This window comes from Oncorhynchus clarkii, chromosome 5, assembly GCF_045791955.1.
Source record: "Oncorhynchus clarkii lewisi isolate Uvic-CL-2024 chromosome 5, UVic_Ocla_1.0, whole genome shotgun sequence".
NCBI classification, from domain to species: Eukaryota; Metazoa; Chordata; class Actinopteri; order Salmoniformes; family Salmonidae; genus Oncorhynchus; species Oncorhynchus clarkii.
In genome coordinates this window covers 26,278,797-26,567,154 of record NC_092151.1, presented here as the reverse complement: position 1 = coordinate 26,567,154, position 288,358 = coordinate 26,278,797, and the positions used below count along the sequence as shown (strand labels likewise).

Here is a 288,358-nt window from a genome sequence, read left to right as displayed (position 1 = left end):
GAATGGGCAGAGGGTCAGTTAACTACACACAGAGCCTGAGTTTGCGGCTGGGGCCAGCATATTTAACAAAAAAATAAATAATAATAATAAATAAACAAACAGAATGGAGTACTGTGATTAATGGACAGTCCAGCGGGCATCAGCTATGTAGCCAAGTGATCATGGCCCTGTGTGGAATAATACTTAGCTGGGAAGAGGAGGGTGTGTGCATGCATGCCTGTCTGTACATTTGTATGTGTGCATGTCACAGTGTAAAATGGCATATTTCCAAATGTACAGTGCCTTCAGAAAGTACTCATACCCCTCGACTTTTACCACATTTTGTTGTGTTACAAAGAGGGACAAAAATGGATTTAAGCTCATATAACTTATTATGTGACTTGTTAAGCAAATGTTTACTCCTGGGTGTATTTAGACTTGCCATAACAAAAGGGTTGAATACTTTTTGACTCAATACATTGACTTTTTTTGTTGTTAATTCATTTGTAAAAATGTATATTATGGGATAATATGTGTACGCCAGTGACAAAAAAATGTATTGCAATTTAATCCATTTTCAATTCAGGCTGTAACAAAGAAAAATGTGGAAAAAAATAAGGGGTGTGAATACTTTCTGAAGACATTTAGTGAAGCCACTTAAGGTGAAGAAGTGAATTTCATACAATCTGTCACGACTTCCACAGAAGTCGGCTCCTCTCCTTGTTCGTTCGGCGGTTGACGTCACCGGCCTTCTAGCCCTCGACACTCCATTTTTCATTGTTCCATTTGTTTTGTCTTGTTCCCCGCACACCTGGTTTACATTCCTAATCATTTTGTGTGTATATATATATATATATGGAATTGTTTTTGTGTTATGTGTTTTATGTGACTTGCCAGGCTGGTTTTCCATGTTCCGTGTTTATTTCACGGAGTATGTCTACTTGGTAACTACAGCTTTTGTGACTTTTCGCGCTTGGTACTTTTTACATTTTTGCTGGAGGTTTTGATGCAGTTGCGTCCGTCTGTTGGTTTCTCCTGCCTAAATAAAGTGTGCGCCTGTTCACAACTCTCTGCTCTCTTGCACCTGACTTCGCTACCAGTACACACACCCATGACACAATCCTAATCATGTCTAAAATGAAGTATGGATGTCACAGGATGAATTAACCAAAGCAACATCCCCTAATGAATTGAACTCACTCCCTTCTAATTTCTACATTATCATTTGCTCTCCTGGGAAAAGAGATGGACACAATGACACACAATCAAACCAATTTCAAATCAACACGACCCATACATTGAACTCTGGATACTGGCATTGTGTGCCTCCCCTGCTGGCCTCTCCTGCTCCATCCGTCCACACAGTCAGCCCAATGTCGGATGCCAAGTATTCATTTTGCAGTAATCCCTTGATGTGTGTCACAATGCATAATACCCAATCATTAAAACAACACAATACCCCATGAATAACACAACACAAAATCCCATCATTAACACAACACCTCATCACTAACACAACACAATATCCCATCAAAAATGCCCCATCATTAACACAACACCATTAACACAACACAATACCTCAACAAACATACCACACCATCATTAACACAACACAATACCTCATCATTAACACAACACAATACCTCATCATTAACACAACACAATACCCCATCATTAACACAACATCTCATCATTAACACAATACCCCATCATTAACACAGTACAATACCCCATCATTAACACAACACAATACCCCATCATTAACACAACACAATACCCCATCATTAACACACCACAATACCCCATCATTAACACAACACCCCATAATTAACACAACACCCCATAATTAACAAAACACAATTCCCCATCATTAAAAAACAACACAATGCCCCATAATTAAAACAAAAACACCCCATCATTCAAACACCACAATACCTCATTATTAAATCAACACAATACCTCATCATTAGCACAACACAATGCCTCATCATTAACACAACACCCCATAATTAACAAAACACAATTCCCCATCATTAAAAAACAACACAATACCCCATAATTAAAACAAAAACACCCCATCGTTAACACAACACCCCATCATTCAAACACTACAATACCTCATTATCAAAACAACACAATACCTCATCATTAGCACAACACAATGCCTCATCATTAACACAGCACCTCATCATTATTAGCTTTGTTATTGTAGGTGCTTCTATCTGAGCTCTAGTGTTTACCTCTGACAGTGACGAGACCTGATTAAGCTTTCAGACTTCCTCCCGCTCTGCCTGATTCTTAATAAAAATTGAAAAACCACTCTAGTGGAATCCCATTAAATTTGGACAAAGGCACATTTTACTCTTTAACTTATTTAGGCTTGCCTTAACAAAAGGGTTGAATACTATTGACTCAAGACAGTGCTTTTAATTGTTCATTTGTTTAAAACACTCTTCATAAACATATATCCACGTTGACATTATGGGGTATTGTGTGTAGGTGAGTGTCAACAACAACAAAAATCACTAATGAATCCATGTTAAGTTCAGGCTGTAACAAAGCGAAATGTGGGTTAAGTCAAGGGAATACTTTCTGAAGACATTTAATGAAGGCACTTAAAGTGAAGAAGTGAATTTCAGACAATCCTAATCGTGTCTAAAATGAAGACTAACACAATACAATACAATACCCCATCATTAACACGGCACAACACCCCATCATTAACACAATACCCCATCATTAAAACAACACAATACCCCATCATTAACACACCACAATACCCCATCATTAACACACCACAATACCCCATCATTAACACAGTACCCCATCATTAAAACACAATACCCCATCATTAACATGACACAACACCCCATCATTAACACAATACCCCATCATAAAACAATACAACACCCCATCATTAACACAATACCCCATCATTAAAGCAACACAATACCCCATCATTAACACACCACAATACCCCATCATTAACACGACACAACACCCCGTCATTAACACGACAAAACACCCCATCATTAAAACAATACCCCATCATTAAAACAACACAATACCCCATCATTAAAACAACACAATACCCCATCGTTAAAACAACACAATAACCCATCGTTAAAACAACACAACACTCCATCATTAACACAATACCCCATCATTAAAACAACACAATACCCCATCATTAACACATTACAATACCCCATCATTAACACAACACCCCATTATTAACACAGCACTACACTCCATCATTAACACAACACAATACCTCATCATTAAAACAATACAATACCCCATCATTAAAACAACACAATACCCCATCATTAAAACAATATAATACCAAATCATTAACACAACACCTCATCATTATCCTGAGCTCTGTTATTGCAGGTGCTGCTTTCTGAGCTCTAGTGTTTACCTCTGACAGTGATGATACCTGGTTAAGCTTTCAGACTTCCTCCCGCACTGCCTGATTCTCAATACAAATGGAAAACTGTAGGAGAATCCCATTAAATTAGGACAAATAATTGGCTGATTTCTTCAGGGGGAGAATTGCGGAGGTAATTGCATGGTCAGGGACTATATTAAAGGTATCTTTCTTCCACGAGCTCAACTTTTTCTCTCCCATCGACTGGCAGTTTTGTCAGGCTGCTTCTAATTGAGCACAAATAAAAATGCAGTGACACACGCATCAGGACCGTGTGTACTGTATGAGTCAGGCTATGAGACGGAGACGAGCGGACTCTCTCTCTCTCTCTCTGTCACAATCTCTGTCTCTCTCTCTCACTCGCTTGATCTCCAGGGAAACCAGTTTAACAGGAAAGCTAGCATCCCACCGTTTCTCAGTGGATTCTCACTGTGGACTTTAGAGTGTGGCCAGACCTGTTTGAGAATAGACATGCCAGAAAGCATTTCACCATCAGTTTGCCAAATCATCACAACACTACAACTCTCACATACTGATCATCAGTTTACAAGACATTCCCACTGTGCATTATCTACTGATATGAGTGTCTAGTAATAAAGGGTCCTTCCACTGCATAAAGACATTGGCTACACCCCAAATGGCACCCTATTCCTGGCTCTCCCCTGCTCATAAAAAGGTTAAATAAATAACAAATATATTTTTGACCAGGGCCTTAAACAGTGAATAGGGTGTCATTTGGGATGCATCTCTGTAGTATTCTAAAGGGGGTCCAGGTTAAGTGATTGATCACCAGTTGAGTCATTATGGATATGTCTGTTGTACCGATGGGTGGCTGTAATGTGTCATGTTGTTGCCGTTGGCCTGACTAATGGCCTCTGTGAGAGATGACGTGCTGACAGATGATCTTGTGTCTCTAATGAGGATCTGAGATGTGCAGTTAGGCATCGCATCGTTTTCTACAAAATCAAACTCACACAGTTAAGTATCCATGTCACAAGGAGCTCTCAGCCATGAGATGGCTCCCTAGGGCAGAGATCATTACTCTGTCACGGAGTCATGAACGGCCATGTTAAACAGGCTTTATCTGGATTGGTTAAACATTTGTGAAGGGATAGCGTCCCTCCCAGTATCTTCAAAAATATATGACTTCGGTCAATGTTGTTCCTCTCTCTCACATTCCAGCAGCATTACACTTTCGACCTCAGTTTGCCGCATAGACACTCTTTAACAGGGCCCTCTCACAGCAGCACAGTCATGAAAAAGACACAGATGTTTATATCCCTGGTCTATATTTTTATCATCATCATCACTGCATTGTTGGAAAGAGCTCTCAAGGTTAGAAATCGCAGTACTGTTTTACACCTGTTGTATCATGTGCACTTGGAATAAACTTTGAAACTTGAACTATATCTCCCCTTCAAGACAGCACTGTACACTGTTTTAACATGAGGACAGCTGACGGCAGAAACAGCGAGGGAGGAAGTGGGATGATGACAATGAGAGATAATGAAAAGGGCTGGGGGGAGATGACAGAGGGATGGAGTAAAACAGTGAAGAGTAAAAGGAAAAGAGGGGGACAGAGGCAGGTATCGGCCCGTGGTAGCAGTATGGCAGACAAGTCGCTGAGCTGTTTCAGTTAATCACTATCTTGGTGCATCATCTGCATTTTATCCTCTGTATGAATCTAATTATACAATATTTCAGCCATTTCATTTTAAAGTGACTTTTAATCATCCTGACAGCACACGACAGCAACATCACAATGACATAAATCAGACAGGGACTGGAGCAGAGAGGAGGATCCTTAAGAGTTCACTAGAGAAATGGAGCTCTCTTGGACTCGGTTGGACTAGTTGTGGGTCATTAACGACTGGATTATCATCACCAATTAACAACTCCACCAGTCGGCAGGTAACACACAGACAGAAGAACATGTCACTGTGCATGGGAATGTTGCCTCCCACCAGTGGAAGAATGATCCCCGTGTCAGCTAGTTGATGGATATTGGAGAGCTGACAGTTGAACAGACTACAGTGTCAGGCAGTGAGATGAAAGTCTCGCCCACTGGAGGCAGAGTGATACATAATGTACTGCATATCAAAAACATGGTGTCAGGTTACGTTGTGGTTCTGCTATTCATTCCAAAGACAAGAATTAGTATAAGACAAACATCACACTGTTTTTGTAAACAGTAACCAACAAATCATCAGGAGTGCATAGTGAAGGCAGAAAGAAAAAGAGCTAACATGCCTGCCTGTAATTTCAATGTAAAGCGAAGATCACATATTCAAATTTTAATGCTTATGCCAGATGTAGCTCACTCATTAGTTATGTCTAATCCTGAGGCGTGCAATGTGATTGGCTCAATTTGTATTAATAAGACTTTCCCCATTTTTCGCTGAGAAAAAGAGCATGGACAGATAACAATCTGCAGAATCTCCAAACTACTGTGTTTCAAACTCTAAAATACCCCCCTCCCCCACACACACGTACACCTTTGTGTTGAAGTTTCAGCAGGGGTAATATGCTATAATTAGGGTAATCATGTCGGCATAGTAATTATGGTTACTTAGCATTTTTGAAATACTTTATATTTCTCTCTTGTTGTAATTCAAACATGATAACCTCTCTCTACAACCATGCAATATTAGTTCTGGTGCTCCTTGGGGTAACTCATTAGGACTAATGAGCGCATGGAGGGAGGATCACACTGCCACACAAACAAGATTGCTAAAGTGCTTGGCCTCTCTCCATAAAGCATTAATTTCTCCCTTCTATTGTTGAAAACCTCAGAATACAGTCACACATCTGACTAGGATTTGTTGATTTTATGTAAATTGTCCAGTCTTACACAGTCAACATGAGACAAATAAAAGAGAAGAGGGAGAGAGAGGAAGAGAGGTTACAATCCACTGAAACATTTCTAATACTGCAGGGCCATCTCAGAGAGCACAATTAAGTCGAAAATAAGCTGGCGATCTGATTTAGAACTCATAATCTAATCACGGTGAAAATAAAAAAGTATTCTGCAATGAGTTGCACATACCTTGAAAACTGCTGCGCCAACCGAGAGCTCACACACACTGTATTTACAGGATTTTGCCACACTCCTCCCCCCATGAAAAACAAAGCCTGTAGAAAACGAAAAGGACACAATCTTTGGCATGCTGATCCCACACACATTAAGCAATCCTCCTCTTCAGGGTTCGGTTTACCCTCTCTGTCAGGTTTGTTATGAAGGTGGTAGTCCGTGGTCAGCTTGGCAACTACACCCTGTTAGGTACAGAGCTCTTTGTAGATTATTGAGATGAGCTGCGGACTATATTGGGTAAAGATCTCCCTTAGCAGAATAGGAGCAATGGTGTATGCAGTCGTTTTGCAGAGTGGAAACAACTCCACCCAGTGTGTGTAGTAATCCACCAAAATGAATTCATTCCGGCTCCCACAGATTGTAGGAAAAAGCCCAATGAGTTAAATTCCCAGCATTTCATTAGCATGGTTCACAATGGTCTGCTGCAGATACCCAGCAGGTCTTCCAATGTCTGGTTTGTACTTCTGGCAGACATCACACTGTTGTACAAACTTCTTGGTATGCACCCACATGCCTTGCCAGTACACCACAAAACCACAATCTGTCAGTTTAAGATAGAGATATATTTGGAGGGACTGGGTCTCAATCCACTACATGTCCACCTATGTCGGGCTTCTGCATCTGCGGTGGAAGGTGGCCGAGCTACAGCGATGTTTGTGAGACCATGAGACATCTTGAAAATCGGTCTTCTCACGAAAACGTCTGTAGCGTCTGAACAGTTTGGCCTACTAATATGACCACTCTGTGAAAAGATGAGACTCTCATGAATGTAAAAATGTAAAAAGGAATGTAAAAAATACTCTGATCTTGTAAATTATTTAGGGTTAGTTCAAGTATTTATGAATAATAAAAATCTGATTTGGAGAGCAAAAAATATATTGGTGAATCAAAAATACAATGGCTGGATTCATCCTGAAAGTTGTCATATTCAGTTGGTCAATCCATGAAATATTGGAAAGTGAGAAAAGTGTACAGTAGGGGTTGAATAGTAGTCCTATAAATCTACCCAAATAATCCTTGTAAATAACAGTTGGTGCACGATATTTTTATGAAGTCTCGAGCTATTGCTCGCCTGAGGTATAGTATCTCATGAAAAGGTGTAGACCACACTATCTACGTAGAGAGTTGTCATCTTTTTCGTAACTGTTTACATACCGCCACAGTCAGAGGCTGGCACTAAGACAGCATTGAATGAGCTGTATTCTGCCATAAGCAAACAGGTAAATGGTCACCCAGAGTCGGCACTCCAATTAGCTGGGGACTTTAATGCAGAGAAACTTAAATCCGTTTTACCAAATTTCTATCAGAATGTTAAATGTGCAAACGGGGAAAAAAACTCTAGACCACCTTTACTCCACACACAGAGACACATACAAAGCTCTCACTCACCCTCCATTTGTCAAATCTGACCATAATTCTATCCTCCTGATTCCTGCTTATAAGCAAAAATTAAAGCAGGAAGCACCAGTGACTAGATCAATAAAAAGTAGTTAGATGAAGCAGATGCTAAGCTATAGGACTGTTTTGCTAGCACAGACTGGAATATGTTCCAGGATTCCTCCGATGGTAATGAGGATTACACCACATCGGTCACTGGTTTCATCAAGAAGTGCATCGATGACGTCCTCCCCACAGTGACCGTACGTACATACCCCAACCAGAAGCCATGGATTACAGGCAACATCCGCACTAAGCTAAAGGCTAGAGCTGCCGCTTTCACGGAGCGGGACTCTAACCCGGAAGCTTATAAGAAATCCTGCTATGCCCTCCGACAAACCATCAAACAGGCAAAGCATCAATACACGACTATTACAGACTACAAAGGGAAGCACACCCGAGAGCTGCCCAGTGACACGAGCCTACAGATGAGCTAAACTACTTCTATGCTCGCTTCGAGGCAAATAACAGTGAAACACGCATGAGAGCACCAGCTGTTCCGGACGACTGTGTGATCACGCTCTCCGCAGCCGATGTGAGTAAGACCTTTAACTTCTTATGGCTGGGCGGCAGTATTGAGTAGCTTGGATGAATAAGGTGTCTAAAGTAAACGGCCTGCTCCTCAGTCTCAGTAGCTAATATATGCATATTATTAGTATTGGATATAAAACACTCTAATGTTTCTAAAACTGCTTGAATGATGTCTGTGAGTATAACAGAACTCATATGGCAGGCAAAATCCTGAGTTGAAATCAAAACAGGAAGTGAGAAATCGGAGCTTTGTATGTATTCACCAGCGTCCCCAGCGAAATCCCCTTGAGATATTAATGATGTTGCACTGTCTAGGGGTTCCACTAGATGTCAACCAATAATATACATTTTAATGAGACTTCTATGGTGTTGTGGGAGTGTATGGAAGCAGAATGTACCAGGTGTCTATCAAGCAGCCATTTTCTGATCACGCTTATTCCTCATGGTACCCACTTGCGTTCCATTGCCCATGAAGACAAGAAAGAATACTCCGGTTGGAACTTTATTGAAGCTATATGTTTAAAAAAATCCTAATGATTGATTCTGTATTTAGCTTGAAATGTTTCTTCGACCTGTAATATAACTTTTTGAAGTTTTTATCCGATGTAACGCTGACCAGAATTAGCGTTTGGATATGTATACCAAACGCGCTAACAAAAGAAGGTATTTGGACATAAATAACAGATATTATCGAACAAAACAAACATTTATTGTGGACCTGGGATTCCTGGAGTGCTTTCTGATGTAGATCAAAGGTAAGGGAATATTTATCATGTAATTTCTTGTTTATGTTGACGCCATCGTTGCGGCTGTGGTGATTTTTACTTCTGAGCGCCGTCTCAGATTATTGCATGGGTTTCTTTTTTCGTAAGTTAAAAAAAAAAATTGACACAGCGGTTGCATTATGGAGAAGTATATCTATAATTCCATGTGTATAACTTGTATTATCATCTACATTTATGATGAGTATTTCTGTTGAATCGATGTGGCTATGCAAAATCACTGGATGTTTTTGGAACTAGTGAATGTAACGCGCCAATGTAAACTCAGATGTTTTTATATAAATATGAACTTTATCAAACAAAACATGCATGTATTGTGTAACATGAAGTCCTATGAGTGTCATCTGATGAAGATTATCAAAGGTTAGTGATTAATTTGATTTCTTTGTGCTTTTTTTCTCTCTCTCTTTGGCTGGTAAAATTGGCTGTGTATTTCAGTGAGTTGTTGGTGACCTAACATCATCTTTTGTGGTGCTTTCCCCGTAAATCCTATTTAATATCGGACACTGTGGTGGGATTAACAACAAGACTACCTTGAAAATGACATAAAATACATGTATGTTTGAGGAATTTTAATTATGAGATTTCTGTTCTTTTGAATATGGCGCCCTGTACTTTCACTGGTTGTTGTAATATCGCTCCCGTTAACGGCATTGCAGCCATGAGAAGTTCAGGTCAACATTCACAAGGCGGCAGGGCCAGATGGATTACCAGGACATGTACTGTGAGCATGCGGTGACCAACTGTCTTCACTGACATTTTCAACCCCTCCCTGTCCGAGTAATACCAACACGTTTTAAGTAGTGCTCAAGAACACTAAGGTAACCTGCCTAAATGACTACCGACCTGTAACACTCATGTCTGTAGCTATGAAGTGCTTTGAAAGGCTGGTCATGGCTCACATAAACACCATTATCCCAGAAACCCTCGACCCACTCCAATTTGTATACCGCCCCAACAGATCCACAGATGATGCAATCTCTATTGCACTCCACACTGCTCTTTCCCACCTGGACAAAAGGAACACCTATGTGAGAATTATTATTACTTTACTACAGCTCAGCTTTCAACACCATAGTGCCCTCAAATCGAATCATTAAGCTAAGGACCCTGGGACTAAACACCTCCCCCTGCAACTGGATCCTGGACTTCCTAACATGCTGCCCCCAGGTGGTAAGAGTAGGTAATAACACATCCACCAGGCTGATCCTCAACACAGGGGCCCCTCAGGGGTGCGTGCTCAGTCCCCTCCTGTACTCCCTGTTCACTCATGACTGCACGGCCAAGCATGACTCCAACACCATCATTCATTTTGCCGACGACACAACAGTGCCTGATCACCGACAACAATAAGACAGCCTATAAGAATGAGGTTCGAGACCTAGCCGTGTTGTGCCAGAACAACAACCTCTCCCTCAACGTGATCAAGACACATGAGCTGATCGTGCACTCATTCATATCGCCAGGGCTGTAGCGGAGCGGGTCGAGGGTGTCAATTTCTTTGATGTCCACATCACCAAACACACAAAGACAGTCGTGAAGAGGGCACGACAACACCTTTTCCCCCTCGGGAGACTGAAAAGATTTGGAATGGGTCCCCAGATCCTCAAAAGTTATACAGCTGCACCATCAAGAGCATCCTGACCGGTTATATCACCGCCTGGTATGGCAACTGCGCGGCATCCGACAAAAAGGCACAACAGAAGGTAGTGTGTATGTCGCAGTACATCGCTGGGGCCAAGCTTCATGCCATCTAGGACCTATACAATAGGCGGTGTCAGAGGAAGGCACAAAAAATGGTCAAAGACTACAGTCACCCAAGTCATAGACTGTTCTCTCTGCTACGGAACAGCTAGCAAATCAAATCAATTCAAATTTTATTGGTCACATTCACATGGTTAGCAGATGTTAAAGCGAGTGTAGCGAAATGCTTGTGCTTCGAGTTCCGACCGTGCAGTAATATCTAACAAGTGATCTAACAATTTTACAACAACTACCGTATACATACAAGTGTAAAGGAATGATTTAGATCATGTACATATAAATATATGGGTGAGAAATGGCCGAACGGCAAAGGCAGGATACAGTAGATGGTATAGAGTACAGTATATACATATGAGATGAGTAATGTAGGGTATGTAAACATTGTATAAAGTGGCATTGTTTAAGTGACTACTGATACATTTATTACATCTAATTTTTAGTTATTACAGTGGCTAGAAATTGAGTCTGTATGTTGGCAGCAGCCACTCAATGTTAGTGATGGCTGTTTAACAGTCTGATGGCCTTGAGATAGAAACTGTTTTTCAGTCTCTCGGTCCCAGCTTTGATGTACCTGTACTGACCTCGCCTTCTGGATGATAGCGGGGTGAACAGGCAGTGGCTCGGGTTGTTGTTGTCCTTGATGATCTTTTTGGCCTTCCTGTGACATCGGGTGGTGTCGGTGTCCTGGGGGGCAGGTAGTTTGCCCCCGGTGATGCGTTGTGCAGACCTCACTACTCTCTGGAGAGCCTTACGGTTGTAGGCAGAGCAGTTGCCGTACCAGGCGTTGATACAGCCCGACAGGATGCTCTTGATTGCGCATCTGCAAAAGTTTGTGAGTGTTTTAGGTGACAAGCCAAAATTCTTCAGCCTCCTTCAGCCTCCTGAACAATTAATCAAATTGCCACTCTGAATATTTACATAGACCCTGCTGCTACTCGCTATTTATTATCTCTATGCATAGTCACTTTACCCCTACCTACATGTACAAGTTACCTCAACTAACCTGTACACATGCACATTGACTCGGTACCGGTACCCCTGTATATAGCCACGTTATTGTGATTTTATTGTGTTACTTTTTATTTAATTTTTTACTTTAAAATATTTTCTTAACTCTTTCTTGAACTGCATTGTTGGTTGAAGGCTTGTAAGTAAGCATTTGATGGTAAGGAACTGATGTGACAATGTATTATTTTTTGGGTCTTGAGTTTTAGGTTATTGTCCTGCTGGAAGATGAATTAATCTCCAAGTGTCTGGTTGAAAGCAGACTGAACCAGGTTTTCAAGGATTAGTTCCATTCTGTTTCTTTTTTATCCTGAAAGACTCCCTGGAGCTTGTCGGTGATAAGCATACCCATAACATGATGCAGCCACCGCCATGCTTGAAAATATGAAGAGTGGTACTCAGTGATGTGTTGTTTTGGATTTACCCCAAACATAACGCTTTGGAAGGAAATTCAAGACATAAAATCATTTTCTTTGCTACATTTTTTGCAGTTTTACTTTAGTGCCTTATTGTAAACAGGATGCATGTTTTGGGATATTTGTAGAATTTCTTTGCAGGAGGAATATTGTTTCTTCACTTTGTCATTTAGTATAGTATTGTGGAGTAACTACAATGTTGTTGTTCCATCCTCAGTTTTTGTCCTATTACAGCCATTAAACTCAATAAACTTGGATGGTGTATCAATATACCCAGTCACTACAAAGATACAGGCATCCTTCGTAATTCGGTTGATGGAGAGGAAAGAAACCACTCAGAGATTTCACCATGAGGCCAATGGTGACTGTTTTAAAGTTCGAGGTCGGAATACGCATAGAGAGAAAAGTGCGTCAGAAAGGGAAAATACATTCCATTTACACTTAACTCGGGCTGGAATTCTCCCCTCACTGTCTATGAAGCTGTGTTGCAGTGTATTCCAATGGTAGACAGACTTCTCTATTTAAGATGAAATATATAAAGGTCCTCAATCATCTCAAACCATAAGTGCTATTGCTCAAACTGCAGCATTGAGGTGACCTGAGAGAGACAGAGCATTTTCCTGGGTGTTTGGTCTCAGCGTGAGTCAGCGTGAGTCAGCCTGGTGTTACAGATCAATACGGCTCCTAGAACTATGGAAGGACTCACACTGCTTCACAATCAGCTTCCAGAGCCTCTGTTACAGCCTTTGCTTGACTCTGCGGTGAGGCAGGAATCAAAGGCCTTTTAAATTAATACATGAGAGGTCTTTGTGGGCCCAAAAGTCACTGACTGGAGCCTAGGGCTGTGTATCATTCCTGTGTGTCTATTTCTTTCTCTCCGTTATAAAGAGAAAATGTGTTCAGCTGTTCACTGTGGAGATGGTAACTTATGCAACCTGTCCATTAGGTCCACCCTCAAGAAGTTAATTAGAATTCTTACCATTCAGCTAGTTATGTAAGGTGAATATTAATGGTGGGGTGCCTCAAATGTGGTAACTGTAATCATACATAGATACAGTATTTAAACAACTGTTACTACTGCCCATTTAGTTATGTGTCCTACAGTACATATAATAGTGTCTCTAATCACCTAGTGGCATTACATATTATTTGTATTTCCTGTTTAAAATTACTGTGCTGGACCGTTGAGGGTACGTGAGGGAACTGGAAAAGTCCTCTTTTTCCCCTCATGGTGAATAGTTTTCTGAGAGGATTAGACGGTATTATTAGATAGATTTTCCTCCAGGGGAAATAATATAAATCCTGTGAGAAGTGCTATCTGTAACCTTTGTTTTAACCTGCTGACTGCAACATGAGTGAAAATGCAAATCTCTCCCATTTATCCCGTTTGTTTATGCCTGTCATGGATGGAACAACATGCTAGATTTAATTTCTTATGACAAAGGCAGGGATTGCCAGCAGTGGCTTTGTAACAGAACCTTGAGAAAAATTCTTGAAAAAAATCGAATTTAAGTTTGCCTTTAGGCACATATATACGATGCATGCATTTGTCCTTTGAATATTTTACTTATGTACCCAGCCTGGTCTCATAGGCTAGACATAACATAGTAAATATAAATCTGTGACACTTCAATTATTATGATATGTTATGTTTGGTATACTCTTATTAAAAAGATTTCCAAAATGGTTCTTCATCTGTCCCCATAGAAGAACCCTTTATGGTTCCAGGTAGAATTATTTTGGTTTCCATGTAGAACCGTCTGTGGAAAGGGTTCTACGTGGAACTCAAAAGGGTTCTGCCCGGAACCAAAAAAGTGTTATTCAATAGCACATTTATTTCTAAGAGTGTATGGTTACATAAGACAGTTGGTTACTTAAAACTCTTATTGCTGGGGGGCAGTATTGAGTAGCTTGGATGAATAAGGTGCCCAGAGTAAACTGCCTGCTACTCAGGCTCAGAAGCTAAGATATGCATATTATTAGTAGATTTGGATAGAAAACACTCTCGTTTCTAAAAATGTTTGAATGATGTCTCTGAGTATAACAGAACTCATATGGCAGGCACAAACCTGAGAAAAAATCCAACCAGGAAGTGGGAAATCTGAGGTTTGTAGTTTTTCAAGGCATTGCCTATTGAATATACAGTGTCTATGGGGTCAAATAACACTTCCTAAGGCTTCCACTAGATGTCAACAGTCTTTAGAACCTTGTTTGATGCTTCTACTGTGAAGGAGGGGGGAATGAGAGCTGAATGAGTCATGGCTCTGCAAGAGTGGCATGAGCTGATCACGCGCGCTCACGTGTTAGTGACCTCCATTCCATTGCAATTCTAAAGACAAAGGAATTCTCCGGTTGGAACATTATTGAAGATTTATGTCAAAAACATCTTAAAGATTGATTCTATACATCGTTTGACATGTTTCTACGACCTGTAATATAACTTTTTGAACTTTGTCTGAAATTTAGCCAGGACTTGCACACGCCTCGTGAGTTTGGATTTGTTTACCAAACGCGCTAACAAAAGGAGGTATTTGGACATAAATTATGGACTTTATAGGAACAAAACATAAAAAATTGTGGAACTGGGATTACTGGGAGTGCATTCTGATGAAGATCAAAGGTAAGTGAATATTTATAATGCTTTCTGACTTTTGTTGACTCCACAACATGGAGGGTATCTGTTTGGCTTGTTTTGTTGTCTGAGCGCTGTACTCAGATTATTGCATGGTGTGCTTTATCCGCTTTTTAAAAAATCTAACACAGCAGTTGCATTAAGGAGAAGTGTATCTATAATTCCATACATAATAGTTGTATCATTTTTCAATGTTTATTATGAGAATTTCTGTAAATTGATGTGGCTCTCTGCAAAATCACCGGATGTTTTGGAACTACTGAACATAACGTGCCAATGCAAACTCAGATTTTTTTACATAAATATAAACTTTATCGAAAAAAACATTGTGTAACATGAAGTCCTATGAGTGTCATCTGATGAAGATCATCAAAGGTTAGTGATTCATTTTGTAACTGTATTTATTAGAGAATGATTTTGTTCGGGCACCAGGCAGGTATTAACCATGCCGAATGGAAAAGAGCAGAATAGAGAGAGTACCACTACCAGACCCACACACATCAGTAGAAGAGACTGCCTAGAGTGTAGCCTGTTTACCAGATAGCCAGTGGAGAGAAAAAAGAATACACACCATATATAACCCACATCACAGCATAGGGGTAACCCCAACAAGAATACCTCATACAATAATAATACTAATAATGGCAGAGCAATTTAACAGCAACTTCATACAAGAAAGAACCCAGTCATCAACAGAGGATTTGCAATAATATGTATTATCGTCCAGTGGAGGAGTGCAGAGGGTATGAATGTGGGGGGTGTTCATAGACACAACAAAGGCCTTAAAAATGTCCACAATCTTCTCAGCCATATGTCATTAGTACACCTCAATACAGTTCACATAACAATGCATAACTTGCAAGCAACCTCCCTTTTAACTAAAATGTCCACCCAAATACTTCTGGCAGGGCAATAATAGTCCAGCTCTAATGAACTTCAATGGGAAGTGCATTTCAAAAATAGAGAGTCTGTTGCAGGGTAAAGCACTGGAACGATAGAGGGAAGAGAAAAAGAGAAAGAGAACAAGAGAGATCTTAGCTGTGGTCTTCAGGCGTGCCGGTGTACTGTCTGACTGTCCGATGGTTTGTTGGTTTGTATGTTAAAGCTTTGCAACAATGTTGCTACTAATCCATGCGATCCATAACGGGCGCGGTCTCAAACGAAAACAACCACGACCTAGAGCAATTACACCGATGATTGAGTTAAATATTTTATAAACTACACACGCTGAAAACAAACAGCCCACACAATCAAATTGTCGCGCCACCCAAGAGCTCCTCCCCAAAGAGCTGAATGAGCTCTTTTTAATTCCTCCTTCCTTACTGCTCATGCGCTCTTAAAGTGGCAGTGCACGGTGAAGGCTCTGTGCAGATTTCGCCACAATTTTATCTCTATTTCTGCTTTTTGTGACTCCTCTCTTTGGCTTGAAAAATGGCTGTGTTTTTCTGTGACTAGGCGGTGACCTAACGTAATCGTTTGGTGTGCTTTCACTGTAAAGCCTTTTTGAAATCGGACACTGTGGTGGGATTAACAACAAGTTTATCTTTAAAATGGTGTGAAATACTTCTGTTGTTTGAATTTGGTGCCCTGCACTTTCATTGGCTGTTGTCATATCGATCCCGGTAGCGGGATCTCAGCCATAACACGTTTTAACCCTTTAACCTAACTCCTAAACTTAACCCTAACCTTAACCCTAAACCCTAGCCTAGCCACCTAGCTCAACAAATCTTTTTGCCTGAGATGACCCTGCAGATGGCTATATTGGTCCACTAGTAAAGGCCCAGTGCACTACTTTATTTTGAATTACTATTAATAAAACGTATGGGGATGCGGAGGATTGCATTCATTTTTCAGCACCCCTAATTCCGGTGGCTATGGATGTATCACATCTATAGTAATCCACCTAGACAGCTTGACTCAGGTCTATTTATCTGGCTGTTAGAATACAGTTCCTGAATATTTCCCACAAACCCTGCCATTCCAACTGCACCATTACACACACAAGAAAGGTGTCTCTCTCTCTCGCTCTAAGACTGACAAAAACAGACATGGTCCATCCACTTCCACTCACAGGAGCCCTGTCCACACATTAGATTATCTTGGATGAGCAGCTTGGGTAGGATAGGAGGGTAAAAAGGACAAACGCTTTAGCGCTCTGGCTGTCACTGTTGTTTGAAGAGGAGACAAGACGGTTTGAGTGTGCTGGTGAGGCGAGTGGATTTATCCGAATTAGTCATCGGCTTAATAGGACCCTTGGGCTCCATTCATTATTCCACAAACAGCCATCCCTTCCAACTCGGGTGAAACAAGGTATGAAATTAATGTATAAATATTAATGGGCTTTCAATGGAGGAAGGCCTGCTTATCTTCTTAGGCTTGAAGAGACCAAATTTCAAACACAGATGTTGTGAGAATGTTTGGAGCAGGTCCCGTGGGCTGTTTGTTAGTGCTTGAACTGGACATGAGCGATCGAGTGATTAAGTCGTACCAAACACTGATCTGGTCTTTTATCAGGCTCTTATCACTGCCATCAAGCTCTCAGCATCTCTTTATAAAGCAGGTAGGGCCATTATAGCCTGACAAATAGTTATCTTAGGGAGAAAAGAAACATCAAACAAATGCAAGACTGAGAACATTACATCCCTAAGGGGGCCTTGCTAAAAGCTCTATATCTCAGACAATATGTCTAGAATGGGGTTCAGAGTCCAGTACATGACAAATACTTGCGAGGTTGTCTCATATCAAAGTTGTAAGTTGTCTCAGAGCTGTATCAACTGCAAAGCATTCAGAACAAATTTTATTTGATCTTATAGAGAAGCCGTGGTCAGGAAGATTGGCTGAAGAACCAGCAAACAGCACCAGAAAAATTATCTAAGACTTCTTTAATTTTGGCATGGTTATCACAGCACACTAAAGGTGACAATAATCAATACAAGCTTTCCTTGAGTAGATTTACTTTTCCCTGTGGCCTTTTCTAGGAAGGACGGGGCATTGTGAGACACCCGACTCTTAGCAGGATTAAATTAATGCAGAGTAAACCCTGTCTCATCCAGACTGCTTCCTCTCAATATTCAGGCCCTGCCATGGAGCCCAGACATGACATTTCACTCTCTGAGCCCCGACTCCAATATATTTCATTACATGACATCTGTGGCCACATCAGAGGAATGTAGGCGAACCGACCAGGGTGCCTGCAGCGGACACACATCACAGATAGAGAAGAAGCTGTAGAATATATTGCTGACCTTTTACAAAAAACATGACTCAATTTATTGACTTAACGAGTGAGAGCCTCATTTAGGATAGTGTTGAAAATACCAGTTATTGCAGAAAGAAAGAGAGAGGGAGTGGGAGAGGTGGTGGGGGGGGGAAGAAGAAATGGGTCACTCCATGTTTACTAACCTAAGATATGCTGCTTTCTTTTCCCTGTGCAAATGATGGATGGGACAATTTGGTATTGATGGCTGAACCATGGTCAGTGTGCAGCTAAGGGCTCATTCTTTATGTGGCTGTGCCAGCATGTTGATGGAATGCTGACCTAACTTGCTGACAGAGAGCAAGCCTGAGGGCACTGAGAAGAGCTCTGTGTGATGTTGAGGAGAGGATTAGAAGATTCAGGACAGGACCTTCACCTGTGGAGACCAATGTATTAGTAGATTTAACAGATATATCACATCACACAGCCATTTAAACAATGCTGGCCATTGATTTGTGTGATCAACTTGTGTAATATCTACCCCAGTGAAACAGATTTATATGTTATGTGCCGGGAACGTTTTCACCAGCTATAATTACCAATACATCTGTCACTGACATCAACACTCCCCTCCCTCCATTCCACTCCTCTGCCCCCTAACAGAGAATTACATTATTCTCAATTCAGCCAGCCCTCTAATTTGTTTCCATCAGAGTAAATGTGTACTTATCATATTTCAAAGTCAAATTCAATCAGCTGGAATATGGAGTATGGACTCTGAGAAATGTAGGCAGGGCATCACAACAACAGCAGCATGCGGCAGAGGTGAAAAAATTCCACAGTTAGACCAATCACACAGCAACCCATGCATGAGACATGTACCCCTCAGGGGATGAACTTGGCATATGCTTACGGTTAATGAATGCACTCATTCAAACCCACGTGCACACGCACACACACACACACACATGCACGGACACATGTTTCATGCTGCATTTCATCTTATTTTTCCCAAATGATCCTTACGTTAACAGTTACATCAAATACTACATCACTGTTCACACCCCGCCCCCTCTCTCTCCAGCGCTGTGTTTCTAATGCTCTATGCATAATGGGGTGTCACAGTAATAGGGTTTTGTCTGTATCAGTGTCTAGCGTGGATCCTGTACCTGTGTGGCTAGAATAATTGCACCTGACAGGTATTGGAATCAATACAGTATGATGGTCTTACTATAATCTAGGATACCAATACGCAGCGTGGTAAGTGTTCATGTTGTTTTTTTTTAATAAGAACACTGAACAAAACAATAAACGACAACGTGAAAAACCAAAACAGTTCCGTGTGGAAACAAAACACAGAAAATAATCACCCACGAAACACAGGTGAAAAAAGGTCAGAACGTGACAGAACCCTCCCCCCCAAAGGTGCGGACTCCGGCCGCAAAACCCAAACCTATAGGGGAGGGTCTGGGTGGATGTCTGTCCACGGTGGCGGCTCTGGAGCGGGATGTGGACCCCACTCCACCATAGTCCTTCCCCGCCTCTCTACCCGCCTCCGTGGCCTCTTTAACGCGGCGACCCTCGCCGCCGACCTCGGACTGGGGACCCAAGCCAGGGGTCCCGAATGGACGGGAGATTCCGGCAGCACCAGACTGACTGGCGGCTTTGCCAGCTCCTGACTGACTGGCGGCTCTGGCAGCTCCTGACTGACTGGCGGCTCTGGCAGCTCCTGACTGACTGGCGGCTCTGGCAGCTCTTGACTGACCGGCGGCTCTGGCAGCTCCTGACAGACGGGCGGCTCTGGCAGCTCAGGACAGACGGGCGACTCTGGCAGCTCAGGACAGACGGGCGACTGGCGGCTCAGGACAGACGAGAGACTCTGGCAGCTCAGGACAGACGAGACTCTAGTGGCTCAGGACAGACAAGACTCTGGCAGCTCAGGACAGACGGGAGACTCTGGCGGCTCAGGACAGACTGGAGACTGGCGGCTCAGGACAGACGGGAGACTCTGGCGGCTCAGGACAGACGAGACTCTGGCGGCTCAGGACAGACAAGACTCTGGCGGCTCAGGACAGATGGGAGACTGGCGGCTCAGGACAGACGGGAGACTCTGGCAGCTCAGGACAGACGGGAGACTCTGGCGGCTCAGGACAGACGGGAGACTGGCGGCTCAGGACAGACGGGAGACTCTGGCAGCTCAGGACAGACGGGAGACTCTGGCAGCTCAGGACAGACGGGAGACTGACAGCGCTGGGCAGGAGGAAGAGTCTGGCAGCTCAGGACAGACGGGAGACTCTGGCGGCTCAGGACAGACGGGAGACTGGCGGCTCAGGACAGACAGGAGACTGACAGCGCTGGGCAGGAGGAAGAGTCTGGCAGCACTGGACAGGCGGGAGCACCTGTAGGAAGGAGACGGAGAGACAGCCTGATGCAGGGGGCTGCCACCGGAGGGCTGGTGCGTGGAGGTGGCACCGGATAGACCGGACCGTGAAGGCGCACTGGAGCTCTTGAGCACCGAGCCTGCCCAACCTTACCTGGTTGAATGCTCCCCGTAGCCAGGCCAGTGCGGTGAGGTGGAATAGCCCGCACTGGGCTGTGCTTTCTCCAAAGTTGATTTCTAAACTGTATCAAGGGTTGATAGAGGCTTTTCCTGATGATAGAAAACATGTCAACCAAAAATGTGCCAAAATCTTGGGAGACACTATTGATGATTATGAATGGCTACAGATATGTTAGAATGTCCAGTTATCTTCATATAATCTCGGACATAAATTACTGTAGTTTAAAACCATCCATAGAATGTACTATATTCCAGTGAAACTGAGTATCATACACTCAGAAATTATATTTATACAGTGCCTTGCGAAAGTATTCTGCCCCCTTGAACTTTGCGACCTTTTGCCACATTTCAGGCTTCAAACATAAAGATATAAAACTGTATTTTTTGTGAAGAATCAACAACAAGTGGGACACAATGATGAAGTGGAATGACATTTATTGGATGTTTCAAACTTTTTTAACAAATCAAAAACTGACAAATTGGGCGTGCAAAATTATTCAGCCCCCTTAAGTTAATACTTTGTAGCGCCACCTTTTGCTGCGATTACAGCTGTAAGTCGCTTGGGGTATGTCTCTATCAGTTTTGCACATCGAGAGACTGACATTTTTTCCCATTCCTCCTTGCAAAACAGCTCGAGCTCAGTGAGGTTGGATGGAGAGCATTTGTGAACAGCAGTTTTCAGTTCTTTCCACAGATTCTCGATTGGATTCAGGTCTGGACTTTGACTTGGCCATTCTAACACCTGGATATGTTTATTTTTGAACCATTCCATTGTAGATTTTGCTTTATGTTTTGGATCATTGTCTTGTTGGAAGACAAATCTCCGTCCCAGTCTCAGGTCTTTTGCAGACTCCATCAGGTTTTCTTCCAGAATGGTCCTGTATTTGGCTCCATCCATCTTCCCATCAATTTTAACCATCTTCCCTGTCCCTGCTGAAGAAAAGCAGGCCCAAACCATGATGCTGCCACCACCATGTTTGACAGTGGGGATGGTGTGTTCAGGGTGATGAGCTGTGTTGCTTTTACGCCAAACATAACGTTTGGCATTGTTGCCAAAAAGTTCAATTTTGGTTTAATCTGACCAGAGCACCTTCTTCCACATGTTTGGTGTGTCTCCCAGGTGGCTTGTGGCAAACTTTAAACAACACTTTTTATGGATATCTTTAAGAAATGGCTTTCTTCTTGCCACTCTTCCATAAAGGCCAGATTTGTGCAATATACGACTGATTGTTGTCCTATGGACAGAGTCTCCCACCTCAGCTGTAGATCTCTGCAGTTCATCCAGAGTGATCATGGGCCTCTTGGCTGCATCTCTGATCAGTCTTCTCCTTGTATGAGCTGAAAGTTTAGAGGGACGGCCAGGTCTTGGTAGATTTGCAGTGGTCTGATACTCCTTCCATTTCAATATTATCGCTTGCACAGTGCTCCTTGGGATGTTTAAAGCTTGGGAAATCTTTTTGTATCCAAATCCGGCTTTAAACTTCTTCTCAACAGTATCTCGGACCTGCCTGGTGTGTTCCTTGTTCTTCATGATGCTCTCTGCGCTTTTAACGGACCTCTGAGACTATCACAGTGCAGGTGCATTTATACGGAGACTTGATTACACACAGGTGGATTGTATTTATCATCATTAGTCATTTAGGTCAACATTGGATCATTCAGAGATCCTCACTGAACTTCTGGAGAGAGTTTGCTGCACTGAAAGTAAAGGGGCTGAATCATTTTGCACGCCCAATTTTTCAGTTTTTGATTTGTTAAAAAAGTTTGAAATATCCAATAAATGTCGTTCCACTTCATGATTGTGTCCCACTTGTTGCTGATTCTTCACAAAAAATACAGTTTTATATCTTTATGTTTGAAGCCTGAAATGTGGCAAAAGGTCGCAAAGTTCAAGGGGGCCGAATACTTTCGCAAGGCACTGTATTTGCATATGTTGTGATCTTGTGAAGGCTGGCTGAATTCTGGCAAATAGCATGTTGTTTTATCTCAGCATGTCTACAGATTCTCCTTGTTTTTGTTTGCTTGGAAATGTTGATATTGGAGACTGTTATCAGAAGAAACTGTAACCTAGCATTTATAGTGGCAAATAAATGCATTGCCATTAAATGGAAGGTTGGTGGTCCTCCCACAATGTATGGAAGAAATTTAAAATGATGTACAGTATCACTAGATTTGTTTTAAGATTAAGGGTATACTGTGCACATTTCACTAGGTCTGGATGCTGGGCTACTCAGTCCTAGCCCTGGGGGTCTGCTGTACAGGTGTCACTCTGGTCATGGCCTAACACACCTGAAACCAATAATGAATGTCTCACTATGATCCCAAAGCTGAGTGGGGTGTGTTGGGTTGGGTGCTACAGAGCCATGGACACCTAGGGACAGGACGGGGTGACCCATGCAAGTAAAACGAGCTCTACAGTACTATTAGGCCTATGATATGAGTTATATGGAGGGTGTACTACTTCTGTGTGTTAAAACAAGATGGGAAGGAAGTTGTGTTGTGTTGGGGAGAGAGTTTAGTTATTGACTAGACTGGTGGGGGTCGGTTGTGTGGAAGGCTCGGTTTGGCTGGGCGCTCTGGCTGAATTTGAAATAGAGTATGTCTTAAAGACAATCAAAAGTTGACTTTGTACTTTATTTGTAAGAGTTGTTCATTTGATAGGCTATTCGTTAAAGGGGCAACACAATATTGAGTATTGAATTACAATGTCTCTAGTTCAGTCTTATAAATCACTTAAAAAAAATATATCTTACATAGCTGGATGACTGGGCACTTTTTCTTACTTTTTGTTGCTCTACATAGAGCTGGATGGAAGGGCCATGGGTCATATTAGATTGTGTAGAAATGCAGGAAATGTGCTTCAGATGCCCATCAAAATCGGAGGACCCCCAGACCCCCTGCCAAGTTATGTCCCCCTCTGCAAATAGCACTGCTGGGTGATTTTAAAAGGTTACAGTCAATCGATCAATAACATAGTAATACACTAAGCAAAAACGTTATTTAATTTTTTTTTACAGTATGTAGAATTTATGAGAATAGAAAGGTTCAGAACATTTGTGAAACATTACAGAACAGAAAAATATATGGCAAATAAAAAAACTGGATGGTGTTCAGCGATAGATTGGAAGGGGTTGAGTGGAGCCGAAGGACAGGACTAAAAACAAGCAAAAGGTAGCTATTGTAAAATATACTGTGTACGTGAAATGTATATATATATATATATATACAGTTGAAGTCAGAAGGGTAGCCTAGTGGTTAGAGCGTTGGACTAGTAACCGAAAGGTTGCAAGTTCGAATCCCCGAGCTGACAAGGTACAAATCTGTCGTTCTGCCCCTGAACAGGCAGTTAACCCACTGTTCCTAGGCCGTCATTGAAAATAAGAATTTGTTCTTAACTGACTTGCCTAGTTAAAATAAATAAATGAACAGGCCTCACTTATTATCACAGAGTCTAACGATTCACTGGTCTTTTCCCCAAAAAATTAAAGTTAATTTTAGGTTTGGTAACACCCATACCAACTCCTTGTGACCCCAGTTAAATTTAGGTTTGGTAACCCTTATACCAACTCCTTGTGACCCCTCCACCCTTTCGTCCATTCTAGAAATCTATTTCCGAATAAGACAACATAATACGTAAATCTATTTTAAAATAATACCACATAAAATGTCTCATGATATAAAAAAAAATGTTTACTGAGTTTGCAAGGAGTGTTTGGCCATATAATATACATTTGTTACCTTTAGAATCCATTCCCCTGGCATTTTGCCTAGATTTTTCAACCCAAAATAAGTTATCCTGTGGCAAATTTAGTCAATTTCTCATCGTAAGGAATTGGAAATATTTAATCCCTGGCTTCTACTAAAAAGTTAGGTAAAACGTGATCTCATATGTCTTCCATCACATAGAGACCGTAATCTCTATTATTTACCTTTAAGCAAGATCAGTTAAGAACAAATTCTTATTTTCAATGACGGCCTAGGAACAGTGGGTTAACTGCCTGTTCAGGGGCAGAACGACAGATTTGTACCTTGTCAGCTCGGGGGTTTGAACTTGCAACCTTCCGGTTACTAGTCCAACGCTCTAACCACTAGGCTACCCTGCCGCCCCTACCCTATGAACCACTAATCGATCTAAAAGGATTTACACCACTATGTGAAAGTTCCATTCCTGCTACTTTCCGTAGGATTTGTTGTTTCGCTTTTGAAACGATGCATTGGTAGCATTTTCTACGAATACAGCAGGCTCCAAATCCACTTTACACTCTCTTTTCCAATGACCAATAGCCCCACACCTGAAACGAGACTCTGTCTCCCTACTCTCAAATAAAGTATTCAGGAAGACCTTATTATTCCCTAAATAAAGAATTCAGGAAGACCTTCTTTTCAGGAAGACCTTCCTGAATTCTTTGTTTGATTTGAATTCATAATAATTAATTGGTCATGGCACTTAATACCTTGTATTAGTACTGATTCCATAGCGTCTTCAAATGTATTACTGGAGAATACGGAGGACTTAATGGCTTTTTCCCGTATTGCCTCCAATATCCCTATTATTGATAACACACATCACCAAAATTATTCATACTTGTCTTCCTATTTCCACACAATCTGCCATGGTTCACCACTCCAACAGGGCACAAAACGAATCTCCCATTCACACACACACTCAGACCCTGCGCTATTACAGCCACTGCAACTGGGCCTTTTGTTCTCCCGTTACAGGTTTAGCAGGGAACCAACTCCACCCAGAATCGTTATACAATGGGCCTACTGAATTAAACTCAGGCTCTCCAGGTCCGTATCCCATTCTTTGTTGACAATATGTCAAAATGAGTGGAAACAGATATAGTAACTTGCCAACATTGTTTGTTGCCAGCTCTGCTCCACTGATCTGGACTCTTTGGTTGGACTACAAATCGTGGTGAACCCTGATCACATCTGTTAGGTTCTTATTTTTCAGAGTAAATAACTCACGGACAGTAGAGAAGCTTAACCAAGTTTAATTATTACCAAAGGGCCGTTACAGCTGTAATTCAGACAAAAGACATGCCTTCAATGGTTTCTCCCCTTTTCAGTACTGTCACATGCAATTATTTTCCCTGCACTCAGCACATTCCAAGCTTAGTTGTCTTACTACAGAGAACTGTTAACTTCTCACTCCTTTATATACTATGCATCTGATCTATCATGTCTTTAATATCTCAATGCTCAAAGTTTACCCCGAATCCAACAGTAGTCTCAACAGCACTCTGTAGAGTAACACAATGGTGTAGCCTGAGGACCGCTAGTGTTCATCCTCCTTTGGGTACATTGACTTCAATACAAAACCTAGGAGGCTCATGGTTGTCACCCCCTTCCATAGACTTACACAGTAATTATGACAACTTCTGGAGGACGTCCTCCAACCTATCAGAGCTCTTGCAGCATGAACTGACATGTTGTCTACCCAATCAAAGGATCAGAGAATTAATCTAGTACTGAAAGCATAAACTACAGCTAGCTAGCACTGCAATGCATAACATGTAAGTAGTATACTAAAAGAGAGAAAGTTTTTAACAAATTAAACAAATCTGCATGGAAACAGAATATTTGCATTAGAATCCTCTGCCATGAAGATGCATTAAAACAAGGTGCCATTGCACTATGGATGATAATAAAGCTGTGTATCAAAGTTTTCCGCTGTGAAAACTAAACTGTGCACAGGTATGTGATGTGATTCTCTATGGGACTGAGCTGGTGCCAGACTGAGCCTGCATCCCAGGGACCTAAGGATGCCCTACTCCTCTGTAACACCCTTGCTCACTACGCGCTCCCTCTTTACCAGGGAGCACAGAGAGAAACACTGGAAGCAAGCCTCAGTGTCATGGCTGCAGTTGGTGCCAAGTTAGCCAATCTCCCCTGTGTGTGATCTCAGAGGTGTCTGAGAGCCTTGTGAGCTCATTAGCACTTTTGGATTTTTCCAGTGTCGGCCCCAACACAACCATCTGACAAAACAGACTTGAAGTCCTGGAGGGGCGTAAGTCACAGTCACACACAAACACAGGCTGAAACAGACTTGCACACGCACACACACGCACACACATACAGACACACACACACAGGCCACACAAAAATTGGATGAAGACATTCTATAGCGGCAGGCTCTCAACAGCAACCCTAACCCCAAAGACTTAAATGTTTTATTTGTATCACTGGTTCCATTGAGAACTCCCTGTTTTTACAAAATATTGTGCCAAATGATCCCTGTCTTGCCAAGCTATTTTGACTCTCTGCAGGTGAGTCGGGGTATGTGTCTGCCTTACCCGGAGGACACAATTCTGTATTAGACTCTGCCTGTGGGTTTTATTCTGTGAATAATGTGAAATTGTATAGGTGTCCAGATGAGATCACCCACCGGCAAAAGTTTAATTATGTGTTTACCAGAGCATCAGGCTGTGTGAGTGGAGCAGTGGCAGGCCAGACTCCATTGTGTATTCTGCCCTGTGTCTATTCTTTGCTTCCTGGGCCGTCCTGGGAAAACAGGTTCCCAGAATACCTTTATCTTCCTCTCCCTGTAGCATCCATCACTGTGTTTCTTAATTCTCCTTATATATACAGCAGGGGAAAGTCAGCCTGCCCTTGCCTTGCCAGAGGAAACATCCCATTGCATTAATGTACAGGATTATTAAAGCTAGCTAATGACTGCTAACAAGTATAATATGTGCATGACTTTCATGTAGAATGGTCAGAGGCTATGCTGTTCTATACAACACCTGCTTTACATGGTAATGTTTCAATTGCCCATCGCTGAAATGTGAAATGTGTCGGAACCAACTAGCTATTGAACATGAGGTATTGACATAACTCAAGACCATGTTAGCCTGCTGAGCTAAAGCCAAGGTGCTTCAAAGATAATTAGTAAAAATCCAAATAACTTCACAGATCTTCATTGTAAAGGGTTTAACCTCTCTAAGCACCGAACCCGTTAGCGGGATGAAATTCGACAACATACGGTGATCGCTACCTAAATAGTCATATTAAACATTCATGAAAATACAAGTGTCTCACATGTATCGAAAGCCTAGAATCTTGCTAATCCAACTGTGTTGTCAGATTGAAAAAAAGCATTTACTGCGAAAGAATACGATGCGATTATCTGAGCATAGAGCCCCATAAAAAAAACTATTTCAACTAGCACAGGCGTAACAACATCACAAATTGCAATAAAATAAGTAGTTTACCTTTGACGATCTTCCTCTGTTTGCAATCCCAATGCTTACACAATGAATGGTCTTTTGTTTGATAAAATCCATTTTTATAGCCTAACACGAAACATTTTGTGAACCGCTTGTGTCATGAATTCCGTCTCATTCAATTTTCGACGACACATTCGATGGAAATACACACACGAAACGTGACTTTTCCAGTCATGTTTGGTTTCATTGCAATCAACTGGTTTGTTTGTAACACAACCAAACTTGATGGGTCATTTCGCGAGACGTATTGACTGAAATAAACCGATTTGAAGACAACAAGTAATGTGCACCAATGATATGACCACTGTTTCGTTGATTGACTGTATTTTAACCCAATGACCACTGATCGTCTTGAAATCTAGCTGGGTAGATAGCCAATGGGCTGAGGTAAACGGCAATATATAATGTTTATGTGTTGGAAGACCAACCTATGTAGTAAACTCCTGCGTAAAGACGGTCATTCGCCATTGAAGATTCATACTGGAAGGAGCCAAGCTTGTGACGCACAGCCCTTTTCAGTAACTCGCATCTTCAGCTATTTATATATCGAACATCATGGCGAATAAGTCAGGGAAAGCTAAATCTAAGACTAGATATACAAATGTAGACAAAATTATAGAGGAAATTGATCGTGACAGTGAAACAGATCTTCTTTTAGAAGACGAATCAGCTAGCGACCATAGCTATGACTCCAAAATGGAAGCATATTTTTTGAACGGAGAGGACATCGTTTTGGACTGGTAAGTTCTTCTAATGCTAATGCCGTTGTTTGAAATTAATAATATAAAATATTATTTGTGATTTCTTTAAGCATTTTATTTGCAATATATAAAAATGTAATGAAATTTGTAAAGTACACATTGGCTATGCGTTGTGGGTGGGGGTATGTTTGTATGTATGTGAATGACCCATAGCCTATGTTTGTGTGTGTGTGTATATAAAATGGAATGGAGTCGAATGTAACAGCAAACCCACACATCGCAACACAGCTCCGCCCCACCCCCACATGAAATAGCCTATTTGAGGCAGGCCCACAACAATGGACAAAGTTAAATGGAACAGCACTTTATGTTCCCTGTACTCTATATATCTGTTTATTATACCTGTTGATACAGGGCTCATATGTGAAACTATTCTAACTGAAAATTTTCTTTCACAGTGACACTGACTCCGAATGGGAGCCCCCAGTGCCAAGGTGTCCATCCCCCACTGAAGCTGGTTCATCCAGCCGGACACCTGTTGTCTCCGGCTCCACACCTCCCGGGCCATCTAGAGGTGTGAAGGCACTGACAAAGAAGCAGAGGAGGGGAAGTGTGCCACCTGCTAACGAAGGGACAGAAGGGCGTTGGCACACTGTCCTAGAAGATGATGTGGAGCCACCTCCACCAACATTTAGGCCGAAAAGGAAGCTAGGACCTCAGGTGAACATGACGTCAACTTACAGCCCCCTTCAGCTTTTTCAGCTGTTTTTCACCCAATCCGTTGTCGATTCGCTCGTGTCTCACACGAATAAGTATGGGGAGAAGAAGCAAGCAGGCAAAGGTAGCATGTCAGACTTGTTCTGCTACCTTGCACTGGTCGTCTACATGGGGCTGGTGAAGCTGAAAAGCCTGAAGGACTACTGGAAAACATAATCTTTCTACCAACTACCTTTCCCCATGACTGTTATGTCTTGCAAAAGGTTTCTGGTTATTTCACAGACGCTTCATATCAGTGACCCAAAGGATGATGAAGTGAATGACAAGAAGAGAGGCACAGCAACGTTTGATAGACTGTGCAGAATTAAACCTCTCTACCAGAGCATTGTTGAGGCCTGCAAAACCTACTTTCAGCCAGCCCAGAATGTGTCAATAGATGAGAGGATGGTAGCCTCAAAGGACAGAATGGCCTCAAACAGTACATGAGAAGCAAACCAACCAAGTGCGATTACAAGCTGTTTGTGTTGGCTGATTCTGTGTGTGCCTACACATGCCATTCTTTTGTCTATGATGGGAAGAACAGTTTTGCTACCGGTAAGGGACTTAGCTATGACTCTGTAATGGAGTTATTGGATTTTCAACTGCTAGGGAAGGGCTACAAACTGTTTGTGGATAACTTCTACACAAGCCCTACCCTGTTTGCAGACCTTAGGAAGCGGGAAGTGTGGGCTTGTGGCACCATTCGTACCAACAGGGTGGGCTTTCCGAAGACGAAGGTGAACGACATGCCTAAGCGGGCTGAGCGGGGGACCATGCAATGGATCCGTGAAGATGGCCTGCTTTTTGTAAAGTGGATGGATATCAGAGAGGTATTGATGTGCACAACAATCCACAAGTCCTTCAGTGGGGATCATGTCATCAGACGTGTGAAGGACGGTGCCAGGGCATGGACCACCAAAAATGTCCCCATTCCAACTGCAGTAAAGGACTACAACACAACTGCAGTAAAGGACTACAACAAGAGCATGTGAGGTGTGGACCTGTCAGATGCGCTGATATGCTATTACAATGTCCTCCATAAGACGATGAAATGGTACAAGACATTCTTCTATCATTTCATCGACATTGATGTGGTGAATGCATTCATCCTACACAAGGAAATGACTAAGAGCTGTGGAAAGCCCTTCCTCTCACAGAAAGCCTTCAGAGAGCTGCTCATCAAGGAGCTTGCTGGCTGCAGCACCACTGCACCACCTCTACCTACTCTACCTCTGTCCCTTCTGCTCCTGCCACAAGTGTTCATCTGCCCAAATGTATTTCTGCAGGCATGGATGTGCCTAAGGGCCAAAAGGGCACAGCATGGAGGCGTCGCTGTGTTTGCAAGATGAAGTCCCCCATCACCTGCACCACATGCTTGGTGACCCTCTGCTTTACAGCAGAAAAGACTGCTATGGCACCTGGCATCAGCAGCACAATATTGTGTAGAGCTTTGGCAAAGTGGGTGGGGTTATATCCTTCCTGATTGGCCCTGTCCGGGGGTCTCATCAGATGGGGCCACAGTGTCTCCTGATCCCTCCTGTCTCAGCCTCCAGTATTTATGCTGCAGTAGTTTATGTGTCGGGGGGCTAGGGTCAGTTTGTTATATCTGGAGTACTTCTTCTGTCTTATCCGGTGTCCTGTGTGAATTTAAGTATGCTTTCTCTCTTTCTCTCTCTCGGAAGACCTGATCCCTAGGACCATGCGTCAGGACTACCTGGCATGATGACTCCTTGCTGTCCCCAGTCCACCTGGCCTTGCTGCTGTTCCAGTTTCAACTGTTCTGCCTGTGGCTATGGAACCCTAAACTGTTCATATTTACTCTTGAGGTGCTGTCCTGTTGCATCCTCTACAACTACTGTGATTATTATTATTTGACCCTGCTGGTCATCTATGAACGTTTGAAAATCTCAGCCATGTTCTGTTATAATCTCCACCCGGGACAGCCAGAAGAGGACTGGCCACCCCTCATAGCCTGGTTCCTCTCTAGGTTTCTTCCTAGGTTTTGGCCTTTCTAGGGAGTTTCTCCTAGCCACCGTGCTTCTACACCTGCATTGCTTGCTGTTTGGGGTTTTAGGCTGGGTTTCTTTACAACACTTTGAGATATTAGCTGATGTACGAAGGGCTATATAAATACATTTGATTTGATAGAGGACTGAGGGTCTTCCAAATATTGAAAGTGTGTAAATAGTTACCCATGTAATTTTGTAAATGTATTTTTTTTTCTTTTTTTTCCCCCATATTTTCTTCTCCATTTTTGGGGGGTTGTGTTAGAATACCATTTTGGTATTTTGTATATAGTTTTTTGTTTCAAAATGTATACCTTCACCAATTAGGCCACTTGGGTACATTTGGGTTACTTGTGTGGGACACCTGGGTGACTTCATGATAAATGTCATGTAGCACACTCATTTTGGAAATTATAATTCTGAAACTTTCCACAAGTACTGTTGCCCTCTTATGTTTTTTACTGAATTTTAAATCTTGTTCATTTTAAAGATGATGATACGACAATAAAAATAAAAAATATATGTTTTTTTCATTGTATTATCTAAACCAGATCTATTGTGTTATATTCTCCTACATTCAATTCACATTTACACAAACTTTCTTTCAAATGGTACCAAGAATATGCATATCCTTGGTTCTGGGCCAGAGCTACAGGCAGTTAGATTTGGGTATGTCTTCAGGCGGAAATTGAAAAAAGTAGGGGGTAGCTCTAAGAGGTTATTAAACACTGTTTCCCATGCTTTCCCATACTTGTTCAATGAACCATAAACATTTAATGAACATGCATCATGCACCAACTAGCTTATGAACATGCATCTGGTCATTAAGACACTAATAGCTTACGGACGGTAGGCAAATAAGGTCACAGTTATGAAAACTTAGGACACTAACGAGGCCTTTCTCCTGACTCTGAAAAACACCAAAAGAAAGATGCCCAGGGTCCCTGCTCAACTGCGTGAACGTGCTTTAGGCATGCTGCAAGGAGGCATGAGGACTGCAGATGTGGCCAGAGCAATAAATTGCAATGTCCGTAGTGTGAGACACCTAAGACAGCGCTACAGGGAGACAGGATGGACAGCTGATCATCCTCGTAGTGGCAGACCACGTGTAACAACACCTGCACAGGATCGGTACATCCGAACATCACACCTGTGGGACAGGTACAGGATGGCAACAACAACTGCCCGTGTTACACCAGGAATGCACACTCCCTCCATCATCATTGCTCAGACTTTCTGCAATAGGCTGAGAGAGGCTGGACTGAGGGCTTGTAGGCCTGTTGTAAGGCAGGTCCTCACCAGACATCACCGGCAAAAACATCACCTATGGGCACAAACCCACCATCGCTGGACCAGACAAGACTGGCAAAAAGTGCTCTTTACTGATGAGTCGCGGTTTTGTCTCTCCAGGGGTGATGGTCGGATTTGCGCTTATCGTCGAAAGAATGATCGTTACTCCATGGCCTGTACTCTGGAGCGGGATCGATTTGGAGGTGGAGGGTCCGTCATGTTCTGGGGCGGTGTGTCACAGCATCATCGGAATGAGCTTGCTGTCATTGCAAGCAATCTCAACACTGTACGTTACTGGGAGGACATCCTCCTCCCTCATGTGGTACCCTTCCTGCAGACTCATCCTGACATGACCCTCTAGCATGACAATGCCACCAGCCATACTGCTCGTTCTGTGCTTTATTTCCTGCAAGACAGGAATGTCAGTGTTCTGCCATGGCCAGCGAAGTGCCCGGATCTCAATCCCAGAGAGCACATCTATCTCAGATCTGTTGCATCGGAAGGTGAGGGCTAGGGCCATTCCCCCCAGAAATGTCCGGGAACTTGCAGGTGCCTTGGTGGAAGAGTGGGGTAACATCTCACAGCAAGAACTGGCATATCTGGTGAAGTCCATGAGGAGGAGATGCACTGCAGTATTTAATGCAGCTGCTGGCCACACCAGATACTTACTATTACTTTAGATTTTGAACCCCCTTTGTTCAGGGACACATTATTCAATTTCTGGTAGTCACATGTCTGTGGAACTTATTCAGTTTATGTCTCAGTTGTTGAATATTGTTATGTTCATACAAATATTTACACATTTTAAGTTTGCTGAAAATAAACGCAGTTGACATTGAAAGGACATTGCTTTTTTTGCTGAGTTTAAAATGAAAAAATTTAGTATGATGCAGTCTGGAGGTAAGACATACAAGTATACTTCAGTGATGGTTTTTGACAGTGTAATGGTTTGTTCAGGGGCTTGTGAGTTGCCATCGTACTGTAACGTCCCATTCAACAGCACGTCTAATGCTCATTTTGGAAGAAACGCTAAAAGCGTTGCACTATAGAAAAGAGTGATACAACTGAAAGTGGTGACACATATTACAGGGGATTCAGCTTTCATTTAGAATGAAAAATTAAAGCTATGCCTACATGGATTCAAAGAGGGAAAAGAAGTTAAATCTATTAAAAAAGTGACCATTCACTCCACACAAGCAGTCTTTGGAGAAATATTGCTTCTTTTTTTTGCAATTGAAGTGAGCTAGCCTCCTCTCTCCTTAATTTAAACGTAGTTTCTAAAGAGCCTCTGCCTTGATCTGTCTCAGACGAAAATCCCTGCAGATCAGGGCGCAACTCCGCCCACCAATGCCTCTTCAACCGGGTGCTCAGAGACATAGCAATAAAATATTAATATCTCCAGCATCAAGATTCTACCACCACTACCGTCCCCTCCAACCTGCCCACCTCCTGCCAATTTACACCTGGAGGATTAGTTTCAAGTGAAGGAGCCTCCTTCACAGACAAGGCAAGGGGGGATCTAGACAGCGGGGTGAGAGACAGCTGGGGCACTGGGCCTGAAATGTTCAACATCCCAGAACACCCTGCAAACAAATTAAACATCCATTTATTATAAAATGATATTGGTACAAAGTCCCTTCTGGGCAAGCATGGTGAGCAACAGCCCCCAAGCAGTGAGAAAACTAAGTGAGCCATAAACCCACATCAGAGTAGATTAATTACAGTTAGAGCTTGACTAAAACAGAAGATAATTCTGGCTACTGTTACTTTTTTTAAAGATATAACAGCCATGGATAACTGCAAAAGTGTTTTTACTGCTCTCAACAATATTGCTGCCTTGAATTTAACAGGCGCTATCGACAAAGATCAGTGGAACAACGACTACTTTCTGCACAAGGTCAGTGTGAACCAGAGTGACTTGACACAACGGCGGGGCAAACAAGCTGTACAAACAAAACAGAAATTACACAGGACATCTTACTTAGTTAAAGGGGTTCCAGTCTGCTGTGAAGTGTTCATCCATGTATACGGGTAAGAGTCTAGCTACATTTCCACATATTATACGTTATTTTATCGGAAAGTTGTTTTCATTGAAAGTTAAAGCATACTATAAGCTAGCTAGCAAACATTAGTTTGCTGGCTCGCTCGCTAACATTACATGTATGATCTGTGAAGTAATATTATTTGTATTTCAGAAAGCCATTTGAATTGCTAATTATAGCCTAATGTTGGTTCACTAGCTAACATTGAACCTAGTTGGTTAGCTTTAGCTACCTGCAGATTCATACTACAGCATTTCATGAACGGTGGCTAGCTATGACTCCTGAGGGCTCCCGAGTGGTGCAGCAGTCTAAGGCACTCCATCTCAGTGCTAGAGGTGTCACTACAGACCCTTGTTCGATTCCAGGCTGTATCACAACCGGCCGTGATTGGGAGTCCCATAGGCGGCACACAATTGGCCCAGCTTCGTCTGGGTTAGGGTTTGGACGGGGTAGGCCATCATTCTAAATAAGAATTTGTTCTTAACTGTCTTAACTGTATTTCATGAACATGTGGACATGTCTAGACAATAGTGACAGATCCACTTAGCTAGATGTGGCTGGGGGGTGGTTAAAGCATTTCTTTCACATGACCCATCAATTTAGACAAGTGTGTCTGGGTAAGCATCCTCTAATAATTATAACATATTTCTATTTTTGATATTGCTACTATGCAGATATGCAAGTAAAAATTTCACTGTACCGTTTACACCATCTCTATCCTGTGCATGTGACAAATAAACATTGATTTTGTTTGATATAGAGTGTGTTTACCAGAGACGGTAATGTGAAGAACAACATGACCTGCACCAAAGTCAGATTAGCATATAGGCCAAGGACTAGATCAAGTGCATTTTTGCTATGACTTTCACCACTTTTAGTCTTAATCTTTTGTTGTTTACTACACTACTCACTCTGTTTAGCAAATGGCCTCACATGTGAATCTGTAAAGAGATGGATGGGGCTAAGGCTTAAAAGGGTGTGAATAGGTGTAGACAAAGAAGAGCTCTCCAGTAGGTGTACCAAAACATTCAAGGGCCCTTTTCTCAAAAGTGGGGTTACAAGTGTACCAACTTTCAAAGCAGCATTGCTTTCACATTATTCCTCAACTGCAGTGTATGATATGATACAATTTTCTGGCTCAGAGTCTCTACTTTTATCCAAAGTAAAAAACAATTTCAAATTGTGCAACATAAAACCCAATTGAGGCCTATTTTAATTAAGACTCCGTAATGTTTAATCTGTAAGTGTTGATTTCAATAACAATTTTCTTACATACATTAATGGATATTTTAAAATATTAACATGAATATTGAAAAAAACACCATCTTTGATTTGGCTAATCTTTCAATATATTGTTGAATATAATATACTCTAAGGGCATATCAAAGTTCTTACTAATGTAAGAAAAGTGTTATTGAAATCAAAATACTACTCAAATTACAGAGCAAGCGCTAAAGCTTCATATGACACCACATTTTGCTTAAACCTACAGATGAAACCTGATGGAGACTTAAAGGAGGCCTCGATAAGGTAGACATATCATAAATATGCCAACTCTGATAAAAAAACATGTTCAATTATGCTTTTAGATACAAATTTTAAATATATGTCAACAATCCTTACTCCAAATGACCCTTCTATGGATTACATTTCGTGAAAATCAAAGAATGGTCTTTTTATGTCCTGGTTTTTCACTCTTTTCTTTCTTTTTACTTTCCATTGAACTTGAGAGATGATAGACAAATAATTAACTGAGATGCCATTAAAGTATGCCATGTCTTCATGTGTCTTTTTATGTTGATGTCAAGTGTATTGTGTAATAATATCAGAAAAATACATTATTTAGTTCAATGTCTGCCCCCATCAAAATTCACTCAGTCTCAGCTGGATTCATTTTTTAGATGTTCTTGAAAACAAGCCTTAAAAAGATTCATGAATATGTATATCAGTGTACTCTCAAGGCTCAAACAAACCATTGTATTATTCTCAAGGGAAGAATAACTTGAAATTGTCAAGTTAGACAGAGATTCAAAGGCACTCACAAATATAATAACCTAACAAAATGAACAATACTGTCTGTATGCCCTCCAAAATGTTCCCACAAACAGCTAACTCAGAAACATCTCACCTAAAGAAGACAAGCAGTTCTCAGAATTGTTTACTTTTCTCAGTTTTCTCAACACAAACAAGATACTCCCTAAAGGTTCAAGGAACTGAAAGATGTCTTAACTGTGCACCAGGATTTTTAAAGACTCAGTACACTCGAGCAGGATTCCCCAACTGGTGGCCCGCGAACCAAGTTTGGCCTGCATGTGGTTTTCAGAGGTTTTTTTTTTGTATTGATTTATTTGACTTGTTTTACATAAAAGATTGGAAAAACACCAGCAAATAAGCTCCAATTGGTTTAAAAAACATATGTTCCAGTATAATAGTGTGATATACATGATCGTATACAAACGTAAGTAAGGTTTGAAATTATTGTGTTTTAGTCAAATGTTATATCTGTTTGGGCTTGTTGTGGTCAATTTGAGGTCTACAAATTGACCAGTCCCCTGACCATGTGCTCAGGAAGAAATCAGCCCGTGGCTGAATCTAGTTGATGATTCCTGCACTACAGGTACAATTGATGTCGGAAGTTTACATACACCTTAGCCAAATACATTTAAACTCAGTGTTTCACAATTACAGACATTTAATCTAGTAAAAAATCCCTGTCTTAGGTCAGTTAGGATCACCACTTTATTTTAAGAATGTGAAATGTCAGAATAATAGTAGAGAGAATGATTTATTTCAGCATTTATTTATTTCATCACATTCCCAGTGGGTCAGACGTTGACATACACTCAATTAGTATTTGGTAGCATTGCCTTTAAATTGTTTAACTTGGGTCTAACATTTCAGGTAGCCTTCCACAAGCTTCCCACAATAAGTTAGGTGAATTTTGGCCCATTCCTCCTGACAGAGCTGGTGTAACTTAGTCAGGTTTGTAGGCCTCCTTTCTCGCACATGCTTTTTGAGTTCTGCTAACAAATTTTCTATAGGATTGAGGTCAGTCCAATACCTGGACTTTGTTGTCCTTAAGCCATTTTGCCACAACTTTGGAAGTATGCTTGGGGTCATTGTCAAAGTAGATGTCCTAACTGACTTGCCAAAACTATAGTTACTTAACAAGAAATATGTGGAGTTGTTGAAAAACGAGTTTTAATGTCTCCAACCTAAGGGTATGTACACTTCTGACTTCAACTGTAGGTGTATTAAGATAGGGGACATATGAGGGTTTTGAAAGCAAAAATGTGTGGACGGTACCAGTCAATATGAAATCATGCACCGACCATAGGAATGCTTTGTCCTAGTTTATTATTTTATTGCACTGCTAGATCAATACATTTAATTTCAGTGTATAGTAGTTATGCACAAAGATGTCCTTTAGAGACCTTTTACAAGCATACCGAACATTGTGATGTACTGTAAAAAAAAATATATAGATATATAATATTCATATAGGATGTGTAGCTACAGTGCCTTGCGAAAGTATTCGGCCCCCTTGAACTTTGCGACCTTTTGCCACATTTCAGGCTTCAAACATAAAGATATAAAACTGTATTTTTTTGTGAAGAATCAACAACAAGTGGGACACAATCATGAAGTGGAACGACATTGATTGGATATTTCAAACTTTTTTAACAAATCAAAAACTGAAAAATTGGGTGTGCAAAATTGGGTGTGCAAAATTACTTTTGCTGCGATTACAGCTGTAAGTCGCTTGGGGTATGTCTCTATCAGTTTTGCACATCGAGAGACTGAATTTTTTTCCCATTCCTCCTTGCAAAACAGCTCGAGCTCAGTGAGGTTGGATGGAGAGCATTTGTGAACAGCAGTTTTCAGTTCTTTCCACAGATTCTCGATTGGATTCAGGTCTGGACTTTGACTTGGCCATTCTAACACCTGGATATGTTTATTTTTGAACCATTCCATTGTAGATTTTGCTTTATGTTTTGGATCATTGTCTTGTTGGAAGACAAATCTCCGTCCCAGTCTCAGGTCTTTTGCAGACTCCATCAGGTTTTCATCCAGAATGGTCCTGTATTTGGCTCCATCCATCTTCCCATCAATTTTAACCATCTTCCCTGTCCCTGCTGAAGAAAAGCAGGCCCAAACCATGATGCTGCCACCACCATGTTTGACAGTGGGGATGGTGTGTTCAGCTGTGTTGCTTTTACGCCAAACATAAGGTTTTGCATTGTTGCCAAAAAGTTCAATTTTGGTTTCTTCTGACCAGAGCACCTTCTTCCACATGTTTGGTGTGTCTCCCAGGTGGCTTGTGGCAAACTTTAAACGACACTTTTTATGGATATCTTTAAGAAATGGCTTTCTTCTTGCCACTCTTCCATAAAGGCCAGATTTGTGCAATATACGACTGATTGTTTTCCTATGGACAGAGTCTCCCACCTCAGCTGTAGATCTCTGCAGTTCATCCAGAGTGATCATGGGCCTCTTGGCTGCATCTCTGATCAGTCTTCTCCTTGTATGAGCTGAAAGTTTAGAGGGACGGCCAGGTCTTGGTAGATTTGCAGTGGTCTGATACTCTTTCCATTTCAATATTATCGCTTGCACAGTGCTCCTTGGGATGTTTAAAGCTTGGGAAATCTTTTTGTATCCAAATCCGGCTTTAAACTTCTTCACAACAGTATCTCGGACCTGCCTGGTGTGTTCCTTCTTCTTCATGATGCTCTCTGCGCTTTTGACGGACCTCTGAGACTATCACAGTGCAGGTGCATTTATACGGAGACTTGATTACACACAGGTGGATTGTATTTATCATCATTAGTCATTTAGGTCAACATTGGATCATTCAGAGATCCTCACTGAACTTCTGGAGAGAGTTTGCTGCACTGAAAGTAAAGGGGCTGAATAATTTTGCACGCCCAATTTTTCAGTTTTTGATTTGTTAAAAAAGTTTGAAATATCCAATAAATGTCGTTCCACTTCATGATTGTGTCCCACTTGTTGTTGATTCTTCACAAAAAAATACAGTTTTATATCTTTATGTTTGAAGCCTGAAATGTGGCAAAAGGTCGCAAAGTTCAAGGGGGCTTTCGCAAGGCACTGTACCTCTGAGAGAAAACACACGGAGGCAGAACTCCACTCCTTCCTAGAGGGAATCTCGCTACCTAAACTATCAGAGACCGACCAAGAAGATCTCAACTCCCCCTTCACTCCTGAGGAGATCCTGGAGGCAATTACCTCCATGCCACCTAATAAGTCCCCAGGCCCAGATGGATTCCCCAGAGAGTTCTCCAAAGCTTTTTGGCCCCAGCTCAGCCCTATCTTCATGCCAATGCTGGAGGATTTTTGCAAAAACCGAGTTCTCCCAGACTCCATGCACACCTCTTTCCTGCTCGTCCTTCCGGCCCATAAGCTTGTTGGATTTCGACTACAAAATAATTTCCAAATTGCTCACCAAAAGACTAAACACTCTTCTTCCCAAAATAATAAAAGCGGACCAAACTGGATTTATTAGAGACAGATACTCTTCTGATAACATTCGCTGTCCTTTTGATATTATTGATCAAGTAAACACACAGAAGACCCCTGTCCTGCTGGCTTCACTGGATGCTGAGAAGGCGTTTGACAGGATGGAGTGGAGCTTTCTGTTTTCAGTCTTAGAAAAGTTCAATATGGGCCCAAACTTTATTAAATGGATCAAATCACTATACTCTCATCCAAATGCCATGGTGACTACTAACGGACTAAACTCTGACAGATTCCCTTTGGAATGGGGCACAAGACAAGGGTGCTTGCTGTCCCCCCTGCTCTACTTGTTGGGGGCAATCCAAGTATTATGGGTGTTTCTGCAGGCGGCCTGCAGCACAAGATTTCACTTTATGCGGATGATGTCTTGCTCTACATATCGAACCCTGAGAAATCCCTCCCATTTTAGACACAATTGCTCAGTATGGCAAGTTTTCAGGTTATACGATACATTTTAACAAATCCACTGTCTGCCCTCTCAATATTACACTCACCAGCTCTATGAAGACACTATGTCATTTCCAATGGAGGACACAGGGGTTCCAATACCTTGGGATCTTCATAACACCAGATCTGAATAGCTTTTTCAATGAAAATTATCTTCCACTCCTGGATCGAATCAAGAACGATCTCCAAACCTGGATCTCCCTCTCAATTAGCTTACTAGGAAGAATTAATGGCATCCGTATGAACATCCTCCCTAGACTGAACTATTTATTTCAGATGCTCCCATGCTATCTCCCAGTTTCCTTTTTCAAAACAACTAACCAAAGCATCACCAAATTTATATGGATCAATAAAAAACCTAGGATCAAGTTCTCCACTCTATCGAAACCTGAATCTAAGGGTGGTCTTGCCCTTCCCTCCCTTCAATTGTACTACTGGTCTGCCCAAATCCGCAACATGCTAACATGGATCAGAAACAGACAAGAGTCAACGTGGATTCAGATAGAAGCCCAATCCTGTGGTTCTTTGCCCCAAGCTCAATTATATTCATTAATAACTTTAGTGAAGTGGGCAACATAGGCAAAACCTTTGTGATTTACAGCACCCTACTAGCGTGGAGGGACTGTAAGCAATACATGGGCATTTCCTCCCAAATATGTTCTCACTCGCCTATAGTAGGCAACCCAGACTTGCAGACATACTGCTGCACAGAAAATACTAGATGAACAGTTTGATATGACACCGTGTATCTATCTTCTTAATGCCCAGCAGGACTTTGTTCTTGATCCTGACAGAGAACATTTTCTTAAGACTATTACATACTTTGCTAAGAAATGTATTCCTATATTGTGGGCCTCTAATACCTCTCCTACATTTAAAATGTGGATTGACCAGATTGTTGATTTTCTCCCTCTTGAAAGCTCACTTATGACCTCCACAAGAGACAGCCCAAGTTTGATAAACTCTAATCTCCACTACTCAACTATATTTCAAATTGGACAGAGTGAATGGGGTGATTAGTGGAATGAGCAGATACATGTTGTATAAGGTGCCTTGATAGTGCTCTTGCAAGTTTTATATGCTTATTTTTTAATTGTTCTTTGTGTGTATATATGTGTGTATATATGTACATGTATGTAAGATATGTATATAATATATATATATAATAACTTTTTTTATATATATTATTATAACTTTTTTTTTAAGCCTGTCACATCTGTGAATGTGGAATGTGTTTTGTTGGTTGATTGAAAAAGAAAACTTAATAAAACTTTAAATAAATAAAATACAAATATATAAGTGTTATTGTTTATTAGTTTACTCCAATTGGGGGAAGGGTGGTGGGGTTTGAAGGGAAAAACAAAGGTATATTCGAAAACTATTGTGACGACCCTCCCACTCTGTCTGCCGTATTCTGTCTTTGTTCTTGTTTCCTTATTAGGATGCCGGTGGGCGGAGTTGGGAGGGTCGTCAGCTTCATGGGAAACACCTGGGCCAGGTGTCTCCCAGGATAAATAGACCTCTTCCACATTCATGGAAGAGACTCTCTCCATGCAGACACCTTTGTAGATTGTGTTGTGGTTCTTGGTGGCCGTTTGTTTGGTTTGGCACCTTTCAACACCCTGCATTATCACATTCATGCATGCAAAACACTCACTTACACTACTGATTACACACACCATTGTATATTTTCCTTAGTTTCTTTAGTTAATAAATATTTATTTTGCTACTTATCTCCACGTTGTCTCCCTTTGTTACGGGCTTTGAGCCGGTTCGTGACAAGTGTGGGCTCATCCGGGATCTTTGAACTATTGGTTTGGGAGGCCGTGGAAGTACGTGTTTGGTTTGAATATTGTGTTTGAGTGTGATAGGCAACCAATACTGGGCCAATGTTTGGTTTGTGTGCTGCGTTGGAGAGAGATAATGGTTAGTTTCCAGGCCCTGCCTAGCCTGGAAACTCTTGTTCTACTTTCTGTTGGGAAGTCAGTCTGAGGTGAGTAAATCGGCTGTGTACCTCGGTAGGAGATTTGTGTAGGGTAGTGGAACTTGCTACCCGGGGCTATAGCTTCTTTCCCCTGATAGGCTTAGTGACGTGTTTCAATTTTGGACATGTTGGGCATGGTTAAATGTTTATTTTTGTGTGGTGTCTGTGGACTGAGCAGTTGTCTCAGGGGCACATCGGTGGCTTGGTGGAATTTGCCAGCATGCTGGGGAGTTCTATTTCCTTGCCAGCGGGCTACAGTGCGTAAATACCCACCGTAAATCTGCACGAAGACTAGGGTTGAGTTACTGTAGGTTTTGGGGAAGACCGTATCATCTCTCTTCTGTGGTGCTCAGGGTGATTGTCATTTATCTGGTTGTGGTCTGATGTGCTCAGCAGAGGGGTTGCGCAAGATTATTTACTTATGACTATGGTGTCTCATGTACACAAGTTCATTTGCTTTCCATCAGAGGACCTGTTAGAATGATGTACTAAAGAACAGCTGTTGAAGATTGCTGAACACTACAAGGTTAAACGATTGAAATTAGTGAAATTCTGTTTCGTTGGAAGTGACTATGAATTGTTGGAAGTGACTATGAATTGTTGGAAGTGACTATGAATTGTTGGAAGTGACTATGAATTGTTGGAAGTGACTATGAATTGTTGGAAGTGACTATGAATTGTTGGAAGTGACTATGAATTGTTGGAAGTGACTATGAATTGTTGGAAGTGACTATGAATTGTTGGGAGTGACTATGAATTGTTGGGAGTGACTATGAATTGTTGGGAGTGACTATGAATTGTTGGGAGTGACTATGAATCGTTGGGAGTGACTATGAATCGTTGGGAGTTGTAAAAATTAAGGACCCTGATGTTCTTTTCATTGGAGTTTGTAGCTGTTGTGGTCTTTGGTGCCATGTTCCTGAATGTTTACGTGACTGACCATTGGTTGGGGTTGTCATGTTCTATATTTCCTGTCTGTTCCCTCCTGGTCTTGTGTTCTTCTTTCCTCTTAAATATTGCTTCCTATGCACAAAGGTTGCTGAGGTCTGGGGAGGAGGTTGGTTGGTGCAGGTGTGAACACATAACCCCTTGTCAATTTGGGACTGCAGAGGCTGTGTCAATTTGGGACTGCAGAGGCTGTGTCAATTTGGGACTGCAGAGGCTGTGTCAATTTGGGACTGCAGAGGCTGTGTCAATTTGGGACTGCAGAGGCTGTGTCAATTTGGGACTGCAGAGGCTGGTATGTTGTTCCAGGGTCCTTGTTGGTCCCCGGTTTTATGGGGGGGAATGTGACGACCCTCTCACTCTGTCTGCCGTATTCTGTCTTTGTTCATGTTTCCTTATTAGGATGCCGGTGGGCGGAGTTGGGAGGGTCGTCAGCTTCATGGGAAACACCTGGGCCAGGTGTCTCCCAGGATAAATAGACCTCTTCCACATTCATGGAAGAGACTCTCTCCATGCAGACACCTTTGTATATTGTGTTGTGGTTCTTGGTGGCCTTTTTGTTTGCTTTTGCACCTTTCAACACCCTGCATTATCACATTCATGCATGCAAAACATTCACTTACACTACTGATTACACACACCATTGTATATTTTCCTTAGTTGCTTTAGTTAATAAATATTTATTTTGCTACTTATCTCCACGTTCTCCCTTTGTTACGGGCTTTGAGCCGGTTCGTGACACTATAGATATGTTTATGTATAGCTGAAGTCGGAAGTTTACATACACCTTAGCCAAATACATTTAAACTCAGTTTTCACAATTCCTGGCATTTATGAGGCAGCACTCATCACTCTCCTTGGTCAAATAGCCCTTACACAACGTGGAGGTCTGTTATGGGTCATTGTCCTGTTGAAAAACAAATGACAGTCCCACTAAGTGTAAACCAGATGGGATGGCGTATCACTGCAGAATGCTGTGGTAGCCATGCTGGTTAAGGGTGCCTTGAATTCTAAATAAATCACTGACATTGTCACCAGCAAAGCACCCCCACACCATCTCACCACCTCCATGCTTCACAGTGGGAACCACACGCGGAGAGCATCCATTCACCTACTCTGCTTCTCACAAAGACACAGCGGTTAGAGACAAATCTCAAATTTAGACTCATCAGACCAAAGGACAGATACAACTGGTCTAATGTCCATTGCTCGTGTTTCCTGGCACAAGAAAGTATCTTATTGGTGTGGTTTCTTAGCAATTTGACCATGAAGGATTGCTTCACGCAGTCTCCTCTGAACAGTTGATGTCGAGATGTGTCTGAACTCTGAAGCATTTATTTGGGCTGCAATCCGAGGTGCAGTTAACTCTAATGAACTTATCCTCTACAGCAGAGGTAACTCTGGGTCTTTCTTGTGGCGGTCCTCAGAGCCAGTTTCATAGTTCTTGAAATGTCCCGCATTAACTGACCTTCACGTCTGTTACGTTCCCCAGTTTCTGTGTTGTGGTTTGTATATTTGTGAGTGTGTTTCAGGAAATGGCTTCCTGAAATTCTCCCCACACAGCTGATTGGTCGGCCCCATTGATGATTGGAGCTGACCCCGCTCTCTCGTCAGAGGACGCAGCTGTCTTCAATTACCAACTCCTTCTCCAGCTATATAAGCCAGTGTTCTGTTGCCCAGCAGACAGGTTGTTGTTGAGAGAGCTGAGGGTTATATCCTGGGTTGGTTGTTGCTCAGAAGAGAGCTGAGGGTGATATCCTATTTTGGTTAGTGTTGCTGAGAGAGAGTTCATTACTATGTCCTGTGTGCGTAAATAGGATGCAGTGTTTTGATTGAAATTGTTTTTTGTTCCTTTGGAGTGCGTAGGCAAGAGGGTATACATAACCTGTAGTATTCACTTGAAGGTGACAGGGACTGTTTCGGTTTATTTTTCAAAACTGGGCAGTCTGCAGTCTTCACCCTTTTGGTGACAGTAAAAACATTCACGGATTTCATGAAAAGGCTTAGGGTTGTCAGAGGAAAATCAACCTGAAGGAGGCACTGATGACGTAATCATTTGGCCTTCAAAATTAGGCGCACCAAAGACAGTCTTGTGTGTCAAAGCATACTCATCTGCCAACACTGCTGCCTGAGCCAATGTCACTACTTTCTCTTCATTTAAATTACCTTCAATTCTATCAGGGAGGTTGTTTCGAAAATCCTCCAACAGCATCAACTCCCCAATATCAGCAAAGGAATTAGCTTTGCTGGCTGAACACCAGCGATTAAACAGAGACTCTTTGTCCCTTGCAAACAAACGTACGGTGAGAGGATTTTTTGTGGTTCCTGAAGTGCTGCCTATAAGCTTCAGGCATCAACTCATAAGTCCGCAACATGGTAGTTTTAACTGTATCATAGTGTAAACTGTCTTCCAGGGAGAGAGCAGCTACTACTTCCTGGGCTTTCCCAGACAATTGACATTGCAACAGGAGCGGCCAAACCTCGAGTGGCCAATGCAGCACAGCGGCCACACGCTCAAACATTATATTTTTACTCACATCGAAGTGGGCTTGATGATCAGCAGCTTGTGGAGTCACACTGGAGCCAGCGTCTAGTTCCAGTTGATGGATCCTCACCACCTAGTCGATTTCCATTTTCCAAATTTCTAGATTGAAAGTCATCTGTGTCTCTATCTTTTTGCTGCATTTCTAAACGGGCCAGCCTCACCTTCAGCCTAGCGGTCCCGTCTGAACGACCCGAAGCAGAAGATAAAGGTTCAAATCGGGGCAATGTAAAGGGGTTACTGGTAACCCCTTCCTCCGCCCTGTCCTCCGACTTGGCATCGGAAGGTCTACCCGTCTCCTCTCCTGAAGCCTCCCTCTCCTTACCATTCATCAAGAGAATTTGTTCTCTCACTAAACCCTCCCTGACTAGCACCAAAAGCTCAGCCTTCAGGGCTTTCTCAGGGACAAAGAGTCCATAATGGTCAGCTATAGAAAAAAAATCTACTTTCCGCAACCTCAAACGATCAACAGAGGGCGCCTCAATAAACTTGGAGATGGCTGAGGCAGCCATCTTGTACACTGCAGTCTACTGAATACACACAAACTAAACAAGTCATCCAAACTCACAACCTACCATCATCCCTCAATCACTAACCACAGAATGCTCAGAGCAGCAGGGTCCGGTGGGTTTAATGGGATCTCGGATGAGCCCCCATTATGTTACGAACGCCTCTAGGAAGAGGGAACGCAACATCCTTACTCGCACCTACCATACCTCTTTCACTCCACGGGGAGTTGAGTTGTCGCAGGGTGTTGCGTTCCCTATTCCTAGAGGCGTTCGTAACAACGTCTTAAAGTAATGATGGACGGTTGTTTATCTTCGCTTATTTGAGCCGTTCTTGCCATAATATGGACTTGGTCTTTTACCAAATAGGGCTATCTTCTGCATACCACCCCTACCTTGTCACAACACAACTGATTGGCTCAAATGCAATTCCACAAATTAACTTAACAAGAAACACCTGTTAATTGAAATGCGTTCAAGGTGAATACCCCATGAAGCTGTTTGAGAGAATGCCAAGATTGTGCAAAGCTGTCATTAAGGCAAATGGTGGCTACTTTGAAGAATCTCAAATTTAAAATATATTTTTAATTGTTTAACACTTTCTTGGTTACTACATGATTCCATATGTGTTATTTTAGAGTTGTGATGTCTTCACTATTATTCTATAATGTAGAAAATAGTAAAAAAAAATAAAGATAAAACCCTTGAATGAGTAGGTGTGTCCAAAATGTTGACTTGTACTGTATATTAGGGAAATAAGATTAAAGCAGTCCATCAAACATGGCCAGTAGCATGCCATGGTGATTTATACAATATAACTACAATAATTATTTTGTTGCTTTTCTCTCTCTCTCTCTCTGTGGTACTAATTAACATAATAGAGAAGAGTGCTGAGAGCTAATTAACTCTAACTCATATGGTATCTGAGTCTAACCTGTTAAATCAGTCATGCTCCTCCAAAGCTATGATTCATCTGTGGCTTGGTACTGGCTCTGGGTAAACATTGAGCAATGCCATAAAGACGAGAGCATCCTCTGCCTGCCTTCCCCTGGGAACAGGACATCAAAGGGGTCACAGGCGCACAGCGATCACAGCAGAGAACACTGTACAGGCGTTGTACAGACCTGGCAGAATCAGAATCCGTCATCATCTTATTGCATAACAGTGCTTTGACGTCTGACACAACCATTCATTAAATATTTTCATATCCATGTTGCAGTTTGTCAAGCAGGTAACATTTCAAAAGGCTATTAGAAAGGTTTACCTGGCCAGACTGCCAAATGAAAGTAAAATGCAATTTGAGAGTCTATCTTTTCTCCCCCATCTCTTTGGGTGTTCCTCACCACTCTGACGGAGCTTAGAAATGTCATTACTCAATGTTTGCCCAGAGCCAGTAGTGAGCCACAGATTAATCATGGCAACGGAGGCGCTGGACTGAGCGGCTATCATGAGTTACAGATCATTCGCTCCCAGCACTTGTTCTCTATGATGTTAATTGTGTAGTATGAGAGCGAGAGCGGGAGACACTCTTCTTTTTTTATGTTATTCAATAAGCGCACTTCCTGAACTTCGAAAGATTGAAAAGCTTTTCTGACTTGATCATGCACTGTTATGTTTTTATTATGGCCTCATGCTTCATGCACTCCTTTAATAAACACTTGAAAAGAAAGATAATAGAATGAGTAAATGGAAGGGATGAAAGTGTGTCTCAGTCCAGAAGTGAGTACTTGGAGAAGTGGAGGAGAAGAGGAGTATCCCTGTCTGTTTCCATGTGAGATTTTAGAAGCAGGCACTTGAGTCTCAAATGTTGCCTTACATTCTCTGAATGTGCACAACTTCTCATCCTACTGGGTGCATACTGCTGGAATCAACATTTTTCAATGGAATTTCACAATGTATTGTGCCATGAAAGGCAGAAGGGCCAGACAGGTGGGTCCAGAAAAAGCAGGCAAGGGTCAAAAACTGGGAAGAATAGAAAAAGAGAATAAAAAACAGGAGCACAGGAAAACACGCTGGTTGACTTGAAAACATACAAGATGAACTGGCACAGAGATACAGAAAACACTGGGATAAACACACTGTGGTAAATAAGCGACACCTGGAAGAGGTGGAGACAATCACAAGAACAGGTGAAACAGATCAGGGCGTGACAGTACACCCCCCTATACCTGATCGGGGTGTCAGTGGTGAAAATCGGTGATGAGGGCCGGGTCCAGAATGTCTTTAGCAGGAACCCAGCACCTCTCCTCCGGACCATAACCCCCCCAGTCAACCAGGTACTGGAAACCCCTGCCCAGTGGTCAAACTCTCAGGAGGCATCTCATGTATACGCAGGCTGGCCATCGATGACCTGGGGGGAGGGATGGGCCTAGAAACAGAAGACAGGACTGTGAGACAAGGGCTTAATCCTGGATACAGGAAAGGAAGACCCAGAATTACCTCTCCTGAGGATAAATGTAATTATAGTTACCAGCCGCAGATATTGCAGCCCAAATAAATAATTGGGCCAAGAAACACGAGCAATGGAAATCTGTCCTTTGGTCTGATCCAAATTTGTCAAAATTTGACATTTTTGTAGGTGAACAGATGATCTCTGCAATTGTGGTTCCCACCGTGAGGCATGGAGGAGGTGTGATGGTGTGGGGGTCCTTTGCTGGTGACACTGTCAGTGATTTATTTAGAATTCAAGAAACACTTATAACCAGCATGGCTACCACAGCATTCTGCAGCGATATGCCATTCCATCTTGTTTGTGCTTAATGGGACTATCATTTGGTTTTCAACAGGGCAACCCAGACCTCAACCCAATTAAGATGGTTTGGGATGAGTTGGACTGCAGAGTGAAGGAAAAGCAGCCAACAAGTGCTCAGCATATGTGGGAACTCCTTCAAGACTGGTGGAAAAGCATTCCAGGTGAAGCTGGTTGAGAGAATGCTAAAAGTGTGCAAAGCTGTCATCAACGCAAAGTGTAGCTACTTTGAAGAATCTCAAATCTCAAATATATTTTGTTTAACACTTTTTTGTGTTATTTCATAGTGTTGATGTCTTCACTATTATTCTATAATGTAGAAAATAGTAAAAAATTATGAAAAACCCTTGAATGAGTAGGTCAAACCTTGACTGTAACTGTATATGTTGAAATTGAGTTGAAAATTGCAAGACAATTCATCTCATGAGATGTTGTAAATACATGAAACAAAAATATAATGCAACATGTAAAGTGTTGGTCCCATATTTTATGAGCTGAAATAAATAATACCAGAAATGTTCCATACGCACAAAAAGCTTATTTCTCTCAAATTTTGTACACACATTTGTTTACATTCCTGTTAGTGAGCATTTCTCCTTTGCCAAGAAAGTCTATCCACCTGACAGGTGTGGCATTTCAAGAAGCTGAATAAACATCATGACGTATACACAGGTGCATATTGTGCTGGGGACAATAAAAGGCCACTAAAATGTGCAGTTCTGTCACACAACACAATGCCAAATATGTCTCAAGTTTTGAGGGAGCATGCAATTGCCATGCTGACTACAGGAATGTCCACTGAAGCTATGTTAATTTCTCTACCATAAGCCCCCTCCAAAGTCGTTATAGAGAATTTGACAGAGTCTTCAACCGGCCTCACAACTCCAGACCACGTGTAACCACACCAGCCCAAGACCTTCACATCTTCACCTGCCTGATCGCCTAAGACCAGCCACCCAGACAACTGATGAAAATGTGGGTTTGCACAGCCAAAGAATTTCAGCACAAACTGTCAGAAATTGTCTCAGGGAAGCTCATCTGCTTGTTCGTTGTCCTTACTAGGGTCTTCACCTGACTGCAGTTCGACGTCGTAATCAACTTCAGTAGGCAATGCTCACCTTCGATGGCCATTGGTACACTGGAGAAGTGCGCTCTTCAAAGATTAATTCTGGATTCATCTGTACAGGGCAGATGGCAGTATGGCCTCATATGGGTGAGTGGTTTGCTGATGTCAACATTGTGAACAGAGTTTCCCATGCTGGTGGTGGGGTTATGGTATGGGCATGCATAAGCATGAACACAATTGCATTTTATCAAAGGCAATTTGAATGCACAGAGATAACGTGATGAGATCCTGAGGCCCATTGTCATGTAATTCAACCGCCACCATCCCCTTATGTTTCAGCATGATAATGCACGGCCCCATGTCGCAAGGATCTGTTCATAATTCCTGGAATCTGAAAATGTCCCAGTTCTTGCATGGTCTGCATACTTACCTGACATGTCACCCATTGAGTATGTTTGGGATGCTCTGGATTGACATGTACGACAGCGTGTTCCAGTTCCCGCCAATATCCAGCAACTTCATGCAGACATTGAAAAGGAGTGGGACAACATTCCATAAGCCACAATCAAGCCTGATCAACATTATTTGAAGGAGATGTGTTGCACTGCATGAGGCAAATGGTGGTCACACCAGATACTGACTGGTTTTCTGATCCACACCCATACATTTTTTTAAGGTATCTGTGACCAACAGATGCATATCTGTATTCCCAGTCATGTGAAATCCTTAGACTATGTCCTAATTCGTTCATTTCAATTGACTGATTTCCTTATTAACTGTAATTCAGTAAAATCTTTGAAATTGTTGCATGTTGCATTTATATTTTTTGTTCAGTGTATATTTAAGTGATGTTGACAAGGTCATTTAAGTTAGCTTCACTCAATAATATTATGTTCCATTTACATTTATTCAAGTACAACTAAAAACAACACTTCACGTGCTTACCCAAATATTGACAGTACAGTATGCTCAAATTATTAATTTTTCTAACTCAAATTGTCCAATGCGTTCGGTTTACTCAAGCCATTTGAGTAAATGTATCAGGTTTTAGTGTACTGACTCCAAGTTATGTACTGTAAGCATGGTAGCCTGCATTTCTGATTAAATCAAATCAAATTTTATTTGTCACATACACATGGTTAGCAGATGTTAATGCGAGTGTAGCGAAATGCTTGTGCTTCTAGTTCCGACAATGCAGTAATAACAAGTAATCTAACTAACAATTCCAAAACTACTGTCTTGTACACAGTGTAAGGGGATAAAGAATATGTACATAAGGATATATGAATGAGTGATGGTACAGAGCAGCATAGGCAAGATACAGTAGATGGTATCGAGTACAGTATGTACAAATGAGATGAGTATGTAAACAAAGTGGCATAGTTTAAAGTGGCTAGTGATACATGTATTACATAAGGATACAGTCGATGATATAGAGTACAGTATATACGTATGCATATGAGATTAATAATGTAGGGTAAGTAACATTATATAAGGTAGCATTGTTTAAAGTGGCTAGTGATATATTTACATCATTTCCCATCAATTCCCATTATTAAAGTGGCTGGAGTTGAGTCAGTGTCAGTGTGTTGGCAGCAGCCACTCAGTGTTAGTGGTGGCTGTTTAACAGTCTGATGGCCTTGAGATAGAAGCTGTTTTTCAGTCTCTCGGTCCCAGCTTTGATGCACCTGTACTGACCTCGCCTTCTGGATGATAGCGGGGTGAACAGGCAGTGGCTCGGGTGGTTGATGTCCTTGATGATCTTTATGGCCTTCCTGTGACATCGGGTGGTGTAGGTGTCCTGGAGGGCAGGTAGTTTGCCCCCGGTGATGCGTTGTGCAGACCTCACTACCCTCTGGAGAGCCTTACGGTTGAGGGCGGTGCAGTTGCCATACCAGGCGGTGATACAGCCCGCCAGGATGCTCTCGATTGTGCATCTGTAGAAGTTTGTGAGTGCTTTTGGTGACAAGCCGAATTTCTTCAGCCTCCTGAGGTTGAAGAGGCGCTGCTGCGCCTTCTTCACGATGCTGTCTGTGTGAGTGGACCAATTCAGTTTGTCTGTGATGTGTATGCCGAGGAACTTAAAACTTGCTACCCTCTCCACTACTGTTCCATCGATGTGGATAGGGGGGTGTTCCTTCTGCTGTTTCCTGAAGTCCACAATCATCTCCTTAGTTTTGTTGACGTTGAGTGTGAGGTTATTTTCCTGACACCACACTCCGAGGGCCCTCACCTCCTCCCTGTAGGCCGTCTCGTCGTTGTTGGTAATCAAGCCTACCACTGTTGTGTCGTCCGCAAACTTGATGATTGAGTTGGAGGCGTGCGTGGCCACGCAGTCGTGGGTGAACAGGGAGTACAGGAGAGGGCTCAGAACGCACCCTTGTGGGGCCCCAGTGTTGAGGATCAGCGGGGAGGAGATGTTGTTGCCTACCCTCACCACCTGGGGCGGCCCGTCAGGAAGTCCAGTACCCAGTTGCACAGGGCGGGGTCGAGACCCAGGGTCTCGAGCTTGATGACGAGCTTGGAGGGTACTATGGTGTTGAATGCCGAGCTGTAGTCGATGAACAGCATTCTCACATAGGTATTCCTCTTGTCCAGATGGGTTAGGGCAGTGTGCAGTGTGGTTGAGATTGCATCGTCTGTGGACCTATTTGGGCGGTAAGCAAATTGGAGTGGGTCTAGGGTGTCAGGTAGGGTGGAGGTGATATGGTCCTTGACTAGTCTCTCAAAGCACTTCATGATGACGAATGTGAGTGCTACGGGGCGGGAATCGTTTAGCTCAGTTACCTTAGCTTTCTTGGGAACAGGAACAATGGTGGCCCTCTTGAAGCATGTGGGAACAGCAGACTGGTATAGGGATTGATTGAATATGTCCGTAAACACACCGGCCAGCTGGTCTGCGCATGCTCTGAGGGCGCGGCTGGGGATGCCGTCTGGGCCTGCAGCCTTGCGAGGGTTACGTTTAAATGTCTTACTCACCTCGGCTGCAGTGAAGGAGAGACCGCATGTTTTCGTTGCAGGCCGTGTCAGTGGCACTGTATTGTCCTCAAAGCGGGCAAAAAAGTTATTTAGTCTGCCTGGGAGCAAGACATCCTGGTCCGTGACTGGGCTGGATTTCTTTCTGTAGTCCGTGATTGACTGTAGACCCTGCCACATGCCTCTTGTGTCTGAGCCGTTGAATTGAGATTCTACTTTGTCTCTGTACTGGCGCTTAGCTTGTTTGATAGCCTTGCGGAGGGAATAGCTGCACTGTTTGTATTCGGTCATGTTACCAGACACCTTGCCCTGATTAAAAGCAGTGGTTCGCGCTTTCAGTTTCACACGAATGCTGCCATCAATCCACGGTTTCTGGTTAGGGAATGTTTTAATCGTTGCTATGGGAACGACATCTTCAACGCACGTTCTAATGAACTCGCACACCGAATCAGCGTATTCGTCAATGTTGTTATCTGACGCAATACGAAACATCTCCCAGTCCACGTGATGGAAGCAGTCTTGGAGTGTGGAGTCAGCTTGGTCGGACCAGCGTTGGACAGACCTCAGCGTGGGAGCCTCTTGTTTTAGTTTCTGTCTGTAGGCAGGGATCAACAAAATGGAGTCGTGGTCAGCTTTTCCGAAAGGGGGGCGGGGCAGGGCCTTATATGCGTCGCGGAAGTTAGAGTAACAATGATCCAAGGTCTTTCCACCCCTGGTTGCGCAATCGATATGCTGATAAAATTTAGGGAGTCTTGTTTTCAGATTAGCCTTGTTAAAATCCCCAGCTACAATGAATGCAGCCTCAGGATATATGGATAAAGTTTGTTCAGAGCCATCAATGTGTCTGCTTGGGGGGGGATATAATTGACCCCTTGTCCCTAAACCCTAGCCACCAAAGAACCACCTTGCCTTTTGATAGACTCAGAGGACCTTTTCAAATATAACTTTAACTGATCCTTTCAAATCTACAAGCTTGTGGCCATGTTTCACCATTGTTAGTGTAGTAAAACAAATTTGAAACTGAGCCAAAATCTGTCTTTGTTTCCAGGCTAGGTGGTAAGAGCTTGGGAGGTTAACTTTGGCACGTTGTAGAATTTTGGTTTAAAGTTTGGTAATGTGTTTAGTTTGACTTTTTAAGTCTATTTCCACTTCAGTAAAACCTAAACACATGACGTGTTTAGAAAAAGTCTGGACGTTATTTTACACTTGCATGTTTATTTTCAGGCAAAGGTCTACCCCTAACCAAAATATGCCCCAAGCACCAAAACACATATGCCACTGCTACCAAGAAGCAAAAGGCTAAAACGCAACACACCTCACCAAGTAATGACGGTGAGGACGACCCTTTACAATGTAAGCCAACTCCTTATTCTTGGTCATTGTATTTGAGAAAGGTATTCTAATTGTAAAGACAATTGGCATGATGTTCAATCTTTTATTGCAGAGAATCATATTGGTCTCTCACATGGCTTAACCCTGGAGCATAACGGGTCTACTTTTTCCTTAAATGAGGGATCCTCCTCACCAAATCGCTGCAAAGGATCAGACCCTTTTCCTGTGACAGTCACAAGTATGAAACTCTCCATTTAGAATTTTGGTTTAAAGTATGGTAGAAATTAAATTGTGTTTAGGTTGCCTTACAACTGTGTGTGGAAAATCCTACATGTTATTTTACACTTGCATGTGTTATTTTTTTTAAGCCTTCCCAAGCCCCCACTAAATACTGCTCCGAATCGATAGAACCTGTGCCAGTGCCACTAAGAAGCAAAAGGCTGAAATGCCCTGCAAGCAACCAAGTGCTGGTGGTGAGGGGAAATGGCAAACTAAAGCACAACGCATGCCACTAAGTTTGGGGATGGGGAAATGGCAAACTAAAGCACAACGCATGCCACTACGACTGGGGATGGGGAAATGGCAAACTAAAGCACAACGCATGCCACTAAGACTGGGGATGGGGAAATGGCAAACTAAAGCACAACGCATGCCACTAAGACTGGGGATGGGGAAATGGCAAACTAAAGCACAACGCATGCCACTAAGTCTGGGGATGGGGAAACGGAAAACTAAAACGCTGCACAAGACACCAAGCGATTACAGTGAGGAGGACCATTCACAACGTAAGCCAACCCCTTATTCTTGTTCTTCATCAATGTATTTGAGAAATGTTATTGCTGTGTTGCTGCCATGCTATGTTTTGCTGCCATGTTATGTCATTGTCTGAGGTAACTCTTTATGTCGTGTTGTCTCTCTTGTCGTGATGTGTGTTTTGTCCTGTATTATTATTTTTTTATTAAATCGCAGGCACTGTCCCGGCAGGAGGTTTCTTGGCTTTTGGTAGGCCATCATTGTAAATATAAATTTGTTTTTAACTGACTTGCCTAGTTAAATAAAGGTTAAATTGAAAAATAACAATAATAAGGTATTCTAATTGCACCAATAATTGCCATGATGTTGTCAAATATTTTAGTCTTCATGCTCCAGGGATAGGTAATGTGGGAGACCAAAGTCTCTTTCTGCCTCTTCAGATGAGAGATCACCCTCACCAGTCTCTTTCTGCCTCTTCAGATGAGAGATCACACTCACCAAAGTCTCTTTCTGCCTCTTCAGATGAGAGATCACACTCACCAAAGTCTCTTTCTGCCTCTTCAGATGAGAGATCACCCTCACCAAAGTCTCTTTCTGCCTCTTCAGATGAGAGATCACCCTCACCAAAGTCTCTTTCTGCCTCTTCAGATGAGAGATCACCCTCACCAAAGCATTGCAAAGGCTGACCCTTTTCCTATGCCGGATGCAAGTATGACATTTTTTAAGAATTTTTTATTATACTGAAATGATGCTATTATATTTGGAAGTGAACAAATGTAAAACTACTTTGTTTCCATTGGGAGATCCCTGATCTTTTAAAGGACAGTCGCCCGAGTCCGGTTGAAGAATTCTACTTCAAGCTGATTGCGATTGAAGATGGAAGAGCAGCTAATGGAGAATAATTTTAGAAAATACATGGTAAGAAATTAAATGTTTCATTGTTTTTATTTTACTAGGCAAGTCAGTTAAGAACAAATTCTTATTTTCAATGACAACCTAGGAACAGTGGGTTAATTGTCTTGTTCAGGGAAAGAACAACAGACCTTGTCAGCTCAGGGATTTGATCTCCCAACCTTTGGGTTACTTGTCCAATGCTCTAAACACCAGGCCACCTGCCACCCCGAGTTGAATGACTATATTGCCGTATAGTACTGAATGGAAAAATCCTGTACTTGTGTAATGCATTTGTGTCCTTTTGTAAAATTACAGATATCTCAGATCTCAAAGCTGTGTGGGAAGACATACTAGAGCGGTTGAAAAGAGCAATGCACCGGTAAACTATTACTTTTAAATTTGTTCACGGTGTTTTGCTTGTAAAGTACATATTTTGTGTTCTATACAGAAACCTGACAAACAGCCTCATGTCAACAATTAATATGAAAGGAAATAAAGGGAACAGGGCCTTTGAGGACTCCAACCTTTGCAGCGTCATCATAGGTACAGTACAGTGGCGTGTATTCATGGATGCTAAGGGAAGCCAGGCTTCCCCATTCCAAAAAAATACACACATTTTATTTAGTCTTTCTGTGTTTTAATAATTTTCCTTCAATTTGCAAGAGGCTGAATGTATCTCACAGAAGAAAGCATCCGAGCGAGCAAATCAGCTCCCCTCTGTCTCTCTACATGTAGGCCATCTATCTGATACTGTCTGCTCCAAACGAGTATGACATTGTTGCCGCCTGTACCATTGAATGCAAGGGAGGCCAGCTTGGATTTGGCTTCTCTCCTATCAAATCAAGTTGAGAGCATACTGTACATCATTAACAGAAACAACTTGAATTGTTGCATCTTAGTCTCTTCAAGTAGGGTGAGACAACCTGTTGTTCCACTTGCACAAACGCACGTGCACGCACACACACATGCACGCTCAAACATAAATCAGAACCATGGACAGCCACATCATATTTAGCTTATGTTGATTGGACTAAATTCTGACAACTTTTAGTTGTCACTGTATTAGTCTAAACAGAGGTGATTTGATGATGTTGAAATGTTGGGGTTGAAATGGTGCTGGAATAGTGGAGGCAGCTCCTGTTTTCTTTTCGACTTGCGGTAACTCTCTGTGGTTCTAAATCAATAGTTGTTTAGTGGCCCGAAAATGTCGGAAACATTTTAACTTGCATAATCATGCTGTAGGTTATGTAACTGTCTGTTACATGCAATACGCCTCATGAAATGGTGAAAAGTACTACTTAAGTCGTTTTTGGGGTATCTGTACTTTACTTTACTATTTATATATTTGACTACTTTTAATTTTACTCCGCTACATTCCTAAAGAAAATAATGTACTTTTTATCCACGCACCGCTGCTGGTACAGTAGAGTCCAAATAATGACATTTTACATGACATTTGCATAGCTTCTCTAGCTGATATTAGTTTCCCCCCTTTACAGCAGGTGTGAGTCTTGGCAAATCAAAGGCTACAGAGGCGGAAATGCTACAGGTGATGTCAACCTGCCTGAAATATGCACCTTACCACAAAGGGGGCCAGTGGGAGGGCCAATGAGGAAGAGGATGAAAGAGTTCTTAAGAAGTTAAAAGCATCAAAGCCTTTTCCGACAGTGCCTTTTTTTTTATTATTGTATATATCACTTGCTTCCAGAAGCCTGTGCCAGAAATGCCTTTTACATTTTTTTAATAAAGAAAAATGTGGCTTGTACATCTATTTTGTGGTGCATTACATTTTCATTTAAACCTTTCTTTACATGGACCCAAAAAATAGCAAAACTGTTTTTACATGGACAAAATGTACACAATGCTGTTCCAAGTTACGGTTCTAATTGTGTTACACAGATTGACAATGGTCAACAGTAGTATAGACCCTTAAATCTTGAAGATACATTTTGCACCATGAGTAGAATTGAATTATATATATCAGGGTGCTTTTCAAGAGTGTGCAAAATCAGAAAGATCCTGATTGATAGTTTGTTTTCCTATTCCTAGCTCAGGCTCTTATCTTTATTTAATGTAAATAAGTTTACATCACAAAATGTCAACTATTTCTAAACATCTTATCAACACACTTTATGGATTGGTGACAATCCCTGTTGAATTCATGGTGTTTTGGTCAAACCAGGTCACAATGTGTTCTCAAACTCACTCCAATATTTAAATGTAGTTGATTATAGTTTTCAAATGCGATAGTACCAAAATAAAATAACTGTTGGCTGTCTTTTTGAGTGGGTGAATAACAGTTGACACGTCATTGATCAATGTCTCAACCAATTATTATCCAAATACACGTTGAAATGACAGGGTGTGCCCAGTGGGATCATTCCTCATTCTTCACCTTTGAACTTGTCACACCCTGATCTGTTTTACCTGTCCTTGTTATTGTCTCCACCCCCTCCAGTGTATTTATCCCCGTGTTTTCTGTCTCTCTGTGCCAGTTCATCTTGTATGTTCCTTTGCCTTTGCTATTCTCCTTTTTTTACTCCTCCCGGTTTTGACCTTTGCCTGTTTCTGGACTCTGTAAACACCTGCCTGACCATTCTGCCTGCCTTGGCTTCGAGCCTGCCTGCCAGTCTGTACCTCCTGGACCATTCTCTTGCCTACTCCTTTTTGGATTATTAAACATCTAAGACTCCAACCATCTGCCTTCTGTGTCTGCATCTGGGTCTCGCCCTGAGTTATGATAGTACGAACTGGCCATGACAGACCCAGCAGACTTGGATCAGCTCCGCCACGCTGTCTCCCTGCAGGGAGCCACCATTGAGAGACATGAGGAGCTGTTACAGGACCTTCTGGAAAGGCTTAGTTCTCTGACAGAACGCCACAACCGAGAGTTTAAGGCTACTATGGAGCTAATTAAGGAGTTAACTCCTTGGCTATCTGCCATCCCTGAGAGACCCCAACCTCTCGGTACATTTTGTTCCTTTTAGTGGTGAGTTGGTACAGCATACCACGGTTCTCCGAGAACCCCGCATACCACCTCCGGAGCGATATTCTGGAGATCCTGGTACCAGTCGGGGATTTCTTTCTCAATGCAAGCTTATTTTTGAGCTACAGCCATATTCATTCCCTTTGGACCGATCGAAGATAGTACATATTATTACTCTAATGTCGGGAAGGGCGCTCTCCTGGGCCACGGCTGTTTGGGAGCAACAATCCACCCTTTGCTGTCATCTGATGAAATTCATGGTGGAGGTGAGGAAGGTATTCGAGTCTCCGGTATCCGGGAGAGAGGCGGCAAGTAAGCTACTTGATTCACGTCAAAACTCCCGTAGTGTGGCAGACCATGCGTTTGATTTTTGCACGTTGGCTGCAGAGAGTGCCTGGAATCCGGAGTCTCTCTTCGATACCTTTCTTCACAGATTACCTGAGGTGGTAAAAGATAAGCTAGCTGCTCGGGAATTGCCGGTGGATCTTGACTCCCTCATCGCCCTAACCATTAAAATTGATGGACGCTTAAGGGAACGCAGGAGTGAGAGGAGGTCTGGCCTCGGGCACACTCGTTCACCCGCTATGGCTCCCTCACCTTCAAAGGAATCCGGAAGTTCCCAAAGGCAGACTTCACGAGAGAATCCGAAGCCATGCGAGCTCCCTTGTGAATTATCAACAATGGGTGAGTTGGATTCTCCTGAGCCTATGCAATTGGGAAGAGCTAGGTTATCGGTTGGGGAACGCTCACGTACGCTGAATTCCAACTGTTGTCTGTACTGTGGAGGGGCAGGACATTACATAGCTACCTGCCCTGTCAGGAAACCCTTGTCTCTGGTGGGTACAAGTACTTTGGTGAGTCAGACTGGGAATTCCCTAATTCCCATCAACCCCACACTTTTTTGTGCTTGTGCTTTGGGGAGACCAATCTAAGTCTCTCCGAGTGCTCATTGACTCTGGGGTGGACGAAAATCTTACAGATGCTACTATTGCTTCTGAGCTAGGTATTCCCATTCAATCTCTCTCGGTTCCCATGGATGTTAGGGCACTGGACGGCCACTCAATAGGTGGAGTCACCCATACTACTGTGCCCATTCAAATACGGATTTCGAGTAACCACAGTGAGACCGTACAGTTCCTCATGTTCCTGTTGTCTTGGGGTTTTCCTGGCTCCAAAAACATAACCCTGTTATTAACAGGACCACAAGCTCCATCATGGGTTGGAGTCCATTTTGCCTGTCTCAATGTCTTCCCACTGTCTTTCAGGCTTTGGTAAATGATGTGCTCCGGGACATGCTCAACCGTTTTGTGTTCTTCTACCTTGACGACATCCTGTTTTTTCCCGGTCTGCCCAAGAACATGTTCTTCACATCAGGCAGGTCCTTCAGCGTCTCCTGGTTAACAAACTGTTTGTGAAAGCCGAGAAGTGTGAGTTCCATAGCTCTACAATCGCTTTTCTTGGATATGTCATTGCTGAGGGTAATGTCCAGATGGATCCTGGAAAGGTGAAAGCAGTGGTGGATTGGCCTCAACCAATGTCCAGTGTGCAGTTGCAACGTTTCTTAGGATTCTCAAACTACCGCCGTTTCATTCGGGGTCACAGCACCCTGGAGGCTCCCCTCTCGGCACTCACTCCTCCCAAGGTACCATTCAAATAGTCTCCAGCTGTCAACAAAGCCTTTCTGGACCTGAAGTATAGGTTCACAACAGCACCCATCCTCATCCACCGTCTCGTCAATTTGTGGTTGTGGCGGATGCTTCTGATGTTGGAGTGTCCCAGCAATCTGCCCAGGACCAGAAGCTTCATCCCTGTGCCTCCCTCTCCCATCGTCTCAATTCTACAGAGAGGAACTACAATGTAGTCAACTGAGAACTCCTGGCGGTCAAGATGGCATTGGAAGAGTGGAGGCAGTGGTGGGAAGGAGCAGAACAGCCATTCTTGGTATGGTAAAATCTGGAATATATCCGTACAGCCATGCGCCTCAACTCCAGGCAGGACCGGTGGGCTCTGTTGTTTACCAGATTTAACTTTACCATTTCCTACCGCCCAGGGTCCAAAAATGTGAAGTCTGATGCTCTCTCTCACCTATAAATCAAATCAAATTTATTTATATAGCCCTTCGTACATCAGCTGATATATCAAAGTGCTGTACAGAAACCCAGCCTAAAACCCCAAACAGCAAGCAATGCAGGTGTAGAAGCACGGTGGCTAGGAAAAACTCCCTAGAAAGGCCAAAACCTAGGAAGAAACCTAGAGAGGAACCAGGCTATGTGGGGTGGCCTCTTCTGGCTGTGCCGGGTGGAGATTATAACAGAACATGGCCAAGATGTTTAAATGTTCATAAATGACCAGCATGGTCCAATAATAATAAGGCAGAACAGGCGCCAACCCAGACAGGATGACCACATCAGTGACTCAACCCACTCAGGTGACGCACCCCTCCCAGGGACAGTATGAGAGAGCCCCAGTAAGCCAGTGACTCAGCCCCTGTAATAGGGTTAGAGGCAGAGAATCCCAGTGGAAAGAGGGGAAACGGCCAGGCAGAGACAGCAAGGGCGGTTCGTTGCTCCAGAGCCTTTCCGTTCACCTTCCCACTCCTGGGCCAGACTACACTTAATCATATGACCCACTGAAGATAAAGTTCCTTGACCTCCGAAACCATTCTCCCTACCTCATGCCTAGCAACCACAGTGGATTGGGGTATTGCGACACTGGTTCGCAAGGCACAACGCTCCCAGCCTGGACCTGACGGGGGCCCGGCTAACCGGCTGTTTGACCCCAACTCAGTCCCATCCCGGGTCCTGGAATGGGCTCATTCCTCCAGGCTAACCTGTCATCCTGGTTCTCGCCGTACCCTAGCCTTTCTTTCGACAACGTTTCTGGTGTCTCACAATGGTTCCTGACGTCTCTGCCTTCGTCGCCACATGCACGGTGTGTGCCCAGGACAAGACTCCGGCAAGCTCCTTCTGGCCATCTTCAGCCCCTACCAGTCTCTCATCGTCCCTGTTCCCATATCTCTCTAGACTTTGTCTCTGGGCTTCCCCCGTCTGAAGGCAACACCGTCATTCTGACAGTGGTGGATTGGTTTTCTAAGGCCGCTCATTTTATCCCTCTCCCTAAACTACCCTCTGCCAAGGAAACAACGCATCTCATGTTGCAGCACGTCTTCGGATCCATGGTCTCCCGGTGGAAATGTTTTCCGACCGGGGTCCTCATTTCTCATCTCAGTACAACGCAGTGTACTACTCTCTTCACAGAACAGCGCAAACTGGCTCTAACCTGAATAGAAAGAGGAGTGAGAGACCCCAGTGCACATCTGAACAAGAGGACAAGTACATTAGAGTGTCTAGTTTGAGAAACAGACCTCAACTGGCAGCTTCATTAAATAGTACCCACAAAACACCAGTCTCAACGTCAACAGTGAAGAGGCGACTACGGGATGCTTGCCTTCTAGAAAGAGTTTCAAAGAAAAAGCCAAATCTCAGACTGGCCAATTAAAAGAAAAGATTAAGATGGGCAAAAGAACACAGACACTGGACAGAGGAAGATTGGACAAAAGTGTTATGGACAGGCGAATCTATGTTTGAGTTGTTCGGATCACAAAGAACATTAGTGAGATGCAGAACAAATGAAAAGATGCTGGAGGACTGTTTGATGCCATCTGTCAAGCATGGTGCAGGCAATGTGATGGTCTGGGGGTACTTTGGTAGTGGTAAAGTGGGAGATTTGTAAAGGGTAAAAGGTATCTTGAAGAAGGAAGGCTATCACTCCATTTGTCAACGCCATGCCATACCCTGTGTTTAATTGGAGCCAATTTCTTCTTACAACAGGACAATGACCCAAAGCACAGAGCCAAACTATGCAAGAACTATTTAGGGAAAAAGCAGTCAGTTGGTATTCTGTCTGTAATGGAGTGGCCAGCACAGTCACAGGATCTCAACCTAATTGAGCTGTTGTGGGAGAAGCTTGACCGTATGGTACATAAGAGGTGCCCATCAAGCCAATCCATCTTCTGGGAGGTGCTTCAGGAAGCATGGGGTGAAATCTCTTCCGATTACCTCAACAAATTGACAACTAGAATGCCAAAGGCCTGCAAGGCCAAGTTTGAAGGACACAATTCAATTAAAATTCATCATAACCTTATCAACGCCTTGACTATATTTCCTATTCATTTTGCAACTTATTTCATGTATGTTTTCATGGAAAACAAGGACATTTCTAATTGACCCAAAACTTTTGAACGGTAGTGTATACATTTTAGCCGAGGGATTAAGGGCCCTGCCTGCTTCGAGAACACACCAGGTGTGGCTTCCATGGTTCTTGGGGCTGAAATGGGAGGATAGTTATCATCCCAGCACCCATGCCTCATCAGTCTCTCGGAATGAGATGCTATCTTGGACGGCTTAATCTGGTTTCCAGTTGCAGTGTTTAATGCTCTCAAGAGGAGAGCGTGTCGCCTGTCGGAACTCATTGTTCCAGCTCAGGAGCCAAGAGGAGGAGAGGCCAGACTCAAAGAGGTATTGAGGGCAGGAGAGGGAAAGAGTGTGTGTATGTGCATGCTTGTATGCATGCACACATATACAGTACTAGTCAAAAGTTTGGACACCTACTCATTCCAGGATTTTGTTTTATTTGTACTATTTTCTACATTGTACGATAACAGTGAAGACATCAAAACTATGACATAACACATATGGAGTCAAAAAAGTATTAAACAAATCAAAATGTATAAAATACAGTGACTTCGGAAAGTAGTAAGAACCCTTGACTTTTCCACGTTTTGTTAGGTTACAGCCTTATTCTAAACTTGATTAAATTTCTCATCAATCTACACACAATAGCCCATAATGAAAAAGCAAAAACAGGATTAGAATATTTTGCAAATGTATTTAAAAATCAACAACTGAAATATCACATTTACTTAAGTATTCAGATCCTTTACTTTGTTGAAGCACCCTTGCCAGTGATTACAGACTTGAGTTTTCTTTGGTATGAAACTACAACTTGGCACACCTGTATTTGGGGAGTTTCATTAATCTCTGCAGATCCTCTCAAGCTCTGTCAGGATGGATGGGGAGCGTCGCAGCACAGCTATTTTCAGGTCTCTCCAAAGTTATTTGATTGGTTTCAAGTCCAGGCTCTGGCTGGCCCACTCAAGGACATTAGGAGACTTGTCCCAAAGCCAATCCTGCGTTGTCTTGGCTGTGTGCTTCCTGTTGGAAGGTGAACCTTCGCCACAGTCTGAGGTCTGCTCTGGAGCAGGTTTTCATCAAGGATATCTGTACATTGCTTCGTTCATCTTTGCCTCGATCCTGACTAGTCTCCCAATCCCTGCTGCTGAAAAACATCTCCATAGCATGATGCTGCCACCACCATGCTCACAGTAGGGATGATACCAGGTTTCCTCCACATATGACACTTGGCATTCAGGCCAAAGAGTTCTAACTTGGTATCATTAGACCAGAGGTTCTTGATTCACATGGTCTGAGAGTCTTTAGTTGCCTTTTGGCAAACTCCAAGCGGGCTGTCATGTGCCTTTTACTGAGGAGTGGCTTCCGTCTGGCCACTCTACCATAAAGGCCTGATTGGTGGAGTGCTGCAGAGATGGTTGTCCTTCTGGAAGGTTTCCCTGTCTCCACAGATGAACTCCGGAGCTCTGACAGAGTGACCATCGGGATCTAGGTCACCTCCCTGACCAAGGTTATTCTCCCCCGATTGCTCAGTTTGGCCGGGTGGCCAGCTCTAGGAGGCGTCTTGGTGATTCCAAACTTCTTCCATTTAAGAATGATGGATTCCACTGTGTTCTTGGGGACCTTCAATGCTGCAGACATTTTTTGGTACCCTTCCCTAGATCTGTGCCTCAACACAATCCTGTCTCAGAGCTCTACGGACAATTTCTTCAACCTCATGGCTTTGCTCTGACATGCACTGTTAACTGTGGGACCTTACAGTGGGGAGAACAAGTATTTGATACACTGCCGATGTTGCAGGTTTTCCTACTTACAAAGCATGTAGAGGTCTGTAATATTTATCATAGGTACACTTCAACTGTGAGAGACGGAATCTAAAACAAAAATCCAGAAAATCACATTGTATGATTTTTAAGTAATTAATTTGCATTATATTGCATGACATATGTATTTGATACATCAGAAAAGCAGAACTTTATATTTGGTACAGAAACCTTTGTTTGCAATTACAGAGATCATATGTTTCCTGTAGTTCTTGACCAGGTTTTCACACACTGCAGCAGGGGTTTTCCATACAGACCTTCTCCAGATCCTTTAGGTTTCGGGGCTGTCGCTGGGCAATACGGACTTTCAGCTCCCTCCAAAGATTTTCTATTGGGTTCAGGTCTGGAGACTGGCTAGGCCACTCCAGGACCTTGAGATAGTTCTTATGGAGCCACTCCTTAGTTGCCCTGGCTGTGTGCTTCGGGTCGTTGTCATGCTGGAAGACCCAGCCACGACCCATCTTCAATGCTCTTACTGAGGGAAGGAGGTTGTTGGCCAAGATCTCACGATACATGGCCCCATCCATCCTCCCCTCAATACAGTGCAGTCATCCTATCCCCTTTGCAGAAAAGCATCCCCAAAGAATGATGTTTCCACCTCCATGCTTCACGGTTGGAATGGTGTTCTTGGGGTAGTACTCATCCTTCTTCCTCCTCCAAACACGGCGAGTGGAGTTTAGACCAAAAAGCTCTATTTTTGTCTCATCCGACCACATGACCTTCTCCCATTCCTCCTCTGGATCATCCAGATGGTCATTGGCAAACTTCAGACGGGCCTGGACACGCGCTGGCTTGAGCAGGGGGACCTTGCATGCGCTGCAGGATTTTAATCCATGACGGCGTACTGTGTTACTAATGGTTTTCTTTGAGACTGTGGTCCCAGCTCTCTTCAGGTCATTGACCAGGTCCTGCCGTGTAGTTCTGGGCTGATCCCTCACCTTCCTCATGGTCATTGATGCCCCACGAGGTGAGATCTTGTATGGAGCCCCATACCGAGGGTGATTGACCGTCATCTTGAACTTCTTCCATTTTCTAATAATTGCACCAAAAGTTGTTGCCTTCTCACCAAGCTGCTTGCCTATTGTCCTGTAGCCCATCCCAGCCTTGTGCAGGTCTACAATTCTATCCCTGATGTCCTTACACAGCTCCCTGGTCTTGGCCATTGTGGAGAGGTTGGAGTCTGTTTGATTGAGTGTGTGGACAGGTGTCTTTTATACAGGTAACGAGTTCAAACAGGTGCAGTTAATACAGGTAATGAGTGGAGAACAGGAGGACTTCTTAAAGAAAAACTAACAGGTCTGTGAGAGCCTGAATTCTTACTGGTTGGTAGGCGATCAAATACTTATGTCATGCAATAAAATGCAATTTAATTACTTAAAAATCATACAATGTGATTTTCTGGATTTTTGTGATTTTCTGGATTTAGATTCCGTCTCTCACAGTTGAAGTGTACCTATGATAAAAATTACAGACCTCTACATGTTTTGTAAGTAGGAAAACCTGCAAAATCGGCAGTGTATCAAATACTTGTTCTCCCCACTGTATATAGAAATGTTTTTGCCTTTCCAAATCATGTCCAATCAACTGAATTTACCACAGGTGGACTTCAATCAAGTTGTAGAAACATCTCAAGGATGATCAATGGAAACAGGATGCACCTGTGGTAAACCTGAACCTGAATTCTTACAGTACCAGTCAAAAGTGTTTTTATTTTTTTACTATTACATACATTCCAGAATAATAGTGAAGACATCAAAACTATAAGATAACACATTTGGAATCATAGAAAGTGTTAAACAAATCAACATATATTTTCAATTTGAGATTCTTCAAAGTAGCTACCCTTTGCCTCATCACTATATTGTTATTTATTTTATTTATTTTGCTCCCTTGCACCCCTCCTTTTTATGACGATGGGGGTGTACCGAATGAGAGAAAAGAGTACCCTGGATGGAGCTGGATCAGATAGGCCCTATCGGACAGGCTGCTTCTGGGCTCACTGTGATCTGACATGTTTTCAAAAGTCCACAGCAGCTTCCTTCTGCAGCCTAGCCAGTGTGACGCTAACCTCTGATGGATTAGCATTTATTTCTGCCATTAACCTGTTTGTCCACCTGACATCGTTGTTGTAAATTGGAGAAAAGCCCTACATGCTAGTATTGTTTCATTGGTTTTTGTTGTGTGAGGTTTTTCATCTGCCCTCATTCCTATATTTCCTCAAGAGGATCATTATTGAGTTTTCCTTGATAAACACCATTAGGTAAGTTGGCCTGCCGGAGAGAAAGAGCGATCCCAGTAGCCCACTCTCTCTCTCCCTACTGTTGCATATTTTGTTCCAAATTCCAAAGTGAGCCAACTTCCCTTTAAGGACTTGGCAATGTGCTAATTTGTAGAACATGCTGTAATCATTAATAAAATACTTCAACATAAAGTCAGAGCCAACACAAGGGGATAATTGTCATAAATGGTAACTGTCATGTTAATCTCCTGTGTACAGACTACCACCCAGTAAACCTGGGAAATGTTTTAAATAAAATATCCTTGTTAGATTCTCCTAACATTCACTAAAATGTTGTTCACAACATCTGTAACAACCACCACAGAACATTCCCCAAACGTTCTCATTAGGTTTCCAAGTAAAGAACAGAAAAATGTTCTTCTGGGAACGTTCTTGCAACATCAGATTGTAATGACGTTCGTCTGTACGAGAGGCGGACCAAAGCGCAGCGTGGTTGTTTTGATTCATGTTTTAATAAATAACTTCACATGAACAAAAACAAAGGAAATAGAGGTCAGAACGTGACACAGATAAATGTTTTACACAAACATTGTATAATCATAAGCACAACTGGACAGTTTTTGTGTTGTGAGAACATTTGCCACAACCAAACAAATGTTCTAGGAACTTTCACTGAACCAATGTCTTTGGTTCAGTAGATCTGTCATGTAGATCTGGAATTCTTACAGGTTACATGACAGACGATGTGTCCAACATCATCGAGAGATGTATTAATCTAATCTGGAAGCATAGTTTTTCCTGGTCGGGTCATGTGGTCAGAAAAAATCCTGGACCTAATAATTTATCAAAATATCCTATCCATCCATTCCAAGAGAAAATAAGTGAATGAGTTCAAGGATAGAGTTATTGGTTGACCTTTGCAGGAAGCAACATATGAGTCTAATTAGTTTTACTAAAATACAGAACCCTGAAAGAAAAAGTAGGCTACCTGCAGCTTTGACCTCCATGCAGGTTAGCTCAGACTGAATGCAGCAAGTGGCTTTTTCCCTCTTGCTGAAATAGAACTCAACACACTTTAGTTAACTGAACCTCAAGAGGAAAATAATTTAGCCTTGAAATGAATAACATAGTTTATGGGAGGTACTGTATATTTCAGCTTTCAGCAATGTACAGTAGAGGTGCAGTTTGTGTGTGTGTGCATGCGTGCTTGGTCATCACTTCATGTGAGATTACTCTCCCTTTATAGCAATATCTTGTCCACCTGTGTTTTAGAATGACCTACTGCATGTTTCTCAGTGAGGGGTAGAAAAACTACATGGAGTATGACACAGATGACAACATGATGAGCTTGGGTAATGTAATCAATTTGCCCAATGATGGAGCAAGGAGGAGTGTGTAAATGTAATTTCCTTTCTGAACGAGGAACAAGATGTATTTGACATTTCCTATGGCATCCCGAGCAATCTGTCATTTTGACCATTCTGTTGGATTGTCACGCATGATTCTAATCCAACGAGCCCGACGACAGCAAAATAACTATGCAGACATGCCAAGCAGGTGTATTAATAACTTTACATGCTGGGAGATTCCTATGAAAATGGTGGACAGAATATAAACAGTTTCATGGCTAAACAGCTCAAACTGACTGGCCAAAAAATTTAGGTAGCCTATGCATAGAGCACATCCCTTCCTGAAATCGTTCACATTTTATTTTGTCAAATGTAGTAGGAAAGGACAGTGAGAGTGAAATGCATTGAAACATGAAGTACTAGGAACCTTGGGGGTACTTAGCCTGTCCGTAGGGGGTACTTGAGAAGACTCGTGAGACGATGAGGGGAACTTCAGGGCTACTCCAGGCAAAGCAAAATTCAGTTGGTGGTATGTTAACCAAAACATTTAGGGAACCACTGATGTACATAAATCAATGGCCGATCTGTGTTTAAAAATCATGACAAAAATGCACAAGATTTCTCTTTAGTTATTAGTTCAACAGTTCACATAGAAAAAAAGATTATAATGACGTGGAAGTAGAGTGGCAAAAATTAGGAACAAGTTAACTGATCTTTGATAAGGCTTTGTAGAGTTAATGATTAGTGATACTCCTTGTATTTGTATAGATTAAACATTGGAAGCGAGCCCAGCAGTTCTAATGAAATCCAGAGAAGATCCAGCTATCAAGAACTTCCCATTGTCTCATGAAGTTGCAGCTGCTCATATATTTTTTGTGCCAATCTTTGATTCCCCCATAACTTACAAGGATGCAATGTATTCACTATTTTTGTATGCAATGGGCAACTTTAGCTCAGTCAGACATTCCCCTCGACAGTTGCTGACATTTTAGGCCTAATTTCAAATGTAATAATAAAATTGACTTTTGTGACAACCAATGTGTCTGAATATCCAGTGATTTTGGTAGAATGCAATTATAGTCGGCCTTTCAGAGACTTGAACTGTTGTATTTCACTGTTGCAGGGGGTGGGCAGAGGAGTTTACAAAATCTATAATAATGATGGAGGAATATTATTCTGGGTGGCAGTCTGTTTCTGCTTTAGCCAATTATAGCGTGATGACTGTTTTCTGCACAACAACTAGACCTAGAAAATAATTTTGGTAACACTTTATTTGGATAATCCATCTGTAGATGATCTGCAGACTATCTGTGACATTTCAACTAACTATCTACTAACCCTATCTCTAACCCTAACCTTAACCTTAGCAAGCAGTTGCTGAACAACAGATAGTCTGTTGATAGTATGACCATCTGTAGAGCATCTACAGATGGAGCATTTCTGACTCTCCAAAGAGAGTGAGGGCGGTGAGGGTAGGCAACAACACATTCGCCATGCTGACCCTCAACATAGGGGTCCCTCAGAGGTACCTGCTCAGTCCCCTCCTGTACTTCCTGTTCAACCACGACTGCGTGGTTGAACACCGTCATTAAGTGGTAGGCCTGAACACCAACGACCAAGAGACAGCATATAGGGAGGAGGTCAGAGACCTGGCAGTGTGATGCCAGGATAACAACCTCTCCCTCAATGTGGGCAAGACAAAATAACTTATTGTGGACTACAGGAAACAGAGGGCCGAACACACCTCCATTCACATAGACAGGGCTGTAGTGTTGCATGTCGAGGGTGTCCACATCACTAAGGACCTATCATGGTCCAAACACACCAACACAGTCTTGAAGAGGGCACGACAACGCCTCTTCCCCCTCAGCAGGCTGAAAAGATTTGGCATGTGGCCTCAGATCTTCAGTAAGTTATACAGCTGCACCATTGAGAACATATTGACTGGCTGCATCACCGCTTGGTATGGAAACTGCTCGGCATCCAACCTCAAGACGCTACAGAGGGTAGTGCGTACGGCCCAGTACATCACTGGGGCCGAACTCCCTGCCATACAGGACCTCTATGCCAGCCAGTGTCAGCGGAAGGCCCTAAAAATTGTCTAAGACTCCAGCTACCCAAGTCATTGACAGTTCTCTCTGCTACTGTATGGCAAGCGGTACTGGAGCTCCAAGTCTGGGATGCAAAGGCTCCTTAACAGCTTCTACCCCAAAGCCATAAGACTGCTGAATAGTTAATCAAATGGCTACCCAAACTATTTACATTGACTTATTTTATTATATATTTTTTTTATCGTAATTGTTTTGCACTGACTATTTGGCACTAGACGTAGAGTCTAGTGCCAAATAGTCAGTGCAAAACAAAAACGATAAAAAAAATATATAATAAAAGAAGTCAATGTAAATAGTTTGGGTAGCCACACAATCACACATAGGGCTGCAAAGTGTCGGGCATTTTCCATGGGAAGCTAAGCCCTGGAAGTTGGGGAATTTTGCTTAACTTCATCAAAAAAAGTTAGCTTTTAACAGTGAACCTTTTTTTGTGGGATACACATAAGGCAATTCTAGGTCTTGTTGCATATTTTGTCTAAACGATCCCCAATTCAATGGAATTGCAACCCTCTGCATGCACAGTGCATTCTTCCATCACATGTACAGCTGATTCTCAAGATCTTGCACACTAATGAGATACTATTGAGCCCACACTACTACACTGTCTGAACCAAGGCCTGCATGCTTTCTAGTATGTTTTGATTACAATACTGGGTGGCATGACATACATTATTTTTTGTTAACTAGTAAATAATAGCCCACAGCAAAGTGTATTTAAATCATCTGTAACTTGTTAACAATTTCTGTTAGTTAGTTTTTGCTACCATGTGGGTTTTAGCTTGCTTGAGCCTACTAACTGAGGAGTGTTAATTCACCTGTTTCCATACATGTTTCATTTTAAAACATTTTCCTAACAAAGGAGTTGTTTAATCTAACCTTTTATCTGTAAATGGAATTGTATTTGTTGTTTTTTTTACTCCTTTTTTTTCTCATCTTTACAAGAAAATGCCACTGGCACCATCTGATGTGTGGAGACATTCCACTGCAGCTAATGTAGAAGGAAAATATGTGTACATTTACAAATAATGTGCCAAATCATATGTGGAGAATGCAACAAAGATGCAGAATCATCTGACCAAGTGCATAAAGTTCCCTCAGAGCTCACAACAAGCAACCTCTGACAAAAGTCACTACTTCTATTTGAGGTGAAAATGATGAATTAGACACCTTATTGATAGCAACAGCTCATGGTCCTCCTGGAATCAGAAGTTTTTTCGACTCAATGGAGGAACGTAGTCAAAGAAATGCTGATGAATGTCTTGCTCGAGCTGTGTATGCAACTGGTTCACCTCTGATGCTCACAAGCAATGTGCATTGGAAGAGATTTCTGAATTATCTTCGCCCAGCATACACCCCTCCAACCAGACATGCTTTATCTATTAATTTGCTGGATGCAGAGTTCAACAGAGTTCAAGTGAAGGTCAAGCAAATCACAGAGAAAGCCGACTGTATCGCAATCATCTCTGATGGGTGGTTGAATCTTCAAATCGAATCAAATTTATTTATATAGCCCTTCGTACATCAGCTGATATCTCAAAGTGCTGCACAGAAACCCAGCCTAAAATATTAGTGGGCAAGGAATAATTAACTACATTACCTCCACCCCTCAACCAGTATTATACAAGAGCACAGACAAAAGGGACAACAGACACACCAGTCACCAATGACCTTGGACCACAGAAGGTATTTGCACTGGTGACAGACAATGCTGCGAACATGAAGGCTGCTTGGTCTAAAGTGGAGGAGTCCTACCCTCACATCACACCCATTGGCTGCGCTGCTCATGCATTTAATCTGCTCCTCAAGGACATCATGGCACTGAAAACAATGGATGCACTCTACAAGAGAGCCAAGGAAATGGTTAGGTATGTGAAGGATCATCAAGTTATAGCAGCAATCTACCTCATCAAGCAAAGTGAGAAGAATAAGAGCACCACACTGAAGCTGCCCAGCAACACCCATTGAGGTGGTGTTGTCATCATGTTTGACAGTCTCCTGGAGGGGAAGGAGTCTCTCCAAGAAATGGCCATATCACAGTCTACCAATATAGACAGTGGAGAGAGTGGTAAGCAGCCTGAAACTCCTGAAATCTGTAGCAGTAGCCATTGCACGGATTCAGGGAGACAATGCCATCCTGTCTGTTGTTCAGACTCTGCTTGCAGATGTAAGAGAAGAAATCCGTATTGCCCTGCCCACTTCACTGTTGCTCCAAGCAGAGGAAACGGCAGTTCTGATATACATCAAAAAGCATGAAGACTTCTGCCTGAAGTCCATACACGCCGCAGCGTACATGTTGGACCCCAAGTATGCTGGCAAGAGCATCCTGTCTGGTGCAGAGATCAACAAGGCCTATGGTGTCATCACTACCGTGTCTCACCACCTTGGCCTGGATGAGGGCAATGTTCTTGGCAGTCTGGCGAAGTACCTCCAAGCAAGGGCTTTGGTATGGAGATGCAAAATGGCAGTCATGCCAAAATATCTCATCAGCCACCTGGTGGAAGGGACTTTGTGGATCTGAGGCTCTTTCCCCTGTTGCCTACATCATCCTCCAAATCCCACCAACATCAGCTGCCTCAGATCGCAACGGGTCCTTGTTTGGGAACACACACACTAAAGCACGCAACAGACTGACCAATACAAGGGTTGAAAAGTTGGTGGCTATCTGGGCAAATTTGAGGCTTGTTGAGCCTGACAACGAGCCATCCTCAACAAGGTTGGAAAGTGACAGTGAAGATGAGGCCTCAGAGTCTGCTGTTCAAGAGATGGACATTGAGGAGGTCCGGGGAGAAGACATGGTAGCCTGAGAGGAAGAACCAAAGCTTTTGTTTCTAGACTATCATTTTACAGATGTATGTTGAAAACGTTTTTAGGAGATTTGATGGATCATTGGGATCATTCAATATTCCCTTTCTTTTGTTGTTCAGTGAAATAATCCCATGTGAAGAGTTAACTCATTTATTTAAAGTTAAATGCGTAACTAAATAGTTTTTTTTATTTCTATTAGAATTTGATAATTTGCAATTATGTCTACTTATGGTTTATGTTTCTGTCTCCATATGATATAGTAAATATATCCAAAGCAAAAAACATCTACATTTAAATTGTATTAATGTTAATTTGCGTATATTTCTGTTAATTCCCATATATTCCTGTTAATTCCCACAGAAAATTTCCACCTCTGAATATTCCCCATAATGTACAAACCTACTCACACATACTACACTGACACTCCAACACACATACACACACAGTACATACACTCACACACCTATAAACACTGACGCCACACACATACACACATAAGCATAGACACACTTTCACACTCTCCACATATGCTGCTGCTACTCTGTTCATTATATATCCTGATTGCCTAGTCCCTTTTACCCCTAGCTACATGTACATACTGTATTACCTCGTACCCCTGCACACTGACTCTGTACCGGAACTCCTTTTATAAAGCCTCGTTATTGTTATTGTATTGTGTTACTATTTCCTTTTTTATTTAGCAAATATTGTTCTTACTTTTTAAACTCTGCATTGTTGAGAATGGGCTCATAAGTAAGAATATCACGGTAAAGTCTACACCGGTTGTATTCGGCGCATGTGACCAATCATTTTTTATTTGATTCGATATGTGAAAACTGCACATTTCTACATATACAATTTTAAAGTTGTACCTGATGATATCATCAAAAGTTTAAACATTTTAAAAGCAGTGATTTTCAAACACTGTGACTTTTGCAGTGACGTGGGAAGCAAGAAAATACCAAAACTCTCGCTAGAAACTCGTAGCAGGTTTTGAAAATCAGTTGTTTTTTTACTTTTTAGGATGTTTCTTTTTACATTTTTAACCAACCTCTCTGATCTCCCCATCCCGGATCGTGAATACAGACTCAAGCTCATTACCATAACGCAACGTTAACTATTCATGAAAATCGCAAATGAAATGAAATAAATATGCCATCTCTCAAGCTTAGCCTTTTGTAAACAACACTGTCATCTCAGATTTTCAAAATATGCTTCTCAACCATAGGAAAACAATCATTTGTGTAAAAGTAGCTAGCTAGCGTAGCATTTAGCATTAGCATTAGCGTTAGCATCCAGCACACAACATTTCAACAAAAACATAAAAGCCTTCAAATAAAATAATTTACCTTTGAAGAACTTCGAATGTTTTCAATGAAGAGACTCTCAGTTAGATAGCAAATGCTCAGTTTTTCCAAAAAGATTCTTTGTGTATTAGAAATAGCTCCGTTTTGTACATCACATTTGGCTACAAAAAACCCCCGAAAATTCAGTCCTCAAAACGCGAACTTTTTTCCAAATTAATTCCATAATATCGACTGAAAACATGGCAAACGTTGTTTAGAATCAATCCTCAAGGTGTTTTTCACATATCTCTTCGATGATATATTGTTCGTGGAAGCATGGTTTCTCCTCTCAATCAAATGGAAAAATACTGGCACCTGGCTTTGCACACCAATTTCGACGCAGGACACCAGGCGGACACTTGGAAAATGTAGTCTCTTATGGTCAATCTTCCAATGATATGCCTACAAATACGTCACAATGCTGCCGACATCTTGGGGAAACGGCAGAAGGTCTAAGCTTATTCCTGTCGCATTCACAGCCATATAAGGAGACATTAGAAAACAGAGCTTCAGAAATTCTGCTCATTTCCTGTTTGACGTTTCATCTTGGTTTCGCCTGTAGAATGAGTTATGGGGCACTTACAGACAATATCTTTGCAGATTCTGAAACTTCAGAGTGTTTTCTTTCCAAAACTGTGAAGAATATGCATAGTCGAGCATCTTTTCGTGACAAAATATTGCGCTTAAAACGGGAACGTTTTTTATCCAAAAATGAAATAGCGCCCCTAGAGATCCATAAACACTGTTTTCACATACTGTATGTAGACACTGGTTTCAAATCAAATCACATTTTATTAGTCACACGCTTCGTAAACAACAGATGTAGACTAACAGTGAAGTGCTTAATTATGGGGTCTTCCCAACAAATAATATAAAAGTAAAACATGAAATAATAAAAGTAATAAATACACAATGAGTTACAATAACTTGGCTGGCGATAATAAATATGAGGTTGAAAGGTGGCAGAATTACCCTTTAAGCCATATACGTTAGAATAGAAAAGCGACTTATGTCATATTTGTTGCCCTGAATCAACACCTACCCTAATTGGTAATTACGATTACAGTACTTCAGACTGGTTGATATGCATAAAAAATGTCTTCATAATAAGATAATACATCAGTGTATTATCATTTATCTAACTACATATTTGGCTGGACAGCAAAAAAATACTTTAATTCCATTCATTTTTCAAATTTTCACTGTTTCTGCTGTTACTGCTCTTTGCCTTTGTATGACTTGGAATTTGTATTTACTACACATTTCACACTCTTTTTTTCTCAAGAACAAAATATATATTGAACAACGACAAATCCTGATTTCAGTCTTAACTCAATTTTGATCAAAAGTGTACTTACTACATTTTGTCTTTGTAGGGCAGCATGGGCCACTGGCAATGTTACCTTTGCATCGTTTTTTTGTGTGTGTCAATTTCGACCAGCCCACCCCCCCAAAAAATGGTCCAGCCAATCTGGCATTTGCCAGAATTGCCAGAATTGCCAGATTGCCAATATGCCCATGCCCACCTGGGAAGCCTACCTGGAAATAAGTCTCTCACTGTTGCCGCCTGCTACCAACCCCCCTCAGCTCCCAGCTGTGCCCTGGACACCATTTGTGAATTGATCGCCCCCCATCTAGCTTCAGAGATTGTTCCGTTAGGTGACCTAAACTGGGATATGCTTAACACCCCGGCAGTCCTACAATCTAAGCTAGATGCCCTCAATCTTACACAAATCATCAAGGAACCCACCAGGTACAACACTAAATCTGTAAACAAGGGCACCCTCATAGACGTCATCCTGGCCAGTTGGCCCTCCAAATACACCTCCGCTGTCTTCAACCAGAATCTCAGCGATCACTGCCTCATTGCCTGTATCCGCTACGGATCCACAGTCAAACGACCACCCCTCATCACTGTCAAACGCTCCTTAAACCCCTTCTGCGAGCAGGCCTTTCTAATCGACCTGGCCCGGGTATCCTGGAAGGATATTGACCTCATCCCGTCAGTTGAGGATGCCTGGTCATTCTTTAAAAGTAACTTCTTAACCATTTTAAATAAGCATGCTCTGTTCAAAAAATGCAGAACTATGAACAGATATAGCCCTTGGTTCACTCCAGACCTGACTGCCCTCGACCAGCACAAAAACACCCTGTGGCGGACTGCAATATTATTGAATAGTCCCCGCGATATTCAACTGTTCAGGGAAGTCAGGAACCAATACACGCAGTTAGTCAGGAAAGCAAAGACCAGCTTCTTCAGGCAGAAATGTGCATCCTGTAGCTCTAACTCCAAAAAGTTCTGGGACACTGTAAAGTCCATGGAGAACAAGAGCACCTCCTCCCAGCTGCCCACTGCATTGAGGCTAGGTAACACGGTCACCACCGATAAATCCATGATTATCGAAAACTTCAACAAGCATTTCTCAATGGCTGGCCATGCCTTCCTCCTGGCTACTCCAACCTCGGCCAACAGCCCCCCCCCCCCCCCCGCAGCTACTCGCCCAAGCCTCTCCAGGTTCTTCTTTACCCAAATCCAGATAGCAAATGTTCTGAAAGAGCTGCAAAACCTGGACCCGTGCAAATCAGCTGGGCTTGACAATCTGGAACCTCTATTTCTGAAACTATCCGCAGCCATTGTCGCAACCCCTATTATCAGCCTGTTCAACCTCTCTTTCATATCGTCTGAGATCCCCAAGGATTGGAAAGGGGGAGACACCCTGGACCCAAACTGTTACAGACCTATATCCATCCTGCCCTGCCTATCTAAGGTCTTCGAAAGCCAAGTCAACAAACAGGTCACTGACCATCTCGAATCCCACCGTACGTTCTCCGCTGTGCAATCTGGTTTCCGAGCCGGTCACGGGTGCACCTCAGCCACGCTCAAGGTACTAAACGATATCATAACCGTCATCGATAAAAGACAGTACTGTGCAGCCGTCTTCATTGACCTTGCCAAGGCTTTCGACTCTGTCAATCACCATATTCTTATCGGCAGACTCAGTAGCCTCGGTTTTTCTAATGACTGCCTTGCCTGGTTCACCAACTACTTTGCAGACAGAGTTCAGTGTGTCAAATCGGAGGGCATGCTGTCCGGTCCTCTGGCAGTCTCTATAGGGGTGCCACAGGGTTAAATTCTCGGGCCGACTCTTTTCTCTGTATATATCAATGTTGCTCTTGCTGCGGGCGATTCCCTGATCCACCTCTACGCAGACGACACCATTCTGTATACTTCCGGCCCGTCCTTGGACACTGTGCTATCTAACCTCCAAACGAGCTTCATTGCCATACAACACTCCTTCCGTGGCCTCCAACTGCTCTTAAACGCTAGTAAAACCAAATGCATGCTTTTCAACCGTTCGCTGCCTGCACCCGCACGCCCGACTAGCATCACCACCCTGGATGGTTCCGACCTAGAATATGTGGACATCTATAAGTACCTTGGTGTCTGGCTAGACTGTAAACTCTCCTTCCAGACTCATATCAAACATCTCCAATCTAAAATCAAATCTAGAGTCGGCTTTCTATTCCGCAACAAAGCCTCCTTCACTCACGCCGCCAAACTTACCCTAGTAAAACTGACTATCCTACCGATCCTCGACTTCGGCGATGTCATCTACAAAATAGCTTCCAATACTCTACTCAGCAAACTGGATGCAGTTTATCACAGTGCCATCCGTTTTGTTACTAAAGCACCTTATACCACCCACCACTGCGACCTGTATGCTCTAGTCGGCTGGCCCTCGCTACATATTCGTCGCCAGACCCACTGGCTACAGGTCATCTACAAGTCCATGCTAGGTAAAGCTCCGCCTTATCTCAGTTCACTGGTCACGATGGCAACACCCACCCGTAGCACGCGCTCCAGCAGGTGTATCTCACTGATCATCCCTAAAGCCAACACCTCATTTGGCCGCCTAACGTTCCAGTTCTCTGCTGCCTGTGACTGGAACGAATTGCAAAAATCGCTGAAGTTGGAGACTTTTATCTCCCTCACCAACTTCAAACATCTGCTATCTGAGCAGCTAACCGATCGCTGCAGCTGTACATAGTCTATCGGTAAATAGCCCACCCAATTTTACCTACCTCATCCCCATACTGTTTATATTTATTTACTTTTCTGCTCTTTTGCACACCAATATCTCTACCTGTACATGACCATCTGATCATTTATCACTCCAGTGTTAATCTGAAGATTTTTAATCGCCTACCTCCTCATGCCTTTTGCACACAATGTATATAGACTCTCTTTTTTTCTACTGTGTTATTGACTTGATAATTGTTTACTCCATGTGTAACTCTGTGTTGTCTGTTCACACTGCTGCTATGCTTTATCTTGTCCAGGTCGCAGTTGCAAATGAGAACTTGTTCTCAACTAGCCTACGCGGTTAAATAAAGGTGAAATACAATAAAATAAATCAAATCAAATCAAATGTATTTATATTGCCCTTCGTACATCAGCTGATATCTCAAAGTGCTTTACAGAAACCCAGCCTAAAACCCCAAACAGCAAGCAATGCAGGTGTAGAAGCACGGTGGCTAGGAAAAACTCTCTAGAAAGGCCAAAACCTAGGAAGAAACCTAGAGAGGAACCAGGCTATGAGGGGTGGCCAGTTCTCTTCTGGCTGTGCCGGGTGGAGATTATAACAGAACATGGCCAAGATGTTGAAATGTTCATAAATGCCCAGCATGGTCAAATAATAATAATCACAGGCAGAACAGTTGAAACTGGAGCAGCAGCACGGCCAGGTGGACTGGGGACAGCAAGGAGTCATCATGCCAGGTAGTCCTGAGGCATGGTCCTAGGGCTCAGGTCCTCCGAGAGAGAGAAAGAAAGAAAGAGAGAAAGAGAGAATTAGAGAGAGCATACTTAAATTCACACAGGACAAGACAGGAGGAGTACTCCAGATATAACAAACTGACCCTAGCCCCCCGACACATAAACTATTGCAGCATAAATACTGGAGGCTGAGACAGGAGGGGCCAGGAGACAGTGTGGCCCCATCCGATGATACCCCCGGACAGGGCCAAACAGGAAGGATATAACCCCACCCACTTTGCCAAAGCACAGCCCCCACACCACGGGAGGGATATCTTCAACCACCAACTTACCATCCTGAGACAAGGCCGAGTACAGCCCACAAAGATCTCCGCCACGGCACAACCCAACCCAACCCAAGGGGGGGCGCCAACCCAGACAGGAAGATCACATCAGTGACTCAACCCACTCAAGTGACTCACCCCTCCTAGGGATGGCATGAAAGAGCACCAGTAAGCCAGTGACTCAGCCCCTGTAATAGGGTTAGAGGCAGAGAAACCCAGACAGGAAGATCACATCAGTGACTCAACCCACTCAAGTGACTCACCCCTCCTAGGGATGGCATGAAAGAGCACCATTAAGCCAGTGACTCAGCCCCTGTAATAGGGTTAGAGGCAGAGAATCCCAGTGGAAAGAGGGGAACCGGCCAGGCAGAGACAGCAAGGGTGGTTCGTTGCTCCAGAGCCTTTCCGTTCACCTTCACACTCCTGGGCCAGACTACACTCAATCATATGACCCACTGAAGAGATGAGTCTTCAGTAAAGACTTAAAGGTTCAGACTGAGTTTGCATCTCTCACATGGGTAGGCAGACCATTCCATAAAAATGGAGCTCTATAGGAGAAAGCCCTGCCTCCAGCTGTTTGCTTAGAAATTCTAGGGACAATTAGGAGGCCTGCGTCTTGTGACCGTAGTGTACGATTAGGTATGTACGGCAGAACCAAATCAGAGCGATAGGTAGGAGCAAGCCCATGTAATGCTTTGTAGGTTAGCAGGACCTAGAACAAGCATCTCTGTTTTGTCCGAGTTTAAAAGTAGAAAGTTCGCAGCCATCCACTTCCTTATGTCTGAAACACGGGCTTGTAGCGAGGGCAATTTTGGGGCTTCACCATGTTTCATTGAAATGTACAGCTGTGTGTCAGCCGCATAGCAGTGAGAGTTAACATTATGTTTTCGAATGACATCCCCAAGAGGTAAAATATAGAGTGAAAACAATAGTGGTCCTAAAACGGAACCTCGAGGAACACCGAAATGTAGTTGATTTGTCAGAGGACAAACCATTCACAGAGACAAACTGATATCTTTCCGACAGATAAGATCTAAACCAGGCCAGAACTTGTCCATGAAGACCAATTTGGGTTTCCAATCTCTCTACCTCTATTTTTTCTCAATTAACACCTTTTAGACAAGCATATATATATGTATATGTATATGTATGTGTCGAAATGATAAACATCCTAATGTCGTTTAAGTGTATGGTAGTTTAAGAAAATAAATCTCAGAAACCGGTAGGATTTAGAGTGGAGCAAATGCAGGCTAGACGACTTTTCGATCTCACCATTTCTCTCTCGAAAGTTATCTCACAATCACACTGTAGCACATTCAACATGCACACATAGAGAGCACTAACTCATAAAATCACAGACTATGTATTAAATATTATCAAATGTGGATACATAATGAATGAATACTGTTACTTCTCTTCAGAATATAGGGAAATTAAACGTTTAATTTACGTATAGTGTTTTTCTATCTTGAAGAGCAATTGGCGAATCTACATATATGAACCGAAAGTGTAATTTACAAACTTTTCCAAAATGGCTGCACATGTCAGAAATAGGTTTTTGTGAGAATGTTTATTGTGACATTTAATGTCTCATTTTAACCGAGAAAGAAAGACTTTGTACTACAACAAGAATTGAACGATAGTAATATAACTTATCTAAGGAGCTAGATTTCTTTCACGTGCACATTTGGAATGTATCGGCGCGGCGGGGGCAAGAGGGACCACAATAACAAGCCGGTGAAGAAGGATGAGAGTGACAGCAATAAATATGCCGAGCTTCTCGTGTTCGGCTATGCCTGCAAGCTGTTCCGGGATGACGAGAGGGCTCACTTCCACGAGCAGGGCAAACAGCTCATCCCATGGATGGGGGACAAGAACATCCTGATTGATAGGTCGGTTGAACAAACCTAAAGGAATTGTTATCCTAACCAACTTTCCTAATCCCAGATCTGTCTTTCGAAGGGACTGATCGGATTCTTGCAAACATAATTGACATAAAAGTATTGGCGAACCATTTATCTAGCTTGCTAATGACGTCCTTTTGGCCTCATGAAACCGAAGATGCACTAACTATTAACAGGGTAGCAGAGCATCATGTCAAGATGCTGTGTCCTCCTCTAAGTTTGCCATATTTTTCAACAGTGAACACGCTCTACATGAGACTGACAGTTGGCTATGATGACCTGTAAAAAATAGTTGTTTATTTGGAAATATACCCACTTGAACCATGAAGGGAGTGACATATGTTGGGGTTGAGTGACCTTAATCTGCACGGGCCTGCCTCTTGTTTCGAATGTATGTGTGTGTCTCTCTATCACATAACCAGCCCTTATTTCCCCAGCAAGTAACCTAAGGCTAAGGGGTCCTGCCTGGCCCCCCAAAGCCAACCCCAGCGCCCACTCTGGAGAGGTGGAAGAGAGGAGCGAACGCAGGAAAATATCGTTCGTTTGGGTTCTTACGGATAGGTATTTATGTGCTCGCTCGGGTTTGTGTGGATGTACCTTTTTTACAGATACAGAAGGAATTATGCATATTATATGGGGAAGTTAAACCCTGTAAGGTAAGAGGTGAGTTGTTTTCTTTTGTTTTTGTGTTCATGCAGGGCTGTTTCTCCATAGGGATTGTTGAGAGAGGAATGAAATAGGCTACACTGAGTAAGCTTGCCAGAAAACTGCACTAGATAGGCCTATGTCAGGAGTTGTTCATGTTAGGCTGTCTGTATTGTGACGAGATTGCTCAGTTCCAGTACCATACACTCCCTCATGAAAGACTTGTGACTGAGGTAGCACGTTTTGTTGTTAAAAACTCTTTGTTTTAGGGTCCCATCTGTGTTGGTAAGTAGGTCCATGTGTTGTCTTTCCTCAGTTGCTTCTTCTATTCCTCTAACCCCTCTCTTCAACCTACAGGTATGATGGGCGCGGTCACTTGCATGACCTCTCGGAGTACGACACAGGCTCGTGGAACAGAGACTACCAGCTGTCCGAGGAGGAGGCCAGGATCGAGGCCCTGTGTGATGAGGAGAGGTACCTGGCCATGCACACAGACCTGCTGGAGGAAGAAGCCAGACAAGGTAGACCAATCAGTCATAGCTGGGGGATCATACTCTGTCTCTTGTGTCTGAACTGCTGAGCAATGCCTCCACTCATCTGCTGTGGAAGACAGTAAAAGTTTCAAGATTTGTTTTTTCCAAATAAAGCCTGAACTATATAATAAAGCTAGACCTTAACCTTTTAACTCATGGCAATTGGCCTATATGGATAGGGCTATATTGAAATGTTTCTTACTGAGGAAATATGAAATGCATAACCATGGTAGCAATTGAAAGTGAACCGTTTAGAGATAATGGGAAAATTAGTAGCCCAACGGTGAGTACACAACAGTTCACCTGACACAAGACTCAATCCAAACATTACACTGTTGATCTCATGCAACTCTACATTTACTTTACTTTTCGCTGCATTTGTTGATAACGAAATCTGAAAATACTCTGGATACATGCATCCCTGATAATGCTAGAAAATGTAGGCTAGGTGCAACATAAGACAAAAAATAACAAAGGTTTGATGAAGAGGAAAACTGGTTTCTACAAGTGGCCACACACCTCTCCAAAGTGTGCACATTTTCTAAGCAATTTCAATGCACTTTTATGACTATACGGTACTATTTTTTTTTTATCTCTCCTAGCTATGCCATTGTGGAACTAGAGCAAGCACACTTGTAGTTTAATTTTGGACACAACTCTGCATCCCACCATTAAACAATTACTGTTATTGTTTACGCAATCCAAAAACGGTCCATTATAAATCACAATCTGGGTCAGGTGGGCATGATTTGAAAGCTTGTTATATTGTCAGCATGACTAGCTAAGTTCTAAATTACAATCTTACAGTGTTAGGCTTTCACAAGGCAATTCAGAGAAACAGATCATAATTTTAGTGCACATAGAAAGGAGTCATGAGTGCATTCAGGTGCATGTGCCCCGGTGAACAGTCTCATTCTGTTCAGAACAGAGCTCTGACGTCATGTGTAGCATGTTACAGTACAGCCACTATGTTCCAAATCTGCAATTTTCAACCCATATACGGGTACAAATGTAAAGGGTTAAGGATAATTATGCACATGGATTCATTTGGAAATTACTATATTTGGGCATAATCAGTTTGGCTTTTCCACGGAATCCCCTTACTAAAGCTATGTCAAAGTCAGTGAGAGGGTAGATTCTCAGTAGCCTAACTATTACGGGGATCATTTCGGTGCATGCAGACCCTCTTGTAATGTAGTCCTGTGAGGTCCAAGATAAAATATTAAGTATTTTCTCAGACAATCACTGTCTGGTTGAATGACTAATCATAGACTATTGTTGAGGCTTATGTTTACTGTTTAATGTTTCATTTTCTGTAGTTATCAGCATAATTTGTGCTGCCTTAGACAATGTTGTAAACATGCCCGTAATGTAGGGCTTTTCCCAACTAAAACAAATCTTTGTTGACCAAGAGTTGTCTGTTCTTTCGACCAATTGTGTAAAATGTGTATTTTATATTGACACATCCTGTGTTTAAATCAAATCATCTAAACTCAGCAAAAAAAGAAACGTCCCTTTTTCAGGACCCTGTCTTTCAATGATAATTTGTAAAAATCTAAATATCTTCATTGTAAAGGGTTTAAACACCATTTCCCATGCTTGTTCAATTAACCATAAACAATTAAGACACTAACAGCTTACAGACGTTAGGCAATTAAGGTTACAGTTATGAAAACTTAGGACACTAAAGAGGCCTTTCTACGGACTCTGAAAAACACCAAAAGAAAGATGCCCTGCTCATCTGTGTGAACATGCCTTAGGCATGCTGCAAGGAGGCATGAGGACTGCAGATGTGGCCAGGGCAATAAATTGCAATGTCCGTAGTGTGAGACGCCTAACACAGCGCTACACGGACAGCTGATCGTCCTCGCAGTGGCAGACCATGTGTATCAACACCTGCACAGGATCAGTACATCCGAACATCACACCTGTGGGACAGGTACAGGATGGCAACAACAACTGCCCGAGTTACACCAGGAACGCACAATCCCTCCATCAGTGCTCAGACTTTCTGCAATAGGCTGAGAGAGGCTGGATTTAGGGCTTGTAGGGCTGTTGTAAGGCAGGTCCTCACCAGACATCACCGGCAACAACGTCACCTATGGGCACAAACCCACCGTCGCTTGACCAGACAGGACTGGCATAAAGTGCTCTTCACTGATGATTCGTGGTTTAATCTCACCAGGGGTGATGGTCGGATTCGTGTTTATCGTCGAAGGAATGAGCGTTACACCGAGGCCTGTACTCTGGAGCGGGATCGATTTGGAGGTGGAGGGTCCATCATGGTCTGGGACGGTGTGTCACAGCATCATCGGACTGAACTTGTTGTCATTGCTGGCAATCTCAACGCTGTGCGTTACAGGGAAGACATCCTCCTCCCTCATGTGGTACCCTTCCTGCAGGCTCATCCTGACATGACCCTCCAGCATGACAATGTCACCAGCCATACTGCTCATTCTGTGCGTGATTTCCTGCAAGACAGGAATGTCCGTGTTCTGCCATGGCCAGCGAAGAGCCTGAATCTCAATCCCATTGAGCAAGTCTGGGACCTGATAGATTAGAGGGTGAGGAGTAGGGCCATTCCCACCAGAAATGTCTGGCAACTTGCAGGTGCCTTGGTGGAAGAGTGGGGTAACATCTCACAGAAGGAACTGTAAAATCTGGTGCAGTCCCTGAGGAGGAGATGCGCTGCAGTACTTAATGCAGCTGGTGGCCACACCAGATACTGACTGTTACTTTTGATTTTGACCCTCCATTTGTTCAGGGACACATTATTCCATTTCTGTTAGTCATATGTCTGTGGAACTTGTTCAGTTTGTCTCAGTTGTTGAATCTTATGCTCATACAAATATTTATACATGTTAAGTTTGAAAATTAACACAGTGGAAAGTGAGAGGACGTTTGTTTTTTTGCTGAGTTTATATGCACTATATTCAGCTTGTCTGATGATTTAAGCACACTGTTTGATTAAATAATTGAGAAACACAAATGACTAGCGGGAATCCGACCAGCAAGTTATTTGATTGTGCCGGGCACAGTCTTGCTGCGCTGTGTTAAAAATACTAGCACCCATTGTTTCACGCTCCTCCCTGCTCCAGCAACCACCACAGAACATCAACGTTTTTATCCCGCTGTCTGTGTTGCTGAAGCTGAAACATAAGTACAGCCATTTCTGACTTGGAAGTTCTGTTACTGAAATCCCTAATTTGTTTAGGGAAAAGCATTCCCTTAACCCTTTCTCTCTTTACTTGACACATGTATGCATCGCATGCACATAACCTATTCGCACAGGACTAGTATTACTAGAGAATGTTAGTAATGTAATTATTGCTCCAGATTGTCCGTTATTCCAGATGACAATTCGGACGGTATTTCTATTTTCCAAACTGCCTCCTGTAATTCTTATTTTTGTTCAATAAGTTGACAGTTATGACGGAAGCCTGGAGGTTTTTATCTAGGCGTGAAGATGCAGTATTTCAACATGTCCAGGTGATAGGGTCACACTGAACTCGAGCTTGGTTCCCAAGTTTCTAAACCATACCAAACATCTTTGGTATAGTGTCGGCATGAATGTATATTTGAATTAAGGAAGTGTGATCATAGTCATTAGGATATTTTAGCAATCCGCAGTACGTTGTGAATGCCCCCCAGCCTTCAAATGTGAACTAAACAGTGCAATTGTACTTGCAATGTGTTTTTAAGGCTATGGATCAGAAAGTTAGCTAATCATTTCCAAACGCTTAGGCCAGTTGTATGCTGCTTTGCGATCTATTAACAGCAAGGCTTGCATTGAATAGGCTACATTTTTTTATTAATGCATTTGGCAATATTCAATTCATAAGCACAAAACATATAAATAAAAGCATTCACTGTGAAAGTTGATATGATACATGTAGGCCATTCATCTATAGCTTATGTGCAGCACTTAGTTCAATTGATCTAATCAGTTATTGTTTTCTTGTGCAAACCGCGGGCATCTCCTGCACCTATGACATTTCTCTCAAAACACAGGGATGTTGATTCTTGGAGTTTGCCAAAAAACAGTAGGTTATTCTGGCTGGAATTGTTGCTCCCCTTCCATGTAAATGTTAATTCGGATGGGACTAAACTTACAGATATTGTGTTTTGTCCTTGTTCACATAATTACATTACTCGACTTCCCCCAGTAAAACTAATCCTGTCCAAATAGGGCACAGGGCCTGACCTATAGCATATCATGATCACATCAATAAATTGTTTATTACAAACTCTGAACGCTGTAACACGTGACAGTAAAATGGATGCAGAGGACGTGGCAAATAAACACAAAACGGAGGGATGTTTACTGGTTGCTCAGGAGGTAAAGGAAAAGTCTGATGTATGGAATAAATGTGAGTAGTTGTGTAAAACACTGGATATCAAGAAAAAGAAAGTAAGAAGCAAGCACTGCGTGCATATTGTGTGTACCGAACCGGCGCTGTATTGATTACAATAAATATATTTTTCTGACTGTTTAGAACAATATAAACAACACAAAATACCAGAGTCTGTTGTAACCTTTTTTTTGTTAAGCCTTTATTACAGCATATATATATATATATATATATATTAAATAAATAAATCATGGTGTAATAAAGGCTTAACAAAAAAAGGTTACAACAGACTCTGGTATTTTGTGTTGTTTAACCTGTCTGATTCACGCCTGTGAGTGGACTGATCCATTGTGGAGATATACATACACACACATTTTTTTTGTTACTGGTCGACTAAATGGGGTTTGACCTACCGTAGTGTAACTTTCTTCATGAATTTTTAACTACCGTTGCCTGATTTTCATGCGAAAGTACCTCTCCTGTCCAAAGATTTCTATTTTATTGGCTTAAAGTCTTGAGTGTTGAAATACACATTTTTAAAAGACTATCCTAAGGTTATTTTAGCAATGCTGCACACTTCATAGCAAATATTCTGTCACTTATAATGAAATAGCTCTGACCATTACATAAAGAATCACCTTTGCCAAATTAAATCTAGCCTATTTAAGCCTATTTAAATGAAATAGTTTTGAAGGGTTTAAGTGAAATATGGTGTTTAATTCCCAAACTGACTGAGTCCTCATGTAATTTGTGTTAATTTTGTCCCCTCACGCTTGTGCGCCCTTGAGTAGTGGGGCTTTAGCAATTATCCACGTGGGGACACGAGACGCATAAAAATATTTTTCTTGTTAGATGGGAATTTGTCTTTGATTCCTCAGTCCTTTACTATGAGATCAATTGCAATAGAAAAGTGTGGTGTTATAAGGTCAGCTTGGCTTCGATCTGCTTTAGTTTTTGTCAGCTCACAGCGCTCTTTATATCCTTAACTATGCAGGATGGATGGAATGATGATTTTGAATTAATCCAATGTTTTTGTCTCATGCAGTAGCCTATTATGGCTGTATTTTTCAATAAATCTACCGTTCCATTCCCCTCACTCTTTTATTATGTATGTTTTTCTTACACAGAGGAAGAATACAAGCGTCTGAGTGAAGCTCTGGCAGATGAAGGCACCTATAACGCAGTGGGCTTCCGCTACAGCGCAGACTACTACGACCCTTCCCAACCCACTGAGGAAGAGGAGGCCAACAGGGAGACGGGTTAGCACACACACGCATAAATGCACACACATTTAAATTATGTATTTGAATCCACAAATGACATACATCACAAAAAATTAAAGTAAACTCACACATATATTTACAATACCTCTTGATACCACTTGTTACCCCTTGAAACCACTGAGAATCTTTCTTTGACCTGCCGTTAGGGGAGAGAGAGGAGAAAGAGAGAGACATACATCTCACACTAGACACATGAATATACTGGTGGAGAGGCTCACTAATATTACCCCTCTGTGGAAAGGTGAGACTCTCACGAATATGTTGGGTTGTTTTGCACAAGAAACGTCTGAAGGTCCCCCGGTACCAATTTAAAAAATGAATGGAAGTATATTTCCTGATCTTTCTGATATCTTTCAGATATTCAGACAAATACTTAAGAACAAACTTCCTTTAGATTTTTTTTGGGGGGGGACTGTTTGCTGTTCCATGTAGTGAATCTGTTATTCAATACGTATGCATGGGCTAATAGCAGTAAGGCTAAATTATATATTTAAAATATCTAAATCCAATAGCTAAATAATCCTTGGTTATGACCTTCTTAAAACAATGTAATATAGTTTAGTAGAAACCCCCTGGCTAGATCTTAGTCTGTAGAGGGTTAAGTGGCTGTCAGGGCGCTGTGCTCTGCATCAATCCTATTTGAATGCCCCTCCAACTTGTAATAACTAGTGGGAAAATTGTCTATCAATCCTGAGCTTCCACTTCTCCCACATGCTGACCTCTGACGTCACCTACTAAGGAAATTAACTCAATAACAACATTTTTGGATAAACATTATTTTAATATAAGCAATCTATTCATGTTTTTTAACACTATAATTTGTTTGCGAGCATGATAGCTGTACTTTTAGTTTGTGGTTGATGCAGCTTGTTTGCCATGAGCCAATCAGCTTTTCTCAACTATTCTGAAAAAAAATGTCAACGCAGCGTGTGAAGTGTTGGTCCCATGTTTCATGAGCTAAAATAGAAGATCCCATACATTTTCCGTACTCACAATAGCTTATTTCTTTCAAATTGTGTACATAAATTTGTTTACATCCCTGTTAGTGAGCATTACTCCTTTGCTAAGATAATCCATCCATCTGACAGGTGTGGCATATCAAGAAGTTGATTAAACAGCATGATCATTACACAGGTGCACATTGTGCTGGGGACAAAAAAAGGCCACTCTAAAATGTACCGTTTTGTCACACAACACAGTGCCACAGATGTCTCAAGTTTTGAGGGAGCGTGCAATTGGTATGCTGACTGCAGGAATGTCCACCAGAGCTGATGCCAGAGAATTTAATGTTTATATGTCTACCATAAGCTGTTTTAGAATTTTGCAGTACATCCAACTGGCCTCACAACCACAGACCACTTGTCCTGCCATCTCAGGACCTCCACATCAAACTTTAAAAAAAAAATTCTGATTGCAGTTCGGCGTCGTAACCAACTTCAGTGGAAAAATGTACACCTTTGATGGCCACTGGCACGCTGGAGAAGTGTGCTTTTCACGGATTAATCCCGGTTTCAACTGTACCGGGCAGATGGCAGACAATGTGTATGGCGTTGTGTGGGCGAGCGGTTTGCTGATGTCAACGTTGTGAACATAGTGTACCATGGTGGTGGTGGGTTTATCGTGTGGGCAGGCAGGCATAAGTTACAGACAACGTTGATGGCAATTTGAATGCACAGAGATACCATGATGAGATCCTGAGGCCCATTTTCCTGACATCCATCCGCCGCCATCACCTCATGTTTCAGCATGATAATGCACGGCCCATGTCGCAAGGATCTGTACACAATTCTGAAAATATCGCAGTTCTTTCATGACCTGCATACTCACCAGACATGTCACCCATTGAGCATGTTTGGGATGCTCTGGATCAATGTGTACGACAGTGTGTTGTAGGCTTGGGCAGTATACCATATTCCTGGATATTTTGAAATAGCCACAGGATGTTTTTTCAATACTGTTGAAACTATTTCTTATGTTTTTTTTTAGCAACTTTTTAGTTTAGCAGTCAACTTGTGCAATACATAAGGAGATAAAGAAAATCCCGTTCTTGATTTCACCTGTCACATAATTTTTCATTGAAGCTTACCGGTAGTCCCCAGTCACGTGGTGTTTACAAGCACACAACAACTAGAGACGGGAGCCTTGTGAGTCACTCACTGTTGTGCAGCATGCGGCAGGTGTTCTAGTTACGTTATGAAATTCATAAGTCCAGTTTTGCCAGCAAGATGTCTTATAACTAATAAATTAACTGTTTAAAATGTGCAAATGCTCAGCAATTGTGCATTTGGGTTGATAATTTTGTAGCTAGTTAGCTATCTAGTGGTTAGCTTCTTCCAAAATCAAGCTTCACTTGGTAAAAGCAGAGAATCCCCTCCTGGATCAAGAGCCTTGATGTCTAATATTTGGTTTGTGATTGCAGCAAACTGTGAGCAGTATTTCTGAGTTATGTGTCTTTGAGCTGGGGTTTCTGTCCAACAAGTAGTTTAGGTCAAAGATTGTATAAAATGTTTGCAATGCGCTCGTTAGCATTTAGTTAGCATTCTCTATGGGATTGTACATGTATTGTTAGCATTACTAACCTTCGGATTACAGAGGCCCAGTGGGGTTTGAAAATAGCCCCCCATCTGTTCAGTGCCGGTATTACAGAATATCCTTTTATGGCACAAGGTCAGTATGAAGGTAGGACGACCTGGATACCGCCCAAGCCTAGCATGTTCCAGTTCCCGACAATATCCAGCAACTTTGCACAGCCATTGAAGAGGAGTGGGACGACAGTCCACAGGCCACTATCAACAGCCTGATCAACTATGAGAAGGAGATGTTGTGCAGCCTGAGGCAAATGGTGGTCACACCAGATACTGACTGGTTTTCTGATCCACACCCCTACTTTTTTTTTAAGGTATCTGGGCTCCTGAGTGGCGCAGCGGTCTAAGGCACTGCATCTCAGTGCTAGAGGCTTCACTACAGACCCTGGTTTGATTCCAGGCCGTATCACAACCGAGCGTGATTGGGAGTCCCATAGGGCAGCGCATGTCCGGGTTAGGGTGTGGCCGGGTTAGGCCATCATTGTAAATAAGAATTTGTTCTTAACTTTCTTGCCTAGTTAAATAAACAAATAAATACAAAATATCTGTATTCCCAGGCATGTGAAATAGATTAGAGCCTAATGAATTCATTTCAATTGACTGATTTCGTTATATGAACTTTAACTCAGTCAAATCTTAGAAATTGTTGCATGTTGTGTTTATATTTTTGTTCTGTGTAATTTAAAGTTTTATACCCCTGAATGTGCGCACGGTCTCTCTCGGGCACGCTCTGATCACGAAGTCACCTCGTGCAAGTGAGCAACCTTCTAGCTAGCAAGCTAGCTAGCAAAATGGCTAATGGCTAATTTTGAAGTGGTCTAAACGTACAAATAACATTCTGACATGAACAAATGTATTCGAAATCGCATTCATACCTGAAAGGGAGAAATATACAAATAAATCACATGGCAATGTAGCTTTGGCTTCAAGTCACTTGTAATGAGTGAGCTGGGAAGCCCTGTAGGATTTTAAAAAATAAATTATTTTAGCTAGGCAACTCAGTTAAGAACAAATTCTTATTTACAATGACGGCCTAACGGGGAACAGTGGGTTAACTGCCTTGTTCAGGGGCAGAACGACATATTTGTACCTTGTCAACTCGGGGATTCGATCCAGCAACCTTTCGGTTACTGGCCCAACGATCTAACCACTTGGCTGGCTACCTGCCGCCCCAATTTCTGGCTATAACTAATCAAACTCAGATCAGACATCAATAAAGCACACAGATTGTATAATCAACATTTAGATACATTAATATCATATTACTTACATTGTGATTCTGTATTTTTGTTATTAAGGCACTTTTCATTTTATCACAAAAGCACGTGAATGCATCCAACTCGTATTTACGACTTCAAAGCTGAAATTACCACCTTCCCAATTGCTTATGAACACAGCATTATACAACCCCTCCCACCCGTTCCCCTCTAGCCAATGCCAAAGTGCCCCTCCCTCAGCAGATGGTACAGTACTACTGCTGTGTGTCTGAGTACTGATGACAGCACTATCACCTGGCACTGCCTGGGATTACTCGGCAGTACAAAACTCCTCTACTTGCGTGTGTGTGTGGGTGCGTGCGCGTGCGCTCGTCTCTGTTGTGGTATCGGCAGCCGGGGCACACCTCGGGCGACCAGGGCCTGATTAAATCGGCACAAGACAAATCTATGCTGTGCTCCTTGGCTGCAATGTTTGGCATTAATGTGCTTAACCTCTACATCCATCTGCAGCCTCCCCACATTGAACTAAAGCATACAATTTTAATCAAATTTCAAGCTGACCTATCCGTGTGTTATGTTACACTGGGGGGGGGTTAGATGTTGTAAATGTTGGACCACCACCTCCCAGAAAGTTAAGAGTATGTAAAGCTGAAACTGAGTGCTTCGGGCAATGTGGCCGAATGAGAGTGGGTAGAGGAGGGAGAGGAGAAAACATTGAGTGCTTGTAATGTGTCACAGTGACTAGGTTGAATCCTAATCTCTCTTCTTCTCTCTCTCCCTGACCTTGTGGGTTGTTCCTCGTCAGAAGAAACAGAGCCGCAGGAGAGCGAGGAACCCTTTGTGGCACCCCCGGGCCTGGCGATCCCCCCCGATGTGGAGCTGGTGAGTACCCTGCACTACTTCATGCTTTAATTAACATGATAGACCACAGGGTTGCAGAATGGGGTTTTAACCCATAAGTCTAAGCCGGGGGCGGTTCTACTAAGCTATATGGATTTGTGTTTAAAGGTCATATCAAGGATCATTTAGCTATTTTATTTTGAAGTTTAAGACCCATTGAAGTATTAAAAAAATATATATATTTATTTGATTCATGTTTTTATTTGGCCTTACTGCTATTAGCCCATACAAACGCATTGGATAAGAGATTCACTACATGGAACAACAGAACGTCCCCCCCAAAAATCTAAAGGAAGTTAGTTTTGAAGTGTCTGTCCTATATCTGAGGGATATAAGAAAGACCAGGAAACATATAAGTTACAAGTTTTTAGGGAGCTTTCAATTGTCAATTGAATGTTCATTTCTCTACCATAACCTGTCGTTTTAGAGAATTGTGGTCCAACCGGCCTCACAACCGCAAACCACGTGTATGGCGTTGTGTGGGCGAGTGGTTTGCTGATGTCAATATTGTGAACAGAGTGCCCCATGGTGGAGTTGTGGTATGGGCAGGCATAAGCTACAGACAATGAACATCGTTGCATTTTATTGATGGTAATTTGAATGCACAGAAATCCCGTGACGAGATCCAGAGGCCTATTTTTTTTAAGGTATCTGTGACCAACAGATGCATATCTGTATTCCCAGTCATGTGAAATCCATAGATTAGGGCCTAATGAATTTATTTATATTGACAGATTTCCTTATATGAATTGTAACTTGTAAAATCTTTGAAATTGTTGCATGTTGCGTTTTATATTTTTGTTCAGTATACATTTGAACAATGGTGGGTCCGGGATCCAACGGTTTACATAACACTCCCTATTATGGAGCCATGGAGAGGGAAAAGGAAGGGATCGGAGCAGCAAACAGCAGAACTTGCTTGCGAGTGTTGTGTGTGTGATAGACAGTGACTGGTGCAGTATTGACGTAGCGATGCTGATCAGACTGCAGACAGACCAATAGACAGACACAGACAGACACAGACAAGTGGTGAGTCGAACGATAAGGCGTCTTATCTGGGGGATGGTATTGAGGTCATCACTCACATCCTGCAGCCTGGGAGGAGACTGAGAAGAGGAGTCTGCTGTGCTGCTTTAGTTTGTGTCAGTCAGTATCATCCCAGTCCACTAGGACAGACTTTCCACTCCACTGCTGCTGCTTCTCCCATTGACCGCCGGTTGCCTTTCATCTGCAGGGTCCTTCCAACTCAAGAAGGGGAGGCTTTCATCTCAGCATGGCCTCGATTTTCTCTCTCTCTCTCTCTCTCACACACACACACACCCTACAGACTTCAGACTGACACAAACACACACACAAACTTACATACACCCTGGGACATGCATACACACATAGTAATTCAATATAGACGCCGCTGACAGAGAGATCTTCCTCACTCTGGCTGTCAGTGTCCTCTGTGATGTCCAGACACACATGCGCATCCTTTCCATGTGTCCTTGTAATGAGATTTCGATTGGGTACCCTGCAAAGCCCTTCCAATTGCACCGTCTCGAAACAGCCAATTAGTCAAAGCTGGCGCTATTCTCAGAATATCTGATTTGAACTATTAATTTGGGGATATGGCTGTGTGTTTCCCCCGTTATCACAGGCAGTCTCCGGTCTGACAGCCTGAAGGGTGGGGAGAAGGAATCGTCTCTCTCTCTGCTCTTCCTTTCTGTGTTTCATGATTCCATAAGAAGTTCCTCGTTAAAATTCAAAATTGCAAGGTTATTTGCCGCTACAGAGTTTATGCTCTCGCAAAACACGTAAGTGTGTGTGTAGTGGAATGTTACTACAGAGTTCAGGCCCAAGCGTCTTCTCTCCAAAGGTTTTCATTTGATGAGAAATGTGTGTTTTTGCTAGTTTTTTCTTAGGGTAACTAACGAGAATGATTCATCATTGAAAGTACACAGTCACAGTGATATTGAGTAATCGAGTCCCAATGATTTCCATCTTGTATGTATTTAGTAAATGATTGTTAGTGAAGAAGCTATTAAACCTCTTCTACAGTCTTTAGGAAATATAATTTGGTTGATCCCCCACAAAGAATTAACTGCCACACTTAAAAACCTGTTTCATGTCATGTTGTAGCGTATTTAGCTTTTTCGTCTTTGCTTCTGAAGTGATTACTCTTGTGCCTCAGTTATTAAATACAGTTACATTAACTTGCCTGTAAGGACAGTCTGGGGCCGTATGTATCAAGCATCTCAGACAAGGTTTGCTGATTTAGGATCCCCTTTGCCTGTTAGATCACAATGAATAATGTTACATGGAAAAAGGGGCCTTGATCCTACAGTCGTGGCCAAATCTTTTGAGAATGACACAAATATTAATTTCCACAAAGTTGCTGCTTCAGTGTCTACATATTTTTGTCAGATGTTACTATGGAATACTGAAGTATAATTACAAGCATTTCATAAGTGGCAAAGGCTTTTATTGACAATTACATGAAGTTGATGCAAAGAGTCAATATTTGCAGTGTTGACCCTTCTTTTTCAAGACCTCTGCAATCCGCCCTGGCATGCTGTCAGTTAACTTCTGGGCCACATCCTGACTGATGGCAGCCCATTATTGCATAATCAATGCTTGGAGTTTGTTAGAATTTGTGGGGTTTTGTTTGTCCACCTGCGTCTTGAGGATTGACCACAAGTTCTCAATGGGATTAAGGTCAAAATATCAATGTTTTGTTCCCTGAGCCACTTAGTTATCACTTTTTCCTCATGGCAAGGTGCTCCATCATGCTGGAAAAGGCATTGTTCGTCACCAAACTGTTCCTGGATGGTTGGGAGAATTTGCTATTGGAGGATGTGTTGGTACCATTCTATATTCATGGCTGTGTTCTTGGGCAATTTTGTGACTGAGCCCACTCCCTTGGCTGAGAAGCAACCCCACACATGTATGGTATCATGATGCTTTACTGTTGGCATGATACAGGACTGATGGTAGCGCTCACCTTGTATTCTCCGGACAAGCTTTTTTCTGGATGCCCCAAACAATCGGAAAAGGGATTCATCAGAGAAAATGACTTTACCCCAGTCCTCAGCAGTCCAATCCCTGTACCTTTTGCAGAATATCAGTCTGTCCCTGATGTTTTTCCTGGAGAGAAGTGGCTTCTTTGCTGCCCTTCTTAACACCAGGCCATCCTCCAAAATTCTTGGCCTCACTCTGCGTGCAGATGCACTCACACCTGCCTGCTGCCATTCCTGAGCAAGCTCTATACTGGTGGTGCCCCGATCCCGCAACTGAATCAACTTTAGGAGACGGTCCTGACGCTTGCTGGACTTTCTTGGGCAACCTGAAGCATTCATAACAATTGAACCGCTCTCCTTAAAGTTCTTGATGATCTGATAAATGGTTGATTTAGGTGCAATCTTACTGGCAGCAATATCCTTGCCTCTGAAGCCCTTTTTGTGCAAAGCAATAATGACGGCACGTGTTTCCTTGCAGGTAACCATGATTGACAGAGGAAGAACAATCATTCCAAGCACCACCCTCCCTTTGAAGCTTCCAGTCTGTTATTCAAACTCAATCAGCATGACAGAGTGATCTCCAGCCTTGTTCTCGTCAACACTCACAACCGTGTTAACGAGAGAATCCCTGACATGATGTCAGCTGGTCCCTTTGTGGCAGGGCTGAAATGCAGTGGAAATATTTGGGGGATTCAGTTCATTTGCGTGGCAAAGAGGGATTTTGCAATTAATTGCAATTCATCTGATCACTCTTCATAACATTCTGGAGTATATGCTAATTGCCATCATACAAACTGAGGCAGCAGACTTTGAAAATGAATATTTGTGTCATTCTAAAAACATTTGGCCACGACTGTAGATCCGCATTCCTACTCTTGCTTGATACATACATCCCCAGGTTGTCACCTATCCTTAACCCCACATATAGTTTGACTTAGTGTGTGTCCTCTTCCCCTTTCCAGCCAGCGACCACCAAAACCCATGCCATCATTGAGAGGACCGCCAACTTTGTGTGCCTGCAGGGGGCCCAGTTTGAGATTGTTTTGAAAGCCAAGCAGTCTGGCAACTCCCAGTTTGACTTCCTGAACTTCGAACACTACCTGAACCCCTACTACAAACACATCCTGAAGGCCATGAAGGAGGGCCGCTATACCTCTGCCTCCGACAAGCAGGACTTACAGGGTGAGTCACAGAGATTAACAAAAAGGGTTTATATAGAATGAGTTGTACATCATGGGATACATAGTAACATATACTATCTAATACATACTTCATGTGGAAATCTTAGAGAACAGTGGCACAGAATACATTTTAAAGGGATACTTCGGGATTTTGGCAATGAAGCCCTTTATCTATTGCACGCGGAGACATAAAAATGGTATTCACAAGTTCATCTGACTGGGGAAGTACATAAAGGGCTCCATTACCAAAATCCTGAAGTGTCCCTTTAACAACAGAATACATTAATAGAATTCAGAATACATGGAGTACTTATTACTGTAGTATGCAACTATAGTATTGTTAGTTTCTAAATATCAGAGTACGAACTCGACGGACACTAAAAACTTCAACCAAAGGATCTAACAGTTGAACAGACAAAGACATGGTTCCACCAGTGGTAGTATATTTTTGCAGTTAGGCTAGTGGTTAGAGCATTGGGCCAGTAACTGAAAGGTTGCTAGATCGAATCCCTGAGCTGACAAGTTAAAAATCTGTTGTTCTGCCCCTGAACAAGGCAGTTAACCCACTGTTCCTAGGCTGTCATTGTAAATCAGAATTTGTTCTTAACTGACTTGCCTAGTTAAATAAAGGTTAAATAAAATATATATATACCCCAATTTGGGTTGGAATCTCCTCCTTCTCTCTAAAGATTACATCTCTGTTGCTAGGCAGGAAATTAAGGGATGCGGGCAATAAACTGTTCCTTCTCCCTTAACCTGACCTGACCTCGGCCCCCTTCCTCACTAATCCACAGCTCCCCACCCTTATCAGTGCCTGCCAAGATGTGTCTTTCCTTCACTCAGTACATTCCAAGCTTAATTGCCTCTACCATATACATCCCTCCTACAGATAACCTTTTTCAGATTAAACATTTAGATATTTTTCTTTAAAGGTTACAATAGCACTGCTAATGAGACTAATGGCAAATCTGCCTTTGCATGTGGCAATTTTGTATAATGCAGCTTTAACAGAATATTACCTTCCAGTGTAAAAACCATGGACATTTAAAAACAAAACAAAAATTAAGTGAGAAGGAGGTATTGGTCTGAGGCTGAAAAAATAAGTTAAATTCACATGAGCACCACAATGCCTACTAAACCCATGCTCTACCAGGGTTTTCCAGCACACAGCTTTGACCTACTACATGACCTCTGTCATTGCCAACAAAGGGTATATAACAAAGTATTGAGAAACTTTTGTTATTTACCAAATACTTTTTTCCTCATTTTGTCTGTCATAGTTCAAGTGTACCTATGATGAAATTTACAGGCATCTCTCATCTTTTTAAGTGGGAGAACTTGCACAATTAGTGTCTGACTAAATACTTTTTTGCCCCACTGTATGTTTGTCTGTTCTATTTAAAATAATAATAACCTTCTCAAACAGCCTAATTCACTCTTCAGAGGAATAATGGACTTATTAAAATAATTAAAATATACATTAAATACATTCAAATATACATTTTATACATTAAAATATAATAATGTATATAATGTATACAAAATCCTCATCAATCTACGCACACTACCCCATAATGACGAAGTGAAAACTGTTTTTTAGAAATGTGTGCATATTACTTAAAAGCAGAAATACCTTATTTACATAAGTATTCAGACCCTTTGCTATGAGACTTGAATTTAAGCTCAGGGCATCCTGTTTCCATTCATCATGCATATTTCTCAGAATGAGAACGTGTTGCAAATTCTTATATAAATGTGCCTTTTTATGCTCATTGCACATTTTATAAAACACAGACTAGACAGCTAGCACATAAGTCTGTGGCTAAAATGCTGCTAGTGGTATGTGATACATGTTCATTGACACTCTTGTTTTAGTAGGGTCTGCTCTGTTCTACATTTTGTGAGTTGTGCCATGAAAAGGGTGTTGTTAGAAAGGTTTTTGTCTATTACAGTAAAACAATATCTCTAAGCGTTTCGGTGTCCATTTTACCGATTTCTGTTGGACCAATCCTCAAATGCAAATAGCGAGTTTCAACTGCTTCTTGTCAGAGAGGATGTTGTGAGTGGTAGGGGACGGGGCTCGGTGTCTGTGTTCGAGTGGGAAGGAGCACAGAGCACACTGGACTGAAGCAGCAAAGCAGACGAGATCAAAAAGACAGAACGCTCATAAAAACGAAGAAAAAAAAGATAAACCTCTTGTGATCCAGGCATTTGGAACAATACGCTAAAGCATAAATTCGAAATAATTTGATATTGCCCAGCCCTAAGCTCAAGCTATATTTTGACAGAGGGGAAATCCGTATGAAAGTGGATAACCCTGTGACACCTGTAATATATGCACTCCCTACTAACCCCCCCCCCCCGCATGCTCTATTATTAACCGGAAAAGGGAGCCTGACAGAACAGATATCCTGTATTTTTGACTCATTTCTCAAGCCGCATCTCCTCTTCACCCTCCTTCACAAGGGACTCTATTGACATTATTCATGTACTCTGACTTTCTTTTTGGACCAGCGCCCTACAGACTCTCTGCCTAGCTCCTCATGTGTCAGAGGCCTAGCAGAGCTGGTACTCGCAGAAAACAGTTATGCTTAGAAGTTACTTTTTCCCACTTTTTCCCATGGCACTCAATTATGCCAAAATTAGACTCTTAGAACATGATCACATTCTCAACCCTGAGCAAAATCCCTTTCTATCCAAGGTCAAACTATATTGACGTTATATAGACAATATATTGGTATTATTTGATGGGATCTGGCTAGCTGGCCAACCCGTGGACCGAACTTATCTGGCCGGCTGGAGCTATGGTCCTGCCGGCCAGATACAGTGCATTCGGAAAGTATTCAGAGCCTTTGACTTTTTCCACATTTTGTTACATTACAGCCTTATTCTAAAATAGATTGCATTTAACATATTCTTCAACAATACCCCAGAAATCAAAAAAAGTTGTTTTGAAATGTTTGCAAATATATATAAAATAAACATATCTTATTTATGTAAGTATTCAGACCCTTTGCTATGAGACTCAACATTTTTCTCAGATGCATCCTGTTTCCATTGATTGTCCTTGAAAAGTTTCTACAACTTCATTGGAGTAGACCTGTGGTAAATTCAATTGATTAGGCATATATAAGGTCCCACAGTTGACAGTGCATGTCAGAGCAAAAACCAAGCCACGAGGTCAAAGAAATTGTCTGTAGAGCTCCGAGACAGGATTGTGTCGAGGCACAGATCTGGGGAAGGGTACCAAAAAATGTCTGCAGCATTGAAGATCCCTAAAAACACAGTGGCCTCCATCATTCTTAAATGGAAGAAGTTTGGAACCACCAAGACTCTCTTCCTAGAGCTGGCCACCCGGCCAAACTGAGCAATCAGGGGAGAAGGGCATTGGTCAGGTAGGTGACCAAGAACCCAATGGTCACTCTGACTGAGCTCCAGAGTTCCTCTGTGGAGATGGGAGAACCTTCCAGAAGGACAACCATCTCTGCAGCACTCATGCATTTATGGTAGAGTGGCCAGACGGAAGCCACTCCTCAGTAAAAGGCATATAACAGCCCATTTAGAGTTTGCCAAAAGGCACCTAAAGACTCTCAAACCATGAGAAACAAGATTCTCTGGTCTGATGAAACCAAGCTTCAACTCTTTGGCCTAAATGCCCAGTCTGAAGGAAGCCTGGCACCATTCCTATGGTGAAGCATGTTGGTGGCAGCATCATGCTGTGGGGATGTTTTTCAGCGGCACGGACTGAGAGACTAGTCAGGATCAAGGGAAAGATAAACTTTCTGAAAACTGCTCCAGAGTGTTCAGGACCTCAGAATGGGATGAAGGTTCACCTTCCAATAGGACAACGACTCTAAGCACACAGCCAAGACAATGCAGGCATGGCTTTAGGACAAGTCTCTGAATGTCCTTGAGTGACCCAGCCAGAGGCTGGACTTCAACCTGATCAAACATCTCTTGAGAGACCTGAAAATAGCTGCGTAGTGACGCTCCCCATCCAACCTGACAGAGCTAGAGAGAACCTGCAGACAAGAATGGGAGAAACTCAACCAAATACAGGTGTTCCAAGCTTGTAACTACATCCCCAAGAATGCTCGATGCTGTAACCACTGTCAAAGGTTCTTCAACCAAGTACTTAGTAAAGAGTCTGAATACTTATGTTATTGTCATATTTTTATTTATTTATTGTAAAACATTTCCAAAAATTTCTAAAACCTGTTTTTGCTTTGTCTTTATGGGATATTGTGTGTAGATTGATGAGGAAAAAACTATTTAATCAATTTTAGAATAAGGCTGTAACCTAACAAAATGTGGAAAAGGTCAAGTGGTCTGAATACTTTTCCGAAGGCATTGTATAAAGGTCCGGCCAAATGCTCTACAGGATCAAAAGTATGTGGACACCTGCTCGTCAAACATCTCATTCCAAAATCATAGGCATGAATATGGAGTTGGTCCCCCACTTTGCTGCTATAACAGCCTCCACTCTTCTGGGAAGGCTTTCCACTAGATGTTGGAACATTGTTGTGTGGACTTGCTTCCATTCAGCCATGAGCATTAGTGAAGTCGGGCGCTGATGTTGGGCTAGTAGGCCTGGCTCGCAGTTTGGGTTCCAATTAATCTCAAAGGTGTTCAATGGGGTTGAGGTCAGGGCTCTGTGCAGGCCTGTCAAATTCTTCCGCACCGATCTCGACAAACCATTTCTGCATGAACCTCGCTTTGTGCACGGGGGCATTGTCAAGCTGAAACAGGGAAGGAGCTTCCCCAAACTGTTACCACAAAGTTGGGAGCACAGAATTGTCTAGAATGTCATTGTATGCTGTAGCGTTACGATTTCACTGAACCTAAGGGGCCTAGCCCGAACCATGAAAAACAGCCCCAGACCATCCTCCTCCACCAAACTTTACAGTACACATTTTGCATTAGGGCAGGTAGCGTTCTCCTGGCATCTGCCAAACCCAGATTCGTCCGTCGGACTGCCAGATTTTGAAGTGTGATTCATCACATCACCAAAGAATGCATTTCCGCTGCTCCAGATTCCAATGGTGGCGAGCTTTACACCACTCCAGCCGACGCTTGGCATTGCGCATGGTTAGTTTAGGCTTCTGTGTGGCTGCTCGGCATGGAAATCCTTTTTATGACGCTCCGGATGAGCAGTTCTTGTGCTGACTTTGCTTCCATGCCTTTGCTTCCGAGGACAGATTATTTTTTTCTGCGCTGCAAGCTTCAGCACTCGGCCCCATTCTGTGAGCTTGTCAAATCCAATTTTATTGGTCACATACACATGGTTAGCAGATGTTAATGAGAGTGTAGCGAAATGCTTGTGCTTCTAGTTCCAACCGTGGAGTAATATCTAACAAGTAATCTAACAATTTCACAACCACTACCTTATATCCACAAGTGTAAAGGAATGAATAATAATATGTACATATAAATATATGGATGAGCGATGGCCGAACGGCATAGGCAAGATGCAGTAGATGGTATAGAGTACAGTATATACATATAAGATGAGTAATGTATGTAAACATTCTATAAAGTGGCATTGTTTAAGTGACTAGTGATACATTTATTACATCCAAATGTGAATTATAAAAGTAGCTAGAGATTGAGTCTATGTTGGCAGCAGCCACTCAACGTGATGGCTGTTTTAACACTTGAGACCTTGAGATAGAAGCTGTTTTTCAGTCTCTCGGTCCTAGCTTTGATGGACTTGTACTGACCTCGACTTCTGGATGATAGCGGGGTGAACAAATCAAATCAAATGTATTTATATAGCCCTTCGTACATCAGCTGATATCTCAAAGTGCTGTACAGAAACCCAGCCTAAAACCCCAAACAGCAAGCAATGCAGGTGTAGAAGCACGGTGGCTAGGAAAAACTCCCTAGAAAGGCGAAAACCTAGGAAGAAACCTAGAGAGGAACCAGGCTATGTGGGGTGGCCAGTCCTCTTCTGGCTGTGCTGGGTGGAGATTATAACAGAACATGGCCAAGATGTTCAAATGTTAATAAATGACCAGCATGGTCAAATAATAATAAGGCAGAACAGTTGAAACTGGAGCAACAGCACGGTCAGGTGGACTGGGGACAGCAAGGAATATGACTGGGGACAGCAAATAGATATGCTGATAAAATTTAGGGAGCCTTGTTTTCAGATTAGCCTTGTTAATAAAATCCCCAGCTACAATAAATGCAGCCTCAAAATCTGTGGTTTCCAGTTTACATAGAGTCAAATTAAGTTCTTTCATGGCCGTCGAGGTGTCTGCTTGGTGTGTGCTAAGCTGTCATCAAGGCAAAGGGTGGCTACTTTGATGAATTTAATCTAAAATATATTTGGATTTGTTTAACACTTTCGTGGTTACTACATGATTCCATATGTGTTATTTCATAGTTGTGATGTCTTCAGTATTGTTCTTCAATGTAGAAAATAGTAAAAATAAAGAAAAACCCTTGAATGAGTAGGAGTTTCCAAACTTTTGACTTGTACTGTAAATCATCACATTTTCGTAGTGGCATAGAGCAGTAGAGTTGAGGCACTTACAGAAGTTGCACACATAGGAAAAACATTTTGTAGCCTTGGATTAGGGAAAAATGTAGCCTTTTTATAAAAGCATGTCATGCAATTCTAAGTCTTTTTACATGACTGGCAGAATATTTTTTAATACCGCACAAATTATCGAAATGACAGGCTACTTTGACTCTGACATCAATAAAAACAACTTTGTCTTAAATCCATCAGTAGTCAAGGCCTAGGTGTGTGTGGACACACATTGTAGGCTACAATATGAGGAGGAAGTAAAGTATAGTCCTAAAAATGCTTTCCACTTTCACTGACTCACCCAATTATCCACAGCTCACTCTCCAGTGATGTCATATGAGTTTGTGCCAAAAGCCTATCTCTCTCTTGTTTTACTTTGTAAAACAATATTTTGAAGTTTATTACAGCATACGGATTCTAGTCTTCTCTTTTCAGCAGGTGCCATTTGCTTTCCAACCTGTGTTTTCCCTCGATTGCATTTTTAATATTGCGAAAGGCCCGTTTTTATCTGCATTCTGTTCACTGACAGATTTGCCGCATGCTCCGACTGTAGGCTATGCCTTATTGGGCTACACACAATCCACAGCTAGGCTATTTTTTTTTTAAAGAAGCTATTGATCCTTGGTGGATAATTTATGGGCCTACTCATGGTGTAGTAGGCTATTCTGAATTATTTCATTTCTTTCTGAACAGACAACTGTAATTCTATAACTTTGGCAAATGTATTTCAATTTATCAGGGGTGCTGCAGCTCCTCCAGAAGACTTTGCCCATCTATGATTCTATAGGGAAATAAATGAATTGCAATGCTGGAGAGATGAGAGTTGCAGGCACATGTCTATCAGAGCAGAGAAAGGGAGAGCGATCATATAAAGTTAATCTCATTCTTGTTCTGTGAGAGATGCAGGTGCACTTATCACACAGCCACTTCCAAGCATTGGTTTCAAACATAGGTTAGGTTAGTCCTGTCCGGCCCAACTTGTATCAACTCAGAATATCTGGCCCGGGCTGAAAATCTACTTTTTCACTTAGTTTTTTTTGTGGGGGGCAGGAGAATTAATGACATATTGATTGCCTTTATTATAATTTTTACATAGGAAAAAGTGGATATTATTGTTCATGCCATGAGAGGTACCAGATCTTGCCAAATAGGTTCCGGAACAAAACAGTACGAATCGGAGAGATGGCGGATCCTGTTCTGGGAAGATCCGGCTCAAATTAAGCATTGGAAGTCGGAGATTTCCGAGGTCCCAGTTGTTTTGAACGCTGCATTAGTCTCCGCTGCATCTCAGCCGAGCGAGGGAAAGAACAGCAGAGAGTCAGCCTCTCATGGTCCCTGCTCTCTCCTTCCTTTCCTCCAGGTGAGGCTGACCAGGTGAGGCTGACTCATTTCATTTTCTTCTGTATGTAAATTCTAAACACTCCGATATGTTACGAATTACATTCGGAGATTTGTCTTCCATCAAGACAATGATCCAAAACATAAAGCAAAATCTACAATGGAATGGTTCAAAAATAAACATATCCAGGTGTTAGAATGGCCAAGTCAAAGTCCAGACCTGAATCCAATCGAGAATCTGTGGAAAGAACTGAAAACTGCTGTTCACAAATGCTCTCCATTCAACCTCACTGAGCTCGAGCTGTTTTGCAAGGAGGAATGGGAAAAAATGTCAGTCTCTCGATGTGCAAAACTGATAGAGACATACCCCAAGCGACTTACAGCTGTAATCGCAGCAAAAGGTGGCGCTACAAAGTATTAACTTAAGGGGGCTGAATAATTTTGCACGCCCAATTTTTCAGTTTTTGATTTGTTAAAAAAGTTTGAAATATCCAATAAATGTCGTTCCACTTCATGATTGTGTCCCACTTGTTGTTGATTCCTCACAAAAAAATACAGTTTTATATCTTTATGTTTGAAGCCTGAAATGTGGCAAAAGGTCGCAAAGTTCAAGGGGGCCGAATACTTTCGCAAGGCACTGTATCTCCCGGTCTGCTAGGAATGCCTTTAAGATGGACCAGTTGATCGCGGCATTGTGAATTCTTTATTTTTCAGCTTCAGACCAATACCTACTTTTTACTTAAAACAGTTTTTTGTTTGTAATATTCTTCATTCATACTTCAATATATTTTCTGTAGACTCTGATGATTCGGATGATGATGGGGATGGCAACTACCTCCACCCGAGCCTGTTTGCTCCTAAGAAGAGCTCTCGCCTTGAGGAGCTGATGAAGGTAAGGACTAGTGTGTGCTCTGACTAGTGTGTACTTTACCTGGCCCAACATGACCTCTACCTTAATGCTTATTATTTTCCCTGAGCGTTTTCATCTATTGAAGATGGTCTGAGAGGTGCATTTTACTGTACACTGGGCTGAGATTATTGGATATGAGAAACCATTACTGTGAAAAGCACTTGTGAATTCTTCACTATTTTGCTTTGTTCTGTTTTATTCAGACAAATAGTTATCTTTGCTGCAGAGGGAAGAAAACTGTACGACTATAGACTGAGTTCATCTGAGGGCCTTTCTGGATCAATTATCTCCCATCTATAGAGGCTTTGCCTGTTCTTTCCAACCCACAATATGTATATTAAATGTTCATATACATTTTTTTATAGGGTTTATCCATTTGGTAATTGTGCCAATGGTTAGGTTTCTAATGTTCAAAAGCCCATACACTTCTGAATTAATAGCACATTATTGTTAAGTTGTTCTATTAGATGGCACAATTTGGCCTGAGTTCAAAGCATCTCACTTCAAAGTGCTTTAGACCTGAATATCAAGATAATGCCATCTTTCCTTTAGAACTGTGAAGTCTGTTCATTGAAAGGGTTTTGATAACTCATATGCCAACTCTTTTTGATTACACCAGATTGCACACCATAAGGCTGGAGACACCATTATAAATCAACAGTATGTTTATAAATTATTCAAAGGCCACACTAATAAATGACTTGCGATAAGTAGGTTATACCACATAACATAGAGAAATATAGCATAAATAAACTGTTTCTCTGCCTTGACTTGTTGCCCATCACATAAGCTAGAGGTGTCTCACAGTTTCACAACTCTATATCTTCCCATTGTTGAGGCTAATAAAATAGCTGCTGATTGTTGTTATAATCCTTCTAACCAGATCTATTTGTGTTGTAGCCTCTCCAAGTCATGGACCCAGACCATCCACTGGCAGCGCTGGTCCGGAAAGCCCGACAGGAACAGAACGGAGCCGCCGCTGCAGCTGCCTCCGCCATGGCAACCAAGCCAGAGGAAGTACCCGCAGAGCCGGCTGTGCCAGCCACACCGGCAGAGTACACAGCTGACCGTGAGTACAGTTTCTCATCTATGAGAGTCAAACTGGGCAACTGTGAAATCCAATACCTGAGGAGTATTCATATTGGCTCCGAGGGAGCCTCTTCATCTCAGTTTAGTCCTGGTCCACTTCATTTCTCTTCCCATTTTCTTTTTCATTTCCCTTTCGACAAGAGCTCCGTCTCAGACAGGCAGAGTGGCACTCAATTGTCTAGTATTGATCACGGAACCCCTGGAGGCGAGAATAATGGTCCACTTGTTAGAATTCTCTTTGTTTGAGAGGGATATTGGTGTTCATATCAGATTAGAATGTCTTTCAGGGGAAAGGTACATTGAATCAACAAAATATTGATCAGGCATGTTCCCACTGGCAAATCTTCAGTTATTCATGTCACAGATTGTGTTCACAAAATGCTGAGATCAACATAAAGTACCTAGATCAAATATGCCCAGTTTTTCTGATAGAGATTCTGGGCTGTACTTGAGATTGAGATGAACTGGCAGCAGTGTTGGATTGTGATGATTGATGATGTGGAGTGTGGCCAGAGGGGCTGTAGCTGTGGAGGGTACCCTGCAGGTCATCGTGGAAAAGCTCATTAACATGGTCTCCTGTAGGCCCATGACTCATTACACTGCTGAAATATCCTCTACCAGGAGTTCAATAGTAGAACGCCCTTCACCACTAGAGCAGTGCAATGTTGATCAACCTGAGAAATTCAGCTTGGTCAATACTTTTCCTTGAGGACTGGTCAGCATAGACTGTATCGAGAAGCGATTTTCACCACTTCAAATCAAAATCAAATCAAATGTATTTGTCGCATGCACATGGTTAGCAGATGTTAATGCGAGTGTAGCGAAATGCTTGTGCTTCTAGTTCCGACAATGCAGTAATAACCAACGAGTAATCTAACTAACAATTCCAAAACTACTACCTTATACACACAAGTGTAAAGGGATAAAGAATATGTACATAAAGATATATGAATGAGTGATGGTACAGAGCGGCATAGGCAAGATGCAGTAGATGGTATCGAGTACAGTATATACATATGAGATGAGTATGTAAACAAAGTGGCATAGTTTAAAGTGGCTAGTGATACATGTATTACATAAAGATGCAGTAGATGATATAGAGTACAGTATATACGTATACATATGAGATGAATAATGTAGGGTATGTAAACATTATAGTAAGTAGCATTGTTGTCCTTGGGGGATTGTGAGTACATAAAGGTTCTTAACACTTTTCAAAGTCTCAGAGGAGGTATTTTTCACTCATTTCTTATCCTTGAAATGCCCCGTTCATTTTCGGAGCTGCAGTGATGTGTTGTTTTGGATGTGCTGACAAACTTAATTTTCCTAGCTTTTCATTGACTGCAGTGTTTGCTTTGTGCTGAACGCCGGTGGACTGAATCCAAAGCTGTTTGTCTGGCCGCCCCACAGATGTGTTTGCTCCCTCTAAATGCAGACATAATTTCCACTTATTTTCCTGCTCTCTTCTGGCTGCCCACCCACCCACCCATCACAACCATTTCTCCACCCTAGTGCTACAGACAAATGGGTCCTCTCTCGCTTGACCCAAACCCTTGAAGACATCCACTGTTATTCAGCTCATACACTCTTCATCCTAAGCAACATACACAGGAACACTCTAACTTTAGCTCAGTGCTCACTGCAGAACAGTACTTTTCCTCAAGCAAATCTAGGGAAAAATTGCAACATCACAGAATCACTTGTCTTGCAGGGCCATCCTTCCAAAGGGTGTCCGAGGCTACAAAATCACCATTTCATTTCTTGCTTAAATCTTAGCCAGTTTCTCTCTATTGTCTGCATTAATTGTAAGTGATGGATGTTGAAGGTGCTGGGTGTGATATGGGGTGCCAGGCTACCTTATTTGTCCTTGAGAGATGTTCCTCGCAATTTGGCTGGTTGTATTTTCTAGGGTCAACCCCGTCTCCCCTCTTTTTGCCTGAACTGGAAACTGAGAAATTGTCCTGGTGCTTGGAAGAGACGGCTCAAGCTGATTGTACTGATTTGTCTTAATTAACATGACTTGAAGAGCTCCACTGGCTTCATGAGGTGGGAAAGAGAGGGAGGGAGAGCGGTGCTCTGCTTAACACTTCCGACTTTGACACCACTGCCGCCGCCACCACAGCATCACACAACAGTACAGACATGGATTTTTAATGTGCTGGCTTATGGTGACAAGATAATCATTTTTGAAAGATTTTACTCCCATAGATCCGACTTTGATTTCTGTGTATGGCGCCAGTTCTCTGGGAGAATCTCTGTAAAACAGACTGGAGACGATCAAAGGCACCAAAGGAATAGACTGCTCAATGTGATCCTCCAGTATCTGCCAATGAGGCAGGTATTGAATGAGAATTAGGCAAGAGGAGTTAAGACTGTGTAACAGTTTTGGGCGGTTCTCAACTACCCAGACTCCATAAGCGCTCAGCTTTGGAGCTCCTTTTAAGTTGATTTAACTTTGGTAGCGCTTGAAGGTAGGCTGGGCCTAGTTCCTTTAACCTTGAGTGTTTCGTGGTGTCATCTGATTGACCTGACACTATCACTTATTCCCTTCCATTCTGCTGGTCTATGGATTGTCTGTTGCAATGTTAGAACATTCTACATTCTAATACAGTCATCATGAGGCATATTAGATGATTTGACAACATTCCCTAGAAATTTCAAGAAGCTGTCAAGAATGCACTATGAAGACTAGGCTTTTCTTTATTAAATCAAATCTAATTGCATTGGTCACATGTTTTGTAAACAACAGGTGTTGACGAACAGTGAAATGCTTACTTATTGGCCCTTCCCAACAATGCAGTGAGAAAGAAAATAGAAAAGTAATAACACACAATAATAAATACACAATGAGTAACGATAACTTGGCTCTATACATTGAGTACCAGAGAAGGGTTTATGACTTGGGTGGCTGGAGTATTTAAAACATTTTGGGGGCTTCCTCTGACACTCCCTGATATAGAGGTCCTGGTTGGCAGGGAGCTCGGCCCCAGTGATGTACTGGGCTGTATGCGCTACTCTCTGTAGCGCCTTGCGATCAGATGCCAAGCAGTTGCCATACCAAGCAGTGATGCAGCCATTCAAGATGATCTCAATGGTGCAGCAGTAGAACTTTTTGCACCAAATCTTTTCAGCCTCCTGAGGGGGAAGAGGTGTTGTGCCCTCTTCACGACTGTGTTGGTGTGTGTGGACCATGATAGATCCTTAGTGATGTGGAACAGGGATTATAGGAGGGGACTAAACACGCACCCCTGAGGGGTCCCCGTGTTGAAGGTCAGTGTGTCGTATGTGTCGTATGTGTTGTTGCCTACCGTCACCACGTGGGGCGGCCCTTCAAGGGCCTTCCCCAGGGTCCAGTTGCAGAGGGAGGCGTTCAGTCCCAGGGTCCTTAGGTAAGTGATGAGCTTGAAGGGCACTATGGTGTAGTCACCTCCATGTTTTTAGTGCACGCTTGAGTGCTATGCCGGTAATACTGGAAATTCCAGTTACATATTCCAGTCTTTGTTAGCAAAACAGTCCTGTAGCTTAGCATCCGCGAGGGAAAGCTTTGTATCCATTTCTATGCGTGGTCTAAAGTTGATCTAGTGTGTTTTATTAATTATTTTCTCTAGTTGCACAGGTGACATGCTCTTAGAAATTAGCTAAGAGTGATTTCAGTTTCCCTGCATTTAAAGCGCCACCGCTGGATGAGCATTTTCTTGTTTGCTTATGGCCCTAAATAGCTTGTTGACTGTGGATTTAGCGCCAGTATCGGTTTGTGGTGGTAAATAGACAGCTACTGTATGAAAAATATTGATAAAAATTATTTTGTAAATAGTATGGTCAACAGTTTACCATGAGGTATTCTAACTCAGGCGTGCAGAACCTCAAGACGTTCTTAATAATAAAGATTGCGCACCAGCTGTTGTTGACAAAGAGAGACACCTCTCCCCTTGAGCTTACCCAAGCTTCCATTCTGTCCTGCCGATGCATAGAAAAACAGCTAGATGTAAATGATCCATGTCCTTGTTCAGCCACGACTCCAAGAAACACAGGATATTACAGTTCTTCAGGTCCCGCTGATAGGATAGTCTTGAACAGAGCTCTTCCAGTTTGTTCTCCAGTGATTGTAGAATGGAGGGTAGAGGCGGTTTATTTCACTTGTCAACGTAGTTTCATCAGGGTGCCCGCGCTTTGGCCTCGCTTATGCCGCATCTTTCTTCTCCGAGTCTGGGTGACTAAGGCCTGGTCTGGGGTGAGCAGTATGTCCTGCACCGCCGACTCGTTGAACTAGAAATATTCATCCAAATCAAGGTTAGTGATTGCTGTTCTGATGGCCAGAAGCTCCTTTCAGTCACAGGAAACAATGGCGGAAACATTATGGACAAAAAAAGTTACGACCTGCACAGAAAAACACACAAAATAGCACAACTGGTCAGGAGGCCATAAAACGGCAGCTTTCCAATCCAGTGCCATTCCTGTTGGGTGACATGCGTCCCCATCTGTCTTGACCTCAGAGGCCCGATGAGGCAATGCGGCCTAGTTTTAACAGTCCACAGACAAGCATCTCACAATACACTGTACTGTACATCCATCCACAATGGCTCACCAACACTCCTCTTCTGAAGCAGTTTGTCTGTCAGTTTCACCCACCCCACTTTAAACAATTGCTACCAGTGAACGTTTTCCCTGATCAACAAGCTGTTACCCTGCAGGTTATGAATCGTTATGCATTCAGTAAGTGGGCTTTTTTATTAATCAGCAGATGTTCGCAGGCCAACTTTCTGTTTTGCACACTTTTTCATTCCCACTTTTAGTTTTTCCCAAGAGAGCAACACAGAGATGGAATTAAAGTTATTCTAATCTATCGCTCCCTGTCTGGTTTGGATTGCAATCCCAGGTTCAGTGCTGTAAGCATCTCACCAGACACAAACTGTCCTGATGGGTATTGATTGGAGACTGTTCTTGAACCTCAACACTACTCGTGGCGCTGTGCTCAAGAGGCTGCCCATGAAAATGATTGATTACCATTTGGAGTGGCTGGGGAAGGAGCAGCACTTTGTCTGCTAAAGTATATGGTTTGGAGAGAAAATACTTTTGAGTCAGAAACACAAGGCTGTAAGGCTGAGGTGGTGGGATCCTGAGGAGCTCTCTTGGCTCTGTGTGGTGTTAAGGTTAGGGGTCAGAGAGAGGCCAGTGGAGGATGATGGATGGATGTGCTGTAACTGTGCTTTCAGAACAGCAGCTCTGTGGCTTAATCCTGCTGTCAAATAACACTCCAGCACCTACAGTTGAAGTCGAAGTTTACATACACTTAGGTTGGAGTCATTAAAACTCGTTTTTCAACCACTCGTTTTTCAACCACACAAATTTCTTGTTAACAAACTGTAGTTTTTGCAAGTTGGTTAGGACATCTACTTTATGCATGACACAAGTAATTTTTAAACAATTGTTTACAGACAGATTATTTCACTTATAATTCACTGTATTACAATTCCAGTGGGTCAGAAGTTTACATACACTAAGTTGACTGTGACTTTTAAACAGCTCGGAAAATTCCAGAAAATGATGTCATGGCTTTAGAAGCTTCTGATAGGCTAATTGACATTATTTCAGTCAAATGGAGGTGTGCCTGTGGATGTATTCCAAGACCTACCTTCAAACTCACTGCCTCTTTACTTGACATCTTGGGAAAATCATAAGAAATCAGCCAATACCTCAGAAAATAAATTGTAGACCTCCACAAGTCTGGTTCATCCTTGAATGAATTTCCAAACGCCTGAAGGTTCCACGTTCATCTGTATAAACAATAGTATGCAAGTATAAACACCATGGGAACACGCTGTCGTCATACCGCTCAGGAAGGAGACGCGGTCTGTCTCCTAGAGATGAACGCACTTTGGTGCAAAAAGTGCAAATCAATCCCAGAACAACAGCAAAGGACCTTGTGAAGATGCTGGAGGAAACTTGTACAAAGGTATCTGTATCCATAGTAAAACGTGTCCTATATCGACATAACCTGAAAGGCCGCTCAGCACTGCTCCAAAAATGCCATAAAAAAGCCAGACTACGGTTTGCAACTGCACATGGGAACAAAGATCGTACTTTTTGGAGAAATGTCCTCTGGTCTGATGAAACAAAAAAGGGCCATAATGTCTATTAAGACCATCGTTATGTTTGGAGGAAAAAGGGGAAGGCTTGCATGCCGAAGAACACCATCCCAACCATGAAGCACGTGGGTGGCAGCATCACCTTGTGGGGGTGCTTTGCTGCTTGAGGGACTGGTGCACTTCACAAAATAGATGGCGTCATGAGGTAGGAAAATTATGTGGATATATTGAAGCAACATTTTCAAACATCAATCAAGAAGTTAAAGCTTGGTCGCAAACGGGTCTTCCAAATGGACAATGACCACAAGCATACTTCCAAAGTTGTGGCAAAATGGCTTAAGGACAACAAAGTCAAGATATTGGAGTGGCCAACACAAAGCCCTGAACTCAATCCTATAAAAAAAATGTGGGCAGAACTGAAAAAGTGTGTGAAAGCAAGGAGGCCTACACACCTGACTCAGTTACACCAGCTCTGTCAGGAGGAATGGGCCAAAATTCACCCATCTTATTGTGGGAAGCTTGTGGAAGGCTACCCGAAACGTTTGACCCAAGTTAAACAATTTAAAGGCAATGCTACCAAATACTAATTGAGTGTATGTAAACTTCTGACCCACTGGGAATGTGATGAAATAAATAAAAGCTTAAATAAATAATTATCTCTATTATTATTCTGACATTTCACATTCTTAAAACAAAGTGGTGATCCTAACTGACCTAAGAAAGGGAGTATTTACTAAGATTAAATGTCAGGAATTGTGAAAAACTGAGTTTAAATGTATTTGGCTAAGGTGTATGTAAACTTTCAACTGTAACTGAGCAGCATGGACATGGTCCTCTTCAGTCCTCCTTCTCTGTCGTTGTCTCTCTGTCTTTGTCTCTCTCTTTTCTTCCTTTCCTACGTTTTGCATTTTCATCTCATTCTTGTATATAACAATAGAAAAGATTAGCATCTGTCAATGAATCCTAACCATTGACTCGGCATCAAGAGGGATGGAGCAAATAAATATAAACCATGTGAATGATGGCTCTCCTATAGGTTCCCAGCCTTGTGCATATTGGATGGGTCTTCATAACAGTCGACCAGAGCGGTGACTAATGAGTTAATATCATCCAGTTTTCCCTTTGACAAGACAAGCCTCTCTTTCCCCCTCTCCATTGCTTCCTCTTCCTCCCTCCTTCCCACCATCCTTTCTCCTTCCCTTTTTCTGTCCCTCTCCATCCTGTACGCTCCATCAGGGAGGGAAACCACTGCCACAGTAGAAGATCCTGTTGAGTATATAATGCACAGATCAGCAGGCTCAGACACACAGCTGTATGCTGAACCGGAAGCCCTCATCCTCCCAACTCCCAAAATGTTGCTTTTAGTATTTAGTATTTATTAGGATCCCCATTAGCTGCTGCCAAAGCTTCCTGGGGTCCAAACAGGAATAAACCTATTACGTCACAACAACCTACATCATAAATAAAACAATACATCATACAAGATTGTATTAAATTATTATTATTATTAAAACAAAGACCATATAAAATGTACAATACTTCAATGTGTGATTGTTTGTGTGTGTGCGTATGCGTCCATGTCTCCACAGTCCACGTTGTGCCGTGAGGTGTTGTTTTATCGGTTTTAATCTGATTTTACTGCTCGCTTGAGGTACTTGATGTGGAAGAGTTCCATGTAGTCATGGCTCTATGAAGTACTGTGTGTTATTCAAGCTTGATGATGAGTTGGTTATTTGAATCAGCTGTGTAGTGCTAGGGCAAAAACCAAAACGTGTACTCAGGGGAAACCCAGCATTAAAGAACACCCTCTGTGGAAACTTTCCATCCACAATTTGGCACAGGGTGTAAAGCCATAACACCTATTTTTTAGCAGTAAACTATGATTGATAATGTCAAGCTGCACTTTTTAGTCTAATGAAACAGCTCCCACAATCATCGTATTATCAATTTTCTTTCAGCCAAACATTCGTCAGTGCCGTACATGTTGAGTGCCCTTCCTTATAAGCATGCTGAAAGTTAGTTGTTCATTTGTTTACTGTGAAATATCACTGTTTCTGGTCAAACCCAATTTTTTCCAAAAGTTTACAAAGGGTTGGTAACAGGCTGATTGGTTGGCTGTTTGAACCAGTAAAAAGTGCTTTGCTATTCTTGGGTAGCGGAATTACTTTTTTTTTTCCAGGCCTGGGAGCGCCCACTTTCCTGTAGGCTTAGATTGAAGGGATATAGTCCGCTACCACCATCAGTCATTTTCCCTCCAAGTTGTCATTACCAGGTGGTTTGTCATAGTTGATAGTCAACAATATTTTTTTCACCTCTTCCACACTCACTTTGGTGAATAAAAAATGACAATGCTTGTCTTTCATAATTTGGTCAGTTATGCATGGATATGGTTCAGAGTTTGCTAATCTTGCAAATGAAAAACTCATTAAAGTAGTCGGCAATATCAGAGGGTTTTGTGATGAATGAGCCATCTAATTTAATGAAGGATGGTGCTGAATTTGCTTTTTTGCCCAAAATTTAATTTAAGGTGATTTATTATTCTGATGGCTGCAGTATCAAACAGAATGTGAAAACTCAACTTAATACAGTTACAGTCGATCTCGTCATGGTTGTGATTCTGACGGTCAATAAATAAGTCTTAGTGAGGGGACCATTTTAGATGAAGGTGCCATTTTGAACGACCTCGCACTGATCACCACACCCACAAATCATGACAAACACCCCTCTCTTACTGCTGCTGATAACTGATTTGAGTGCAAATTTGCCAGCTCAAGGTTGTCAGAACAAACCTGGCTAGAACCTCCTAGGATCAATTATTACACCTAAAAATAGCAAATTGTCATTGCAAACACAGTCAGGAACCCTTTGACTTGTACCAGGAACCATTTGACTTGCACTAGGGAACCCTTTGACTTGCACCAGGAACCCTTTGATTGCACCAGGAACCCTTTGACTTGTACCAGGAACCCTTTGACTTGCACCAGGCAACCCTTTGACTTGCACCAGGCAACCCTTTGACTTGCACCAGGCAACCCTTTGACTTGCACCAGGCAACCCTTTGACTTGCACCAGGAACCCTTTGACTTGCACCAGGAACCCTTTGACTTGCACCAGGCAACCCTTTGACTTGCACCAGGCAACCCTTTGACTTGCACCAGGGAACCCTTTGACTTGCACCAGGCAACCCTTTGACTTGCACCAGGCAACCCTTTGACTTGCACCAGGCAACCCTTTGACTTGCACCAGGAACCCTTTGACTTGCACCAGGAACCCTTTGACTTGCACCAGGCAACCCTTTGACTTGCACCAGGCAACCCTTTGACTTGCACCAGGCAACCCTTTGACTTGCACCAGGAACCCTTTGACTTGCACCAGGCAACCCTTTGACTTGCACCAGGCAACCCTTTGACTTGCACCAGGCAACCCTTTGACTTGCACCAGGCAACCCTTTGACTTGCACCAGGCAACCCTTTGACTTGCACCAGGAACCCTTTGACTTGCACCAGGAACCCTTTGACTTGCACCAGGAACCCTTTGACTTGCACCAGGCAACCATTTGACTTGCACCAGGCAACCCTTTGACTTGCACCAGGGAACCCTTTGACTTGCACCAGGGAACCCTTTGACTTGCACCAGGGAACCCTTTGACTTGCACCAGGGAACCCTTTGACTTGCACCAGGGAACCCTTTGCACAGTGACGTACCACACCTTTATATTTCCCTGGCTCCCAATACTCCTTTCCCACGGATGTTAGTTTCTTCTCCGCACTGAGTCTGGATCTGAGTACCTCCCTGACTTCAATGATGGCTGTCTCAGACTGAAGTATGTAGCAAATGATAGATCAGCAGAATAATTAAGTTTGAGTCAGTCAACCTTTTACATAGCCTATTTTCTTGTTTCTTTCTTCCCCTTTGAAAATATAATCTGAACACTTATGAGTGAATCTGTCAGTTTTATTCATAACCTGTGTTGATCCCGGTCGGTATGCCAGTATGATTTCTTATTCCTGCTGTAAATTACTTTCTCTGAGCTGCTGATATGCTTGATTGAGTCTGAAATGGGAAGTGGGATTGTAATGATAGGCTTTGGAAATGAGTCTTTGCAAATAGATTTTGATATCTGCTTTTAAACGCATTATGATTTCCAACATGCTGATCCTAATTATTCTTGTTGGGCCAGAAGAAAAGACTGTTCCCCTTGTTTCCCCATCCTCACCTGACAAAGTACATTTCATTAATTGGACAGCAATCAGGAATAGATTATTAAACATTTTAATTTCTATCAGCGTGGAGTTGAGCGAGCCGTCCTCTGTGAGCGAGGCTAAGATCCTATTAGAAATGAGGTCAGACCTAAATGTGTATATGTTACCCCGCTCAGCACTGCAGCACACCCACACACTCTAACACAATAAGCAGGCCTGTCCCATCCAGTGCTGACTTACACGTCTGCTTGTTAACAGGGGAGACACGCAATAACACATGCAATTGAAGTATTGGCATGAATTCCTTTTTGAGACGTGAGCTATTTTGAGATGTTAAGTGATCATCACCTCTCTCTCTCTGACCTCTCCACAGCTGACATGGCAGCGATGTATTATGGATACTGCATGCTACCTGATGGGACCTACTGCCTGGCTCCGCCTCCCCCAGGGATAGATGCCAATGCTTACTACAGCTCCCTACCCTCTGGTAGCATGCTGGCCGCGCCCTCTTACTCTGGAGCCCCGCCCCCTCCAGGGACCACGCCCCCTCCACCTCCTGAGCCAACCACACGGTTCATCTACACGGCACCTCCGACTACATTTCCCATTATCCCACCGCCAACTACAGTTCCCAGCCAGGTCCCAGTCCGCCTCTCAACTCCTCCTGCTCCTGTTGTACCTGCTGCTGTCATACCAGAGACCAGGTGTGGACAGTTATTGGAGAGAAGTGGATATATTTTTTCTTGATCCTTATACTACCTATTTTTCCCCCACATAATGTGATGCATTGCTAAGCAAGTTTCTTGCCTCTTTCTCTCTCTCTCTCCGTCTCTGCTTATCTTTCTCTCTTAAATCAGTTCGCGGCCCCCTGCTCAAGTTGCTGTGGCAGCGCCAGCCATCATTCCCCCTCCCCCTGACATCCAACCGGTTATTGACAAGCTGGCTGAGTACGTAGCCAGGAACGGTGTCAAGTTTGAGACCAGTGTCCGCGTCAAGAATGACCCGAGGTGAGCAGAAACGGACACTGCTCTTCTCCTCACTGAATAAAGGTGAACGGCTCACAATGCACTATTTGTTTAATATAATGGTTGTACATCTTATGTGTGTTTCTATCTTCAACACAGGTTTGACTTTCTGCAGTCCTGGAACCAGTACAACACCTATTATGAGTTCAAGAAGCATTACTTCATGAAGAAAGAGGGAATCAGCCTGCCTGAGGTAACATTGTCCCCTTTTGCTTCCCTTTTCCCTCTCTGATCAGTGTGCATTTAATACCATTTTGCTTGAATTAATTATATACCCTCTGGGGATGTGATGGATCTTAAGTCAATATTGCCTTTCATTCACTGAAATTCTCTACAGGTTGCTTTTTAAAAGGCTCTAAAGCATTGGAAGGCCTTGGCTCTTAGGCTTTCATGCTTGAGATCAGAGATCATCAATTGTGTGTGCTGTCCAGATATCAAAAGGCCTGCCTGCCTGCTCTTGACTCGCTGTTTGAAAGGTTTGTTTTGCTTACCAGGTTCAAATCAAAGTTTATTTGTCACGTGTTCCGAATACAACAGGTGTAGTAGACCTTACAGTGAAATGCATACTTACAGGCTCTAACCAATAGTGCAAAAAAGTATTAAGGGAACAATAGATAAGTAAAGAAATAAAAACAACCGTAAAAAGACAGTGAAAAACAGTAGCGAGGCTATAAAAGTAGCGAGGCTACATATAGACACCGGTTAGTCAGGCTGATTGAGGTAGTATGTAGATATGGTTAAAGTGACTATGCATATACGATGAACAGAGAGTAGCAGTAGAGTAAAGAGGGGCTGGCGGGTGCCTTTGGTGTGGTTTTCTCAATGAATGGCACCTGCCTGTTCATTTAGCCCCCGGGGCACAGCTCTACCCTCTTCAACACCCCGTCTCTCTCTTTCTCTCACAATTTTTCTGTCTCTCTCTCTTATCTGATTTTAGTGAGAGGACATTGGTTTTTAAGTATAACAAACCGAACTCTGTGAATTAACCCTGGACCAAGCAAAGCATTTAACCATGCAGCCGTGCTTTGTTTTCTTGCTCAGTTCCCCGGTTTTATCACACAACAAATGGATGTCAGGTACTTCTCCGTTATTCAACAGAGATATATTTTTTACCTTCCCCTGGGGTGTCGGCCGACAGACTCTCACTGGTACGAATCTAGCCACGGCCCATCACATTAACAGTGCTGCGATACGTGTATAAAGTATTAAAAGCTAACATTTTACATGGCTCATCTCTTGGTAGACATGTATTCAATTGTGTGACATTTGAATGCCTTTATGAAGAGAATACTTTTCATTTGTGTTTGGTAATTATTGGAAAAGTGGTTGGCTGGTAATTCTTAATGGGCTCAGGTGGGAGGCAGACGTAAGTACTTTGTAAAGATATTCTAAAACAGAAGATATCAAGGGTGAGCAGTAACAGACAGAGAAACAATTTATTCATCCATTTGCTGGCTAAGTGCTTTAAGTGGTTTGTTTGTACCCCTGGTATGAACGATTGCTCGAGCTGATAACATTACAGTAAACAAATTAGCAAACTTTAAAGGCAGGGGAATGATATAAAAAATGTGACTCTGTGCCTTTCAAACTTTGATTTTAAACCACCCAGGCTTTTGGAATGATTGGTCTTCGCCACCTGGTTAAATTAATTTGCTGATCCCTGCCCGTTCCCCGCACAGGATTGAACGTAGATGAAATTGCCTTAAAAGTGTCTCACTGCGCAGGTTGTTAACCTGTGTCAGATTAAATCTTGGATGTTGAAGGTATTTACTCCTTGGTTCTCTGTGTACTCTGGGTGAGTTTGTGTAAAAACGGCTAGCTGGACCTGGTCTGGTCGGTCAGTTGGATATGCCCACACCCATTACAGTGCTTTTGGAAAGTATTCAGATTCCTTGACTTTTTCAAGTTTTTTTTTTTTGTTACGTTCCAGCCTTATTCTAAAATTGATTAAACAAAAAAAATCCTCATCCATCCTCATCAAACTACACACAATATCCGTAATGACAAAGCGAAAACAGTTTTTAATTTTTTTTTGCGAATTTATATTTGAAAAATAAGTCTGGGCTCTGGCTGGGCCACGCAAGGACATTCAGAGACTTGTCCCGAAGCCACTCCATTGTCCTTGCTGTGTGCTTAGGGTTGTTGTCCTGTTGGAGTGGTCAGAATGCCCTCACCCGCTATATACTTAAAATCAAATTACATTTTGTTGGTCACATTCACATATTTAGCAGATGTTATTGCGGGTGTAGCGAAATGCTGATTGGTTTGGTTCTGCCCACTATAGTGCTGTCTGGTTAGAACATGATGTTGAGACCCATCACTACTCTGGATGGTCACCACCACACAGACACAGCTGTTACCATTTGAAAATGTTTTATATGATTGTGTGGTTATATTTGCTGGACGCACACACCTCAGTAAGGAACAGCATGTCAAAAGTCTGTCGGCAGCACAACACTTTGCTTCTTCTCAAGATGGATGATGGCGCGCACTAACTAAAGGTTAGTCAAGGCAGGTGGTATCCTGCAGCACATACAATCGCCCTGATTGGTTGGATGAACAGAGGTGTGAACTGTACTCTCTCTTTCTAACTCACATTTATCTTCTCTGTACCCGCTGTGCTGCTCACATGAGACAAAGACAGTGTGGAAAATAGAAGAACAGTGGATAGGATAGAGAGTGGAACAATGACAAAAGACTGAACGAAGCACAAAGAAACAGTGGTGAAAGGGAGACGATGGCAGGGGTGCTACAAGTTGAATTGGGGGAAATGCTATGTGAGTTCCCGCAGAGTAGTTCTGTCTCTGTCAGCAGCGTCTGTTTTTATTTGGCGACTGCGGCTGTGATTTCTCTTTCAGGGGAGCAGGGGGATCTCTGCTCTCTGGCCTCAGTGGAGTTCTGCTCCCCTGGCTGACTCTCCCACCAGGCTGTCCCTGGCTCTACAGCAAAATCTGGACAATTTGTTTAATTCATCCAGTGTCTCCAGCTCAATTAGGAGCCGTGTCAACAGAGATGAAATGATTCAGTCTGGCTGTGGCTGGCCTGGCTGCTTGGTTATATGCCTGGCCACTTTGGCCGGGTTATGTACTGTCTCTCTGCTTAAGGTACCTCTTTAAACCCTGCAGTGCACTTGAACTGTCTGATGTATCAGAGCCTAGAATGTACCTCAGGTATTCACACTCATCCTCGGTTTAGATTTATATAGATGAATATGGTTTCCTCTCATCCAGGTAGTTTTTATATGCTTTGGTCTATGTTCATTGACCGTTTTATCATAAGCCATCATTTATTTTGATGATATGTTTCCACCAGAATCATCTCCTCTACGTTTTACGTTGTGCTCTATCTCCAATCACAGGTGAGCACTGAAATTCCAGTGTGTATCATATGATGCATGAGCCCATCTCATTCCAAAGCAGACAGTTGATCTGTAACCATTCTCTAATGGATCTTTGTGCAATGCTCTCTCTAAGCTGCGTGTGTGCGCTGGCTCGCAGCTCCCCGGGAATGCCCCACAGAAGAAATATATCCGCCCGCCCAGAGAAGCACGATATTGAATTTTCCCCCCATAATTAACACCGTCAACGTTTCCCTTTTACTGTGGGAATTGTAATTGAATCAAAGCAATATTAGCAACTTTCAATGCAACATAACAAACGAGATTGTGTTATAAGCAGAACGCATCGGAGTAGGATTCTATTGCATTAACACGCATGACTCAGCCCGTACTCTTTACATACCGGTGCGCCATAACCAGTCAGCTTCAGTAGGCCAACAGTAAATGTAAATAGACCATTGCCATATATGGATCTGTGCCATTCACTTTGAACTGGACTGTTTACAGCATGAGTGGTCGTGAGTAGATGCGCTTGTTTTGAGATGAAAGCAAGAGCTGTGTATGGGCTTGTTTTGAGATCAAAGCAAGAGCTGCGTGTAGCCACGTGTGCACATTTGTTCATATCCTTTACTAGTTAGTGAGTTATTAGCCCAGTTAAACATAATTTGCAGTCAGCAATATGGGAGTGGTTGCTTCCTACAAGAGCACAAAACATCTACATTTCTAGATATCTTTGAAAAGCGAGTCAGGTAAACATATTTTTTTTTTGTCTTAAAGGTGCAGTGTTGTATTTTGAGACCAGCTTGAATAAGCTATGTAGGCAGAGGTTGGCGTATTTTTGTCTGATTCTCTGTAATAATGGTATGGGAATAATAATGCATTTATTTTGTAAAGTGGTTTCATGCATCAAAAACAACATTTTCAGTCACCTTCTTGTCTGAATGACAAGTGGATAAACAGGTTAATGTCAAGCCCTGCATGTTTTTTCAGAAGTCTCATGGAATGTAGGTCTAAATTGAACAACACACCTTGACTACTACTGTAGGCTGAATGATAGAACAGCTATTTCCATGTTAAAATGTTATGGGATGCATTTTCTCTGTTGTTTTTGATGGTAGGCCACTGTTAGGCCTACATTATGATCAAATAGCCAAAGTAGCCTACTTGACCACTGTCTGAAACTGTAACTTAAAGCGGGTACAGCCTCAGTGTTCACAGTAAACGCATGCTGGAAATTGCACAGAATTTTTACAACCTTGAAGTTTGTGATCAGCAGACCTTTAATAAATTGCAGGGAACATTGCTTATATGCCACACTGAATTAAAGCGCCTATGTGTTCCTCTCCTACCGAATCAGACAGTGTATTAACAACCAATCCCAGGTGCCATTATGACACATTTATAACAAATAAAAAAAACTGGTAGGCCAGTTGAGAACAAGTTCTCATTTACAACTGTGATCTGGCCAAGATAAAACAAAGCAGTGCAACAACAACTCAGAGTTATACATAAACAAATGTACAGTCAATAACACAAAAGAAAAATAGAAAGATTTATGTACAGTGTGTGCAAATGTAGAATAGTAGGGTGGTAGGCATTAAATAGGCCCTAGAGGCGCAAATAATTACAGTTAACATTAATACTGGAATGAAAGATGTGCATATGATGATGTGCAAGTAGAGATACTGGGGTGCAAAAGAGCAAGAGGGTAATTAATAATATGGGGATGAGGTAGTCGGGTGCGGGGTTTATTTACAGATTGGCTGTGTACAGGTACAGTAATCGGTAAGCTGCTCTGACAGCTGATGCTTAAAGTTAGAGGGCGATATAAGTCCTCAGCTTCAGAGATGTTTGCAATTTGTTCCAGTCATTGGCAGCAAAGAACTGGAAAGAAAGGCGGCCAAAGGAAGTGATGGCTTTGGGGATGAACAGTACAATATCCCTGCTGGAGCGCGTGCTACAGGTGGGTGTTGCTATAGTGACCAGTGAGCTGAGATAAGGCGGGGCTTTACCTAGAAAATAATTCTAGATGACCTGGAGCAGTTTCCCAAGAAAGCTAAGGTAACTGAGCTAAATGACTATTGCCCCGTAGCACTCACTTCCGTCATCATGAAGTGCTTTGAGAGACTAGTCAAGGATCATATCACCTCCACCCTACCTGACACCCTAGACCCACTCCAATTTGCTTACCGCCCCAATAGGTCCACAGACGACGCAATCGCAATCATACTGCACACTGCCCTAACCCATCTGGACAAGAGTAATACCTATGTAAGATTGCTGTTCATTGACTACAGCTCAGCATTTTACACCATAGTACCCACCAAACCCGTCATTAAGCTCGAGACCCTGGGTCTCGACCCCGCCCTGTGCAACTGGGTCCTGGACTTTCTTACGGGCCGCCCCTAGTTGGTGAGGGTAGGAAACAACATCTCCACCACGCTGATCCTCAACACTGGGGCCTCACAAGGGTGCGTTCTCAGCCCTCTACTGTACTCCCTGTTCACCCATGACTGTGTGGCCGTGCACGCCTCCAACTCAATCATCACGTTTGCAGACAAGACTTCTGTGTTAGGCTTGATTACCAACAACAACGAGACTGCCTACAGGGAGGAAGTGAGGGCACTCGGAGTGTGGTGTCAGGAAAATAACCTCACACTCAACGTCAACAAAACAAAAGAGATGATCGTTAACTTCAGGAAACAGCAGAGGGAGCACCCCCCTATCCACATCGACAGCACAGTAGTGGAGAAGGTGGAAAGTTTTAAGTTCCTCGACGTACACATCACGGACAAACTGAAATGGTCCACCCACACAGACAGTGTGGTGAAGAAGGCACAACAGTGCCTCTTCAACCTCCAGGAGGCTGAAGAAATGTGGCTTGTCGCCTAAAACACTCTCAAACTTCTACAGATGCACTATCGAGAGCATCCTGTCGGGCTGTATCACCGCCTGGTACGGCAACTGCTCGGCCCACAACCGTAAGCCTCTCCAGAGGGTAGTGAGGTCTGCACAACGCATCACCGGGGGCAAACTACCTGCCCTCCAGCACACCTACACCGCCCGGTGTCACAGGAAGGCTAAAAAGATCATCAAGGACAACAACCACCCGAGCCACTGCCTGTTCACCCCGCTATCATCCAGAAGGCGAGGTCAGTACAGGTGCATCAAAGCTGGGACCGAGAGACTGAGAAACAGCTTCTATCTCAAGGCCATCAGACTGTTAAACAGCCATACTTGTTAGATATTACTGCATGGTCGGATCTAGAAGCACAAGCATTTTGCTACACTCACATTAACATCTGCTAATCATGTGTATGTGACCAATAAAAATTGATTTGATTTTGTAGGATATGGGGCTTTGGTGACAAAACGGATGGCATTGTGATAGACTCCATCCAGTTTGCTGAGTAGTGTTAGGGGCTGTCTTGTAAATGACATTGCCAAAGTCAAGGATCGGTAGGTTAGTCAGTTTTACGAGGGTATCTTTGACTGCATGAGTGAAGGAGGCTTTGTTGCGAAATAGAAAGCCGATTTCTAGATGTAATTTTGAATTGGAGATGCTTAATGTGAGTTTGGAACGAGAGTTTACAGTCTAACCAGACACCTAGGTATTTGTACGCATATTTTACCCCAGGCTTTTAATGTGTCTCTCTGAGCCAGAGGTTGGAAAGGCAGTGTGAGTTCAGGGAGAGGACAGTGGAAGATGTAGGTGGAGAGGAAACAGACCTGTTCTCATTCACTGTCAATGATTAGGCCTAAGTAACTCAGTCATCACCTCCTAAGGGTAACTTGGCAGCGTATTCACACTCAGGGAGTTGGTGTCCCATTGTCACTCAACAGTTCTGCATTCTGCTGCCCCTGAGTATGAAATTAATATGAAGTATGAAATATGGATGAATGTTCGCATTGTGCTGGTACTGGACTGACAATGCCTGTGTGCCTTATCTACAGTATAGTCCAGTAGCATCATCTCACACTCCCCTAACCTTGTATAACCCAACTGCTACCATTTTGATGCAACCTTGTGGTTCAGCAGGTGTTGAATAGCTGAACACCTGTGTCACATTCCTGTAAAGCTCTCCGGTCAACATTACTGTTCAACTGCTAGTTGTGCACAGGGAACTAATTTGCAGTGTTGTACCCCCCCCCCCCCATCATGGTTGCCAGTTCACTGAGCATGATGGCTCACATTTATTGGTTTTCCTCGTTGGGTCTCGGCAGTGCTACCATCAGAGACATTGTGTGCAAAAAAAAATTTTTTTGCAGGTGCTGTCTTACATGCACCGGTTTGGGAGTTGTAGAGGCTGGCTGTGATTTTCCGTTGTCGTGTCGTGTTTCCTTTAGGTTTGAGAAAGTGAAAGGTCATTCGAGATCAAGTGATTCGTTTGACGTAGTTTTAACTCAACATATTTAATGTTACCAGAGTCTGCTACCAGAGTCAGAAGGCCTCAGTGGAGCAGTGGTCAAATGTAGGCTTGAAGTTTTTCACCCACTTTGGGGAACCATTTGTCATCTGCCAAATAGAATCCACTAACTTGTCTCTCCGGGGAGAGAGAAATTTGTAGTATGGAGTCCGTACTCTGTCACAAAGCAGGCTGCACCCACAGGCAAACCAAGCGGCCGACTAACTAGCTTATCCATAAACTATGAGGTCTGCTGGTGATTTGGGGAACAGCTATATGGGATGCAGCCTCTCTCATTTGTATTATTAATCTGGTTTTCATATTTATTGTGAAATCAATCAAAGGAGGCATCAGCCAGTGATTGGGCTTGTTGTGGCCCTGCCTCTGGTTTGTCAGATTGGTCTTGACAGCACCAGCCACCAGTTCCACTACTATATGAATTAGTTTTGTTCTGTGACCTCGTTTAGCTGGGATGATGATTGTCTGTAGCCAAGCCTTAGTTTTGTGTGGCGGTTTCTCCCATCAATTTAATGGTTGTGTGTTTTCTTCTCATTGTTGATCCTCGCTCCTCGGTGGTGTAATCACTCCGCCTGCTGCCATGTCGGCACTAAGCTATAATCATCAATATTGTTTTTCTGTTGCTTGTGCTGATGGTCGAGATAGCTGCTGCTTCAACCCAGCAGAGGTTTGGCAGCTATCTCAGTGTTTTACTAAAATGATGGGCTTTTGACTGGAGCTTAATGAAAAGTGGGAAGCATCTGTGGGCCTCCAGACTTCTTCAATCTCATGAGGAAAGTCAGAGCATGCTCATAATTGGCTCGCATTCAGACAGATCTCCTATTATTTATGAAAAAGTTGCAGAGGATTGTTCTACAACATGATCCAGGTATAAGTGACTCATAAAATGAATATAATGTTATTATAGCTTGAATTAAAGCAAGGGGAACTACAAGAATGTTCTTAATGCACCCTGTCCTGCATCCGAGTGTCTGGATACCACACAATTACATACTGCACATCACCCTGCTTGTAAGGTGCATGAAATAAGTTTTCTCCTCTCAGTACTAATTATGAATATAAAATATGTTCATTCTAACAGTTGGCTGTAGCAGCTTGTGTCTGAATATAATGCTAAATCCACAGCTCTGCTCCGTTCTCCCTAGCCTGAGCACCCAAGTGTTTGGCAGATGCTGCCAATCTTTAAGGTACTCTTTTGACTTTGTGAATGAAAGCTCCCATTTTAGACTATTCATTTTTTTTTTTTAAATGACCTTAGGTGTGATTGCTACATTCGCTTTCAGTCCAAACAGATTGAAGAGAGACAGTGGAGAAAAAAAAGATTAAACATCCCCCCCAGTTTTCTAAGTTGTTTGTGTTTTGCTGACAATTTCACCAATGAACCAGAAGGAAACACATTTGCCTTGTCACATGTGCGCGCAAATACACACACTCATGCGCGCACGCACACACCTAAACTTACACAAACGCACACACTTACACGTTCTGCAAATTAGATCAATATCCATAGTTTGATGACTGATTGGGTACAGGGTTCCCAATGATCACTGGAATATTAACCATTTTGAGGCAGTTATGATACAGCAGCAAATACCTGATAATGGAACCAGAGGTGGATGCAGGCAGCAGAGAGTTTTTGGGGAGAGAGCAGAGAGCGAGAGCGACGTAGTTCTGTTGTAGTGTATCTCTCCAGGGACAGCTTGGCTTCTGGGGCTTCAGCTGGTTCTTGCTGAATAAGATTAGCCTCATTGTAGCTTGTAGCTCTCCCTCAAAGACTTGTTCTACAAAGTGAAACCCACTTTAGATGGGAACATTTTAAACGCTCTTTCTCCCACTTTTGCAGTGTTGCAGTGTTCTGTAGAGTTTTTTTTGTGGTTGTGCGTCACTACTGGCTTGATGAGCAGATAGAATACATGATCAACTACTTGCTGTGTGTGTGAGCTTCACTTTAAAGCTAGGGCTAACCTAAGGCTGTTAAAAACAATCCACACACACAAACAAACACATACTGAACAAACACACTCACACACACTTTCTGCAGTATTTTGGCAGCAGCCACTCACACACTCTGTCTGCAGTTTAGGGCCTTGTTTACAGGCTACTCATGATGCGTCATCCTTAGTTAGCTTTGGCTGTCGCAGTCCCTCCCCTCCTGTCTCCACCAGCTGCTGGGGCTGCAGGCCTGACTTTGGTGCCTCCTTGCTGGGTTGCGGATGTCCACTCTCTGGCAGTGGTGTCCCACCCCAGGGCCAACCACATTGCATGGCTGCCTCTGTCCCTGCCTGTCCCCCCTCCAGCTCCAGCCTCCATCAAAGGACCCAAGTGACACAGTGGTGGGGAGAGTAGTGGGAACCTGATACATCAATATTTCACAGATATTTCCCCCACTACTGCTTTGTCAAATTCAAGGGAAATGTCCTTTCAAGCTGCTTCTCCGAATAGACATTTTCAGTAGATACAATAGTGCCTGACTTGCTTTGTTTTACCCTCTTCCAGACTCTATCCTTATCCCTCCTCTCCTCCACTCTACACTGCTACTGCATCCTTTCATACTGTAAAGTCTCTGATCCACAGGAGTGAGTACTATGCCCACTCCTTCTCTCCCTCCCCCCTCTTCCCCCTCCCTTCCTCTCTCTCTCCCCTCCAGTGACGGAGGTCAATTCATTACCTTCCTTAAGCCATTCGTTCTCCCGCCTGACTTTAAAGCAAGGTTAGTCTCGTGGCAGAAAGCATTGTTCTTGATTTGTGCCTGCATCTGTGTGGCTCTGCTCTGCCGGTACGTGAGAGAGCCTTTGAAGGGCCAAAACGAGGGGGAACACCTACGCGTCCCTGAACACAAGTGGTTCAGTTAATTCTCTCTCCTTTCTTTAGCTTTCCTTTTCCTATTCTTTTCTCTTTCCTTTTTTTTTGTGTCCCAGTTCCTTAGGTGAGGTAGTAGCACCACCTCTCTTAGACACTGTGTGATGACATATGATGTTTGATGCATTCAGATCCCGTATCTCTTTTTTTTCTCACCTCAGGCCCCTGTTAATTTTTTTTTTTTTTTTTATTTTTACCTTTATTTAACCAGGCAAGTCAGTTAAGAACAAATTCTTATTTTCAATGACGGCCTGGGAACAGTGGGTTAACTGCCTGTTCAGGGGCAGAACGACAGATTTGTACCTTGTCAGCTCGGGGGTTTGAACTCGCAACCTTCCGGTTACTAGTCCAACGCTCTAACCACTAGGCTACCCTGCCGCCCAATGAGGTATGGTAAGTCAGTACTGACTTACATGGACAATTGGGAACTTGGAAATTTCTTCTGACTTCAGTGTATTCAACATAACTGGGAACTCTGAAAAAAATCATCTCAGACTGGGGAAAAATAGTTTTGAACGGTCATCCAAATCGGAATTCCAAGTCAGAAACTCTGGTATCTTTCTAGAAATGACTTGAACATCACAAACGTCATGATTTGATCTCATTTTTTTCCTGAGTACCCAGTTGTCCTGAAAGCGCCAGAAGTCCATCAGGACTTGTCAGACAGTGACGTTAAACGCCCACACCAGTAGAAATCCCCTTTTTCGAGTGGAGAGACGATGGCCAAAGCCTACCCATGATGTTCCACAATGATGTAACTCAATAAATCATCGTTTTCAGTCAAAGTATGATATATTTTGGCTTGAAGTACCAAATCAGAATGTGTGACTTTGGATGTTTCTGTTTCTGTGAGTCTTGCATGTCTTTTCCTACGAGATGACGTGCAAATTCTTTTCAGCCTATGTTTTATTTCAGGGCTGGGTCTTATTTAAATGTTAACACCCACTATCATGGCAATGGTTATTAATCAGAAACACTTGCTGCAAAGTTCTTCCAGGTAGTTGAGGCCTAGGCTGTCAGCTACAAGGGCAGCCTTGTCAGACCTATTGCCCAACAATCATGACATCATGCATAAAATATGAAGTAGGATTATGAGTGTCTAGTTTATCCTCATGTAAGGAGATGTCAAAAAATATAAAAAATCAACAAAAAAATAAATGTGGGAGAAAATAGCCTACATATTGTTTTCTTGTCTCTTAACGGCTAGCCTGAAGTCCAGACTCTTCTTTTCATATTCCTACTAGCAAGCTAGTGATGACTATTCGCTAACATACAACATGTTCTCCGATCTGGTGCTCAGGCTAGTCCCTTTCCTCCTCGGTCTCTGTATGGTTGTCTCTACCTTCCTGCCCCTTGTTCTGTTGTCTGTGCCCAATGTTTGTGCCATGTTGTTGCTGCCTTGCTATGTTGTCTTAGGTCTCTCTTTATGTAGTGTTGAATTGTCTCTCTTGTCGTGATGTATATTTATATTTGTAAATTATTTTTAATCCCAGCTCTCGTCCCCTCAGGAGTCCTTTTGCCATTTGGTAGGCCGTCATTGTAAATAAGAATTTGTTCTAAACTGACTTGCCGAGTTAAATAAGAGTTAAATAAAGGTTCAATTAAAAAATATAGTGAGCTGGCATGGTAAGATTTAGGGACTGTATTCTGAGGAGACGACATGAAGCATGTGTTCTCCCCACTTTGACTGGGCCATGTCGAACTGGCTGTCCATTGGTCCCTCCACCACTGTATGTTGCTATGATTAAACCCCTCCATCAGTGTCCCGTAGTAAACGGTGCACAGAGCGGGCAGAGCATTCCAATGAGAACCAGGCCGACAGAGAGTGGGGGAGAGGAGTGATCGGCCCTACGTAGTGTGAAATGGCTTTCCCTTACCGTTCAGCCTGCAACCAACCCTCACTGTGCCTCACTTGCATCTATTTTTGACTGTCAACTTTTAAACCCAATCCCAAACAAACAAATAGCATGCTGACATCACTTAGCCTTAGCACAAAGCGTCATAAGTACAAAGCGTCTTAAAAGTACAATGCAGAAACAGACATAAATGGATTTCGATGAAATATAAAAAGCACCACCCTTGTAAGTTCTAAATCATTTTCGGTTCACTAATTGATGAGGTCTAAAACGGTACAGTATTGTATCTGGCATGTTCTAATTTTTTATTCTTAGGACAACCCCGAGCACTTTGTTCTTAAAATAACTCTCCATCTCAATTCAAAGGGCTTCATTGGCATGGGGAACATGTTTTAATTGCCAAAGCATTGGAATAGACAATAAACAAAAGTGAAATAAACAATTGAAGTACTCTAACAGTAAAGTTTTAAAAGAAAATTTAGACATTTCAAATACTATATTATTGACTATGTTTAGTGATGAAACAATGTGCAAATAGTTTAAATATGAAATGGAAAATAAACAGATACATATAGGTTTTTATTCAGAATGATGTTTGTTCTTCACTGGTTGCCCTTTTCTTGTGACAACAGGTCAACACATCTTGCTGCTGTGGTGGCACAATGTGGTATTTCACCTAATAGATATGGGAGTTTGTTTTCAAATTCTTTGTGGATCTCAATAGAAAGGCTATGCTCACTGAGTCTGTACATAATCAAAGCTTTCCTTAATTTTGGATCAGTCACAGTGTTCAGGTATTCTGCTACGGTGTACTCTGTTTAGGGCCAACTAGCATTACAGTTTGTGCACTTCCTTTTATTCTTTCCAATGTGTCAAGTTAAATATCTTTTTGTTTTCTCATGATTTGGTTGGGTCAAAATTGTATGCTGTCCTGGAGCTTTGTGGGGTTTGTTTGTCAACAGAGTCCCTGTAACAGCTGGCTGAGATTCATCTCTCCTGCAGGTGTGGGCTTTGTTATGGAAGGTTTGATAATCACTTATTTTTAGGTGGCTGTAGATGTTAATTGTTCTTTTCTAGATTTTGATAATTAGCATGCAGTCTCAATTTGGTGTTTGCCCCATGTTGTGAATTCTTGGTATTGAGCCGACCCCAGACCTCACAACCATAGAGGACTATAACTGATTTGAAGTATTTTCAGCCAGATCCGAATTTGGATGCCAAATTGTATTTTCCTTTTGATGGCTTATAAGGCCCTTCTTGCCTTGTTTCTCAGATCGTTCATAGCTTTGTGGAAGTTAACTGTGATGCTGATTTAGGGATGCACCATATATCGGTGAACATGTCGGAATCGGCCGATATTAGCTAAAAATGCCAATATCGGTATTGGCCCGATGTTGAAGCCTGATGTCAAAGCTGCTGTGCATATCTATATAAAGTAAGTACATTACGTACTGACACCAAGAAAAATGTTGCGCTACACATGCAACACAGCATTCCTAACCTAGCCCACAATGTCTGCTGTGTGGATCTAGCAGTCATTTGAAAGAGTAAGAACATTTCAGTGAGACATCCATTAAAGCCAACATAATGGAATTCATTCCCCTTGACAATCAATGGGTGATGTTGGCTTTGGCCGACTGATCGAGCACCGGTACACACTACCAAGTGTGCTATATTTGTGCTATTTTTCGGATGTTGCCTAACCAGAGTTACATAGTAATAGCGTCACTGCTATTAGCTTCACAACATACATACTATGGAGCGCCGTTTGGGTCTTTGCGTGTTAAAAAAGATACAGTAGCACTGTCAAAGCTGTACAAAAAAAGTCTGCAAACACCGGCCACGAACGATGTGTTTACAATACCGCGTTGGTAATAAAGCATAATTTGTACGACAGCAACTTCTGGGGTAGCTAGCTTTAGCTTCGTACCTAGCTAGCACCAATACAACCAGCCTGAAAACAATGGCCAGTAGACACTGCAGTCATTTTCATTATTCTTAGCAAGGATTTAGGAATCCTTGTAAGTAAGTATTAGCTAGGTTGCCACTTGTTGTTCGCCTATTGAAATTGAACTTCAGTTCATTAAAATAAATAGCTAGCCAGCTACTTAAGCTTGTTGCCCAAGCTAACGTTCTAAGCAGCCAACTAGCTTCATCTGGATAGTGGGGGTCGACCGGACCGGGTTATGTGTTGTGAAGCTAGCCACAATAAGGATTAGGCACAATAGTGGAATTTGTGGTTTACCTTCAAAATAAAAGTATGTCATGCAAATGAATACAAATAGTAGAATTATGCCGTACTTTTATTTTGAAGGCTAACCACAAAGTCCACTATTGTCGCTAATCCTTATTGTGGCTAGCTTATTAATCAAATAAGAACTGTCTTATAAATGAGGGTTATTTTAGATGATGACACGTAGCTATATAGTTAGCTAGCAAACTATAGCTACTGAAACAGATTGTCATTTTGCTATGTTTTTGGGGAAGAACATTGTTTGCATCCATAAGCTATCTAGCTTTTTTTATGACCAGCACTGTAGGTGTGTGAGACAACTTTACCAGCATCATATCATACATATCGATGAACCGTTGTGACATATGAAATACGAAAAGATAGTGTAATCTATGTGTAATAACTACGTAAAAAATTAATGAACGCGTAAAATTATTATGTGACGTGCAGTCATATTCAGGTCCTGATTGGTCAACAAGCTTATTTGACACGTCAAATAGTGTTATTTGAGACGCGTAGACCCAAACGGCGTTCTATAGAAATCCTGGTTGAGAATTAAATTACTGAACAAATGAACAGCACAAATAAGTGAAATAAATATGTTTTGATTATGTTTTACTGTTAATGGGGACATACGGAAATGCCAACAAAATAACTTTTGTATGTGTGTGACCTTTTATATAACACGGCAAGTCAGTTAAGAACAATTTCTTATTTACAATGACGGCCTGGACGATGCTGGACCAATTATGCACCGCCCTATGGGACTCCCAATCACAGCCGGATGTGATACAGCCTAGATTTGAACCAGGCACTGTAGTGACACTGAGATGCAGTGCCTTAGACCGCTGCATCCGTGTGTGTGTGTGTTAACTATTTAACTGTACTAGAATGCTTAAAAGGCCACTAAAATGTTAAACATTGGTTATCTGTATCAGTTTTTTTGGCGAGGCAAATATCGGATATCGGTATCGAACAAAAATGTCATATTGGTGCTGATGTTTAGGCCGAGGTAGGTATAGTTTTTTTGTGTGCTCTAGGGCAACAGTGTATTCATGGTCCTGGCAACTGGATTCTTTTTGGAACACCATTATTTTTGTCTTAGTTTTACTGTCAGGGCCCAGGTCTGACAGAATCTTTGCAGAATATCTAGGTGCTCCTGTAGGCCTTCCTTGGTTGGGGGGGCTGCAGAATGTTCTATTCTTAAAGAGGATGGGGCTCAAGATGCCTCCCAGTCTCACCCCCAGGCCCTGAGGAAAGAAATTTGAACCTCTCTCTCTCTCTCTCTTTATTCTCCTCTTTCTCTCTCTCTCCGTTCCTCCATCCTGTAGTGTGGCTCTCCGTCAGACAATGTGGGCCTAGGAGAGGGGGAGACTGATGGCGGCAGCGTGGGTAACTGTCCCTCTGACAAATTGATGGAGGGCAAGCTAATAAAAGGTAAGGTGTGATGTAGACGTGGACACAGATGCACAAGTGCGCATACACGCACCCGCAACACACATACAGTGGAGAGAACAAGTATTTGATACACTGCTGATTTTGCAGGTTTTCCTACTTACAAAGTATGTAGAGGTCTGTAATTTTTATCATAGGTACACTTCAACTGTGAGAGACAGAAAATCACATTGTATGATTTTTAAGTAATTCATTTGCATTTTTTTGCATGACATAAGTATTTAATCACATACCAACCAGTAAGAATTCCGGCTCTCACAGACATTTTTCTTAAGAAGCCCTCCTGTTCTCCACTCATTACCTGTATTAACTGCACCTGTTTGAACTCGTTACCTGTATAAAAGACACCTGCCCACACACTCAATCAAACAGATTCCAACCTCTCCACAATGGCCAAGATCAGAGAGCTGTGTAAGGACAACAGGGATAAAATTGTAGACCTGCACAAGGCTGGGATGGGCTACAGGACAATAGGCAAGCAGCTTGGTGAGAAGGCAACAACTGTTGGCGCAATTATTAGAAAATGGAAGAAGTTCAAGATGATGGTCAATCACCCTGGGGCTCCATGCAAGATCTCACCTCGTGGGGCATCAGTGATCATGAGGAAGGTGAGTGATCAGCTCAGAACTACACGGCAGGACCTGGTCAATGACCTGAAGAGAGCTGGGACCACAGTCTCAAAGAAAACCATTAGTAACACACTACGCCGTCATGGATTAAAATCCTGCAGCGCACGCAAGGTCCCATTGCTCAAGCCAGCGCATGTCCAGGCCCGTCTGTGGTTTGCCAATGACCATCTGGATGATCCAGAAGAGGAATGGGAGAAGGTCATGTGGTCTGATGAGACAAAAATAGAGCTTTTTTGTCTAAACTCCACTCGCCGTGTTTGGAGGAAGAAGAAGGATGAGTACAACCCCAAGAACACCATCCCAACCGTGAAGCATGGTGGTGGAAACATCATTGTTTGGGGATGCAAAGGGGACAGGACGACTGCACCGTATTGAGGGGAGTTTGGATGGGGCCATGTATCGCGAGATCTTGGCCAACATCCTCCTTCCCTCAGTAAGAGCATTGAAGATGGGTCGTGGCTGGGTCTTCCAGCATGACAACGACCCGAAACTCACAGCCAGGGCAACTAAGGAGTGGCTCTGTAAGAAGCATCTCAAGGTCCTGGAGTGGCCTAGCCAGTCTCCAGACCTGAACCCAATAGAAAATATTTGGAGGGAGCTGAAAGTCCGTATTGCCCAGCGACAGCCCAGAAACCTGAAGGATCTGGAGAAGGTCTGTATGGAGGAGTGGGCCAAAATCCCTGCTGCAGTGTGTGCAAACCTGATCAAGAACTACAGGAAACGTATGATCTCTGTAATTGCAAACAAAGGTTTCTGCACCAAATATTAAGTTCTGCTTTTCTGATGTATCAAATACTTATGTCATGCAATAAAATGCAAATTAATTACTTAAAAATCATACAATGTGATTTTCTGCATTTTTGTTTTAGATTCCGTCTCTCACAGTTGAAGTGTATCTATGATAAAAATTACAGACCTCTACATGCTTTTATAAGTAGGAAAACCTGCAAAATCGGCAGTGTATCTGCAATGCTTATACACACACACAGGCAACATACACATGGAGGTACAGTTTGTGTCTGCTCATGGGGGTGGCAAGCGTGCGTGTGAGGTTGGCTGGTTGGTTGGTTTGTGTGTGTGTGTGTGTGGCTTAATTTGGAGCTATCAGCTAGTAAATGGCAGTTATGATTAAGTGGCTACAGGCTGTTCATAAAGTATTCTGGCTGGCTGAGGCTCATGTCTGGCCCATGGTAAGGACATTAAACCCCCAGCTGGAGATACTCACTCTGTCTGCCTGGGGAAGGTTAATGGTATATGGTAAAAGGAGTGACTGTTACCGCGAACACATTTTCATCTCAAACGACAGCTCGCTTTAATCAAACGCCTCCTCCTCTCTCTTTCACCTCTGCCTTCCTTCCCAGCATCCTTTGCGCCGATCTGCTTTGCCATCAAAGCCAAAGAAAACGACATGCTTCCGCTGGAGAAGAACCGTGTGCGACTGGACGACGACTCGGACGATGACCTGGACAAGTTGCTGGGGGAGGAGGGTCAGGAGGCCCTCCGAGACGGGGCAGAGATGGTGGTCAGAGAGGTTCCTGCATCCCCCGCCCCCGAGGAGAAGAGACCCACTCTCACCCTGGAGGAGCTGGAGGCTAAGCAAGGTAGCTAACTATTTAATGTATCAATGTGGCTGAACTTTACATATTAAGGAACGTCTGATTTTTACTTTACCTAAAAGCTTTTTTTGGAATATCAAATAAAATGTATTTATATAGCCCTTCTTACATCAGCTGATATCTCAAAGTGCTGTACAGAAACCCAGCCTAAAACCCCAAACAGCTAGCAATGCAGGTGTAGAAGCACGGTGGCTAGGAAAAACTCCCTAGAAAGGCCAAAACCTAGGAAGAAACCTAGAGAGGAACCAGGCTATGAGGGGTGGCCAGTCCTCTTCTGGCTGTGCCGGGTGGAGATTATAACAGAACATGGCCAAGATGTTCAAAAGTTCATAAATGCCCAGCATGGTCAAATAATAATAATCACAGTAGTTGTCGAGGGTGCAACAGGTCAGCACCTCAGGAGTAAATGTCAGTTGGCTTTTCATAGCCAATCATTAAGAGTATCTCTACCACTCCTGCTGTCTCTAGAGAGTTGAAAACCGCAGGTCTGGGACAGGTAGCACGTCCGGTGAACAGGTCAGGGTTCCATAGTCGCAGGCAGAACAGTTGAAACTGGAGCAGCAGCACGGCCAGGTGGACTGAGGACAGCAAGGAGTCATCATGCCAGGTAGTCCTGAGGCATGGTCCTAGGGCTCAGGTCCTCTGATAGAGAGAAAGAAAGAGAGAATTAGAGAGAGCATATTTAAATTCACACAGGACACCGGATAAGACAGGAGAAGTACTCCAGATATAATAAACTGACTCTAGCCCCCCGACACATAAACTACTGCAGCATAAATACTGAAGGCTGAGACAGGAGGGGTCAGGAGACACTGTGGCCCCATCCGATGGTACCCCCAGACAGGGCCAAACAAGAAGGATATAACCCCACCCACTTTGCCAAAGCACAGCCCCCACACCACTAGAGGGATATCTTCAACCACCAACTTACCATCCTGAGACAAGGCCGACTATACCCCACAAAGTTCTCCGCCACGGCACATCCCAGGGGGGAGCGCCAACCCAGATAGGAAGATCACATCAGTGACTCAACCCACTCAAGTGACGCACCCCTCACAGGGACGGCATGGAAGAGCGCCAGTGACTCAGCCCCTGTAATAGGGTTAGAGGCAGAGAATCCCAGTGGAGAAAGGGGAACCAGCCAGGCAGAGACGGCAAGGGTGGTTCGTTGCTCCAGAGCCTTTCTGTTCACCTTCAGACTCCTGGGCCAGACTACACTCAATCATATGACCCACTGAAGAGATGAGTCTTCAGTAGAGACTTAAAGGTTGAGGCCGAGTCTGTGTCTCTCACATGGGTAGGCAGACCATTCCATAAAAATGGAGCTCTATAGGAGAAAGCCCTGCCTCCAGCTGTTTGCTTAGAAATTCTAGGGACAATTAGGAGGCCTGCGTCTTATGACCGTAGCGTACGTGTAGGTATGTACGGCAGGACCAAATCGGAAAGATAGGTAGGCTCAAGCCCATGTAATGCTTTGTAGGTTAGCAGTAAAACCTTCAGCCCTTGCTTTAACAGGAAGCCAGTGTAGGGAGGCTAGCACTAGAGTAATATGATCACATTTTTTGGTTCTAGTCAGGATTCTAGCAGCTGTATTTAGCACTAACTGAAGTTTATTTAGTGCATTTAGAGCATTGCAGTAGTTTAACCTATAAGTAACAAAAGCATGGATACATTTTTCTGCATCATTTTTGGACAGAAAGTTTCAGATTTTTGCAATGTTACATAGATGGAAAAAAGCTGTCCTTGAAACATTCTTGATATGTTCGTCAAAAGAGAGATCAGGGTCCAGAGTTACACCAAGGTGCTTTACAGTTTTTTTTTTTAAACGACTGTACAACCATCAAGATTAATTGTCAGATTCAACAGAAGATCTCTTTGTTTCTTGGGACCTTGAACAAGCATCTCTGTTTTGTCCGAGTTTAAAAGTAGAAAGTTTGCAGCCATCCACTTCCTTATGTCTGAAACACAGGCTTCTAGCAAGGGCAATTTTGGGGCTTCACCATGTTTCATTGAAATGTACAGCTGTGTGTCATCCGCATAGCAGTGAAAGTTATCATTATGTTTTCGAATGACATCCCCAAGGTAAAATATATAGTGAAAACAATAGTGGTCCTAAAACAGAACCTTGAGCAACACCGAAATGTACAGTTGATTTGTCCGAGGACAAACCATTCACAGAGACAAACTGATATCTTTCCGAAAGATAAGATCTGAACCCGGCCAGAACTTGTCCGTGTAGACCAATTTGGGTTTCCGATCTCTCCAAAAGAATGTGGTGATCGATGGTATCAAAAGCAGCATTAAGGTCTAGGAGCACGAGGACAGATGCAGAGCCTCGGTCTGACGCCATTAAAAGGTAATTTACCACCTTCACAAGTGAAATCTCACTGCTATGATGGGATCTAAAACCAGACTGAAGAATTTCGAATACATTGTTTGTCTTCAGGAAGACAGTGAGTTGCAGCGCAACAGATTTTTCTAAACTTTTTGGAGAGGATTGGAGGATTCGATATAAGCTGAGTTTTTAAAATATTTTCTGGGTCAAGGTTTGGCTTTTTCAAGAGAGGCCTTATTACTGCCACTTTTAGTGAGTTTGGTACACATCCTGTGGATAGAGAACCTTTTGTTATGTTCAACATAGGAGAGCCAAGCACAGGAAGCAGCTCTTTCAGTAGTTTAGTTGGAATAGGGTCCAGTATGCAGCTTGACGGTTTAGAGGCCATGATTATTTTAATCATTGTGTCAAGAGATATAGTACTAAAACACTTGAGTGTCTCTCTTGATCCTAGGTCCTGGCAGAGTTATGCAGACTCAGAACAACTGAGCTTTGGAGGAATATGCAGATTTAAAGAGGAGTCTGTAATTTGCTTTCTAATGATCATGATCTTCTCCTCAAAGAAGTTAGTGAATTTATTACTGCCAAAATGAAAGCCATCCTCTTGGGGAATGCTGCTTTTTAGTTAGCTTTGCTACAGTATCAAAAATACATTTTGGATTGTTCTTATTTTCCTCAATTAAGTTTGAAAAATAGGATGATCGAGCAGCAGTGAGGGCTCTTCGATACTGCACGGTACTGTCTTTCCAAGCTAGTCGGAAGACTTCCAGTTTGGTGTGGCTCCATTTCCGTTCCAATTTTCTGGAAGCTTGCTTCAGAGCTCGGGTATTTTCTGTATACCAGGGAGCTAGTTTCTTATGACAATTTTTTTTAGTTTTTAGGGGTGCAACTGCATCTTGGGTAGGCAGAGGGAGTCTGGAAGGGCATCAAGGAATCTTTGTGTTGTCTGAGAATTTATAGCACGACTTTTGATGCTCCTTGGTTGGGGTCTGAGCAGATTATTTGTTGCGAATGCAAACGTAATAAAATGGTGGTCTGATAGTCCAGGATTATGAGGAAAAACATTAAGATCCACAACATTTATACTATGGAACAAAACTAGGTCCAGAGTATGACTGTGACAGTGAGTAGGTCGAGAGACATGTTGGACAAAACCCACTGAGTCGATGATGGCTCCGAAAGCCTTTTGGAGTGGGTCTGTGGACTTTTCCATGTGAATATTAAAATCACCAAAAATTTGAATATTATCTGCTATGACTACAAGTTCCGATAGGAATTCAGGGAACTCGGTGAGGAACGCTGTATATGGCCCAGGAGGCCTGTAAACTGTAGCTATAAAAAGTGATTGAGTAGGCTGCATAGATTTCCTGACTCGAAGCTCAAAAGACTAAAACATCTTCTTCTTTTTTTTGTAAATTTAAATTTGCTATCGTAAATGTTAACAACACCTCCGCTTTTGCGGGATGCACGGGGGATATGGTCACTAGTGTAACCAGGAGGTGAGGCCTCATTTAACACAGTAAATTCATCAGGCTTAAGCCATGTTTCAGTCAGGCCAATCACATCAAGATTATGATCAGTGATTAGTTCATTGACTATAACTGCCTTTGAAGTGAGGGATCTAACATTAAGTAGCCCTATTTTGAGATGTGAGGTATCACAATCTCTTTCAATAATGGCAGGAATGGAGGAGGTCTTTATCCTAGTGAGATTGCTAAGGCGAACACCTCCATGTTTAGTTTTGCCCAACCTAGGTCGAGGCACAGACACAATGGGGATAGCTGAGCTGACTACACTGACTGTGCTAGTGGCAGACTAAGCTGGCAGGCTGGCTAACAGCCTGCTGCCTGGCCTGCACCCTATTTCATTGTGGAGCTAGAGGAGTTAGAGCCCTGTCTATGTTGGTAGATAAGATGAGAGCACCCCTCCAGCTAGGATGGAGTCCGTCACTCCTCAGCAGGCCAGGCTTACCCCTCAATTGTCCTGTGTGGCTCAGTTCGTAGAGCATGCTACTTGCAATGTCTGAGTTGTGGGTTTAGTCAACCCTGGAGCTGTTCAATACCCAAAAATGATGTATAAAACCACTACTGGATGTCACTTTCAATAAAAACATTTAAATGGCATACACTGACACGGAACCCAAACTGGCTGCGAGCGTGCACCATCATGCATAAATACATTTTGTCACCCCCACACCAAATGCGATCACGACACGCAGGTTAAAATATCAAAACAAACTCTGAACCAATTACATTAATTTGGGGACAGGTCGAAAAGCATTAAACATGTATGGCAATTTAGCTAGCTAGTTTGCACTTGATAGCTAATTTGTCCTGGGATATAATCATTGAGTTGTTATTTTACCTGAAATGCACAAGGTCCTCTACTCCGTCAATTAATCCACACATAAAACAGTCAACCGAATCGTTTCTAGTCCTCTCTCCTCCTTCCAGGCTTTTTCTTCTCTTGTCTTTATATTGCGATTGGCAACTTTCATAAATTCGGTGCATTACTGCCACTGACCTCGTTCGTCTTTCAGTCACCCACGTGGGTATAACCAATGAGGAGATTGCACGTGGGTACCTGCTTCTAGAAACCGATGGGAGAGGCAGGACTTGCAGCGCGATCTGCGTCACAAATAGAACTGACTTCTATTTTAGCCCTTGGCAACGCAGAAGCTCGTTGGCGCGTGCAAGCAGTGTGGGTGCAATAATTGAATAATATAGATTTCTAAATGTGTTTTTCAACGCGTGCACGTGACGCGAGTGTTGTTGTCAGGGTATGAGTGTACAAAACATTAGGAACACCTTCCTAATATTGAGTTGCACCCTCTTTTTCCCTCAGAACAGCCTTAATTTGTCAGGGCATGAGCTCTACAAGGTGTCGAATACGTTGCTGGCTCATGTTGACTCCAATGCTTCCGACAGTTGTCAAGTTGGCTGGATGTTCTTTCTAGATACTCTCGGTACACTGTTGAGCATGAAAAACCCAGGAACATTGCAGTTCTTGACACACTCAAACCGTTACACCTGGCACCTCTTGCCATACCCTGTTCCATGGTACTTAAATATATTGTCTTGCCGATTCACCCTCTGAATGGCAAAAATACACAATCCATGTCTCAAACTTAAAAATCCTTCTTTAACCTGTCCCCTTCATCTACACTGATTGAAGTGGATTTAACAGGTGAAATCAATAAGGGATGATAGCTTTCACCTGGTGAGTGGCATGGAAAGAGCAGGTGTTCCGAATGTTTTGTATACTCAGTGTATATTGTTTTATATTATAAAAGTTGGTAAACTGAAGTGTCATACTGTAGTTTGTGGACCTGAATGATAAATATAGAGGGAACAAAGACTGACGTGTGAATGGCCAGTACTAGTCAGCCTGTCTGTGTGCTGGCTTGCTGTCTCAGTAGGGAAGAAGTCCAGAAACTCTTTGAGGACAGTGGAAGTTGATAAAAATGCTTGTTAAAACCAACACGTTCCGAAGGCTACTGCATTTTTAACAACTTCCACTGTCCTCCAAGAGCTGCTGAATTTTCTCTTCACTTCAGTTTGCTTCTCTATTCATGCACCTGATATGTTAAATGACGTAGAGAGGGCCCCGTCCTCTGATGATCAGCAGGTCAGCAAGCTCAATCACCTCACCCACCTCAGGCTCTGAATGTCATTACTGGTTTCTCTCTTTTGCTCTCTGCCTCTCTTTCTCTCTATCTTTCTCTCTCTGGTAATATGGCTCTGCTCGCTGGGAGGGCAGCGGGCGGACTAGGAAAGACATCGCTCAATCAAATACACATGCACACTTTGCCTTTTTGCTGGAGGTCAGACAAGCCGTGGGAGGGAGGGGGAGAGAGAGCGAGCTTCCAGGAAGGGCGTAGGAACAAAATGGATACAGTAAACCACTGTCGTATTTCTCACCATGGCTTAGCCCATAATGGAAAGTATATAGACCCCTTGACTTTTTCTACATTTTGTTACCTGACAGCCTTTCTCTAAAATTGATTAAATAATTTTTTGTCTCATCAATCTACACACAATTAGAAGGGGGGGGTTTAAAATATATTTTTTAAAGTATTCAGACGCTTTACTCAGTACTTTGTTGAAGCACCTTTGGCGGCGATTACAGCCTCGATTCTTCTTGGGTATGACGCTACAAGCTTGGCACAGCTATATTTGGGGAGTTCCTCTCATTCTTCTCTGCAGATCCTCTCTTGCTCTGTCAGGTTGGATGGGGAGGGTCACTGCACAGCAATTTTCTGGTCTCTCCAGAGATTGGGTTCAAGTCCGGGCTCTGGCTAGGCCACTCAAGGATATTCAGAGACGTGTCCCAAAGCCACACCTGCATTGTCTTGGCTGTGTGCTTCCTGTTGGAAGGTGAACCTTCGCCCCAGTCTGAGGTCCACTCTGGAGCAGGTTTTCATTGAGGATCTCTCTGTACTTTTCTCCGTTCATCTTTCCCTTGATCCTGACTAGTCTCCCAGTCCCTGATGCTGAAAAACATCCCCACAGCATGATGCTGCCACCACCATGCTTCACCGTAGGGATGGTGTCAGGTTTCCTCCAGACGTGACGCTGACATTTAGGCCAAAGAGTTCAAACTTGGTTTTATCAGACCAGAGAATCTTGTTTTTTCATGGTCAGAGTCTTTAGGTACCTTTTGGCAAACTCCAAGCAGGCTGTCATGTGCATTTTACTGAGGAGTGGCTTCTCGTCTGGCCACTCTACCATAAAGGCCTGATTGGTGGAGTGCTGCAGAGATGGTTGTCCTTCTGGAAGGTTCTTTCTCCCATCTCCACAGAGGAACTCTGGAGCTCTGTCAGAGTGACCATCGGATTCTTGGTCACCTCCCTGACCAAGTCCCTTCTCTCCGACTGCTCAGTTTGGCTGGGTAGCCAAAGAGTCTTGGTGGTTCCAAACTTCTTCCATTTAAGACTGATGGAGGCTGCTGTGTTCTTTGGGACCTTCAATGCTGCAGAAATGTTTTGGTACCCTTCCCCAGATCTGTGCCTCAACACAATCCTGTCTCGGCACTCTCTCTACGGACAATTCCTTCGACCTTGTGGCTTGGTTTGTGCTCTGACATGCACTGTCAACTGTGGGACCTTATCTAGAGAGTTGTGTGCCTTTCCAAATCATGTCCAATCAATTGAATTTACCACAGGTGGACTCCATCCAAGTTGTAGAAACATCTCAAGGATGATCAATGGAAACAGCATGCAGCTGAGCTCAATTTCAAATCTCAGAGCTGAATACTTATGTCAATGTAATATTTAATTTTTGTATTTTTAATACATTTGGAAAAACCTGTTTTCGCTTTGTCATTATGGGGTGTTGTGTGTAGATTAATAATAGGTTTTATTTTATTTAATCAATTTTAGAACAATGCATGTATGACTCATAGGGCCTATTCCTAATGTTAAGCATGCATTAAGCCTGGTCTCACATACACAGGCACCAAATGTTCTTGTATTTAGGCCTAGTTTTAGGTGCTGGTTCAGTCTGACAACACACACACCCAACCCTAGGGGTCCATAGGAACGGAACATCTGTGTGATTATCTCAGTCAGAGGGCCTGGCAAATGAAATGAATTGCTGTGTGACAGGGAGGCTGTCACTCAGTTAGATTAAAGGGGGTATTAATCACAGACAGGGGAAACCTAATCTGTATTAATGGTTCATCAAGGACAGTAACCCCGAGCCACTACCTGTTCACCCTGCTTCCATCCAGAAGGCGAGGTCAGTACAGGTGCAGCAGAGCAGGGACAGAGAGATTTGAAAAAAAGCTTCAATCTCAAGGCCATCATACTGTTCAACAGCCACCACTAGCACAGAGAGGCGGCTGCCTACATACAGACTTGATATCATTGGGCACTTTAATAAATGGAACACTAGTCACTTTAATAATGCCACTTAGAATGTTTACATATCTCGCATTACTCATCTTATATGTACAGTGGGGCAAAAAAGTATTTAGTCAGCCACCAATTGTGCAAGTTCTCCCACTTAAAAAGATGAGAGGCCTGTAATTTTCATCATAGGTACACTTCAACTATGACAGACAAAATGAGAGAAAAAAGTCCAGATAATCACATTGTAGGATTTTTAATGAATTTATTTGCAAACTATGGTGGAAAATAAGTATTTGGTCACCTACAAACAAGCAAGATTTCTGGCTCTCACAGACCTGTGACTTATTCTTTAAGAGGCTCCTCTGTCCTCCACTCGTTACCTGTATTAATGGCACCTGTTTGAACTTGTTGTCAGTATAAAAAACACCTGTCCACAACCTCAAACAGTCACACTCCAAACTCCACTATGGCCCAGACCAAAGAGCTGTCAAAGGACACCAGAAACAAAATTGTAGACCTGCACCAGGTTGGGAAGACTGAATCTGCAATAGGTAAGCAGCTTGGGTTGAAGATATCAACTGTGGGAGCAATTATTAGGAAATGGAAGACATACAAGACCACTGATAATCTCCCTCAATCTGGGGCTCCACGCAAGACCTCACCCCGTGGGGTCAAAATTATCACAAGATCGCAAAAATCCCAGAACCACACGGGGGGACCTAGTGAATGACCTGCAGAGAGCTGGGACCAAAGTAACAAAGCCTACCATCAGTAACACACTACGCCGCCAGGGACTCAAATCCTGCAGTGCCAGACGTGTCCCCCTGCTTAAGCCAGTACATGTCCAGGCCCGTCTGAAGTTTGCTAGAGAGCATTTGGATGATCCAGAAGAAGATTGGGAGAATGTCATATGGACAGATGAAACCAAAATATAACTTTTTGGTAAAAACTCAACTCGTCGTGTTTGGAGGACAACGAATGCTCAGTTGCATCCAAATAACACCATACCTACTGTGTAGCATGGGGGTGGAAACATCATGCTTTGGGGCTGTTTTTCTGCAAAGGGACCAGGACGACTGATCCGTGTAAAGGAAATAATGAATGGGGCCATGTATCGTGAGATTTTGAGTGAAAACCTCCTTCCATCAGCAAGGGCATTAAAGAATGAAACGTGGCTGGGTCTTTCAGCATGACAATGATCCCAAACACACCGCCCGGGCAACGAAGGAGTGGCTTCAAGGTCCTGGAGTGGCCTAGCCAGTCTCCAGATCTCAACCCCATAGAACATATTTGGAGGGAGTTGAAAGTCCGTGTTGCCCAGCAACAGCCCCAAAACATCACTGCTCAAGAGGAGATCTGCATGGAGGAATGGGCCAAAATACCAGCAACAGTGTGTGAAAACCTTGTGAAGACTTCGAGAAAACGTTTGACCTCTGTCATTGCCAACAAAGGGTATATAACAAAGTATTGAGAAACTTTTGTTATTGACCAAATACTTATTTTCCACCATAATTTGCAAATAAATTCATAAAAAATCCTACAATGTGATTTTCTGGATTTTTTTTCTTCTCATTTTGTCTGTCATATTTGAAGTGTACCTATGATGAAAATTACAGGCCTCTCTTATCTTTTTAAGTGGGAGAACTTGCACAATTGGTGGCTGACTAAATACTTTTTTGCCCCACTGTATATACTGTATCCTTCACTATCTATTCTTAGCCGCTCTGACACTGCTCATCCATATATTTTATACTTACAGTTGAAGTCGGAAGTTTACATACACCTTAGCCAACTACATTTAAACTCAGTTTTTCACAATTCCTGACATTTAATCCTGGTAAAAATGTCCTGTCTTAGGTCAGTTAGGATCACCACCATTTTGAGAATGTGAAATGTCAGAATAATAGTATTATTTCTTTCATCACATTCCCAGCTGGTCAGAAATGTACATACACTCAATTAATATTTGGTAGCATTGCCTTTAAATTGTTTTAACTTGGGTCAAACGTTTCGGGTAGCCTTCCACAAGCTTCCCACAATAAGATGGGTGAATTTTGGCCCATTCCTTCTGACAGAGCTGGTGTGTAGGCCTCCTTGCTCGCGCACTCTTTTTCAGATCTGCCCCCACATTTTTTTTATGGGATTGAGGTCAGGGCTTTGTGATGGCCACTCCAATACCTTGACTCTGTTGTCCTTAAGCCATTTTGCCACAACTTTGGAAGTTTGCTTGGGGTCATTGTCCATTTGGAAGACCCATTTGCGACCAAGCTTTAACTTCCTGACTGATGTCTTGAGTTGTGGCTTCAGTATATCCACTTCATTTTCCCCTCTCATGATGCCATCTGTTTTGTGAAGTGCACCAGTCCCTCCTGCAGCAAAGCACCCCCACAACATGATGATGCCACCCCTGTGCTTCACGGTTGGGATGGTGTTCTGCAGCTTGCGAGCCTCCCCCTTTTTCCTCCAAACATAACGATGGTCATTATGGCCAAACAGTTCTATTTTTGTTTCATCAGACCGGAGGACATTTCTCCAAAATGTATGATCTTTGTTCCCATGTGCAGTTGCAAACCGTAGTCTGGCTTTTTTTATGGGGGTTCTGGAGCAGTGGCTTCTTCCTTGCTGAGCTGCCTTTCAGGTTATGTCGATATAGGACTGGTTTTACTGTGGATATAGATACTTTTGTACCTGTTTTCTCCAGCATCTTCACAAGGTCCTTTGCTGTTGTTCTGGGATTGATTTGCACTTTTTGCACCAACGTACGTTCATCTCTAGGAGAAAGAACATGTCTCCTTCCTGAGCGGTGTGACGGCTGCGTGGTCCCATGGTGTTTATACTTGAGTACTTTTGTTTGTACAGATGAACGTGGTACTTTCAGGCATTTGGAAATTGAACCAGACTTGTGGAGGTCTACAATTTTCTGATGTCTCGGGCTGATTTCTTTTGATTTTCCCATGATGTCAAGCAAAGAGGCACTGAGTTTGAAGGTATGCCTTGAAATACATCCACAGGTACACCTCCAATTTACTCGAATGATGTCAATTAGCCTATCAGAAGCTTCTAAAGCCATGACATAATTTTATTTTCCAAGCTGTTTAAAGGCAGTCAACTTAGTGTATGTAAACTTCTGACCCACTAGACTTGTGATACAGTGAATTATAAGTGAAATAATCTGTCTGTAAACAATTGTGGGAAAATGACTTTTGTCATGCACAAAGTAGATGTCCTAACCGACTTGCCAAAACTATAGTTTGTTAACAATACATTTGTGTAGTGGTTGAAAAACAAGTTTTATTAAATGACTACAACCTAAGTGTATGTAAACGTCCGACTTCAACTGTATATATTCTCATCACATTCCTTTACTAGATTGTGTGTTTTAGGTTTTGTTGTGGAATTCTTACATATTACCTGTTAGATACTTCTGCACTGTCAGATCTAGAAGCATAAGCATTTCGCTACACTCACAATAACATCTGCTAAACACGTGTATGTGACCATTAAGATTTGATTTGATGTATTGTAAAACGATCACACAGGCGGCCTGTGATTACTGATGGTGGGATTCAACAGACAGTAGACGATCCCTGTGTGTCTTATGTGTGTGGGTCCATTTAGCAGACAGCATTGGGTGTGTCAGCACACACTCTGTATCATGACCAATGATTCAGACAGACCACCTCAATCGTTCTTTCATGCCTGAAAGCCCCAAGCCTGTGCTGTTATTGAGTGAGACCAGTGGCAGCTCTCATTACTAAAGAGTGTGTGTGTGTGTGTGTGTGTGTGTGTGTGTGTGTGTGTGTGTGTGTGTGTGTGTGTGTGTGTGTGTGTGTGTGTGTGTGTGTGTGTGTGTGTGTGTGTGTGTGTGTGTGTGTGTTGTCTGTCTCATCTGCCATTAGGTCCTTTGTCTCTTACGCCGTTCTAAAGTAACATTTACAACAAAAATAATAATTTATTCCATCATCCTCCCTTAGTAGTGTTGTAAACAACAGCATGAATAGTTTTACTGATGGCAGGCTGAGACTGAAACCATAGTGTATTTGTTTTAAAGCAGAGCCAGTGATTTGACTGCTAAAGCACTTAAGTGGCCAAGGACCCTACTGATTGGGGCATCTCTCACACCCACAGACTGAACAGCTCTGTCTGTTTCCCAGCCTGTCTGTCTCCCTCCTCTCTTTTCTTTTGTTGTTTCTCTCCGTCACTGTCTTCTCAGTCATTCACTCACTCCATCCATCTCACGTGTTGTTTCTCCTCCATCTTTCAATGTATACTCTTTTTAAGTTGCTTGCTCTCTCTCTGTCTCTCTCCGTCTCTCTCAATTCAATTCACGGGGCTTTATTGGCATAGTAAATATGTTTACATTGCCAAAGCAAGTGAAATGGATAAACAAAAGTTAAATGAAAAAAGGTTAACACTAAATATTACTCACACAAGTTCCAAAAGAATAGACATTTAAAATGTCATATGTCTATATACAGTGTTGTAGCAATGTGCATCTCTCTCTCTCTTCACTCTCTCCATATAAAGTGAGTGGGAATCTACCATAGAGTGGTATAGTATATGTAAGGTCTCTGTCACATTTGTTGGTGCAGTAATGTTAGTTCTGTTCCTGATGTGTTCACACTAAGCCTCAAATGATTCACCTATGATTCGTGGCCAGCCTATTTATAGAAAGAAGTCCATATTCACCCCCTATGGTTGTGTAATATAATGACTTGTTTTCTAGCTCTCCCTATGCGTTTTCGATGAACAGACTAGGGAAGATTGCAGAGGATGATCACAGGCACACAGTAAATTGAGCTATTGTATTGTCAGGCTGGGCAATTTAACCCTTCGCTGCAGTCTATGCCCAGGGTCCACGTTAATATAGTCATCATGATCACTGTCGTCCTGTCCTCCATCATTTGTTCCCGTCTCATCTATTTCTCCCCATTCTCTCCTTGTCGTCTCTCGGTCATTGAACAGTTATGTTGAGCTGTGTCTACAGAGAGGACACTATTTGCAGATGATGGCACTAGACCATAATAGCTTATTTCCCTGTTAAACACTAAAGTGCCATTCACACTAAATCTACCCTCCACTATAGCCTATATATCCACCAACTTTACAGATGAGGTGAGCTAAAATGTGACCATACGCTTCAATACATTTGTCCACTCTTTCTCATACGGTGTCTTATCCCATCCTATGCCCCTCACTTCATTGCAGTGTTAATGTCTACAATATGTACCTAAACCACTCGGTCTCCCTTCCTCTGCCTGCGTCTTCCTTCATCACTCTCTTCCTCTCCCTCTACTGCCTTCGCTGTCCTTTGCTAATCTGCCGCCCCCAGCCCTGTTTTCTTGTCTGCCCTCGTCCACTCCTCCACCCCCGTTCCATTTGAACCTCCACTGCCCCTTGCTCTCCCCCGCACTCATCTCTTCCTCCCCCGTATCTTCTCTCCTCATCTGCTCTGTGTCGATCTCCTCCCCAGCCAAGCTCCAGCGGAGCCTCACAGTACAGTAGCTTTTCTCTCTCACACCTAGACACACAAGGGAATCCCTCGCTCTCAGCACATCCCTGACCCCTTCTCTCTCCCGGACTCTCTCTCTTAACAGTAAATCCTTGACCTCCTCCTCACTGTCTCGGTCTCCCTCCATCCAAGCAGAATCTCTGATGAATCTATATCTGACCTTTTCCTCTCTCCTAACAGAAACTATGATACCAGTGTATCAGATATCAGACCCCCCTCTCACTCTCCACCCTCCAGCCATGCAGAAGCTATGATGTCAAGATATACTATAACTCACCTCGCTCTCTGCCAATTCAATTCAAAGGACTTTATTGGCATGGGAAACTTACAGTGCATTCGGGAAGTATTCAGACCTTTTAACTTTTTCCACATTTTGTTACATTACAGCCTTATTCTAAAATGTATTAAAGTGTTTTTTCCCCTCATCAATCTACACACAATACCCCATGATGACAAGGAAAACTTTTTTTTGTGTGTTTTTGTTACCCAAATTTATTTAAAATTAAAAACGGAAATATCACATTTTACACAAGTATATAGACCCTTTACTCAGTACTTTGTTGAAGCACCTTTGGCAGCGATTACAGCCTCAAGTCTCCTTGGTATGACGCTACAAGCTTGGAACACCTGTATTTAGGGAGTTTCTCCAATTCTTCTCTGCAGATTCTCTCTCGGTCTATTGGGTTGAATGGGAAGCGTCACTGCACAGGTATTTTAAGGTCTCCCCAGAGATGGGTTTCAAGTCCGGGCTCTGGCTAGGCCAGTCAAGGACATTCAGAGACTTGTCCCGAAGCCACTCCTGCATTGTCTTGGCTGTGTGCTTAGGGTTGTTGTCCTGTTGGAAGGTGAACCTTCGTCCCAGTCTGAGGTCTTGAGCGCTCTGGAGCAGGTTTTCATCAAGGATCTTTCTATACTGTGCTCTGTTCATCTTTCCCTCGATCCTGACTAGTCTCCCAGTCCCTGCCACTAAAAAACATCCCCACAGCATGATGCTTCTTCCACCATGCTTCACCGTAGAGATGGTGCCAGGTTTCTTCCAGATGTGATGCTTGGCATTCAGGCCAAAGAGTTCAATCTTGGTTTCATCAGACCAGAGGATCTTGTTTCTCATGGTCAGAGTTTTTTAGGTGCTTTTTGCAAACTGCAAGCAGACTCTCATGTTCCTTTTACTGAGGAGTGGCTTCCGTCTGGCCACTCTACCATAAAGGCCTAATTGGTTGTCCTTCTGGATGGTTCTCCCATCTCCACAGACAAAATCTGGAGTTATGTCAGAGTGACCATCGGGCCAGCACTAGGAAGAGTCTTGGTTGTTCCAAACTTCTTCCATTTAAGAACGATGGAGGCCACTGTGTTTTTGGGGACCTTCAATGTTGCAGAAATGTTTTGGTACCCTTCCCCAGATCTGTGCTTCGAAACAATCCTGTCTTTTCATTTTTTTTATTTCACCTTTATTTATCGAGGTAGGCCAGTTGAGAACAAGTTCTCATTTACAAATGTGACTTGGCCAAGATAAAGCAAAGCGGTGTGACCAAAACAACAACACAGAGTTACACATGGGATAAGCAAACATACCGTCAATAACACAATAGAACAATCTATATACAGTGTGCAAATGTAGTAAGATTAGGGAAGTAAGGCACTAAATAGGCCATAGTGGTGAAATAATTACATTTTAACAATTTAGCGACGGGTATGTAGTGTGGGCCAACCAACAAGAGCATACAGTTCGTAATGCTGGGTAGTATATGGGGCTTTGGTGATAAAATGGATGGCACTGTGATAGACTACGTCCAATTTGCTGAGCAGAGTGTTGGAGGCTATTTTGCAAATGACATCGCTGAAGTCAAGGATTGGTAGGATTGTCAGTTTTACGAGTGTATGTTTGGCAGCATGTGTGAAGGAAGCTTTGATGCGAAATAGGAAGCCAATTCTAGATTTAACTTTGGTTTGGAGATGCTTAATGTGAGTCTGGAAGGAGAGTTTACAGTCTAACCAGACACCTAGGTATTTGTAGTTGTCAACATATTCTAAGTCAGTACCGTCCAGAGTAGTGATACTAGTCTATCTGGCGGATGCGGACAGCAATCGGTTGAAGAGCATGCCTTTAGTTTTACTAGCATTTAAGAGCAGTTGGAGGCCACGGAAGGAGTGTTGTATGGCATTGAAACTCGTTTGGATTTTGTTAATGGGATTTCAGCCGTAAGAAGTTAACGGGATCGATATGACAACAGCCAGTGAAAGTGCAGGGCGCCAAATTCAAACAACAGAAATCTCATGATTAAACTTCCTCAAACATACATGTATTACACACCATTTTAAAGATAAACTTGTTGTTAATCCCACCACAGTGTCCAATTTCAAAAAGGCTTTGCGACGAAAGCATACCATGCGATTATGTTAGGTCAGCAACTAGTCACAGAAAAACACAGCCATTTTTCCAGCCAAAGAGAGGAGTCACAAAAAGCAGAAATAGAGATAAAATTAATCACTAACCTTTGATGATCTTCATCAGATGACACTCATAGGACTTCATGTTACACAATACATGTATGTTTTGTTTGATAAAGTTCATATTTATATCCAAAAATCTCAGTTTACATTGGCGCATTATGTTCAGTAATGTTTTGCTTCCAAAACATCCGGTGATTTTGCAGAGAGCCACATCAATTTACAGAAATACTCATCATAAATGTTAAGGCTTTCGACTCTGTCAATCACCACATCCTCATCGGCAGACTCGACAGCCTTGGTTTCTCAAATGATTGCCTCGCCTGGTTCACCAACTACATCTCTGAGCACGCTTTCTCTGATAGAGTTCAGTGTGTCAAATCGGAGGGTCTGCTGTCCGGACCTCTGGCAGTCTCTATGGGAGTGCCACAGGGTTCAATTCTTGGACCGACTCTCTTCTCTGTATACATCAATGATGTTGCTCTTGCTGCTGGTGAGTCTCTGATCCACCTCTACGCAGACGACACCATTCTGTATACTTCTGGCCCTTCTTTGGACGCTGTGTTAACAACCCTCCAGGCAAGCTTCAATGCCATACAACTCTCCTTCTGTGACCTCCAATTGCTCTTAAATACAAGTAAAACTAAATGCATAATCTTCAACCGATTGCTGCCTGCACCTGCCTGCCTGTCCAACATCACTACTCTGGACGGCTCTGACTTAGAATACGTGGACAACTACAAATACCTAGGTGTCTGGTTAGACTGTAAACTCTCCTTCCAGACCCACATCAAACATCTCCAATCCAAAGTTAAATCTAGAATTGGTTTCCTATTTTGCAACAAAGCATCCTTCACTCATGCTGCCAAACATACCCTTGTAAAACTGACCATCCTACCAATCCTCGACTTCGGCGATGTCATTTACAAAATAGCCTCCAATACCCTACTCAACAAATTGGATGCAGTCTATCACAGTGCAATTGGTTTTGTCACCAAAGCCCCATATACTACCCACCATTGCGACCTGTACGCTCTCGTTGGCTGGCCCTCGCTTCATACTCGTCGCCAAACCCACTGGCTCCATGTCATCTACAAGACCCTGCTAGGTAAAGTCCCCCCTTATCTCAGCTCGCTGGTCACCATAGCATCACCCACCTGTACCACGCGCTCCAGCAGGTATATCTCTCTGGTCACCCCCAAAACCAATTCTTTCTTTGGCCGCCTCTCCTTCCAGTTCTCTGCTGCCAATGACTGGAACGAACTACAAAAATCACTGAAACTGGAAACACTTATCTCCCTCACTAGCTTTAAGCACCAACTGTCAGAGCAGCTCACAGATTACTGCACCTGTACATAGCCCACCTATAATTTAGCCCAAACAACTACCTCTTTCCCTACTGTATTTATTTTATATATTTATTTATTTTGCTCCTTTGCACCCCATTATTTTTATTTCTACTTTGCACATTCTTCCACTGCAAATCTACCATTCCAGTATTTTCACGTCCGGATGAAAAGCGTGCCCAGAGTAAACTGCCTGCTACTCAGGCCCAGATACTAGGATATGCATTAGTAGTAGATATCAGTTTCTAAAACTGTTTGAATGATGTCTCTGAGTATAACAGAACTCATATGGCAGGCAAAAACCTGAGAAAAAATCCAACCAGGAAGTGGGAAATCTGAGGTTTGTAGGTTTTCAAGTCCTATCCAATATACAGTGTCTGTGGGGTCATATTGCACTTCCTAAGGCTTCCACTAGATGGCAACAGTCTTTAGAACCTTGTTTCAGGCTTCTACTGTGAAGTGGGAGAGAGTGAGAGCTGATTGAGTCATGGGTCTGCCAGAAGGCCATGTGCTCATTCAGGCGCACGCCCGTGAGAGTTAGCTCCGTTCCCTTTAATTTCTAAAGACAAAGGAATTCTCCGGTTTAAACATTATTGAAGGTTTATGATGAAAACATCCTAAAGAATGATTATATACAACGTTTGACATGTTTCTATGAACTGTAATATAACTTATTTGACTTTGTCTGGACCTAGTGCCTGCACATTTGGATTACTGTACTAAATGTGTGAACAAAAAGGAGGTATTTGGACATAAATGATGGACCTTATCTAACAAAACAAACATTTATTGTGGAACTGGGATTCCTGGGAGTGCATTCTGATGAAGATCATCAAAGGTGATATTTATAATGCTATTTCTGTGATGTGGTGGAGAAAAGCAGTTTGATATGTTCTGGGTTGATATCGCTCGATAAGCTGGTTGATATCAGCTGATAAGCTGGCTGGTGTCCGAGCTAGAGGTGAAGGTGAAGACCGCTAGCCGTGGCTAACAGTTACTACTAGCTAGTTAGCTGGCTAGCTGCTGATGGAGGTTTCAGTTATAACGTATAAAAATAGCAGATCCGTATCACATTGTATGAGGCGGGTTGCAGGAAAGTATATTTAGATCATAGGTGGAAAGTGAGGTTAAAAATATATATGAAAAAAATGACGAAACCGACTATTTACAAGACAAACACACGTCTGACTGCTACGCCATCTTGGAGTAATCGAGCTCGACGGACAATTCCTCCGACCTCATGGCTTGGTTTTTACTCTGACATGCTCTGTCAACTGTGGGACTTTATACAGACTAGGGGTCGGCCGATTAATTAGGGGCGATTTACGGTTTTCATAACAATCGGAAATCTGTATTTTTGGGCGCCGATTTTATTTTATTTTTTTTATTTTTTTTAAATATACCTTTATTTAACTAGGCAAGTCAGTTAAGAACACATTCTTATTTTCAGTGACGGCCTAGGAACGGTGGGTTAACTGCCTTGTTCAGGGGCAGAACGTCAGAATTTCACCTTGTCGGCTCGGGGGATCCAATCTTGCAACCTTACAGTTAACTAGTCCAACGCAATAACGACCTGCCTCTCTCTCGTTGCACTCCACAAGGAGACTGTTACGCGAACGCAGTAAGCCAAGGTAAGTTTCTAGCTAGCATTAAACTTATCTTATAAAAAACAATCAATCATAGTCACTAGTTAACTTCTTATGGCTGTTAACGGGATAATTGTCATCAACAACCGCTGAATTGCATAGCGCCACATTCAAATAATATTACTAAAAATATTTATATTCATGAAATCACAAGTGCAATATAGCAAAGCACAGCTTAGCCTTTTGTTAATCCACCTGTCGTGTCAGATTTTGAAAATATGCTTTACAGTGAAAGCAATCCAAGCGTTTGTGTAAGTTTATCGATCGCTCGACAAAATATTATGTACACCTAGCATCAAGTAGCTTGATCACGAAAATCAGAAAAGCAATCAAATTAATCGTTTACCTTTGATCTTCGGATATTTTCACTCACGAGACTCCCAGTTACACAATAAATGTTCCTTTTGTTCCATAAAAATGATTTTTATATCCAAAATACCTCCGTTTGTTTGGTGCGTTATGTTCAGAAATCCACAGGAAAGAGCGGTCACGACAACGCAGACAAATTCCAAATAGTATCCGTAATGTCCACAGAAACATGTCAAATGTTTTTTATAATCAATCCTCATGTTGTTTTTAAAATATCTAATCAATAATATATCAACCGCAACTTTCTTTTTCAGTCGGAGAGGGAAAGGCAATGGCTGCCCAAATTCTGTTACGCATTCAAAACTCTGTTGGCACCCGGCCATACAATGACGCGATGTTCTCTTTCTCGCTCATTTTTCAAAATAAAAGCCTGAAACTATGTCTACAGACTGTTGACACCTTGAGTAAGTGATAGGAAAAATAATCTGGTTTATATCCCTTTAAATGGAGCAAAGGCAGGCTATGGAACATGGAGTTTTCAAAATAGAAGCCACTTCTTGGTTTGATTTTCCTCAGGGTTTCGCCTGCAATATCAGTTCTGTTATACTCACAGAAAATATTTTGACAGTTTTGGAAACTTTAGAGTGTTTTCTATCCAATACTAATAATAATATTAGCAACTGAGACTGAGGAGCAGGCCGTTTAGTTTGGGCAACTTATTCATCCAAGCTACTCAATACTGCCCCCCAGCCATAAGAAGTTAACTACACATGGTTGATGATATTACTAGATATTATCTAGCGTGTCTTGCGTTGCATATAATCTCACTGAGCATACAATCATACAAGTATCTAAGTATCTGACTGAGCGGTGGTAGGCAGAAGCAGGCGCGTAAACATTCATTCAAACAGCACTTTCGTGCGTTTTGCCAGAAGCTCTTTGTTGTGCGTCAAGCATTGCGCTGTTTATGACTTCAAGCCTATCAATTTCCGAGATGAGGCTGGTGTAACCGAAATGAAATGGCTAGCTAGTTAGCGCGCGCTAATAGCGTTTCAAACGTCACTCTCTCTGAGCCTTCTAGTAGTTGTTCCCCTTGCTCTGCATGGGTAACGCTGCTTCGATGGTGGCTGTTGTTGTTGTGTTGCTGGTTCGAGCCAGCGAGGAGAGGTACGGAAGCTATACTGTTACACTGGCAATACTAAAGTGCCTATAAGAACATCCAATAGTCAAAGGTTAATGAAATACAAATGGTATAGAGGGAAATAGTCCCATAATTCCAATAATAACAACAACCTAAAACTTCTTACCTGGGAATGTTGAAGACTCATGTTAAAAGGAAACAACAGCTTTCATATGTTCTCATGTTCTGAGCAAGGAACTGAAACGTTTAGCTTTCTCACATAGCACATATTGCACTTTTACTTTCTTCTCCAACACTTTGTTTTTGCATTATTTAAACCAAATTGAACATGTTTCATTATTTACCTGAGGCTAAATTGATTTTATTGATGTATTATATTAAATTAAAATAAGTGTTCATTCAGTATTGTTGTAATTGTCATTATTACAAATAAATAAATAAAAATAGGCCTATTTAATCAGTATTGGCTTTTTTGGTCCTCCAATAATCGGTATCGGCGTTGAAAAATCATAATCGGTCGACCTCTAATACAGACGGGTCTGTGCCTTTCCAAATTATGCCCAATCAATTGAATTTACCTCGGGTGGACTCCAATCAAGTTGTAGAAACATCTCAAAGATGATCAATGGAAACAGCATGCAGCTGAGCTCAATTTCAAGTCTCATAGCAAAATGTCTGAATTCTTATCTAAATAAGGTATCTGTTTTTTATTTTTAATACATTTGTAAACATAAAACGAAGAAAATATATGTTAGTTTGTCATTATGGGGTATTGTGCGTAGATTGATGAGGGGAAAAAATAAACATTACACCCAGAAAAGGCATGTGTTCTCCACACTCTGACTGGGCCATGTCGAACTGGCTGTCCATTGGTCCCTCCACCACTGTATGTTGCTATGATTAAACCCCTCCATCAGTGTCCCGTAGTAAACGGTGCACAGAGCGGGCAGAGCATTCCAATGAGAACCAGGCCGACAGAGAGTGGGGGAGAGGAGTGATCGGCCCTACGTAGTGTGAAATGGCTTTCCCTTACCGTTCAGCCTGCAACCAACCCTCACTGTGCCTCACTTGCATCTATTTTTGACTGTCAACTTTTAAACCCAATCCCAAACAAACAAATAGCATGCTGACATCACTTAGCCTTAGCACAAAGCGTCATAAAGGTATAAAGCGTCATAAAAGTACAATGCAGACAGACATCAATAGATTTTGATGACATATAAAAAGCAAGTTCTAAATATTTTTTTCTCTCTCTGTTTGTCTGTAGCCAAGCAGAAACTATTAATCTTTATACTGTACCTGACCTCTCCCTCTAGCCAAACTGAAGTTGGAGGACCGTTTAGCTGCGGCCGCCAGGGAGAAGCTGGCCCAGGCCTCCAAGGAGTCCAAGGAGAAGCAGCTGCAGGCGGAGAGGAAGAGGAAGGCAGCCCTGTTCCTCCAGACCCTCCGGAACCCCCTCACTGGAGAACCTGAGACCAGACGGCCCGGCGAGACCCCTGCCATGCCTGCGGTATGGAGGCATACACACACACACACACACACACTGTGGTGGTGACAGTCCCAGTAGCGATATGCCAGGCATAGAGAGATGGATTTCCTGTTCCTAATGGAGTTTCTTCATCAAGGAGCATATTATAATTTGCACAGCTGACAGTAATGGACACATAGTATGTTTTTTCCGTGTGTGCACGTGTACAGGACACAATTTACTTTAAGTTGCTTTCACACACTTTCCAAGACACCACATCGATCGTGTCTGGAGCACCCAAGCAGGGAAGCAAATCATATCATATATCACACACAGCCTGAACAGAGATAAGAGAGATCTGCCCAGGGTTGTGGTCGGTCATTGTGGTCTGCCATATTTAAGTAAGTTGTTGTGGATCAGTGAGGGGAGATTCTGTGTTCGACTATTCTACTGTTGTTACTGCTGCCTGTTGTCTGCTGCCTGGTCTTTAATGACGGACACTGACGTAGCGGTTAACAGATTTCTCTTGCTGTTTCCTGGAGTTAATAAAACTTACACCCAGTCGGTGTCTGAACGATGGATGTGTTTGTGTGGACACAGAGTAATGGAGAATACATGGAAAAATGAAAGCAAGTTCCCGCAATTACGGTGATTGTATCACACACCCCATTCCACCCACTGAGACACTGTCCCCATTAGCACGAGCGGTGAAATCTGGAGAATCAGACGTTGTTTTCCCAGCCATTGAACGTGTGTGTAGGCCTAGAGCAGGGCTCTCCACCCCTGTTCCTGGAGAGCTACCGTCCTGTAGGTTTTCAGTCCAACCCTGTTCCTGGAGAGCTACCGTCCAGTAGGTTTTCAGCCCAACCCTGTTCCTGGAGAGCTACCGTCCTGTAGGTTTTCAGTCCAACCCTGGTCCTGGAGAGCTACCGTCCAGTAGGTTTTCAGCCCAACCCTGTTCCTGGAGAGCTACCGTCCTGTAGGTTTTCATTCCAACCCTGGTCCTGGAGAACTACCGTCCAGTAGGTTTTCATTCCAACCCTGTTCCCGGAGAACTACCGTCCAGTAGGTTTTCATTCCAACCCTGTTCCTGGAGAGCTACCGTCCTGTAGGTTTTCACTCCAACCCTGTTCCTGGAGAGCTACCGTCCTGTATTTTTAGTGCCCTCGTTGTCATAAGTGGATATCGCTGTCTGCATCCTCTAGCTATAATGCATTTCCAATATGAATTTGCCTTTAGATTCCTGGCTCTCCATCTAGGCATTCCCCTTAATTGCCGTTTGGTTCGCCTCTCCCTCTCTCCCCCTCACTCTTTCTCTGATACAGCTCCTGTGTGAAGAAACATATTAGGGATATTTATATCCATCTTTTTAGACTATCTTTATGTTCATTTTTAGTTTCAGTCCTCTCTCCCTGAGATGACAGGCTGTGTCTATCTGTTCTCCCTCCTCCACTCCGCCCACCCTGAAGCTAAGCGACCCGACCCACCCTCCCGTTCCGTCGTAAGCAGCTAACGGCAGCCCAGCGCAGTGGGGAGTTTACGACAACCCCTGCCACACTCCACCACCCCCCTATTTGTCAGAGTTACTCACTGCCGGTGACCTATGGTGCCTGTCTCACAGGTTTTTTCCACTGCAACAAAACCGGGAGCCAGCGGTGAAGCTGGCATCTTGTCGTTTTCCACTGTGAAAAATAATGCCCTATTTAACGTTCCCATCAAAGCGGCCTATCATGCCTGACTGGCTGAGAGGCTGTGATTTATGCAGACTGGGATGTGTTCATACATGAGTACCTGTATTCTTTACTGGCTGCTTTTACAGTGGAGAGGTAGCTTATAAAGCTCTTCTCAGGAGGAGTCTATTAAAGCAGGCAATCCCCTGCTAGGATTTCAACCTGCTACTGCTTTGTGACCAGAGCACCTCCACGACACCTGTCGAGTCCTAACCCCCAGTGGTAGTTTAAAGATACTGATTGTTGTTTTAGCCTTTGTTTTTGCCTAAGTGTCCTACTTTCCACTTGTTCCCCACTTTTCCCCAAAATTCTCAGGGCTCCGCTTGCTTCTCTCCTCACCCTTTTTGTTGATGAGGGAGTATATGTATTTTTACAGTGTGGAGAGAGATATGTGTGTGCTGTTAACAGACTCCGCTGTGTGATGTCGGCACTTTGTTTGCAGTGTTTCTAGTGGTTCATGGCTTGTTTGTGAGTGCATCTAAGCATGTAGCAGGAGAGTGGCCGCGAGACAGAAATGCTCAAAGGATTCTCACAGAAGAGGTGGAAAACACTCTTCCTCTAATAGATAAACTACCTCCTAAAACATATAGTACGAAAAGCAGTGAAAAGAACAGCACTGTTTGGCCTTTTCTCCATAGAGTAATGCTGTGACAAGAACAGCACCGTTGGGCCTTTTCTCCATAGAGTAATGCTGTGACAAGAACAGCACCGTTGGGCCTTTTCTCCATAGAGTAATGCTGTGACAAGAACAGCACCGTTGGGCCTTTTCTCCATAGAGCAATGCTGTGACAAGAACAGCATCGTTGGGCCTTTTCTCCATAGAGTAATGCTGTGACAAGAACAGCACCGTTGGGCCTTTTCTCCATAGAGTAATGCTGTGACAAGAACAGCACCGTTGGGCCTTTTCTCCATAGAGTAATGCTGTGACAAGCAAGACTAAGCCACTTCAAAGTTTAAGTAAGATTCAAGGAAAGTGTTTGATGTTGGGAGTGTCTGTCCAAAGTGAAATGCTGTTTGTCAGCTCTCTCTTATGTGTGCCCAATGGGTGACATCCCTGTCTGGGGACATGGACAGTCACCTGTTCAGCCAGGTGGTGCTGGGAGGAGTCCTGTCATGGCTGTGTCCTCTCTGTCACTCTGGCCAGCTGTGCTGGGAAGGATGTGCTCAGTCTGGACAGGACAGGAGGGCTAGACTATATTGATGAGGATAAGTTGTTTTCAGGCTACTGGAGTTTGCTAAACTTGAAAAAAAGCACTGGGTGCTTTGTTCTTGTGACTTCACTACAAGTAAAATTTTGTTTTCCTTAACTTTAACGATGCCATAGACTTTGCATGAGTGAATGACAAACACCACATCTCTTAGAATAGCTGTTCGAGAACACTGCAATGGCAGTAATAGCCCTTTCTCCTCGCCAGTGGAACAAATGGTGATTGTTGTCATTTCAGAGATCTCCTTGCTGCCAGTCGCTCCTTTATGACAGTTTCTGCTCGGTGTGTTGTTGTGTGTGTACTGTCTAGTGATAGTGCGTGTTGTCGTGAGGAGCGGTGACAGTGACGCAGACTTATTAGTGTTCCATTATGAAGAAGGGGTGACGCAGCCGCATGCGTGCACCCCACTGAAAGAATCAACTGTCTACAGGGCTCGGCAGCAGGAGTACTAGCAGCACACAGAAAGAAATGTACATTTATTTTGTGAGGCACAGTTTCATCTGGGGTTAGAGCTGTGATGGGGGCCTGTCAGGAACACAGAGAAATGCTGACTGGCTTTAGCAAGGGACTGCCAGAAGGAGAAATAAAAAGAGAGAAAGATGAACTTGAATCATATTTTTAAGAAGAGGCTTGTGGTATGAAGTGCGTGTGAGGTTAATTCCTGAAAAGAGAACTGGGTGAGAAGCGTTTAGTCTGGTTTTAGACCCCATCATAGCACTGAGACTGCACTTAAATGAGAAGCGTTCTGGAGAGGGAAGAACTGAGAGAAGAGGTTCTGAATCATTACAGTCATCATTGCGGGAGAGCCAGGGCCAAGGCAGCACAGCCTATGCTAAATGTTGACTCCACAAAAACAAAAAAAAACGTTTCTTTTTAGACTGCAAAGTGAGTTGGTAGCACGGAAGGAGATTTTGGGGAATAGCCCTGTGTCAATCAAGGACTTTGACAAACTAGTGTATGTCAGTTTAGTATTAAGCTTTGCAAAGAAAAGGTTAAACATTTTTGTCATTGAAAGGATGACATTCAAGTGTTTAAGTGAAAATCAAGTTCAAGTGCATTATTAAATACTTCAAACTTAAGCAGAAATGGAATTACGTGCCAATCCGGTCTTGTCTGCCCTGGCTCCCTCTTCACCTGTTTAGAAACTGAACACCCCTCTCCGTTGTCTTCAGGTTCATTCGGTTCACACACAAAGGCTTGGTGTCTGTGAGGCACGGCAGTCAAATCAGTCATTTGAGCTGACACTATATACGAACACAGACCTTTTATCGCCACTTTTTTTTCAGCTTACAGTCCTGCAGCCACCCCAAATTGTTGGAGGAGATTGCTTCTGAAGATGGATTCATTTCCGTGTGAGGGGCTGATATGTGATGCCTTCTGAAATAACTTATTTATACCAATTCATTCGCCACAGCTCTCTTTTTCAGTCCCCTTCTCTCCCCTCTCTGTCTTTATCTACAGCCTGAATACAGTAAACCACAGTCGTATTTCTCACCATGGCTTAGCCCATAATGGAAATATAAAGTGTGTTCGGAAAGTATTCAGACCCCTTGACTTTTTCGACATTTTGTAATGTTACAATTTTATTATGAAATTGATTCAATAAATGTATTTCCTTATCAATCTACACACAGTACCCAATAACGACAACGCAAAAATAGTTTTTTAGACATTTTTACCTTATTTATATAAATATTCAGAACATTTTCTATGGGACTCGAAATTGAGCTCAGTTGCATCCTGTTTCCATTGATCATCCCACAGTTGACAGTATGTCATTGCAAAAACCAAGCCATCAGGTCAAAGGAGTTGTCAGTAGAGCTCCAAGACAGGATTGTGGTGAGGCACAGATCTGGGGAAGGGTACCAAACAATGTCTGCAGCATTCAATCAATCAATCAAATGTATTTATAAAGCCCCTTTTACATCAGCCGATGTCACAAAGTGCTATACAGAAACTCAGCCTAAATCTACAAACAGCAAGCAATGCAGATGTAGAAGCATGTTGGCTAGGATAAACTCCGTAGAAAGGCAGGAACCTAGGAAGAAACCAAGCTCTTTTACGTAGATGGAAAAAAGCTGTCCTTGAAACAGTCTTGATATGTTTGTCGAAGAGAGATCAGGGTCCAGAGTAACGCCGAGGTGCTTTACAGTTTTATTTGAGACGACTGTACAACCATCAAGATTAATTGTCAGATCCAACAGAAAATCTCTTTGTTTCTTGGGACCTAGAACTAGCATCTCTGTTTTGCCCAAGTTTAAAAGTAAAACATTTGCCGCTATCCACTTACTTATGTCTGAAACGCAGGCTTCCAGGTAGAGCAATTTTGGGGCTTCACCATGTTTCATCGAAATGTACAGCTGTGTATCGTCCACATAGCAGTGAAAGTTAACATTATGTTTCCGAATTATATCACCAAGAGATAAAATATATAGTGAAAACAACAAAGGATCTAAAACAGAACCTTGAGGAACACCGAAATTTACATTTGTTTTGTCAGAGGACAAACCATCCACAGAGACAAACTGATTTCTTTCTGACAGATAAGATCTAAACAAGGCCAGAACTTGTCCATGTAGACCAATTTGGGTTTCTAATCTCCAAAAGAATGTGGTGATCGATGGTATCAAAAGCAGCACTAAGGTCTAGGAGCGAGAGGACAGATGCAGAGCCTTGGTCTGTAGCCATTGAAAGGTAATTTACCACCTTCGAGTGCAGTCAGACTAAAACGTTTCATATACATTGTTAGGTCTTCAGGAAGGCAGTGAGTTGCTGCGCAACAGGTTTTTCGAAAAATCTTGGGATGAATGGGAGATTTGATATCAGCTGATTTTAGTTTTTTATATTTTCTGGGTCAAGGTTTGACGTTTTCAAGAGAAGCTTTATTACTGCCACTTTTAGTAAAATTTGGTACACATCCGGTGGATAGGGTGCCATTTATTATGTTCAACATAGTAGGGCCAAGCACAGGAAGCAGCTCTTTCAGTAATTTAGTTGGAATAAGGTCCAGTATGCAGCTTGACGGTTTAGAGGCCATGACTATTTTCATCAATGTGTCAAGAGATATAGTATTTAAAAACTTGATTGTCTCCCTTTGATCCTATGTCCTGACAGTGTTGTGCAGACTCAGGACAACATAGATTTAAAGTGGAGTCCATCATTTTCTTTCCCAATGATCATGATCTTCTCGTCAAAGAAGTTCATGAATGTATCACTGCTGAAGTGAAAGCCATCCTCTCTTGGGGAATGCTGCTTTTTAGTTAGCTTTGCAACAGTATCAAAAAGACATTTAGAATTGTTCTTATTCTCCATCCTTTTTTTCCAACTTAATTGTTTTTAGGGGTGCGACTGCATCTAGAGTATTACACAAGGTTAAATTAAGTTCCTCAGGTGGTTAACCGACTGTTATACTCTGACGTCCTTGGGTAGGTGGAGGGATTCTGGAAGGGCAGAATTATTGTCTACATAATGTTGCTGCTACTGTCTCTTATGACCGAAAATAACTTCTGGACATCAGAACAGCGATTACTCTCCGTGGACTGGAAGAAACTTTTCCCTTTAACAAGTCCGATTAGATGGATATTCTGCTTTCACTGTAACAGGCCCAGACCCACGTCTTTTGCGTGAAGAATTGAAGCAGGAAAAGGGGCCGCAGATGAGAATCCTAAGGCAAGCGAGTAAACTCCCACTGCCATCCGTTCTTCTTGCTAACGTGCAATCATGGGAAAATAAAAATTGATGACCTACAATTAAGATTATCCTACCAACGAGACATTAAAAACTGTAACATCTTATGTTTCACCGAGACGTGGCTGAACGAAGATAGAGACAATATAGAGCTAGCGGGATTTTCCATGCACCTGCAGAACAGACACTACCTCTGGTAAGACAAGGGGTGGGGGTGTGTGTCTATTTGGCAATAACAGCTGGTGCACGATGTCTAATATTAAATCATTCTTGAGGTATTGCTCACCTGAGGTAGAGTACCTTATGATAAATTGTAGACCACACTATCTACCAAGAGAGTTCTCATCTGTATTATTCGTAGCCATCTATTTACCACCATAGAACAATGCTGGCACTAAGACCACTCTCAACCAACTCTATAAGGCCATAAGCCAAGATGTAAATGCTCACCCAGAAGTATCTCTCCTAGTGGCCGGGGACTTTAATGCAGGCAAATTTAAATCCGTTTTCCAACATTTTTACCATCATGTCACATGTACAACCAGGGGGGGGGGGGGGAATCCTAGACCACCTTTACTCCACACACAGAGATGCATACAAAGCTCTCCCCCGCCATCCATTTGGCAAATCTGACCATAATTATATCCTCCTGATTCCTGCTTACAAGCAACAATTAAAGCAGGAAGTACCAGTGACTCGCTTAATACGGAAGTGGTCAGATGACGTGGATACTACACCACAGGACTGTTTTGCTAGCACAGACTGGAATATGTTCTGGGATTCATCCAATGGCATTGAGGAGTACACCACCTCAGTCATCGGCTTCATCAATGCGTGCATCGATGACGTCGTCCCCACAGTGACTGTACGTACATATCCCAACCAGAAGCCATTGATTACAGGCAACATCCGCATCGAGCTAAAGGCTAGAGCTGCCACTTTCAAGGAGCGGGAGACTAATCCGGATGCTTATAAGAAATCCCACTATGCCCTCAGACGATCCATCAAACAAGCAAAGTGTCAATACAGGATTAAGATTGAATCCTACTACACCGGCTCTGACGCTCATCAGATGTGGCAGGGCTTGCAGACTTACAGACTACAAAGGGAAGCACGGACGCGAGCTGCCCATTGAAGCGAGCGTACCAGACTAGCTAAATGCCTTTTATGCTCGCTTCGAGGCAAGCAACACTGAAGCATGGATGAGAGCACCAGCTGTTCTGGATGACTGTGTGATAACGCTCTCGGTAGCCGATGTGAACAAAACCTTTAAACAGGTCAACATTCACAAAACCGCTGGGCCAGATAGATTTCCAGGACGTGTACTCAAAGCATGCACAGACCAATTGGCAAGTGTCTTCACTGACATTTTCAACCTCTCCCTGACCGAGTCTGTAATACCTACATATTTCAAGCAGACCACGATCGTCCCTGTGCCCAATGAAGGGAAGGTAACCTGCCTAAATGATTATCGCCCCGTGACACGCACGTCGGTAGCCATGAAGTGCTTTGAAAGGCTGGTCATGGCTCACATCAACAGCATCCTCCCAGACACCCTAGACCCACTCCAATTCACATACCGCCCCAACAGATCCACAGATGACGCAATCTCAATCTCACTCCACACTGCCCTTTCTCACCTGGACAAAAGGAACACCTATGTGAGAACGCTGTTCATTGACTACAGCTCAGCGTTCAACACCATAGTGCCCACAAAGCTCATCACTAAGCTAAGGACTGGGACTAAACACCTCCCTCTGCAACTGGATCCTGGACTTCCTGACAGGCAGCCCCCAGGTGGTAAGAGTAGGCAACAACACGTTGGCCACGCTGATCCTGAACACTGGAGCCCCTCTGGGGTATGTACTTAGTCCCCTCCTGTATTCCCTGTTCACCCATGACTGCGTGGCCAAACACAATTCCAACACCATCATTAAGTTTGCTGATGACACAACGGTGGTAGGCCTGATCACTGACAACATTGAGACGGCCTATAGGGAGAAGGTCAGAGAACTGACCATGTGGTGCCAGGACAACAACCTCTCCTTCAATGTGAGCAAGACAAAGGAGCTGATTGTGGACTGCTGGAAAAGGCAGGCCGAACAGGCCCTCATTAACATCGACGGGGCTGAAGTGGAGCGGGTCGGGATTTTCAAGTTCCTTGGTGTCCACATCACCAACGAACTATCATGGTCCTAACATGCCAAGACAGTCGTGAAGAGGGCATGACAAAACCTTTCCCCCTCAGGAGACTGAAAAGAGTTGGCATGGGTCTCCAGATCCTCAAAAGATTCTTCAGCTGCACCATCGAGAGCATCCTCGGCATCTGACCGTAAGGCACTGCAGAGGGTAGTGCGAACTGCCCAGTATATCACTGGGGCCATGCTTCCTGCCACCTATATAATAGGTGGTGTCGGAGGAAAGCCCATAAAATTGTCAGAGACTCCAGTCACCGCATGGCAAGCGGTACCGGAGCACCAAGTCTAGGACCAAAAGGCACCTCAACAGCTTCTACCCCCAAGTCATAAGACTGCTGAATATTTAATCAGATCGCCACCGAACAATTTACATCCCCCCCTCCCTTTTGTACACTGCTGCAACTCTCTGTTTGTTATCTATGCATAGTCACTTCGCCCCCACCTACATGTACAGATTACCTCAACTAGCCTGTACCTCCCCACACTGCCTCGGGACCGGTGCCCCCTGTATTTAACCGAGTTATTGTTGTTCTTATTGTGTTACTTTTTATTATTACTTTTTATTTTAGTCTACTTGGTAAATATTTTCTTAACTCTTCTTAAACTGCACTATTGGTTAAGGGCTTGTAAGTAAGCATTTCATGGTAAAGTCTACACTTGTTGTATTCGGCGCATGTGACAAAGTTTGATTTGACCTCAGACTGGGGCGAATGTTCACCTTCCAACAGGACACCGACCCTAAGCGCACAGCCAAGACAACGCATAAGACAACGCAGCCAGAGCCTGGACTTGAACATCTCTGGAGACACCTGAAAATAGCTGTGCAGCGGCGCTCCCCATCCAACCTGACAGAGCTTGAGAGGATCTGTAGAGAAGAATGGGAGAAACTCCCCAAGTACAGGTGTGCCAAGCTTGTAGCAGACTTACCCAAGAATACTCAAGAGCTGTAATCGCTGCCAATTATGCTTCAACAAAGCGCTGAGTAAAGGGTCTGAATTCTTAATCTTGATACTACCCATCCCGCATGCGGGAGCGTAATCATCGCCTCAAACTAATTAGCATAACGCAGCGGACATAAATATCCCTAGAAAATTTTCCTATTCATGAAAATCACAAATGAAATATATTGAGACACAGCTCAGCCTTTTGTTAATCACACTGTCATCTCAGATTTTCAAAATATGCTTTACAGCCAACGCTAGACAAGCATTTGTGTAAGTTTATCATAGCATAGCATTATGCCCTGCTGGCAGCAGGCAACATTTTCACGAAAATAAGAAAAGCAATCAAATTAAATAATTTACCTTTGAAGAACTTCGTATGTTTTCACTCACGAGACTCCCAGTTAGATAGCAAATGTTCCTTTTTTCCAAAAATATTATTTTTGTAGGCGAAATAGCTACGTTTGTTCTTCACGAAAATGCAGTCACTACAACGCCAAACTTTTTTCCAAATTAGCTCCATAATATCGACAGAAACATGGCAAACGTTGTTTAGAATCAATCCTCAAGGTGTTTTTCACATATCTATTCGATAAAATATCCACCGGGACAATTGGTTTCTCATAAGAAGCGATTGGAAAAATGGCTACTTCTGTACTTTACGCAAGATTTTCTGCGGGAGCCATCAAAGCTCAATGTGGTCCCTTACGGCTATTCTTCAACATAAATGCGTAAAAAGACGTCACAATGCTGTAGACACCTTGGGGAATACGTAGAAAGCGTAAGCTCATTCGTAGCCCATTCACAGCCATATAAGGAGTCATTGGCATACAGCGCTTTCAAAATATGGGGCACTTCCTGATTGGATTTGTATCTGGGTTTCGCCTGTAACATCAGTTTTGTTGCACTCACAGACAATATCTTTGCAGTTTTGGAAACGTCAAGAGTGTTTTCTATCCAAAGCTGTCAATTGTATGCATAGTCGAGCATTTTCTCGTGACAAAATATCCCGTATAAAACGGGAAAGTTTTTTATCCAAAAATGAAAATACTGCCCCCTAGTTACAAAAGGTTAAGAACACATTCTTATTTTCAATGACAGCCTAGGAACGGTGGGTTAACTGCCTTGTTCAGGGGCAGAACGACAGAATTTTCACCTTGTCAGCACGGTGGATCCAATCTTGCAACCTTACAGTTAACTAGTCCAATTCTCTAACCGCCTGCCTCTCATTGCACTCCATGAGGAGCCTGCCTGTTATGCAAATGCAGTAGAAGCAAAGGTAAGTTGCTAGGTAGCATTAAACATATCTTGTAAAAAAACAATCAATCAATCATAATCACTAGTTATAACTACACATGGTTGATGATATTACTAGTTTATCTAGCATGTCCTGCGTTGCATATAATCGATGCAATGCTGGGGGATGATATAACAAAAGCGCATTTGCGAAAAAAGCCCAATCGTTGCACGACTGTACCTAACCACAAACACCAATGCCTTTCTTAAAATCAATACACAGAAGTATATATTTTTAAACCTGCATATTTAACTAAAATATATCCAGGTTAGCAGGCAATATTAACCAGGTGTAATTGTGTCACTTCTCTTCAGGGTCAGGGTATATGCAACAGTTTGGGCAGCCTGGCTCATTGCGAACTAATTTGCCAGAATTTTATGTAATTATGACATAACATTGAAGCCATGTAACAAGAATATTTAGACTTCGGGATGCCACCCATTAGATAAAATATCGAACGGTCCCGTATTTCACTGAAATAATAAACGTTTTGTTTTCGAAATGATAGTTTCCGGATTCGACCATATTAATGACCAAAGGCTCGTATTTCTGTGTGTTATGTTATAATTAGAGCAGTCTGACTGAGCGATGGTAGGCAGCAGCAGGCTCGTAAGCGTTCATTCAAACAGCACTTTTGTGCGTTTTGCCAGCAGCTCTTCGCAAGCACAGCACTGTTTTTGACTTCAAGCCTATCAGCCTAATGGCTGGTGTAACCGATGTGAAATGGCCAGTTCGTTAGCGGGATGCACGCTAATAGCGTTTCAAACGTCACTCTCTCTGAGACTTGGAGTAGTTATTCCCCTTGATCTGCAAGGGCCGCGCCTTTTGTGGAGCGATGGTTAACGCTACTTCGAGGGTGTCTGTTGTCGTTGTGTTCCTGGTTCGAGCCCAGGTAGGGGCGAGGAGAGGGACGGAAGCTATACTGTTACACTGGCAATACTAAAGTGCCTATAAGAACACGCAATAGTCAAAGGTATATGAAATACAAATGGTATAGAGAGTGAGAGTCCTATAAAACTATATTAACGACAACCTAAACCCTCTTACCTTGGAATATTGAAGTCTCATGTTAAAAGGAACCACCAACTTTCATATGTTCTCATGTTCTGAGCAAGGAACTCAAACATTAGCTTTTTTACATGGCACATATTGCACTTTTACTTCTCCCAACACTTTGTTTTTGCATTATTTAAACCAATTTGAACATGTTTCATTATTTATTTGAGGCTAAATTGATTTGTATTGATGTATTATATTAAGTTAAAATAAGTGTTCATTCAGTATTGTCGTAATTGTCATTATTACAAATACATTTTTAAAAATCGGACCCATTAATCGGTATCAGCTTTTTTTGGTCCTCCAATAATCATTATCGGCGCTGAAAACTTAGTATTCAGACTAGAGGTCGACCGATTATATCTGAATACACTGTATGTATCTCTCTCCCTTTCCATCTCTCCATATCATGACTATTCAGCATTTTTCCATATAGCTATGGAGCAGATAAATGGGTTATACACAGGTAACTCCCAAAGTTAAGGCATTTAAAAGTAGGATCGGAAAATACGACTTGGATCATCACACATGGTCTGTTTGCAAAATCTGAATTCATTTGAGTAAACAGACTGACTAAAAGCCTGATGCGTCACAATTTGGGATTCAAATTGGAAACAATTTAATCAAATACACATTTTCAGTAATTGCCAGAGGATCATTGGGAGAGATGCCTTCTGTGGCAGGCAGCTTCAGCACCAGGACATCTGAGTAAACAGCTAAGGAGGCTCGCAAAGTGCCAAATTCACATTATGGATGAGAAACAGCCTCACAAGAATTAAGTAGTCAGTGAGGTTTCAGCAGATGTATCAAAATCTACTCTTTAGGAGCTTTTTTCTTTGGCCCTGCATCTGGTCCTTCTCTCTCCTTCCTTCTCGTGTGACAAATCTTCCCTGTGCGAGAGCACAGTTTTTGCCGAGGTCACACTGCGTTCTGCTGGGAGAACTAATCCCGGTTCAATTTATTCAATTTAAGTCAGGGTACGAGCAGAGAGTGCTCTTCAATCTCCGGCCTTGAATTTATGTATAAACAAATTAAAGTAAGCAGAGGCAGGGCCCCTGATTGAACACTCCAAATAGCCTAATTTCCTGCGGCTCTATCGATCCCACAGTTATTTGCAACTTTCCCTCAATTTTTTCCCCCGAGGATAGAAAAAAAGACAGAGTGCAATTAAAAGGAAAACGGAGAACAGGCCTGTAGTTTTTTTCTTGTTTTTCTCCTTCTGCTGCCTTCTGGTTTTGTTTCTGCACGCTTTCATTTAGTCTTCTACGCAACATTAAATCCTCAAAGCATTGTCCAATAAAACACATGTGCGAAGAGAAGAAAACGAGAGCCCTAAATGTTCTGTCAGGCGTCTCTGCCTAATGCGGTCTAGGAACTTCTTAGTTTCTTGATCCAAACCAGATTTGGGGTAGAAACTAGAAAGTGAAAGAGTCTTAGAGTTCTGGAGTCTGTTGGGCCGTTTCACGATTGGCCCGAGGTGCAGGCAGGATGGTAGGCGGCCGGATGCAGGGGTTAGGTACTGGTGTTGTCTCAAGGTTTACTTTTTCCTTTGTAATCTATTCAAGCCTGTTCAATCGGTGCTAAACTTGCAGCAGGATCTGGGCTTTAACAAGGTATTACGTTACGGACAGGTGTATCCATCCACGGAGGGGGGAATGGGCAACTAGCTGTGCTATCCAGAAACAAAGCCTGTTCTCTGGGACGGGGACAGGAGACAGACATCCTAAACAGGGAGCATAAGTTGGCATCACTCGCCTGGTACATAGTACCCCTGTGAATATTCTTCTCTTCAATATGTTATTGCATTTACAATTATCTGTCAAATTTAGATTTAGTTATCACATGGTTTACCATAGCTTTGCTAATGTTTTTAATAAATCAAATTCAATCAAATTTTATTGGTCACATACACATGGTTAGCAGATGTTAATGTGAGTGTAGAGAAATGCTTGTGCTTCTAGTTCCGACAGTGCAGTAATATCTAACAATTTCACAACAACTACCTAATACATATGTAAACATTATTAAAGTGGCTTTTTTAAGTGTCTAGTGATCCATTTATTGAAGTGGCTAAAGATCTGAGTCTGTATGTAGGCAGCAGCCTCTCTGTGTTAGTGATGGCTATTTAACAGTCTGATGGCCTTGAGATAGAAGCTGTTTTTCAGTATCTCGGTCCCAGCTTTGATGCACCTGTACTGACCTCGTCTTCTGGATGATAGTTGGATGAACAGGGAGTGGCTCGGGTGGTTATTGTCCTTGATGATCTTTTTGGCCTTCCTGTGACATCGGGTGCTGTAGGTGTCCTGGAGGGCAGGTAGTTTGCCCCCTGTAATGCGTTGTGCAGACTGCACCACCCTCTGGAGAGCCTTGCGGTTGCTGGCGATGCAGTTGCCGTACCAGGCAGTGATCCAACCGAACAGAATGCTCTCAATTGTGCATCTGTAAAAGTCTTCGAGGGTTTTAGGTGACGAGCCAAATTTCTATAGCCTCCTTAGGTTGAAGAGTTGCTGTTCATTCTTCACCACAATGTCTGTATGGGTGGACCATTTCAGTTTGCCCGTGATGTGTGTTCCCGGGGAACTAAAAACTTTCCACCTTCTCCACTACTGTCCCGTCGATATGGATAGGGGGGTGCTCCCTCTGCTTTCCTGAAGACCACGATCATCTCCTTTGCTTTGTTGATGTTGTGTGAAAGGTTGTTTTTTTGACACCACACTCCGAGTGCCCTCACCTCATCCCTGTAGGTTGTCTTGACGTTGTTGGTAATCAAGCCCACTACTGTTTTGTCCTCTGCAAATAAGCAATAGGATAGAACTTGTCTCGTTTGACAGATAATCCTTAATGCAATAACACATACTGAAAGTTTAAACTTTGCTTTGCACATATATTCTAATGGCAAACTTTCATCATCTGAATACCCTCCAAAATAAGTGATTGGATGAGATCAGAGTCCCTGCCCATCTTCCGAAAATGTCTGAAACCCTACCTCTTCAAAGAGTCTCTAAAATAAGACATTTCAATTTGCACTCGTCTTTTCCTACTAGCACTGACTTTGGTGACAAAGGCTTCTTCATTGAGGAAAAATGTACTTACCACAACTGTGATATGTGGTTATCTCAACTAGCTATGTTAAAATGAATGCAGCAAGTGTATGTCACTGGATAAGAGCGTCTCCTAAATAACTAAAATATAAACGTAGAGTATGGTAAGGAGCACAGTAAGCCCAGTGGCAGCAGAGACCACACTCTGATTGGCTGAGGCATAGCTGGGTCAAGGTTCACCACACATTCCAGCACAGAGACAAAGTATACTTCTTCATCTGACTGAGCAGAGTTGCTCCGTACATCAGCGCATATGGGCCACTGATGAGAAATACACAATATCACTAAACAGCACTGCCAGCCCCCTATACCACACAGTCTGTTTGGCTAATTCCTTTAGATTCTGCAATGCCCTCCAGTGGGTGGTGAAGACAGCCCAGTACATCACTGGGACCGTGCTCCCACCCATCCAGGACATCTACTTGAGACCGTGCCGGAGGAGGTCCCGCAGAATTATCAAGGACCACACATACCCCAGCCACGAGCTGTTCACTCCCTTACCATCGGGGAGACGGGTCCTTCTCAACCATGCAACAAGAAAAGATAACAACATGAACATAAAGTGTGTGTGTGTGTGTTCACGCACTCACTCACCACTGGCCACGGTGCACGCTGTGTCCTCTGTTGAATTGAGTCAAATCGTTCACTGTGGACGGCCCCATCTCCTACTCCCCAACCCTTCAAATCTATTGATTTATTTATAGAATAAATCTCAAGGAAAAAGTTCATACATATTGATGCCTTTCAATCTAATCTCGTAAATGATTGAGTATGATACATTCTCTGTGTGTGCACTTACATGAAGATGTTTTGGCAGGAGCGTACGCGTGGGTGTGTACGTGCCTGTGTTTGTAAGTACAGTATGTGTTTTTGCAAGTGTGTGTGTGCGTCTCTCTTTCTCTCTCGTTTCTCTGCTTGTCTCTTTTTCTCTGCCTCCCTCCTTACCCAGGGGCCCTAGTCACTTCCCTCTAGAGCTGCTGTGGCACTCTAATTGATTGTGCTCTTTGTCTCTGGGCTGGCATGCTCTGTTCAAAGGAATGGCCTCTCTCCTGGGAGACCTTTGTCTCTCCAGTAGGTAGCTCAGCCTCTTTAAAGGGCCTGCCGGAGCCCAGCCAGAGGCCAGTCGGGCTAATGGGCATGATGATTAGAGACAAAACCGGGGTGGAGAGCTGAACTGCAGACACCGCAATACTACTCCCCCTTTCTTCCTCTTGCGTGCGCGCTTGCTCTTGTTCTCTCTTTATTTTTCTCTATATATTTTGCTCTCTCTCTCTTTCGGACTCTCCTGGATACAAATATCTGAAGTATCTGCCTGTCCTGGCCCATAGTCTCCCAGCACCTCCGGGATATGTGCCCCACTAAGATAGGCCTAGCGTAAAACTTCAATTTTTAGCCTGGGCGTTTATTTTCTTAAATCAATGAGCACAATAGGTGCTTATTAGAGACAGGCTTATATTTGAGCCAAGTGTCTTTATCCTTAATGCACACAGCTTTTGCTACTTTGCATAGTTAAATGTTTAATTCCTGCATTCACTTCCAGCGGTATATACTACCGTTCAAAAGTTTGGGGTCACTTAGAAATATCATTTTTTTTGTCCATTAAAATAACATCAAATTGATCAGAAATACCGTGTAGACATTGTTAATGTTGTGAATGACTATTGTAGCTGGAAATGGCAGATGTTTTTATGGAATATCTACATGAGGTGTTCTGAGGCCCAGTATCAGCAACCATCACTCCTGTTTTCCAATGGCACGTTGTTAGCTTAATCCAAGTTTATTATTTTAAAAGGCTAATTGATCATTAGAAAACCCATTTGCAATTATGTTAGCACAGCTGAAAACTGTTGTCCTGATTAAAGAAGCAATAATACTGGCCTTCTTTAGAATAGTTGAGTATCAGCATTTGTGGGTTCAATTGCAGGCTCAAAATGGCCAGAAACAAAGAACTTTCTTCTGAAATTCATCAGTCTATTCTTATTCTGAGACATTGTTAAGTGACGGCAAACTTTTGAACGGTAGTATCTATGAAATCAAATCAAAGTTTATTGGTCGGGTGCACAGCTTAGCAGATGTTATAGCGGGTGTAGTGAAATTCTTATGTTACTAGTTTCTAACAATGCAGTAAAATCTCAAACAAGTACACAAATAATTAAAACTTTTTTTTTATGTACTACAAAAAATACAAGAAATCTCTAACGTTGGGACGAATCCAATTAACAATCCAAATAGCAGTAACAGTAATCAAAATGCAGTCTAAGTATGTACAACGGAATAATTTGCTCAAGACATACTAAGAATGATATGTACACTGCCTTTGGAAAGTATTCAGACCCCCACCTTTTCCACATTTTGTTACGCTACAACCTTATTCTATAATTGATCAACTAAAATGTTTTATATTTTAAATTCTTCAAAGTAGCCACACTTTGCCTTGATGACAGCTTTGCACAATCTTGGCATTCTCTCAACCAGCTTCACCTGGAATGCTTTTCCCACAGTCTTGAAGGAGTTCCCACATATGCTGAGCGCACTTGTTGGCTGCTTTTCTTTCACTCTGCGGTCCAACTCATCCCAAACCATCTCAATTGGGTTGAGGTCAGGTGATTGTGGGGACCAGATCATCTGATACAGCACTCCATCACTCTCCACTTGTGGGGTTCCCACCGTGAAGCATGGAGGAGGTGGTGTGATGGTGCTTTGCTGGTGACACAGTCAGTGATTTATTTAGAATTGAATGCACACTTGACCAGCATGGTGTTGGGTTCTAATTCTCAGAGTAAAAACTCAACGGACATTATGAAAGCTTAACCAAGTTTATTATGCCCAGAGGATCAATACAGCTGCGTTAGACAAAACATGTTTCTACCACCACAAGTACAGTGGGGAGAACAAGTATGTTGATACACTGCCGATTTTGAAGGTTTTCCTACTTACAAAGCATGTAGAGGTCTGTAATTTTTATCATAGGTACACTTCAACTGTGAGAGACGGAATCTAAAACAAAAATCCATAAAATCACATTGTATGATTTTTAAGTAATTCATTTGCATTTTATTGCATGACATGAGTATTTGATCATCAGAAAAGCAGAACTTAATATTTGGTACAGAAACCTTTGTTTGCAATTACAGAGATCATACGTTTCCTGTAGTTCTTGACCAGGTTTGCACACACTGCAGCAGGGATTTTGGCCCACTCCTCCATACAGACTTTCTCCAGATCCTTCAGGTTTTGGGGCTGTCTCTGGGCAATACTGACTTTCAGCTCCCTCCAAAGATTTTCTATTGGGTTCAGGTCTGGAGACTGGCTAGGCCACTCCAGGACCTTGAGATGCTTCTTACGGAGCCACTCCTTAGTTGCCCTGGCTGTGTGTTTCGTGTCATTGTCATGCTGGAAGACCCAGCCACGGCCCATCTTCAATGCTCTTACTGAGGGAAGGAGGTTGTTGGCCAAGATCTCGTGATACATGGCCCCATCCATCCTCCCCTCAATACAGTGCAGTCGTCCTGTCCCCTTTGCAGAAAAGCATCCCCAAAGAATGATGTTTCCACCTCCATGCTTCACGGTCGGGATGGTGTTCTTGGGGTTGTACTCATCCTTCTTCTTCCTCCAAACACGGCGAGTGGAGTTTAGACCAAAAAGCTCTATTTTTGTCTCATCAGACCACATGACCTTCTCCCATTCCTACTCTGGATCATCCAGATGGTCATTGGCAAACCTCAGACGGGCCTGGACATGCGCTGGCTTGAGCAGGGGGACCTTGCATGCGCTGCAGGATTTTAATCCATGACGGCGTAGTGTGTTACTAATGGTTTTCTTTGAGACTGTGGTCCCAGCTCTCTTCAGGTCATTGACCAGGTCCTGCCGTGTAGCTCTGGGCTGATCCCTCACCTTCCTCATGATCATTGATGCCCCACAAGGTGAGATCTTGCATGGAGCCCCAGACCGAGGGTGATTGACCGTCATCTTGAACTTCTTCCATTTTCTAATAATAGCGCCAACAGTTGTTGCCTTCTCACCAAGCTGCTTGCCTATTGTCCTGTAGCCCATCCCAGCCTTGTGCAGGTCTACAATTTTATCCCTGATGTCCATACACAGCACTCTGGTCTTGGCCATTGTAGAGAGGTTGGAGTCTGTTTGATTGAGTGTGTGGACAGGTGTCTTTTTATACAGGTAACGAGTTCAAACAGGTGCAGTTAATACAGGTAATGAGTGGAGAACAGGAGGGCTTCGTAAAGAAAAACTAACAGGTCTGTGAGAGCCGGAATTCTTACTGGTTGGTAGGTGATCAAATGATTATGTCATGCAATATATATATACACAGTGCCTTGCGAAAGTATTCGGCCCCCTTGAACTTTGCGACCTTTTGCCACATTTCAGGCTTCAAACATAAAGATATAAAACTGTATTTTTTTGTGAGGAATCAACAACAAGAGGGACACAATCATGAAGTGGAACGACATTTATTGGATATTTCAAACTTTTTTAACAAATCAAAAACTGAAAAATTGGGCGTGCAAAATTATTCAGCCCCCTTAAGTTAATACTTTGTAGCGCCACCTTTTGCTGCAATTACAGCTGTAAGTCGCTTGGGGTATGTCTCTATCAGTTTTGCACATCGAGAGACTGACATTTTTTCCCATTCCTCCTTGCAAAACAGCTCGAGCTCAGTGAGGTTGGATGGAGAGCATTTGTGAACAGCAGTTTTCAGTTCTTTCCACAGATTCTCGATTGGATTCAGGTCTGGACTTTGACTTGGCCATTCTAACACCTGGATATGTTTATTTTTGAACCATTCCATTGTAGATTTTGCTTTATGTTTTGGATCATTGTCTTGTTGGAAGACAAATCTCCGTCCCAGTCTCAGGTCTTTTGCAGACTCCATCAGGTTTTCTTCCAGAATGGTCCTGTATTTGGCTCCATACATCTTCCCATCAATTTTAACCATCTTCCCTGTACATGCATTTTGAAAGAGTATTTTTATCATTATTTTATTAACGAAAACATAGATGCCACTATTAGTTACATTGTTTTAGTTTGAACAAGGCACTAAGAACAGTGGGAACGTTTCCCTAGTCAGCGCCATTATTAGTGCAATGCGCCTTAGTGTTGCTCTGTGCTTCCCAGTGTGGCGGGGTGGGGGTCCACTCCTCCACCTCCCATCCCCATGGGCTAGGTCCATCTTCTGTGCGCTGCTCTGAGGTCCATCCCATGACCCCTGCCTTCGTGTCTTGAACCTCACACGCTTTCAGTGTATACAGCTGGAGAACTGCAAGGCATTCTCATTTGGAGCCATGACCAATATATTTTGTCCTGCTAATAACAGAGTTAATAATGTATCTGTGAGAATATCCAATGGGCTTTTATGTACTGGCACAGCCAGAAGAGGACTGGCCACCCCACATAGCCTGGTTCCTCTCTAGGTTTGTTCCTAGGTTTTGGCCTTTCTAGGGAGTTTTTCATAGCCACCGTGCTTCTACACCTGCATTGCTTGCTGTTTGGGGTTTTAGGCTGGGTTTCTGTACAGCACTTTGAGATATCAGCTGATGTACGAAGGGCTATATAAATACATTTGATTTGATTTGATTTTATATCATTCTAAATGTAATAATAATTGTTTTGTTTTAAAAAAATAACAATATTTTGGAGATGATTCCGTTTTCAAATAACGTAAAATGAGCGAGGAAAAAGTTTGTTCTTTAACATGGGGTGAGACGTTTTTACTAGTTAGTAAATAAAGCCAGTTTGTTATTTGGAATGATTCATTTCTGTTTTTAGAGGGAGAGAAACAAAAACCCAGTCGAGGCCGGCACGAGTAATGAACCAGCATCTGTAGCATCACAGCTTGCACTGCTATGCATTGTCTTAGACCGTTGCGCCACTCATGCGCTGTACAACCTGACCGGTCAGGAGTGGACTACAGTAAGAGCAAAATAATCCTAACAAAATAAAATTATAACTTTAGTGTAACAACAGTTTTAGTAAGTAATACTGAAGTCGTGCACAATTCAGTTTCTATTTAGATTAATGTTGCCCATTCATTCAGTTAGGCACAGTAGGACCCAAAAGCATAATCAGTGCTCTAACTCCCCCTTGCACTGCTTCTACACCTGCATCGCTTGCTGTTTGGGGTTTTAGGCTGGGTTTCTGTACAGCACTTTGAGATATCAGCTGATGTAAGAAGAGCTATATAAATAAATTTGATTTGATTTGAAGTGGTGACGCAGAGTACCGTACTAAACCACAAATCACCTCTAAGTCCTGCAGCATAATTGCAAAAATGTCTAAAAACCTGTTTTAGTAATGTTAGCCATTATGGGGTATTGTGTGTAGATTGATGTGGGGAAAAAATGGTTAATCAATTTTAGAATAAGGCTGTAATGTAACAAAATGTGGAAAAAGTCCAGGGGTCTGAATACTTTTCGAGTGCACTGTACATCAGTAGATATATTAGAGTGAGCCATGTCAAGAATTCTGTATTTAAATAAATATGTGGTGTGTGTATAAACTAAATACAAAGTACAAATAATATTACAATGAGCTATGTCTGGGAAACAGGAAGTGTGTGTGTGTACACTACCTGCCAAAAGTTTTAAAACACCTACTCATTCAAGGGTTTTTCTTTATTTTGAAAGTTTCTGCTTTTGTTGCTGGCATGTCATGCCTAAGTTTGCTAATCTTGCCAATGAAAAACGTATTAAAGTAATTAGCAATATCAGTGGGTTTTGTGATGAATGAGCCATCTGATTCAATGAATGATGGTGTTGTGTTTGCCTTTTTTCCCCAAACATTCATTTAAGGTGCTCCAAAGCTTACTCTCATTCTTTTATATAATTTATTTGATTCATAGTATAGTTTCAATTCCTCATCAATCCACTGGGATTTAACAGTTTTTAGTCATTTTCTTGGTGCAGGCTTATTAGTAACTGGAATAAATCAAATCACATGTATTTATAAAGCCCTTCTTACATCAGCTGATGTCACAAAGTGCTGTACAGAAACCCAGCCTAAAACCCCAAACAGCAAGCAATGCTGGTGTAGAAGCACGGTGGCTAGGAAAAACTCCCTAGAAAGGAAAAAAACTAGGAAGAAACCTAGGGAGGAACCAGGCTATGAGGGGTGGCCAGTCCTCTTCTGGCTGTGCCGAGTGGAGATTATAACAGAACATGGTCAAGATATTCAAATGTTCATAAATGACCAGCATGGTCAAATAATAATAATCACGGTAGTTGTCGAGGTTGCAACAGGTCAGCACCTCAGGAGTAAATGTCATTTGGCTTTTCATAGCCGATCATTAATAGTATCTCTACCGCTCCTGCTGTCTCTAGAGAGTTGAAAACGGCAGGTCTGGGACAGGTGGCACGTCCGGTGAACAGGTCAGGGTTCCATAGCCGCAGACAGAACAGTTGAAACTGGAGCAGCAGCACGGCCAGGTGGACTGGGGACAGCAAGGAGTCATCATGTCAGGTAGTCCTGAGGCATGGTCTTAAGGCTCAGGTCCCCCAAGACATAGAAAGAGAGAATTAGAGAGGGCATACTTAAATTCACACAGGACACCGAAGAAATACTCCAGATATAACAGACTGACCCTAGCCCCCCGACACAAAGTACCGCAGAATAAATACTGGAGGCTGAGACAGGAGGGGTCAGCAGACACTGTGGCCCCATCCGATGATACCCCCGGACAGGGCCAAACGGGCAGGTTATAACCCCACCCACTTTGCCAAAGCACAGCCCTCACACCACTAGAGGGATATCTTCAACCACCAACTTACCATCCTGAGACAAGGCCGAGTATAGCCCACAAAGATCTCCGCCATGGCACAACCCAAAGGGGGGAGCGAACCCAGACAGGAAGATCACGTCAGTGACTCAACCCACTCAAGTGACGCACCCCTCCTAGGGACGGCATGGAAGAGCACCAGTAAGCCAGTGACTCAGCCCCTGTAATAGAGTTAGAGGCAGAGAATACCAGTGGAGAGAGGGAAACCGGCTAGGCAGAGACAGCAAGGGCGGTTCGTTGCTCCAGTGCCTTTCCATTCACCTTCACACTCCTGGGCCAGACTACAGTCAATTATAGGACCTACCGAAGAGATGCGTCTTCAATAAAGACTTAAAGGTTGAGACAAAGTCTTTGTCTCTCACATGGGTAGTCAGACCATTCCATAAAAATGTGTCAATTGCAGAATCTGGTTGCTCCCCATTACACACTACAGACCAACACATATTCTTTACATAAACAACATAGGAATCACTACAAAACTTATGTATGACCTCTTATACACTATATTATGCCCAGCCTTTGTAACTTTGGTTTTCCTAGATATGGCTACTATATTATGATCACTACATCTGATGAATTTGGATACTGCTTTAAAGCAAATTTCTGCAGCATTAGTAAAGATTTGATCAATACATGTTGAGTTCATTCATGTGCAGTTTGTAACTACCCTGGTAGGTTGACTGATAACCTGAACCAGATTGCAGGCACGGGTTACAGTTTTAAGCTTTTTCTTGAGTGGGCCAATTGATGAAAGCCAATCAATATTGAAATCATCCAGAAAATATACACCTCTGTTGATATCTCATACATTATCAAGCATTTCACACATGTTATCCAGATATTGACTGTTAGCACTTGGTGGTCTATAGCAGCTTCCCAAAACATTGGGCTTTAGGTGAGGCTGATGAACCTATAGCCATATTACTTCAACATTATTTAACATGATATCTTCTCTAAGCTTTACAGGAATGTGGTTCTGAATATAAACAGCAACACCTCCACCATTGGCGTTACTGTATTTTCTGTAGATGTAACAACCATGTATTGCTACCACTATCATCAAAGATATTATCTGAGTGAGTTTCAGAGATTGTCAGAATGTTACTAGCAAATGATTGATTTGATGAACCTTGTTTCTTAAGCTACATATGTTAATGTGGGCTATTTTTAGCACTTCTGGGATGCATGGTTGTTTTCATTGCTTTACTGGGAAGCTTAGCAGAAGTAGACATGCTCATGTTATTTATGTTAGTGGAGGGTGAGCTGCACACAATGGACTTCATGCTAGGGCACACCGACTCAGTTCTAACAGTATAACTGGTTCAAAGGCACATGATTACTGCATACAAAAGCTGTAAAATCAGCAGAGGCATTCAGGGCAGTTAGATGGAAATATATTAGGTTACTTACATTGTGTCTACCATTGCCCCTGGGATAATGTACATTTGCTGAAGCATTATGACAACTCAGCGACACAATGGTAGGGATGAACTGAACTGGGTTTGGGTCATTGATATGTCATTGTCTCAACACAGCTGTATAATCCTGTGAAAGGATCCTGGAACCTAAAAGATTTGGGTAGATCCCATCCTCTTTTTAAAACAAGCTTTGTTTCCAGAAGGTATCAAAATTGCCTATAAATGTTACCTCAACAGAGCTGCAATAGTCAAGTAGCCAGTTATGAAGGGCTAAAGGTCTGCTGAAACGTTCAATGCCACAATTTAGAGATGGCACAGGGCCAGATATTATGGGCCTTTGTTGGTGTCAAGCAGAGACCCAATCAGTTCTTTAAAATCCATCTTCAACTGTTCTGAGTTAACCTTCATAATGTCATTGAATACCACATGAACTATGATAGACACACTTTCCTGATACAGGTTTAAAATGTTTAGTGGATGGAGAAATCCACCCATTCCTAACCCTCAAACTATTCGCGGAACCTTTCACGGGCCCACGAGAAGCAGGATGGCTTGCTCTCGCAGATACTATAGTCTGCCTTTGGTTTCCACAACTTGGGACATAGTACCAGCGCTGATTGGAACAATCCTCTTGCTGTTCTCCGTCTACTCCACTACAAGATGGAGGAGGAGATGCAAATGGAGATGACTTCCTTGGCAGACAAGTTCCTGGTAGCACAGGCCATTCGGACAGGGACAGTTGACAAGGCAAAGACATCCATCAAGCCCGAGTGGCGTCCAGCCACAGGAGTTGAGAACAGGAAAGTTCCAATTTGCGTTTTCCCTATAAGTTCACGCAGAATTGAAATTTGCTTGCTCAGGATAGCAACCTCATTCCTGTAATCCTCGGCAAGCAAAAAATTGCAGCATTGAACTCCGGATTGTCAATAGCGTCCCAGATAAGAGCGTAATAAACACAGCTTCTACAGCGCTGGAAACGTTTGTAAGCTATTCCAGGCAAAGCGGGCTCCATTGCAACCTAGCTAACTACCTGGCTGGGTAACTAGCTAGCCGGCTAGCCGGTAAACATCCAGTCCAAACCAGCAGGTTTTGTCACAAACACTTATGAACAAAATAAAACTTCAGAAACGACATGCCGTAAGAACAGGTCAAGGCGCAGGATTTATCCAAGTTTGTGACAGAAACGAGCTTGCAGGGCACTATGGTGTTAAAAGCTGAGCTAGAGTCGATGAACATCATTCTCACGTAGGTATTCCTCTTGTCCAGGTGGTTAGCTAGGTGCAATGGCGATTGCATCATCCGTGGATCTGTTGGGGTGGTATGCAAATTGAAGTGAGTTAAGGGTGTTGTATGTATAGTTAAGGTGATATGGTCCTTGACTTTCAAAGTACTTCATGATCACAGAAGTGAGTGCTACCGAGCCGGCAGCTTTGCTTGGTTTAACACACTTGAACGTCCTACTCACGTTGGCTCCAGAGATCGGGAGCCCGCAGTCCTCGTGAGCAGCGGGGGCAATGTCGGTGACTCGGTGTTGTTTTCCTCGAAGCGGGCAAAAAAACTTGTTTTGCCTCTTTGATTGTCTTGCGGAGGTCGTAGGTGGTCTGTTTGTATTGGTACGTTTCCAGTTACCTTGCCTTGGTTAAATGCGTGTGGTTCGCACTTTCAGTTTCTTTGGTAATGCTGCCATCTAGCTGTGGTTTTTGTTTTGGGTATGTTCTAATAGTCACTGTAGAAACAACATTCTCTATGCACTTTCTGATGAACCCAGAGACAGAGTCAGTGTATTCGGCGATGTTATTCTCAGAGGCGGCATGAGCATATCCTAGTCTGCGTGATCAAAACATTTCTGTAGCTTGGTTTCCGATTGGTCAGACCAACGTTAAACAGACATCCTTAAATTTCCTTTGTTAAAGTCCCCGGCTAAAACAAATGCGGTATATGCTTTTTCCAATTTGTTCAAAGTCCCATGTCATTCTTTGAATGCCAGCGTGGTGTCAGCTTGTGGGGAGATATACACAGCCGTGATCCAAACAGCTGTGAATTCTCTCGGGAGATAATGGGGTCGGCATTTATCGTAAGGTATTCCAGGTCAGGGGAACAGAAACTCTTAAGGCGTTTGTGCGTTCTTACAATCACACAATGAGTTGTTGATCATGAAACATACTACTCCGCCTTTGTTTTTCCCCTGTCCTCGGATTGTACGGAAAACTTAGCAGGCTGTATAGCCTGATCAGGCACCTCCCCTGACATTCAAGTCTCTGTAAGGCATATTACATTAGTCACTCGTATCTCTCTGGTAGGAAATCCGCACTCTGGACAATAAATGTTGCGAGCTCAGAGACTGCACATTAGCAAGTATTGGACTAGGAAGCGTAGGGTGGTTTACCCTTTTCCTTAATGGGTCTAGTACTCTAGCTCGCCTTTCCCTTGTCCAGAAGTGCTTTTCCATCATAGGAAATAATACTAGAAACTTTTTGATCAAATAACGTTAAAAAAATCATACTAAAATAACCTAAGGACTGCAAAGTTGGTTGGGAGCTAGCAACAGAGCGACCAACATCGGCGACCTCTTGTTCACAGTGAATTGGGAGGGTGAGATTGAGATTACTTTTAGATACCGTATGGTGTAGGTTATCTGTCCTCATCCTGCTGACAATGGAGTGGAATGGCTATGTCACATTACAGTACAGGGATTGCACGTGTACTTCTCTCTATTACCAGCGGGGAGAAGTCTCTTTCTCCCCTTTCTCTACCTCACCCCCCCTCTTTCTTTCACACTCTCTCCATCTATCCACCCACTTTTTCCCTCTCATACAGTCCCTCTGTCTCTCTGATAGCCAGTGTTGGCTTATACCAGAAAATATTGGTGGATCTGGGGTGTTTAAACACGCAGCCAAGCTTTCAGGAGCTGGCAAATCATCTGGCGACCCCAATCAACTGGCATCGAATGCAGCTAGCTAGTTTAGCCTACTCAAACACAAGGCTCAAACAGAGAGGGATGCTATGTTAGCTAGCTGGCTATGTCTATCCAACATTGGAACTCTTCCAAATCAAGGTGATTGATTGCCTTGTTTTCCCTGGCTGGCACAGTTTGTGTGTTTAGAGTTGTGTCCAGCCTCTCCTCCTCTCACATCCCACAGGGTCCCCTCATCAGAACGCCCCCACACACACAAAATTGAAATGTTGCCTCTAAGCTCTGAAACACCAGGAAAGCCGCAGGGCCTGGCTATTGGGTCTGGCTTCGCTATTGTACCAGAAGCAGTCACAGTTGGCCATAAGTGTGAATTATTTATTGATTATAGTGCCAGAACCTGATCTTCAGATGTAGTTGCGTTCACTTACATATACAGTGTTTCTATGCCATTTTGCAGACGTTTTTATATAAAGCGACTTAGTCATGCTAGCTTACATTTTACGTATGGGTGGTCCCGGGAATCAAACCAACTACCCTGGCATTACATGTCCCATGCTCTACCAATCGAGCTACAAAGGACCACTTGTAAACATATTAAGTCTGTCAAAGCCCGTTAATCAAAGAGTATTAAGAGTGAATGGTAGAGCTTGAGCTGTCACTGGAATCGGGCTTCTAGGTACCCTGTGTTTTGTGTGTGCGCGCAAGGCCAAGCAGGTGTCGGGCTACAGTGCACAGGTAGGATGTGTTGAAAGTACAGTTCTGGGTGCCGAAGTGGAGTGGCCTGATTACAGTGCAACAACAGGCAAGGCAAGGTGACCTGGAGCAGTTTATTTGCACACAGGGAGTTGTGGATTCTGGCTATTTTTCCTCTCTCGTTCATCACCCTTCTCAATCACCCTCTGTCCATTTCTCTTTCCCTTGTCTGCCCTCTCGCTCATTTTTTGCTCCATATCTGTCCCTCTGACACCCTCTCTCGCTCATGATGGATTGTTTCCATCTCTCTCTTCTTCTTTTGTCCCTTTCTGAAACAGACTATCCCTCTCCCTCCTCCTCTCTTTCCCTGTCCCATTCTCCTTACACTGGCATGCCTCTCTTCTTCTCTCCCGTGCGGTGTGCTTCAGAGAGGGCAGCCTTCCCTATCTCCTTGGAGCAGGCGTGAGAGACCGGACACACTCTCCTCGACCCATGGTCCTTGGGAATAAACCTACCCAAATGTCATGCTGTTCTTAACCCAAAGTGAAATCAAACCCCAGACATCCTCCTCATTATCTTCTCTGAGCCACCACAGCGCACCGCACTACCAAATATTCATACCGAAAACTTTATCAAAGCCAATAACACAGATCTTTCTCCGCCTTCGTCTCCCCTCTTGCTCTGTCTGGAGCAGCAGGGGAGGGAAGAACGTGTGTCTCTCACTCATTCCATGTGAGGGAAAGAAAGGAGGAGGAAGAAGTTGTCCTGTTTCACTGAATTGGGACAGAGTAGGTTCTAAATATGCTGGGAAGAGAAGACATTGTGTCCTCGTCTCTTTTGATTCACTGTCGCCAGAGCCGAGTCTCAGTAGATAAGGTGACATTCACACTGGCTCTCTCTGGTGTGCTCTCTCGCTCTGTCTCTGTCGCTTTGTCTCTGTCGCTCTCTTTCTCACACACTTTTTCTTGTTCCACATATGAACACTTCCATACCTAATGTCACCAGTATTACACACACCTTACACATCATAAGTCCTTGCTAGGGCTTTTCCATGGCAAATAAAGCTTGGGAAATAAATACATATGGTGTTTTTCTTCTCTCAATGGCAAAATGTAATTTCAATGGAGTTTGATGGCGCATGGCGCTACATTGATTGGCACCCAGTTGTGATGTTGGATCCAGCAGCGGGCAGAAGATCTAATTTAACCAGACAGACACATACTGAAGTAATTAGAGGCACTTTCGTGCTGACAGTGGAGAAGGGCCAATTATGTTTTGTTAGCCAGGCAGGCAGGGCAGGGTGCTAGCTATCAGGCTGCATTGTGTTGTGTAACCAGCCAGTATCTTTTAATTAGCAGCTGAGTAAGTCTGAGGGAAGAACCAACCAGAACCAGCACACAGCGAGCAGTAGTTATGGACAGAGCCAGGACTAGGATCTCACTGCCCCAGGGCTTTGCCTTTTACTTTGGCCGGTCGAGTGTACACACACACACACACACACACACACACACACACACACACACACACACACACACACACACATACATACATACACAACTTTGATTGGAGATGCAGGCTGAATTAGATTGCGTCTCCCAGATGATCTTAAGCCAGTGGCTGTAACGGAGGAGACAATTGTTAATGCCCTCGTCATGCTCTCTCTAGCACTATCACTTCCTCTTTCTAGCTCTATCGCTCCCTCACTTCCTCTCTCTAGCTCTATCGCTCCCTCACTTCCTCTCTCTAGCGCTATCGCTCCCTCACTTCCTCTCTCTAGCTCTATTGCTCCCTCACTTCCTCTCTCTAGCTCCCTCACTTCCTCTCTCTAGCTCTATTGCTCCCTCTCTCTCTCTCTCTCTCTCTCTCTCTCTCTCTCTCTCTCTCTCTCTCTCTCTCTCTCTCTCTCTCTCTCTCTCTCTCTCTCTCTCTCTCTCTCGATCACTTCCTCTCTCTAGCTCTCGCTCCCTCACTTCCTCTCTCTCTCACTCCTCAGTACGCTCATTCTGAGAGGGAAGCCTTCAGATTTTCTTGCACTCGTTAAACTAGAAAAGGCCCAAGGTGCAGATCTGTCTGTCATTAATATGCCCTCTTTCCCCGCTCCTTTTCTCTCCTACGCTCATCCTCTCACTCTCTCTCTTTCCTTCTCTCTATCCTAGCCACAGCTGCCAAAGTTCCCAGTGGCCCCCGTTGTCTCTGTCCCCCCTCCGTTGGCTTCCAGAGCACCTGTGTACCCTGCTGATCAAAGACCCCCTGACGCCAATGCCTTCAAAAGCAAAGAGCCCCCCTCTTCCTCCCTCCTGCTACCCACCTCCTCATCCTCCTCTACCTCCAGAAGACCGGAGAAGGAGCGGGACAGAGCGAAAGGAGACAGAGACAAGAAGAAGAAGAAACACAAGAAGAGGTCACCGGCGAGATCGCGGTCTCGCTCCAAGTCGCGGTCCAAAACCAAGCACGCCCTGCCCAGCGCCTACAAAACAGTCCGCGGGTCTAGGTGAGTGGTCCAACCCCTATCCACAAAATAAACTCTCTCTCTCATCACAACATGGCCTTTACAGTGGAATAGGTGTTGTCATTTGGCCTGAGGCTCAGACATTTGAACATAATTAATTAACAGTACCTGATGCCTCTACCATGCCTACTGCCCAATAAGGAAGTGGCTTTCTGGCTGGCTGGCAGTATTCTTTTGCTGCGGCTTCACTATAGTGTGTCGGCTTCCTCTCTCTGTTTCCCGATGCCTCCACACACTCTCCAAGTTTTTAATCTCAATTGTTTTCTCCCCCTCCTCTCACTCTTTTTGGAAATCACGGCCAGTTTGTCATTATCAGCGGGTGGAGTTGTTGTAATTATGCCAGCCTCGTGTCATTCTGACAAACATAATGTAATTTCTCTGAGATTTAATCGTTTCTGCCCGAGGTTTTAAATCACTTACAGTATGTGAATTAAAGGGCTTAGAAGGGGGCCTCTGCTGAGCCTCGTGTCAGATATTTCACTCCTCTAATGTGCAAGCATGCCAAATTTCATCCCTTAATCTTCTTTTTTTTCTCCTCGACCGAGAAAGTCAAATAAAATACAGAAATCCTGGTTGCGGGAGAGTGAAATGGATCCCTGATAATGACCAGTCACAGAATCAGTCAGCGTTTTGATTTGTGTTGGGAGGCTGGAAGAGGTTATGAGCTTCGAACCTTTTACAGCGTAAAAAAAATATCAATCCCCAGCATCTTCCTTCCTAATCCTGAGAATGATGTCTTGGGAATGGAGCCTTCCTGCAGGTGGCTAGCTGGCTGCATATATGTTTTGTGTATCCCAAGTAGCACCCTGGGAAAAAGTAGTGCAATGTTTAGGGAATAGGGCCCTGGTCAAAAGTAGTGCACTATATAGGGAATAGGGTGTCCTTTGAGAGGCAGCCTGTCTGTCTGGGTCTCGGGGGTGACAACCGAGTTAAGCTGGCAGCTCACTCTCCTCGTGTCCTTTCTCCCCCTCCTCTCCAGCTCTGTTAGTGACACGCTGAGTGCTGTCAAATACTGAAAGGATTACACACACACACGCATGTCTCTGACCCTGTCATAACTGTCCATCACACTCATACAGAGAGAGAGAGGATATTGGTGTCATGCTGCTCGACACCATTAGCCCTTAGCAGTCCAATGGACCTCGCTCTCTCTCTCTCTCCCCCCTTCCTTCCTTGTGGTTAATGAGGACCCTGGCTGTGACACGGGGGGAGTTTCCCCCCTCGTTAACTCGTCAGCTGCTCGTCATTAACTGGCCTACTACTTTCCCACCATCTCCCTTTCTCTCTCTCTTCCCCGCCTCCCTCCTACCCCTCCCTCCTCCTCTCTGTCCATCATCTGCATCCTATCTTAGTCTCAAGGTCAACTCTGTCCTGTCAGCCCTCTGACATTGTCTGTAGTCATTGACAGGTCTGTCCTGCCCCCATGCTTAGCCCCTGCGCCCTTGCTCCACCTCTGGGGTTTAATTGGGGCCCTTTGCCCCGGGGGAAGTCTAAGATCATTACCAGTGGAGTGTAGAGGCTCCCGTGGGCCCCTGAAGGGCCAGGATGGGGTTAACAACATCCATACAGGACAGATGATAAGGTAGGAGATTTGGGGATGGATGGGAAAGAGCAGCCACTACGAGTCCTAAGGATGCATCCCAAATGACACCCTATTCCCTATAGGCCCTGATCAAAAGTAGTGCACTAGAAAGGGTAGTGCCGTTTGGGGTATAGTCTCGATGTGGACAGAACTCATCCAATTTGCTCTTTAAAGTGTCTCTTTGATGGAGGTTTGGAGTCATTGATCATATGCTCTGGTACTCTGCTCAGGCTAAGTGTATGTAGATTTTCCCCTGAATTTTAAATGACCCTCTACCCCTTCCTCTGACAACTTCCTTTTTGCTCACTTTGTGACCTCTTCAGCCCCTATTGCAGAGGATGACCTCTCTGTTTGTGTTTATCCTCGGGCCAAATTGGCTTTCTTCCAGCGGTCCACTGTGTCCCCGGCTGCAAAGTACTTTTTAAACGGCTCCATTAGATCACGTTTTCATCTGTGTGTGGCCAGTTTGTGTGTGTGCGTTAAATATGTTTCTATGTGGCTCAGTGAGAGTGGATCCAGACATGCACATACGCTAGTGTTCTTAAATAAACGCTCATTTGTAGCTGGTTGGTGGGGGGAGGGGGTTGCCTTTAAATCAGGGGAAATGTGATTGTTTTTGTTATTATTGTGTGAGTCATTTGGTGTGGTTGTTGCTCTTGGCAGTGGGATGTGAAACGGCTGAACCACCATGGTACTGGCGTAATGGCTGTCCTGTATTATAAAGAGGGAGAGAGAGGAGCCTGTGATTTAACCACTCTGTAGACACTCGGGTTGTGCCTCAAATTGCAACCTATTCCTTATATAGTGCAGTACTTTTGACCAGTGCTTTGTGCACTCTATAAGGAATAACGGACCATTTAGAACACAGCCACTGACATTTACATAGTGGCCTCTTGTCCTCCCTTAATATGTCCAATTTAATGGAGAGTGATCTTAACTGGAGCAACAGAGGGTAACAAGTACAATTTAACTTAGTTTTTTAACCAAATCTGTATTTTGGATGTTATAGAAGTTACCGGACACTTTTTTGCTGGTGCGATTTGGTTTTGAGAAACGTAACCCACCAGCGATAGACTTCCTCATGCTCATTCTGCAGTTTCAGGGGCACAGATAAAATATGAACAAACGCTCCAACAACACCCAGCCACTACTTCTCTGCGTAGCCCACGCATGTGCACACAAAACAAATATCACTTGAGTCCAACAAAATAGAATATTATAACGTTGTGGATGAAGATCAGAATGACACAATGTCGTGTGAACCTTTGTCAATGCTTTATCTGTGCCCCTGCAACTGCAGAACAAGCTTGTGGAAGTCTATCGATGGTGGGGTACGTTTCTCAAAACCAAGTGAAATCACAGAAAATTGACCGGACACTTCCATAACATGCTATTTACTACCAAAACACAGATGTGGTTAACCTTTTAGACCGGAATAGAATTCCAGAATGCTGCTGTAGATTGTCTTGAAAATGATCAGTAATCTCATTTTGTCACACATTTAAAACAGACAGACATAACTCAAAAACGTAATTTGTTCTAAGTTTTAGTTTTAAAGAACACAACCTCAATAGAAATAACACTCATTTTGTCTTCCATTGTCTAAAGACACTATCAAAAAACAATTAACACTCAACACAACAAAAACCCCTAGAATACATTTGACTAAATGATTTACTCAGAATGTACCAAGTATAATATATTATACGTATAAATATTATTTACATTAAAATAAAAATGTTTTCCAAAATGTGAACAGAGGACTATATTCAGAAAGTATTTCAAAACCCACACAAAGTAGGCTATGTACAAATGCAAACAGCTATTCAGAAACTATTTCAAAATGTAGATTGAGAGACAACAAATGTTGAAATAGTAACCTGCATTGACAATAATTCACTGAATGCAATTAGAGTCATATAGAGAAGGTACAAACACAACTGTTAGAGACAATTTTCCCATATTTCACACTGCCACTTTAGTGTTTGCATTTAGCCTACAATATCTCATGGTACTGCTGGAAGCACGTCACTTTTCTTGCCTGTGCCTGACAGACTAACTAGTAATAGCAAGCAGCTTGGGTGATTTCCATATGAATTATATCGGTAGAAACAAGACAAAACAACCAACAGCCTAACATGGCAACTATTTCCATGAGACACAGAGCAATCATTCAAGCTTCACCTCTGATGTGCTTGCCAAGTGATCATGACAGGACTTGCTAATCGGACAGCTATTCCCCAAGTTTCACAGCATCTAACATCGACAACACCAAACATATCTGCTCTTTACTTATTTCACTCACCTCGACATCATCGCTTTTCAAAGTGCAAGGACGTGTCTGAATCCGTATCACCAACCACTATACTATAGATACTATAGATATACTATAGATACAGCCTCTGTCACAGTGAAAACGTTTTCTGCTTCGGCGCCTTCATTTTGACTAATGAAGTTTTAAAAAATCTAATGATATTCTGTTTCCTGTTTCTGGTTGATGATAACAGCTACGTGAATACGACAGCAGGTTGTTTGCAAGTTCACTTTGCGATATAGAAACATATAGTATTGTTTGAAAAACAAGGCCGTTCGCGAGCTATATATATATATATATATATATATATATATATATATATATATATATATATATATATATATATATATATATATATATATATATATATATATTTTTTTTTTTTTATTTTTTTTTAACGCCAGTTGATGGCCGCTATGGGTTCTGAAGAGTAAACAAGTGAAAAGTGGTCAACTCTACTTAATAAGTGGAGACTCAGAACTGTTTAAAAATATTTTTTTCTTTGCTCTCCATCTCAATATAGTAACTATGAGCACACCCATGAACAGTACTCTGATTGGTAATAATACTGAGAGGTGGGTAGAGCAGTTGATGTCAGAGTACAGGGCAGGGGGGAATAGGCTGGGGCGTGGAAGGTCAGCCCCAGAGACCAGCTGCTGGTTAAAGCAGCAGATTGTAAAAAATTGGCAATTTCCCTCCGATTGAGTATTTCACACCCTCCATCTCTCCTCAGTGGTCTCAGTGCTTCACCACTAGAGAAAAGCTAGTTTGGCCTCAGGCACTGGGGAAAATACTGCATATTTCAGTTTATGTTGCTTTGAGTTTTCCTCTCCGTCCTTCCATCTGTGTTCCCTCTTCCCACCTCTCCCTCCCTCTTTCTTTCTCTCTCACTCCCCCCCTTCTCTTCTCCCCCCTGTCTCTCTCTCCCTCCTTCCATCTCTGTGTTCATCTCTCATTCCCTGTGTCTGTCTGCAGGTCTCGTTCCAGGTCCCCTGGGAGGAAGAACAGGGGGGACAGCAGGGCTCGCTCGTCTGAGAGGAGGGGTAAGGAGAGGGAGCGCTACGGCCCTGCCGCCTGTCGCCTTGGCAACAACCTCACTCTGGCCAGGAGGCACCCCAGATCCAGGTAGATAGGGCTGGGAACCTTGGAAACAGTCATAAAGGGGGAACAGTGGGACAATGCTGTGAGAGAACTACATTTCTCTATTCAATGTAGCAGTTTGAGCTCCAGCAGCTCAGTGACTGTCTGTTTTGTGTCTCAATCCATTACTTCCTGAAAGGGTTTGGGCAGTTTCACCATGTCTCTCTCTCTCTATCCCTCTCCCTGTGCTCCAGGTCCCCTCATGAGAAGAGGAAGAGTAAGAGTTCTAGGGGCCAGCTCCAGAACAAGGGCTCCTCCTGTTCCCCCTCCACATCCCCCGGCAGAGCCAAGAAGTCCCCAAGCGCCTCCCCTCCCACAAGCCCCACCTCCAGCCTTTCCAGGTAAAGCACCCTACCTCACCTGGCTGTTTATTAGGGCTGTCCCCAACTTTAAAAAATCTTGATCGACCACGGGTCGTCTGTTCTTTCGACCAATCGATTGGTCTACATTTTGAAACATGTATTTTTCCATATATTAACACATCCGATGTGTTTTAATCAAATCAACTACATGACATGACCAAATGTATGTGGACATCTGCTCGTCTAATACCTCATTCCAAAATCATGGGCATTAATATGGAGTTGGTCCTGCCTTTGCTGCTATAATAGCCTCCACTCTTTTGGTAAGAATTTCCACCAGATGTTGGAACATTGCTGCAGGCACTTGCTTCCATTTTGTCACAACAGTAGTAATGATGTCAGGGACTGGTTAGGCCTGGCTCGCAGTCAGCGTTCCAATTCATCTTAAAGGTGTTCAATGGGGTTGAGGTCAGGGCTCTGTGCAGGCCAGTCAAGTTCTTCCACACCGATCTCGACAAACCATTTCTGTATGGACCTCGCTTTGTGCACAGGGGCATTGTCATGCTGAAACAGGAAAGAGCCTTCCCCAAACTGTTGCCACAAAGTTGGAAGCACAGAATCGTCTAGAATGTCATTGTATGCTGTAGCATTGAGATTTCCATTCACTGGAACTAAGGGGCCTAGCCTAAACCATGAAAAACAGCCCCAGACCATTATTCCTCCTCCACCAAACTTTACAGTTGACACTATGCATTGGGGCAGGTAGCATTCTCCTGGCATCTGCCAAACCCAGATTTGTCCGTCGGACTGCCAGATGGTGACGCGTGATTCATCACTCCAGAGAACACATTGTCCACATACTTTTGTATATTGTGTATATTCACTGAGCTTGTCTGATGCTTTAAGCACACTGTTTGATTAAATAATTAAGACACACAAATGACTAGTGGGAGTCCAACCAGCTATTGATTTGATTGTGCAAGTTCCGGGATCAGACTTGCTGTGTTTAAAAAAATAAAAGACAGCAAGTGACTGACTAGCACCCATTGTGTGTCTCTCCTCCCTGCTACGGCACCACCACAGAACATCAAAGTGTGAATCTGCAACATAATTATAGCCATTTCTGACTGAAAAGTTCTGTTACTGAAATCCCTCATTTGTTTAGGGGAAACGTTCCCTCAACCCTTGCTCTCTTTACGTGACACATGTATGCATCACATGCACGTGACCTATTCGCACGGGACTAGTACTACTAGACAGCGTTGGTTATGTAATTATTACTCCAAAATATATATTAGCAATCTGAGGTATGTCGTAATTTCCTCCCAGCCTTCAGATGTGAGATAAACCACATCAAGTGTAACTGGACTGTTTAAGTCTATGGATGAAAAGGTAAACTTATCATTTCCAAACATTTAGGTCAGTTGTATGCAGCTTTGTGGTCTATTAACTGAAAGGGTTGCATTAAATGGGCTCAATATTTTTTGCTGGAGCATTTGGCAATATTCAATTAATATGCAATAAACATACAGTACCAGTCAAAAGTTTGGACACACCAACTCATTCAACGGTTTTCCTTTATTTTTACTATTTTCTACATTGTAGAATAGTAGTGAAGACGTCAAAACTGTGAAATAACACAAATGGAATCATGTAGTAACCAAAAAAGTGTTAAACAAATCAAAATATATTTTATATTTCAGATTTTTCAAAGTAGCCACACTTTGCCTTAATGACAGCTTTGCACACTCTTGACATTCTCTCAACCAGCTTCATGAGGAATGCTTTTCCAACAATCTTGAAGGTTCCCACATATGCTGAGCACTTGTTGGCTGCTTTTCCTTCACTCTGTGGTCCAACTCATCCCAAACCATTTTAATTGGGTTGAGCTCGGGTGATTGAGGAGACCAGGTCAACTGATGCAGCAGCATCATTCTCCCTCTTGGTCAAATAGCCCTTACACAGCCTGGTGGTGTGTTTTGGGTCATTGTCCTGTTGAAAAACAAATGATAGTCCCATAGTCCCACATAGTCCCGCAAACCAGATGGGATGGCATATCGCTGCAGAATTCTGTGGTAGCCATGCTGGTTAAGTGTGCCTTGAATTCTAAATAAATCACAGACCGTGTCAACAGCAAAGCACCATCACACCACCTCATCCGTGCCTCATGGTGGGAACCACACATGCGGAGATAATCTGTGTACCTACTCTGCTTCTCACAAAGACACAGCAGTTGGATCCAAAAATCTCAAATTTGGACTCATCAGACCAAAGGACAGATTTCCACCAGTCTAATGCCCATTGCTGATGTTTCTTGACCCAAGCAAGTCTCTTCTTATTATTGGTGTCCTTTAGTAGTGGTTTATTCGCAGAAATTCGACCATGAAGGCCTGATTCACGCAGTCTTCTCTGAACAGTTGATGTTGAGATGTGTATTTTGCTTGAACTCTGTGAAACATTTATTTGGTCTGAAATCTGAGGTGCAGTTAACTATAATGAACTTGTCCTCTGCAGCAGAGGTAACTCAGGGTCTTCTTTTCCTGTGGCGTTTCTCATAAGAGCCAGTTTCATCATAGCGCTTGATGGTTTTTGCAACTGCACTTGAAGAAACTTTGAAAGTTCTTGACATTTTCTGGATTGACTGGCCTTCATGTCTTAAAGTAATGATGGCCTGTCATTTCTCTCTGCTCATTTGAGCTGTTTTTGCCATATTATGGACTTAGTCTTTTACCAAATAGGGCTATCTTCTGTATACCACCCCTACCTTTTCACAACCACAACTGATTGGCTCAAACACATTAAGAAGGAAAGAAATTCCACAGATTGACTTTTCACAAGGCACACCTGTTAATTGAAATGCATTCCAGGTGACTACCTCATGAAGCTGGTTGAGAAAACGCCAAGAGTGCCTTTTTTTTTTTTTTTTTTTACTTTTTTGCTTACTACATGATTCCATATGTGTTATTTCAGAATGTTGATCACTTCACTATTGTTCTACAATGTAAAAAATAATGAAAAACCCTGGAATGAGTTGGTGTCCAAACCTTTGGCTGGTACGATATATATTTGCTACTGCTCGACAAAAAAAGAATCTTGGTCGACCAACAGCCTATCAACCAAACAATCAACCAGTTGAATAAATGGGGTCAGCCCTATGTCCATTATCTTGTCTACACACTTTTTATCTGATTTTATTCATTTACATTTACACTGAAAACGTTTTACATGAAACATAGAAAAACACAAATGCAAGTGAAATGCTCTCACTGCGGAGCCCTGACCACCTGCCAACATGGCTGGTGAAATAGACATCTTATTCATCATTGACAAAATGTACCCACAGGTGACAGGTGTTAACATGAGGCCCTGTCTCCATCCCTCCCAGCCACTAAACTCCCTCTCACTTTATTCTCGCTCTCTTTTCTCTCTATCTCCCTCTCTCTCTATTAACCCTTCTAACTATTTTTCTCTCCCCCTCTCTCTCCCCCCACCCCCTGTCTCCCTCCGTCTGTCTCTCCCCCCTCCCTCCCCGTCTGTCTCCTCGTCTGTCTGTCTCTCTCTCTCTCTCTACCTGTGTCTCTCTCTCGCTCTCTCCCTCTCTCTTTAGGGACGGCTCACAGGAGAAAGATAACCAAGTTCCCTCAGCCAATGTCTCCTCCATGCAGTCCAAAATCACTCAGGTACCTCTTCTTCACTGTCTCACTGTACAGTGCCTTCGGAAAGTATTCAGACCCCTTGACTTTTTCCACATTTTGTTATGTTACAGCCTTAATCTAAAAATGTATTACTTTTTTTTTTTCCTCAGCAATCTACACATAATACCCCATAAAGACAAAGCTAAAACAGGTTTGTAGAAACATAGGCAAATGTATTAAAAATAAAACAAAGAAATACCTTATTTACGTAAGTATTGATTGGACATGATTTGGAAAGGCACACACGTGTCTATATAAGGTCCCACAGTTGACAGTGCATGTCAGAGCAAAACCCAAGCCATGAAGTCGAAAGAATTGTCTGTAGAGCTCCGAGACAGGATTGTGTCGAGGCACAGATCTGGGGAAGGGTGTCAAAAAATGTCTGCAGCATTGAAGGTCCCCAAGAAAGATTCTCTGGTCTGATGAAACCAGGATTTAACTTTTTGGCCTGAATGCCAAGCGTCACATCTGGAGGAAACCTGACACCATCCCTACAGTGAAGCATGGTGGTGCCAGCATCATGCTCTGGGGATGTTTTTCAGTGGCAGGGACTGGGAGACTAGTCCGGATCGAGGCAAAGATGAACGGAGCAAAGTACAGAGAGATCCTTGATGAAGGTTCACCTTCCAACAGGACAATGACCCTAAGCACACAGCCAAGACAAGTCTCAATGTCATTGAGTGGCCCACCTAGATCCCAGACTTGAACCCAATCGAACATCTCTGAAGAGACCTAGAAATAGCTGTGTGGCAATGCTCTCCATCCAATCTGACAGAGCTTGAGATGATCTTCGGAGAAGAATGGGAGAAACTCCCCAAATACAGGTGTGCCAAGCTTGTAATGTCATGCCCAAGAAGACTTGATGCTGTCAAAGGTGCTTCAGCAAAGTACTGAGTAAAGGGTCTGAATACTTATGTTAATGTGATATTTCAGGGGGGGGGGTTCTTTGTCATTATGGGGAATTGTGTGTAGATTGATGAGGGGAAAAACTATTTAATCAGTTTTAAAATAAGGCTGTAACCTAACAAAATGTGGAAAAAGTTAAGGGGTCTGAATACTTTCCGAATGCACTGTATGTATATTAACATGGGCCCATATTCACAAAGTATGACAGAGTATGAGTTCTGATCTAGGATGAGGACTCCCCTGTCCATATAATCTTATATGCTACCTGTCCCAGACCTGCTGTTTTCAACTCTCTAGAGACAGCCGGAGCGGTAGAGATACTCTTAATGATCGGCTATGAAAAGCCAACTGACATTTACTCCTGAGGTGCTGACCTGTTGCACCCTCGACAACTACTGTGATTATTATTATTTGACCATGCTGGTCATTTATGAACATTTGAACATCTTGACCATGTTCTGTTATAATCTCCACCCGGCACAGCCAGAAAAGGACTGGCCACCCCTCATAGCCTGGTTCCTCTCTAGGGTTCTTCCTAGGTTTTGTCCTTTCTAGGGAGTTTTTCCTAGCCACCGTGCTTCTACACCTGCATTGCTTACTGTTTGGGGTTTTAGGCTGGGTTTCTGTACAGCACTTTGAGATATCAGCTGATGTAAGAAGGGCTATATAAATACATTTGATTTGATATTCATTAGGATCTTAAAGGTAGAACTGATCCTAGATCAGCATTCCTATTCTGAGACACTTTGTGAATACAGGCCCAGATGTCCTAGCATGTATTCCATAAAGCACATTACAGTAGGGTGTTGTACAGGTACTCCATATCTCTCATTATGACATGTGCACAAAGCACAGCAGTTCAGAATCAGCTCATTGTTAGCTGGGATGTACACAGGGACTGTGGTTCCAAGGATAGTCGGCCCTTGTGGCAGCAGCATTATACAGAACACACAGCTCAGAGATTTCAGGACACTGATCCCAGCACAGATTACATCATTTCTATCTTCAATCTCTGTGGGCTCAGAGCAGCTGATCTCTGAACTCAGGTCAGATTTTACATTTAACATTCCTCCTCTGTGTTCAGTAATGTGCACATAGGCGTTTTATTTGTTGTGTTTATTTCCCTGTTCTGGTGTTTCTGGCTCTCTCATCTCTCTCGTGACTTTATGTGCGCAGCAGCAGCTGACAGCTGAGGAGAGCTAGTTTACATTACAGAGGCTTTCATCTCCAGAAGAGAGAAAAAGAGGATCAACTCTTCCCCGAAAGTCCTGACTTTAACATATTACGCAATCACCCCCTCTACTAGTCACTCCTCTGGTAAGCTGTTGGGTTGGAGAGAGAGAGGTTCTCGTCTAGGGTAGGATCACACTGCCTGTTCACCAACAGGGCTATGAGTCAGGAATAGGGAGGTTGTTATATGAGATCTATGAGGGAAGCCATAATGTAAAGTAGACCATTAGAGAGAGAGATTGGAGTTGTAAAACCATACGTTTGAAATAACTTAAAAGCTTAAATCACAGCTGGGGGTTTAAACCCAATGCGTTTCAACTTAATGTTAAAAACGCTGCTTCCTCAGGCGGCATCTTTTAACTACCTCAAACCTGTTGTAAATTCATATGTAATCTTTCCGTTTGCTCTATGGTTTATTTGATGTCTTACTTTCAGGCTTTGATAGCATTCATTCTCCAATTACTCTAATGTCTTTCTTGCCGTATATCACTAAGCCATACCTTAACAGGGCACCTTTAGAAGCCCCTGTCCTCTCTCCATTTGATGTTCTGTATCTGTCTTGAGTCTGATAAAGAGCCCCATCTGATAGCCCTCTGACTACAACCAGACCCCTTTATGAAGCCAGCCAGTTGGCCCAGGATGAGCACCTTCATAGGGGTTCAGAGAGAGAAGAGGAGAGACTTACCTGGAACAGACTTGGGCTGAGGCAGAGAGGCCTGTGTAGTATGGAAACCAGCCCACCGTCAAAGATCAAGACATTCACAGATAGAGCAAGCCGTAGGGAGAGAGAATGGGGTAGGTTGTAGAAAGAGAAGGCGGGAATGGGGGGGGGGGGGGGGGGTTCAGAAAAGGGAGAATGAGAGATTGGCTTAGGTCATATGAATAGAGTGTGATTTAGGGAAAGAGGGGGTCAGGGAAAGAGGTGAGGAAGGGGGAAAGGAGGGCATGAGAGAGAGTGATTGAATCCTTCACCCGGCCCTGCTCTGTACAGGCCATGAGTGTGTCACAAATGTCTATGGGTTCTGGTCAAAAGTAGTGTACTTTCTACAAAATAGGGTGCCATTTGAGACTCAACCCATGAGGAAGATCCAAGGTATACACCCAGCCATCTCTGATTGAATAGACCATTACCCCGCTATGCAGATGTTCTGATTCAGACATACAGTATATAGTCCCTGGCCACTTAATGAACTTTAAAGCCAGCCCCATCAGCGTAAAGATTTGATTCATGATGATGCACTCAGAGAAATCTAATGCACTTTTTTCATTAGAATTAGCATTTTGGCCTGAGTTTTGAGCTTTGTTTTTCCTTCATTACGGGGGCTGGCTGACAGGTGACGAATGGCTGGGGGTTGGGTTGTGTTTTTAGGGGAGAGAGGGAGAGGGCACGGACCGTTCCCTGTTCCCTCACTGGCAGGGTATTATTCTGGTCTGCAGTCAGGAGTTTGAGCTGCAAAGAGGGTTTTGTTGGAGCATCACGCGCAGGGAGACTGGTAGAGAAGACAGACCGACCGTCAGACCGACCGACAGACGAACACTAACAGTGATAGACTGACTGACAGAGCTGGACAGACAGACAGAATTAGAGGAGTCTAACATACAGACCTGTAGAGATGGACAGACAGACAGAATTAGAGGAGACTAACATACAGACCTGTAGAGATGGACAGACAGACAGAATTAGAGGATACTAACATACAGACCTGTAGAGATGGACAGACAGACAGAATTAGAGGATACTAACATACAGACCTGTAGAGATGTACAGACAGACAGAATTAGAGGAGACTAACATACAGACCTGTAGAAATGGACAGACAGACAGAATGTGACATGGATCGAGGATAGAACCTTTACATGTGCGATTCAATGGAGTGGCCTTGGTAAAGAATCGAAACTGAAGACACTGTCAGCATCCTTTCTACTCTTCCTCTTTTTCTTTCCCATGGCTCTGAAATCCAGGCCACTCATCCTCCTCTCATCCTGGATACTGTATTGTGACCTCTTGTTTTCTGCCCCCCCACATCTCCTCGTCCTCTTGCCAGTCTCCTCCAGGGGCTTGCCTCGTCTGCCTTCTCTCCTACTGCTCTCCTTTCCCCCTCTCACTCACTCACTCATCCCCAGGCTCATTATGAACTTTCCTCCTCTCACTCACTCATCCCCAGGCTCATGATGAACTTTCCTCCTCTCACTCACTCATCCCCAGGCTCATGATGAACTTTCATCCTCTCACTCACTCATCCCCAGGCTCATGATGAACTTTCCTCCTCTCGCTCACTCATCCCCAGGCTCATGATGAACTTTCCTCCTCTCACTCACTCATCCCCAGGCTCATGATGAACTTTTCTCCTCTCGCTCACTCATCCCCAGGCTCATGATGAACTTTCCTCCTCTCACTCACTCATCCCCAGGCTCATGATGAACTTTCCTCCTCTCACTCACTCATCCCCAGTCTCATGATGAACTTTCCTCCTCTCACTCACTCATCCCCAGGCTCATGATGAACTTTCCTCCTCTCTCTCACTCATCCCCAGACTCACGATGAACATTCCTCCTCTCTCACTCATCCCCAGGCTCATGATCAACTTTCCTCCTCTCTCACTCATCCCCAGGCTCATGATCAACTTTCCTCCTCTCTCACTCATCCCCAGGCTCATGATCAACTTTCCTCCTCTCTCACTCATCCCCAGGCTCATGATCAACTTTCCTCCTCTCGCTCACTCATCCCCAGGCTCATGATGAACTTTCCTCCTCTCTCTCACTCATCCCCAGACTCATGATGAACTTTCCTCCTCTCTCTCTCTCACTCATCCCCAGGCTCATGATCAACTTTCCTCCTCTCACTCACTCATCCCCAGGCTCATGATGAACTTTCCTCCTCTCTCTCACTCATTCTGCTTATGGAGCGTGTTCATTCATTCTCCCTGCTCTCATAAATGAATGAAATCAAATCACGTGCGCCGAATACAACAGTGAAATGCTTACTTACAGGCTCTAACCAATAGTGCAAAAAGTATTAGGTGAACAATAGGTAGGTAAATAAATAAAACAGTAAAAAGACAGTCTATATACAGTAGCGATGCTATTAAAGTAGTGAGGATACATACAGACACCAGGTAGTCAGGTTGATTGAGGTAGTATGTACATGTAGATACAGTGGGGCAAAAAAAGTATTTAGTCAGCCACCAATTGTGCAAGTTCTCCCACTTAAAAAGATGAGAGGCCTGTCATTTTCACCATAGGTACATCTCAATACTTTGTTATATACCCTGTGTTGGCAATGACAGAGGTCAAACGTTTTCTGTAAGTCTTCACAAGGTTTTCACACACTATTGCTGGTATTTTGGCCCATTCCTCCATGCAGATCTCCTCTAGAGCAGTGATGTTTTGGGGCTGTTGCTGGGCAACACAGACTTTCAACTCCCTCCAAAGATTTTCTATGGGGTTGAGATCTGGAGACTGGCTAGGCCACTCCAGGACCTTGAAATGCTTCTTACGAAGCTACTCCTTCGTTGCCCGGGCAGTGTGTTTGGGATCATTGTCATGCTGAAAGACCCAGCCACGTTTCATCTTCAATGCCCTTGCTGATGGAAGGAGGTTTTCACTCAAAATCTTACAATACATGGTCCCATTCATTCTTTCCTTTACACGGATCAGTCATCCTGGTCCCTTTGCAGAAAAACAGCCCCAAAGCATGATGTTTCCACCCCCATGCTTCACAGTGGGTATGGTGTTCTTTGGATGCAACTCAGCATTCTTTGTCCTCCAAACACGATGAGTTGAGTTTTTACCAAAACGTTATATTTTGGTTTCATCTGACCATATGACATTCTCCCAATCTTCTTCTGGATCATCCAAATGCTCTCTAGCAAACTTCAGACGGGCCTGGACATGTACTAGCTTAAGCAGGGGGACACGTCTGGCACTGCAGGATTTGAGTCCCTGGCGGCGTAATGTGTTACTGATGGTAGGCTTTGTTACTTTGGTCCCAGCTCTCTGCAGGTCATTCACTAGGTCCCCCCGTGTGGTTCTGGGATTTTTGCTCACCGTTCTTGTGATAATTTTGACCCCACGGGGTGAGATCTTGCGTGGAGCCCCCGATCGAGGGAGATTATCAGTGGTCTTGTATGTCTTCCATTTCCTAATAATTGCTCCCACAGTTGATTTCTTCAAACCAAGCTGCTTACCTATTGCAGATTCAGTCTTCAGTGTCCTTTGACAGCTCTTTGGTCTTGGCCATAGTGGAGTTTGGAGTGTGACTGTTTGAGGTTGTGGACAGGTGTCTTTTATACTGATAACAAGTTCAAACAGGTGCCATTAATACAGGTAACGAGTGGAGGACAGAGGAGCCTCTTAAAGAAGTTGTTACAGGTCTGTGAGAGCCAGAAATCTTGCTTGTTTGTAGGTGACCAAATACTTATTTTCCACCATAATTTGCAAATAAATTCATTAAAAATGCTACAATTTGATTTTCTGGATTTTTTTCTCTCATTTTGTCTGTCATAGTTGAAGTGTACCTATGATGAAAATTACAGGCCTCTCATCTTTTTAAGTGGGAGAACTTGCACAATTGGTGGCTGACTAAATACTTTTTTGCCCCACTGTATGGTTAAAGTGACTATGCATATATGTTGAACAGAGAGTAGCAGTAGAGTAAAAGAGGGGTTGGCGGGTGGTGGGTGGGACATAATGCAGATAGCCCGGTTAGCCAATGTGCAGGAGCACTGGTTGGTCGGCCCAATTTGAGGTAGTATGTACATGAATGTATAGTTCAAGTGAATATGCATATATGATAAACAGAGTAGCAGCAGCGTAAAAAGAGGGGTTGGGGGTGGCACACAATGCAAATAGTCCGGGTAGCCATTTGATTACCTGTTCAGGAGTCTTATGGCTTGGGGGTAAAAACTGTTGAGAAGCCTTTTTTTCCTCGACTTGGCACTCCGGTTCCACTTGCCACATGTTTTGTAGCAACAGGTGTAGACTAACAGTGAAATGCTTATTTACGGGTCCTTCCCAACAATGCAGAGAGAAAGAAAATAGAGAAATAATAGAAAAATAATAACACAATAATAAATACACAATGAGTAACGATAACTTGGCTCTATACACGGAGTACCAGTACCGAGTCGATGTGCCGTGGTACGAGGAGGTAGATATGTACATATAGGTAGGGATAAAGTGACTTGGCAACAGGATAGATGATAAACAGTAGCAGCAGCTTATGTGAATCAAAAGAGTTGGTGCAAAGAGGGTCGGTGCAGTTATTCCGGGTAGCTATTGGTTAACTATTTAGCAGTCTTATGGCTTGGGGAGGATGACAATGCTTACAAATATTTAGAATGAATTTGTTTGGACGTTAGAAGCATTTTCTGTCACGCTCAAGTACATGTCACGCTCCCTCTCCACCTTTACACGTTCCCTCACACACACTCTCTGAGTCATACGCCTGTCTTTGACACTTTCCTGCTTTCTCAATCACACTCACACATATAGTACTTAAAACACCCCCTCCCCCTCTTTCATCAATTTCTCACCTGAATAAAGCAGCATCTGTGGAGGCTTCAGTACCAGCCTTGTTTAAAGCCCCAGTCTCACATCATCTACTCAAACATTAACTCCATTATCCATACCGCCATCTTGTTATACCTTTTGCCTCAATTTGCTGTGGTAATCCTGCTCCTCCTTCCTGCTGTTTTTACGACCGCGTGGAGGTCACTGTGGTCAGGCTGTACTCTCTTCAAGGACCCTGATCACCACCACTGCTTTCACTCACATTTATCCCTCACTGTGTGTCTCTGTTGGTCTCTGTGTTTGTGTGTGCATGCGTATTCGCCTTTGTTTTCTGTACGTGTGTGTGTGCTCTTGCTTGCTCACTCATGATGGAGGAGAAGGAAGAGAACAGCGGGAGAGGAGAAGGAAGAGTAGTGATATGCAATAACTCCCCACGTCAGACCTGAGCAAGGAGAAACTTGTATGACAAGCGGCTTATTCAGCGGCTCACGCTGAAAGATTTCATATGTCTCCTACTTGGTGTATAATCTCCAGGTTGGACTGTGTTCAGATTGGGACTGCTTGCCTAACTAGGAGTGGATCTGATGGCCTTCTATTGCAGGGAGGTGTCCTATAGCTGTCCTATAAGCTGTCCTATAGCCTACTGTCATAAATAGCCAGGAATATATTAAGCTGTCCTGGTTGAAAGATAACCCAGGGAGGGAGGAAGATTTGTATTTGTGTTGAATTGTGATGGTGGAGAGGCTCTCTGAGAGAGTAGACAGAATATAGGACTGTAGGTTTCTTAACCATGCCATATTTCCTCTTTTCCTCATTATTGGTATTTTATATGGCACACTCACTCACTGTCCTCTTTCTCCCTCCCTCTGTGTCGGTTTCCATCTTTCCTCTCATCTCTCTCACTCTCCCCCTCTTCCCTTCTCTCTATCCCTCTCTCTTCCCCTCTCTCCCCTTCTTTCTACCCCTTTCTCTTCCCTTCTCTCTACCCCTTTCTCTTCCCTTCTCTCTACCCCTCTCTTCCCATCTCTCTACCCCTCTCTCTTCCTTTCTCTCTACCCTTCTCTCTTCCCTTCTTTCTACTCCTTTCTCTTCCCTTCTTTCTACCCCTCTCTTCCCTTCTTTCTACCCCTTTCTCTTCCCTTCGCTCTACCCCTTTCTCTACCCTTCTCTCTACCCTTCTCTCTACCCTTCTCTCTACCCCTTTCTCTTCCCTTCTCTCTACCCTTCTCTCTTCCCTTCTTTCTACCCTTCTCTCTACCCTTCTTTCTACCCCTTTCTCTACCCTTCTCTCTTCCCTTCTTTCTACTCCTTTCTCTACCCTTCTCTCTTCCCTTCTCTCTACCCCTCGCTACCCTTCTCTCTTCCCTTCTTTCTACCCCTTTCTCTTCCCTTCTCGCTACCCTTCTCTCTTCCCTCCTCTCTACCCTTCTCTCTTCCCTTCTTTCTACCCTTCTCTCTTCCCTCCTCTCTTCCCTCCTCTCTACCCTTCTCTCTTCCCTTCTCTCTTCCCTTCTCTCTACCCTTCTCTCTTCCCTTCTTTCTTCCCTTCTTTCAACCCTTCTCTCTACCCTTCTCTCTTCCCTTCTTTCTACTCCTTTCTCTTCCCTTCTTTCTACCCCTTTCTCTTCCCTTCTCGCTACCCTTCTCTCTTCCCTCCTCTCTACCCTTCTCTCTTCCCTTCTTTCTACCCTTCTCTCTTCCCTTCTCTCTACCCCTTTCTCTTCCCTTCTCTCTACCCCTTTCTCTTCCCTTCTTTCTACCCCTTTCTCTTCCCTTCTTTCTACCCCTTTCTCTTCCCTTCTCTCTACCCTTCTCTCTTCCCTTCTTTCTACCCCTTTCTGTACCCTTCTCTCTACCCCTCTCTTCCCTTCTTTCTACCCCTCTCTCTTCCCTTCTCTCTACCCCTTCTCTCTTCCCTTCTATCTACCCCTCTCTCTTCCCTTCTTTCTACCCCTCTCTTCCCTTCTTTCTACCCCTCTCTTCCCTTCTTTCTACCCCTCTATTCCCTTCTTTCTACCCCTTTCTCTTCCCTTCTCTCTACCCTTCTCTCTTCCCTTCTTTCTACCCCTTTCTCTCCCCTCCTCTCTACCCTTCTCTCTTCCCTTCTTTCTACCCCTTTCTCTACCCTTCTCTCTACCCCTCTCTCTTCCCTTCTCTCTACCCCTTTCTCTTCCCTTCTCTCTACCCCTCTTCCCTTCTTTCTACCCCTTTCTCTTCCGTTCTTTCTACCCCTTTCTCTACCCTTCTCTCTTCCCTTCTTTCTACCCCTCTCTCTTCCCTTATTTCTACCCCTTTCTGTTCCCTTCTTTCTACCCCTCTTCCCTTCTTTCTACCCCTTTCTCTTCCCTTCTTTCTACCCCTCTCTCTACCCCTTCTCTCTTCCCTTCTATCTACCCCTCTCTTCCCTTCTTTCTACCCCTCTCTTCCCTTCTTTCTACCCCTCTTCCCTTCTTTCTACCCCTCTCTTCCCTTCTCTCTACCCTTCTCTCTACCCTTCTCTCTACCCCTTTCTCTTCCCTTCTCTCTACCCTTCTTTCTACCCCTTTCTCTTCCCTTCTCTCTACCCTTCTCTCTTCCCTTCTTTCTACCCTTCTCTCTACCCTTCTTTCTACCCCTTTCTCTACCCTTCTCTCTTCCCTTCTTTCTACTCCTTTCTCTACCCTTCTCTCTTCCCTTCTCTCTACCCCTCGCTACCCTTCTCTCTTCCCTTCTTTCTACCCCTTTCTCTTCCCTTCTCGCTACCCTTCTCTCTTCCCTCCTCTCTACCCTTCTCTCTTCCCTTCTTTCTACCCTTCTCTCTTCCCTCCTCTCTTCCCTCCTCTCTACCCTTCTCTCTTCCCTTCTCTCTTCCCTTCTCTCTACCCTTCTCTCTTCCCTTCTTTCTTCCCTTCTTTCAACCCTTCTCTCTACCCTTCTCTCTTCCCTTCTTTCTACTCCTTTCTCTTCCCTTCTTTCTACCCCTTTCTCTTCCCTTCTCGCTACCCTTCTCTCTTCCCTCCTCTCTACCCTTCTCTCTTCCCTTCTTTCTACCCTTCTCTCTTCCCTTCTCTCTACCCCTTTCTCTTCCCTTCTCTCTACCCCTTTCTCTTCCCTTCTTTCTACCCCTTTCTCTTCCCTTCTTTCTACCCCTTTCTCTTCCCTTCTCTCTACCCTTCTCTCTTCCCTTCTTTCTACCCCTTTCTGTACCCTTCTCTCTACCCCTCTCTTCCCTTCTTTCTACCCCTCTCTCTTCCCTTCTCTCTACCCCTTCTCTCTTCCCTTCTATCTACCCCTCTCTCTTCCCTTCTTTCTACCCCTCTCTTCCCTTCTTTCTACCCCTCTCTTCCCTTCTTTCTACCCCTCTATTCCCTTCTTTCTACCCCTTTCTCTTCCCTTCTCTCTACCCTTCTCTCTTCCCTTCTTTCTACCCCTTTCTCTCCCCTCCTCTCTACCCTTCTCTCTTCCCTTCTTTCTACCCCTTTCTCTACCCTTCTCTCTACCCCTCTCTCTTCCCTTCTCTCTACCCCTTTCTCTTCCCTTCTCTCTACCCCTCTTCCCTTCTTTCTACCCCTTTCTCTTCCGTTCTTTCTACCCCTTTCTCTACCCTTCTCTCTTCCCTTCTTTCTACCCCTCTCTCTTCCCTTATTTCTACCCCTTTCTGTTCCCTTCTTTCTACCCCTCTTCCCTTCTTTCTACCCCTTTCTCTTCCCTTCTTTCTACCCCTCTCTCTACCCCTTCTCTCTTCCCTTCTATCTACCCCTCTCTTCCCTTCTTTCTACCCCTCTCTTCCCTTCTTTCTACCCCTCTTCCCTTCTTTCTACCCCTCTCTTCCCTTCTCTCTACCCTTCTCTCTACCCTTCTCTCTACCCCTTTCTCTTCCCTTCTCTCTACCCTTCTTTCTACCCCTTTCTCTTCCCTTCTCTCTACCCTTCTCTCTTCCCTTCTTTCTACCCCTCTCTCTACCCCTTCTCTCTTCCCTTCTATCTACCCTTCTCTTCCCTTCTTTCTACCCCTCTCTTCCCTTCTTTCTACCCCTCTCTTCCCTTCTTTCTACCCCTCTCTTCCCTTCTCTCTACCCTTCTTTCTACCCCTTTCTCTTCCCTTCTCTCTACCCCTTTCTCTACCCTTCTCTCTACCCTTCTCTCTACCCTTCTCTCTACCCCTTTCTCTTCCCTTCTCTCTTCCCTTCTTTCTACCCCTTTCTCTTCCCTTCTCTCTACCCCTTTCTCTACCCTTCTCTCTACCCTTCTCTCTACCCCTTTCTCTTCCCTTCTCTCTACCCTTCTCTCTACCCTTCTCTCTTCCCTTCTCTCTACCCTTCTCTCTACCCTTCTCTCTACCCCTTTCTCTTCCATTCTTTCTACCCTTCTCTCTTCCCTTCTCTCTTCCCTTCTCTCTACCCTTCTCTCTACCCTTCTCTCTTCCCTTCTTTCAACCCTTCTCTCTACCCTTCTCTCTTCCCTTCTTTCTACTCCTTTCTCTTCCCTTCTTTCTACCCCTTTCTCTTCCCTTCTCGCTACCCTTCTCTCTTCCCTCCTCTCTACCCTTCTCTCTTCCCTTCTTTCTACCCTTCTCTCTACCCCTTTCTCTTCCCTTCTCTCTACCCCTTTCTCTTCCCTTCTTTCTACCCCTTTCTCTTCCCTTCTTTCTACCCCTTTCTCTTCCCTCCTCTCTACCCTTCTCTCTTCCCTTCTTTCTACCCCTTTCTGTACCCTTCTCTCTACCCCTCTCTTCCCTTCTTTCTACCCCTCTCTCTTCCCTTCTCTCTACCCCTTTCTCTTCCCTTCTTTCTACCCCTCTCTCTTCCCTTCTCTCTACCCCTTTCTCTTCCCTTCTCTCTACCCCTCTCTCTTCCCTTCTCTCTACCCCTTTCTCTTCCCTTCTCTCTACCCCTCTTCCCTTCTTTCTACCCCTTTCTCTTCCGTTCTTTCTACCCCTTTCTCTACCCTTCTCTCTTCCCTTCTTTCTACCCCTCTCTCTTCCCTTATTTCTACCCCTTTCTCTTCCCTTCTCTCTACCCCTCTTCCTTTCTTTCTACCCCTCTTCCCTTCTTTCTACCCCTTTCTCTTCCCTTCTTTCTACCCCTCTCTCTACCCCTTCTCTCTTCCCTTCTATCTACCCCTCTCTTCCCTTCTTTCTACCCCTCTCTTCCCTTCTTTCTACCCCTCTCTTCCCTTCTTTCTACCCCTCTCTTCCCTTCTTTCTACCCCTCTCTTCCCTTCTCTCTACCCTTCTCTCTTCCCTTCTTTCTACCCTTCTCTCTTCCCTTCTCTCTTCCCTCCTCTCTACCCTTCTCTCTTCCCTTCTTTCTACCCTTCTTTCTACCCTTCTCTCTTCCCTTCTCTCTACCCTTCTCTCTACCCTTCTCTCTTCCCTTCTTTCAACCCTTCTCTCTACCCTTCTCTCTTCCCTTCTTTCTACTCCTTTCTCTTCCCTTCTTTCTACCCCTTTCTCTTCCCTTCTCGCTACCCTTCTCTCTTCCCTCCTCTCTACCCTTCTCTCTTCCCTTCTTTCTACCCTTCTCTCTTCCCTTCTCTCTACCCCTTTCTCTTCCCTTCTTTCTACCCCTTTCTCTTCCCTTCTTTCTACCCCTTTCTCTTCCCTCCTCTCTACCCTTCTCTCTTCCCTTCTTTCTACCCCTTTCTGTACCCTTCTCTCTACCCCTCTCTTCCCTTCTTTCTACCCCTCTCTCTTCCCTTCTCTCTACTCCTTCTCTCTTCCCTTCTTTCTACCCCTCTCTTCCCTTCTATCTACCCCTCTCTTACCTTCTTTCTACCCCTCTCTTCCCTTCTTTCTACCCCTCTCTTCCCTTCTCTCTACCCTTCTCTCTTCCCTTCTTTCTACCCCTTTCTCTCCCCTCCTCTCTACCCTTCTCTCTTCCCTTCTTTCTACCCCTTTCTCTACCCTTCTCTCTACCCCTCTCTCTTCCCTTCTTTCTACCCCTCTCTCTTCCCTTCTTTCTACCACTTTCTCTTCCCTTCTTTCTACCCCTTTCTCTACCCTTCTCTCTTCCCTTCTTTCTACCCCTCTCTCTTCCCTTCTTTCTACCCCTTTCTCTTCCCTTCTCTCTACCCCTCTTCCCTTCTTTCTACCCCTCTTCCCTTCTTTCTACCCCTTTCTCTTCCCTTCTTTCTACCCCTTTCTCTTCCCTTCTTTCTACCCCTCTCTCTTCCCTTCTTTCTACCCCTTTCTCTTCCCTTCTCTCTTCCCTTCTATCTACCCCTTTCTCTTCCCTTCTTTCTACCCCTTTCTCTTCCCTTCTCTTGACCCTTCTCTCTTCCCTTCTTTCTACCCCTCTCTTCCCTTCTTTCTACCCCTCTATTCCCTTCTTTCTACCCCTTTCTCTTCCCTTCTCTCTTCCCTTCTTTCTACCCCTCTCTCTCCCTTTCTCCTTCTCAGGATCTGATGGCCAAAGTACGTGCCATGCTGGCTGCCCCTAAGCCCTTCCAGCCCAACACTTCCTGAAGAGGCGTAGCTTTATAGCAGCTGATTGGGAAAAGGGTGGAGCTTCACCATGTCTGCCTCTCTATGACGACAGCCTCCAGCGACAGGCCCTTGGCCAATCAGCAGGCAGCGTCTTTTGCCTGGAACTGTTTAGCATTCATATTCCTCTGACTTTTATTTGATCTACTTTGATACTTAACTGGGTGAGCGTATCTACAGTATATTTCGAATGGCAGTATATGTGAAGCGAGCAGAGTAGATTAGCTCGTAAATCAACTACGTGGGACTTTTCTACATGTCAAGAGAGAGCCTGCATCACAGCAATGGTCACGCAGCAGCCTGCTAAAGTTTGGATGCCCCTGTTCCCAACATCAGTTTTCAGCACGAATAAGACAACAGAGCTTCAAAGTGCAGAAATAATTAATAAAGTAAATTGCATCTTTCAAAAAACGAATTGTATGTTCTCCAAATTGATGACGGAGAGCTTTGCAGTGTAATTGTGCAGCTGCCAGAGCGCCTGAATGCTATCCTTCTGTGAAGGACCTTTCCATCTCCCTATGTCTCTCTTTTGCCAGGTCAGTTTTAAACTGGGGTCTCTGTTTCCAGTCTGTTGTCAATCAGTTCCAGTGTGTGGCCTTCAATTTTTGTTTCTACGTTTGTACATGGCTGATTGTGGAGCTGCTTTCTTAACACAAACTGTCAATAAAGTTTGAATGATGATTTAGCAAAGTGTTAAGGTGTTCTCAGTCAGTGGAATCTCTCTGGTACATAAAGGTCAGGGGGTCACGTTTCCTATGAATTTAATTCAATTAACCTCAACAGTTATTTATTGTTGGAAATGAAATGAATGAGCAAGTTGAAATGAATGAGCAAGTTTTGACATCGCAGAAATAGATTAAGTAGAGATACACTCATACATGTTCCCTCTTTTAAGGACAAAGCAGCAGTGGTTACCAGGGCTGGTGTGAGTAAATCATGAGGGAGCGGTCTCCTCACACAACCTGTCCACAAAACACAGGGACATGCCTTTCTCTCACACACAAACACAAAGGTGTCTGAGCAGGTTTCTAGGTCCACCCCAGGGATGAGGGAACATATCTGAGTGTCCCAGTAGGACACAGGGAGCTGGGGCCCCTAGCATCCGTGTATCTTTCATGCTCTACTGTCATCATCATCCCACTGAGGCCATGGCCCAGCCTCACACACACAGCAGCCACACTAACTATACACACTATGTTCATCCACTGTGTCACTGTATTAATCCACTCTGTCACTATTTTAATCCACTGTGTCACTGTATTCATCCACTCTGTCACTGTATTCATCCACTGTGTCACTGTATTCATCCACTGTGTCACTGTATTCATCCACTCTGTCACTTTTGTTCTCAGTCCTTGAAATTGCACATTCCTCACTTTTTTGGTTTTCCTTGGTGTCGTGGTCTGAATCGAGTGAAAAATAATGCAGACCTTCTGCAAAACGCTTAAGCAGTATAATACTACTGGAAGCAAACTATTTTTTGCAGCTGGTCTGCTTTTCTCACAGTACAATGGTGCCGTGTACTGAAAGGTTTGTATAGATCATTTGCCTTTTCAATGCACAGCTAATTATTCATATCAATCTGTTTTCTGTACTCTTACCAACTAATGCATAATGGTCTAATTGCAGCAGTTAAGAGGTCTCTGCCAAATGGTGTGTTTTCCATCATGGAAATATACCTTGTAAAATAAGTGAGAATTTGCCTATGATTGCATTAATCACTGAAATAAAGGTGTACTATACAAGTGGAGGCCCCTCAAAGGAGAAAGGGAAGGACCATCCTCAGTAAATTTCATAAAAATATAGATTGTAAAATCCTTTTTAGATAAAACTATACTAAATATAATCATGTCACCAAATAATTTATTAAAATACTATTTTGCAATGAAGGTCTACAGTAGCCTCGGCAGCACTCTGAAGGGTAGCACCATGGTGCAGCTGGAGGACAACTAACTTCTGTCCTCCTCTGGATACATTGACTTCAATACAAAACCTAGGAGGCTGTTGGTTCTCACCCCCTTCCATGGACATACACCGTAATTTTGACAACTTCCGGAGGACGTCCTCCAACCTATCATAGCACTTGCAGCATGAACTGACATGTCCACCCAATCAAATGATCAAAGAATGAATCTAGTGCTAAAAGCATAAGCTACAGCTAGCTTGAACTGAAACGCATAACATGTGGTGAGTAGTTGACTCAGAAAGAGTTTTTTTCCAAAATGAAGGAAAAGTAAGAGATTTAATCATTTTTTAAACTTTCAGTTTCACTTACTTAGCTAGCAAATGCGGCTATCTAGTTTAGCCTACTCAAACACCCTGCTCAATTAGAGGTATACTATGTTAGCTAGCTGGCAATGACTATCACACAACACTGGAACTCTTTCAGGTCAAGGTAAGCTTTTGGCTTTACTAATTTATTGTTGTAAGTGCTAAACTATAGACTGACTGTTCATTGTAACGTTACTGCATGAGTTAGTTATATTAGCTATGTTGACTATGACGTTACTTTAGCTAATATGGTGACAACGATGTAGGCTGTGTGGTGATGATATGGTTCAGCTTGGAAATGTTTTTTCACCTGGTCACATACAGCTGATGTGTTGTGCATTGCAGTCCACAAGCGAGGGGAAAAGTTGAGAGGAGGAGAGCGCTTATATGCGATAAGGAATACAACATGGCTGCAATGAAAGTGAACTGTGTTTATGCGGTATTTAGGTGTAATTATTCCGCTGATTCTGTTGACAAACATTTCTTAAAAGAAGCAAAACGGGAATAAACATACCTTAATTTGTCCGACAGAAACTCGTTTGCAACTGTTGGACTAATGATTACACCCTACACCAAGGTGGTATTGAGTGTGTCACTGTCTGTCAGCTCAAATTTTTCTCTCGACCTGTGTGCATCTATATTGTAAACTTTAATTCATAGGCTAGGTTATAGCAACCTCATGATGGGTATAGGGTAAATCTGAGTATCATGTAGTGCCTAAACCTATTGCTGTTACATTGAACTGGGTGAATGGAATTTGAATGACAGTCACATACAGTCACATTCATATTTACATCTGCTTGTGGTTTGCTCTTTACTGTATGACACAGGAGCTTGGGAAGGCTGTAGCTTGCATTGCCAAGTCTGTGTGTTGAAAATAAACTGTATTTTTGTCCAAATAGACAGCTGCACTGGCTTTGATAACACAGAGGAGCGATGCCTTAGACAGCATTTTTCACTGGGTAATTGTCCGGCACCACTGAGGAATAGATCCGTACGCTTTTGGCTATTAGAATGGATGCTTTTACTAGAATGCTTTTCTGAAGGATGATTGCACAAGCTTCTTCCCAATGCAGTAATTATTTTGTGTGCTCTGAAGTTTGAAGTTTGTCTAAAACCTGGCTCTGGCCAGTCCCTGATGTCAGAGAGCAGCCTAGTGAAGCTGAAGACCAGTGAAACACAGTGTTTGCGCTTCTAGCTTCCATTACTGTCCTTCAAATCAAATTGTATTAGTCATATACACATGGTTAGCAGATGTTAATGCGAGTGTAGCGAAATGCTTGTGCTTCTAGTTCCGACAATCCAGTAATAACCAACGAGTAATCTAGCTAACAATTCCAAAACTACTACCTTATACACACAAGTGTAAAGGGATAAAGAATATGTACATGAATATATATGAATGAGTGATGGTACAGAGCGGCATAGGCAAGATGCAGTAGATGGTATCGAGTACAGTATATACATATGAGATGAGTATGTAGACAAAGTGGCATAGTTTAAAGTGGCTAGTGATACATGTATTACATAAAGATGCAGTAGATGATAAAGAGTACAGTATATACGTATACATATGAGATAAATAATGTTGGGTATGTAAACATTATATTAAGTAGCATTGTTTAAAGTGGCTAGTGATATATTTTACATCAATTCCCATCAATTCCCATTATTAAAGTGGCTGGAGTTGAGTCAGTGTGTTGGCAGCAGCCACTCAATGTTAGTGGTGGCTGTTTAACAGTCTGATGGCCTTGAGATAGAAGCTGTTTTTCAGTCTCTCGGTCCCAGCTTTGATGCACCTATACTGACCTCGCCTTCTGGATGATAGCGGGGTGAACAGGCAGTGGCTCGGGTGGTTGTTGTCCTTGATGATCTTTATGGCCTTCCTGTGACATCGGGTGGTGTAGGTGTCGTGGAGGGCAGGTAGTTTGCCCCCGGTGATGCGTTGTGCAGACCTCACTACCCTCTGGAGAGCCTTACGGTTGTGGGCGGAGCAGTTGCCGTACCAGGCGGTGATACAGCCCGACAGGATGCTCTCAATTGTGCATCTGTAGAAGTTTGTGAGTGCTTTTGGTGACAAGCCAAATTTCTTCAGCCTCCTGAGGTTAAAGAGGCGCTGCTGCGCCTTCTTCGTCGTTGTTGGTAATCAAGCCTACCACTGTTGTGTCGTCCGCAAACTTGATGATTGAGTTGGAGGCGTGCGTGGCCACGCAGTCGTGGGTGAACAGGGAGTACAGGAGAGGGCTCAGAACGCACCCTTGTGGGGCCCCAGTGTTGAGGATCAGCGGGGTGGAGATGTTGTTACCTACCCTCACCACCTGGGGGCGGCCCGTCAGTAAGTCCAGTACCCAGTTGCACAGGGCGGGGTCGAGACCCAGGGTCTCGAGCTTGATGACGAGTTTGGAGGGTACTATGGTGTTAAATGCTGAGCTGTAGTCGATGAACAGCATTCTCACATAGGTATTCCTCTTGTCCAGATGGGTTAGGGCAGTGTGCAGTGTGGTTGGGATTGCATCGTCTGTTGACCTATTGGGCGGTAAGCAAATTGGAGTGGGTCTAGGGTGTCAGGTAGGGCGGAGGTGATATGGTCCTTGACTAGTCTCTCAAAGCACTTCATGATGACGGAAGTGAGTGCTACGGGGCGGTAGTCGTTTAGCTCAGTTACCTTAGCTTTCTTGGGAACAGGAACAATGGTGGCCCTCTTGAAGCATGTGGGAACAGCAGACTGGGATAGGGATCAATTGAATATGTCCGTAAACACACCAGCCAGCTGGTCTGCGCATGCTCTGAGGGCGCGGCTGGGGATGCCGTCTGGGCCTGCAGCCTTGCGAGGGTTAACACGTTTAAATGTTTTACTCACCTCAGCTGCAGTGAAGGAGAGTCCGCATGTTTTGGTTGCGGGCCGTGTCAGTGGCACTGTATTGTCCTCAAAGCGGGCAAAAAAGTTATTTAGTCTGCCTGGGAGCAAGGCATCCTGGTCCGTGACTGGGCTGGTTTTCTTTTTGTAATCCGTGATTGACTGTAGACCCTGCCACATACCTCTTGTGTCTGAGCCGTTGAATTGCGATTCTACTTTGTCTCTATACTGACGCTTAGCTTGTTTGATTGCCTTGCGGAGGGAATAGCTACACTGTTTGTATTCGGTCATGTTTCCGGTCACCTTGCCTTGATTAAAAGCAGTGGTTCGCAATGTTGTTGTCTGACGCAATGCAAAACATATCGTCAATGTTGTTGTCTGACGCAATGCGAAACATATCCCAGTCCACGTGATGGAAGCAGTCTTGGAGCGTGGAATCAGATTGGTCGGACCAGCATTGAACAGACCTCAGCGTGGGAACTTCTTGTTTTCGCCTCTGTCTGTAGGCAGGGAGCAACAAAATTGAGTCGTGGTCAGCTTTTCCGAAGGGAGGGCGGGGGAGGGCCTTATATGCATCGCGGAAGTTAGAATAGCAATGATCCAAGGTTTTACCAGCCCTGGTTGCGCAATCGATATGCTGATACAATTTAGGGAGTCTTGTTTTCAGATTAGCCTTGTTAAAATCCCCAGCTACAATGAATGCAGCCTCAGGATATATGGATTCCAGTTTGCAAAGAGTCAAATAAAGTTTGTTCAGAGCCATCGATGTGTCTGCTTGGGGGGGAATATATACGAAGAGAGTTCCCTTGGTAGATAATGTGATCGACATTTGATTGTGAGGAATTCTAAATCAGGTGAACAGAAGGACTTGAGTTCCTGTATGTTGTTGTGACCACATCACATCTCGTTAACCATAAAGCATATGCCCCCGCCCCTCTTCTTACCAGAAAGATATTTGTTTCTGTCGGCGCGATGCGTGGAGAAACCAGCTGGCTGCACCGACTCCGATAGCGTCTCTCGAGTGAGCCATGTTTCCGTGAAGCAAAGAACGTTACAGTCCCTGATGTCCCTCTGTAATGCTACCCTTGCTCGGATTTCATCAACCTTGTTGTCAAGAGACTGGACATTGGCGAGTAGTATGCTAGGGAGTGGCGCGCGATGTGCCCGTCTCCGGAGCCTGACCAGAAGACCGCTTCGTTTGCCTCTTTTACGACGTCATTACTGTCCTTTCCTCGTTTGACATGTTAAACAGTATTTCTGCCGATGACTGATCGCAGATTGCAGGAAATTGTACTTATGTCCAGCTCTTAAAAACAAATGGCTTGCTAAAAATGTGGCTGAGGAAAATGAATAATGCTAAATCCATACAGAATTAATAGACTAATGGTGTCAATGAAGCCTGGAGGATTATGAAGGAATTAATGGAAATGCCCACAGTCTTAGGAGACTGCCATTTTGTCATTGGTTCCCTTGGCTCATGTGGGGATTGGAGGAGGTGGGGGGGTGACTGCCTGGTGGATGGTTCTCAGAGGCCCTTCCCTCCCAGGCCCGCTGGGTCCCTCGCAACTAGGTTAATTCTGGGTGATGATGATCCTGTATGTTAGGATAAAACATATAATTTGAATAAACCATCACTTCTTTCCCACTCATAACGCCACCACTCTGCGCCTGCGTTCCAATTAGTTCCCCGGCACACTAAAATTAATTTGCTCATCATTTTGTGTGTGTGTGTGTAGGCAGAGGCGAAGCCACAGCAGGGCCAGGCAGAGGCCCCGCCAGATTGAACACTGGCCCACCCAATCAGGATGGCTTACAAAAAATGAATTAAATGAATATGATTTGGTGTTTGTATTGTCTCCTGACTAATCAGAAATGTTCAAAAGTCAGATGGTAACCCCCCCCCCCCCCCCCCCCCCTCCCTCCCCACATGCACACACACACACGTACCTAATAGCTAGCTAACTGTGAGGTAGCTAGTCACAAGATATGGCAACACAAAGTTCACTCATGCGCATAAAAAATCACAGATGGAGTATGAAGACACAACACCTGCTCCACTACCTCCAACGGCCGAGCCCAATCTGTCAGAGTTGTCGTCAGTCAATGAGGAGGCTAGCATGGGTACTGCTTCGACTTCCACAGCCCAGCTAGCTCACCATCGCCCAGCCCCAATAGTGTGCAACTGCAGCCCTCAACTCGGGGTGTTCCTGCAGGAGGGCACCCCCCCCCCTTTTTGAATGTGGGTCAAAAGGGAAATAAAAGTATTATGTGAGTTTTTCCCCCCCACCCCCTCCTTGCTTGCTTGCAGCACAGGTAGATGGTGTCCTTCGCTCCTGCCTGCCTGCCGAACACCTGCCCTCACCGTTGTTAACAGAACTGCAGGAAAACGGTGCCTGGCAGGTGGAGGACACTGTCTACCGGGCCATGTGTTATGCCATTCTTATCATAAAAAGTCAATTGTTTCTCTTAATGTTAGGGGGTTAAGACACAGTGTAAAATGTAAAGCCTTATTTCTTTTTGTTTAAGCAGCTGTTTTTCTTCAAGAATCTCATTCTACAGTACTGTAAATTATGCTAACTTTTGGAGGTCGCAATGGGGTAATGATATTTGGCTTTCACATGGTTCAGAACGATCGTCAGGTGTCGCTACAAGTTTTTTTGCATTCAGATCGTGACTCAAGTCATTATCTTTGTCTTGTAATTGAAATTAGACAAACGATTTTAGTTACTGTCAATATTTATGGGTACAACTCAAAACAAGAAAATTGTGTCCTTGAAATAAAATTCTATATTGGTTATCTAAATTTCCCAAATCCTTACTCTTAATAGGTGGAGATGCTAATATTGCTTTAGATAATTATCTTGCTAGGTGGCCTCTGTGGCAGTCTACTTCTCTGAATACAAATCTAAAGTTATTTTTGCAGAAGTTGGATCTAGTGGAGAGAGAAGTTTCCTCTTGAGACTATACCTGGTGTAACAAAACATGTACCACACGCTGACGTACTGACTATTGACTGGTTTCAGAGGGCTTAAGAAACCATGTTTCTGTTCATATTCTTGAAACACCTCTAACAAACCATAGAGCTATTTGCTTACAAGTTTCAATATTTCCCTGGAATTATAGTCAACCCAAAGCTTCATACTGGAAACTTAATAGATCCAGCTTAAAACATGAAATAGTCAAATGTGATATTATACGTTTTATTTTACGTTTTTGGAATAAAGTCCCTATAGGACAAACTGGGAACTTCTACAGTTTTAAATTGCTAAATATTTAGGAAACTATGGCAGTGGTCTTGCAAAGACCAGAAGGATAGAAGAGGAAAATGTTAGTATATCAGTGGCGATTTTAGCATGTAAATCTTGGTGGGGCAAACAAAAAAATGTGGGATGCCTGCCAGCAAAGCCACTAAACAACACAACACTAAACATGACATTAATTGCACTATAACGGTGACAAACGGTGCCCACAAACTGTTAGGGCCAACATAAAGCTGTCCCAACAGCAGAGTTCCAACAGCAGTTCCAACACCTTACCACTGCTACACCTTGTGATCAGCGGAGCCTTGTCTGGCAGCAAAACAGTTCATTCAGCCTCATTTACTGCTTTTAAAATAACATAGCTAATATGGCTGACTTGCTTCAACAAATGTGGTTTCTACTGACAATTGAGATGTACAAACTAGGGCATAACGGACGACAAGCGGATAAGAGGCTATCTGTAATTTTGATTGACATTAATGAGCGAGCTAGGACAGATGTAGTCAATATAACTATTTGTTCAGCACTTTTGAAATGTACAGTGATAGAATTCAGAACATGGGCCGTTCTTACAGTGTTCTCCCTGTACACCAAGTCAGAACCTTAGGATAAATAAAGGGGGCATAAAAGCAGACACTGAAAGCTCTTACAATATTCAATGATTACATTTCTCTAAAACAGGTTATAGGCTACATGTGCACCATCAAGTCAGATCAGTAGGCGAAATTAAGAGGGGAAAATAGACCAAATTATTAGGGTGAGGCACATGGGCTACTAACAGTTTACTGCACAACATACACTTAGTGTAACTTTCTTAGCTACAGTATACATATCTCCCTGGCATATTACATCATGTATCCAGCAGCATACAATACATTTTTGGACTCACCTTGTTGTGCTGTGCTCACTTGAACAGGAAAGTCTCAGTCTCCAGTATTTACGCTGCAATAGTCTGTGTCGTGGGGCTAGGGTCAGTTTGTTATATCTGGTGTAATTTTCCTGTCTTATCTGATGTCCTGTGTGAATTTAAGTATGCTCTCTCAAATTGTCTCTCCCTCTCCTCCCGGAGGACCTGAGCCCTAGGATCATGCCTCAGGACAACCTGGCTTGATGACTCCAGGCTGTCCCCAGTCCACCAGGTTGTGCTGCTGCTTCAGTTTCTACTGTTTGTTGCACCCTCTACAACCACTGTGATTATTATTTGACCCTGCTGGTCATCTATAAATGTTTGAACATCTTGAAGAACAATCTGGCCTTAAATGACCAATGTACTCTTATAATCTCCACCCGGCACAGCCAGAAGAGGACTGGCCACCCCTCAGAGCCTGGTTCCTCTCTAGGTTTCTTCCTAGGTTCCTGCCTTTCTAGGGAGTTTTTCTTAGCCACCGTGTCTCTATATCTTAATTTTTGTTATTTAACCTTTATTTAACCAGGTAGGTCAGTTGAGAACAAGTTCTCATTTACAACTGCGACCAGGCCAAGATAAAGCAAAGCAGTGCGACACAAACAACAACACAGGGTTACACATGGAATAAACAAACATACAGTCAATAATACAATAATACAATAATAACGTCTATATAAAATGTGTGTAAATGAGGTAAGGCAATAAATAGGCCATAGTGTAAAAATAATTACAATATAGCAATTAAACACTGGAGTGATGGATGTGGAGAAGATGATTGTGCAAGTAGAGATACTGGGGTGCAAAGGAGCAAAATAAATAAAATAAATAACAGTATGGGGATAGTAGTTGGATGGGCTATTTACAGAAGGGCTATGTACAGGTGCAGTGATCTGTGAGCTGTTCTGACAGCTGGTGTTTAAAGCTAGTGAGGGAGATATAAGTCTCCAGCTTCAGTGATTTTTGCATTTCATTCCAGTCATTGGCAGCAGAGAACTGGAAGGAAAGGCGGCCGAAGTAGGAATTGACTTTGGGGGTGACCAGTAAAATATACCTGCTGGAGCGCTTGCTACGGGTGGTTGCTGCTATGGTGACCAGTGAGCTGAGATAAGGCAGGGCTTTACATAGCAAATACTTATAGATGATCTGGAGACAGTGGTTTTGGCGATGAATGTGAAGCGAGGATCAGCCAACGAGAGCATACAGGTCGCAGTGGTGGGTAGTATATGGGCCTTTGCTGACTAAACGGATGGCACTGTGATAGACAGCATCCAATTTGCTGAGTAGAGTGTTGAAGGCTATATTGTAAATTACATCGCCAAAGTCAAGGATCGGTAGGATAGTCAGTTTTACGAGGGTACGTTTGGCAGCATGAGTGAAGGATGGTTTGTTGCGAAATAGGAAGCCGATTCTAGATTTAACTTTGGATTGGAGATGTTTAATAATGTGAGTTTGGAAGGAGAGTTTACAGTCTAATCAGAGACCTAGATATGTGTAGTTGTCCACAGTTTTACTTGCATTTAAGAGCAGTTGGAGGCCACGGAAGGAGAGTTGTATGGCATTGAAACTTGTCTGGAGGTTTGTTAACACAGTGTCCAAAGAAGGGCCAGAAGTTTACAGAATGATTTCGTCTGAGTGGAGGTGGATCAGAGAATCACCAGCAGCAAGAGCGACATCATTGATGTATACAGAGAAAAGAGTCGGCCCGAGGATTGAACCCTGTGGCACCCTCATAGAGACTGCCAGAGGTCCGGACAACAGGCCCTCCAATTTGAAACACTGTCTGAGAAGTAGTTGGTGAACCAGGCGAGGTAGTCATTTGAGAAACCAAGGCTGTTGAGTCTGTCGATAAGAATGTAGTGATTGACACAGCCGAAGGCCTTGGCCAGGTTGATGAATACAGCTGCACAGTATTGTCTCGTATCAATGGTGGTTATGATACCGTTTAGGACCTTGAGCGTGCCTGAGGTGCACCCGTGACCAGCTCGGAAACTAGATTGCATAACGGAGAGGGTATTCAAAATGATCGGTGATCTGTTTGTTAACTTGGTTTTCGAAGAGCTTAGAAAGGCAGGGTAGGATAGATATAGGTCTGTAGCAGTTTGGGTCTAGAGTGTCTCCCCCTTTGAAGAGGGGTTGACCGTGGCAGCTTTCCAATCTTTGGGGATCTCAGACAATACGAAAGAGAGGTTGAACAGGCTAGTAATAGGGGTTGCAGCAATTTTCGAAAAAGAGGGTCCAGATTGTCTGGCCCGGCTGATTTGTAGGGGTCCAGATTTTGCAGCACTTTCAGAACATCAGATATCTGGATTTGGGTGAAGGAGAAATGGGGAGGCTTGGGCAAGTTGCTGTGGGGTGCGCAGGGCTGTTGACCGGGGTAGGGGTAGCCAGGTGGAAAGCATGGCCAGCCGTAGAAAAATGCTTATTGAAATTCTCAATTATCGCGGATTTATCGGTGGTGACAGTATATCCTAGCCTCAGTGCAGTGGGCAGCTGGGAGGAGGTGCTCTTATTCTCCATGGACTTTACATTGTTTTGGAGTTTGTGCTACAGGATGCAAATTTCTGTTTGAAAATGCTAGCCTTTGCTTTCCTAACTGCCTGTGTATATTGGTTCCTAACTTCCCTGAAAAGTTGCATATCGCGGGGGCTATTCGATGCTAATGCAGCACGCCACAGGATGTTTTTTGTGCTGGGCAAGGGCAGTCAGGTCTGGAGTGAACCAAGGGCTATATCTGTTCCTGGTACTACATTTTTTGAATGGGGCATGCTTATTTAAGATGGGGAGGAAAGACCTTTTAAAGAATAAGCAGGCATCCTCTACTGACGGAATGAGGCCAATATCCTTCCAGGATACCCGCGCCAGGTCAATTAGATAGGTCTGCTCACTGAAGTATTTTAGGGAGCGTTTGACAGTGATGAGGGGTGGTCGTTTGACTGCATTATGGATTATGGATGCAGGCAATGAGGCAGTGATCACTGCGATCCTGGTTGAAGACAGCAGAGGTGTATTTGGAGGACAGGTTGGTTAGGATGATATCTATGTGGGTGCCCGTGTTTATGGATTTGGGGTTGTACCTGGTAGGTTCATTGATCATTTGTTTGCTTGCTGTTCATTGCTTGCTGTTCAGCATTGCTTTCTGTTTGTGGTTTTAGGCTGGGTTTCTGTATAGCACTTTGTGACGTCTGCTGATGTAAATGGGCTTAATAATAAAAATTGATTGAGGTGGTGCGGCGGTCCTTCATCGGCAAATTTTGTCATCAAAGTCTGGCATTCTCTGGATTTATGGTGCTTTCAAGACAACTGGGAAGTCGGGGGAAAAAACAAGGTTAAATCACGATGACGTCAGTGATCTTCAGGTCATAGCTCTAGAAAGAGGACTGAGTTCCAGATTTACAATTACGAGTTGGATGACCGTCCAAAACATATTTTCCCAGTCGGGGCTCGTTTTATCTTCTCTATAGTTATATACTTGAAAATGTATATACTTGAAAATGTATTAATTGACCAATTTGGCACATTTGGGCAGACTTGATACAATATTTTGAACAGTAATGCAATGGTTCATTGGATCTGTATAAATGTTGCGCGTGCACTGCGGCCATCTAGTGGCCAAAATCTAAATTGCTTCTAGATTCCTAAGTGATATAATGACTTTATCTTGCATTTCAAAGAAAACTCATGTTTTTTTCTTTGTATAATCTTTTACCAGGTCTAATGTGTTATATTCTCCTACATTAATTTCGGATTTAGGCTTCAGGTCCTGAGCTACAGGCAGTTAGATTTGGGTATGTCATTCTAGGCAAAAATTGAAAAAACAGGTCCGATCCTTAAGAGGCAACAAAATAAACTGGATGAAAATTGACAAGGTTAAGGCAGAGGGTGCTATCATCAGATCAAGGAAGAATGAAAGCAGAACCAGGGCCGGCGCCAGAATGAATCCGTTGGACGGGAATTTGATAGGGGAGCATGTTTTGTTCATGGGACATCCTATGTGGTCATATGTTAAATGTATATTAAATTGTATTCGTGGAGTGCCATTGTTACAATTATGAACCTTATGAATAATAAGAATAATGACAAAGTTATAATAAATACCCCAACTAGGAAGGACAGCTATGAGAAAACAGCTGGAAAATGAGTCGGAAGCACAGTAGCATTTGGATGCATTTTAATAATGTAGACAATGTTAGAGGCGGCAGGGTAGCCTAGTGGTTAGAGCGTTGGACTAGTAACCGGAAGGTTGCAAGTTCAAATCTGTCGTTCTGCCCCTGAACAGGCAGTTAACCCACTGTTCCTAGGCCGTCATTGAAAATGAGAATTTGTTCTTAACTGACCTGCCTAGTTAAATAAAGGTCAAATAAAATAAAAAAATAAAGAGCACAGTGTAGAATTTGCCAAAACAAAATCTCATATAAAGCCGGTTCTATGCACAACCTACACCCGCATATTTGAACTGTGCACCCAACTGTGAAGCTAGCTGTAGCGGAGCTTCGAGAAACTAGCGGGCCTGCTAGTGATAGTGGTGGAGCCAGCACCTCCACACGTGGAGATGTATCCACTCAGTCAAGTAGGCCTACTCTGCGACCCACAACAACGCAGTCTTCTATGGACCAGTTTATGCCAAAGTCTATGTCTGTAGCAAAACAAGGCCAAATTGATATTGCATTGGGTAAAATGATTGCCACTGATTTTCAGCCATTTTCGATTGTGGAGGACAGAGGTTTTAGAAATTAATAGCAATAGTCTAAATTCAATGTACACAACTGAAAACAGGAAAACCCTTTCAAAATCACTTTTTCCACAACTATACGAGAGCACACAGGCTTAAGTGCGGGAAAGAGTCCAAAAGGCTACTGCAGTTTGCCTTGACTGCTGGACATCAAGGGTAACCACTTCTTACATGTCGGTTACATGTCACTTCATGAAGACTTTTCGATGTCTAGCTGTCTTCTGGGCTGCTTCGAGTTTAACGACAGACACACCTCAGAGAACTTGGCAGAGGAACTGTTGAGAGTGGACAGAGAAAGGCAAGTAGATGAAAAAGTGGTATGTTGTGTTAATGACAATGCAGCTAACATAACCAAAGCCATGAACATTTTAAAATGGACCCATCATCCATGTCTTGCCCACACAATACACCTGATTGTAAGAGATGCTCTGACGGTGATGAAGCCCACTGTAGACAAAGTGAAAGCAGCTGTGGAAAACTTCCACAGGAGCACAGTAGGTGCTGAAAAAAAACTAAAGTGTACACAACGCCAGATGGGGATGCCTGAGCTGAGGCCTAAACAAGACTGCACTACAAGGTGAAATTCAGCATTTTATATGTTGATGCGGTATCTTGAGTCAAAGGATGCCATCATCTCTACCCTGGCCATTGTCAATGCACCTATTGATGCTCTGGCCAAAGAGGAATGGGAGGTGGTGGAGGAGGTGTGCAGAGTCCTGGAACCCTATGGAGATCAGTGGAGAGAGGTACAGTAAGCAGCTATTACTACATCATTATTTAATCCAGTATAATATACAGTGAGGGAAAAAAGTATTTGATCCCCTGCTGATTTTGTACGTTTGCCCAGTGACAAAGAAATGATCAGTCTATAATTTTAATGGTAGGTTTATTTGAACAGTGAGAGACAGAATAACAACAAGAAAATCCAGAAAAATGCATGTCAAAAATGTTATAAATAGATTTGCATTTTAATGAGGGAAATAAGTATTAGACCCCTCTGCAAAACATGACTTAGTACCTGGTGGCAAAACCCGTTGGCAATCACAGAGGTCAGACATTTCTTGTAATTGGCCACCAGGTTTGCACACATCTCAGGAGGGATTTTGTCTCACTCCTCTTTGCAGATCTTCTCCAAGTCATTAAGGTTTCGAGGCTGACGTTTGCCAACTCGAACCTTCAGCTCCCTCCATAGATTTTCTATGGGATTAAGGTCTGGAGACTGGCTAGGCCACTCCAGGACCTTAATGTGCTTCTGCTTGAGCCACTCCTTTGTTGCCTTGGCCATGTGTTTTGGGCCATTGTCATGCTGGAATACTCATCCATGACCCATTTTCAATGCCCTGGCTGAGGAAGGTGGTTCTCACCCAATATTTGACGGTATATGGCCCCGTCCATTGTCCCTTTGATGCGGTGAAGTTGTCTTGTCCCCTTAGCAGAAAAACACCCCCAAAACATAATGTTTCCACCTCCATGTTTGACGGTGGGGATGGTGTTCTTGGGGTCATAGGCAGCATTCCTCCTCCTCCAAACACGGCGAGTTGAGTTGGTGCCAAAGAGCTCCATTTCGGTCTCATCTGACCACAACACTTTCACCCAGTTGTCCTGAATCATTCATATGTTCATGGGCAAACTTCAGACGGGCATGTATGCAGTGGGGCAAAAAAGTATTTAGTCAGCCACCAATTTGTGCAAGTTCTCCCACTTAAAAAGATGACAGAGGCCTGTAATTTTCATCATAGGTACACTTCAACTATGACAGACAAAATGAGAAAAAAAATCCAGAAAATCACATTGTAGGTTTTTTTATGAATTTATTTGCAAATTATGGTGGAAAATAAGTATTTGGTCAATAACAAAAGTTTCTCAATACTTTGTTATATACCCTTTGTTGGCAATGACAGAGGTCAAAAATGTTCCTGAAGTCTTCACAAGGTTTTCACACACTGTTGCTGGTATTTTGGCCCATTCCTCCATGCAGATCTCCTCTAGAGCAATGATGTTTTGGGGCTGTTGCTGGGCAACACGGACTTTCAACTCCCTCCAGAGATTTTCTATGGGGTTGAGATCTGGAGACTGGCTAGGCCACTCCAGGACCTTGAAGCCACTCCTTCGTTGCCCGGGAGGTGTGTTTGGGATCATTGTCATGCTGAAAGACCCAGCCACGTTTCATCTTCAATGCCCTTGCTGATGGAAGGAGGTTTTCACTCAAAATCTCACGATACATGGCCCCATTCATTCTTTCCTTTACACGGATCAGTCGTCCTGGTCCCTTTGCAGAAAAACAGCCCCAAAGCATGATGTTTCCACCCCCATGCTTCACAGTGGGTATGGTGTTCTTTGGATGCAACTTAGCATTCTTTGTCCTCCAAACACGACGAGTTGAGTTTTTACCAAAAAGTTATATTTTGGTTTCATCTGACCATATGAAATTCTCCCAATCTTCTTCTGGATCATCCAAATGCTCTCTAGCAAACTTCAGACGGGCTTGGACATGTACTGGCTAAAGGAGGGGACACGTCTGGGTCTGCAGGATTTGAGTCCCTGGCGGCGTAGTGTGTTACTGATGGTAGGCTTTGTTACTTTGGTCCCAGCTCTCTGCAGGTCATTCACTAGGTCCCCCCGTGTGGTTCTGGGATTTTTGCTCACCGTTCTTGTGTTCATTTTGACCCCACGGGGTGAGATCTTGCGTGGAGCCCCAGATTGAGGGAGATTATCAGTGGTCTTGTATGTCTTCCATTTCCTAATAATTGCTCCCACAGTTGATTTCTTCAAACCAAGCTGCTTACCTATTGCAGATTCAGTCTTCCCAGCCTGGTGCAGGTCTACAATTTTGTTTCTGGTGTCCTTTGACAGCTCTTTGGTCTTGGCCATAGTGGAGTTTGGAGTGTGACTGTTTGAGGTTGTGGACAGGTGTCTTTTAACGAGTGGAGGACAGAGGAGCCTCTTAAATAAGAAGTTACAGGTCTGTGAGTGCCAGAAATCATGCTTGTTTGTAGGTGACCAAATACTTATTTTCCACCATAATTTGCTAATAAATTCATAAAAAATCCTACAATGTGATTTTCTGGATTTTTTTCTCTCATTTTGTCTGTCATAGTTGAAGTGTACCTATGATGACAATTACAGGCCTCTCATCTTTTTAAGTGGGAGAACTTGCACAATTGGTGGCTGACTAAATACTTTTTTGCCCCACTGTATGTGCTTTCTTGAGCAGGGGGACCTTGCGGGCGCTGCAGGATTTCAGTCCTTCACGGAGCCCCAGGCCGATGGAGATTGACAGTTATTTTGTGTTTCTTCCATTTGTGAATAATCGCACCAACTGTTGTCACCTTCTCACCAAGCTGCTTGGCGATGGTTTTGTAGCCCATTCCAGCCTCGTGTAGGTCTACAATCTTGTCCCTGACATCCTTGGAGAGCTCTTAGGTCTTGGCCATGGTGGAGAGTTTGGAATCTGATTGATTGATTGCTTCTGTGGACAGGTGTCTTTTATACAGGTAACAAACTGAGATTAGGAGCACTTTAAGAGGATTACTTTAAGAGTATACTCCTAATCTCAGCTCGTTACCTGTATAAAAGACACCTAGGAGCCAGAAATCTTTCTGATTGAGGGGGGGGTCAAATACTTATTTCCCTCATTAAAATGCAAATAAATTTATAACATTTTTGACATGCGTTTTTCTGGATTGTTTTGTTGTTATTCTGTCTCACTGTTCAAATAAACCTACCATTAAAATTATAGATAATTTCTTTGTCAGTGGGCAAACGTACAAATTCAGCAGGGGATCAAATACTTTTTTTTGGTTAGGACATCTACTTTGTGCATGACACAAGTGATTTTTTCCAACAATTGTTTACAGACCGATTATTTCACTTCTAATTCACTGTTTCACAATTCCAGTGGGTCAGAAGTTGACATACACTAAGTTGACTGTGCCTTTAAACAGCTTGAAAAATTCCAGAAAATTATGTCATGGCTTTAGAAGCTTCTGATATTCTAATGTACATCATTTGAGTTAATTGGAGGTGTACCTGTGGATGTATTTCAAGGCCTACCTTCAAACCTCTTTGCTTGAAATCATGGGAAAAGCAAAAGAAATCAGCCAAAACCTCAGGAAAAGAATTGTAGACCTCCAAAAGTCTAGTTCATCCTGGGAGCAATTTCCAAACGTCTGCTGTTTGGATGCTGATGACTTCAGCACGAAGGAATCCCTCAGTAGATGCCATAATGGAGGTCCGATCCTATTTTTAGGAACCACTCATCCAAAGATCTGCAGATCCTCTGAGCTGGTGGAAGAACAAGGCCTCTGTCTACCCATGGCTTACTAAAGTCATAACAGGGAGACTCTGCATAGTGGCCACATCCGTTCCCTCTGAGAGGGTCTTCTCGAAAACAGGACAAATAATTACTGAGAGAAGAAACCGCATCAGCCCCTCAAGTGAGGCAGCTTGCATTTCTGAATGTAAATCTCTCATAAAATCAAAATATGGTCAGCATTGCTGTGTGCTGCTGGTTTTAACATGGCAATAAAGTATAGAGAGATAATAGGGACCAGTTTAGTGTTTTATGTGGGATACTGCAGTTTTGCACATTGTTATTTATTTTTCTTTGATATGGAGCAATATTCTATTATTATGTTGTTCAGTCTGTATTCGTTTTGAATGGTTACATTTATATACACTTTTTTTTATATACATTAAAAAGTTGTACATTAAATGCAAATGTTTAATAGCATTGTTTTTCATAACAAACCAATGCATTTTTAAATACATAACTTTTTTTTAAAGAGCCGTTTGGGAGCCAAAAGAGCCGGCTATTTTTGGTGAGCTGAGTCGAACGAGTCGGCTCACTATAAAGGGCCGGAATGCCCATAACTAGCCTGTAGAATTCTCTCTGGCTTGTTCTATTCCGAACTGTGCTGTCCCCTCTCCTGTCTCACGGTTTCATTTGGTGGTGGCTTGGGCACCTGCTCAGTTCGCACAATTCTGGCTTTTTTGCGCTTGTGCCTCGGAGGTGTAGGTTCAGGTTGAGGCTCAGAATCAGAAGAATAGTCATCAGAGATGTCATCATGATTAATTTCTTCCACACCATCTGAGTTGTTTTCATTCCGATTTTGTAGTAACGCTAACGAGTGCATCCATTTGTCTTGGTGTTCTTGCCATTGTAAATGACGCACGCGCTCACTGTGTACTCCAAATAGGCCAGAGTAGACTGATAGAGTACATAACATTTTGAGATTGTAATTGGAATAGATCAATACAATAGAATGGCCTACCCTGTTATTCATTCTCAATTGGTGATTACATAATTATGCATCGTTCGCTTCCGCTAGCTCATCAACTCATCAACTCACCCATTCTCCCTCATCATACTTTAGCCTACTAAATGTATTTATTCCGTTATAATATGTGTGAAATTTGTGTTGGTATAGTTTAGGCTTCCTTTCTTGGCTTTTAATCGGGGAGATTATCAACAGAGCATGGCATCTTCAACTATCCGGAGAAGGAGGTGCAACAGGGAAAACCATATAAAACTTACATGCCCTCCTAAAACTGTCTATAACATCTGTTATGTTTGTGAAATTAAGATTCTAACAACAACGGTGTGTATTATAGACTTATTTAGGAAAAGTCAAGGACGGAGGAGGGCATGACATTAAACATGGTAGGGTAATAACACATTTTAATTAATGAGCAGTCCAAATGACTGCTTTAGAGGATCTTTTGTAGGTTTTATAGTAACAACATATCATTTAACTGTAAAAATGTATTAGCCTACCTTTTTAACGTGGCATGAACACAACCAGTCATTGTGTTTTCAAATGATTATAAAAGTAATCACTTCAAAAAGTATGTTTCCTTCGCACGTTAGGTCAAAAATAGCATCCGATCGACCGCAACAGCGCCCTTCTGACCTAACAATATGTAGGGACATTTATCTGCTGCGGTCTGGAAAAAAAGAGAATGTCATGCCGTACTGTTTTAGTCCAGACAGCATCAGATACATGGTCTACACATACTGAGACAGAGAGTCACTGTTTCGCTTGCTCGAATGCTTCATCTGACAATGATGGGTCTTTCTGTCAGTGCACATCTCTGTCAAATCAGTATTTTATTTCGACAGACAGGGAGGTACGGTAGGGCGAATCAGGAAATAAGTTAGAGTGGGCCAGGCCCCCAAAGACCTGCCCATAACGCCTGCCCTGAGTGTATTTTTTCAGACCTGTAGAAATCTAAATCTAAAAGTAACACTACTCAACAGTTAAATGTGAATGATATGATCTCTGATGATCCTAGGATAATTACCAACTACTGTGACCATTTTTGTACAGGAACTTACAGTATATACTTCTTAGTACTGTGAGGAATCTGCAGCACAGTTCTTCGATTCTCTTGGAAATGTTACCTCTATTGATTCTTCTGAGCAACACTTGTGTGATAAAGCCATCTCCTTAGAGGAAATTATAGAGGCTATTGATCACCTTAAAATGACCAAATCCCCTGGGGTTAATGGTATTACTGCAATTCTACAAAGATGTTTTCAAAGAATTGGCTCCCTTTCTATTTTAAGTGTACTCAGTCTCTGAGAGTATAGCCAATGAAGTACTCCCTCACACTAGTATCACAAGGTTTAATTACTCTAATTCTTAGTCATTTGTAATTGCTGTCCAGTTGGCCTCTTAAATAACGATTATAACATAATAGCACTTGTCCTTGCTAAACAATTAAGGGCTCTTTTTAGATGCCATTAAAGATGAGTCCCAGTCAGAGTTTATGAGAAATAGACACATCTAAAATAATATCACTACTCAGTAGTGATCACTACTCACTACTCAGATTTGGTCTCCGGTGAGTTTTATACTATTTTTTGATTTTTACTTTATTTTTCATTCCCATGTCTCAATATTCTTGATTTCCCCACTTGAATAACACTTTCAAGATGAATTGGATTAAGCCATTCCTGAAGAATCCTACAAATATATTGCATTTTATCTAGGAGTATGTTTTTTCTAATTTAGGTGGCCTCACATTTCTCCTACTGTGTTATTGAAAAAATCCTGACAAATGTATCTAATTTCCATTAACAATCCCTTTTAGCATTGTTTTTGATCTACACACACAATGTTTCTTCACACAGATATTTAACCTGGAACAAGATAAATATCTTATACAACGGCAAGTCCTTGTTTTAGGAGAAATGGTTCCAAAACAATATTCTATTGGTGAGTCAACCGTGTAATGATAGAGGTATTTTATTTAAATATGCCACATTTTTGGATTTTCATAAAGTACCAATAACTCCAAAGGTATTTGCTGTAGTTTTTGATGTAATCCCCTCTAGAGTTATTGTACTTTTTAAGGATGTGGCCGAATCTATGCCCTCTTCTTTACCATCTTTTGATCCAGCTGACTCACCAGTAGGCAATATATGTTTCTCTCCTACTGTTTTTGACAACAATTTTATTTCATTCATTTCACCTTTATTTAACCAGGTAGGCTAGTTGAGAACAAGTTCTCATTTACAACTGCGACCTGGCCAAGATAAAGCAAAGCAGTGTGACACAAAAAACAACACAGTTACACATGGCATAAACAAACTTACAGTCCATAACACAATAGAAAAAGTATATATACAGTGTGTGCAAATGAGGTAAGATAAGGGAGGTAAGGCAATAAATAGGACATAGTGGCGAAATAATTACAATTTAGCAATTAAACACTGAAGTGATAGATGTGCAGAAGATGAATGTGCAAGTAGAGATACTGGGGTGAAAAGGAGAAATTAAAAATAAAAAAAAAATAACAGTATGGGGATGAGGTATTTGGATGGGCTATTTACAGATGGGCTATGTACAGGTGCAGTGATCGGTGAGCTGCTATGACAGCTGGTGCTTAAAGTTAGTGAGGGAGTCTCCAGCTTCAGTGATTTTTGCAATTCGTTCCAATCATTGGCAGCAGAGAACTGGAAGGAAAGGCGGCTTTGGGGATGACCAGTGAAATATACCTGCTGGAGCACATGCTATGGGTGGGTGTTGCTATGGTGACCAGTGAGCTGAGATAAGGTGGAGTCTACCGATAAAATGTGGTGATTGACAGAGTCGAAGGCCTTGGCCAGGTCGATGAAGACAGCTGCACAGTATTGTCTCTTATCAATGGCGGTTATGATATCGTTTAGGACCTTCAGCGTGGCTGAGGTGCACCCATGACCAGCTCGGAAACTAGGTGGCATAGAGAGGGTACAGTGGGAATCAAAATGGTCAGTGATCTGTTGGTTAACTTGGCTTTCGAAGACCTTAGAAATGCAGGGTAGGATAGATATAGGTCTGTAGCAGTTTGGGTCTAGAGTGTCTCCCCCTTTGAAGAGGGGGATGACCGTGGCAGCTTTCCAATCTTTGGGAATCGCAGACGATACGAAAGAGAGGTTGAACAGGCTAGTAATAGGGGTTGCAACAATTTCTGCAGATTATTTTAGAAAAAGAGGGTCCCGATTGTCTAGCCCGGCTGATTTGTAGGGGTCCAGATTTTGCAGCTCTTTCAGAACATCAGCGATCTGTATTTTGGTGAAGGAGAAATGGGGAGGCTTGGGCTATTTGCTGTGGTGGGTGCAGGGCTGTTGACCGGGGTAGGGGTAGCCAGGTGGAAAGCATGGCCATAGAAAAATGTTTATTGAAATGTTCAATTATTGTGGCTTTATCGGTGGTGACGGTGTTTCCTAGCCTCAGTGCAGTGGGCAGCTGGGAGGAGGTGCTCTTACTCTCTATGGACTTTACAGTGTCCCAGAATTTTGGGAGTTTGTTCTACAGGATGCAGATTTCTGTTTGAAAATGCTAGCCTTTGCTTTCCTAACTGCCTGTGGATATTGGTTTCCTAACTTCCCTGAAAAGTTACATATCGCGGGGGCTATTCGATGCTAATGCACACCACAGGATGTTTTTGTGCTGGTCAAGGGCAGTCAGGTCTGGAATGAACCAAGGGCTATATCTGTTCCTGGTTCTACATTTTTTGAACGGGACATGCCTATTTAAGATGGGGAGGAAAGCACTTTTAAAGAATAACCAGGCATCCTCTACAGACGGAATGAGGTCAATATCCTTCCAGGATTCCCGGGCCAGGTTGATTAGAAAGGCCTGCTCGCTGAAGTATTTTAGGGAACGTTAGACAATGATGAGAGGTGGTCGTTTGACCGCAGACACATTACAGACGCAGGCAATGAGGCAGTGATCCTGGTTGAAGACAGCAGAGGTGTATATGAAGGGCAGGTTGGTTAGGATGATATCTATGTGGGTGCCCGTGTTAACAGATTTGGGGTTGTACCTGGTAGGTTCATTGATCATTTGTGTGAGATTGAGCACAGACCTGGGCAGTAAGACAGAACACTGCAGTCTATCTATGCAGTAGATTGCAACTCCCCTTTGGCAGTTCTGTCTTGTCGGAAAATGTTATAGTTAGGGATGGAAATTTCAGGGGTTTTGGTGGCCTTCCTAAGCCAGGATTCAGGCACGGCTAGGACATCCGGGTTGGCAGAGTGTGCTAAAGCAGTGAATAAGACACATTTAGGGAGGAGGCTTCTAATGTTAAAATGCATGAAACCAAGGCTTTTACGGTTACAGAAGTCAGCAAATGAGAGCGCCTGGGGAATGGGAGTGGAACTACATCACCAGAGGAACAGAGGAGGAGTAGGATAAGAGTATGTATGGCTAAAGGCTATAAGAACTGGTCGTCTAGAACGTTCAGGAACAGAGAGTAAAAGGAACAGGTTTCTGGGCGCGGTATAATTGATTCAAGGCATAATGTACAGTACAGACAAAGGTATGGTAGGATTTGAATACAGTGGAGGTAAACCTAGGCATTGAGTGACAATGAGAGAGATATTGTCTCTAGAGACACAATTTAACTTGTTGAGGATAGGGGGCAGTATTTTAACTCTGGATGAATTGCGTGTCCATAGTGAACTGCATCCTACTCTGTCCTAGATTGCTAATATATGCATATTATTATTACTATTGAATTGATTGAAAAAACTCTGAAGTTTCTAAAACGGTTTGCGTTATGTATGTGAGTATAACAGAACTCATAGGGCAGGCAATCTTCCAAAAAATAATAGAAATTCTGAATGTGGGTCAACTTTGACGTCATCGCCCCCTCCTTTCCCAACAAGATATGAATCTGATAGCACTTCCTACGCCTTCCACTAGATGTCCTCATTCAGTAGAAAGTGGAATGGAGCATTTCCTGTGAACTTTGACTGAATGGGAGGTGAAATAGTCAGTGTCCCGACAGAATGTCATTTTCCTGTGGCGCATTTCTCTGTGGGTGCCACCGCCGTTCCATTTGGCTACAGCTGAAAACGTATGATCCGGTTGGAACGTTATTGGATATATATGATAATAACATCCTGAAGATTGATTCTCTACTTAGTTTGACCAGTTTATTCGACCTGGAATATATCTTTTTGAAGTTTTCGTGCGAGTTGTCCTGGACCAGCAGTCAGTGTTTGGGCACGTGAGCTGAAAGTGATAGCAAATGCAGCTAATTGGACACTAGTATTGGACATTATGGAACAAAACAACGATTTATTGTGGAACTAGGACTCCTTGCACTACATTCTGATGAAAGATCATCAAAGGTAAGGGAATATTTATGAAGTCATTTCGTATTTCTGTTGACTCCAACATGGCGGAGAAATACTTTTATGTCTGAGCGCTGTCTCAGATAATTGCATGGTAGGCTTTTTCCATAACGTTTTTAAAAAATCTGACACAGCGGTTGCATTAAGAACCAGTGTATCTTTAATTATATGTAGAACATGTATCTTTAGTCAAAGTTTATGATGAGTATTTCTGTTATCTGGCGTAGCTTTCTATAATTCCTCAGGATATTTTGGAGGCATTTCTGAACATGGCGTCAATGTAAACCGAGATTTGTGGATATAAATATGCATATTATTGAACAAAACATAAATGTATTGTGTAACATGTCATATGAGTGTCATCTGATGAAGATTTTCAAAAGGTTAGTGATTCATTTTATCTCTAATCCTGCTTTTGTGACTATCTTTGGCTGGAAAAAATGGCTGCGTTTTCCCTTTGATTTGGTGGTGGTCTAACATAAATATATGTTGTGTTTTCGCTGTAAAACATTTAAAAAATCGGACATGATGGGTAGATGAACAAGATGTTTATCTTTCATTTGAGGTATTGGACTTACCGCATGTGTGGGAGGTGGAACAAAAGGGTTAGCTAATGCATTTTGAGCAGGGCTGGAGTCTCTACAGTGAATTAAGACGATAATCACTAACCAAAACAGCAATGAACAAGGCATATTGACATTAGGGAGAGGCATGCGTAGCCGAGTGATCATAGGGTCCAGTGAGTAGCTAGGCGGGCTGGAGACACAGCGATTCAGACAGGCCGGGGCTAGCAGGCCAGGGCTCGCAGGCTAGCCGAAGGGCCTTAGAGGGACATCGCGACGGAAGAAGTCTGTTGTATCCCCCTCATGTGGTTACGTCGGCAGACCAGTCGTGATGGATCAGCAGTGCTCCGTGTAGTAAAAGGGTCCAGGCCAATTGGCAAAATAGGTATATTTGCCTAAGAAATTGGGTGATGAATCTCTTCAGCTGACAGTCCAATATGCTCTAGACAGCAGCAGGATGCGGCTAGCAGATGGGCCTTCAGGGGACGTTGCGATGGAGGAGCCTGTTGTTAAACCCCCTCGGGCGGATTACGTCGGTAGTCCAGTCATGATGAATTGGCAGGGCTCCGTATCGGCAGTAAAAGGGCTCCAGGCCAATTGGAAAAATAGGTATTGTAGCCCAAGGAGTGCCTGATGGACCTCTTCAGCTAGCCGGGAGATGGGCCTAGCATAGGCTAATTGGTGCTTGCTTCGGGACAGAGACGTTAACCAGGAGTAGCCACTCGGATAGCAGCTAGCTAGCTGCGATGATCCAGGTGAAAAGGTTCAGAGTTTGCGGTAGGAATCCGGATATATGGAGAAGAAGAAGTCCGATATGCTCTGGGTTGAATCGCGTTGTGCAGACTGGCAGGAGTTGTCAGGGCTAAAGGTTAGCTGATGACCGCTAGCAGTGGCTAGCTGACTACTAGTTAGTAGCTAGTTAGCTGGCTAGCTTCTGTTGGGGGCTCCGGTTCTAAAGTAAAGAAAATAGCAGATCAGTACCACATTGGATGAGGCGGGTTGTAGGAGAGTATGTTGAAGTTGAGATTAAGAAAAATATAAAAAATATATGTGCAAAGAAAAAAGATATAAAAATATATACAGTTGAAATCGGAAGTTTACAAACACTTAGGTTGGAGTCATTAAAACAATTTTTTTCAACCACTCCACACATTTCTTGTGAACAAACTATAATTTTGACAACTCGGTTAGGACATCTACTTTGTGCATGACACAATTAATTTTTCCAACAATTCACTGTATCACAAGTCCAGTGGGCCAGATGTGTACATACACTAAGTTGACTGTGCCTTTAAACAGCTTGGAAAATTCTCGAAAATTATGTCATGGCTTTAGAAGCTTCTGATAGGCTAATTAACTTCATTTGAGTCAATTGGAGATAAGAAGAAGTCTGATATGCTCTGGGTTGAATCGCGTTGTGCAGACTGGCAGGAGTTGTCCGGGCTAAAGGTTAGCCTGTGGATGTACTTCAAGGCCTACCTTCAAACTCAGTGCCTCTTTGCTTCACATCATGGGAAAATCAAAAGAAATCAGCCAAGACCTAAGAAAAAGAATTGTCGACTAAAACAATTCTGGTTCATCATTGGGAGCAATCTCCAAATGCCTGAAGGTGCCATGTTCATCTGTACAAACAATAGTACGCAAGTATAAACACCATGGGACCACGCAGCCGTCATACCACTCAGGAAGGAGACGAGTTCTGTCTCCTAGAGATGAACGTACTTTGGTGTGAAAAGTGCAAATCAATCCCAGATCAACAGCAAAGGACATTGTGAAAATGCAGAAGGTAACAGGTACAAAAGTATCTATGTCCACAGTAAAACGAGTCCTATGTTGACATAACCTGAAAAGGCCGCTCAGCAAGGAAGAAGCCACTGCTCCAAAACTACGATAAAAAAGCCAGACTACGGTTTGCAACTGCACATGGGGACAAAGATCATACCTTTTGGAGAAATGACCTCTGGTCTGATGAAACAAAAATAGAACTGTTTGGCCATAATGGCCATCGTTATGTTTGGAGGAAAAAGGGGAACGCTTGCAAGCCGAGGAACACCATCCCAACCGTGAAGCACGGGGGTGGCAGCATCATGTTGTGGGGGTGCTTTGCTGCAGGAGGGACTGGTGCACTTCACAAAATTCATGGCATCATGAGGTAGGAACATTTTATGGATTCATTGAAGCAACATCTCAAGACATCAGTCAGGAAGTTAGATCTTGGTCGCAAATGGGTCTTCCAAATGGACAATGACCCCACCATACTTCCAAAGTTGTGGCAAAATGGCCTAAGGACAACAAAGTCAAGGTATTGGAGTGGCCATCACAAAGCCCTGACCTCAATCCTATAGAAAATGTGTTGGCAGAACTGAAAAAAGCATGTGCGAGCAAGGAGGCCTACAAACCTGACTCAGTTCCAACAGCTCTGTCAGGAGGAATTGGCCAAAATTCACTCAAAATATTGTGGGAAGCTTGTGGAAGGCTACCTGAAACGTTTGACCCAAGTTAAACATTTTAAAGGCAATGCTACCAAATACTAATTGAGTGTATTGTTAACTTCTGAACCACTGGGAATGTGATGAAAGAAAGAAAATCATTCTCTCTACTATTATTCTGACATTTCACATTCTTAAAATAAATTGGTGATCCAAACTGACCTAAGACAGGAAATGTTTACTAGGATTAAATGTCAGGAATTGTGAATAACTGAGTTTAAATGTATTTGTATATGTATACTTATGACTTCAACTGTATATACAGTATATCCATAAAAATTATGTCTACTCTTTTCACAGTGGAGAACAAGTTTATACATTGTATGGCTGGGCAGATGAGACGGTGTAGTAGTAGTAGTATATTGCTAGGTAACAACGTAAAACAATGCCAATTTATATGAATCTACTGGCCATGTGTATGTTGCCTAGTATATCATGGGCAGGATAGGCTCTAACAATTGGAATTCCAAACCACCCATTGGGGGGGGGGGGGGGGGGGGGGGGGGGGGGTCAGAAATGTCCATCCCTTATTGAAGTTTTGGATAGCTGCAGCTCTAACATCAATAAATTATTAAGGGCCATCCTCACCCTTCTTATGACTTCATGTACTGTCGATACTCTTCTCCACTACAGTTCATATCAAAACATTGATCATATCTTCCATGCTGACTGCAAGTCTCAACAATTTAGCCCTGATGTCCCTTGAAACGGAACTTAGTGTCTCTTTGGACTATGATGAAATAATCTCCATCTTCTATATCAAGGCTGGGCTGTAAAACGTGAAACACACAGGAAAGGTTAGCTTGAATACTGTTTATTTATGATTTTGCCTAATGTTTTCATGCTTGCTTTGGTAGGCCAGGCATATATGTGTTTGACTCAAATTGAGCTACTGTATTCATCCACTGTGATATTTTGTTATGTATGATGATTTCATGTTTTCATGCCTGCCTTGGTAGGCTGGTTCCAGCGAACTATTGTATTTAGACCCGCTGTGGTATTATGTATAGTGATTTAATTTGTTCATGCCTGAACGCCTATACAGAAGTGTTTTCTTATTCAAAGTGAGCTATTAATTTCATACCCGCAGTACAGTTCAAGCTATAGGCCTAAAGTGTATGTATTGTATTTTGTGTGGCTGTTTTCATATGGCAAAAGTGGGCACGTTTGGGCTTAATAAAAACACTTTCAGGGCTTTTTATTTTATATTGCTTATTTGTGCAATAGCACAATAAACAGTTTGTGCATATTCCAATCCAGTGCCGAGCTGGTGTCTGGCCGATGCGCTGACCATGGTCCTAAATCCACTTGTTGTGCCTGTAGGCCTGCTGTAGATCGCTTCTTTGAGTGGGAGTGGTCAATTTGATCTAATAATATGTTGATTATTTCATTAGGTTGGACTGTCGGACTGAACACTTCATCCATTATTTTGAGACAGTATCATTTCCCCCAATTTATCACTGCACTTGTCTGCTGCTGTAGACCCTCTCTCTCTCTCTCTCTCTCTCTCTCTCTCTCTCTCTCTCTCTCTCTCTCTCTCTCTCTCTCTCTCTCTCTCTCTCTCTCTCTCTCTCTCTCTCTCTCTCTCTCTCTCTCTGAATATGTAGGTGATACAAATATTTCATTATGTTTGTTCACTGTCGGACTCGGACAGTCGGCCTGTTTTATCAGTGGTTGTGTAGTTGCGCACTTGCGCTGCCTACTTGGCAATAATAACCGGCCTGTTGTATTTTTTGTTGTTATTGCACAATTTCTAACTTACAGTACATGTGTTGGACAGTGGTGTAGTGGAAGTTATATGCAGGTTACGCCATACACACACATTTGTAAATGTGGGTTTGAAAAGTGTGAGTGGTAAACTATCATGTAAGCTTATATTATTCAGCACCACGGGCAGGTAATGTGGCTTGGCCAGCTCTGGCTGAGCCCGCAAAAGTCAAATAAAAGATTTCAGCAAAGGACAGATCCGCACTCCTCTCCGTTCTCTGACTCCTGATATTCACATTCATAACGGGAATTGTGCATTTATTCCCATGAGTCCCACAGTTTAGACTAGCCTCTTTACTTAGCTTGTTCAATAGAAGAGCTTTCTCATATCATTTTTCACACAGGGCACCCTTCATTTTGCCAGATTAAAGTATACCCACTTCTCCATTCACCACACCACTGATGTCTGGGTATTTTTGCTGGAAAATGAACTACTGCTGCTGCAATAGAGCCTGGGATTGCTTGAATGCACCTGGTAGGGGTGAGGAGTATGGTGATGGTAGCTATGGTGATTCAGGGTACCACTTATACCTAAATGGGTTATATATAGCCTGGTCCCAGATTTGTGTGGGCTCTTGCCAAGTCCATAGATGTCAAATATTTAGCATGACAATGAGTGACGAGTTGGCATGACAAAAGGTAACAAGGTGTTGGAATGACAATGAGTGACAAGTTGGCATGACAATAGGTGAAAAGGAGTTGGCATGGCAGCACAAACAGACTGAGGTTGGGAATAGTAGTACTGTTCTTCCCAAAACCAATGATTTGGTGTGCTTTCCCTGTGTCCTCTTTCATCCACTGATTGGTTTGTTGAATGATACCTCATGGGTGTTAGAGATGCCTTTGTTAACCTTCAATGCCAGGTCAACTTAGAGGTTGGCAATCTAATGTGCATGTGTGTGTGTGTTACATAGAGCCATTGTAACAGCTAGCGTGATTACTGTGGTTTTGAATTTCAACTTGAATGCAATAACTTAGGTTACTTTTCAGAACTTTTTACCTTTTTTCTCCAAAGATTAAAACAAACAACATTTGGAAAACCTAAAAAGGACTCAGATGTTCATCGCTTTCATTTGGCATCTCCTCTGCGCTGCATTGAATTGGATTGTTGCAAAACCTTTGTGAGACCATGTCAAGGCCCCCGCTCTGCTCTGACTGACTCATATGGCTCGTATGAGTACGGCTGTGGTTCAGGGGAGGGGGACAAGAGAAAGAATATTTTATCAAAGCCGCTGAAGAGAAATTCCTCAGTGATCAGTTGCAAGTGAAATGATCACAGGGACCTGGGGACAAGAGAGAGAGAGGCTGGAGATGGAGGGGGGTGAGAGTGGGTGGGGGGAGCTGAAGAGAGAGGGGAATGTGCTACCATGCTTTTGGAGCTTCTCTTCTCTATGTCTGACTCCACCACCGACTGACTGCCACAGTCATAGAATTAGAATAATTGAAACAATTTATAGGTGTCACACCTTGATCTGTTTCACCTGTCCTCGTTATTGTCTCCATCCCCTCCAGGTGTCGCTTGTTTTCTGGACTTTGTACCCGCCTGCCTGAACATTCTGCCTGCCCTGACCTCGAGCCTGCCTGCCACTCTGTACCTCATGGACTCTGGTTATGACCTTTTGCCTTCTCCACAACCATTCTCTTGCCTATTCCCTTTGTGTTTATTAAACACCTTCAACTCCAACCATCTGCCTCCTGTGTCTGCATTTGGGTCTCGCCTAGTGTCATGATAGTACGAACTGGCCATGACAGACCCAGCAGACTTGGACCAGCTTTGCCACGCTGTCTCCCAACAGAGAGCCACCATTGGGAGACATGAGGAGTTTCTACAGGGCCTTTTGGAAGAGCTTAGTTCCTCGATGGAGCGTCAGGACCATGGGTTAAAGGCTATTATGGAGCAAATCAGGGAGTTAGCTCAGACTGTCTACTACCTCTGTAAAAACCCCAATCACCTAGGAATTTTTTTCCTATCTGTGGTGAGTTTGTACAGCCTATCCCGACACTCTGTGAGCCCCGCTTACCTCCTCCAGAGCGATATTCGGGGAATCCTGGTACCTGCCAAGGTTTTCTTTCTCGGTGGTCTCTTATTTTTGAGCTACAGCCATCTTCGTTTTCTTCAGACCGATCGAAGTTAGCGTATATAATTATGTTAATGTTGGGAAGGACGATCTCCTGGGCTACGGCAGTTTGGTAACAACAATCTGCCATTTGCGGTCATTTGGAGGAATTCATGGCAGAGGTGAGAAAAGTTTTTGAGTCTCCGGTATCCGGGAGAAAGGAGACCAGCAAACTGCTTGACTTACTTCAAAACTCCCGTAGTGTGGCAGACTACGCGGTGGACTTTCGCACGTTGACCGCCGAGAGTGCCTGGAATCCGAAGTCTATCTTCGATACTTTTCTGCACGGATTATCTGAGGAGGTTAAGGATGAGCTAGCTGGTCGGGAACTGCCGGTGGATCTCAACTCCCTTATCGCTTTAACCATTCAAATTGATGGACGCCTAAGGGAACACAAGAGTGAGAGGAGGTCTGGTCTCGGGCACACTTGTGCACCCGATATGGCGCATTCACCTCCTATGAAATCCGGAAGTTTCCGAAGGCAGCTCTTCTGAGAGGAGTCGGAACCACCCGAGCTCTCTCTTGGATTTACAAAAGGTGAGTTGGATACTCCTGAGCCTATGCAGTTGGGAAGAGCTAGGTTATCAGTTGGGGAGTGCTCACGGAGAATGAACAGTAACTGTTGTCTGTACTGTGGAGGGAAAGGACATTTTATAGCTACCTGCCCTATTAGGAAACCCTTGTTTTAGTGGGTACCAGTACCATGGTGAGTCAGACAGAGTTCCCTAATTCCCATCACCCGCACACTTTTTTTGTGGTTGTGCTGTAGGGAGACCAATCTAAGTCTCTCCAAGTGCTCATTGACTCTGGGGCTAATGAAAATCTTATGGATGTCATGATAGCTTCAGAGCTTGGTATTCCCACTCAGCCTCTCTCTGTGCCCATGGATGCTAGGGCACTGGACAGCCAATCTATAGGGGAAGTTACCAATAGTACTGTGCCCATTCAATTATGGGTTTGTGGTAACCACGGTGAGACAATATAGTCCCTCCTCATTACATCTCCCCATGTTCCAGTTGTGTTGGGATTTTCCTGGCTCCAAAAGCACAATCCTGTGATTGACTGGACCACTTTTGCCATTCCCACTGCCTTCAAGCAGCACAGCCTTCCTCAGGATGTTAGCAAGACTGTGGATGTCTCTGCTATCCCCACAGAATACCTCTTGGACCTTGGACCTCTTGGACCTCTTGGAAGTCTTCAGTAAGGCACATGCTACTTCCCTTCCCCGCACCGTCCTTTTGATTGTGCCATTGATCTTCTTCCAGGCATTACACCACCTCGGGGTCGATTGTGCTCTGTCTGGACCAGAAACCATAGCTATGGAGGAGTTCATAGAGGAGTTTCTGGCCACTGGGGCCGTCCGTCTGTCTGCATCTCCTGCAGGTGCAGGGTTTTTGTTTGTGGAGAAGGACAAGACCCTGCGTCCATGCATTGACTACCTGGGACTTAATGACATTACTGTCAAGAATCGTTACCCCCTACCTCTCCTCGGCGTTTGAACCTCTCCAGGGGGCCACTATATTTTACAATTTGGACCTTCAAAATGCCTACCACGTGGTTTGGATACACGAGGGGGATGAGTGGAAGACAGCCTTCAACACAGCCAGTGGACATTATGAGTACCAGGTCATGCCATTTGGACTAACCAACAGGTCGTGTCTGTTGGACTAACCTCTGTTTTCCAGGCGTTGGTCAATGGTGTTCTTCGGGACATGCTTAACCGGTTTGTGTTCGTGTACCTTGACGACATCCTGTTTTTTTCCCGATCTGCACAAGAACATGTTCTTCATGTGAGACAGGTCCTCCAGCGCCTCCTGGAGAAACAACTGTTCGGGAAAGCCGAGAAGTGTGAGTTCCACCTCTCTACTATCACCGTTCTTGGATATGTCATTGCTGAGGGCAATGTTCAGATGGATCCTGGAAAGGTGAAAGCAGTGGTGGATTGGCCTCAACCAACATCCAGGGTGCAGTTGCAACGGTTTCTTGGTTTTGCAAACTTCTACCACCATTTCATTTGGCACTACAGCACCCTGGCGGTCCCCCTCTCGGCACTCTCCTCTCCCAAGGTACCGTTCAAATGGTCTCCAGCTGTCGACCTGAAGCATCGGTTCACAACAGCTCCCATCTTCATCCATCCAGACCCCTCGCGTCAATTTGTGGTGGAAGTGGATGCGTCGGATGTTGGCGTGGGGGCCATCCGTTCCCAGCGATCTGCCCAGGACCAGAAGCTTCATCCCTGTGCCTTCCTGTCACATCATCACAATCCTGCTGAAAGGAACCACGATGTTGGCAACTGAGAACTCCTGGCTGTCAAAGATGACGTTGGAAGAGTGGAGACACTGGCTGGAAGGAGCAGAACAGCCATTCCTGGTCTGGACCAACCATAAAAACCTGGAATATCTCCATACATGCAAGCTCCTCAACTCCAGGATGGCCCATTGTGCCATCTTGTTCACCAGATTTAACTTCACCATCTCCTACCGCCCAGGGTCTAAGAATGTGAAGCCTGCCACCCTCTCCCTCTCCTTTGCCACACCCTCAACCTCTGAAACCATTCTCCATAACTCATGCCTTGCTGCCACTGTGGATTGGGGTATTGAGAACCTGGTCCGCGAGGCACAACACTCCCAGCCTGGACCTGGCTAACTGGCTGTTTGTCCCTAATTCAGTCCGGTCCCAGGTCCTGGAATGGGCTCATTCCTCCAGGCTGACCTGTCGTCCAGGGTCCCGTCGTACTCTAGCCTTCCTTCAATAAACTTTTCTGGTGGCCCACAATGGTCCCTGATGTCTCTGCTCAAAGCAAGACTACACAGCAAGCTCCTTCTGGCCTCCTGCAGCCACTACTGGGTCCTAATCATGCCTGGTCTCATATCTCTGGACTTTGTCACTGGGCTCGCTCCGTCTGATGGCAACACTGTCATTCTGACGGTAGTCGACTGGTTCTCCAAGACCGCCCATTTCATCCCTCTCCCCAAACTACCTTCTGCCAAGGAGACTGCCCAGCTTATGGTGCAGCATGTCTTCCGGATCCATGGACTCCCGGTTGATATGGTCTCCGATTGGTGTTCTTGTCTCAGTTCTGGAAGGCATTCTGCACCCTTATTGGGTCGTCGGCCAGCCTATCATCCGGATTCCATCCGCAAACTAACAATCAGTCAGAGCGAGCCAACCAAAACCTGGAGACCACCTTAAGGTCCCTGGTCTCAACCAACCCCACTACCTGTAGCCGTCAACTGGTCTGGGTGGAGTATGCCTGGAACACTCTTCCCAGTTCTGCCACGGGACTCTCCCCTTTTGAGTGCTCCATGGGGTATCAGCCTCCACTCTTCCCTGAACAAGAGCAGGAGGTCAGCGTACCCTTGGCCCAGATGTTTGTCCACCGCCGTTGACGTACCTGGAGAAGAGCCAAGGCGGCTATTCTCAAGACCAACTCCAGGTATCGTCAACAAGTGGACCGTCGCCGGACCCCAGCTCCCTGCTACCGCATTGGGCAGAGGGTATGACTGTCCACACGGGACCTGCCCCTTCGGGTAGAGTCCCGCAAAACTGTCCCCCTTTCTTATTGGTCCTTTTTTCATCTCCAGAGTCCTGAGTTCCACTGCTGTCCGTCTCTTGTTACCCCGTACCCTCCGTATTCACCCTATGTTCCATGTGTCGAGAATTAAACCCGTGTCTCACAATTCTTTGTTTTCTGTCCCCAGGCCCACCCCCTCCTCGTGTCATTGATGGCCATCCGGCGTACACTGTGAGACGTCTTCTGGGTGTTCGACCACAGGGGTATCCAGTACCTGGTTGACTGGGAGGGTTACGACCCGGAGGAGAGGTGCTGGGTTCCCGCTAGAGACATCCTGGATCCAGCCCACATCGCCGACTTCCACCACCGACACCCCAGTCAACCAGGTATGTGCCCAGGTATCGTGTGTGTGTGTGGGGGGGGGGGGGTGTACTGTCATACCCTGATCTGCTTCACCTGTCTTCGTTAATTGTCTCCACCCCCTCTAGGTATCGCTTGTTTTCCCCAGTGTATTTATCCCTGTGTTTCCTGTCTCTCTGTGCCAGTTCGTCTGGTATGTCCAAGCCTACCAGCGTTTTTTTCTCATTTTCCTGCTTTGCCTTTTCTCCTTTTTCTAGTCCTCCGGGTTTTGACCCTTGCCTGCTCTGGACTCTGTACCCACCTGCCTGACCATTCTGCCTGCCCTGACCTCGAGTATGCCTGCCACTCTGTACCTCCTGGACTCTGATCTGGTTATGACATTTTGCCTGTCCACGACCATCCTTTTGCCTATTCCCTTTGTATTTATTAAACATCTTCAACTCCAACCATCTGCCTCCTGTGTCTGCATTTGGGTCTCGCCTAGTGTCATGATAATAGGATCTCTATGGCTGCAGCATTACAGATTATGAAACAATCTGTTGAAAAACAAGTTTTATTTTGATCAGTTATCAGTCATGTCCACCTCGGGTGCTTTTCCCTAGTGTTCTCAGGTACTCCAGGTATAATGGTCCATGATCAGGTCTCATGGCTGTGTCCAGTGCTGTTTTTTCTGATTAGTCTGGGTCTGGTCAGACAGACAGTGAGTGGAGGTCAGGGGGGGGTGAGTGTATGTGGACAATCTCAAGGACTCCTGCTCCAGTCTCACGAAATCCTCAAACTTACCAGACAACTAGGACCCATCAATGTCACATCTCTGATAGATTATGAGCCTCACACATTCCACCCCTCTAAATATCCATCCACCTCCCAAACTGACATGCTCGCTCCTGGCTGATGCTCCTGCCAGACCGAACGTGTGGTGAAGGTTTATGGCGCCTGCAAGACTTTTGTCTGTTTGTCTGCGTGTGTCTGAGGACTCATTCAAAAAAGCAGTGATGGCCCCCCTGTGTCAGACAGACCCCCCCCCCAAACACACACATATCCTTCTCAGCTCGTACATTCTCTCAGCCCATTCCACTAATAGAATGTAATGTCCCGACCTCGGGGGAGCGTAACTAAAAGGAGAGAGTGGGGAGTTAAACACCTGTGTAGCACACCTTTCAGCCTCCTGCTAAAACGTATCTTCACATACACCCCCTCCCCCTTTTCATACGGGGGTATGAGGGTGGATTCTGTTGGTTCAAAATATTTATGCATTTATATGAATGTTTATGTAAATGCGCAAGCATTTCTGTTGCCTAGGGGAGTTTTTTTAATGTAGGAATTGTGATACAGAACATGTTTTTTATGTTTTATTTCGCAGTCACCTTGAGTTAGGGTGAAGACTGGATGTGCGTGTGTTGTTCATGTTGTGCGTCATTACGACACAATTGTGTATCCACAATACTAAGTCCCATATTCTATTCATTAAGTTGCATTCAATAGTCTGTTTATAGTCTTTCACCTAAAATAACCCACAGTTATATGATTCTTTGACAATGATCCTAACATTGCAGTAGAAAGTAATGGTAAGTCTGAGTCTCTATGTCAGAGATTACAGAATGCATCTCATTCAGGGCATAGTGATCGAACATTCTGCTTCACTTCTTTGTTAACCTCTAAATGCCCTTGTAAACTTCTAAGCAATGATTCACAATCGGCTTGTTTGCGAGTGTCCACATTGTATTGTGTGTTGCTAAATGTGTCTCTGTGGCCTCTCTTCTCTGCTGGACGATGACACACTGACACTTTCCCTGTGACATTGTGACATGTGACTCAGAGGGTCCAGTGGACTGGATAGTCATTGTGACCGGAGCCAGCCATCCCTATTAGTGGGTTTGTATGAGGGATGGAGACCCCAGTTAAAAGGTGAAGGAGAATGGATGAGGATGTTGAGGGTTTCCCCACAGGTGAGGGAGAAGGGATGAGGATGTAGAGAGTTTCCCCACAGGTGAGGAAGAAGGGATGAGGATGTGGATTCAGGGTTTTCTTTGACTGGAAATGAAACATAGATCACCTCGATAGGTTCTAGAGTAATGAAACATTTACAGAACATGGGAGGACATGATAACTTTTCATTTATGTAAAAAATAACGTTTCCAGCGAACGATAGTCATGCGGGAAATACAACTAATTTTCCATGGGGTCACCCAAGATTAACTCGTGACCTCTCACCCTCAGTATGTGTTTTTGATTAGGGGAGATGTGAGAGGAGGGATAGAGCCAGGGGAAGGGGTGTTACAGGTAGTTGGGCTCTGTCTCCTTTTGTTTCCCCCATAACTCAGTCTGGTGGTCTCTGACTGATGATGTCACATAACCAGGGCCTCACAGATCTGGCTCTCATCACCAAACTATGTTCTTTCCAAAGTGATTTAAAATGTTTCAAAAGCGCTGGCAGAGTCCCTGCTTGGTGAACAGAAAAACCTCCCTTCAGCAGAGTGAGCTATCAGGCTTCATCTTCACACCAAACTCAGGGTGCAATTTCAGACTGGCGTGATTGCGGTCTGATTGCCATGCAGAGTGGGCCCTATTTTACCTGTTATTGTGTTTCTCCTGTGGTGCATATCTTCTCCTGAGAGAGAGAGAGAAAGAGAGAGAGAGGCCTGTCTATATGATGTTGTGCCTGAGAGAGAAATGTGCTGGTCGGAGCATGTTCCTACCTTGCTCCTACTCAGAATGTGATATGGGAATGGGAGGGAGAGAAGTGAATGCTTGTATAACCCAGTTACACCTCAGTCTCCATCCCTCTCACTCTATCTTGTTCTCTCTCTCACTTTAAGAAATTTGTGTAATGCTGTGTAATGTAATATGCTGTGTGGTGCTACCAGGACGCTACCTTCTTGCTTCTTGAGAGTGTGCGTATCTAAAGTGTTTTATAGTAGCGCCCAACTTTGAAGCATGCAGCCAACCAAACTTTTACCACTTAGTCACACACATACAGAAGAAAATGCACAGACATATGTAATTTCCCTAGCCATTACATCCACATTTATATGAAAGTCACACAGTTAGAACATAGAACATTGTTCTTGTTACGAAAGCATGTAGTCTCTCTCTTCCCTCTTTCTCTCTCCCTCGCTCTCTTTCTCTCTTCCTCATTTCCTCTGTTCTTCTCAGACATTATGAGTGTGTCCCTTGAGGACTGATGTCCATATGGCAGAGAGAGAGAGCGGTCAGGGAAGAGTAATCCTCTTAGCCTAATTGGCCAATGTGAGCCATTCGGAGAGCTGGAGTGTTTGTTGGAGAGAACAAATTCCCCCAAGGTCTCAGCTGGATGTAGATCCTTTTGTGTTTCCCTTTTGTTTGGGGATGAATTTGTTTGTTCTATCTTTCTATCTCTCTGTCTCTCTCTCTCCCTCGCGAATGATGGAATACTGGCCGAGTTGAGGGAGATGGGGAGGAAGAGAGAGAGATGGAGACTGTGGGGGTTTGCCTAGCTGAGTGAATCCGGTGTTGGAGGGGGCTAATTTCGAGCAAACCTCCAGTCTGCAGCTGTCTTCTCCAATGCTGAGCTGTTCACATGCAGACAGAACTTCTCCCCCAAAGGAGAAGTGCAGAACAGCCATTGCCCACATAAAACACAACCCCTTCCATCCTCTGTGGTTCCAGCCCCTGGGAAGACCTGCTCATCCAGACAATGTCCCTGAATAACCGTGTCATAAAACAGCCAGTCCCTTGTGTCATTAGAGAAGAGCAGTTATGAATGAAGCTACAGTTGAAGTCAGAAGTTTACATACACTTAGGTTGGAGTCATTAAAACAAGTTTTTCAACCACTCCACACATTTCTTGTTAACAAACTATATTTTTGGCAAGTCGGTTAGGACATCTACTTTGTGCATGACAAAAGTCATTTTTCCAACAATTGTTTACAGACCGATTATTTCACTTATAATTCACTGTATCACAATTCCAGTGGGTCAGAAGTTTACATACACTAAGTTGAATGTGCCTTTAAACAGCTTGGAAAATTGCAGATAATTATTTAATGCCTTTAGAAGCTTCTGGTAGGCTAATTGACATCATTTGAGTCAATTGGAGGTGTACCTGTGGATGTATTTCAAGGCCTATCTTCAAACTCAGTGCCTCTTTGCTTGACATCATCGGAAAATCAAAAGAAATCAGGCAAAAAATTGTAGATGTCCACAAGTCAGGTTCATCCTTGGGAGCAATTTCCAAATGCCTGAAGGTACCACATTCATCTGTACAAACAATAGTACGCAAGTATAAACACCACGCAGCCGTCATACCGCTCATGAAGGAGATGCCTTCTGTCTTCTAGAGATTAATGTACTTTGGTGCGAAAGTGCAAATCAATCCCAGTCTTCCACAGCCAGACAGGGAGACACATTAGCCAGCTTGCAGTTTCTCTTTAGAATGATAGGTATGTGCGATAGGTTAGTGACTTTCATGGGCATCGACCTGTCGCCCCAAATGGGTGTGATGACTCGGCCCACCATGATGTTTTGTGGCATGGTCTTGGATGAAGTGGGTTCGACCACAATAATGCTCCCTGGAGACATTAGCACACTGTTGGGAAGCCTCCCCCATACTAGATGTTCTTGTTTAGCAAGGAGTGTGACAGCCTGGTTGAGGGTGACTGTCCATATTTTTCCTGGCATTTCTTCACTCGGCCAATATGTCAGGCTAGTCATCATGATCAAGAAGTATTCAACTGCAGGTGATAGCTGTGAAGTACAGTACATTCTGATTTGAGTGTCCAGTACTCCAAAATAATTGTTGTTTATTTCTTTTGTATTATCTTTTACCAGATCTAATGTGTTATATTCTCCTACATTCCTTTCACATTTCTACATGCATATCCTTGCTTCAGGGCCTGAGCCCAGTTAGATTTGGGTATGTCATTTTAGGCGAAAATTGAAAAAAAGGGGCCAATCCTTAAGGGGTGGTCAACTTCATATATGCATTTTGGTTGTGCTGTTTTCCCTCCGACATCAATGAGAATGATTGGCTCTGACAGTGGCTTCTTCTCTAGACTAATATTTTCAGCAAGCATGCTTTGCTCTGCTGCCATGGCCAGTACTGGCCATGGAGCCGGTGTCAAGCATACCTTTCAATTGGAACTGGTTATTTACATTGACTGGGGCATAAAATAGTTAATCAATTGGCATTTCTCTTTGTATATTCTGCGCTATGATCCAAACCCATTTTGGTGCTGCACAATATGCGTAAGGACAGGAACCAGCGGGTGACACTGTCAATCGTGTCCTTACCTCTTGCCATCCACACAAGAGGGGCATGGTCAGTGCGGTGAACTTCCTCCCAAGGAGGTAATTCTTTAGGGTGTCCAGTGCCCACTTCACTGCGAGGCACTCCTTCTCGACAATCAAGTATTTCTTCTCCCTCGGGAGGAGCTTCCTGCTGACATACATGATGGGGTGCTCCTCACCTTCCTGCTCCTGTGACAAAACTGCCCCTACCCCTGTGTCAGACACGTCTGTCTGGACCAGGAGGCTTATTGAGAAGTCCGGGGTGACGAGTACCGGGTGCGAACATAGCGCATCCTTCAGGTCCTGGAACGGCGCCTCTGTGTCCTTCATCCATCGCACCATCTGGGGTAGTCGTGCCTTTGTTAAGTCTGTGTGGGGAGAAGCTATTGCGGCAGAGTTAGGTACAAATCTACTGTAGTACCCTGCTAACCCCAGGAAGGTCTTCACCTGCCTCTTGATTCGGGGAACCGGCCATCACCTAATGGCAGCGATATTTTTCCTCTTGGGGTTTCACATTTCCCCTCCCGATCTGATATCCCAGGTACTCCACCTTGGCGTAGCCCAGCTTGCACTTGTGGGGGTTTGCGGTCAGGCCTGCATCCCTTAGCGAATCAACCACGGCCTGTAGCTTACAAAGCAGAGACTCCCAAATGTCACTGTGCACAATGATGTCATCCAGATAAGCAGCTGCGTACTCACTATACCCCTTCATCAGGACGTACCTCGCCATCACCAAGCGGTCGATCAGTTTGTCCACCCGGGGCATGTGGTAGGCATTGAAACTACTGACCTCGTTCAGGCCCCAGAAGTCATTACAGAAACGGACGGTTCCATCCGTTTTTGGAACCAGCACTATGGGGCTAGACCACTCACTGTGTGACTCCTCCAGTACTCCCATTTCTAACATTGTCATCACTTCCCGCTGGACCGCCACCCTCCGGGCTTCTGGTATCCGGTATGGACGTTTACACCCTTTTTCTCCTAGACGGGTGTGGATCTGATGTTCCACGAGATCCCGGCACCTCGGAAAACATGGCCGAATTCTGCTGGACCAACTCTCTGAGTTATTGTTGTTGGGTCGGGCTGAGATCTTCCCCCATTGCAACTTTGACCGAGGGCAGGCCATGCTGTGGCCATGGCCACGTTATGCACAGCGCCTCGCATTCATGCAATTTCTTCAGTAAGTTCACATGGTAAAGCTGGAGGGGTTTTCTACGCCCTGGTTGGCGGATCTTATAGTTGACGTCGCCTACCCGCTCAACAATGTCATAGGGCCCATGCCACGTAGCCAGGCATTGACTCTCCGTTGTAGGGATCAGCACCAAGACCTTCTCACCAGGTTGGAACTCTCGTGGTTGGGCCCCCCGCCCGATTGTAGACGCGCTCCTGGGCACATTGCGCCTGGGCCATGTGCTCTCTCACCACTGGCCAAATCGCAGTCATCCTCTCCCACATCTCCTCCACATGTTCTACTACGCTGCGAAGGGGGGTCAGCTGCTCTTCCCAGACCTCCTTGGCTAGGTCCAGCAGCCCGCGGGGCCGACAGCTATACAGGAGTTCAAAGGGGGAGAACCACTTGGATGCTTGGGGTATCTCATGCAATGAAAACATCAGGTGGGGCAGAAGCTGGTGCCAGTTCCTCCCATCTCTCTCGATGACCTTCAGCATCTGTTTTAGGGTCTTATTGAAGCGTTCCACCAGCCCGCGCATTTGTGGATGGTACACACTGGTCCTCACCTGTTTGATTCGTAACAGATTGCAGACATCATTCATCACAGGAGACATGAACGCGGTGCCCTGGTCTGTCAGGATTTCCGCCGGAATACCCACCCGGCTAAATAAATGGAAGAGCTCCCGTGTGATACCTTTTGCTGCCGCCATGTGTAGCGGGATTGTCTCAGGATACCGGGTAGCGTAATCCATGATTACCAGGATGTATTGGTGTCCCATCGCGGTCTTCACCAACAGACCCACCAGATACATTGCCACCCGCTCAAATGGCACTCCTATAATGGGCAAGGGAACCAAAGGGTTTCGATAATGCACCCTCGGAGCTGTGATCTGGCACTCCAGGCAACTACGGCAGTAGTCCTCCATGGCGCGCTTGACTCTGGTCCAGTGGAACCGGTTCCCGATCCGCTCCCTGGTTTTCGCCATCCCCAGTTGTGCCCCAAACAGGTGGGTGTGGGCAAGCTGCAACACAGTCCTAACATACTGTCTGGGTATGTCTCCCCATTATGCTTTACTACCTGATACAATAAATTTTACTTGATTGAGAAGTGGGGTAAGCGCCAAACACTTACCCCAGGTAACAGTACGCCATCCACCACAATCACCTGGCCTCTAGGGTTCTGGAGATTGGGGTCTTCTAACTGGGCTTTCCCGAACTGACCTGTGAGGATTTCCTGTGTCGGGAGGTCCATCTAGGGCCTCTACCTCCATTAAGGGGAGCCTGTGGTCTTTATCGCACAGTGGCTCGCTTGCCCGAGCAGGGTTGTCTCCCTCCTCCGGGTCCGACTCGGGCCAAGTGGACACCTCTCATGGCGGGGGTTGGGTTGCACAAGCCACCTACTTTTTTTCCTTTTCTTCCTACCTCCCGTGCTCGCCTCCCCAGGTCCTTCTTCCACAGTGCCTGGAAGAGAGGGCAGTCTCGACTGAGGAGAATGAACACGGGTAGGTTAGGAACAGCTCCCACGCGCATCTGGCACTCCCCCCTTGGGGTGGTTATCCTCACTGGCACTGTTGGGCACCTCTTCGTGTTGCCATGTACACAGGACACTGTCACCTCCTACAGGACACCTCGTCCCCCGGTTCCTCCTTCCCCTCTCGTGTGAGCCACTGCGGGTGGGCCAGGGTCACCAGTGCTGGTGTCGATGCCATCGATTCGCACAGGCACCATCAGAGGGACCATCTCGGTGTGCGCCCAACAGAAGGTGACATAACTCACCATCGCGGTTACCCCAGACCTGGGGGATGCGGAGGGCATGGCCTCCTCCCGGCCGGGACAGCTCCACGTGAGGTGCCCCGGCTCACCGCACTCATAGCAGCATCTCTGATCTGGGTCCAGCAGCCGCCGACATTGTCGGTTTTAGTCCCCCTCCCGCTTCACAGCTTCGGCTGGTTCCTTCCAGGCCCCATTTAGCTCCTCAACTCTCTTTGTCTTGTTCGTCCCCATCGTGGCGTCTCCTCTCTCCGCTTAGGCCCCTCTCAGCTGTTCCTGGGTGATCTGGTGAATTTCCACCGTGGTCAGCAATTCCTCCAGGCTCTGGGGGTTCTGCATGCTCACCGTCTTCTTCATCTCGTATGGCAGGGCCCGAAGGTATTTATCCAGGACGAGCTTGTCGAGCATCAGGAGGGACGGTACTTCCATCAGTAGCCAGCCCTTGGTCAGGCACACCAGGTCGCTCATCTGAGCCCGGGGGGAAAGGGTGGGGTCAAAGGCCCAGTCCTGGACCAGTTGTGCATGGCGTGAGAGATTGAACCCATAACGGCTCAGTATCTCCTGTTTGAGTCCCTCAATTTGCTGCCTGGTCAGTGTTCAAATTAGTAGGCCTTCTGGGCCTTCCCAGAGAGGTAGGGTGCCAACAGGCTGGCCCACTTGGGCTTGGGCCATCCTTCCCGCTGTGGCGTCCTCTCAAAGGTGCACAAATACGGGCCAGACTCCTGAGCCCTCCCAACCTTCAACTGGGCTACCTCCGCTACCAGTCTGTGGTTTTCTTGGTGCTGCTCCTCCAGTGCTTGCTCCTGGAGAGCCTGTTGCTTCTGCTGGCTGAGGATGAACTGAGCCACTAGCTCCTCCATGGTAAACTTTGTACGCTCGACTTTAGTCCGCTTTAGTCCGCAAAAACAACTTAAGACAGAAAATAAATATAACAAAGAAAATCACTTAGGGTTCGCTCTGTCCTTCTTCTCTACATTTGCTTGGTATCGGTCTCTCCCTCTCCTCTCCCGCAGTGTGCCACCGTGCTCCTTTTATTTGGCCTCCACGGCTGGTTGGCACTTTCCTCTAATTACCTCCACTTAGAGCTGTCCGTGTCAGTGTGCCCAGCTCCCGTATTCTCAGCAGAGGGAGCCAACGTTGCCTCACATACCTCCCCTCTATTACCATCCCCCGGGGTAGACCTCCTGGGATACCACAAATACAATAGACAAATCTGTATACAGTGTGTGCAAATGAAGTAAGGAGGTAAGGCAATAAATAGGCCATAGTGGCTAAGTAATTACAATTTAGCAATTTACACTGGAGTTATAGACGTGCAGATGAGGATGTGCAAGTAGAAATACTCGTGTGCAAAAGAGCAGAAAAACAAAAACAAATATGGGGATGAGGTAGGTAGTTGGTTGGATGGGCTATTTACAGATGGGCTGTGTACAGCTGCAGTAATCGGTAAACTGCTCTGACAGCTGACGCTTAAAGTTAGTGAGGGAGATATAAGTCTCCAACTTCAGTGATTTTTGCAATTCGTTCCAGTCATTGGCAGCAGAGAACTGGAAGGACAGGCAGCCAAATGAGGTGCTGGTTTTGGGGATGACCAGTGAAATATACTTGCTGGAGCACATGCTACGGGTGGGTGCTGCTATGGTGACTAGTGAGCTGAGATAAGGCGGAGCAAAGACTTATAGATGACCTGAAGCCAGTGGGTTTGGCGACAAATATGTAGCGAGGACCAGCCAACGAGAGCATACAGGTCGCAGTGGTGGGTAGTATATGGGGCTTTGGTGACAAAACGGATGGCACTGTGATAGACTGCATCCAATTTGCTGAGTAGAGTGTTGGAGGCTATTTTGTAAATGACATCGCCAAAGTCAAGGATCAGTAGGAGAGTCAGTTTTACGAGGGTATGTTTGGCAGCATGAGTGAAGGAGGCTTTGTTGCGAAATAGGAAGCCGATTCTAGATGTAATTTTGGATTGGAGATGCTTAATATGAGTCTGGAAGGAGAGTCTAAAGTCTAACCAGACACCTAGGTATGTATAGTTGTCCACATATTCTAAGTCAGAACCGTCCAGAGTAGTGATGCCAGTCGGGCGGGCGGGTGCGGGCAGCAATTGGTTGAAGAGCATGCATTTAGTTTTACTAGCATTTAAGAGCAATTGGAGGCCACAGAAGGAGTGTTGTATGGCGTTGAAGCTCGTTTGGAGGTTTGTTAACACACTGTCCAAAGAAGAGCTAGATGTATACAGAATGGTGTCGTCTGCGTAGAGGTGGGTCAAAGAATCACCCGCAGCAATTGAGAATTGAACCCTGTGGCACCCCCATAGAGACTGCCAGAGGTCCGGACAACAGGCCCTCCGATTTGACAAACTGAACTCTATCTGAGAAGTAGTTAGTGAACCAGGCGAGGCAGTCATTTGAGAAGCCAAGACTATTGGGTCTGCCGAATGATTGACAGAGTCGAAAGCCTTGGCCAGGCCAAGGCAACTCCCTGAAAAACCTCCCTCTCCAAAGACCCAGTTCAAGCTCATCACCGGAAACATCCTTTTCCAACAATATAAGTCATATTCACTATATGATATGCAAATAAATTGATGAACAATAAAATGAAATATATGTATAAACTATTTCAAACGAATCAGAGTTAATCTAAGAGATATACCTAACACAACATCATTTATTTTCTTGTGGAATGTAAGAGATTTCAATTCCAACCTATCTATAGCATAACAACTCCCGGTGACCAAGCTGGTGTTGACCAAGGGCGATTCACGATGATCCAATGCTCTGTACCGGTACCTTTCTGCATTGTGTTCTGGTGATTTGAAAGGTGAAAGGGAAGGGAAAGCTCTGGACCCAATTCTGCCGGTTGTCTCTCTTATAATGACTGCAAGAAATTGATACAAATGCAAAAACGTTAATGCTGCGTCTGGACTCTCATGCACAAGTATATTTGCCTCTCCTCATCAGGCTTTGAGCAAACTCACATCAACCAAAAATGCATTGTACAAAATGTACATGTTAATATTTTCAAAAGACTCAAATGTAATTTTATTTACGTTGTACGCCAACACACTAATAATTTGCTAATAAGTGCTAAACGTTCATTTGAGTGTACTATTATACCGAGGCATACTAATGAGGCAGTAGCGCCATTTCTAACATGACCGGACAGGTAACAAAATGACCAACCGCTAACTAGGCACAATAAACATGAAATACAAAACGTCACATTTCATAACATCTGCATGGAATGGATACAAATGCAAGGCGAACGTTAATGCTGCCATCTGGTCTCTCATACACAAGTATATTTGCCTGATAAAAGACAAAAGACAGTGCAGAATGCCCATGATAAAATCGTTAGAAAACTCATGCTGTCTGTACCTGAGACAGACCCTCTCCCGCACCCAAAGCCAATAGTAGCTGGGCTAGCCTTGCAAAGTTGCACACTAAAATGATCCCCATTTACACTAATATAGTATACAGTGCCTTCAGAAAGTATTCAGACCCCTTGACTTTTTCCACATTTTGTTAAGTTACAGCCATGTTCAAAAATGTATTAAATAAAATGCTCAGCAATCTACACACAATAACACACAATGACAAAGTGAAAACAGGTTTTTAGAAATGCTTGCTGATATATATACAGTATATCACAAAAGTGAGTACACCCCTCACATTTTTGTAAATATTTGAGTATATCTTTTCATGTGACAACACTGAAGAAATGACACTTTGCTACAATGTAAAGTAGTGAGTGTACAGCTTGTATAACAGTGTAAATTTGCTGTCCCTCAAAATAACTCAATACACAGCCATTAATGTCTAAACTGCTGGCAACAAAAGTGAGTACACCCCTAAGTGAAAATGACACAATTGGGCCCAGTTAGCCATATTCCCTCCCCGGTGTCATGTGACTCGTTAGTGTTACAAGGTCTCAGGTGTGAATGTCATCGCTCTCACACTGACTGAAAAAAAGAATTGTTGCTCTACATAAAGATGGCCTGGGCTATAAGAAGATTGCCAAGACCCTGAAACTGAGCTGCAGCACGGTGGCCAAGACCATACAGCGGTTTAACTGGACAGGTTCCACTCAGAACAGGCCTCGCCATGGTCGACCAAAGAAGTTGAGTGCACATGCTCAGCATCATATCCAGAGGTAGTCTTTGGGAAATAGACGTATGAGTGCTGCCAGCATTGCTGCAGAGGTTGAAGGGGTGAGGGGTCAGCCTGTCAGTGCTCTGCAAGGAAGCCTCTTCTAAAGATGATACACAAGAAAGCCCGCAAACAGTTTGCTGAAGACAAGCAGACTAAGGACATGGATTACTGGAACCATGTCCTGTGGTCTGATGAGACCAAGATAAACTTATTTGGTTCAGATGGTGTCAAGCGTGTGTGGCGGCAACCAGGTGAGGAGTACAAAGACAAGTGTGTCTTGCCTACAGTCAAGCATGGTGGTGGGAGTGTCATGGTCTGGGGCTGTATGAGTGCTGCCGGCACTGGGGAGATGCAGTTCATTGAGGGAACCATGAATGCCAACATGTACTGTGACATACTGAAGCAGAGCATGATCCCCTCCCTTCGGACACTGGGCCGCAGGGCAGTATTCCAACATGATAACGACCCCAAACACACCTCCAAGATGACCACTGCCTTGCTAAAGAAGCTAAGGGTAAAGGTGATGGACTGGCCAAGCATGTCTCCAGACCTATACCCTATTGAGCATCTGTGGGGCATCCTCAAACGGAAGGTGGAGGAGTGCAAGGTCTCTAACATCCACCAGCTCCGTGATGTCGTCATGGAGGAGTGGAAGAGGACTCCTGTGGCAACCTGTGAAGCTCTGGTGAACTCCATGCCCAAGAGAGTTATGGCAGTGCTGGAAGATGATGGTAGTCACACAAAATATTGACACTTTGGGCCCAATTGTGACATTTTCACTTAGGGGTGTACTCACTTTTGTTGCCAGCGGTTTAGACATTAATGACTGTGTGTTGAGTTGTTTTGAGGGGACAGCAAATTTACACTGTTATACAAGCTGTACACTCACTACTTTACATTGTAGCAAAGTGTCATTTCTTCAGTGTTGTCACATGAAAAGATATACTCAAATATTTACAAAAATGTGAGGGGTGTACTCACTTTTGTGATATACTGTATGTATGTTTTAAATACCTTATTTACATAGTATTCAGACTCTTTGCTATGAGACTCAAAATTGAGCTCAGGTACATCCTGTTTCCATTGATGATCATTGAGATGTTTCTACAAATTCATTGGAGTCAACCTGTGGTAAATTAAATGAATTGGACACCTGTCTATATTAGGTCCCACCGTTGACAGTGCATGTCAGAGCAAAAATCAAGCCATGAAGTCAAAGGAATTGTCCATAGAGCTCCGAGACAGGATTGTGTCGAGGCACAGATCTGGAGAATGGTATCAAAAAATGTCTGTAGCATTGAAGGTCCCCAAGAACACATTGGCCTCAATCATTCTTAAATGGATGAAGTTTGGAACCACCAAGACTCTTCCTAGAGCTGGCCACCTTGCCAAACTGAGCAATCGGGAGAGAAGGACCTTGGTCAGGGAGGTGACCAAGAACCTGATGGTCACTGACAGAGCTCCAGAGTTCCTCTGTGTAGATGGGAGAACCTTCAAGAAGGACAACAGTCTCTGCAGCACTCCACCAATCAGGCCTTTATGGTAGAGTGGCCAGAAGGAAGCCACTCCTCAGTAAAAGGCACATGACAGCCCGCTTGGAGTTTGCCAAAAGGCACCTAAAGACTCTCACACCATGAGAAACAAGATTCTCTGGTCTGATAAAACTAAGATTGAACTCTTGGGCCTGAATGCCAAGCCCGTCACCATCTCTGTGGTGAAGCATGGGGGTGGCCGCATCATGCTTTGGGGGTGTCTTTCAGTGGGAGACTAGTCAGGATCGAGGTACAGATGAACGGAGCAAAGTACAGAGATATCCTTGATTCCAGCCAGAGCCTGGACTTGAACTTCTCTGGAGAGACTTAAAAATAGCTGTGCAGCAACGCTCCCCATCGAACCTGACAGAGCTTGAGTGGATCTGCAGAGAAGGATGGGAGAAACTCCCCAAATACAGATGTGCCAAGAACCTGACAGAGCTTGAGAGGATCTCCAGAGAAGAATGGGAGAAACTCCCGAAATACAGATGTGCCAAGCTTGTAGAGTCATACCCAAGAAGACTGGATGCTTTAATCGCTGCCAAAGGTCCTTCAACAAAGTACTGAGTAAAAGGTCTGAATACTTGTGCAAATGTTATATTTCAGTTTTTTATTTGTTATAAATTTGCAAAGAAATCTAAAAACTGTTTTTGCTTTGTCATTATGGGGTATTGTGTGTAGATTGATGGACAAAAAAACAATTTAATCAATTTTAGAATAAGGCTGTAACCTAACAAAATGTGGAAGAATACGGTCTGAATACTTTCCGAAGGCACTGCACTGCACTGTAGTGCAACAACACTAAATCAACGACAATATCATTTTTGCCCATCTTTTTTGTGCATTTGTGAACATTTGCTAACATGTGCATTCAAAAGACCAGAGCACACATAAACACATACAGTACCTCTTCTCATCACGCTTTGAGCAAAGTGAGAAGTAAAAGCATGGCTCCCGTTGATGACATCACAACATCAACACAATTTAGAAAATAAACACAATAAAATAGTTCAGTCTTTAAAGTAGTGTAATACATTTTAAAATAACCTTAAAATAATACATGAAAATAAATATGAGGGATTTTCTGTGAAAAGCACATTTTACACCTGTTACATTGGCATGGTGGAATGTAATAAATGAAGAGGGGTGTGTGTGTGTGTGTGTGTGTGTACGTGTCCATCGACAAAGTTATGACTCCACCAGGTGTATGTGTGTACGTTGTTGTTGCACAGTAGCGAGACGGTTTTAATTTCTATGGACTCTGGAGGTCAGTCTGACAATGTGCCCCGTATCGGACTTCTGTCCTTGCTCGTGAGGCATTCAATCTATTTATAAAGGAACCTTTTTTCCTTTTCTGGTTAGTGTGGCACGTTTCAATGCTTTTGCATCTATTCAGCCCACTCTCCTGTCTCCTCTCTCCCCTAATCCTGTATTGTATTGGTGTTCAGAGGGTTGATGTGGTGCAGCCAATTGGTTAAAGAGTCACAGAAGTCAGTGTGAACCTATCCTTTCACTTCCTGTCCAGCTAGAGCGCGGCCACATCCAATATTTCCTGATGGGCCCGCAGAGAAGATGAAAGGATTCGGTTTTAAGAGAGGTACCGGCCCTCCCACCAAACAGAGACGGTAGCCGTACAATGGATTGCAGCGCCTTACAGCAGGTTAATCTAATTTAAGAGAAAGGAGGAAGAGGGTGAGAAGGGAGGAGAGTGTTCACTTCCATCTGCGGTGAATGCAATTTAGCTAATTCACTGGGGTGGTGGTCGTGGTAAGCCTCTTGATACAGGGAGTTATTGCTCCTGGAGTAATGCCAAGGAACTAGGATTGGATAGGACAGGGTTTCCTGTTGACCTTTGAACTCAGATCATATGACCCTCATACCACTGCCTCTGGGCTCCCAGTGGTCCAATGCCGTGGCCCGTGAGAGAGGCGTCCATCTCTCCCAGAGGCAGCCCCTCATAATAGAATGTCATCCTCTCAGACCTCCCACTCAACTATCCCTCAGAGGATCTCCAGTGCACTCCTCCCCACTCTAATATTCCACCACAGCACACCCCCAACTTCAAACAAATAAACAGTGGGTGTCGCGGCCTGTGTAGGCTTGATTCTGATTGGCAGCTTTAATCAGCTACATTTGATCATTACTTCCAAAATGGGCCTTGGCTTTAATGCCGTAACCTCTACCACTGAGGCAGACAACAGCGGCAAACAATAACAATAAGCAATAACAGAGTCCTGTCACTGAGCTGCAGTACTTTCGGACAGGATATTGTCTTTCGTAGTGTCACTGACACAGAGAGCGACCCGTTCCCACTGCGCGCTCCATTTAGGGCTATAGTGGTATAAACACGCCCTACTGGCTGCAGTTAAAACACAGTCTAATGGGATCTTCTGGCCAACTCATCAACGTTAACGACAGGACGCAGAGCTAAAATTAATTTTCCACACAAAAGAGCCTGTAGAAAGTGCGGTCCCGTGCAGACATGGCTGCTGAGAGTTTAACGGCCGTAGCCATATTTAATTAGAGAGCCCGGCCCAGGGATAGAGCTTGTGTTCCTGGTTAAACAAGCCAGCTTATGCCGCCAGCCTGCTTCATGTACCGTGGACTGGGGGTCACAGACCGGTCTGGGCTGTGGTGGGCTGGTCTGGGGCTCCCTGTGTGGGTGGCATGTGTGGCTGGTGTATTTTGGTCTGGGCCGAAGTCACATGTAGGTGTGAAATGAGCGCATTGAGGGAGGATCAAAAATACACATGAAACACAGATTGTGTGGCTGGCCCCGTGCACCTGTCTCACCTCAGCTCCCGTGTCGTCTGAAGGGAGAGTTCAAAGTTCACATCTGACAGGATTAGAGACAGTCTCGTGCAGAGGACCAGACATAGCAAACCTAATGTTTTGACTATCTTCAGCCAATGTTCGGAAAACAATCTGAACAGTGTATCCGTAGAGGTTTATTGAGTAATTCATGGAAAACCCCATCTCAGGATGAGATCTCTCAGTTTAACACTGTAGTGATCCATTTATTAAGTGTTGTTTTCTTTACTCTGTGTTGTTACTAATCAATCTCCCTGATTTCCCACTGCAATTACACCCAAATAACATCTTTTTTCAGAGCCAACATTCAGAGAAACTGGTAATCATGGTCTAATTGTTCATTCAGATACCTCATTGGCCTAGCACTTTATAGCTACATTTTTGTGATTGGTGAGGAATTTAGAGTGGGTGGAGCTGAGGGTTGATTATACAATTGTTATTTATCCTGTTTATCACCAATGACATGTTAATCTCCATCAAGGAGTTAGGGAAAGTACAAACGCTGTTCCTCAGCGTTAAGTATTCCTGTTTCAAAAAGGGAAACACGTTTCAATTCATTGAAGTGGCTGCATTCTCCATGCAAGAGGTTGTTGTTGAGGACGAGGGTACTTTTACAGTTTGACCCTTTGCAGCTCTTTTGTTGGGCTTTAATACGTTTGGCACGCACTGGCACTGGGGTCCTCAATAGACAGAGAAATTGATCTGTTTTTTGTAAAGTGAGCTCTGGATAGGCGTCCTGGGTTTCAATGCCTTTGTGGAGCTAATTTTAGGCAAGCACTCTGCGAGCTGCTTAGAGGGTCTACTACTGGCCAGGCATTCAGGAGGGGAAGCGCTCCCATCGCCCCTCAATGTCTCCCCGTGGCTCCCCGTTACTCCTCCACTCCCCTCTATGGACCACAGAACTACCCCATTGTTCCCAAACTCAAGACAAGCCCTTGTCCCACTTTGGACTTGGTTATTCTGCCAGGCAGATGGAGCGGGTGTAGACAGTTGTGACCCCTAAACACGCAACTCAGCAGGATTCAATCACCCCAAATAGACTGAATACCATTCAGACACTAAACAGGGATATCTTTATATCTGATGGGGGGAGGGGGGGGGGTTCGGTCCAGAGTTTTAGAGCAGAGAATTGTAACTTGGTTGCATAATCTATTTTGAATGGATAAGAAAAAAGCACTTCTCACTTCTGATCAAAAAGCAAAGCCTGTTTCTCAAAGGTTACTTGATGGTGTTTCAATAAGAAAGTAGCCCTTTTTTCTCATACTTATGAAATATAGTTATCTTAAAATACATTTTGGCTTCTTTTTATTCCCTTTCCATGCCACAGTACAAAATGCTTTCACTCTCGTTTTTTTAAAGCCCACTGCAGTAAAAGTGTTATTGGTTGGAGTGACTAATTAGTGGAGAGGAAAATGGATTCAAAGTTTGTGTTTTGTGGGTTGGTGTGCTCTCTTTGAAAGCCCTCCAACCCTTATGTATGTGGGGCTGGCATCATGGGATTCTTGTTCAACTGGATTAAATCACTGTGTGAATGTTTGAATACCAACAGAAGTGAAATGTGGGCATTTGTGCATATTGAAATATAAATGTGTATAGTTATCCATATGTAATTGTTTTAATCTCAACATAAGGGAGGACTATCAGAGCAGAGCAACAATGGGCTGGGGGTGAGATTTACCCAATGTCATGGACTTAATTGAGAAAGGCATCAGTAATGTTTGTTATCACAATGAGTATCATATTATTCATGAGCACCATCTCAGTAGCATCAGCAAAGCATGCCTTTACATTGGCCTCTTAAAAGCATGATTTACCATTCTTTCCTGTTTTATTTTTTAATGGGGTTAGTAGTCAGGTGACCTTCTCTTACACACCTGTTGTGACCAAGGTGACACCTACCATCTTTAAAGGCCCAGTGCAGTCAAAAACATTGTCCTGTGCTATATATACTGTATACACAACCGTTAAAAGGTTTGGGGTCACTTAGAAATGTCCTTGTTTTTGAAAGAAAAGCACATTTCTCGCATGGAATAGCCTTCATTTCTCAGATCAAGAATAGACTGACGAGCTTCAGAAGAAAGTTATTTGTTTCTGGCCATTTTGAGCCTGTAATTGAACCCACAAATGCTGATGCTCCTGATACTCAACTAGCCTAAAGAAGGCCAGTCTTGCTTCTTTAATCAGAACAGCAGTTTTCAGCTGTGCTAACCTCATTTTCAATGGGTTTTCTAATTATCAATTAGCCTTTTAAAATTATAAACTTGGATTAGCAAACACAACGTGCCATTGGAACACAGGAGTGATGGTTGCTGATAATGGGCCTCTGTACACCTATGTAGATATTCCATAAAAAATCTGCCGTTTCCAGCTACAGCAGTCATTTACAACATTAACAATGTCTACACTGTATTTCTGATCAATTTGATGTTATTTTAATGGACAAAAAAATCTAAAACAAGGACATTTCTAAGTGACCCCAAACTTCTGAACGGTAGTGTATTTTTCCACACTATGAGGTTGGAATAATACTGTCAGATTGGGAGCATTATGATAATGCCCTTTTAGTGTTAGAGTGTTAGACCACTACCAGACAGTCCTATTATTACTTGTAAAATTACACATTGCTTAGAAGCAATTTTTGTTTATTTTTGACAATTTTAATTATTTTAATTGTTTTATTTATTTATTTCTCCTTTATTTAACCAGGTAGGCTAGTTGAGAACAAGTTCTCATTTACAACTGCGACCTGGCCAAGATAAAGAAAAGCAGTTCAACACATACAACAATACAGAGTTACACATGGAATAAACAAACATACAGTCAATAACACCCCTCTATTACCATCCCCCGGGGTAGACCTCCTGGGATACCACAAACACAATAGACAAATCTGTATACAGTGTGTGCAAATGAAGTAAGGAGCAATAAATAGGCCAATAGCGGCGAAGTAATTACAATTTAGCAATTTACACTGGAGTGATATACTGTATGTGCAGATGAGGATGTGCAAGTAGAAATACCGGTGTGCAAAACAAAAACAAAAACAAATTATGAGGATGAGGTAGGTAGTTGGTTGGATGGGCTTTTTACAGATGGGCTGTGAACAGCTGCAGCGATCGGTTAGCTGTTCTGACAATTGAAAACAATAACAGTAAGGTACTTAATTGTTACCCAGAAATGATTTGATATTGTAATAAAAACCTCTGCATTGGACCTTTAAAGTCCCCTCACCTCCACAACTATGGTACCTATACCTTGCTCAGATAGCATGACAAGCTTGCAGATTTGGATGACTTTCTCGCCTCATCCTGACTCTCACAAACCTGCCGTTTTTTCTCCACTTGTAGAAATAGTCAGATTAAGTGAGGAGGAGAGAGAGAGAGGTAGAGTAGGGTGACTCATCATCTCTGTTCACAAAATGCCCCAATTACCGTATTCCCTGAAGAGATGTGCATCGTCCCACTCCCCTCCCTCGACTCCCCTCCAGCTCTTCCAGATACAGAAAGACTGTAGTCAGCTGCACCTTAAAAAACAAGACATTCTGGTTCTATGTGGAAATCATAGGGGACGTTTGCACTGACACAAAATGTTCCAATTATTACATTTCTGACAGACCACTGCTTTAAGTCTCGTTATCCATGGGATTCACCATGAGTTACTTCCAATACAAAGCTTCATGAGATTCTTCGATGTATAGATGTGTTCGCTTTTGTTCTTGATGTATGAGTGTCGTTGTGATCAATCGCTCAAGTGCTGTACTGTACAGACCACATGCCCGATACAGCCTCATGTTAAATAAATGGATTTGAATGGGCAATTAAAGTTGCCTGTTGAATAATTTTTGCCCTTGACTTGAGAATGTGTATTGACGATTAAGATACATTTATAAAAAAATAAAAAAAGAGGCTTATGAATCGGGTTACTGACATTTCTGACTGAATTTATGAGATCAAGAGAAAGGAGATGCCCAAAAACCCTTATTTATGTCCAAAAGCGAAGACTGCTCTCCTTTCTTTAGATCCTACCTTGCAGTACACCATTACAGGACAGAGGATGACCAGAAACACTCCTTATGACAAAGTAGAAAAGTTATTGTAGACAAGTGGCCTTGATTCTACCAGGACTCTGAGTACACTGCCACTGTCCCATTTCTGACCTGATCTAACCGTTTCAGCATGTGGTGATTGCCAGCAATGGGGTTTGATTCTATTTATCTGTGTCTCATTCTAAATGGAAATGCAATCAAACGAAAATGAACACAACACAATTGTGTGCATGAATCAGCTGCATTTACTTGACTGTGGAACCTAGAGTTGATTACAGAGGGAGAGTTTAAAGAGACATATCTGATTGCTATGCTGTCTGGTTATAAGGAGCAGTTTGAAACTTAGCTGTTGGGTTGAGGAGGGGCCAGACCTCTGCTAAACCCAGGGGGAGACTGTCACTGACTGATACTGCGTGTCTCTGTAATTCAATGCCCGGGCAGAGAAGAAAATCCTTAGCTTTCTTTTATAATAGATGGATAGTTATGTCTTTGCATGGATAGTTTTTCCAATGGCCTTGCCGGTGGAAAGGAGCATTTGACAATGGTTGTCCCCACAATGCCTTCACAAGCTTTCTCTGCCTGGTCTAGATGCGGAACGGTTTGCGGCGCAGCCTGTCACAATGGTGTCCCTAGGCAGGATAAGAGGAGCAGCCAAAACTCTCCTCTGATCCTATTGATGTCTGAGCTTAACTCTAATTGAGGAGGTACTCGCTCAGAGCGCATAGAGCTGCCGATTCCAAGCCGCTCGCTTCCCACCAGCTCCGACTCAGAGCACAGTCAGAAAAACATGTCATTTTTATGTCCCAGAAGCCTTGTGGCGTCGCCGATTTTTAACATATACATTTTAATTTGTGAGGAATGACCTCAATGACTTGATGCAGAGTGCGTCGGGGGTTCGTGGAGAAGGCAGGATTCAGACAGTTTAGGGAATGAAGTAAAATGGCAAATGAGACATGGATGGGGTGTTTATTCTGGTAAAGTAGGACACATGCAGCTGTTAGAGGGAGATGCACTCACACACACAGAGTTACTAATTAATGGACTGGGTTGGCCAACCAAAGCCTGAGTATGGCCTGAGTGTGTTTTATTGAAGTTTAGAGGAGAGGCTGTTTGTTTGTGTTTGTGCATTGTTATATTATGATGATAGTTGACATTTCTAGTGGATTGTTAATAGGCAGGAAGGTGTGGAGAGGAGAGAGGCTTTTCAAATTCACAGTGAGGATCTCCTTCAGTCGTGTGACCAGGCTCTTTGGGGCCGCTGAAGGCTACTGGATGCTACTTGAAGCAAAACACAGCTCGTGAATCACTTTAATTAAAAATACCAGCTCTGTTTATGTATTGTGTGTGTGTGTGTGTGTGTATGTGTGTGCGTGTGCTTGTGTGAGAGAGAAAACATTTACTGTTCTGGTAATGTTTTCTTTTTAGGTTTCAGGAAGATTCTAAGAACATTTTACTCTGGTTCGTTGAATGTTCTCCTGGGAGATTTTATTAACTCTGGAGGTTTTTAATAACTTCCTTAAAACTTTCACTGAATGTTTCAATAAGACTTTTAATAACACTGCTAGCTTATTTTGAGTTAACATTTTTTTTTAACTCCAAGCACAGATAGGACACATGGAAATTCATTTCCTTAAGGCATAAATACGTTTGGTTTGCTCCTAGCAGAACTCGGATAGGTGAAGCGACCGGCTGTGCTCTCATACTCCCTAAACACCTTTGCTTGAAAAGGGAGAAATATGCAGAAATATTTATGGTGTTTGTCCCTGTTGAACCACTGTAGCAACAACATAGCCAGAAACATGACCTCAAAAGAGTCTGAATTCATCTAAGATAAATCAAGAAATCTGTCATTAACATTTTTGACGAGGAGTCGTGCAATTTTACATCTAGCTAAAATGTTTGGTGCGGTATTTCTCAAGTGAAAGAATGTACATCAAAACTAGTCATCTCTTGTTGAATGACAACAAACACTTTATGTTCCCACTCCTACTAGAAGTACTGTTGACCAATCACCGACGAAGGGGTGTAGACTTCGGCTAACAAACTTCGACAGCCCCCCAAAACACCTGCTGAAGACCAAAACGAAATGTAAATGTAGTCATAATATATGACTGAACTGTTTAGACTGGGAAGCACATGGTGAACTTTAGGCATTAGTCATGTGAACACGTCTTTTTTATTGTGACACAGCATAAGTGAGATTCAAACCTATAATATTCTGTTCTCTATCCATGGAATTAGTCCACTGCGCCACCAGAATTAAGCTAGTATCATGTTTTTTTACGCATACAAAGTTGTTCATTTTAGTCTATTCAAACAGAGCCCATTTCAAAGGAAACAAGCACTCATTAAGATCAGGTGTGGACAATTAGAGGACGCGGCCAACACACCTGAACACACTTAACAAGATAGAAGATAGAGAGAGTTTTGTTGATACTGAGAACGTAATGTATATGTTTAAAATAACATTCTTAGAACGTTCTCTGAATGTTAATTAAAATGCTCTTGTTGTTTCTATGGAAACTTTTCTTCATGGTCTGAGAACGGAATTTATAACTTATTGATGTTAAGTTAATGTGTACAAATATATTTTTTTAAACATTCCCAGAATATTGCCAATAACTGACATAAAAGAGAGCCATATGTAACGGATGTGAAACGGCTAGCTTAGTTAGCGGTTCGCGCTAAATAGCGTTTCAATCGGTCACTTGCTCTGAGACCTTGAAGTAGTAGTTCCCCTTGCTCTGTGAAGCGATGGGCTCCATGTGGCTTTTGTGGAGCGATGTGGCTTTTGTGGAGCGATGGGTAACGATGCTTCATGGGTGTCAGTTGTTGATGTGTGCAGAGGGTCCCTGGTTCGCGCCCGGGTATGGGCGAGGGGACGGTCTAAAGTTATACTGTTACACATACATTATCTGAACGTTCTGAGATCATCACTTAAGTCACACCATTTTTGAGAAATTTCCCAGGATGAAGTTAAATATGATGTTGAATGGAACCACATGGGAACTTGTGTGAAATGTTCTGTGTGTCAAACCAGTTGGAGAATGTTCCTAGAATATTACCAGTTGAAATTAAACATTTAGGAAACGTTCTGTTAAAGTCATTAAAAAATATATATTAATCAGTGTTTTGTTTTTTTAAGTTCTTTAAATGTGCCGAGGAAGGCCCTAAAAATTGCCAAAGACTCCAGCCACCCTAGTCATAGTCTGTTCTCTCTGCTACTGCACGGCAAGCAGTACCGGAGAACCAAATCTAGGTCCAAAAGGCTTCTTAATAGCTTCTACCCCCAAGCCATAAGACTGCTGAACAGCTAATCAAATGGCAACCTGGACAACTTGCATTGACCCCCCCTCCCCCCTTTTTTACGCTGCTGCTACTCTCTGTTTATTATCTGCGTTGTCATTTTAGCCCTACCTACATGTATATAATGCCTCAATTACCTCGACAAACCTGCACATTGACTCATTATTTTGATTTTATTGTTGCTATTTTATTTTTTACTTTAGTTTATTAGTGAATATTATTCTTAACTCTTATTTTTCTCAACTGCATTGCTGGTTAAGGGCTTGTAAGTAAGCATTTCACAGGAAGGTCTACACCTGTTGTATTCGACGCATGTGACAAATAACATTTGACTTGATAAGATTTTGAGAAAGTTCCCAAGCCAAGCAACTTTCCTGCACCATTCCCAGTAAGTTTTGAGAAGGTCGTATGCAAAAGAACCATAGGACAACCAAGGACAACCAAGTTCTCACCAAGCTCTCACCAAGTTCTCAGAACGTTATGTGCTAGCTGGGGTGTGTGCACAGGTGCGTGCATCAGACAGAGAGAGTATATTTTACCCAATATGACAGAAAATCCCACTGTTGTATCCAAAAACGCACAGTTTAAAATATTCACAATTCAAATATTCAACAGCCATTGAATTAGGAAGTCTCAATACATGTGTTTTATTAGCATAACCATCTAGCATTTTAAGCAGGGACACAGAGTGATTACTGAAGAAACTACTCTGACTGAAGTGAAGTTGAAGGAACACATTTGAAAACTTGTCAAATGCTTGCAGAAACTGTCACTTGCTGCACTTATTGTACTGTATGTGACTTGAACTGCAAACAGCATTGAGAAGAATTCTAAGGTTTAACAGGGTGTCCTCCTCTCTATAGTGAATTTCTTTGCTTTTGAAGTTGAGGTGGTGACATTGAATGAAGGAAATGTCTAATTAGAGTTCTGTGAGTGCTGTCCCAGAACAGAGAAGTATGACTGACTCACAGCATAGGAAGCCAGAATCCAAGTATATGTTTCTATCTGCCTCAGGGAAAACACAGACTTTAAGGGGATGAGTGAATGGATCCTCCTACAACAAACAGATACACAAAGTGTTGGCACAGGGTTCAGGGGCCATGCCAACTCATACCTGCTGGGCATCATGAAGGAGCGATACGGGAGCTCTGCCACTTAATACAGCAGACTCCGTTCACATTCCTTCCACTCCAGTGCAAAGTGACACACTCCACATACAGCTTGTCATGTGTCCTGTGATCAGGGGAGTGTGTGTGTCTGACGCACGTCCCAGATTAAGGGGATCAGAGGTCAGGGGATTGACGTGTCATAGCCTTTCCCCTCAGATCTAACAATGCCACCTCCCGATGAGATCTGACGGACGGGCCCATCTGATAGCGGCGGTACAGTCAGGGGCACTGAGAGGAAATATCAGGAATATCTCTCTCCTCGTTCAATTGGGAAATGACACGCCATGCCATCTCTACAGGGAGTGTATTGAACCGGGTGATGAGTCAAACCCCCCCCCCCTTCCCTTCAGTGCTCCACTAGGCTCTCTTATCTCCCAGCTCATATCCGTGCCCAACTGGCGATGGGCCGGAACCAACAACCCTCTGCATGTATAATTTAAGGAGCCATATTTGTGCGCAGCTGTTATGGGCTCATTAGATAGGAACGATATAGAAACTAATGATACTGTGATAAATGAGCTGTCTCACACACGCAATATGGCATGTCTATCAAAGGAAAGCTCGTCAAGAGCGACAGCGCTAAAGGAGGGTTGATCTAACAAAAAGCACGGAGTAGAAGCAGAAGAAGCTGCCGTCAATGACCATGCTGTTTCATTCCTTCCATCTTTGTCTTGTCAGAAAGAACATTCATGGACTGAAGCTGCTGCGGCAATCAAGGGAAAAGCCCCCCGTATCCCACCCACCCCTCCCTGCCACTCACTCTGATACTGCCTCAAATTAAGTGAGTGCTTTGAAAGGGTTAATCAGCCCATCCACAGGGACACATAGATCAAGACCTGCTTTTTTTAAGTCGAAGCAGAAGCATCTCAGCAACTATACGACGACGAGCGGCGAACGCAGTCAGGCATTTATGTGTGTATGTGAGTGTGTCAGGCGTGCATGAGTGTTAGTGTGGTTGTGTTTCAGTGTGTTCTGTTCTCTTCAGATACACAAGGGCTGGGACCATTAGCCAAATTGATTTGGGCAGTGTGGAGAAGGGGAGAGTGGAGGGGATGAAGGGAGCAGGGCCAGTGGGGAGCCAGTAGGGGCTAATGGGGAGGGGGACAGGGATGGGAGCCAGTAGGGGCTAGTGGGGAGGGGGACAGGGATGGGAGCCAGTAGGGGCTAGTGGGGAGGGGGACAGGGAGGGGAGCCAGTAGGGGCTATTGGGGAGGGGGACAGGGAAGGGGAGCCAGTAGGGGCTAGTGGGGAGGAGGACAGGGGATGGGAGCCAGTAGGTGGCTAGTGGGGAGGGGGACAGGGGATGGGAGCCAGTAGGGGCTAGTGGGGAGGGGGACAGGGGATGGGAGCCAGTAGGGGCTAGTGGGGAGGGGGACAGGGGATGGGAGCCAGTAGGGGCTAGTGGGGAGGGGGACAGGGGATGGGAGCCAGTAGGGGCTAGTGGGGAGGGGGACAAGGGATGGGAGCCAGTAGGGGCTAGTGGGGAGGGGGACAGGGGATGGGAGCCAGTAGGGGCTAGTGGGGAGGGGGACAGGGATGGGAGCTAGTGGGGGTACTAATGGCTCCCTCTCTTCTTTAACTCAGTGAAGGGCAGAGAAGTGTCTAAGGCTCACAGACTAAAAGCCTAATGTACAGTATATCAGAGAACGGGAAGCTTAGCCAAAGGAGATGATGATGATAATCCAGTTAAATTGAAAAATGTCAATGTATCCTCATTCTTCCACATATTGATCCATCAGTGTAATCATACACACAGATAGTTTACAAGATTAGAATTGACTTAGGTTTCTAATGCTTTCAGTATCGCCACGGTTAACTACCCTCTGTAGCCCTTGAGATGTTTACTGTATTTGTATTTGGTCATGGTGAAAAAGCCTGCCACCATTTGAAAGCTTTTAAATACAGAGAAGGCTTTTAACCTTGTGGCTCGGCGGGGCTGCTAGGAATGCATCAGTATGTTGTACATTGTGCAGAGCCTTGAGAGTGTTCAATGGAAGGGCTAAATTAAGGACTACAGGGAAGGTAACAGGGGACTGGTCATGCACACAGACGTGGGAACGTTTCATGGCTGTATTACCAGTAGGGGCTAGACCCTTTGTGTGATGGTAATAGTTGTGTTATTTCTGGTCCAGTCTCTAAATCGTGTGTGTGGACATGATTTTAAAAAGTGTGTCTGATTTGTAGTGCCTTATTTATCACTCCCTAAGTGAGGAAGGGAAGGGAAGGGAAGGGAGGAGAGGATGGATGCTAAAAGCTAGGGTTTGGGTCTGCCATGAATCTGCCCCATGCACTCCTGCTCCTACTTAGCCTGGGACATCATTCCCATTATAAAAATGAATGGACGGGCGATACCATAATCTTAGGAGGAATAGTGTGGGCTTCTTAACAACCCCAAACCCAGATAAATGACTTGGGCAGCCACATGACTTAGAGACACTGCTCTGCTCCTGTGGCTCCTTACAGTAGAGAGGAGAGCAACCAGCACAGTATGTGAGGGGGAAGGTTTCAACGAAACTCCACTCTAGACAGGTTCCCTGATATCTCTCCACAATGTGTGTGTTTTATGTGGATTTGAAGGATCAAACGTATGGATATTATACTGAACTTATATGGGATGACAACCCTCCACGAGATTATCCTGTACCGAAGATGTTTGAAGACTGGCATTTAGAAAATCTGGCCCCTTTAAAAAAGAGTACATTTTTGTTTAAGGCAGGACTGAGTCCATTCTTTCAACTCAGACGTCCTCTCAGACTTCTTATTAATATGCCGTGTATGCAAATGGAACCTTTTATAACATTTTGCTTTTAGGTGATTTTCAATCAGACATTTGATATGTAATATTGGAGGCGGTCCTTATGGTTATGTAAGAAGCTATAATGCAATACCTTCCGTTTCCATGTAACCGTGTGACAAAGATGGCTTCTCATTACTATTCATACGAGTAGAATCTATAGATCATAGATAACCAGGCTGATATCTCTATCATCAGTGTAAAGGGTTCACTAGTAATACTACAGTTATGACCACCTGGAGGATTTCATCACCAGTCATATAGGTCTATTACAGTACATGGATCTCAGATAACCAGGCAGATATCTCTACGGGGCGACAGGTAGCCTAGTGTTTATAGCGTTCGGCCAGTAACTGAAAGGTTGCTAGTTCCAATCCCGGAGTCGACAAGGTGAAAAATCTGTTTGTGCCCTTGAGCAAGGCACTTAACCCTAATTACTCCATGGTTGCCTCCCCGAGGGTGTCTCAGGAAGATAAGTAAAAAAAACACATTTCCAATTCACACATGCGTATTATTACATACTTGTATGTGTGAAATAGGACAAATATAAGAACCCACCAAATGATTATTAAACAGTGACTGGATAGAAAGGCTTTCATCACCAGACACATGGGTACCCTCCATACTGTACATCCCCATACCTCAGGCCCAGCCATACATCACTGATAATCAGTCAGCTTCAGAGTCTCTGTACAAAGGGTTAACTGGTAATACTATGGCTCATGGTCATCTGGAGATTCTCATCAGTCTTGTGGGTAACATTGTACATTCTTATCGTACATATCACACAGGTATCCCAGGTGACCAAGAATCTGTAGCGCTTGAGGAAAGGGTTAACTGGTAATACCACGGCTCATGTCCACCACGAGATTGCCTGCTACATTCAAATGCAGTCATTTTAGGCTCAGGAAGGATTCCTCACGCTCTGGTTGAGTTAAACCATCAATCAATTTATTTCTCTCTGCTTCGTCCATTTCCCCTTAGCGATATTCCCCCTCTGCTTCACATACACATGCACAGTCTCATATATACACTACATCACCAAAAGAATGTGGAGACCTGCTCGTATGTGGACACCACTCCAAAATCATGGGTATTAATATGGAGTTGGTTCCCCCTTTGCTGCAATAACAGCCTCCACTCTTCTGGGAAGGCTTTCCACTAGATGTTGAAACATTGCTGCGGAGACAGGCTTCCATTCAGCCACAAGAGCATTAGTGAGGTCTGGCACTGATGTTGGGCAATTAGGCCTGGCTCGCAGTCAGCGTTCCAATTCATCCCAAAGGTGTTTGATAGGGTTGAGGTCAGGGCTCTGTGCAGGCTATTCAAGTTCTTCCACAAGGATCTTGACAGACTATTTATGTATGGACCTCACTCTGTGCATGGGGGCATTGTCATGCTGAAACAGGAAAGAGCCTTCCCCAAACTGTTGCCACAAAGTTGGAAGCACAGAATCGTCTAGAACTGGAACTAAGAGGCCTAGTCCGAACCATGAAAAACAGCCCCAGACCATCGTTCCTTCTCCACCAAACTTTACAGTTTGCACCGTGCATTTGGGAAGGTAGCGTTCTCCTGCCATCCGCCAAACCCAGATTTGTCCGTCGGACTGTCAGATGGTGAAGCGTGATTCACACCAGCTTTACACCACTTCAGCTGACGCTTGGCATTGCGCATGGTGATCTTAGGCTTGTGAGACGGCCAATGGGGCGCCACTTAGGGCCTTCTCACACTTCCATGGTATGTAGGATTCTAACCTAAAGCCTTGCAGGAGACTCTGGGCTGAAGGACCTGAGGCGGTAGACAGACCCTGAATGAGGGTCAGCACAGGCACACAGTACTTAAAATACTGTAGTAAAATGCTGTTTACTCTTACACTTAAGCATCTATTAAATATTACCTTCCATGAAGGGGGCTCCCGAGTGGCGCAGCCGTCTAAGGCACTGCATCTCAGTGCTAGAGGTGTCACTACAGACCCTAGTTCGATTCCAGGCTGTATCACAGCCGTCCATCATTGGGAGTCCCATAGGGCGGGGCACAATTGGCCCAGTGTCGTTTGGCTTTGGCCGAGGTAGGCCATCATTGTAAGTATGAATTTGTTCTTAACTGACTTGCCTAGTTAAATAAAAAAAATAAAGGTCACTTCATCCAAGGGAGACTAAGCAGGTAATAATGGAATATTTAGGGTGCAGACCGGACAAGAACTTTATGTTCATGTATAAATTAGAAGGAAGAAGGTGAAAACAGCACATGATAAAACAGGATATGCCAAGTATCTGAAGTCTGGATTGACAAGACTTTGTTATGACCATCTTAAATGCTATCTAATGACTTGTGCATTGACTGATGTTTTGATACAGTTTCTTACTAGGGCACTGCTGGGATAACATACTGTATCTAATTTTGTAGTTGCATCGTGAATGGAGAGAGATGTCCTTAATTTGTTGTTTATTTCACTCTCTGGGGCCTTGTATTTGTATTATTAAGGATCCCAATTAGCTGCCAAGGCAGCAGCTACTCTTCCTGGTGTCTAGCAAAATTAAGGCAGTTATATACAATAAAAAAACATTACATTACATTTAACAGATTTCACGACACATTAAGTGTGTTCCCTCAGGCCACTACTCTACAACCACATATCCACAACACAAAATCCATGTGTACCTGTGTGTATAGTGCTTATGTTTTCATGTGTGTGTGTATGCGTGTGTCTGTGCCTGTGTGTGTGCCTTTGATCATCTGTGGTATCTTGCCATCAAAGCTCTTGGCTGGCGGAACCTGTCACTGCTGGAGGAAGTCTCTGACTACATCCCAAATGGCACCCGGTTCCCTACAAAGTGCACTGCTTCTGACCAGAGCCCATCAAAGTAGTGCACTATATAGGGAATAGGGTCCTATTTTCGGGCTGAGCCTCTGTCTTATTATCCCTGTATAGCCCAGCGTTGACCGAGCCTCCAACTACCATTCATACAGTAGCTCGATAGTATTCACATGGAGAGAGAGAGAGGTATATCAGATATCATTTACTTCATGTTACTGAATGTTCTCCTTGTAATTATAGCAATAAGATAAATGGTTTCTTCATGCAGTTTGGGAACTGAGCTAAAATTGTTAGATTAATGTATTTATCAATTACATGGATTTCCATAGTCCATCTAACTTTCCTTGATCAATAGCTACATCCATTGGCAGGAAGAGTGGAAGGTGTATCTCACAATGTTACCTGTCAAAGTAAATAGTTTTTTCTGTGTGGTGTAAAAAAACAGCAACAGAGCCAGGCTTGATTGTTTGCTTTTTTAAATTAACACTCCAGACTATTGACTATGATTATTCTGCACCCATTAATTAAAAGAGAAACAGCACACTCTCCCCTGTTTCTATACACATAGCGTCATAATGTTATGGCATAGCTACAGTATACACAACTGGCGCCAATTAACACTGGGCTTTAGAGAGAGGCAGTGATGTAAAAGTCATGGCCAGTTCATTACAGGGAGTGTTTGTGTCCCTGATAGGCAGCCCAGGCCAACGCAGACCTCCATTACCATGACAGCACCAGCTACAGTTCTGCCACAGGGAAAACCAAACCAGGGCAGTGCCAAGGGAGGGCCAGGGCAACAATGGGCACGGCACCACACAGTCAGCAAATCACCAGGGCTTTCTCTCTCTCTGCCCCAGCCAGAGCCAGCTCTGCTAACGGCCAGCATACAAGCCAGGCCTTTTATGGAGCCAACAAAGCTGTCAAACTCAACACCTCCGGCAGAGTAAACTCTTCTTTAAGTAACTGATGAGCTACTGTCTGCATTTTATGAGCCCTTTTAAGCACCGGCATTTCCCCCCAAAAAAAGAGTTGATGGCAGAGGTATAAAAACTGCAAATGGATGTAGGTAAAACAAATTATCATAATAACAATTCCATGGGTTTTAGGCAAACCTGTCCCCAGTCTGTGCCAATGCTGCAGTGTTGACACAATTAGGGTTCTTTTTTTTTTACACAGCACCATCCTCTGTGGGGCTTTGAGGAAGCTGTGGGCTGGTAATTAGTTGAAGAACTAAAAGCTATTAACCCCACTGTTTTTCACTGTTAGCGGCTAATATTAGCCTGCCTAATTGGCACTCTTCGTGCTTTCCATGGCCTAATTCCACAACGTTACCAGGAATGTGAGTAAGTATTTTGGAGTGTAACCATGCCCTAAAAACACCTCACTGAAATATAAGTAGGAGCTACTGAACAAACTGCAAACATAACTCTGCAGGTCTACTGGTAAGCACTGTGTGTAGAGAGAAGGCTGTGGATTCTTCTTTAACCCTAAATGTGCTGGGCTAGGGTCTATAGATGTGCTTTTTGGCTTAGCTGGGCTGTCCTGTGTTGCAACCGGCCAGGTACACAGAGCCCATCTTGTTTGGAGGGGAATAGCTTGGAGAACCAAGCTCCCCATACAGCTCTGCTCCTGGCTCCCACAGAGCATGTGAATGAAGGAAGATTGATCTCCTCTTTGAATTGCTCTGTGTGCAAAGCAAACACTGGTTGTTGATGTTTTTCATTGTCTTTGTGAAATGCGGCCGGACTTATTCAAAGGCTGCTTACATTGATAAATACTGATAATGAGGACTTTGGCGATGGGATGGCAGGGAATTGTTGGGAATGGAATGGAAGGGAGGTTGGGAAGGTGGACGATTGACTGGCGCATCAATTCCCAAGATGCATTACATTCCTGCATCCCATGTGGCGAGTCTGTTTATCTGTCAGAGCCAGAGCACCATGTTACTGCTGGAGAACTAGGGCAATGTTCACTAGCTCACCCTAAACATTACTCGCCTTACACATGCACAAACTCAGACACTCCCCTCAATCGCAATGTAATCACACGACAATCTATGCTGTGCACGTTATTATTTGTTTTATTTTGTGTCTGTGCTCCTACTGCAAATGGCAAGTGGGGTAAGCAATGAGATTACCTCTCTGCTGGTACAGACGATCCTCTGTCACAGGCGGCAGAGCACCGGGTCCAATCTGGAAAACATCGCAGAGAGATACAACCCAGGGATTAACATCTGATTAACATGATGAGATGAGAGGTGCATATCTATGGTCAACATATCTACGTCCTCTGACCTGTCTGATTTCAATTTCACAATGATGCTCTTCTTCAATTAGACATCAGGGAGGAAGGTGGTGGGGAGAGATTGAAGGAGGGGGGACATGTGTATATCCACCGGCTCTAAAGCATGTATGTTTGTTATCCGCTGTCTCAAGCCATCTCTCACTGAGAATGTCAGATTTCACTATGCAATGTCAGCTTTGGGTTAAGGCTGGGGTTTTAATTGAACGATTGACTAATCATCCATTTGCCACTAATGAGGAGTCACAGAGCGTTCGGCGATCGTTTTGCATGTCACAAAGGCAAAACTGCTAACACAAAGCACTTGGTGCATAGCGTAGTGTATCTGGTATGAAATCAAAAGACAAATAGGGATTAAATATCCATGGATTAAATATGGTCTCTAGTGAGTGGTACTGCTTTCCCAAAGGAGGAGAGTCAAATCTGCCACCTCCCCTGCTTCTATTCATCACACCTAATCCATAAACATATCTTAAACAGCTTTGGAGCTTAATTAAATTAATTAACTAATTAATTAAAGGCAAAATGATTGAGGGAATTCCTGGGCAGTGCGTAGCGTCTGTTCCGTAGGATGCTAGCACATGGTTTTAAGACTCCCGTAAATTCATCAATTTATATTTAGATACAAGATAAAGATTTTGCAGGGCACTGCTCAGGGCATGGCACAGCAATATAGGTGGAACAGATGATTGATGAAAATGGTTAGGAAGAAAAACAGGAGGAAGGGGGGTGACGTTATAAGACAGGAGGAAAGGTGTCCGTTTCCACTGTGTGATTAAAGGGTACTGTTGCTAACATTGACAGGGGGGGCTTTCTGAATAATTTAGCTACATTGAATGCATGTTGAGAATATTGTGACACTAGGTGTGACTGATTGAAGGGAGGAGAAAGGGAAGAGGAGGGCCGTCTGAACTGCCAATGTGGAAAAGGACGGTTGATAATTTTTCATTGATGTGTGAGAGCACTAGCTCGCTAACCCACCTATGGCTCCTGTAGAGGCAGGAGGAGAAGAGAATAGTGGGCTTCTGGGGTTGATCTAAATCATTGATGGCTCACGCTGAGGACCTGCAGATCAGAGGAACAAGCTCCTAACATAGAGCGCCGTTTCACATTAAAGGAGTCGCCGTAACGAGGGCAGCGCAGGTGGAGGGCTCGCTGAACTACTGCTGCTGCTGCTAAACACTATATTAACTGACACCAATGGATGTGAGAGGCCAAGGCGAGAAGGGCTACTAGGCTCAATGGCTATATCTAAAAAAGAGACTGCAGAGAGAGTGACAAGGGTAGTTGAAATTCAGAGACTAAGAACAGGAATGGGTATTAAGTCTCTAAGGTTTTTTATGGGAATCAGTTTGAGAGGATACTTCATGGATCACAAGAAACATGACAGAGACATTTCCTCCTGGGATTACAGATGACAAACATCTGAGATGGGTTACAATCACTGCATGTCGGTATGGCAATAGGTCTCTTATTGATGTTTAATGTGGATGTGGCTAAGGTGCTGCTTGATTTCTCCAAGGGTGTATTCACCTGGGAATCTCAACCTGGAACCTCTCCTCCTCCTCCTCCACCACCTCTTCTCCCTCCTCCTCCGCCTCCCACACCTCCTCTCCCCGTCCCATGTCTCACATGGTAGGCCTCATGTACATTCGCTGTGGCGGCTATCGGACGGAGACGAGCTGAAGGGTGACATTGAGGAGACGGGGAGGGTTGGACACTGCGGCACATAAATCAGATCCTGTCTGGGCAGGCAGCCACAGGGGCCCCTGTCGAGACCATGCACCCCACCACCAGCCCCATTCACCCGCCAGTCTGGGGCACGCTGACATGTATAACCTGTTTGATTTCCTCTCTTTGATTGAAACACACATCTGTGGGGAAAGCAGCTCTGAAGGGTTTTAAATTAAGACAATTAAGGTAAGGAGCACTGTACTCACAAGGTTGGGCAAATATTGATGTGGTGGTTTTCTTTTGTCTCTCAGCCTTTCTCTGTATGTCAGCAATAATTTCTTGTGGGTTTCTTTCATATATGTTCATCACACATGCAGGATGCATGCTCAAACAAAAAGGAAAACAGTGATTTTATAGGTCTTGAATGACTGACAGTCTCCAAGGATCTACAACATCTCATCAGTGAAACATGTAACAGCCATCAGTGGCCTGGACCAATAGTTGTCTTTGACATGTTTTTCCTGTTGCCCACCATATCCCTATGGAATACTGACTCTATTGATCATATTCATCAATCCCTTTTCCGACGATAATTCAGTGAAGATGTGTGTATGTTGACCCAATGTCTCTAAAAGAATAGTATTAACAAGGCCCTGGGCCATTATCTCATGATATGGGTAATCCATGTACAGTAGAACCTCTGTGGATTTTGTCACATACACACACATTCAGGGACGGTCACAGGGACAGAGGATGTGGGTGTGTGTAACAAAAGGACACTTGACAGGTTGATAACAGCACTTACTTTCTTTTAAAGTCTGGTGCTTCCATAGAGGAGAAAGAAAAAACTGCATTGAAAATACCAAAGCCAAACTCTCTCTCAGATAAGGTATCTTTCTGTTTTTTTTACAGCTGCACTGGACTGAATGTGAATGGTAGGAGAAGGCATGATCGGAATGAAAAAATAAGACACAGAGGTACGTTCTCAGGGGGATACAAAGAAAGAAAACAGAATAGATATGGCTTAGCATCATCTGTATGTGCCTCTTAACATTGCCAGATGGCCTTCTTATTTTCTCACAGATTGGTCTGGGGTCTTGGTCAAATCTGTTTATGAATAACATTATAGCCTTCTGCAAAAGAGAAGACAACACAGGAATCAGATGTGATGTGAATATTCCTCATTAACAGTGAAAGCTTTACTTGTTGTGTGTGTATAGATCTATTTTTCATGTTCTACAGTACGCTATTGTCCTTGAGCTCTTTTGGTTACACTTCAGTACCTACACACACAAGAGTCCAGAGAGTACAAAAGCAAAGAGATTAATTAATGCCCAGTTGACATTTCTGTATGTTTGTTTGTGAGTGTTTAAAGACTGTAGTCTTAACCTGTCCAATGGGAATGCCCATTAGGCAGTGCTGGCAGTGGAGATGCAGAATGCACCAGGTTGAGATACACAGTGTGATAAACACAATTACAGGCAGACAGAAACCGTTTCAATGCTGGCTCTCAAATAAACAACCCCCCCACCCGTACCAAACCCTGCTCCAAAATGCCTTCAGATTGTTATCAATAGACTGATATAACATCTCTGAAACATTCAGTACCTAAGACATTACATTGCTTTTGGTCATGTTTTAGGTCATGTGAATGTTATGATGAGTGACAGAGGTGTTATGCCCATAGGGGGCACAGGGGCACATGCCCCCTCAGATTTGTCATGTTTTAAAAAACATGTTTTATATATATTTTGTAAATCTGTAATACTACTAGCCACTTTTATGATGTTGGTTTTAGCTAGCCCAGATTCCCAATCTCCCAAGCTTAGAAATAGCTACCAAGAAGCCATTTCAGGCTATCAGTCAAATTAGAGTAGCTAGCTTGTCTAACGATCTTAGCTGGCATGCTGCTGGCAAGGTTGGTAGGCTTTAGAAAACCAAGCAATAACTAAATGTATTGACTCACATTCCTTTCAATCTTTTGCCCAGATTTTAGCAGAGATGCAGAGAAGCATATTTAGTTTCTTGAAAAAAAGAACCACCAATCAGGAGGATACAGACAGCTCAAGAGTTAGGCTTAGATATACAGAAAAATATACATATTTTTTTACATAGAATTAAGCATAGTGATTATGGCTTTAGATTGCAGCAAAAAGCTTTTTCAAGTGTTTGAAAAATGCAACATTTTCCAACCTATGGACGGGGGGCCTAGCCCCCTTCTGGACCACCCCTATAGCAGTCCTCACTAACTTTGTGCCCCCTCAGATTTTGGAGGTGCATGACGCCCTGAGTGACATCATATGACATGGAAGCCAGTGTCAAGTCGTTGGTTGTAATTGTCATTCATTATTTTTGATTGTTTATATAAACTGTCACAGGGGCTTTAACTTAATATTCTAGCTTTACTACTGTAATATCTAAACTAAACTAAATATCCAATTAGAAACAACATTTAAAAAACATTAACATAATGTTACTACTAGGTCTGCGACTTGAGATTGTAATGCAGGGATATTACCCCTTGGCTCTGATAACTTAATACTGCTTTTGTAGGGAACAAAGAAAACATAACTTATTTTTTGATAACTGTCTTGGTCCCCAAGGCATTAGATGAATGACAGTCAGAGACTGTTGTACCTAATGTGAATAGACGATGGGAGAGGGGAAGGTGTTTGTGTGTGTTGGCTATGCATCTCTGGATAGCTTTAGGCCTCTTTTCGCTTTTATGAACATTCCATGAAATTGTGTTGATAATGAAGTCAAAGTTCAAACAGTCTGGTAGGAATTTTAACAACATCATACAGACTGCTTAACCTCTCATGTCTTCTGTTTTTCATTGAAAGGCTGTATTTGTGCATATGTTTCTGAAACATTTCTGAAAAGTTTCAACAGACTATAGTTTAAGCACACATAAAATCGAATCAAATGTTATTTGGCGCAAGTTTCGTAAACAACAGGTGTAGACTAACAGTAACATGCTTATTTACGGGCCCTTCCTAAACATGGAGATAGAGAAAGAGTTATGACAGGAGGAGTAAATACACAATGAGTAACGATAACTTGGCTATACAGTGCATTTGGAAAGTATTCAGACCCCGTGTCTAACGATCGTCTGAATGAATGGACCAAGGCGCAGCGTACTTAGAGTTCCACATGTTTTTAAAAATATTAAACTCACCAAAAACAATACAGAAGAAAACGAAACGTGACGTACTGAACTGCTCACAGGTAGCTACACAAAAACAAGATCCCACAAACAACAGGTGGGAAAAGGCTGCCTAAATATGATCCCCAATCAGAGACAATGATCGACAGCTGCCACTGATTGGGAACCATACCAGGCCAACAAAGAAATAGAAAACATAGATTGCCCACCCTAGTCACACCCTGACCTAACCAAATAGAGAAATAAAAGGATCTCTAAGGTCAGGGCGTGACACCGTGACCTTTTCCACATTTTGTTACAGCCATATTCTAAAATTAATCAAATGTGGAAAACGTCAATGGGTCTGAATGAACACTTTCCGAATGCGCTGTATGGCCAAGTTATTGTTACTCATTGTGTATACACAGGGTACCAGTACTGAGTTGATGTTCAGGGATACAAGATAATTGAGGTAGATATGTACATATAGGTAGGGGTAAAGTGACTAGGCAACAGGATCGATAATAAACAGTAGCAGCAGTGTATGTGATGACTCAAAAGAGAGAACAGTCTGTGGCTGGAGTCTTCGATATTCTTTAGGGCCTTCCTGTGACACCGCCTGGTATAGAGGTCCTGGATGGCAGGAAGCTTGGCCCCAGTGATATACTGGGCTGTACACATTACTCTCTGTAGTGCCTTGCGGTTGGATGCCAAGCAGTTGCCATACCAAGTGGTGATGCAGCCAGTCAAGATGCTGTCAATAGCGCAGCTGTATAACTTTTTGAGGATACAGACACCCATTTACATACAAAGCCTTGTATCATAGGGCTATCACTGGATATTAATTCAACTTGTTACAGTCTCTCTCCTTACTTGTGACTTTGAACGCCACAACACAAAGATGAAATAATGTATATCCACAACAACAAAGTGTAACTCATCTGCTAAAGAAGAATATGGATCATGTGATTGTCTGTTTTCCATTGTGAACCCCTCTGTTTTTGTGTAATTGTGATGATCTCTACTTTTTTCCAAATTGGTTTGTGGTTTTCTATGATGTCTTTTGAAATGCCAGAGTAATGAGGGGGAGAAAATATAACCGCTTCTGTATTTCAGAGGCATACGCATTATTTTCAGTCCAAGGAGTTTGCTGCTGGCGATATATGTATATTTAATTGGGTGTCAGTTGGCTCCCTGAACACTCACTTGTACATTCTGGGGGCTCCTGGTCTCTAACAACTACAGAAAGCCGTAACATGTATCCCTGGTTTGCTAAACACTCCAACTAGTTAACAAATTATGATATATCTATTTATGGTTTTATACAGGAACCGTGTTTGAAATGCAGATCCATAGGTTAAGGAGGAATGGATACTTAACTATTCTTTAAACTTCATCATAGATTCAGCTTATGGATTCCTATAGGCTACAGTCAGGTCAGGTGGGGCAGAGAATGATGGATAAATGGGGATC

At 43.4% G+C, this 288,358-nt stretch overlaps 1 protein-coding gene across 3 annotated transcripts; it reads left to right on the top strand.

Annotated features, from left to right (window-relative positions):
• Positions 1-82,035: 82,035 nt before the first annotated feature.
• LOC139408582 (splicing factor, suppressor of white-apricot homolog) lies at positions 82,036-214,151 on the top strand. Of its 3 annotated transcripts, none has more exons than XM_071152646.1 (18): positions 82,036-82,423; positions 83,438-83,601; positions 89,093-89,224; positions 93,859-93,932; positions 97,918-98,137; positions 106,807-106,901; positions 107,820-107,988; positions 118,670-119,000; positions 119,154-119,303; positions 119,421-119,514; positions 135,362-135,467; positions 137,476-137,715; positions 159,635-159,828; positions 189,972-190,306; positions 195,196-195,345; positions 195,555-195,701; positions 199,270-199,342; positions 213,383-214,151. In XM_071152646.1, the coding sequence occupies exons 1-18, from the start codon at positions 82,224-82,226 to the stop codon at positions 213,446-213,448; spliced, it is 2,940 nt and encodes a 979-aa protein (XP_071008747.1). In that variant the 5' UTR covers positions 82,036-82,223; the 3' UTR covers positions 213,449-214,151. The 3 variants fall into 3 exon arrangements, with proteins under 3 accessions (XP_071008747.1, XP_071008746.1, XP_071008748.1); XM_071152645.1 differs by having other exon boundaries at positions 93,856-93,932; XM_071152647.1 differs by lacking the exon at positions 82,036-82,423 and adding an exon at positions 82,786-83,091 and having other exon boundaries at positions 93,856-93,932.
• The last annotated feature ends 74,207 nt before the right edge of the window (positions 214,152-288,358 follow it).

Excerpts from the sequence above, each read along its gene's own strand:
- LOC139408582 (XM_071152645.1), top strand. The coding sequence starts at position 82,224 with ATGTATCGGCGCGGCGGGGGCAAGAGGGACCACAATAACAAGCCGGTG. Across the intron at positions 119,001-119,153 it reads GCTGTCATACCAGAGACCAG|TTCGCGGCCCCCTGCTCAAG; the intron begins GTGTGGACAGTT and ends CTCTTAAATCAG. Across the intron at positions 190,307-195,195 it reads AAAACAGTCCGCGGGTCTAG|GTCTCGTTCCAGGTCCCCTG; the intron begins GTGAGTGGTCCA and ends GTCTGTCTGCAG.